Source organism: Malaya genurostris, chromosome 1 (assembly GCF_030247185.1).
Source record: "Malaya genurostris strain Urasoe2022 chromosome 1, Malgen_1.1, whole genome shotgun sequence".
NCBI lineage: Eukaryota > Metazoa > Arthropoda > Insecta > Diptera > Culicidae > Malaya > Malaya genurostris.
Genome location: NC_080570.1, coordinates 142,287,899 through 142,576,256, shown reverse-complemented (window position 1 = coordinate 142,576,256; position 288,358 = coordinate 142,287,899). Strand labels below are relative to the sequence as shown.

General features: G+C 37.4%; 10 protein-coding genes, 1 long non-coding RNA gene and 1 other non-coding gene across 29 annotated transcripts in view; 6 read left to right on the top strand and 6 right to left on the bottom strand.

Annotated features, from left to right (window-relative positions):
* The window catches only part of LOC131425997 (uncharacterized), a 399,851-nt gene extending 368,236 nt beyond the window's left edge, over window positions 1-31,615 (bottom strand). Inside the window, exons 1-2 of one of the 6 annotated variants that reach the window (XM_058588368.1) lie at window positions 31,518-31,606; window positions 30,175-31,034 (exon numbers count right to left, since the gene is read on the bottom strand). The gene's annotated coding sequence lies outside the window, so the exon portion shown is untranslated. Of the gene's footprint in view, window positions 1-30,174 lie in introns of all 6 variants that reach the window. The other 5 variants (XM_058588366.1, XM_058588372.1, XM_058588367.1 and 2 more) reach the window with 5 other exon arrangements.
* A 1,996-nt stretch (window positions 31,616-33,611) lies between these two features.
* LOC131425392 (transcription factor IIIA-like) lies at window positions 33,612-35,178 on the top strand. The gene is made up of 2 exons (XM_058587246.1): window positions 33,612-33,962; window positions 34,022-35,178. The coding sequence occupies exons 1-2, from the start codon at window positions 33,723-33,725 to the stop codon at window positions 35,039-35,041; spliced, it is 1,260 nt and encodes a 419-aa protein (XP_058443229.1). The 5' UTR covers window positions 33,612-33,722; the 3' UTR covers window positions 35,042-35,178.
* Window positions 35,179-37,832: 2,654 nt separating this feature from the next.
* On the bottom strand, window positions 37,833-40,220 carry LOC131425996 (protein scarlet). The gene is made up of 4 exons (XM_058588365.1): window positions 39,719-40,220; window positions 38,787-39,661; window positions 38,150-38,720; window positions 37,833-38,084 (listed from the first exon to the last, which is right to left on the bottom strand). The coding sequence occupies exons 1-4, from the start codon at window positions 40,116-40,118 to the stop codon at window positions 37,909-37,911; spliced, it is 2,022 nt and encodes a 673-aa protein (XP_058444348.1). The 5' UTR covers window positions 40,119-40,220; the 3' UTR covers window positions 37,833-37,908.
* Window positions 40,221-45,566: 5,346 nt separating this feature from the next.
* LOC131425995 (pre-mRNA-splicing factor Slu7) lies at window positions 45,567-47,817 on the bottom strand. The gene is made up of 2 exons (XM_058588364.1): window positions 46,940-47,817; window positions 45,567-46,882 (listed from the first exon to the last, which is right to left on the bottom strand). The coding sequence occupies exons 1-2, from the start codon at window positions 47,627-47,629 to the stop codon at window positions 45,701-45,703; spliced, it is 1,872 nt and encodes a 623-aa protein (XP_058444347.1). The 5' UTR covers window positions 47,630-47,817; the 3' UTR covers window positions 45,567-45,700.
* Window positions 47,818-48,727: 910 nt separating this feature from the next.
* LOC131425387 (uncharacterized) lies at window positions 48,728-49,804 on the bottom strand. Of its 2 annotated transcripts, none has more exons than XR_009228984.1 (3): window positions 49,730-49,804; window positions 49,336-49,678; window positions 48,728-49,282 (listed from the first exon to the last, which is right to left on the bottom strand). It is a non-coding gene; the product is annotated as an uncharacterized LOC131425387 (long non-coding RNA). The 2 variants fall into 2 exon arrangements; XR_009228986.1 differs by having other exon boundaries at window positions 49,336-49,645; window positions 49,730-49,769.
* A 4,092-nt stretch (window positions 49,805-53,896) lies between these two features.
* On the top strand, window positions 53,897-54,934 carry LOC131425994 (large ribosomal subunit protein P2). 2 transcript variants are annotated; one of them, XM_058588362.1, is made up of 4 exons: window positions 53,897-54,020; window positions 54,218-54,495; window positions 54,573-54,637; window positions 54,825-54,934. In XM_058588362.1, exons 2-3 carry the CDS (start codon window positions 54,219-54,221, stop codon window positions 54,632-54,634), a joined length of 339 nt encoding a protein of 112 aa, XP_058444345.1. In that variant the 5' UTR covers window positions 53,897-54,020; window position 54,218; the 3' UTR covers window positions 54,635-54,637; window positions 54,825-54,934. The 2 variants fall into 2 exon arrangements, with proteins under 2 accessions (XP_058444345.1, XP_058444346.1); XM_058588363.1 differs by having other exon boundaries at window positions 53,917-53,965.
* Window positions 54,935-55,527: 593 nt separating this feature from the next.
* Window positions 55,528-59,028, top strand: LOC131425993 (D-beta-hydroxybutyrate dehydrogenase, mitochondrial). Its single transcript, XM_058588360.1, has 3 exons — window positions 55,528-56,027; window positions 57,825-58,033; window positions 58,103-59,028. Exons 1-3 carry the CDS (start codon window positions 55,657-55,659, stop codon window positions 58,792-58,794), a joined length of 1,272 nt encoding a protein of 423 aa, XP_058444343.1. The 5' UTR covers window positions 55,528-55,656; the 3' UTR covers window positions 58,795-59,028.
* Trnat-ugu (transfer RNA threonine (anticodon UGU)) lies at window positions 57,710-57,782 on the top strand. Its single transcript has one exon. It is a non-coding gene; the product is annotated as a tRNA-Thr (tRNA).
* A 12,835-nt stretch (window positions 59,029-71,863) lies between the features above and the next one.
* On the bottom strand, window positions 71,864-75,427 carry LOC131425992 (keratin, type I cytoskeletal 9). The gene is made up of 5 exons (XM_058588359.1): window positions 75,252-75,427; window positions 74,100-75,134; window positions 73,303-74,021; window positions 72,250-72,921; window positions 71,864-72,161 (listed from the first exon to the last, which is right to left on the bottom strand). The coding sequence occupies exons 2-4, from the start codon at window positions 75,131-75,133 to the stop codon at window positions 72,260-72,262; spliced, it is 2,415 nt and encodes an 804-aa protein (XP_058444342.1). The 5' UTR covers window position 75,134; window positions 75,252-75,427; the 3' UTR covers window positions 71,864-72,161; window positions 72,250-72,259.
* Window positions 75,428-79,760: 4,333 nt separating this feature from the next.
* LOC131425991 (ras-related protein Rab-27A) lies at window positions 79,761-119,168 on the top strand. Its single transcript, XM_058588358.1, has 3 exons — window positions 79,761-80,253; window positions 118,099-118,290; window positions 118,370-119,168. The coding sequence occupies exons 2-3, from the start codon at window positions 118,138-118,140 to the stop codon at window positions 118,883-118,885; spliced, it is 669 nt and encodes a 222-aa protein (XP_058444341.1). The 5' UTR covers window positions 79,761-80,253; window positions 118,099-118,137; the 3' UTR covers window positions 118,886-119,168.
* An 11-nt stretch (window positions 119,169-119,179) lies between these two features.
* Window positions 119,180-126,717, top strand: LOC131425989 (TNF receptor-associated factor 5). The gene is made up of 5 exons (XM_058588357.1): window positions 119,180-119,530; window positions 119,812-120,234; window positions 120,297-120,634; window positions 125,604-126,000; window positions 126,056-126,717. The coding sequence occupies exons 1-5, from the start codon at window positions 119,447-119,449 to the stop codon at window positions 126,371-126,373; spliced, it is 1,560 nt and encodes a 519-aa protein (XP_058444340.1). The 5' UTR covers window positions 119,180-119,446; the 3' UTR covers window positions 126,374-126,717.
* Window positions 126,718-127,613: 896 nt separating this feature from the next.
* LOC131425988 (otoferlin-like) lies at window positions 127,614-286,406 on the bottom strand. Of its 11 annotated transcripts, none has more exons than XM_058588350.1 (19): window positions 286,309-286,406; window positions 285,426-285,615; window positions 201,506-202,231; window positions 186,664-186,722; window positions 186,050-186,236; window positions 164,256-164,323; window positions 157,918-158,253; window positions 157,499-157,857; window positions 157,238-157,421; window positions 157,102-157,164; window positions 156,732-156,816; window positions 139,053-139,209; window positions 138,809-138,995; window positions 138,367-138,739; window positions 135,395-138,299; window positions 135,084-135,330; window positions 134,772-135,022; window positions 134,193-134,708; window positions 127,614-128,298 (listed from the first exon to the last, which is right to left on the bottom strand). In XM_058588350.1, exons 3-19 carry the CDS (start codon window positions 201,582-201,584, stop codon window positions 128,118-128,120), a joined length of 6,237 nt encoding a protein of 2,078 aa, XP_058444333.1. In that variant the 5' UTR covers window positions 201,585-202,231; window positions 285,426-285,615; window positions 286,309-286,406; the 3' UTR covers window positions 127,614-128,117. The 11 variants fall into 11 exon arrangements, with proteins under 11 accessions (XP_058444333.1, XP_058444336.1, XP_058444338.1 ...); XM_058588353.1 differs by lacking the exon at window positions 285,426-285,615 and having other exon boundaries at window positions 201,506-201,929; window positions 202,012-202,269; window positions 286,309-286,403; XM_058588355.1 differs by lacking the exon at window positions 285,426-285,615 and having other exon boundaries at window positions 201,506-201,870; window positions 202,012-202,269; window positions 286,309-286,403.
* Window positions 286,407-288,358: the final 1,952 nt, after the last annotated feature.

The window sequence follows — 288,358 nt, the reverse complement described above, 5'->3', positions numbered from 1 at the left end:
TAACGGAGTAAAACGAAAATTTTGATATTTTATCAAGAATTAAATTTATCAATCAATTTCCAATTTGTTTGCTTTGGTTTCTAATGTGAACTGCTTTGCACTGACGAGTCGAAGACAAAACGTGGAGGAAAAATTTACGAAACGAAAATTTTAATATATCTAAAGAATTATACTTATCAGAATTAATTTTCAGTTTATTTATTCTTATTTCAACTTGAACTGCTTTGCACGGAAGAGTCGAAGACGGAATGCAGAAGAAAAACAAATGAAAATTTTAGTATTTTTTCACGCATTATATTCATTTATCAGCATTATTTTTCAATTGTCAGTTTACTTACACTTATTTCAATTCGAACTGCTTGGCACTGACGATTCGAAGACGAAACGAAGAAAAAAATATAAACGAAATTTCAGAATTTCGCCAAGAATTGCATTTATTAGAGACAATTTTTCGTATATTTATCCGAATCAATTTTCCTTTCATTTTTTGCACTCAATTTGAACTACTCTGCACTAAAAAGTCGAAGAATTAAAGGAAAAAATAAATGAAAAATTATAAAGAGTTATATTTATTAGTCAATTTTCAGTTTATTTACAGGTCGATTTCCGGTTTCAATTAGGACTACTCTGCACTGACGAAGACGAAACGTAGAGGAAAAGAAAATTGAAAATTTTTAATATTTTTTCAAAAACTTTGGTTATTAGTGGGGGAAAAAACGAAAATATTGATATTTTTGAAGGATTATTTTCATCAGAATCAATTTTCAGTATGTTTACTTTTATTTCAACTCGAACTACTTTGCACTGACGAGTCGAAGACGAAACGTGGAGGAAAAACTAAGCGAAAATTTTAATATCTTTTAAGAATTATATTTACACATAATTAATTTTCGGTGTATTTACTTTTATTTCAACTTGAACTGCATCGCACTGACGAAATGAAGACGAAACGTGTAGGAAAAACTAAATGAAAATTCTAATATTTTTTTACAATCATATTTACTAGAGTCAATTTTCAGTTTATTTATTTTTAATTCAATTTGAGCTGCTTTGCACTGACGAGTCGAAGACGAAAAGTAGAGAAAAATATAAATGAAAATTTCAATATTTTCCAAGAACTATAATTATATAAATTTTCAATTTATTTGTTTTCATTTCAATTTAATAATAATCTGTTGAAGAGTCGAAGACGTAAAGGCAAAAAAATATAAAATGTTTTCAAGAAAAATATTTATTAGTCACATTTCAGTTTATTTATAAGAGTCGATTTTCGGTTTATTTACTTTGGATTTAATTTGAGCTTCTTTGCAATGACGAGTCGAAAACGAAACGTAGAGGAAAAAAATAAACGAACATTTTAATATTATTTCAATTCTAATTTCAATTATATTTATTAGGGTCAATTTTCAGTATATTCATTTTTACTCTAATTTGAACTGCTTTGCACTGGCGAGTCGAAGACGACAAAAAGAGAAAAACAACAATTATATTCAATCAATTTCAAGTTTGTTTATCAGAGTTAATTTCCAGTTTATTGAAATTGAAGTTCTCAATTTGAACTGCCTTTCACTGATCAGTCTAAGACGAAATGCAGAAGAAAAACCAAACGAAAATTTAAATACAGTTTCAAGCATTATATTCATCAGAGTCAATTTTCAATTTATTTGCTTTTATTTCAATTTGAACTGATTTGCATTGACGAGTCGAAGACGAAACGTGAAGAAAAAACTAACGAAACGAAAATTTTAATATTTTGTGAAATTCATATTTATCAGAATCAATTTTCAGTTTATTTATTTTTATTTCAACTTGAACTGCTTTGCACGCTTCAATTTGAACTGCTTTGGAATGACGAAGCGTAGAGTGGAAAATGGAAATTTTAATATTTTTTCCAACAATTTATGAGAGTTAATTTTCAGTTTTTTCTTATTGAAAAATTAAACTGCTCTGCACTGTCTATTCGGAGCCGAAACGTAGATGAAAAAAATTAAAATTTTGATATTTTTCCAAGAATTTTACTTATTAGTCAATTTTCAGTTCCGATATTCTCATTTCAATTTAAACTGCTTTGCATTGACGAGTCGAAGACGAAATTTTAGGGAAAAATTTAATATCTACTTATGCATTGCATATCAGATTGCACATTTGTCAGAGTTGATTTACAGTTTACAGTCGAAGACGAAACGTCGAGGGAGAATGAAAATCCAAATTTATGTTCAAGAATTATATCGGTTAGTCAATTTTCAGTTCATTTATCAGCTCATATACTTTTAATTCAATTTGAACTGCTTTGCAAGAACGAGTCGCCAACGAAAAACTTAACACTTTGCTATTTTTTCAAGAAAAATATAATTCAGTCAATTTACAGTTTACAATCAGAGTCAATTTTCAGTTTGTACTTTTAATTCAATTTGAGCTGCTTTGCACTGACGAAACAAAGACGAAAAGTAGAGGAAAAATTAAAAGAAAATTTTAATATTTTTTAAAGATATATGTATTTATAAGGGTCAATTTTCAGTTTATTTGTTTTCATTTCAATTTGAGCTGCTTTTCACTGAACAGTCGAAGACGAAACGTAAAGGCAAAAATGTGAAATTTTTTTCAAGAGTTATATTTATCAATTAATTTTCAGTTTATTTATAAACACCGATTTTCGATTTATTTACATTTATTTCAATTCAAATTTCTATGCACTGTCGAGTCGAATACGAAACGTAGAGAAAAGAAATCAACGAAAATTTTAATATTTTTTCAATTATATTTATTAAATTCATTTTTCAGTTCATTTATTTTTACTCTAATTCAAACTGCTTTGCACTGACGAGTAGAAGACGAAATGTAGAGGAACAAAATGAAAGAAAATTTTAATATTCTTCAAGAATTATATTTACTACAGTAAATATTTAGTTTATTTAATTTAATTCTAATTTGAACTGCTTTTGCACTGACGAGGCGAAGACGAAACGTGGAGGGAAGATGAGAGTTTTGATACATGTTCAAGAATTATTCTTGTTAGAGTCAATTTTCGTTTCATTTATCAGTTTATATACTTTCAATTCAATTTGAACTGCTTTGCACTGACGAATCGACGACGAAAAATTTTTTGCTTTTTTTTAAGAACTCTATTTATCAGTTTCGTTTGTTTTCAGATTATCGATCAGAGTCAATTTTCAGTTTATTTATCAGCCAATTTACTTTTATTTAAACTTGAACTGCTTAACACTGACGAGTCAGAAACGAGAAGTAGCTGCTTTGCACTGAAGAGTCGAAGATTTAAAGGCAAAAATATGAAATTTTTTTAAACAGCTATATTTGTTAGTAAATTTCAGTTCATTTATAAGAGTCGAATTTCGGGTTCAATTAGAACCACTTTGCACTGACGAAGACGAAACGTAAAGGAAAAGAAAATTTAAAATTTTAATATTTTTTCAAAAACTTTGTTCATTAGAGTCAATTTTCAGTTTATTCACTTTCATTGCAATTTGAGCTGCTTTGCACTGACGAATAGAAGACGAAATGTAGAGGAAAAAATAGAAAATTCTGTTATTTTTTCAGCAAGTATATTAAAGTCAATTTCAAGTTTATTTATTTTTATTTAAACTACTTTGCACTGGCGAGTAGAAGACGAAAAACCGAAAATTTTAACAGTTTTTCAAGTATTATATTCATCAGTCAATTTTTAGTTTGTTTATCAATTGTTAGTTTATTCGAATTTTTCAAGTCTTTCGTCTTCGACGTCTTCGTAGAAAAAAAAATATGAAAACTTAATATTTTCAAGAATTATATTATTCAATTTTCAGTTTATTTATCAGCTAATTTTTCAGTTTATTTGTTTTTATTTTAATTAAAACTGCTTTGGAAATTTTGATAGTATATTAAAAATAATATTCATCATAGTAAATTTTCAGTTTATTTAAGTAAACTAACTGTTTACTTTTATTTCAATTTAAACTGTTTTGCACTGACGAGTCGAAGACGAAAAAATGAAAAATTTTTATTAGTTTTTCGAGAATTTTATTTATCAGTCAGTTTTTAGTTTATTGAATTCAATATTCAGTTTATTTTTGTTTCAATTTGAACTGCCTTCCCCTGACGAGTCGAAAACGAAATGCAGAGGAACATCTAAATGAAAATTTTAATATTGTTTGAAGCATTCATCAGTCAATTTTCAATTCATTTACTCTTATTTCAGCTTGAACTGCTTTGCACTGACGATTCGAAGACGAAACGTAGAGGAAAATACAAACGAAAAGTTTTATATTTTACCAAGAAAAGAACCATTTATCAGAGTCAATTTTGGTATATTTATCCGAGTAGATTCTTCGTTTTTTTACTTTCTACTCAATTTTTACTGCTTTGCTCTGAAGAGTCGAAGACGAAACGTGGAGGCAAAATTAACGAAACGATAATTTTTATATTATTTAAGAATTATACTTATCAGAATTAATTTTCAGTTTATTTATTTTTATTTCAACCTGAACTGCTTTGCACTGACGAGTCGAAAGCGAAAAAAATTGCTATTTTTTCAATAATATTGTTTATCAGTCGATTTCCAGTTTATCAATCAGAGTCAATTTTCAGTTTATTTAGTTTGAACTAGAACTATTTAGAACTGCTTTGAAATGACGAATCGAAGACGAAACGTAGATGAAAAAAATTTAAATTTTGATATTTTCCAAGAATTTTACTTATCAGTCAATTTTCAGTTCTGCTTCTGTTTCAATTTGAGCTAATTTGAGTCGGAAACGAAACGTCGAAGACGAAACGAAAAATATGAAAACCTAATATTTTCAAGAATTATATTATTCAAATTCAATTTTCAGTCTATTTATCAGCTAATTTTCAGTTTATTAGTTTTTATTTCAGTTAGAAATGCTTTGGAAATTTTGATAGTATGTGAAAAATTATATTCATCATAGTAAATTTTCAGTTTACTTAAGTAAACTAACTGTTTACTTGTATTTCAATTTAAACTGTTTTGCACTGACGAGTCGTGGACGAAAAAATAAAAAATTTTATTAGTTTTTCGAGAATTTTATGTATCAGTCAGTTTTTAGTTTATTAAAATCAATATTCAGTTTGTTTTTGTTTCAATTTGAACTGACTTTCATCGACGAGTCGAAGACGAAATGCAGAAGAAAACCTAAATGAAAATTTTAATATTTTTTAAAGCATTCATCAGTCAATTTTCAATTTATTTACTCTTATTTCAGTTAGAGCTGCTTTGCACTGACGATTCGAAGACGAAAAAATGAAAAATTTTATAAGTTTTTCGAGAGTTTTATTTATCAGTCAATTTTTAGTTTATTAAATTCAATATTCAGTTTATTTTTGTTTCAATTTGAACTGCCTTCCCCTGACGAGTCGAAAACGAAATGCAGAAGAGCATCTAAATGAAAATTGTAATATTGTTTGAAGCATTCATCAGTCAATTTTCAATTCATTTACTCTTATTTCAGTTAGAGCTGCTTTGCACTGACGATTCGAAGACGAAACGTAGAGGAAAATATAAACGAAAAGTTTAATATTTTACTAAGAAAAGAACCATTTATCGGAGTCAATTTTTCGTATATTTATCCGAGTAGATTCTTCGTTTATTTATTTTTTACTCAATTTTTACTGCTTTGCTCTGAAGAGTCGAAGACGAAACATGGAGGAAAAATTGAAAATTTTATAATCTTTAAAGAAAAATATTTATCAGAATCAATGATCACTTCATTTATTTTTATTTCAGTTTGAACTGCTTGGGCCTGACGAGTCAAAGACGAAACGTGAAGGATTTTTTCAAAATTATATTTATCGGTCAATTTTCTGTTTATTCATCAGAGTCAAATTTCAGCTTATTTATTCGAGTCAATTTTCAGTCGCTCGAACATTCTTTGAAATTTTTCAAAATTTTAAAAAAAAATTTAAACCTCTCCAACGAATTTTTACAAAATTTCCAGTGAGTTTGGAAAAAAACTCTCGTACGTTTTTCAAAGTTTCTAGAAATGATCAAGGACGTATTATTTTTTTCAGAATCCAAACCCGACAAGTACCCGATTGTAAATAGAAAACCTTTACCCGTACCCAATACAATCCGGAGAATACATTTTCTTTTAAACACAACTATATTATAAATATTTTCCCGTACCCGACCAGTATCCATCGGATACGGGTTCGGCTAAGAATAGACCCGAAAGCCGACCATTTCTACTACTAAAGTTAGAAACAAAAATGAGCGGTCTTGATATGAGGAGAAACGCACTTTTTATACTAATCAGAGAGACGTGCAGCTTGAGCCCAATGGATTAGATTCCAAGCAGGTTAAACGCATATTTTTATACAAATTAGTAGATTCTTGTTTAAAACCAGGCACATTCTCAAAACTAATTTAGGGAATTCACCTAAGCAGTTATAGGTTTCCATACATGGATCTCAGTGCACTTCCCTAACAGAGACATCATAACGAACGTACTGATTCATACGAATCAAACAAATTTTTAATTATAATGGAAATTGTAATAGCACTTGAAAGAAAATCAAATTGAAAATACATTCGCAGGAAAAATTGTACCTGTTCGTATAACGCTAATTGGCCCGCGCTCATTTCTAATTGCACGAAAACAAAAAAATGCACTTTTGACGACACCCAGGCAAACAACAAAAAAATTCCAGCAACGAACAGGCTTTACTCCATCGTTTTTCAAATCCCCTCAACTGCGCCGTTATCGCTTCGCCCCGACGAGTAAATCCGCCGGGCAAACATCGAACGGGCCCAGATACGAAGTAGGGCACAAATACTGCAGGCTACTAACGATTCCCGGGATTTCGCGCCCGAACTGGAACAATATTTAATTAAGCAAATCTCTCGCCCTTATCGTGCGACGAGTGCTGAGCATACATGTTCACGTCATCCTCGTCCGGGTTGACAGGGTGCAGGCTTACACACGGATCAGGACACGATTTATGGCACGGTCGGAACGCGAGTAGTATAATCTTTAAAATGGCGTGAAAATTTGCAGTTTGGGTTGAATTAAACAAAGAAGCACAAGGAAAAAACGGAAATGAAGGGACAATGAAAAAAAAAACACTATCGCAAAGGGGTTGGATGTGAATCAAAACCTCGCAATGGGTGAGGGTGAGTGCTCAGCAACATCCGAGCCGGTAAACAGTCTTGAGCCTACGAACGCGAGCGATCATCGAGCACCGCGCGCTAGTCCCGTGATGAGAACAAAATTGTGGTACAATTTTACAGCGCCGTAATTGGTGGTTGGGTTTTTTTCTCGTCTTTTTCTGCGAGCTGTCTGAAGTGCACCCCAAAAACTTCACATCAATGAGTTAGGAGAGCTTGCGGTAATATGGAAAGGTGGCTGGCTAACTAAAAAATCCGGCGAAAGGTTTTTGGTTTTTGTTTGGTTCGAGTGTGGAATTTCCTCTACTCTCTCAGCAACGAACGGGGCTTCACCGGGAAAAGGTGAAGGAACTCACGGGGACCGTTTGCTGACAGGACGGAAAACTCGTGAATGCAACATTTCGGATATTTTACCGGGACCGCTCGACGAAGGGTTGTTCGATTTGACGACAGGCTGGAAAATTCACTTGTCTGTAGTGGATTCGAGAAAGAGATTGAAACATGTTTCCGAAGCCGAACAGTAACCGGGAACTTGTTCAGTTTATTTTCAAGTAAGGCTCTCTAATCTGAAACGCTGATCAAACAAAGGATATTTTCCGTACGGGACACGTACTGAAAACACGTACCAAAAATGTTATTTCAAATGTCGGTTTCATCATTCCCACTTAAAAAGACTCTCATAAAACAATAATGTTATTTTTTCTGAAAGAATATCGACCAATTTTAGACGCTGCTCTTGAAATCGATTCATCAAATTACTCATATTAAACGGGGTTTTGAAATAGACGAAAGGATAATGTCTCAGAGATGAGCATGAACTTAGCGAGGCACCCCTCACCGATGATAACGCAAATAGGTGAATAATTTGTTGCTAATTTGTTGCTAATTAGTTACGGTAATTTTGAATTTGTTGCTCAATTTTTTTTAAATTTTTTTGAGTACTTCGCTAAGTTCATATGAAGTTAGCGAAGCCCCCCTCCAATATATGCTTCAAAACAAATCGAAGCCCAGTGAATAATTTGTTGCTAATTTGTTGCTAATTAGTTACGGTAATTTTGAATTTGTTGCTCAATTTTTTTTAAATTTTTTTGAGTACTTCGCTAAGTTCATATGAAGTTAGCGAAGCCCCCCTCCAATATATGCTTCAAAACAAATCGAAGCCCAGTGAATAATTTGTTGCTAATTTGTTGCTAATTAGTTACGGTAATTTTGAATTTGTTGCTCAATTTTTTTTAATTTTTTTGAGTACTTGGCTAAGTTCATGTGAAGTTAGCGAAGCCCCCCTCCAATATATGCTTCAAAACAAATCGAAGCCCAGTGAATAATTTGTTGCTAATTTGTTGCTAATTAGTTACGGTAATTTTGAATTTGTTGCTCAATTTTTTTTAAATTTTTTTGAGTACTTCGCTAAGTTCATATGAAGTTAGCGAACCCCCCCTCCAATATATGCTTCAAAACAAATCGAAGCCCAGTGAATAATTTGTTGCTAATTTGTTGCTAATTAGTTACGGTAATTTTGAATTTGTTGCTCAATTTTTTTTAATTTTTTTGAGTACTTCGCTAAGTTCATATGAAATTAGCGAAGCCCCCCTCCAATGTATGCTTCAAAACAAATCGAAGCCCAGTGAATAATTTGTTGTTAATTAGTTACGGTAATTTTGAATTTGTTGCTCAATTTTTTTTAAATTTTTTTGAGTACTTCGCTAAATTCATATGAAGTTAGCGAAGCCCCCTCCAATATATGCTTCAAAACAAATCGAAGCCCAGTGAATAATTTGTTGCTAATTTGTTGCTAATTAGTTACGGTAATTTTGAATTTGTTGCTCAATTTTTTTAAAATTTTTTTGAGTACTTCGCTAAATTCATATGAAGTTAGCGAAGCCCCTTCCAATATATGCTTCAAAACAAATCGAAGCCCAGTGAATAATTTGTTGCTAATTTGTTGCTAATTAGTTACGGTAATTTTGAATTTGTTGCTCAATTTTTTTTAATTTTTTTGAGTACTTCGCTAAGTTCATATGAAGTTAGCGAAGCCCCCCTCCAATATATGCTTCAAAACAAATCGAAGCCCAGTGAATAATTTGTTGCTAATTTGTTGCTAATTAGTTACGGTAATTTTGAATTTGTTGCTCAATTTTTTTTAAATTTTTTTGAGTACTTCGCTAAGTTCATATGAAGTTAGCGAAGCCCCCCTCCAATATATGCTTCAAAACAAATCGAAGCCCAGTGAATAATTTGTTGCTAATTTGTTGCTAATTAGTTACGGTAATTTTGAATTTGTTGCTCCATTTTTTTTAATTTTTTTGAGTACTTCGCTAAGTTCATATGAAATTAGCGAAGCCCCCCTCCAATATATGCTTCAAAACAAATCGAAGCTCAGTGAATAATTTGTTGTTAATTAGTTACGGTAATTTTGAATTTGTTGCTCAATTTTTTTAAAATTTTTTTGAGTACTTCGCTAAATTCATATGAAGTTAGCGAAGCCCCCTCCAATATATGCTTCAAAACAAATCGAAGCCCAGTGAATAATTTGTTGCTAATTTGTTGCTAATTAGTTACGGTAATTTTGAATTTGTTGCTCAATCTTTTTTAATTTTTTTTTGAGTACTTCGCTAAGTTCATATGAAGTTAGCGAAACCCCCCTCCCAAATATGCTTCAAAACAAATCGAGGCCCAGTGAATAATTTGTTGCTAATTAGTTACGGTAATTTTGAATTTGTTGCCCAATTTTTTTTAGTACTTCGCTAAGTTCATATGAAGTTAGCGAAGCCTCCCTTCCAAATATGCTTCAAAACAAATCGAAGCCTAGTGAATAGTTTGTTGCTAAATAGTTGCGGTAATTTTGAATTCGTTGCTCAATTTGTATTATTTTTTCTCCCGCGAATAAAGTTTGTGCGCGTTTTTGAATTACAATTTTCTCTGCTTCTTTCATTTTCCAGAGGGTTTGAAACAATTCAAGTAAATGTATTGTTAACTAATAATATTTTTGCCTTTCTCTTATAGAAAGGTTATGCAATCACTGTGAAAACCGACTTTTGAACCGAGGCCCGGAGGGTCGAGTGTCATATACCATTCGACTCAGTTCGTCGTGATCACAAAATGTCTGTGTGTGTTTGTGTGTGTGTGTGTGTGTGTGTGTGTGTGTGTGTGTGTGTGTGTGTGTGTGTGTGTGTGTGACAAATAGTGTCACTCAATTTTCTCAGAGATGGCTGAACCGATTTTCACAAACTTGGATTCAAACGAAAGGTCTTATAGCCTTATACAAGACAAAGTTCCTGAGTTTCATATGGATCCGACTTTCGGTTCCGGAATTACAGGGTGATATGCACCAAAAAAAAAAGAAAAAAATAGTCACACACGTTTCTCAAAGATGGCTGAACCGATTTTCACAAACGTAGATTTAAATGAAAGGTCTTATAGCCTTATACAATTTTCCTGAGTTTTATTTGGATCCCACTTCCGGGTCCGGAATTACAAGGAAATATGTGAAAATTTATGAAAAAATATGCAATCAATTTTCTCGGAAATTTCTTGACCAATTTTCACAAACTAAGAAGGAAATAAAAGGTCTTGAAATTCTATAAAAAGTCCCCGAAAAGTTTATCCAGATCCGACTTCCGGTTCCGGTATTACAGTGCAATTGGTGAAAATTTTCAATTTCATGGGTATTTTTTCACAAGCAATGGCGAAACGAGGTGCACATTTTTATAAAACTTACTGCTAAATTCATCTAGTTGACGGATCTTATTAGTTAGTGATTATATAAAACTACTTTGGGACTACGAGTCCCCGGTTTCCGCTTCCGAAAGCACCGGTAATAGTGATGAAAATCTCCAAAAACGGAACTCCCGTCGATTTCTCAGCAACGGTTAAGCCGTTTTTCACGATTCATGATTCAAATTAAAGCTCTCATTGTCTTCAAATATACTGTGCCATTTCATCCTGATCCGACTTCCGGTTCCGAAATTATAGGGCGATAAGTGTCAAAACATTCAAATTCAAAATGATGATGCAGGGGAACGGGTATAGCGTGATGGGTAAGTCGATACCTTTGACGCTGCCCACCTGGGTTCGATTCCCAACCCCGCACATAGGGTCTGAAAACTTTTCTGGTCCGAAGAGGTGAATGACAGCAATGTTAAAACCTCTATAATCGAAAAAAATGACGATGCAAAAGTGGTACGCGACGGTACGTGCGGCTTTGCTCCATTCACAGCGTGCTTTGTTCAATTTCGTATAGCGTGCAGGGTTGCCACATTAAAATTTATATTTTTCAGGTGAAAAATATGTAAATTTTTAATCCTTTTATTCAATTTGTACCTACTTCTTAATGTTATTACAAGATCATGATAAAGATGCTTTTCAATAAAAGTGCACTTATTGCCTTTCTCATAAAGAAAGTTTATACAATTACTTGAAAAATTGACCAGTGGAAATTGACCCGAAAGGCTAAGTGTTCTATACAATTCGACACAGTTCATCGAGCTGAGCGATGTATGTGGGTGTGTGGGTCAAATAATGTCACTCATAAAATAATCTCGTAGCCCTGTAGGTTGCTATTGAATTTCACACCGTCATTTAGACCGTCGAAGGGTAAAATTCTTCTAGATTTGGCTTTAAACTGATTCAATTTGTAGGCTATATTAGTTACTTACTAAACGAACCGACTTTGGTTATACTGGTTCCAAGTTCCTGGTTCCAGAAGTACCAGAAGTAGTAGTCAAAAAGTTTAAAACGAGACTCACTCAATTTTCACAGAGATAATTTGATCGATTTCCACAAACAGGCTCCAATAAAAGTTCCTACAGCCTTATAGGTTGCTGTTTAATTTCATCCGGGTCTGATTTCTGGTTCCAGATCTATAGGATAAAGTGTGTTTAATCATTTAGTGCGACGATGCAAAATAAAGAAAAATTCTTATCAACTTGACATAACTGTTTACAATTTGAAAAGGTTATGTTAGTTTATACCCAAAGAAAGTTTCTAATTTTATTCAAGATTGGAAAAAAAATATCTTCACAAAATCTTCTGGTGATATTGTTGAAAATATTAGTAATATTAGAAAGGCATCATTACACCACTATGTGGATTAAAACAGGTTTTTCAAATTGAATGTACTGTGAAATCGTTTGCCAAGAAATTGACAGTAACGCACAAGTAAAATATTTGTTCTTTTTATCAAAATATTGATTGAAATAAACTAATCCATTGAGAAATATTTTTTGTCATGTTTTGTAGATTCTTCAAGCAGCAATATTTGCTAGATCAAAGCAAATTTTCTTTTGTCACTTTTGTCGTTCAGTCCGTCAGTTTTCTTTTGATCAGAATAATGGGCCTCCATGAAAAAAAAACGGATGAAACTGACATGAAGACAAAACGCAACACTGAATAGTCACCACACACGCTCAGTTCAGTTAATCGTTCAGTTTTTCATTCCGTCCAAGGTTCATTTGGACTGTCCGGGAAACTGAAAGTGTATGTGCCGTTTATGGATGTAGAAATGTCGATCGAGCAATCGAATAATAATCCAGATACTCGAATAATATTAAATCGATTAGATTGAAACTAATATCGATTATTAAACTAGTCGAATGATTCGATTCGAATTCGATAATAATAATAATAATTGAATAAATTATCGAGTATTGGATAATTAATCGGGTATTCGATTATTATTTAATCGATCAATTTGAAAATTTTGCTCAATTTAAAAACTAATCTAGCAATTCGCAATTTCCGGACACCCGACTGTGCTCAACTTCACACTCAATAGGTACACAATACAACATTCAAATATCTTCAGACAGAGTTGCACAAGTCTGTAAATCCGAAAAAAAATCATTTCTCTATAAAGTATAAAAAACAAAACTGACTTAGCGAGTAAAAAAATGTTAATTTTGATAAAAGTCTGCAGAAAAAATCGATTTTCCACGCGTCAAAGAGTTGAGAAAATGTTATTGAAACATTCAATGGTTTTAGAATGAGAAATTCAATGAGCGTTCAATATTCGCATCTTCATATCTCACTATAAAATGACGAAAGTAAATGTTTCATCATCAACAATCGGAATAAACAAAATATAATTTCAATTCCATATACTTTCAAAATTTTACCCTCGTAAGTTTACGTGGGATATCAGCATTTAAGTTTCAATCTTAAGCCATCTCAAGCCAAGTCTCAGTCGGCAGTTGCTCTCGTATGCAATTTTGGTTTTCAGTGCTGCATTGGTCTGGTGTCGATTACTTTAAATGATACAACTTTGTCCACCAACAGCGAAATTGATCAATCGTCGTATGGATTTATAATAACACTAACTGACCCGTCGAACTTCGTCTCGTCAGAAGAATTGTCAAAAGACTAAGTGGTCAACGTTTCTCTGCATTATTTTTCTGATTACTCAACCTACAATCAACGGAATTCTACACACGTTCGCTTTAGCTCCAAAAGAAGAAACATCACCAAAGATTAATGTGAAAATATGAAATAATTCTGTTAAGCGAAAATTGAACAAAAGCACAGATTTCTATTCTGAACAGTCCGTTTTATGGAATTACTCATACGTTCACCCGACAGAACAAACTTTGAAGCAGTTTATTATACAGAAAAATTTCTATTTTTGTGTTCGGTAGTAATTTTTGCAGCAACGATCTGTAAAATATTATTTTTACTGAAAGATACGTAAAATTTATCCAACTTCTATGTAAAAGTTACGGTTATTTGTTATTTACTGATACGGTCTATGAACTCTGAAATGCCATTTCTCTTGACGAACTCAGTGAAAGTTCTACCAATATTCGGAAAATTAATAAAAAATAATGAAGAATTTCAGTAACCATCACTATACATTCAGCAGAAATACAGATCTGTCAAATAACATAATTTTTCCGCGGACCCTCACGGACCGAAGAATGCGGCCAACATAGAAAATTACCATCGCCATCTGGAATCATCTCATCCTAAATTCAATTCACCGGCCACTACCGATCGCCAGATACTATATTACATAATGATACTACTCTAGTTTTAAGTTAGACGATAATTAAGATTAGTAAATACCCTTGGCATCTTAGAGCTTAAGCAGTGTGCCTTAATATTATATTATACTATTGAATAAAAAAAAAAACATAATTTTTGGACGTAAAAATGTGAAAATTTCTAGATTTTGCAGAGAAAAAATAGTGGTGCGAATTGATTGCTAGAAAAATAGATAATACTGATTCCTAGCGGTAATTTTTCATTTAGTGAATATATTCAAAAAGCCTTTTAAAAATTTTTATTTCAGTACTCTAAAAATATGAAGGGTGATCCCATATTCTACTGAATTGCATCCGAAAGATATCTGATCATTTTATTTGAATAAATTATTTCTGGAGAGCAAATGTAATTCAATGCATTTTTCACACGCAAATAAATTAATTAATCGGATGGAAATATATTTTGAAAACTAAATTGCTTCTTCCTTTTCCAGATCTCTAATACAATTTACTAAAACACAGTAATACTTCACGGGTTAAGTCGTTTACATATTTTTAGAATTGTGAAGTCATTAGAATTATGACAGATCGAAGTTCAGTGGAACTGTACCGATCATTCAGCAAATAAAACTTTTACTGAACGGATTACCGAATATTCAGCTGTTTGAAAGTCAGTAAAACTGTACCGACATCCGTAGAAATAATTCGGTGTGTACAGCTATTAAGCAGTGAGAAATTTTTCTCAGAATCTGTTCTGTACGTTCAAGTTATCAAAAAGTACAATGCGTATTTTAGAACTCTAATAAAATGGATATTTTCAGGTACTGTGGAACTTTTGATTGCTTGGAGACGACGCTTAAATTGTAATTTGATATTGATCTTACCAGTTTGAACATTCTTCACAGAATATGCAACATGAAATAACAGTCTCAATTCATTATGGTAATCATCTTGAACATTGATATCTAATAACCACTCACTGTGTGCGCTTAGTCTTATCTAAATCATTAGAAAGAAAAATGCAAGGAAAATCTCTTAGTTTGACCTTAGCGCTTCTACAGCACAATCTTTTCATTGATTCGTTAAAAAAATTTCAGATTGGTTAATCTTGCCATTCTCCATTCCCATCTCCATTGAACACAATTCATCAGCTGGTAAATGATATCAAAACTTCTTCTCCTACCTACAACGGTTTTCTAGAGTCATTTATGTCGTTTTCGCTTGATGCCAAACCTAACCCAGTTTCATCTCTAACTTCTGTCAAACCGTTTGTTTGAAGTCAGTTTCGAACCTAGTTTCAACGTTCGACGTTCGTTTGAACTGAAAATCGAATCAGTTTCGAACCTGGTTTTTTAATCAGTTTTACTCAAACCCCCCGTTGCTATGTGCGAAATCAACACAGTTTCGTGAAGTGTTTGTTTGATGAAACTACCTTGGGTCAGTTTCAGTTTTTTCAAGCGAAAACGACATTAGTAAGCAATAATTTTGATACCCATTTAAGCACGTGGTTCGAAATGACGAATCACATCCATCAAGTATGCATGTGAAATCTCCACACAAAATATCTCGTTGCGCGCCAAACAATATTTTAAACTATCTAGTATTCCTTTCTTCGACGGCCAAACATTTATGCAACTCGTTATGCGCCAAACACCTTTCGATGATCTAGCAATTATTGGCGACTTTTTCAGTGGAAAATCCCATTATCAATGCAAAACAACTTTATGGATTTTTCTCACTTTTCCGGTAAGTTTCCTAATTTTTCTTATGTACGAACCCGGTGGGGGTAAAAACTGATCAAATAAAAAAAGAATCATGTAAATCCATCCATGAACGGATGGATCCATACGTGATGCAATTACAAAGAATGATCTCTGCATTTTTATATATATAGATTCGGCGGACAAGAGTTTAATGAATTGATTACGGAATCCACGAGACTAAGAAGAGATTAAAAAGGAAACTAAAAATATCACGTCATCAATGTTCTTAAACCGCAAGTCTGGACGGAAATTATATCGAACAAAAATTATGATGATCATCGACTACTCCACGGATATCATTTTGAAAGCAGTTACGTTAGTCAGGAGAGACTATCAGGTGGATTTACATGTGCGATAAAATTTCTTCAATCTTATTTCCAATATAAAATTTACGATCAACTTACGACAAAAATGAGATATTTGTTTATCCACTCCCCTTTTTTTAATTTTCGGGTTGGTATTGCTGATTGGACTGTCAAGCTACCATTAGCAGAAAAACCTGTTTTAATACAATGTGGTGTAATGATACCTTTCTCATGTACATATAATATTGTGGTATTCAATTCAAAAAATTTCTCTTCGATTTTTGAAAGAAACCAAGAGATTGTTTGTGCATAACATACAGAATAAAACAGTACTTTGATTGTCTAAGTCATCGTTAAGAAAACGAAGTGGGTTTACTATTATATGCACTTTCGGCACCGGAACCCGAGAACCGGTATAATCAAAGTCGGTTCGTACGGCCACCAACTAACATGACACACAAACTCTTCTAGTACGCACTCTAAATTACGATTTAAATGTTTGTTGCATCCGAAAATATTTTAAGTGACGGTGTACAATATTGAACACACTTTACCCTATAACTCCGGAGCCGGAAGTCGGATCCGGATGAAATTCAGGAACCACGAGATCTTTCATTTGAATCTAAATTTGTCAAAATCGGTTCAACCATCTCCGAGAAAACCTCTTGAGATTATTTGACACACACACACACACACACACACACACACACACACACACACACACACACACACACACACACACACACACACACACACACACACACACACACACACATAAAGACACACAAAGACATTGCTCAGCTCGATGAACTGAGTCGAATGGTATATGACACTTGGCCAATTTTCACTAGTCGGTTTTTCAAGTGATTGCATAACCTTTCTATATGAGAAAGGCAAAAATATTATTAGTTAACAATACATATACTTGAATTGTTGAAAACCCTCTGGAAAATGAAAGAAGCAGAGAAAATTGTAATTCAAAAACGTGCACAAACTTTATTCGCGGGAGAAGAATAGTTCATATGGAGAAGAATAGTTCATATGAAGGAGAAGAATAGTTCATAAGTACTCAAAAAATAATACAAATTGAGCAACGAATTCAAAACTACCGCAACTATTTAGCAACAAACTATTCACTAGGCTTCGATTTGTTTTGAAGCATATTTGGAAGGGAGGCTTCGCTAACTTCATATGAACTTAGCGAAGTTATAAAAAAATAAGAAAAAAATTGAGCAACAAATTCAAAATTACCGTAACTAATTAGCAACAAATTAGCAACAAATTATTCACTGGGCTTCGATTTGTTTTGAAGCATATATTGGAGGGGGGCTTCGCTAACTTCATATGAACTTAGCGAAGTACTGAAAAAAATTTAAAAAAAATTGAGCAACAAATTCAAAATTACCGTAACTAATTAGCAACAAATTAGCAACAAATTATTCACAGGGCTTCGATTTGTTTTGAAGCATATATTGGAGGGGGGCTTCGCTAACTTCATATGAACTTAGCGAAGTACTCAAAAAAATTAAAGAAAAATTGAGCAACAAATTCAAAATTACCGTAACTAATTAGCAACAAATTAGCAACAAATTATTCACTGGGCTTCGATTTGTTTTGAAGCATATATTGGAGGGGGGCTTCGCTAACTTCATATGAACTTAGCGAAGTACTCAAAAAAATTTAAAAAAAATTGAGCAACAAATTCAAAATTACCGTAACTAATTAGCAACAAATTAGCAACAAATTAGCAACGAATTATTCACTGGGCTTCGATTTGTTTTGAAGCATATATTGGAGGGGGGGCTTCGCTAACTTCATATGAACTTAGCGAAGTACTCAAAAAAATTAAAGAAAAATTGAGCAACAAATTCAAAATTACCGTAACTAATTAGCAACAAATTAGCAACAAATTATTCACTGGGCTTCGATTTGTTTTGAAGCATATATTGGAGGGGGGCTTCGCTAACTTCATATGAACTTAGCGAAGTACTCAAAAAAATTTAAAAAAAATTGAGCAACAAATTCAAAATTACCGTAACTAATTAGCAACAAATTAGCAACAAATTATTCACTGGGCTTCGATTTGTTTTGAAGCATATATTGGAGGGGGGCTTCGCTAGCTTCATATGAACTTAGCGAAGTACTGAAAAAAATTTTAAAAAAATTGAGCAACAAATTCAAAATTACCGTAACTAATTAGCAACAAATTAGCAACAAATTAGCAACAAATTATTCACTGGGCTTCGATTTGTTTTGAAGCATATATTGGAGGGGGGCTTCGCTAACTTCATATGAACTTAGCGAAGTACTCAAAAAAATTAAAAAAAAATTGAGCAACAAATTCAAAATTACCGTAACTAATTAGCAACAAATTAGCAACAAATTATTCACTGGGCTTCGATTTGTTTTGAAGCATATATTGGAGGGGGGGCTTCGCTAACTTCATATAAACTTAGCGAAGTACTCAAAAAAATTAAAGAAAAATTGAGCAACAAATTCAAAATTACCGTAACTAATTAGCAACAAATTAGCAACAAATTATTCACTGGGCTTCGATTTGTTTTGAAGCATATATTGGAGGGGGGCTTCGCTAACTTCATATGAACTTAGCGAAGTACTCAAAAAAATTAAAAAAAAATTGAGCAACAAATTCAAAATTACCGTAACTAATTAGCAACAAATTAGCAACAAATTATTCACCTATTTTCGTTATCATCGGTGAGGGATGCCTCGCTAAGTTCATGCTCATGTCTCAGAGACATAACAGGATGAGTGGTAATACGAATAAAGCAGCCATAATTTCTTCAGAATTTCATTGATTTTTAACACTGCAAAGCAGCTAATAAAGAAATCGGCCTTTCCAATGAGCACGCAGAACAAGCACAAAGAGCGTATTGTTTCCATACTGATACTGGCAATGTAAAATGGTTCTCTTTAAATATTTAAATCGTCACCCCGCAAGTTTACATTCTAAAAGGCGGAGCAAGCACAAGCCAATAATACAGTGAAAATAATTTCTTCAGTAGTTATTAATTGTTTTATTTGTTTATTTTATTGGAAGGACATAACGTAAACTGTTCATTGAGATCAATTCGTTGGTTCTAAAACCGGGTTTAATCCAACTTGTGGTGTGACGATACCCTTGTCATATCGCTCAGTATGCTCAAAATTATTTTCTTTGATTCTTGCGAAAACAAAAACTTTGTTGTGGAAACAGTTCTCGGATCGGTTGAGCCATAGCTGAGAAAACAAAGTGAGATACAATATTTCAGGTACTTCCGGAAGCGGATTCCGGGAACCGGTGCAATCGAAAAAGGCGGTTCGTATGACCAACAAATTAGATTTCCGGTACATCCGGAACCAGAATGTGCAGTCCAGTATAACCAAAGGCAGTTTGAAAGGCCGACATCTGAACAGATTCATAAATTGAATTAGTTTTTTTTGGTTTAATTCAGAAGATTGAGTCCGTTTTATCGCATCTTTGCCCAAAACGTTTCGGTTTAAAAGTTGAGGCACTCATCACCCTATAACTCCGGAGCCGCGAGTTGGATTCGAATATAATTCAGGTGTTTTGCAAGGGACCATGAATAATACCCAGTCACATTGAAGGAATCCAGGCAAAGTGTAATAAATATATTAAATGTTTATATCCTCTTATAAACAGAATTTTTTTTTCCCTTTATAGGCTGCTCTGGCCGAGGGGGGTGGTTACAACGATCCACACTTTCCATACCAGACGAACTAGGCTATGGTGCCCAAATGAACACTAGTAACGAAGGAGGAAATCCTCCAGCATGTAACCCACGCGACAGATTCCTTTTCGGTTATCAATTTGCAATGAAAGATACGAATATCTTCTATTGCAAGTTCACCAGAGAATTTGTCACTTGGGCAGGAAGTATGTGCTTCACCCTGTAACCAGTCAATCATTGAGTCGTGCGTATGTATTGTATTCGTATTTTGTCATCCTACCAACTGCTTCTGTGTCTTAAATGTCCTCGTCGATGAAACTTTGGAAAATTTCGCATTGTATCCGCTTCGGTCTTGGCCCTGCTTTCCTATATAGTCTTTTATGTCTGAAGCGGTACTTACGATTATTACTTTAAAGTTCCTAAATCAATGTAGATATGTTTGGTCTACTAACACTATCCAATCTAATCTATTCTGATTGATTCTATCTTTGTCGATGTTACGTTACGTTTACTTTTGCCACATTGCATTGCTTTTTATTATACCGGAGAAACCAGTTAATATCACAATCTAATAGATTATCAAGAGTAAAGGTATAATAATAAGATTGATAATAATAATAATCACAATAATAATAATAATAATAAAAATAATAATAAAAGTGACTGTAAAAATAGTATTGCACTCACCTTTTTCTTCCATCATCACACATCTTACCAAAAGTTAGGTTATAACATAGAGCATTCATCCTGCAACGCTATCCTGGGACATTTTATGGTTCCTCACACCTTCTTGGCCTTGAATCTTCGATGACAATCCTTTACTTGAATAGTCTCATTTAATTGTTTTTTTTTATCATGAAAATAAAATAAAATAAAATCAGATGTGAGTGATTTCGTTAAATTATATAATGTAAGGGTGCGCATTTAACACTAGATTGCCCAAGAAAGTCACAATATGTAAACAATGGAAGGATTGCTTAGAATTCTGTGATCTTTATTTAACTCTTAATTTAACGTTATAAGCACTAAGGCACTCTGCACTAGCGTTTAGTTAGTCTGTCAGTGACTTTCTTTCTTTCAATCATTTTGAGTGCTTTTGATCAATTTAGGTCTATACTAAGTTTTGGGCCTTTTAGTGTTGAGCACGCATCCAGGAAACAAAAACTACTACATGTATTTCGTGAAGAAATACTAGGTGTGACTGTATGAAATGGTCCACGTGAACCGTTCTCTTCCAGAAACACAGATCTCACACTCTTAGTCAGAAGGTGACATCTGTGTCCAAGTTGGAGAAATCTAAGTACATTCAAACCTTTCCCGATTTGAGAGTGTATTTACACCTGATCAATCAGTTTCGCCGTCATTGCAATTTGTAAACATTACCGATACCGAACCGGATCGGAAAGGTTTGAAAGTTCCTAAACGGTTCATAAGATATCAGTTTACTCCTATTCCTGATAACACTAGTCCTCCTTTTTGAATTAAATTAATCAAGTTCAGGACGAATATGATATATTAACATTTATCCCAACTGGATCCAGATAATTCAAATTGGTGACCAATTCCAGGCATAAGAATGCTCGAAACCACCTAATGACCTATTGTCAATTTCAAGCACTATTAGTCCTGTCCACTCCGTGATCGATCCATACAACATAATAATTTTTATCTTTTACATTTATAAGCGAACGATCGATCTCGGTATGGTCCGACTTTGTCAATACGCGAAGTGTAAATTGACTCCCACCCCCATCCGCCAAGCGGGGGTACGCACCCTGTAGCTCATCATCCAAAGCCCAGGGTATATCCTCTTATAAACAGAAATTCTAAACAAATTGTTAATTTATAAACAAATTTTCAGACCAGCCATGCTTTATGCAGTACCAATTTGGTCAAGTTGTTGTTCCACAAGGATGAAAACGTTTCAAAGGATTCAGAATAAAATTCTGAAAATGATTTTGAAGCGTCCTTCCTGGTTTAGACCCATCCCAACTAACCAAAAGTTCGGATTAAAGGGACTGATTTGGTTTAAGTAGCTTTCAAAGTTCATCAATAACATTCTAAGCAGCCTATTTTTTAAGTAATTATCCACACTTGAAAGTTCGCGCGACGCAACCGAACGAACTTCTAAGCTGCTTCTAGAATACATTGTTCAGCTCCTATGCAGCGAAAAAGTTCACGAGGAACTTGTTCTGTACTTTCATGCAGCAAGAAAGTGGATTTTTTAAAGTAATTGTGGAACTTCTGGTTACTTGGGATTACAAGTAATGAGTCACATAATATTATAAGCAAATTCCGACAAAAATCGATGCAATCTTCAATTGAATCGATTCGCTCTCTGTATTAGTTAGTAAGTTAGTATATAAGTTCTTTTCCCCATTACACAATACAAGTAGGTTTAGAATTTTCCCAACACAAAAATCTCAGAATTGCGGAAGCAAATGATGTCCTCATGGTAACACCAAATCATATATATAATAGGGCTGAAAAGTCACCACTTGTGGCTGAACACCCAATTTAAATCTTAATAATTTAATTTTAACTCATATTCCAATAAATAGTTATTAAAAAAAATACCCAGCAAGACCGACGAATTGGAATAGTTTTCAGTACAGTTTCGAAGATTTTTTTTATATTCTTTGCATCACTGACTTTTGATGATGGTATGAAATTTTTACAATTGATCACGTAATCGGGACGTAGGATTCAGATTAAAATGGGAAAACGATAAAATTGGAAAAACTACTAAAAGGGCTGTAAGACCTTTCATTTGAATCTTAGTTTGTGTAAATCGGCCTATAGTCGTCTTTGAGATATGGAAGTCATTTCCATTTTAAAGTTTTTGATCACTATTTCTGTTGTTTTCGGAGCCGTAAACTGAGAACCGGTATAACTAAAGTGAGATTATTTCGTTATCTAATAGTAAGATCTTCAAAATAGAGCAATGTTTGAGTCAATTTTAAGGGAATTGCTGCTCTTAACATGGTCCTTTCTATAAAAAAAACACTAATAAAATGGATTTTGCACTTATCATCCTGTAACTCCGGAACTGGGCGTCGGATCAAGATGACATTTAAAAAGTTTCTACGGGGTAGGTTCTAACACTTTTGAAAAATCATTTATTTTTTTCTTTATATTTTCTTATAGTAAAACATTTCAAGAATATTCTGTGAAATTTTCGAGAATAACGGAACAAAACCCTGCAAGTTATGGGCTTTTATCTTTGCTTATCTCATACTGCGAAGAAGTAAGAGCTTGGCACATATGCCCAAGACTTCTGCTTCGATTGACTTAAAAACTTGACAAAACATTCTTGAAATGTTTCATTATAGCAAATATTTAACCCCTTGAGTAATAAATTGTTTCCATTGATTTTATAGACAAAAAGGCGAGTGGGTAATGCCAGAAACATAACTGGATGTCGTGAATACAAAAACAACTGATATGTTCCTCAGCACTTCCGAATATCAATTAGTTGATCAATTGTATGAATTATGCGAGTATTCCCCTTTTTCACATTTTTCGCAAAAACAAAGAAGGCTTCACTTGATCTAGATTACTGTGAATTTCACACAGCAAAAAGTGCACAAATCTAATCCAACTGTTCTAGATTTGCACTAAACTGGGGATATTTACCTTCCATTTGCGAAGAAGAAATCCTAATAGTTCTTTGGAAAACTTTTAGAGCCATTAAAACGCCTGATTTTGTGTGATGCTCTCCACCGTTGTCCCATTTTAGTTGTTTTTGCACCAATGCAAACGACTAGAAGCTGTGACGTTTTCGCTCTTGTCGGAAGCGAAACTAGCTTTGCAAACGTCATACAATACATCTGCTCGCAGTGGCGATAGAATCCAAACTGATCCAATTTTTGTTAAGAGGTTTCTTTTTACGTGATGTCGTTTGTAGCTTTTTCACTAATGGGCGGTCCTAACGGCTATAAAAATAGCAACATATAGAATTTTATTTTGATTTTTTCATTTCGGATTTGCATTTCACTGAAAGAAACTATCAGGATGCTGTACGGGATTCATTCCTGCCTTTCAGAAGGACCAAATTGTGGAACTCACTACGATATTAAGCACTGTTCGGAACATTTTTCTCGAACGATTTGTTGTACAGCAGCGGATTTTTTGTTCTCTTCCTCAGAACGCGTTCTGATTGGCTGGTGTTGACATGGGTCAAATGAGACAGGTTTTTCAACAGTGTACTATTGAAATTTTTAAATGCTGTTGCTATACTTGTTTGAGTTGAAAAATTTCGATTCTTTTGGTAGTTAGATTATATAAATCCTTTCACAGATCACGGAGCTATGAGCCTTCAAAATACGAGAAAGGCAAACGCGCCTTATGAAATATCCTCTTTGATATTCGTTTATACCAAACATTTCAGAAACGTTTAATTTTGAATTATTTGAGATTACGTCACACAGCTAAAAAATTTATCATAAAATTGTGACCATATTTCTGATGGCATGTAGCAAAAATTATGTTGATTCGTTAGATACAACAAGAGATATCCACGATCAAAAATTTATCACTCTCTCAGAGGGTACATTTTGAAAAGGCGCCCCATAGTAAAGTAAATCGTATTCACGACAAAAACATTAAACGCCTTTTGCTCGAAAGCAGGTTTTGAAAGTCCGTGTCCATCGTCATTCAAAAACGACTGCACCAATTTTGTTCAAATTTGGCACACACTTTCTACATATAAAAAATCAGACCCCAACGTTTTCCTTTTCGTTGTTTGTTACTTTGGGGTGGTTTTACAGCTTCAAAATGGCGGATTTTTTTGTGAAAAATCGTAGTTTTCACTTTGAACAATCACCAAAAATTCAAAAAGTTTAAAAAAAGTCAAACAAAAACGTTGGGGTCTAGAAAAACTTCTACTCTAACTATGCTACTTTGATTTGTTCACTTCTGATTAGCCTGAACTGAGATACAATGGACACCTCAAATCATGATTTTTTAGAAGCGTCTTCGAAAATACCTCTTCATCGACTTATTTCTCAATATTTTTCCACGAAAAAATTACAAAATGTTGTTAGAAGGATGCTTTTCGTTATGCAAAACATTTGAATTTATTTTGTTAAACGATAATTCTGAAAAAAATCGCAGAAATTGATTTTTTTCATCATTTAGATTGCTGAACATATTTCCGATGGTACGGAGAAGAAATTATGTCGTTGCGTTAAATAAAAATAAAAATATAGTTACGATTAAGTTCTACCCATTCTTGTATAGGGCAAATTTTGAGAAGGCATACTAAAGTAAGTCGTATGATTAGGGGATCAACAGTGGCCGAGTATTCGGTGGAGCAGTAATATAATCAGTAAAAACAGCACGTGCGATGATTAATAATAGTTATAATGATAGTTACAATAATAAAACTCACAAGCGCAACTGTTTAAAAAATATTACCCAATGTAGTTTAAATATCACACGCTAAAATAACAGAAGCGCACGTTATCGCTACACCAATCCAAACGCTGCACCTGGTGTGTGTGCGCGATACATGCAAAATGCTGCGCTCCTGTTACTCCTACAAATCAAATTCATGCTAAATAGCGTTTTAATGGGTTTAATCTAAACAGTGCAGTGTTCAACTAGCTGGACATAAAACAGCTTTTCGTCGCTTAATCACTATTTGAAATGTAGAAAAAAATACAATTTTGACAGTTGAATACTTAAACAAATGTACTGCACGATGGTAAACTCATGATTATGAGACTGCGAAGAAGTGCGGTAAATTTCCTTTTTTTAATCGAATATTATTTGATAGAAATGAAATTAATGACTGTGGGCATGTCTCTGCTCATTCTTTTCGCTTTTGTTGCCGTACTGAAATGAAGCTCAGTGTCATTTTCCACCGTCTTCACTGTTTGTAGTTCGAATAAATAGGCATGAACATCAACTCGTATGTGACGTTTACTGCGAACAATTCTGATCGGCAGTGTGAGGGTCACATTCGGTTTCAATTGAACGGAATTTAGTTTTACTGGACTGGTTCAAACAGAAGATTTGCTTCTGCATCGGAATGTAGTGCCCTGACTTTGTTTTGTTTTTGTCTGGTCACAACCAAGACCACATTAGAAACAGTTGATTAAGATGCTCATCCTGCTTTCGGTAAAATTCTCGAGTTCGCCATTAGGTTCCGTAGGGTACTCTCAGATACGACCGTGGTGACAAATTCCCATTCTCTTTTGAAGTTATTGGCTTCCACTTGCTCTCTTTAGTTTCAAGGAGTTTCCACTTAACTTCCAGACCAGTACTTCCCTGCGGTGGACGAAGTTCTGGACAGTTTGGTAGGTTTGACAGTTTTTTGGACGAATTTGATACTTACAACATTCCAGAGCGGCTTTCACATAGTGACAAGAGGTCAAATCTTCCCAAAACATAGTTGTCGAGAGTCGTGGCTTCTGTTAAAAAGGTTGCAACCGCTTTAGCAGATGCATTCTTTTTCGTACACATCCTTATCGATAGTGTCGGTAGAAACCAAGCTTTTAGATTGTCGACCCCAACTACATAAACCGCAGCTTGCCAAATCAACTACTTCTTCGATGAATTCAGACCGCTTCTATGTCCGAATATGCTCGGCAAACGGCGTTCGTTTTCATTGCGTTATGAAAACATAAATCCGACAGCTTCTTAGTCTTCAGGCACGTGTGATTCGTCACTCATTTTGTTACTAGACTTTTTTTTGCAAAAATTTGGTGTAAAGCTTCTTAACACGACTTTTTTCAGTAAAATTTGGCTTAACACGGATACACGTTTTTCACTCTGTACGCCTTCAGTTCACTTTTTGTACGTATAATTTTGACTTTCTAATTTTGCGAGCCGCATTTCACACAAAAAGATTAGGATTTTCTCAATAATAACTATCACCTTCTTGTCAGTTTTTGTCGGGAGCATACTTCGATTTCGATTTGTTAAACTCTAAACCTTCTGATTCACAGTTAAGCTCTGGTCAAATGGTTTGCTAACACAATATACGGTACTGTTCGGTAGTTTTAGATTCTTGGCAATTTATCAATTGCTTGGCAATTATTTTGCTGCCGTTTGGGCAAAAGCCACTTGATTCGATGTATTTTTACTGAATATAACAAGAATTTAAACGTTCAGCCGTCATATAAGCGAAATGTTTCAGTGATCCGTGAAATAATTCCAACTCTTACACTGCAAGAAAAGTGTCCACATTGTTTAATGTGAGCAGGCTTTAATCCATGCAACCGGATACCGGAACACGGCTAAGGATAGAACAAAAAGCCAAATTAAACCACAAAAGTGACACACAATCTCTTTTACTCGGTTCGATCCGATGTCCTTCTGTTGGCTGCACAATTCGGCCGATCGGTTTGCTTCCCCAACACAAACACGAACAAGGACGCATATGCATGTGCCATATTAGGCCATCGGTTTTCGTTCCCCTTCTTCTTCTCCTCCTCCTCCTCCTCCTAGTAATCGTTGAAATATGAAAATTTTTATCTCCTTGAATTTTGAAGCGCAAGCGACTGGCTGGCACTGTTTTACACGGCACGCTCTGAGCTATGCTATGTTCTTGCAGGGACAAGACAGGACCGTGTCGGTTTTTTGTTGTTGTTGTTGCTGTGATTGTTGTTGACTACAGACACAGCCAATGTTCCCGTGCGAATGCGTGCATCACGATAAGCTATCAACGCTATTTTGGCTCTCTGCTGTTTGTATACTCCGGCACGAACTGGTAAAAAAAATCCTACCGGTCGGAAGTCGAGCTTCGACGAGTCACGGGGCTGTCTGTCGTCGAAAAATCCGGGGCGGGTGGATGTGTGTTTGTTTTCCAACGTGCCAAACCTTTTCTGTGGGTTATCGGAAACCGATCTTCGATCGGACACTCCTCTTTACAGGCGAATTTCCCGCACTTTACCATTCAACCGCATTGCGATTGCACAGAATGACAGATTTGTAATTAATGCCAACCCCACCCCTCTGAATGGGCTTTGGCTTTGGGTGTGCCAGGAGCTTTCGTAACTCCGCGGCCCCTCCTAGCGGTAATCGTGGCGGGACTGGTATTTTCCGTGATTGTGTTTAGGAAGCCTTCCGGGGGCTTCAAATACGGCTCGTAGGATTCATGGATTGTGTAATTATTGAGTTATTTTAGATGATTAATGTGCTCTTTCTATGTCGTCGTTGATTGATCGACAGGATCTTCCCGGAACTGTTGTTCAACGCAATACTCCATTGCCAGCTTCATTCGAGTTCAACAAAAAAAGAACATTGCCCGGCGACCGGTTTACAGTTAGAATGACCCCCTCCCGGTTCGTTCGTTCACTGCGTCGATCAGGTCAGCGGTGTTCTGTAATTACCAAGAAAATCATTAGGTAACGCCTAGCATTATTTTTGTGTTTTGTGTAGCGCGAACCGGTTTCCGAAAATTTCTTCTCCACAGAAGTCACAGACTGTTTTTTTTTTCGTTTCGAGATGATGCACGGCTGCCTATCGGCATGGAAGAATCTACGGCCGCCCAGCTTGGCTGTTCTTCTGCGTGATGTCTTGTTTCTTTTTTTTTCAATGATTTACTTACACTGCAGCGAACAAGAGCGAACATTTTGTTCCCTTTTTCTAACGGCCCTAGACACAAACAAAGGCCTATCGTCGAACCGAAGGCGAAGACGACGACGACGACGAAAATCGACGCGAAAGACTCGCAAACGATGCGAAGAAACTTGATACGGCCAGGCTGTGTTCAGGTCCAGGTCGTCGCAATGGAACGCCGAACACGGGACCGACCGAGAGCGAAAAGTTTTGCAATGGGACTTTCGTTGAAGTGACGGAGCAGGTGCGAGGAGGGGGGGAACCATTGGGAAGCCGAACGACATTCACCGTCGGGTCCAGAAATTGAATATTCTAACCAGCAGGAGATAGAGTTGTCAAAGTCAGAAAATGAAGGTAATACGTCAAAGCCGATGTGATGTCAGCCAGACAAAAAAAGTCGGGAACTGGAACCATTGGAAAGCATTTTTCGTGCAGAAAATGTGCTTCGATAAACAACAAAAATTTACAAAATGTTGCCAACAACTTTCTAGCCAAAGCCAGCCCAATCCTTTTATCACTTTAACAGCACAAAAGTGAAACGCAAGAAACGTCTGATGGATGGATGGAGCGAATGTACAAAAGTATCACAACTAATTTAAAAGTCTGATCGATCTCTTGAATGTTGAATTGCGAATCAGTCGGTTGCAACTGGTTCGGAATCGGCAGAGCTAGTCTACTGGAAGCTGCCGTAATTCCGTCGCTGTACTTTTTTTGTTTTTATTGAAAGAAGCCAGTTTTACGCGGGAAAAAACTCGTGACGGCCAGTTTCCTATCAACTAGTTCAAACAATTAGACGTGATTGCGTGTCATGCTTAGAAAAAGAAAAATAACAGCTACATATGAATTTTATTTTTTCTAACACAGACATCACTTTCAACATACTGAATTTGAAGTCAATCAAATCAAACCAACAAACAAAAAAATTGAAACAGAATTTGAAAGAAATCACTTACTTAATCAAGAAGGATACCTCCGATGAACCTGAGCATCTCTAACGTGAAACCGATCCATCACAAGTGACCCCATTCCACATCGTGGTGGTCGGTAAACTGTGGCCAAATCGAGTAAGAAAAAAAAACTTGCAACCCTGCTATTGACCGTCCCCACAGTCCCCAGGAAGATCCCAAACTGATAACAGTTGGATGCCGTAAAAGGGAAGCTCGACAATCAAATGTAAAAAAATAAATAAAAACAAGAGTGTAAGCAAATCAATGGATCTACTGGTCGAACTGAGTATATCTCTCTCTGCATGTGTGTGCTTGTATGTGAAACAACAAAGTGGGTAACCGGCATGGCACCGATCGAATCCACAGCCGGTCAGGCCAAATCATAAAAAAACAAGGAGCTATTCATTCCCATTTAAAGAAGGCCTTAATTGAAAAGCGAATGCCTCCTCGTACCGCTCGGAGACCCGCGATGGTACATTTTGTGCAGACTGTGCGCGACACCAAACGAGCGCAGTCCTACCTAATAAGGCCAAAACCGTCCTGTGGACTGGATTTTCGGTCCGACGAAACTGGTGGTCCCGGAATGGAATTTTCTCTGCTTTGACCGACAAAGGGAGGAGGCCGTTCGGGGAGGGCCGGAGATTGTCTTACTTGTTCGAAAGTGACCTACAAAAGATGAATACCATATATTCTAGTGCGAATGGGATTTGAAATCGTAGGTACCTTGCTAAATTCCATTTTTTTTTTCAATTCATTACAATTCGCCTTCCTCACCGGGTAAAAAAAGTAACATTTTACCAGCTGCTCTTACCTTCTTCTCATCAGCCACACCAGAAAAACACCGGCGTTCCAATCGTCTGCTGTGGGAATCGATTTGATCTGGTTCAGTTCCGTTCCACCGCGAACCTCACCAAAAAAAATATTCCCCCTCTGCGGATTGGGGGGAATAATCCAATCGCCGATCAAGTCGAGAACAATTAAATGGCTATTTCCTGGCTGCTTTCCAAGAGCCCACGAACCGATAACCAACACCACCAGGCACCGGCCGCTTGCTTGCTTGCTCCGGCAACGATCGTCTTCCTTTCTCGAAACTCGAAAGAAGTGTATTTAATTTCCGTCGGTTTCCTCCCGGTGTGTGTACTCTTGCATGGAAGAATAGCCCCAGGTTTTCGTGATTGTATGTGTGTGTGTTGAGTGCTGGTTGCGAGGCCGCTGTTTCTTCTTTGTTTTTGCTGCTATTCCGTTTCACACCTTTCCACACTCGCCAGCAGCCACTGAACTCGCTACGGTCCAAACCAGTCGAGGGAAAATCGTCTATTCTCGCTCGGAAGCACACGGAAAATTCACCCGAAAATAGCACATCCCAGACCGATAAAAACACTCGAAATATTGTTGGAATCCGGTGCTTCGAACAGTAGGCGCCTTTCACCCTATTCGACGGGCTCTAATTTCGAGACAAACAATTCTACTCCTTTCTCACAGTGCACAAAACTTTTTTTTCAAAAACATCACATTTTTGTATATTTCCACACTAACTTCACTTATCGAACACAGATCAAAATTAAAAACTTTCAAATCCAACTCTTTTTTTTGCTCGGGCGGCCTACCTTGATGGCAGAAGCGACTCTTGTTCAACTTTCGTCAGGTTCCTTCGCCGATTCCTCCAGCTGCCTGCAACAACGTACGTTTTCAGGTTACACTCGAGAATTCGCTCGTGAGCCAGAACAACAACAGAAAAAAACACAACATCCGAAAAAGGAAAACAACTTCCACACACACACACACAAACGCACACGCACTGGCACTTCAATCAAGACTGTTGAAGTATTTTATTTTTTGTTGTAATTTTTGCTGCCCCGTCTGCGTATCGTATAAAATTTCGGTCGGTAACCACGGAAAACGCGACGCCGCTCGTTGCCGTCACGATTGGTTTCGAGAAGCCAATCAATCCATTCTGTCGGTCGGAAAAACAATCCGTTCACTTACACCAGCACGGCGCGCGCGGAAAATTCGTCACAAATAAGAAGAAAACTACCACAAAATGCGGTACCGTTCAGCACTTTTTCACTGGCGGTGTCTTTCACTTCAAACAACACACACACCGTTCGCAAAAAATTCACAGAAAATGAAAAAACGGCAGCGCGTCTACGTTACCCGAAAAGAAACCACTTCGATCGTCAATTGTCTGGCTGTGACTGACCGACTGTTGAACTGAACGAGTCTCTTGCCAGTGTAACTTAACGATGGCCGTGACGGAACGGAACGACGAGCGCACACGAATACCAGCATTGGTGATGGGACGCGAATGAATGTGCGTGCATTTTTACCGTTTTCGTTCAGAGTTTCGATGCGTGGTATGAGAGCGAGTGCGGCCCTGTGCTGTCAAATGCGCACTGACGTTGGTATGCAGCGAGTGAATTATTTTCCTGGTGCAACAGTGACATCTGTTTGTCAATTTGCACGAATGTGAATGGAATGCTATTTCGAGGGTAATTATTGTGCCGTTCCATTTTCTCTTATTGTTTCGAATCGATGTTTCGGGTATTCTTATCAATTATTTCCATTATGTTCAGACCCGATTTTTCAATATACCGAATAGCTCTCGTTTCATTCATCTAACGTTTATTTCAACTTTATCGTTGACTGCCAGCTAATAGATTTGATCAAGGGGCAAATGACTCTAAACTCTAAACAATCTGATACTAATGAACTCATTTCATTCCAAAAAAATCTTCTCTAATCTCATTTAATCCCAACTAGTCTAGATAAGTTTGGGTAATTTTAAAGTAATCCAACCTAGTTTTGCCTAATCTTGTTTGAAGTAGGATCGTAGCACCAGCAATGCAATGGTTCTGTACACTCTGAATTGGCTGCGAAGTCTGTTGAAACAGAAAATCAAATTCTACTACTGGAGTGTAATACCAAGGCCTTGCATTTTGAACTCATATCAGATGGTTCAGTAGAAGTTCTTTATAATTATTTTAATCACTTGCAAACTTTTGTTAATACACCATATCATAAAACAACCATATACTATATTGCAAAACAAAATTAAAATCATATCATATGAATAAAAAAAAACACACCATAACAAATGACGTTACCATAACACAAAAGCTATTTATATATTTTGAACTGTATCAGTTACCATTTTTAGTTATGCGGGCTGATATTCAAAGAAGCTCGCATAGCGTTTTGGCTACCTGGGCAACCATGGTCACCAGACGGCTACCAAAATTACTGAATCAATTTTGGTAGCCGTCTGGTGACCATGGCTGCCCAGGTAGCCAAAACGCTATGCGAGCTTTGCGAGCTATGAGAGACGGTTGTCAAATGCAATTTGACAAAACAAAGTCGCCTGTATCTAAGATAGCCGATCGTTTTCATCTTCTCACCTTTGCTGAAAATGTCAAAGATTTCAATGTGGAAAATTCCTGGTGGATACGGTTGTATCGTTTGAGTTGTATATCTGGCAGCGGTGAGGCAGTCGGTCACCAGAATGTCTGCCAGCCATATTTTTCCAGCTGGCAGCGTTTATTCAGCCATGCGTATGCGGGAAGGGGAGGCTAACATTGACACAAAATCAAGAAAAAAGACCAAAGAATGTTTTGACTTTGGTTTCAATTCCTATTCAGGAATAATCGTTAATTTTCCGACCAATCTTTGATGAATCGATTAATTGTTTAATCTTTAAAGCGTATGTAGATTGTTCCACTTTCCTTATATTTCTGCTGAACGAATAAACAAATTGAGAGTTTAGCACCTTTCTGTTTTGTTTACTTCTAGGCCCCTTGCATAAATTAGGAATCTACACCCGGCTGCATTTTTCTTGAAATTGGCTAGTTGCTGCGATTAAGACAATTCTGCGGATGATTTAATCGACTCATTTATTATTTCCATCAGAGAAAAGTTCGGAAACCATCCAAATTTACGAAAAGGAAGTTCGCCTTTTTCTCCTAGCATTTGAAGTATCGTACTGTTTGTTGACAAGGAGGTCGTTGTGCAATAAAAATTTTGTATAGAACCAATTTTCGGGAGTTTCAAATGACAATAAATTTAAATATATATGAGGTAATAATTGTGACAAAAATTGTAAATCGCTTCATATTTTGTGTTTGAACAAAACTAGTTTCGTTGGTATTTTGAAATGTAGGTAGCGCAGCTGTCAGGTATCGAATACTATTGCACTGCTAAGCGCACGTCACGTCGCAATGACAGCTGATTGTTGTGTTTCTCTGTTAAATTTCCTTCAACACGCGCCTTTTCCAATCTAAACAAAAGGGCCTCCTAATAGTATCAACTTATTCCGCATCTTTTCAATTTATACGCCAGTTCTAATTTCACCGAACCACTGGCATAATGGTAAGCGAAGCGGAATCCAGTGATACTGATCAGTGCCCGTGGGCAGCAAGTCAACCATCGGAAACAGAAGAGTTCTTAGGATTCAATGAACAGGAAACGAATAGAGTACCACTGCCAATCGATCAAAAACCGGTGCAATCTGCAGTAGCGTCATCAATTTTCAAGTGTGAAACGTGTGGTGTGGCCTTCCGAAAGCGAGATCATTTCGACCGACATCGCTTTGGACACACCGGAGTGGTAAATTTGATTGCGAAACTTGTTGCTCTTTCAATTAATGTTTTTTATTTTCATACCAGCGAGAGTACCGCTGTTCGGTAGAGGGATGCACGAAAGAGTACACGAACAGGACACACCTAAATCGGCACATTCGAGTGAATCATACTGAAAAACTACCTCAACCGGGAGACCCAATCTGCTGTAAACATCCTGGTTGTGAGAAAAAATTTTGGACCGAGCATAGTATGCGTCGTCATTATGATTCAAAACACGTCCTGGGAAAGTCTTGGTCCTGTTCGGAATGCGAGGAACGCTTTTGGCGAAAGCTACAGCTCAAGCAACACTCATTCAAACACACTGGCCAATATCCACATCGATGTAATATCTGCGAGAAAGGTTTCATGAATTTGAAATCGTTTCGAAATCACCGCACGTACCATGCATTGCACAAGTGTGAATCTTGCACGGCCGAATTCACTCGCTGGACAGATCTGGTTGCCCATAGGAAACTGCAGCATGCGACCCTGTACCAGTGTGACATCTGTCAAGGAAAGTTTCCCTCCAAGAAGAATCTTAAAGCGCACATCAAGATTCATCTCGAGAGTCACGAAGTATTCCAGTGTCCCCACGATGGATGCCCCAAGTTTTACGATTATGAACGAAATCTGGTAGCGCACATTCGATCGAAGCACGAAGGATCCCGGAAATATGTCTGCCCTGTTCCGGACTGCGGTCGATCGCTATCCACAAGACAGAAACTGGATCAGCACCGCCGCATGCACGAGTTTGCAGCTCGAAGCGTCCCTCGGATGAAGGTTCCAACTGGTGGAAAACCGAGCACGAAACGAAAAGATACCGGGATACCGAAACGTTCCAGTGCGGCCCGGTTGGCCAACGTTAAGCTTGAACCACGGGTAGAAAAAATTCTGATCGAGCAGAGTCCGGACCGTAGGCCGCCGGTTCAGTTCGAGTGTTTTGTCGCACTGGATTCAGCGTCCGAATCGGAACAGGAAACCAGCGGAAAGGTGCGCGAGATTATCCAGGATCAACTGGCGAAAGTTCAAGAGCAAATTCGGCTACTGAAGGAACAAACGCAGTGAGTCGTGTATGATAAAAGCAGAATGAGTTGAAAGGGAGGAGTGTAGAATTAAGTGTTGAATTGTGAATTTAGATTTTTTATATAAATTTGAAATTATTACCAAAGAATTTTTTAATAAAAATGAATTTCTTGAAACAATTTTAATTCATTTTGATAGTTCGGATTTATTTTATTTTCGAAACCCACATAAGGCACAACGACTCTTCAAACAATTCAATTCTTTTCGACGAACTCAGTAAACTTCACTACCGATATTGTCGGTAATACAGAATCTCGGATTTTAACAACTACTTTTTAGTTCGATGAGTTGGTTGCTTTAAACAAACGGAACTTTTCTGCGTGAAGGACAAGCTACTTTTGCACCGGTTCCAAACAACTAGCAACTTTGAGCAGAGATACCAGTTGAAAGTTTTAAATATCTTCAGGCAGGTCTTTAAACTCGAAAACAAGTCTGCGTACTTTGAGTTATCTATAAAAAATGATGCACGGAATTGGTTGAGCGTGCAAAAAAGTAAAAAAAAATTATTTTAACTGCGGCTTTTTCGAAAGTTTCTAAATTTTGACGAATGTCTTCGAAAAACGTGATCTTCAAAAGTTTGCAACTAAAACATGATGCACACACTAAAATTCTATTGCGGAATGTCGGCAAAATATATAATTACTAAGGCTGTGAACCATTTCGTGGTTAGATTTAACTTTTGGTTGAAATCTGACACATTTTGTGTCGAGTAGTTAAATTTAACTAAAACTGCGGCCCATTTCAAAATTTGACGGACGGAAAGTTTTTCGGGTTTATTTTCCACTTGAAATAATTTCAACTAAAGAATTAATATTAGACTTTTCATAGCAAGATTTTTTTCAGTGTCGGAAAATAACTATCGATCTGTCAAAATTAATCATGCTCTCGAGCAGGGTTATTTTTGACAACATTAAATTAACCGCTCGAGTGTCATATTTTACATAAAATTTCAAACTAACCGCGAAATGGTTCACAGCCTAAGAATCTCTACAATCTCGCATTTGTTGACTGTCAATTACTGCCGAACTTGTAAGCAACGATAAAGATTGAATCATCAATTGCCGAGTTATCGGTAATCGAGCGTAGAAAGGATTTTGTTGTATTATTGTGTTAAGTAATTATCACAAACCCTAAGGTTGCGAAAGGGGATCTATCAATACTCGTTTTAATTCGAGTTAGATCGGCTACACGACATTTTACTGATTGTTTAGTAATTCACATGCTCTCTTTAAGAATTATCTGAAACAATATTCTGATATCTCGGTACAGCGCGTTCTTTTGCCGAAGTTTGACATAATATTGTGCTGAACTTTTAAGAAAATAAAACAATTATACCGAAATCAGCAAATCCGTATGCCGAGATTTCGAACAGTATGTTAGTTTTTACGAATGTAAAAATTTGCATTGTGTAATTCGGTCGAGTAATGCTTTTGTATGGAAAGCTCGAACTCGATCGAGCTACAGAATGCAAAATTTCGTATTCGATCGAAACAATCCGATTCGAACAAAATTCAGAATTTGGGTGAATATCTCTTGTCGATTTTGTAAAGTACCACATCGGCATTGCTCGTAGAGCTGAAAACATATAAATTGGCTAAAACTATTAAATACTTTTCATATAAATCTATCTTTTTTTCATATACTCGGCATAACTTTACCGAAATTTGAACAGCCAACTGCTCGGCATTGACTTCGGCAAACTTTAAAACTGTCGAAATTCCCAGTATTTTCAATCCGGCAGATAATTTACATTTACTGATATTTTCGGTTTCATATGAATGATAAATTCGTAGGGGAGAGTGCAGACTCACATAGTAACAGACTGACGAATACTTCTCAGAGAGCCAAACGAATCGTGAAATTCCTATGCTATAACATATGAATTTGACGATTCATTTGACTCCCAAAGGAGAATTCGCCGGTCTGTTACTAAGTTCCAGAACAAAAAAAAAATCCAAGCTATGTTTATTGCCATCGCTCAGTCCTGCACAGCGAAGCAGAATGGCTACTTTGATGGTTTACCGAATTTCGGCTGTGTAAAAGCTGTTCACTGCGATTTCAGTAGTCTCATATCTTCGGTTTTCTGATTTCGGTGAAAAGTTCGATTGCTGTTGAATAGGGCAAAATACATTGCCGTTTATCGCTATCCCATTAAAACTGCTTTCAACTCGGAAATTGTGAACAAAATATCTCGGTAGACACAATATTTGCTCTAATATCGATTAAATATCAAGTTTTAAGAGAGTAAATTGATCTTTCTGCCAGCAACAGCGAACCAGTAAACGTGAATAGCGATCCACTGCTCCCCATTTATTCGATGTATAACAATGATAATGAATCTCCTCGAAGGAAGAAGATAACAATGAGATCCAGCTATAGAGAAAACACTTTGTGTTTCAAATGTTAAACTGCCACGCAAAGCTTAAGGTCAAATGAGCCGTAAAAATTCCTGAGCACCCAGAATTTTATAAAACCCCGTGTGAAGATACTTGAAACTTTCACGGTCTGGATTTAATGGAAGTTTAGACCAAAACTAAGTTAATGTCAGCTTCAAGCGAAATTGACAACAATTTTTCTAAACTGGCAACACTACTACATTACCATAATTGACATATGCGTGTATTAGGAACTGTTGATGTTGAGGAAAATTATCGTTCAATTGAGTACTCTGGAATAGATTATATTGAGAAAAAATTGTCCGAATGAAGCAGAAATTGTCAAATATCAAAGTAAGATCAGCTTTCTTTCGAAAAACAATTATTCAAGCCATGAATTCACCAGATCCAATCATTTATATTTTTCTTCGCTTGGAAACATTTGCTACAATAGGAAGACGTGAAGACGTGACTCTAGCCATATCTTGTCTTACGCCACAGAAACAAACAGCCGAGCATATGAAAACCAAAGTAGATTACCACCATTGCCCAGATGTTTCGCCAGAGATGAGCCTCGTTGAAACTGTAGTTTGTCAGAACTTCTTCTCCAGTGCGCATGCAAGGCAGATTAGGATCTTCCATGGAACACGCTGTGCAGGAATATGAAAATAAATAAATAACTTTCAATCACTCGGCAGATCAATTCGAAACTCACTGATGTTAGTGACGCCCTGCCATTGGGCGATCGACATGGCTTCGTTGGCGTACATCATCCAGGAAATGTACGGCATCCAGGAGATCGCACCCGGCATCGAGCTAAGTTTGATGAACACACCGGACGTAATCATGAGAATGTAATCGAACGGAACCAGATAGGCCATCGCTAGTGGGAGTGAATTGAAAGCGGCTGAAAAGAAGCACCCACAGGCAGTGGAAACATTCATGACCAAGGTCGAAGCGATGACCGTGATCATGAACGCGAATAACGTTGGGCGCAGGGCTGCCAACCAGTAGGCAATAATAACGAAAATGAGCGGCTCAGCGATAAGTCCCGGCAGCATGGCTAGCATATTGGCAACATAGTACTGAGAGGTTCGGTACAAACCAGATTTCGTTTCCCGCATAAATAGGGGGAACGTATCTGGGAAAACCGACAGAACCGAGTACATTGGCGAGAATGTGTTTTCCGAAACGAAAATAAAAAGAATTCCTTGAATAGCTTGAACACCGAGCTGGTCGAGTTTGATGGCACCGGAAAAGCAAAGCCCTGCCATGAGTGCGATAGCCTAGAATGAAAAAAAAAATAATATCGTTATCTAGAAGTAAACATAGGAAACTTAGCCATCACGAACAATTTTTTGCAAAAGCCTTAACCACTGAATCGTTGGATCTCGCACAACCACAAGAAAGGCTCGATACGTTAACCAAAAAGTGGTCAACACCCAGAACGGTTTGCGGAATAGATTTTTAGCGTCTTTAACATTGAAGTTGGCACTTTCGGCAATATGCATCTCCAGGTTGATCAGCACGTCACGCTGGCCAGCGGCTTCACTGACGGCGAACAGGTCACACATACGGTGTGCCGATCGTTGCGAAGCTTTCTCATATCCCGGAGCAGTGGCTAGCACACCAATCAGAAATTCGGCTGGATTGTAGTTGGAAGGACAACTGTAGCCTTGCTGTTCAAAAAACACCAACGCATCGTTAGGTTTCCCGGCGTAGGCAACGCGTCCATCGGCCAGTAGCATAACCTGATCAAACATGGAGAACAGTTGGCTAGATGGTTGATGGATCGTACATATAATGGCAGTGCCTCGTTTGGCTAGCAGTTGCAGAGTTGAAACTAGATTTTGTGCACTGTACGAATCCAAACCCGTCGTCGGTTCGTCACAAAACAAAATTGTTGGCTTGGTTAGTAGCTCGGTGGCAAATGCCAATCGTTTCTTCTCACCACCGGAAAGCATTTTACCTTCACCGACTTCACCAATTCTTGTATCGATACATTTTGCTAGTCCGGTGCGTTCAAGTAACTCCTGAATCAGACGAGAAATGTTCTGTCTGTTGGAACCCCGTTCAAGTTTCAACTTCGCCATGAAATAAAGATGCTCACCGACCGTCAGTGAACCCATGAACAGATCATCCTGATGGACGAATCCGCTCAGCCGGTACATGTAGGGTCCAATGGGATGACCATTCACCAAGATTTCTCCCTGTACAACGGTGCCAGCTGAAAGAGAAACCAACGTTGATTAGCGTCCTTATGATCACTTGAAAGGTTTCTCACGTTGCGTTCGATATGCCAACGCCGACATTAGAGTACTCTTTCCGGCACCACTCGAGCCCATCAGTGCAATCAGCGTTCCCGGAGTGACCGCTCCGCTAACGTTGTTGATAATTCGCTTGATCGGGCCATGGTCTCCCTTTCCGGTGGCATACACACACAAATCCCGCCAAACCAGTGTCGCCCCCTGCTCCGTCGGAGACCACTTATTGTAGCTTCTCAGAGAAGACTGATGCTGACGGGTACCGGTCGAAACTGGAGTGACGATGGATACCGGCGGTAAAACCTGCTGGCACTCAAAACTTTCCGGGGTACTGTTCAGGGAGCGAGACTTCTTTCGGATGTTACTGTTCTTCACCATACTAGCGAGAGTGATAGAACACGCGGCCGATTGTTTGGTCATGACGCTCTCTTGCCACTAGGACTGCGCATAACTACGAGTCACCACTCCGATACGTGCGTTCTCCTGGACGATCAAAACCAGACTGAGGAAGCCTACCGGCGTTGGTTTCGAGTTGGTTTTATTGGTGCGGTGAAATCGATATCCTGCCGCCAAGAGACAGCAAACCAACGTGGATGGAATGTTTGAAGTTGTGGTTTCCATCCCTTCCCGGCAGGCGACTCGGCGGCATTCAGTGATGCGTAGGTTTTCTGTTTACGATAGGCCTGTTGATAAAGTTTTTTTTTTGTTCCATAAGGTCTAAGGTGTTTGTGTTTTTCAATGGTCAATCACAGATCAGAAAGCGTGATTCACGTTCTGATGATGCGTTTATAGGTGAACCACATTCTACAACCTGACTGGGCATGTGCCGGTCAGACTACGCAGTGATATGATATACTCGTAATTTGATATCCGGGTAACATAATTTTACAAGTTTCCTCATTGTACGGTACGGTTCGTACAAGACAAATTAGAAAAGAATCCGTAGAAGGACGAATATGTTTGTAAACGGTTCGAGTTGCAGAAAGAGGAGTTTTCTATTACGAGGACGAAGTGACCGATTGGAAATAGACATTGACCACATCTTTTTACGTTACTATCTCAGTTGTTTACACCTTCGAATTTTTTTTAGTTTAGAAAAACTAGTAGCATGTTCTAAAGACATACAAAAACACCCGAATTAAATAATGATTTTTATAGAATTCATTAATTTTTTCAAGACTTAATTTAGATTGGAATAATCATATTTGTCATTTGCGTAGAAATTTTAACATCAAAATTTTATTTTTATTTTTATCAGAACCACACGATCGATTTCCTTTTAACAATTTTCTAGAAATATTACGTTTCGCACAAGAGCACACCCACATTGTCAGTTCGTAATGAATTCCGAATCGAATCCGAATGGGCGAAAATTTTTCACTCTAAATACCATGTTGAATTCAGTATGAAATCCGAATCAATACGAATCAATTGGAATTGAGTGAGAAGAGTCGGACTGAATTTTCAATTCGTTTTCTAAATAAGTATAAAACTGAATATATAAATTTGATTCTACAAGTTTTTCGAAAATACAGAAACAGAGATGCCATTTATACAGATTTATCTTTATTATACAGATTTTTACATGCTCATACAGATTTAATACAGAGTACAGATTTTATACAGATTTCCTCAATTTAATACAGATTTATACAAATCTCACAAAAAGTAAGAAAGAAAAAAATTAATTTTTCTGTCTGAGCTATCTTTTAGTATTTGATTCCAGTGACGATATAAAAGTCTATCAATCAACGGACAAATTACAAATTAATATGGAAATCTGTGAAAACGATTTATATAATAATTTGAAACCAATTTGAACTGATATTCAATTTTTTGACAATGACTTAGTGGAAACCTATATTGGAGAAACCAAATGAATGAAAAACTAACAGAAAAGAGTATTTCTGTATGAAATATTCAAAACGACGAATGTAGATTCAATATGTCATTGCCGCGCTCACAAGAATATTCAACGACGAAGTTTCATTTTTTTTATCCACAGCAATTAAATTGTAATTCCATATATTTATCTAGTTAGAAATTGGTGGCTTTATAATTTGACATGGAATTTCAACGCCCAATATGCAACGTCAAGTCGGTTCATACAACTCTCAGTTTGACAGTAAAATTTCATGATGCCATTACTTCCTTGAATAAATTACTGTCTCTGAGCGTATCTTTTTCCAATAAATCTGTATAAAATGTTCAAAACGACGAATGTAATAATGAGAGATTCTCTTTGTTTATTCTCTATTTCAATTATTACGGTACTGTTAGCAATCCTTCACTCGAATTATTTACCAATAATAATAACTAAAGCCTGATGGCTCTTTGAATCTGCACTGAAGAAATTACCGAAAAAAGCAGGAATATTTCGCAATAATCGAAAGAGAAAGTAAACAAAGAGAATCTCTCATTGTTACGTTCGTTGTTTTGAACATTTTATACAGATTTATTGAAAAAAGATACGCTCAGAGACAGTACTTTATTCAAGGAAGTAATGGCATCATGAAACTTTACTGTCAAACTGAGAGTTGTATGAACCGACTTGACGTTGCATATTGAGCGTTGAAATTCCATGTCAAATTATAAAGTCACCAATTTCTAACTAGATAAATATATGGAATTACAATTCAATTGTTGTGGATAAAAAAAATGAAACTTCGTCGTTGAATATTCTTGTGAGCGCGGCAATGACGTATTGAATCTACCATCCTACAACCACAATCTATTGGAATAACAAATCTTAGCATCATTTTGTTGTAAGAATTTCATTTTATTAGTGAATACAGATTAATACAGATTTTTTTATACAAAGAATACAGATTTTCTATGAAAATATCTGGCATCTCTGTACAGAATTAGTAAATGACAAGGTCTTCCTAGAATTCCGGCATAAACTGTTGCAATTTGCTGGGAGCTAACAAAAACACCAACCTTAGTCACGCACATTCGAAATGACGGAAGTGCTAGAATTTTCACCAGAGTTGGTGCTCGATCAACCTGATTGCCAGTGACATTATAAATGTTATTACTCATTACATTACTTATTTCGATCATTTTGTGAATGTGTTAGTGAAAAAGTTAGACGACTTACGCCATTTCACTACACTCCCACATCATCAGATCCGAATGAATTCCGAATCAATTCCATGTGGACATTAAAATAATTTCCAACTCTAGCGCAAGAACCGATTCCGAATGAAATTCGCCTACAGCTGGTTGATTCGGAAATCTGTCGGAATTGAGTAAGAAGATGCGAACAGAATTGTAAATTCGTTTTCTTCTCATTTTTTCCCGTGCTGATTTTCAGTTTCTTTTAAAATAAACCCGAAGCTGAGGAGAACGTACTAAAAATTATATAGTTATCTGGTTACATGCAGAGACTAAATCTTTACTAGAGTACCAGTAAGTAGAGCTACGATATCTCATCCGTAACGTTGGTAATAACTAAGAACATTTCATCAGAAATGTAGGCAGTTCTTTAACCTTTTAAGAATAACAGTTTTCATAAATAAAAAATAATCAAAATGGCGGACATATTGACATATCTCCCAAGGCTCGTTTCAAGCAATTCGTTTTCCCGTTCACTCGATATCATACGAAATTGAACGCTGATTTATCCCAGTGATATGATATCATGATCAGAAGACTTGTATCAAGTGCGAGAAACCTCAAGTACAATACGAATGATAATATTTAGCACACACAAAACAGGATTAAAAACAAACAATAACAATTTTATATAACATCTGTATTATATTTTACAAAATAAAAAAAAAAAGTTCGGTTGCTTTATTTTTATGTCGACGGGTGATTTGAACAAAACGCACTTTTTCTCGGCATTCTGCTACAATTCCCGCAAGAGGGGCTGGGGTCCACTAGGAGATTTATAGTATCTATTAGCTCTCTCCGGACTGTACCAGCCTAGATGCCGTGTGGAATCCGGCGGAAAAAAATGAACCAAGAATAGATCCACTGGGTTCCTGCTTCCATGTCGTAAAAGGCGACAATTGCAGGAGTTTCTTTTTCCTTTCAGTTATCAGATATTTTCAATGTTTCACTTCTGATTACTCTATTTTACTAAATTATCCCTTTATTCAACCTATCAATTTCCGTCTAGCTTCGGAGAAAAGTTTTATTACGAATGATTTCTTCTTCCATGTTATTGATTGTCTTTCAGGATTATAAAATAAATGAAATCAACCATTGCGCAAATCCGTTTATATTACAAAGTTAATAACAGAGATAACATATATCGGTATATTTAATACATAGTAAAATACACTTGATATTAATATTTCAAACAGTAAATTAATATTTTTTTCGGTAGACGACTGCCCAGATCAACCAATATAACCAATTAATAAATTTAATAAATAATTAAAATAATAAAACGGAAATAATAAAGAATCAAGACGCGTGTGAAATCTGTTGACCTTTAATTGGTGATTTATAATGATTTTATAACAACTGTTTAGAATATTTCAATGCAATGAATCAACTTTTTTGTCTAAATCCAATTCGCTTGTTTATTTTGTATCACGTAGTTTCATTTTTAAAAAATAGGGAAGTTTTTATTCTTTACGCGATAGTATTGCAAATTTTTCTTCTGTTTCCTCGAACTTCAATATAGGATATTGTTGAAACGTTCACTCGGGAAGTCAGTGAGTTTAGTGGTGCATCCGAGCATCTTGAAACCGGAACATACTGAGTCGCGCGCGAATAATACCAATACTGAAATTTTTACTAACAAAAATCCTTCTCCCGTGACACTTGTGGAGTGCACAGTAGTATATACGGCCTCTAGTAACAACAAGTGTTGGACTAACATCCCTTCCCATTCCTTAGACGATCTACGTTCGGGCCTGGCCGGCGCCGGTACTGATCAATGATTTCTGGGATTACCAGAAGATGTACATTGAAGGATGATTTACCAGTCCCAGGTCGAATCATCTAGGAACTCCCTGTACAATTTCAGCTAATTCCTATCAGTAACGGAGTAGCAACCAGGGGTGGTCGCTCAAGCTCAAGCATTCTGCTACAATTCCCGCAAGAGTCTGGCAACAATGCAACAACTATTTCCGGCAGAGAATTTCGTATAGTGTTTATGAACGCGGTTCTGTTTCTGCCGGATTCTGAGACTGGCAGAACCGTTTGGAATCAGTTCTACATTTTAGTGTCTTTGGGTAATAAAATGACTATTTACATATTTTCATCAAACGCATAATTTAAAATTGTCCGATATATTTGAAAATCAATTTATCAATTAGGCTCCAATTGATATAATAAACCGTAAAATCTAAGAATTTTCCAGATTTAGAAACAGCACCCTACTCCAATTCTTCGAATTTGATACGATTTCTTCATAAATATCCATTAAACCATATAAAGTTACTGAATCGTTAATTATCGATTATTTTTTATCAAATTTTTATATGTTTTTGTTTGTTAGTATTGGATTCATGATAAACAATATAATAAAACAGAAATTTTTTTCAATCTTCAAGCAAAATATGAAAGTTATCACTATTACTAAGTTCAAAGCTCGCCACTTGAGCAGCGCAGCGATCGCAGAAGAGTGAAGTCTTCTTTAACGATCGGACTGCTCTTGAAGAAAGGGACATCACACGAGCAGCTCCTCTGCATTTCATTTCAACGTTTTTCGTGTTAAAAATCAAAGAATATCGAACACGTGATCGCCTCAATTTATATTTGGCTTAAATCGGACGAAATTTTATCAATAGCCTAAATGTATGCATAAACACAAAATTAATGCTAAGTGACAGGCCTTACGGTATTTTACAAATTTGTGTTCCAGTTATTGAAATAAATCTTAAGCAGTCAATAACTATGACACTTATAGATTCGATAACAAACACCAATTTATTTTGTTATAGATAAACATCATTTTGACATCGAGAGTAATGCAAACACTTTTAGTTTCTTCCGAGCACACACCAATCTTTATTCCTTCTGTTAGCAGGTTACAATCAACTTTAATTCTTCGAAAACTGCATCATCGGATCTTCGTCACGACGCCGCTTCATCAGATAAGCTTCCATCTCCTCCTCGGTGGGAGCCCTGGCCTCGAACATGCTGTTGTACGGTCGCTTCCGTTCGTCCATTTTAAGCAATTCTTCGGCTCGCTTCTGATTTCGTTCCTCTGCGAGTAGTGCCAATTGTAGTTTATCCCGCACCTTCTCCTTCTCGGCCGTCTTCTGTGCTTTCTTTGCTTCTTTCTTCAACTTGCTCTTCTCCTTCCTTCGCTTCTTCTTGGATTTCTTTGACTTCTTGCGATCTTCTGGATCTGATTCCGAATCGGATGAGGAATCACTACTACTACTACTGCTGCTGCTACTACTGTCGCTGCTGCTACTACTACTGCTGCTGCTGCTGCCACTACTACTGCTACTACCAGTGCTGCTGGAGTTATCTTCATCATTCTTTTTAGTAGAAAGCTGTTTTGGCTTTCCAAAATGCTCCTTATGTTGTTCAGAAACAACCCGGGAAGGCCCGGCAACCGGTTCCACTGTTTCGATTGGTTTTATCGTTCCCGAAGCTTTACCATTTTCTCCGACGCAGTAGGAATTCTTGATCGTAGATTCGCAACACTTATAACCCCACGTACCATCTTTCCAAAATGAACCCCACACCGTCGAGTGATTGTTAACGAGAACATCCTCTTCATAGCGGGACCGAATAATTGGTTTGTCCTCTCCTTTGATAACCTTACCGAAGCGGCTATATTCAACATAGTTTTCGGTCTGGGCAAGAAGCAACGCCTTCGGCGGCGCCTCCAAATGCTCCTCTCCGCCGTACTTTTCCAGTACTTTATTTTTGCTTTGATCCTTAAATTGATCCTTTTTCTTCTCGTACTCCATCTGCAGTAGCTCTAGTTTGGTCGGTTCTGCCAGGACATGAACATCTACGCCCTTTCCGTGAGCTTCCCAGGCAAATAATTGTGCCTGGGCGTGTTTCTGTATATCTCCCGAATAGCGGACAAAATTCTCCCCGGCAAAGTCCGTTTCTTCGGGATTAAGATGCGGATTGGGATTGTCTCGCATCGAACGAGTTTTTGGATCGTAGTACGCTGAGTTTGGATCCAAATTGCGCAAATATTTAGCCGTGTCCTCGCGAATACGCAGATTTCTTACCGTGATACGTTGTTTTGAATCAACCTGTAAACGAGGACGGATTAAATTCGATTGTACACTTTTCAAAAAAGAATAATTTACCTTCGTGCCAGGCATGTCAACCTCATCCACGTACTTATCCTCGTCGTCTTCACCTTCCTCCTCATTTTCCAAATCAGGATTCTCCTTCAATTTCTGCGCTCTCAGTTCTCGCTTTGCCTGTTCGATTTTCTGATATTCCTCTACGATTTCCCGATGATTGGCCGGATCGTAACCAGCCCAACGATCGCGTTTGCCATCGTAGTCGGAGATTATCTTCGGCTGCACGAATTCATCGTAGGCAATTTTCCCACCACTAAACTTGGCCCCCACCTTCCTTGGCCGTTCCATGCAGTCCTTCTTCTTGTGTGTTACAGCTCCACAATTTTCGCAAGCTCCCTTCCTAAATTTGGTTACTACCTTAGTGGTATCTACGCCACGTTTGTACCACTCGTCTACTCCGGAAAAATCAGTCTTCCGATCTTCCTGAGGCCGCTGATGTTTCAGTGTCGGACCGGCAGTATTGTAATACCACGGTGCCGAACTAATGTACTGTGGAATATGTGGATTTATATCTTTGCCCTCCTCGTCAACAGCAGCCGGGGCGGTACCCGCTTTACGGGCTTCCTCCAGTTCTTTGGCCTTGCGCCAATCTTCACGAGATTTTTTCTTCGGTTCCTCATCGTCTTCCGTAGTTGACGACTTATCCTGCAGAAGCATGGAAATCGGAACCCGTGGTTGACCACCTGCCATGGTCGGGATCAGTGGAATCTTAAACTAAATCACGAAAAAATATAATATTGATTTATTTTTCTTCCAAGAACGGTATGCCAAAACCAGAGATGCCAGGTAAAAATTTCAAATATCTGCAGACAGGGTCTGTAAATCTGAAAAAAAATCTGAAGTCAGAAGTATGTCTTGCTGGCAGCAATTTCTATATAAAGTATGACACGCAAAACTGACTTGGTGAGCAAAAAAAAAAAAAAAAAAGGTCGCGGAAATTTCAAAATTCTGTAAATATAGACGAAAGTCTGTGAGAATTTCAAAACTCTGCAAAAGTCTGCGAGAATTTTAAAAGTCTGTAAAAGTCTGCACAACAAAAAATGTCTGCAGCACTATACCCCAAATCTGCAGATTTACAGACAAATCTGCAGACCTGGCATCTCTGGCCAAAACGTAATAAAACACAGTCGCTGTCTGTCACTGGTGTAAATACATTCTCATTCGAAATGACTGAAAATGACCCAAAACTAAAATACACTCGAAAAAGTTAATTGATTTTAAATTATACACTGAAAGTAAAATTAGTAAAGTAAAGTTTGTTTCTTGATATCTTATTATATTAATTATCTACCAATAACCACTTACTTAAAGTTAACGAAAAAGAAGGAAATTTGTTGTTTGTCTTGTGTTAAAATGAATACTCAGTTTGAAATTGTGTGCCTGGTTCAATTTCTTCGATAGCGAATATTGACAGATTGTTTGGTAAAAGTGGAACCAAGGGGCAAATCACTCTAAACTTTGTCTGAACTCGAACAAGTTTTACCGGAGGTAAAAAAGTTTGACAGGGATCTCGCTGGATTAAAATGGGATTAGAAAAGTTTAGCCGAGATCATTATTTTGTCATAAGAAGCTGTCAACGTAGTATTTGTTTCTTTTCTTTATGCAACTGCTCAACGCAGGTCAATTTATTTAAAATTGTTGTCTTGTTTTAAGTAAAAGTTATTGAATTTCATTACACGAACTCCCAATAGACAGAATAAGTTAGTTTACCTTACATCATAATTATAATTGCGCTAAATTTCCAATAAAATTAGTAAACGTAGAAAATTGATAAGTTATTACCAGAAGAGAAAATAAACACAAGAAATCTACCATTGGTTCTTTTGACCCATTGGGAATGATTATATCGATTTGATTATAAATGGTCTTTGCATTTCCGATGTAGTAATACACAATGTAAATAAAAAATTTATTGTATCCAACACAGTAACAATAGAACACCGTTAGTAGGAGGATTAGTTGTACAACTCTCCACATATTGATCAGCGAGAATGCCTCAACGCATCTATGTATATTTACTAAACCTCATTTGTACATTTACTAAACCTCAGGAATCTTATTATTATTATTACTGTAACATATGTATGTTGCTGCTTCTAAATATGTTGATTGCTGTTGAACTGCAATCCTCATAGAACTTCGGCTTGAATAGTGGAATTGCATTGTTACCATCCATATTTTAAACAGACACCGTTCCCTTAACCAAATCGGCGGGTAATTACTGTAGGAATATCGAGTACATCTGTGTGAGAGATGAAGCTTGTCCAGCTACTTACTTTTGTCTTTGGTACATCTGCTATGAACCGCTTGGTTATTCGGGTACGAAATGCTGGCTGATTGTATCTGCAAATAGTTTATAGTTTAGATCAAAGTTGAGTCAAAGTCAAAGTACTTACTATTGAAATCCGAGACAGTTGTCGTATTCGTAATATTTCTGAACATGATTGAAATCACTACTACGGGGAAACACTAGACCGTCAACTGCGTCTCGTCTCGTTATCCCACTCAGCTTGATGATTGAATTGCATCAGCAGATAGAAAATTATACCACGATGTCCAATTTGTTCCAAGCTGTTGCCGTTGTATATTTATTCTCCTTCCGCGATGACGATTGATTCCAGCATCGTTATTAGGATTATTCTACCGGATCAGATGTCGGTGGGAGTCGCTTGATATGGCTTCACGAGCTGTTCCAGGAATTGCTACCTTTTATTCAAAACACAGTCGATATTCGACGAGCTCGAATGACAGATGTACTTTTTTGCCATATTACCATATTTATATATTTACCTGAGAAAGCATCTTAAAAACGTTCTTTGTTTACTTGCCATACACTTTATTTTGCGAGCTCGAATGACAGATACACTTCAAACAAGATTAGGCAAAACTAGGTTGGATTAGTTTAAAATTACCCAAACTTATCTAGACTAGTGGGATTAAATGAGATTAGAGAAGATTATTTTGGAATGAAATGAGTTTATTAGTATGAGATTGTCTAGAGTTTAGAGTGATTTGCCCCTTGAGTGGAACAATGAAACAAATAATTAAAAATTTTGTTTTTTTATTTTATTTTGTTATTGAAATTTCATTGTTGATTGAATTTAAGAATACATTTCTCGGTTGATTTTTCAGAATGCCGTAAGAGCAAGTGACAGTGTCTCTTTTTTACTTTCTCTTCTATTAATTACCAAGCGGTTTACGAATAGAAGTTGGAATCACTGGGAGTGCGATGCGGTGTCCTGGTGCTGCTCTCGAAAAAGTATAATTTCAATGTGTTTTTTGATAGTTATAGTTAAAAATCTGGTTCAAATAGTTATTTTGTGTGATAATGCAGGTGTAGCAAGTGTATGTTTAGTAGTGAGAGTGATATCCATTGAATAATATTGATCCGCGAAACTAAAGATGCTCAAGCGGCAGAAACTGAGATTTTACCGCCCCAAAATTCAACGATACTAACCTATTAACCGATCGAGGCACCGTTGTTGTCGAATTTCTATGGAATGTGTGAAAGTTTAGAAGTCGATCGTGTCATTCAGACTGTAGATCAAGGGTTGGTTTGCAGAGGACCCATTCGCGAGTGTTTTTATTTTATTCTTTCAGTAGTCGTGTTTCATCTCGCGTTGCGGACAGCAGAGCGAGCAGGAGAAAAGGGATTCTGATGAGATCGTTCCTTGGAGATATTTTCAATTTTTTTCTTATATTTCTCCTGAGTATCGAAAATCAGGTTTTGTTGAGATCATATTGTTTACCAAAACATATCCGGATCTGGTTCCCTCCCTACTAACAAATCTCCTATCCCGCGATACTCGTGGAGATACAGTGGTACTCGCGGTCTCTAGAAACAACGAGTATCGGACTAACATTCCTTCCTTTCCCTCAGTAGCACAGTCTTTGGTCGTAGCCAGCGTCGTTATTGATCATTTAATAAAAAGTTAGGAGTGAGTGGGTATGTACAGTGAAAATGATTTGCTTCTCCCAAGCTTCATTTTCTTGGTTCATTGTACATTTCCACCCATTCGGTCAATCACGAAGTGCAACTACGGGCCATCTACTTCAGCTCAGCTATTAATTACCAAACGGTTTTCACGTGTACCACTCAACTCTTTGTATAAAATGATATCCGAAAACTTAGATTTTTAAAAAGAATTCTCGGTTGATTTTTCATTATGGCGTATAAGCAAGTGGGAGTTTCTCTTCGTTTGCTTTCTCTTCTATTAATCACCAAGCGGTTTCCACGTTTATCACTCAACTCTTTGTATAAAATGATACCCGAAACTTTCGACTTTCAAACAGAGTAGTGAAATCATAGAAAATCTTTTTAATCACATCCCAACAACCGAAAGAGAGAGTGATTAAAGAGAAACTGCCACTTGCTTATACGCCCTAATGAAAAATCAACCGAGAATTACCGTAAGTTTTCGTCAAAAATTACCGAACAGTGGAATTAAATTTCAGAGTGTATACTCTGAACCACCAAACCAGAGATGCCATTTATACATATTTATCTTATACATATTTTTACACGCGCGTACAGAATACAGAATTGATACAGATTTTTTAAATTTAATACGGATTTCCCAAGAAGCAAAAAAAAAACGCTTTTTCATATGAGCAATCTATTAGTATTTGAATTCACAGACAGATGGAAAGAGTTATTGCTCTTTAATACCATTTAATTGTTGAAATTTAATTTTATTAGTGAATACAGATAAATACAGATTTTTTATACAGAGTGATACAGATCTTCCGTTATTCGTTATTTGGTTAACGAACGTTCCGTTATTCGTTAATTTGGTTAATAAATATACAACTCATACTGTAAACGGTAAAATTCATGCTATCTGTATGGTAAAATTAGCTTCTGTAAATTCAGATTGTCATGAAAACTATCTGTTAAATAGTTATTAAATTTTTTCACAAGTGTCTTTTAATTTACCAAACGATAAACATTTTTAAAGGGTTCGTCGCATGGACTGCGGTACAAGTGCATATGTTTTTAAAACATCAGTTATTTATTTATTTATAGACAGAAAATAATTTATTATCGATATGTTCACTTGCTGTCAACATATATCGTTCTGGTGGACTCTACAGATTGCGCAATGGAAGATGCTCATAGTTCTGGTCAACCACACTCAGGCAAAAAATATATGGAATTTCATAATGGTTTCGAATGATTTTTAGCCACAAGAATATCGTAAGCGAATCATAAGACCGCCTTATGAAATCCCGAAAATAGGAATTCCAATAAAACGCCTTATGAAATTTATACGAAATTTTTAGGAACATTGTGCTAAAATTCTATCATAAACATAACTTCTCTCATATATTGTGAAGTTCATAAATTGTTCGTATGAATACTATAATAGTGATAGATAAGATGTATAATGCAGAGGGGTATTTTTCATATTTATCTTATGAAATTATGATTTTGGTGATTTTTGATGCATCATAAGATTTGCCTTATGATTTTCACTACTCAATTTGCTTGAGTGCAGGACACGAAGTATAAATTTTTCTTCATTTTTACCGGTGTCAACTGATAAACAGATCTTTTTTTTCACTAGTTTGTGTGGAAAATATTCAAATCCGAAAAACACAATCGTAAATTGAAAATTTGTGTTGTTTTATGAAATACGGAAATCCATTTGATCCAGATTTGAAAATAAACAAAATTACCAACCTTTTGTTACATGATTCTATTCGGTTTACATACCTGTTCGGTACTTGTTTGACAATTCAACATGATTTTGTTGCCGTTTAAAAATTACCGAATTATGCGATTTATGAAAAAAAAATATTTTGAAAAATCATCGCATAATTTCAAAAATTGCGTCCGTTTTATATTTTCTAAGCAACAAGAAAACATTTAAACTATAAACGCTACTGTTAGTTAGTACCGTTAATGGTTATGGTAAATTTTTATTTAAATGCCTAGGGATTTGAAAATTTAATTTCTTCAAGAATTTTACCGAAAAAAATATAATGAAAATGTTGACCATTCAGATGTTTTTAGAATTTTCAGTTCAATGTATTTCTATGTAAAATCGTCAAATAAAATATTCGCTTATGGATCAATAAAATTTCTAAATGAGTTAATGTTTTGTGTATAACAGCATCATCTCAGAAAACAATTGTTTAGGTTTCTAGATGTTAGTTTTGTACAAGTTTCTTAAGCTAACGAATTATCTCCTGTGTTTTCGAACAACCAGAGAAACACTTCACAACCCCCAAACATTTGAACATATTTTTGTTTGCCAACAATTAGAATGAAAAAATTAATTCTCTTTAGTTCGTCCGATTTCCGTCATATTGAACATATCAACAGCTCGTTCCCCGACAATATTATAAATAATACAAGAAACATCGCCTGATTGACGAAAATATTGAAATAAAATCTATATTTCTTGTCAATCAAATTCCCTCTTTAGATAATATGGAAATTGAATTAAAAATATGCATTTTCCAACAAATTCTGAAGTGCAGATCGAAAGTTGATTGTTTCAGTCATTATTCAATGTAAAGTGTTAGAGAGAGGGATTGCCGATATGACCGTAATAATCGGAAGAGAAAATAATCAAAGATAAACTGTCATTTGCAATTAGGACCTTATCTAGTGTTTATCTTCAGTTGCCCATTGAACCAAAAAAATAATTGTTTCAAACCGAAAATTCGCAGATTCAAACAAAATAGGATTGTTTCAAATTTGAATATGATTGTTTCAAACAAATATTGATTGTTTGAAAAATAAACATTGGTTTAATCAAACCAGAATTGTTACTGTCGCTATATCAACAACAAAATTTGTTCCAATTACACGGAATTTTTACTTTTGTACAATATTTTGCGCGTATGAAAAACAGTTGCTATCATATTTTTCATTTCAGTGTAGGAGTTGGATTCTGTTCGAGTAAATTGTTGAGCCTCAACTAATCACCACCAGGTGCTGCTTCACATCCCACATCATTTGGATGACAAATCAACTTCCGCTCCGTCAGATCTCTTTCTAGTTTGATCGTCAAACAAGTGAGTTCTGTATTATTTTCGTGCTGCTCTCGTTTCGTGTCCAGCGGACTTAAAAGTAAGTTTTCTGGATGCTTGTAACTTATTTTCACTGCTTGAATAGTTTTATGTTGTGTTTGATGCAGATGTTTGGCTATTTTTGTTGATATGGCGGTAAACAAATCATCACACGCTTTGCTGGTTTCACCATTCGTGCTACTTCCATATTTGAATGCTCACGTTTCTAATCCGATTTTATATTGACTTTTTTCCCAGAATGCGTTACGTGGCTGCATACCTTTTGGCTGTCCTGGGCGGCAATGCCTCCCCTTCAAATGCTGACATCGAGAAAATCCTCAGCTCTGTCGGTATTGAAGCGGACTCGGCTCGCGTCTCCAAAGTAGTGAATGAACTGAAGGGCAAATCTGTGGAGGAGCTGATTGCTTCCGGCCGTGAAAAGCTATCATCTATGCCAGCCGGTGGTGCTGGTCCAGCTGCCCCTGGTGCCGCCGCCGGTGGTGCTGCAGCTGCCGCACCAGCCGAAGAAAAGAAGGGTAAGTAACATAACCTGCAAAGCTGATATGCAGGCTATTGTTTACTCATTGCTTCTGTTTTCTTTCTCTTATTACAGAGGAAAAGAAGGAGGAATCCGAGTCCGAGGATGACGACATGGGATTCGGTCTCTTCGAATAAGAGGTAAGTTTCGTCTGTTTACAAAAAATGAGCAATATTTACAATGATGAATAAACTCAATCACCATCTTTCGACTGATCATTCGTGACTGTCAATATAGTTAGCAACTGATTTATCGCGTTTTATGTTAAACATTAACAATTGCTTAGAAGGGTTTCAAAAAATCATTGTTTTTTCCGTTTAATTGCAGATTCATCCACATCACGAGGGATGTAACGAAAACCATTCGTTTGAAGGGTATAATTATTTATTTCCGTGAAATAAATATGGCAAGAAAATAAAGAATTGTGGAAAATTCAATCTGCTCTTTTATATGAAACAACGAAAGAATTTTCTTTCCACTGTTGGTTTAAGACTAATCTGGAATCCTATTTTTGGCTGCAGGCAGAGTCAGTGCCAGAAACTGAGCCGAATAGACAAATAAAACGGACCCTGTCGGAGTACAAGCGAGAAATCTTTGACAGGGTTTCTGATTTGCTATAAGTACATGTCCCGCTTTGGTCCGCGCCAAGCTCGACTCAGTTTCCGGCCTCGACTCTGTCTGCAGTCTTCGGCATTATGATGGGTTGATTTTTATATCAATTTATTTAATTACCATTTGATTATGTTTCGTTTGAGTAGTGGATCAAAATGTGTATGTCAACTCTATGTCTGTATTTTACTTTCGTCTATGATTCAAACTCCAGGTAAACACGAAAAGTATTAAAAAATTTTACGACTGAAACCATTCAAAGTTGAAACAAAACGTGATTGATGGGGTTTCGGTTAAGTTTTTGGACTACTGCAAAACATAGGTTGGGTTCTACTTTACCGACTGTCTTTAATTTCATTTTGTTAGCATAAATCATACAAACACAATCACAGCATGCTTTTCCTCGAACCCGACAGGCAAAGCAAATTTGAATTTCATTTTTTGCTCTCTCCGATCGCTACGAAGCCGTCAAATTTACATTCGTTTGCTATTCCTGAAGCGATCGTCTGGAGCAACTTAATTCAGTTGCTCTCAATCATCCACCGCATGAATGACCTCTCCGGACCCGCTAGGAGCGTCTGTGTCAGTTGAATCCGTAGTATCATCTCTGTCTAGTGCAACCGGCATCGACGGCAGCAGCAGCTGCAGTCCTAGTTCGGAATCAATTTTAACCTTAGCGGATTCTTGCTGTTCCCTGTTGACGTTGGCAACGGAAACGTTGTTCCTGGTGGGAACCGGTGCTCTCGGTATGCTGAGTGTCCTGCAGCGCGGTGGGACCACAGAGCTGCTCAAGTATGCTGCCCTGACGACCGGCGGTTCGCTGCTGCTACTGCTACTGACTGGCACTGCCAGGGATCGGCGAAAAAGGCGACCCAACGAGCGACTGATCGTGATCGTAACCGGATGTGACTCGGGGTTGGGGTAAGTGCACCTTTATACGGTTGTTAATTAAATTTGGACATTATTATTTTTTTATTGATATTAATTGGCATACATTTTACTTTGAAATTGTTCAAAAAATAAGTGGTTTTGTTGTAACTGCAATTTGTTTATTTAAGATTGGTTTATATGACAGTCAATTTCAGCAGAATACTATCTAACCAAAAAGATGTTAGAATATTGGGACAAGATGTTTAAATTTTTGGTTAAATTATTGAAGAATTTTGAAAAAAGCTGTAGTTAGCAGCTACACTCGGAGAAAAGTTCTGCAAAAATGAAATGGTTTGGGTTATGATTTTCATTTTCTTTTGAGGATATCGCAAACCTTGTCAATAGAATAATCTAACTATTTTCGATTAATTTTATACTTGAGTTTGATAAACATAAGGTACTAGTCCCTTTTTACACCTAAGATACATTGTTGGAAGATAGCTCCAATGTATTCAATAAAATTAGAAGCTCCTAAGGTAACGAAGGTGTTTTGGCCACTCTAAAATACTTTTGACCGGCGTAAATATTTCTGGTTGTATCCAAATGAAATGAAGTACATCGTGTCTCAGAATTGTAAAAATTATTCCATTTTAAACATATTAGGTATAAGTATGTTCTTCATTTAGGTTACAACCAAATGTAGGAGAGCCGGGCCAGAACATGTTAGAGTGATCAAAATACCTCCATTAACCTATTTTGCACGCACTACGTGTAGAACACAAAAAGTTCATGAAATTATACTTTTTACTCATAAAATGAGTGTTAAAACTGTCGATATTTAGTGGAAATCATGCTGCATTTATCTGAAATGTACATCAAAACGATAAGATATATCGTTAATTCTAGATTCTATATGAAATTCATCTGAATGTCACATTGTTTTCCATATAGATTTCAATTGAAACACGGTTGACCGAATCAAGTGTTTTGCACGTACATTTGTGATGTACTCATTTCCACTAGAGAATGAAGCGTTTAACACATGTAGTTCGATTCAATAGCAAAACACATCACATCCAAAGGAAAAACAAATCTAAGCTAAGTGAAAAATAATCTAGTCTTGCATCTTAGTGAATTTACACATGAAATCCTGAAACAAATCGCTTTGGTTATGCATATGAATTGATCGTGCAAATTTTTATTAGTGTACGAAATTCAGAATAAATGAGAATTGAGAGCTCAAAGCGGCCCCCTGTCACGACGCCATCTTGATGAGATCAAAATCGGAACTTCAAAATCAGCTGATTGCAACGTAAACAAACAAACAGTAATACATTTGTTTTACGCGTTTACCTTGTTTAGTGCACGAAAATTAGTGAATTTTGGGTCGACTCTCTCACAATAACTTGTCGGTTTACCTAAAATACAGCAGACAGTGTTTTGGGACGTCAAGTGGAGATAATTTTCACAATTTGAGAGTCGCGATGAGTATGAAAACATCGCAGTGTTTGGGGCTCGAAACGCGAGGGGCTCAACGTAATCGGTATACTTTCAAATGGCTGGTGCTCACACACCGGTGTCAGATGGGTGGCTCAAAGTTCTTAGCAACGACCATCACTGGCATCACTGGGCGAAGGAACGTTACCGTAATTCATTTTCATGCCGTTCCTTAATGCCATGTTTCATCGGCGGACTCCGTTCAAAATATGCTCTGAGTAACACTTGCATCGTGTGCCTCTTTAGCTCAGATGGCAGAGCGCTGGTCTTGTAAACCAGCGGTCGTGAGTTCGATTCTCACAGGAGGCAGTGGTTTTTTTTTGTAGAAAATTCATTTCATCTTTTTTTCAGTTTCAACATAGCTCTCCTATGTCACCGTTTAGGATTTGTCGTATTCGCTGGATGTTTGGACAAGGACTCGGAAGGATCCTTGCTGTTGAAGGAAGTCGACGGCCTTAACGGTCGAATGTTCATCGTACCGTTGAACATTACGCTCGAGGAACACGTGCTGGTGGCGAACAAATCCATCAAATCGTTTCTCGAACTAAATCCCGAATGCGGTATGCAGTACTGTAATTTTAAATATCCTGACATCATCCCCACGTTTTGTTTTTTTTTTTATCTCCCAGAATTATTCGCACTCATCAACAACGCCGGCGTGATGTGCTTCGGAGAGTTCGAATGGCAACTGAACGAACATTTCGAACAGCAGGTCGAGGTGAACCTGCTCGGGACGATGCGGGTGACGAAATCGTTTCTGCCGTTGTTACGTCGGTACGGGGCCCGGCTGATCAACGTTACCAGTCACTGTTCGTTGCAGGCCCTACCCGGTCTGTCGGTGTACTCGGCAACAAAGGCAGCACTTCGCTTCTGGACCGAAAGTTTACGCATGGAAATGTCCAGCTATGGCGTTCCGGTGGTTAACTTCATTCCCGGTTCGCTGGTGATGCAGAGTAACATCTGTGCGAATCAGATGCGCTACGCGGCTGCAATGCGGTCGGCGTTTAGCCCTGAACAGCAGGAGTTCTACGGTACTTACTTCGACGAGTACAACGCCTATCTGAAGGTGATTTCGGGCACGAAACCGGTTCAATGCCTACCGAAGGATCATCCGGTGCTGAAACGATTTACCGATGCTCTGCTGGAAGAACAACCGAAACGAATTTACAAATGCGAACCGTGGCGATATCGATTTTATCACTTTCTGTTTCGCATCACACCGACTGGGATTCGAGATTGGCTGGTTCGGCGCTTCGTGGCGATGCCGGAGTATCGGTCACCGGAGAAACTCAAGGGGCACGGCATTGGCGATAGTCTGTGAGGGCTAGGAGGCTAAGAAAACGGGGGAGATTGGATGTGTTTATATGCAGAGTTGAAAAATTTCTTTAACTTTTAGATTATCTATGACAACCGGTCGGTTGTTAAAATTACCAAGTAAAATAAACACGACAGAAATATATTTTTACTTTAAAAATGATCAAATCGAACGAAATCAATAACTAAATGACAACAGTGATGTGTTGTTTGCGATGAGATCGAGGCGTACGTGATCCAATATACAAATCGAAATAGAGCTTATATTGTTGGTCAGATCATTCCCGAAAAGCACAAAAAGAAGTGTCTCAAGATAGCTTCCTTTGGGGATTCTTGGCCCACGATATAATCCATGTTGTTAGTAATGCAATAAGAAAATTTTCTTCGGACATTTTGTGTTTTTTTCAGAATGTAATTTGGATTTTCTTGTTTTACTGCCAACAGGAATATGTGTCAATTCGTGTTAAATATTGAAGTAGAGTTCATAGAGTAAATACTTGACTGCTTAAATTATGTACACTTGAAAGTTCACGCGACGCAATCAAACGAACTACTAAGCAGCTTATAAAATACATTCTTTAGCTTCAGAAAATTCATACAGAACTTGTTCTGTACTAAGTTGCCAAAAAAACAACGGCCCATTTTACGGGTATCACTACACGGTGAAAATCAAGTGAGGTGAACGTAGGTTTTTATCACTGAAGTCTTCAGATAAAAAAGTAAACACTTAAATGAGTTTGTTGTTATTATGAACATCAAATCACAAAAATTTTGTTGGAAAAAATGATTTTTTTCACTACAGTGATTACTATACTGAGCGTGATACTGGTAATAGGTAAAATCAAGTGAAGTGGGTGGGTGAAGTGAAAGTGGAAGTGGAAAAGAGAATGGTAATAAGGGCCAACGTGTTTTCCTTGCGCACACTATTAGTTTAGAATGAATTCCGAATCAAATTCAAGTGGGCATACATTTTTTATTCAGTATTCCTTGTGGAGTTCAGTATGAAATCTGATTTAATGCGGCATCCAGTGCAACAACCGATTTCGAATGAATTTCAGCTGCAGCCGGTTTGTTTGGAAATCGGTCGGAACTATTGATGGGCAGAACCGTTCATATAAAAAACCGTTCACCCACTGTAGTACTTCTTCTATGTAGTGACACCTTGTCAAACAGACCAAAGCTTGACAGGACCATTGTAAGGAATAATGTAGTGATGAGAAAAACCGTTCATTTTGAAAGAACCGTTCAGAACTAGTCAGTTCCATCAAAAGAACTAGTTCTCTCGTTCGTTCTTTGTATGCTTCTGCAAAGACCACACTAGAATTTAGTTCTAGCGAGCAAAAAAACAAAGAAAACAGGTCACTCGAATTAGGTTTCGTAACGTCACACCATTATTAGAGAAATCCCGCTCTTCAACAAAGAACTATTGATCACTCATTTGAACCGTTCGCGAACGGATTGCCCATCTCTAGTCGGAACTGAGTGAGAAAAAGCGAATTGAATATTCAATATTCCTATTTTGCACGTTATCGTGCTGTTTTTTAGTTAAATAGGAAATAAAAATTTTATGTAACTGAACGTGTAAATTGTAAACTTCAAGGCCCTTATTATCGTTCTCACTTCCACTTTCACATTCACTTCACTTACATGTCACTTCACTTGATTTTACCTATTACCTGTATCACGCTTAGTGAAGTGATCACTGTAGTGGAAAAAACTATTTTTTTCGATAAAATGTTGGAGGCGTGATGTTCATAATGACATCAAGTTCATCCAAGAAATTACTTTTGTCTCTGCAGCGGCTTCCGTAATAAGGATCTAAATTCACTTCACTCGATTTTCACCGGAAGTGATACCGATAATAAGGGTCACAATCACTTCACTTGGTTTTCACCGTGTAGTGATACCGGTAATAAGGGCCCAAGTTTTATTATTTATTGAAATTCCTGGAAAACAACAAAAGGGCCTGTATTAGTCAGCATCGCCCATTCCTCTAGCTGACTTTTAACGCATTAACGCAAGTGAGCGAAAACTCAATGCCATTCATAATGTCCCTGTCAATCGTGTTGATCGAGCACTCAGAAACGAGCAGTCGGATAAGAATTCATTACTCAGTTCGTCTTTTAGATAATGTGGATGGTTCTGTATTCATTTAGGGGTTAGCCAAATTTTGTGCTAGGGCCCAGCTGTCAAAAATCAATGTGTTTGCATAAGAAGCGAAAAACTTAACACGGAATTTTTTCTGTACTTTCAGGTTACCAAAACTTGTGCGTGAGCTTTTAAGCAACACAAAAAAAATCAGTAATTGAAGAACTGTTTGTTACTTGGGGTGATTCGATGCAAAATCGACAAATGATATTCACCCCTATTCTGTACTTCGATAGAATGTAAAAATTTGCAAATCAAACTGTATCGAGATACAGAATGCAAAATTTCGTATTCGATCGAGCAAAACAGAATCGAGGTGCAAACTTTATGCAGCATTACTCAACTGGTTCGTCTTATCTGAGTCAAAAGGAACTTATATCTATTTAACAGCAATGTGGCAATCTAAAAGGGTGATTTTTTACTGGTATCATTTCGGCAACACTGTTTTTGACAGATCACGCGTGAATCATGTTCAAAAGGTGGGAAAGGCGCAAAATTTTTAAAGTGTGTCATCCACAATATTGACACTGTTAAACAAATTCTGAGAACGAAGTATGAATCAATCCCCCTGCGCTCGGACCCTAATCAATACAAATACTAATTAAGGCGAGCAGAGTCTATTACCCTCATTCTTGTTTACGCCCGTATCGATCATACGACGAATGAATACTTTCGAACGAATACGAATAAACCATTTTTGGTTTCACTCAAATGAATTCGAACGCGACATATTCAAATATCAGTAAACTTCTTCAAATAAATGCTAAGCCATGATGCAATAGCGACCCTTACACGAGTCATTAAAAATGTCATTACTGAATTATTAATGAACGAGTAATGGTGCAGTAATGACGAGATTTCTAACAAATTTGAAATACATCATTACTTAGTTACATTAAAACTGACATTTTTAATGCTCGTGTAAGGGCCGCTAATCACTCTAATTTTTGTGTTTAACCATATGCAAAACGCTTGAATCTATGCCAGTTTAGTTTCGAACGATACGTGTATTCTAACATCATTCGTACGAACGAAAAGCCTCATCTTATTTATAGACTTATAGACGAAATGCCGTGGTTTGGATTCGTCAGATTAATCACCCCGATTCTGTAATCCGACAGATTTGTGATACGAGCGAATCTACACTATCGTTCGAGTTCGAATTTTGCATTCTTCATTCCGTTCGACTTGTATGATTCGATCGACGATCGTTCGGAAACAATCGAAATGTCGACCACTAACCATCAAAGCTGTTAACACAACTTACACGTTTTATATTGTTTATATTATTCATTTCTTAGTTAACGAAACCGTCAAACTTGTATAAACAAATTAGAACGATTCTAAGCCGAACATAAGTAACAGTTCGGCTGAAAAGTTCGTATCGTTTAATAGAAACACACATTTTTTTGCCAAAATTCGTTTTTATTATTCAACATAATTGCCATCAGAGGCGATACAGCGATTATAGCGATCTTCCAACTTTTCGATACCATTTTTGTAGTACGATTTGTCCTTTGCCTCAAAATAGGCCTCAGTTTCAGCGATAACCTCTTCATTGCTGTTGATGGTTTTTCCCTTTTCAAGGTAGTCGATGAAAATTATACCATGCGAATCCCATAATACAGACGCCATAACCTTACCGGTCGATTGTTGAGTCTTTCCACGCTTTGGGTTCGGTTCATCGCGTGCAGTCCACTCAGCTGACTGTCGATTGGACTCCGGAGTGAAGTGATGGAGCCATGTTTCGTCCATTGTTATATATCGACGAACAAAATCGGGTTTATTTCGATATAACAGCTCCAAACACTGCTTAGAATCATCAATTCGTTGTTGTTTTTGATCGATTGTGAGCTCACGCGGCACCCATTTTGCACAAAGCTTTCTCATATCCAAATATTCGTGAATAATATGTCCAACACGTTCCTTTGATATCTTTAGGGTGTCAGCTATCTCGATCAACTTCACTTTACGGTCATTGAAAATCATTTTGTGGATTTTTTTCACGTTTTCATCGGTAACAGCCTCTTTTGGACGTCCACTGCGTTCATCGTCTTCGGTGCTCATATGACCAGTACGAAATTTTGCAAACCACTTACGAATTGTTGCTTCGCCCGGTGCAGAGTCTGGATAACACTCATCAAGCCATTTTTTGGTATCGGCGGCACTTTTTTTCATCAAAAAGTAGTGTTTCATCAACACACGAAATTCCTTTTTTTCCATTTTTTTCACAATAACAAAAGTAGCTTCACTCAAAATGCAATATCTCACAAACTAATAATCAGACAGCTGTCAAATTTATACACGTATCTTTTGAAGGTTGGTACTAACTGAAAATGGTATGGATTTAATTCTAGCGGCGCCCTCTCATAGAAACGATACGAACTTTTCAGCCGATCTGTTAATACGTACGCAAATCAATCGAGTAATGTTCGAAAATTGAACAACTCGAACGAATGATATTCGAGTTATTTCCAACCCGAACGGAATGCAGAATGGTAATTGCACATTCGATCGGAATATTTCGAATCGTTCGACGTACAGAATTGGGGTGAATGCTGTGATTAACCGTTGGAATGCATTGAAAACAGTTTACCCGATTTCCAACAAATTTTTTTTCGAATGTAGAAGTGATTTGCAATCGAATGTTTTTTTTAAATTTAGAATTTCATAAGCAAGTTTTTACGCATCAAACTTTACCATATCTATTAGGTACTTTATGGAAAATACACGATGGGTAAACATGTTTTATTTTTTTTAATTAAATGCATGATTTCACCAATGTAAATAATATGTAGACTATCGAAAACATGACAAAACTGCAAGTAAAATGCAACATATTTTTCGCAGGTACTACTGAATGTTGAATTTTCTCAAGAAAACTAAATTCTTTAAGCTGTGTTCTACTTACAATCTCGGGAAAACAGCCATTCTTGAAAAACGCATGATCAATTTTATCCGCTACTGCTTGACGAATCTTCAAGAACAAAACCTCAGTATATTTAGAAAAAAAAACGTATCAAACAAACGGAGATTTCTCTCTTTCCGTGCAACGACAGTGAATAATACCGTTTTTTGCGTTTTGTTGCAATAGCTGTTTTCCAATGATTGTCCCTCCCTTTGGTTGGTGGGCTTGACGGTATTGCAAACATCATCACATACAATCAATTAGCGTTACAATTTGATAAAGATATGCGTTACAGTTTTTAGTTTCATAATTGAATTAAATGAATAATATATGGAACGACTTGAATAAGATGTTGATTGCATTACGCTCCAACATCCGGGGTTGGAGAGGCCGGTAGGGCTTAACTGAGCTCTTTTTTATGTTTTATTTTCATACTACCGGCCCTTATTACCAGTGTGAAGTGAAAATTAAGTAGAGTAAACGTATCCCAATTGGGTTTCACACGATGACAATAAATGAACGGTAAATCGAATCCATCTTTGACGTTTATTGGTGGTTTGTGTACCATGGAATACTGTGGAATGAAATAGAATATTGTAGAATATAATAAAATAATAATGACCGAACCAATGAGCAAACCACTGATAGCTGTCAAACGATGTTCATCCAGTTTATATTGTGAGGATGTATCGTTTGGGACCTGATGGGTGAGATGATGTGTGAATGAAATGTAAGAGTGAGTGCATGCAAGAACGGTAATAAAGGCCACCGTTTCAGCTCAGGACTAACGATCGACCAATAGAAGAGATAGAAATTGGGTAACGGTACCCCCATTCATCTCAAATCCATTAGTCATTTCATGTACGAAAACCATTAGTTAGAGTGAGATCTGTTATCTCTGTTTGATAGATTAATTTCAAGAATAACATGAAATTTGGAGCATTTTTTTTTGTTCGTTAAAACAGCAGTATTGAATCATTTCTGAACTACTTTTATGTGCCATTGCTTCTTACAGACGAGGCAAAGATTTTGTATTCGATTTTATCTCAATAAATTTATTGAAAGTCGAGTAATCGGTAAAATAACATGGTGACTCTACTAATGAGATGACTATTGGCACACAAATTTTAGTTAGAATCTATTAGAATAGAAATAGTAACTCAATGTTGTGATGCTTGCTTGTGGAATACATGTAGGTATGTATGCATGTGTGTATGCGTATGTGCCTGTGTGTATGTATGTGTTTTTGTGTGTACAACATACATTATACCGTTCCCTCGGGTGTGTTGTATCAAATTGGTTGTGACACATTTCGATTGCGAGTCAGTGTACCAGATGTTCAAAAGTGCCTGAGCGGATGGTAATATACTGTCAAGAATCAACCGAAGATAACGAAATGTGAACATGCTGTAGCAATACTATTAAACCCAAGTGTTATTATCATTTAAATAAAAACGCATGTCCTCAGTTCTTATCCGTCAAACCATGATGAGCTGCTCTACAAAGATCAATGAAACACTAAATTTTTTTTTTTTTTTTGGAAACGGATGACTGGATGAGGAACAAGAAATACGAAAATGCTGAAAGAATTAGAAAGGAATATTGGTAAGAATATAAACACCATTGCATACAACTAACTTTTACATTTAAGGAAGCAACATAACATGCCAGCAAAAGTACGGAATGAAAAATGACAACAAAAGACACGAATCACAGCTGAATAGAACACTGGAATTAAGATAAAACAGAATACAAACTATAAACAAAGGTAAGAAAACCAACATGAAGAAATAATAGAAACTGCTGGGTAACAATGTAATTTCCTCATATTGAAAGAGGCGTTTATATGGCGCGCATGCGCTAATTCGGCCTGATACAAATTAACGGGGAGGGCAATACATTTTGGACAGGGCTGTAAAAAGCTGATTGGAACCCTTTCCCCACCAAAATGTAATATAAGGAAACTATAAGGAATAGCTGTTTTCCAATGATTGTAAATTGCCCCTAAAGGATCGATCAAGTGTGGAACTCGTACAACTGCATATCAATAATTAAGTATTATGATGATTGATGGATGTGTCTAACACACAGAGAACAGACATCCAAGTAAAGATTTCAATGTCAGAAAATTACCAGTTGTTTGGCAAAGGCGCTTCGAGTGGGCCTGCAATCGCTTATTGCCTCTTGACGATGACTAGCATAAGGGCCACTCACCGGGTTTTCGTGATCCGGGGATGTTTTACGCAGACCTAGACGACAACCATCGATATGATGCCGAGATAAGTTCCAACCCACCAGCATTTGCCGACTACCATCTGGAGGCAGGATTCCCTAGAGTAGATCACCGTTACCCAATACGACATCACGAAATTATACTAGTTTTAAGTGAATAGTTAATTAAAATTAGAAAATGCCCTCGACATTTTAGAGCTTAAGCAGTGTGCATTTAAACTTATATATTAAATAAAGTTTGTACTATCTTGAATCTCTGTGTTTTTAATAAAAAAAATCTATCATTCAAGATTTTGATTGTCTTGTTCATTGTCAACAGCTCGAATAACCGCATTCGGCAGATCCTTGTAGTTTTTGATAAAGGCCGATTTGTACACATTCTTGATCAATGTTTTATGTCTTTTTTGTTTGCGTAGAATTTCGACGATGTCAACAAAAGATTATTTTCTTATTTTTATAATAAGCGTACTCACAAGTGCTATACGTCAAAATGTTCCGCGTCGTATTGATGCTGCTTAAGGTTGTTTTTGTGGAATTGGATCTTTTCGTGTCAAAATAATTCGCAGTTAGCTCTTAGCGTACTGAAACCATTGCATGACACACACTACGATGCTTTTGATACTAAGCACCCTACCAGATCGAGGCTCGAACGTTCGTATGCAAATATCGTGCCGACTCTCCGTACCGGCGAAGGAAAATGTGACCCATTGCCAGTTTGCTAAAATCAGTTTGAACCATAAAATTAATTGGAAAGCTTCCCACGGAATTGTAGATGGTAAGAATGATAGAATTGACAGTATCTGGGTAGTTTCGGAAATTTTAAGAATCGTTTTCTGCCATACTTTACTTTCGGAATGTGGAACTTCATCTATAACAATTTACATCTTCGCTAAATGTGTTGTTCGAGTAACATTGATTTTCTTTGATTTGACATTGAACAATAAACCATAGATATTCGATGTCTCGTTTAACTAGTTCATTCGCGGTCTTCAATGCAATTTTCAGGCAGTCGAAAACTATATTTCTCTGTCTGGGAACACAACATCACGCTTACACTATTGGTGAAATTAGACACTTGTTTTTGTTTTGTTTTTTCTTCAGAAGAAACATCCCACATCAGACTCACGAAACAAGGTGTTTTTGGCACTTTTATTAAAACTCTGTATGTATATGAAAACGTTATAATGGGACGAAAAGCTTTTGTACCATTTCGATCGCTTCTTCCTTGGGATTTTACAGTTTTGACAGCTAACACGATGATTGCGTTCCATAATCTTCTGGTTCCTGATTCGTTTTCTGCTAGGCGACTGCAACTCTCAGAATCATTGTGATTTTCATTGCAGTTAACTTTTGTAGTAGAGTATTTTCGGTTCAAGTTCCGGTGATTTTGGCAATTGATTTCCAATGACGATTTTTTATTCTATACATATTGGCTTGCTGTCTGTCGTTTATCGGTTATACCTTTCATGCAACATTTTATTTTCGTTTTCTCCGATTAGGTTTTGAGCTTCTCAATTCAGCAGACTATTTTTGAGAAATGTTCTATTTTGGTTCAATACCGTTGTTAAGTGTTAACAATAACGCTTTGTTAGTCGCCATTCAAATCTGACAGTTTGTGATGGCAGTTTTTTTGCACGAAGGTATTTGTACGGATTTGTTGTACGGAAGATTTTACGGCACGGTCTAGAACGTTATCTTTGCTATATAAGTCTTTTAAGGTGTGATGTGATGTCTTTTAAGTTCCGAAGTTGTTTGTTGAATATAGAAGATGACATTCCGTAGCTTTTCGAAGTCTTTGTACAGTCTCGATGAGGTGTTCTAACTACTAAAACGATCCAGTAGCTCGCTGGGTTTCCTCGAACAGCAGAAAAAAACAAATCGTTTCCATGATTGTTGATGAAATTACGAGTAGTTATAGGTTCGTTACTTCCAAATATAGTCCTATGAAATCCGTTTTGAAGTAGAGTCGTTTTTTGCAATGATCTGTTTGTTTGGTACTCGACAATTAATTTTGCTGTGCAGTTCTGGAGTATCAATCACCCCGTCTGTCAATTTCGCAATAGTCAATCCTCGTTGATTTTTTCTTCGAGGCAGTAATACATCGATTCCCAGTAAATGGCATGTTTATCTAGGCCAATCCAAACAGTTCTCCGTTATTATAGGAAGTATAGACTATCAGCTAGACGAGGAATAACGACTCTCCAATCGTGGACGTCAGTTCTTAACAGGAAACAGGAACATTAGGCTTGTTGATCTACAGTTGATAAACGAGCACAAGTACTTTTTTCTCGTTGAATTGTTTGGCTAGGCCCGTCATTATCATCAAAAACAACAGCTTGACAATTCAGGTGTCAAGGTAGACGATAGTTCATCCAACGGTAATTCTTTTTTATGTTGCATAGATTCTGCTACGTTCGATTGTTATGATAATGCCAAATCGATGGTTAATGGACGGTTATTTTGCTCTGTGTGGGTTATTCAGAATCTAACAGAACAAGGAAGTTCCTCTTCGATTGTTTAGCCCCTGCCGTCTAGTAGATTTACGATTAATGTATCAGCTTCTGATTGAAATTCCGATGGATTCTTTAGTAAGTTGTTGCGACACAAACGTTGTGATGAGTAGATAGTTTAAACAATTTTCGTTGACCTGGTTGACTTTCAATCGATGACTGTTCCTTATATTCATTTAAAAAAGATGACACTTTCCGAGAAAGTTTACCGCTACTGGAAGATTCCTCCTGGACAATAAGATAGAAACTTATCGCAGATACTCTTTGGATTCGAATAAATCTACTTATTAAGATGGAAGACATACACGCTGACGCTGACGCTTTGGATTGTTTCAGTTAACATGTTTTACGTTTGGGACTTCAAAATCGAAATACTGATCCTGTGTGCCAGTCCATCGACTGACTTTAAGTTGTGTAGAATGTTTTGAGTTTCACGTCTCAATAGTTGATCGGCTACGTAATGATGAGTTGAAGACGAAAGTAACATTGGTGGAAGCTAGAGCGGCACCGCCTGTGTTTTTTTAGTTGGATTTTGATGTTTTCTAGTACAGGTACTACTTTGGTATTGAAGATTTGCTCGTTACTTACTGCAGCTACGTTGTTTTTATGACCGCTTGATCCTTTTAGGATTTTTAGCTAACAATCAACGATTCCGGTTTAGTAGTAGTCTAATATGATAAACGAAATTTCACATGTTTTGCAGCTTGTTTGTTTGGTATTGAAGATTTGCTCGTTCTTAGATGTAGCTACGATGTATTCAAAGACAACTTGATCCTTTGAGGTATTTCAGTTTCAAATTAATGATTTTAGCCTAGTATGATAAATGAGTATTCGCAGAAATCTTTAACGTTGATGGAACTATTAGATTTTAATACGCATTCCTGGTTGATTCTGGGCACCATTTCAGCACTTTGATAACTGGTTAATTCAGCAAAAGCATCCTCGTTCGTGTTGGTTCTTGATAAAAGTAAACTGTCTAGAATAATAGAATTGAAATACTGATTTCCGTATCATTATCACAAAACTCGCAATACTCAAGGCCTGCGCCTGAGCGTCTGCCAGTGGTTCAAGTCGAACTGCTATGAATTGATGAGTCGAAGACGAAAACAGCGCTAGAATGTAGAGTCTCACCGTCTGAGTCTTGTTACGTTTATAGTTCTCTAATTGTAAATGTAGATGTTTTCTTGAATAGGTTGTTTCTTTGGTTCTGACGATTAGTTTTTTTTCTTTGCCGAATGCAGCTACGATGTTCTACGATTGATCCTTCAGCTAAAATTGACCGATGTTAGTTGGCTGGTGGTCTAAAATGATAGATAACGATTCGATGTCACATTAAATCCGTCCGGGATTTGTGTTGATTCTATGTCGAATTTTTATCCGGTGAGCCTCTTAGATAGGTTTGCAGAGATTCTTATCATGGCGTAGTTACTTTTGTATTTCTGCTTTCTAAGAACTTTTGTATTTCTGGTTCTACTTGAACGATTTTACGTCCTCAAATGGTTCAAGTTGATTTGCTATGTACTCTTGAGTAGTTGAAGAATGAAGGAATGCTTCATCTGTGTGTTGTTAAATCCTTGCGTCGGTCACTTTTCAAGTCTTGGCTCCAATAAATAAGTCCCTTTTTCAAACGTTTACGGTGGGTAACTTGAAGAAACAATCGAGGATTCCTGTTTTCCATATTGCACTAAGAGCAATGACTTCTAGACGACGAAAGAATAACTTCATGAAGAGTAGATTAAATCGAAATACATTTATGCAGGCTTCGATTAGGTAATACGAAAAGCAATAACTATCTGGAATAGTAGAAACAATGACTCCCATGATGTGATTGAATCTCGATGAACGGAGTAGAACGTGCTGGACTTTACGACTGCTGGTGCTTCCCGTCAAACTGATGAGTCGAAGACGAAAATAACGTTGCTCCAGTTACGTAGTTTAAAGTAGTTTTAAATTGATGACAGATGTGTTGTTCAACAGGTTGATTCCTTGGATTCTAGAAAAATCGAATTGTTTTTAACCGCAGCCACCTTGATTTTGAGCCATTTTGATCTGTTAGAGATGTTTTCGTTGAAGTTGATTGATTGGTTTTTGAAGACCCAAAATAACACAAGAAGATTTTGTTTCCTTTGGGGAATTTGACTCCGTTTTGTACACATTTAGTAGCGTAGATCTTTGGCGAACGGAACTCTTCTTTGACTACAGTTACGATTCTTTGGACAGTGTAAATCCATTCTAGATCGAGGTTCAAACGCATGACAACAGACTTTTAAACAAATATCCTTGTTTTTTGGAAGTTCGTAAAGTGCTAGACTTTACGTTAGCTAGTGGTTTTAGTTGAACTGCTGAAAATTGATGAATTGAAGACGAAAGAAACGTTGGAATGTAGTTGATCCGTTTGTGGTTTGTTGTCAAACAGGAGAGGTTTGTGTCTTTGTATTTCAATCATTCTCATGCTCATCGATACTTTTATTTAAGTGGTTCCTAAAGAGGTCAATATTGACCCTCGGTGCTGTGCTAAGACCTAAGGCGTTTCACTTTGCTTCTGCAGTGGCAGGATGAGTTTCGGAACAACTGTTTCAAACTTTACAGTACTCCAATCTGGTAACTGCCATTCTTTTGCGGCAACGGAACGTTCCTAGTTTGTTGAGATTTTCATCTTAATTGCTCAGTTGTATGATTGTGTTGAAAACTAGATTTTACAGCTCCTCTCGATTATATCCTTGTGTTCGTTATTTCTTCCTCGATGTAGAATGTTGATTAAATAATTTAACGATGAAGTCATTCATATACAGGATTAACTATAAGGCACCGAGTAGACTTCCCTGAGGTCCTTCTAATTACATATTAATTCGCACGCAAAATATTTATTACAGCTACTAAAACGGTTGATCGATTAACCTTCTAAAACTGGACGGATATTTCAAGTTTTTTTCTTCGAACATTCGTCAGCTCAAGCTACGGCGACGTTTTCCACTGCCATCAAAGCTTTTTCCTTGGTAGGTATTTACAGTTGTAGGCAACAGCTGACGGTTTCCTTTTCGCAATGGAATATGGAAAAAACAAAACAACGACGATGCATTTAATGCAAACTACGGAATAAGGTATCAGTCTCTGGTTTGAGGTTTGAAAATAAACAAAAATCTAGCTGGCAGTATAGATTCCAGTCTTCTAAGGTACCATCCCGTCCGGCTCTCTTCCAGCGATCACCCTAAATAAAATGACGCTCCACGTCGCACCATGTGGTTTCCAGTTTTGCAACATACAGCCAAGCAGGCGGATGGGGATAAGCATACGATACTTTATTATATCCTTTTGTTTGTCTAAATATGCAAATACACACAATATTTTGCTTCTTGCTGTAGCTTTCTCTCGCTTGCAATTGATCAATTAACTCGGCTTAACAGATGATGGGAGAATTTTCCGACGATTGCCGGTGTGCCAGCGCGTTGTGTCATCTCGGCTCCGATGATAAACAATTAATCTCTCGGCAGCTGACTGCCTTTCGTTCTCAGCGCTGCTACAATACACATATATAATGGCGGCATGTTGATTATTTTGTAGTAAATTATAAGAAACCTGTCGAACAAAATGAACCCAGTATTAATATGGCTTCTCTGACGGCCTACCGTGCCCCCCTTCAAGTTGGAACCTGTTTCAAACTTACCTTTCTTCATTTACTCGCTCTGCTCTCGCTTATTGCGAGCATTGCCACTAACGCTTCCGACGACGCCACCGCCACCACCACCACCACCACCACCGTTGCTGGTGGTAGTAGGACCCTTATCGTCCACCACATCGTCATCCTCCTCGTCCTCTTTGCTGTTCTCGTGCAACAGCACGTACTCCCGGGAGCTGAAGCCAAATTTGAGTACGTCCTTCTCCAGCAGTTCGACATATTTCTTCGTCTCAATCTTTTTGTTATTTACGAACGTCCCGTTGGCGGATTCCAGATCGATAATATACGGCCGAACACGTTTACCGGTTGTGCCGTCCTCCCGGTCGTACGGCACCAACCGATACTGCAGTACTGCGTGCTGTTTCGAGCAGGACGGATGATCGATCGGCAAATCGGTAACCTTCCGGTCGCGTCCGATCAGGTAAGCACTCTGCCGGTGAATGTACAACGTAGGCAGGGCCTGTTCCCCCTTGAACGGATACAGCCGCCAGCGGCGCTTCGGTTTGCGTGATTCCGGCGGTTCGGCGTATTTGATTACGATTCCGTTGACTTTGTTCGCTTCCTCGGTCAGCTTGCCGGACAGGGCAAAATTGGGTTTCTCCTTTTCCTCGGGGGGTCTCTTCTCCGAGCCGGACTCTTCGCTGCTACCCCGCTGGAAACCTAGCGTGGAAGGATTATAGGTAGAAGCGACTTTCATATTACTTTGGTATTTAATTCCGTTAAACGCATAAATTTTTAAACCGAAATAATGAAAAAACTTAGGTCAGAAGAGAACTCCAATAATTTATGCTTAAATGACAAAAAGCGAGACTATGAATATAATCCAAATTGCATACATTTAGGCGCCTAGCAAAGAAGCGTAGCTTCAGCATAAGTGAGGGGCAATGATAAACCAATAATAGTTGGTGTTTTAAAGAAATTTTGATTGCATATGTTCCACATCAATAGTTCGAACTACTCCATAGGGTTTTTTTTTGTGTTTATATAATTACTAAAAAATTTACAATCTCAAACGTTCGGGACAATGTCCACTTTACTCACCCGATTCCCGTTCCGGTTGCTTTCGTTTGCCCCAATCGTACTCGGCTCCGTCATCTTTTTCCTCTTTGCGGGGAAATTTGCGTTGTCTTTGCGGCAGTGGTGCCGCACCACCGATCGGGCTACGACTACGACTGCGGGATGCTCCCCGACGTTCGATCTTTACCGAGGGTGGCGGAGAACTGATACGTCCCCGGTGACCTCGTGCCCCATTACGGTCGGTGTCTCCTCGATCACGCGATCTTGACCGGGATGATGATCCTCGCGGTGAAACCGGAGGTGATTTTCGTCCCCAGCCGCCACCACCGCCACCGCCACCGCCTGGAGGTCTTCGGTGATCCATATCTCGGTCAGATCCAAAACTTCGATCGGAACCACTGCCACCGAAGTATCCTCCACGGCGTCCACCGCGATCACCCATACCACCTCGTCCACCACGGCCCCCGTAAGAACCTCGCCGACCGAAACGTCCTCCTCGATCGTGGGATTGCGGAGAGGGACCTCCGTCATAACGATCACGATATCCTCCATCTCTGCCACCGCGTCCGCCGCCAAAATCATTGCGATATTCTTGCTGCATGGGACTACGATCGCGTCCGCCTCGGGGCGGCGGTGGTGCTCCCATCGGAGATGAATTTCGACGCCGTTGGGGACCTCCTCGATCCTCATAATTATCAACACGGTTGTTACGCTGAGGACGATCACGTTGATTACGATCGCGACTGAAATCGAATAAAAAAAAAAACAAACAAATCATAAATTCACCCGTTCCAAACCATCTCGCCGTTCGATGAACCTACCCGGAAAAATCTTCGTACCGCTCTCGGGGCTGCATGTGCGGTGCCTGGTGCTGATGAGATCCTCTCCGATTGCCATCGAACCGTCGCTCTTCATTGTCAAATCTTCGTCGTGGCGAAGGTTTTCTAAAATCGTCGCCCCGACCGCCGCCATGCCGGTCATCTTCGAAACGATCACCACCCCACCGGCGTTCATGATGTTGCTGAAGTAGCGGTGGTGACACGGAATGACGTTCCTCGTATCGACCACCGCCCCGACCTGCTCCGCCACCACGACTGTGATGTTGGGACCGTGCCCTGTGATAATCTCGAACCGGAGATTCGCGAGGCGGTGGCGATCTAGGAGCTTTACGGTAATCGTCATAGGCTCCTCCTCTTTGACCATGTCTAAAATTGCCTCCACTTTGCTCTCGTGGTGAATGGGACCGTTTACGACGATACTCGCCACCGTCAGCCGGGCTGTCCCACTTAGAGGTGGGATGATTCTTTTGGTTCTGATTTGTAGCGGAACGGTCCCTACCTCGGCTTCGATCGCGATCTATGGGAGAAGCTCCCCTACGGTCACTTCCTGCCACTCGTGACGATCCATATTCCCTATCTTTCCGATATTCAATCGACTTTGTCCGATGTCTGCGATCCGGCACTACCTCTTCGACAATTTCTTCCACATCGTCATCTTCATCATCATGCAATTCGGCCCGTTTTTCGTCGTCGGAACCACCGCGAGACTTATGCTTCTTGTGCTTTTTAGCCTTCTTTTGTTTCTTATGTTTTTTGTGCTTCTTCTTAGCGGCTGCTGCTGCTGCCGCTTTCACATCGTCATCACTGGATTGCTCGCTCGCGGAATCCAATTCCGTGCCGGAACTGGCGTGTGCCTTGACCACTGTCTTCTTATGTTTCCGACTGCCGCTACTCTTCTTCTTCTTGTTTCTCCGCTTGACTTCAACATCATCCGAGCTGGAGCTGTCGCTCGAATCCGAAACATCGGATGAGCTGGAACTGCTGCTGCTGTCGTATTTTTTCTTCGATTTGCCCATTCTGTTGCATCAGTTTTTAGTGAAAACGAAAAGAATAACATCCACCAGATGAAAAAAAAAGTTAGGTTAGTTGGAAGGAAAAACCTGAAAATGGCTTTGGTAAGAAAAAACAGCTTACCTGGTTGCCGCAGTTTTCTGTAAGTCAAAAGCCACAACACTCTGATCTATTTGCGCTAGAATATACACTCCAAAACGGTGGAACTAATCGATAAAATGCAATTTTTCTAACAAAACTGTCGGTGAATAAAATATACGCCTTCGCGTAAAATAAATTCTAGAGATGGGCAATTCGCTCCTGAGCTGTTCCAGTGAATCGAATCATTGAAGTGAGCTGACAGCTCACAGCTCTTTTCAAAAGAACCGCAGCTCACCAGCTCACTAATTTGCTACCGAATTCACTGTATTATGACGAAAGGAACACGCAACGAGCTGATCGGATCTTCGGCTCTTTAAGAGATTCAATTTAGTCGACATCAATTAAAGATAAATTAATTCGCATTGCATTCATTGCATCATTGCAAATCAATGATTCAATTTCGATCATGCATATGAAAGAAAACCGGTGCATAAGAAAAACGGCGCACAAAATGAACCTTAAGTTCAAACTAAAAGAGCTGATGAGCTGATACATCGAATCGATTCCCTTTGGTGAGCTGATCGGTTCGGAGCTGTTCACCAAAATGAGCTGTTATGCGCACCTCTAATAAATTCCACTTTACGTCGCCGTTTCACTTTCCAAGACCAAGCGGACCGTTCACAGCGTGTGTAACATCATCAGCAGCGATGCCAGATAGTCATTTCCGTAGATTGAAAATTTTTCTCGGAAGCTCTCGCGGTAGAAACATTTTTTTCTGGTCAGGTAAAACTAGCTCCCGTAGTACTCCGTTGATAAATTCAAATTTTCGTATATATCCGTAGGAAAACTCTAGTTTCCGGAGATTTTGTCTACGGATCTGTAGAAAATCTTCGAATTAGTAGATCTACGGAAATTTCCGTAGATCTGACATCGCTGATCATCACTGGGGGAATGTCAGAATTTTTCATATTCCGAAAGCCCGGTATTAAAGATATGGTGCTCTACGGCGAGTGTGTACACACCGAAAAATTTACTACCTCGACGATTTACCAAATTTCGGTTGTCTCAAAGATGTTTACCGAGATTTCACATAACATTTATATCTCTAATCTCGTCTCTAACTTACTGTGTTGAGTTCTACCAGTGTACCAACACTCACTTGGTATGCAGAAGTGACTAATAATCTATTACAGATAATATCGGTTTATTGTAATTGCAAAGTGAAATGGTCGATCGCTGTTTGGCACAGTGGCACAGGGCATGTTGAAACAACAATAAATACTTTTGATGTTTGGAAATTAGGTGTGAGTTTCCGCATGTAAATGTACTTTGTGATCATCTTAAATAAAAACTATTCCTTGTATAATCCAAACCATTTTATTGAACATTTGACATATCTAGTCTAGTTATTTCAATCAAGTTAGTTCATGATATTCGTTTATGCGGATTGGTTCAACACAAAATATATTTCACAAACAAACCTATTCACGGGCAAACCAATCGTATTTTATTGTTTCGTTTTCGAACATCAATATGGCTGAGTTTATCCATTTGGAAATGCAGTAAAATATTCAGTAAAATATATGATAAAATAAACATTCAAAAACAACATGAAGAGTAGCTCTATCGTCATATTCAATGGAACGTAATGTATTTTGAAAACAAATATACGTCCTATCCGGAATCAGAACAAACCGTCTCAGATGGCATGTTCCCAGAATTTAATCAAATGTATTTCTTAAACATTGCGTATACATTTCATTTTTCAAAACTGGTGTGATTTTGCTCGATTCGATTTGGTCCCAAGATTTATAATATCGACCATCAACCCGGAAAATAGATTTTTTCAAACGAATGCACAGCAGTCTTAATCTGCAATCTGGTTGTTTCAATCACGATCTTGATTTGCCATTATGTTAACAAAAAACCTTCTCTCAAAATTCTCTTTCATCGATACAGTTTCATTAAAATACTTTTTGCCTATTTATTAAGATAATTTCTGACACTAATTTGGGCTCATTTTTGACACCAATTTATTCAGATTGATTCGAGTAGATCACAAAAGCATGCTTCAGTGTTCGTGATCTGAAATCATTATGAGGCCAGAAAAAAATTTGAGGATTATGTTACTTGTACGGTTATATCTCCGAAACTTGTGTCAACCATATGATCTTCAAATTGAGCCACGGAAGAAAATTGAGCGGTGATGAGTTTTGAAGTTTGTTTGTTTGTTAAACACACGCCAGCCATCTGTGAGAAAATTGAGCGATAGAAAAACAACGCATTGTGTCGGTAACGTCACTTACATCATCATTTTTCGGGAATCAGAAGGCACAGCCATTTGATCTTCGAACTTGATCAATAACCTAATAGTAGCATTCCAACGAGTATAAAGTTGCTAAAATCGTTTCAGCCATCTTTGAGAAAATTGAGCAGTAAAAACAAACGCCGTTTTGTCGGTTGAACTTCGTGAATGGCTCAAAAATAGCTTCAAAACTAGCCTAAGTTCGTTGAAACCTATTTTCGTTTCTGTCTAATGTGATAAAGTATGCGAAGAAATATTTTTTAAAAGTATTTTGTGTGTTCAGAATATGCTCTGAGTGAATATACTCTGTTCAGAAGGGTTCTGATTCTAGATGTATAATTTATGTCAGTTTTAGAATTTAAATCAGGATTATCTAATAAAAAATACGGGCCTCAGCAGTGTTTTACAAGTATTTCAAGTATAGACAAAATAGAACAGCCACGTAAGGTGTTTGCAACGCTGTTTTATTTCATATGGGCAGATCTATTGTAGGGTTTTGCTTCGGACGGAAACGCCTTAAGTATACTAATTTCAAATTTGATAGCAGAACTGTTCGAATAAACAAAATTAAAGTGGTTTGCTGGGAATTCGTTTGTTCTAGTTTCAGTTCCATTATCCATCTCCCATCTAAAATTTTCAGCTGCTGAATTTGATCTGAGAATACGTATGATTGCTTTTGGACTTTAACAGCTTTTTACAATCACAAATGTGAAACCTCGAGAATTATACTACGAATTTTTAAGTTTGGTAGAGATTGAGATCAAATGATATTGGAAAACAGTTTTGTGTAAAATCCAATAATCGAACATTTTAATCGTTCAAGGATTTGTTTTTCAAATTTTCATTTGTTGAAAGTTTAATATTAGCTTGGCGGCTACTCAAAAATAACACTGCCCAAAGAAGATTTGACAGTAGCTATGGTACACAAAAAACCGGATCTGTAATGTGGTAAGTTGCAAATCACTTCCAAGAAACGATCACAATGTTAGAAGTAGTTAAAATGATAGATAAAACAGGAATGAGAAATATCTATTTCATGTTAAGATTCTTTCGTATGTATGTCTTGGAGAAAAGACCGTGCATACGTCAAAATGAATTTCGGCGGAACAGTATTCGGTAACATGATCCAGATCCACTCGAAACTGCCCTCTCAGCAGGCCGTTCTATTTTGTTGGTCTTTGAGCGCTTGTTGAACGACATATTGCACGAAATATTCGTTCGATTTGCTGGAACGGTTTGTTGTTGTTTTTTCTCTTACAAAAATAGTGTAAAAATTAAGTGTTACCTTTACGTAGAAAAAAAATTTGTTGTTTTTCTCCGAAAAGTAGAAGTATTGTGCAGGTATGTAGTGTAAGTTTAAACAAATAGTGGAAAAACTTCAGAAGTTCTTCAGTAAAACTAGTCCAACGGGACTCCAACTCCTCATGTTAAAAATGGCTCAGCAATGGACCTCTGTCTGCCGGGTTTGTTGAACGAAAAAAATGGCATTCGGTTCAACGGTCTGTTGCAAAATCGGCAAACGAAGGTCCCGTGTTGGCCTCCCGTTGAACGATTGATTGGACTTTCATTGGACCAATGATCCAACGTGTTGGACCAATGAAGGACCACCGTTGAATGTTTTTTTTTCTAAGAGTGTACTGTTGCAAAAATGTTCTGGAAAATCTTAGTTTCTGTTGCACCTCTACACTTCCGTAATCAATTCGAGTTCTTGTTTCACTAATAACAAGCGAATCAGTTAGGCTGGGAAACATTTCGCGGTTAGTTTTAACTTTTGGTAGAAATCTGACACTTGAGCGGTTCTTTTGTGTCGATTAGTTAAATTTTACTAAAACTGCGGCCCATTGAAAAAGTTTGACGGATGGAAAGTTATTTGGGTTTATTTTGCACTGGAAATAATTTGAGCTAAATAATTGATATTAGAATTTTCTTTGCAAGATTTTTTTTTAGTGTCGAAAAATAATCATCGACCTGTCAAAAATAACCACTCGAGTGTCAGATTTCAACCAAAAGGTAAAATTAACCGCCAAATGGTTCACAGCCTTAAAATCAAAAAGTTAAAGCTTGGCTACCATTTTTATAGCAAACATTCATCGACCACATAATACAAAACTTGCATCCAGCAAAGCTCCTGAGCGTCTTTCGGTTCGCGCGAGTTTTGCTCATCCAAAGCACAAGGCTCGTCAAGGCCACAATTACTATACCATGACATACATTCGGTTAGTTGTTGATAAAACCCAAAACAAGCAGCAGCTCCGGCTTATCAGTCAGTAGCAGTCGGGCTGCGTTGCTGAACGGTTGTGAAAAGTTCTACTTCTCTGCTCAAGGCACAACGCGGTGCCACTGCGCGTTCGGTTCGTGTCACCCTCCCGCTACGATAGGTGCTTATTTCCAGGACAGCCGAGCCGAGCCAGACTGCCTGGTGCCAAGTTACCTGTTGCCCGTCCGTCATTGAATGCGTTGTGTGGTTACTTAAGGGTAAACCACGTGCTTTGTGTGAAAGAGGTTCTCCATTGTGGTGCAACAAGTGCAGATGTTCTTCCCTTGCATTGAACATACTTGTTAATGGTTTTGTTGGCTGATTTCCACTAGGTTGAATTGTGGCGAATCTGCATCAAGGCTGGCCTTGATTTCTGCGCGAGACAAGCGCTGCCGGTGGTAGTGGTAGCTGCGGCAGCATCGTGTGGAAAAGGAAAGTGAAATCCTCATCTAGAGCTTCAGCGGTAGTGACTCCCTCTGCAGGTGGGTAGAGATTCTAAAGTTGGATGGTGGGGTGTGGGTTTGCAGCGTTGAAGGCGAATGTGCTGATGTTTTTTATTCTTATAATGTCTGTATAATAGATTTATAACACTTTGCATTGAGTTATCTGTCGGGAAAAAGAGGGCGGTGAAATATTGTGCAAATTAAATTGAATGTGATTAAAGCGATGATGGGATGGTGATGCGAAACCAATATACTTTTTTTTGCAGCTGTGACTGCTGTGGATACCGAAATTCGCCTAAGTAGAATTTGGAATCAGGTGTCAAGTTTGTTCGCTTGTTGATACATTCATAGAGGGGGGTGTTCATTGTTCCAGTGACGGTTCGATTCAAGTTTCACAATCTATCTTCTGTAGAATTTAGGTTGAACAGCAAAATCAGCTCGCGAAGTCATTCAACTCGCTAACTTAGACAAAGAAGCCTCTGGCTATCAAAATATTATTCAATGTTGCTTACTATTGAGAAGAGTTTGAGTGCAAAAGCGTTTCAAATGGATAATTAATTCATCACCGTGCGGAGAAGAACCAGCCCTGGTTGGGTATAAGCAAGCAATGAAAATTTCGAATCCCACTAACTTCTAGTTAAGGACGATCGGGTTGAAAAGATAATAGCAAGTAATATGATAGCTTCGGGTTTTTCTTCTACTTTAATCTTGTATCTGATCTTGAACATTGCAGCACTAATAAAGAGATTTGGTAGATTCTTTGCTTGTTCTACAGATTAAGTTTTAAAGTAACATTGAAACAGATTGTTCAATGAGATCTATTAATAAGTAAAAAAAGACATTTGATGTTAGTTGGGAAATCACTCGACTTGGCATTTTCAACGTCAGACGCATCGTTCTTGAAGCTTTGAAACATCACCTGCTACGTTCTTCAGAAGACTAATTTAGTAGACATTGACAACGTAACCGAAACTTTATTGAGACTTGTTGATTGCAAATCACTTTTTTTTGTTAAACCACTGTTTCAATACAAACGAAAGAGGTAAAACGTAATAACTAGAGAAAAGAGGTATTACAAACTAACTATTATTGTGACAGGATCACTACCGCAGGGTAGAAAGCGACGGAGAAAAAGAAACTCATCGGAATGAATGATGCTGTTCGTCATTGCCAGATGATATGTAACATCAAAAGCTCGTCGGCTTTTGGTTTGTTTTCTTATTTTTACTCCATTCTATTTCATTAGTCTGTTACTTACAGTATCAGTCGTTGTCCGGTCTTGTTTGTCACTCGAATCAGTTGAAACGAGTGTGTTTTTTGCTTTGATCTCTACTAATCCAATAATTGTGTGGCGAAAATATTTTGCCTCGAATGATGAACGGTTAATAGAATGAATTCTTTCTAATTATTAATTTTAATTATTCTGACTGTCCATATTTTCCTGTATCAAACTCAATAATAAGCGAAAATGCATAATGACAGATATTTGCTTTTCTGTGAATCATCGTTTTATTTGTTCAAACCCGTATTCATCCCATCGTTTATTGGAAGTATCTATCAACTTGACAGATCTGTCATCTGTGCTTAATGAGTTGGCTTTAGGAATGGGATGTAAATTGATATACTCGTTCTGAATTTTGGCGTTTCATGCATAATTTATGTCAGTTTAAAAATTTAAATCTGAAAATCATAACAAAAAAACTGGCAACCCCAGCAGTGTTTTACTCGTGTTTCAAATATATGAAAAAAAAATAGAAGACAAACACGAGAAAAGGTCCAAAGTGCAAATGAGAGTTTCTCTTTGTTTATCATCTCTGTCGAATATTACGGCTCAATCAGCAATCCTCCCATCTAACACTTCACATAGGACAATAGCGAAAACTATCAACTTTCGATAGAAACTGTAGAATTTGTTGGAAATTACTGGAATTTACCGTAATAATTGAAAGAGGATGTAAACCAAGAGAAACTGTCATTTGCACTTGGGATCTTTTCTAATGTTAATCGAGATTAGAACGGCAGCGTATGCCAGTTTTATATTTGACAGTAAAACTGTTCGAATAAATAAAATTAGAATGGTTTGTTGGGGATATGTTTGTTCCAATTTCATTTGTATTATTAATCTCCCATATAACGCTTTCAGCTGCCGAATTTGCTCTAAAATATAGAAAAGTTCCCACCGCTAAGATCACATCATGTTCAAATAGTTTTGACATTTCTCGGTTGATTTTTTCAAAAGACCGTAAGAGAAAGTGACAGTCTATTAGTTACCTAGCAGTTTTCACGTTTATCACTCAACTCTTTGTATAAAATGGTACCCGAAACCTTCGATTTTCAAACAGAATTAGTAAATCCATGAAAAATTATAATTACTTCGTAATAATCGGAAGAGAAATTGAACAAAGAGAAACTGTCACTTTACGAGCAAGGTCATTTGAAAAATCAACCGAGATTTCTGAGTTCCCTCAAAATAAGCTAATACACGCTTAGAAAAAGTTACTCAAAGTTTGAGTACTAGTTACTCATTTTCAAATGATACATGGAAACGTCAAAAATTGAGTAGTTATCATCAATGATATTGAGTAACTCCTACTCTAAATTTGAGTTTAACGCAATAACTCGTTTTTTTGTTATTATTCGCACGATCAGTCTAAAAGTTGTAATAACCATTTGTAGCAACAGGGTGTATATTTTGTTAGTGAGATCGCGTATTTCGAGGGTGAGTCGCTCAACACAAACGGTGTTGTGTCTGCAAAAACCGGAATGATAAACTCCGTGTTGTGCTTTAGAATGAAACCGAATATGCTCAAATGTCATTTATGAGGAATAAGTGTATGATTGGTGCCTGAGCATAACTGACATGTATGTTAATTTGCGATTGAGTAATAGTAATAGGAGCAATTTTTTTGCAAATATGGTATATGTGAAATAAAATTTCACTCAAAATTTGAGTGATAGTTACTCTATTTTTGGTACATGTACAAATAAAGTATTATTCAGTAAATGAGTAGATTTTACCCAAATATCGTTTCCAGTGGAAGAACTCAAATTTGTGTAACTTCGGAGTTACTCTAAATTAGAGTTGTTCCACTTTTTCTGTAGATGAGTGAGATCTTACTCATTTTTGAGTAACTATTTTTAGGCGTGTATATGAACATCGTTTGACAGCTACCAGTGGTTTGTTTACATGTTCATTCCGTATCATTCCTTTTTGTTCCATGTTATTCTTGTAACGTTCCATAAGGTTTTTTACCATCACTACTAACCTCAATCGGATCAACACATTTTGACAGTTCAGCGGTACTGTTTGTAAACAGACTTTTTTTGTTTGCCTGTTGACAAACGGATGAGATCGTTTACGGTCCATATCGCCTAAATAGAATTGAAAAACATTTGTTAACGATTCGATACGGTTCGTTTCAAAGATTCATTAAATAAAAGTGGCTAGTTGTGAAGTGTAAAGATGATTGTTTGAGATATGTTCCTCAATTTTGTGTAAGCTTTAACAGTACCGCCGAACTGTCAAGGATGATTTTTTGTTCATTTGTGGCGTCACGACAAAAATATCTAATTGTGTTCCTTGTCATCCCAGTGAGAACAAACCACCGATTGCTGTCAAAGATGAATTTGATTCATTGTCGGTTCGTTTGCGTCGTCATCGTGCAAAACCTAATTAACCTGTTTTTAAAACTAATTTCATTTGTTTTTTAAAGGGAACATTATGTTTCTTCTACACATTAAAAGTGAAATTATGGTTATTCTACCCGAAATTAATGTATTCTACAGATATATAGTATGTATTCAAAAATCAAAAAGTAATGAAAAACTTTAAACTAAAATAAGAACGACTAAAATACTCTACGTCAAATAGCTTGGTATAATAGCGTTAAATGGTATCTGTAAATCGATATAAAATTTCGAAGTCATCGCTTGAGTCTTTTGAAAACAGAGTCAAATTTAATAATATATGCGTTTCACCAGAATTCTTGTGAAAGTGAGGAAGTAAAATTTGGTTAACTTACAAATAGTTGACAAAACCTAGCATAAAGATATGTGGAATATAGAATATAAAGAGTGTTATGAAATTTATTGGAATCCGTGAACTATTGGTATTGTTTGTATTGATGACATAAAATGAATAAGTGAAATCTACCTACGGATCAGGGTCATTTCGCCGGAAGCCGTTTAGCCGAAATCCATTTCACCGAATGCCACGTTACCGAAAGTATCATTTTGCTGAATGTCATTTCACCGAACGCCATTTCGTTTTATATGGAAGTTTAAAAATTCTCGAATTTCAAGCTACAATTCTTTATGTCTTGACAAATATGAATAAAAACTATATTTTTGAAGATTTCTGTAATCGTGGCGTCACTGTGCGGCGGCACGATGCCTTATTTTCGAAATGGCTCAACAGCCCAGTAAATTTAGACGATCCGCATCGGTCTGATCTTCGGACCGATTGAGCCAGTATCTGCCCGATCGTAGCGCTGCAATCGGTCCGTCATCGGACAACTCGATAGTCACATGACAAAAGGGCTTAACTGAAAATAACAGCTTCTCTTTGTTTACTTTTTTCTTTCCCGATTTGCCGGATTGATTTTATATTTGATGCCTTACCCTTCGCAAAACTTTCAAGTTAAAGTCATAAGCTTTTGGTTGGTTTCGCCATTAAAACAAATATGCGGGTAATGTTATCGTCTCATTTGTTATTTCAAGTAGCGAAAAGCTCAGAAATCATCCAAAACTAGGAAATAAAAACAGTTTCACCCTTTTCTCCTAGCAATTGCCGTATCGCCCTGTTTGGTGGAATAAAACGCAAAGGGCGAAACTTACGATTCTTCATAGTTTTTTTGAATTACCAAGATTGAGATATTTACAGTATCAAAATTTTAAGACGAAATTGTTTGATTGTAGAGCCTTTCTCCGTAGGAAAGGAAAACTTGATTTGTTTACTTTTGTAAGATTTTGTGTCACATCTGTATTGCGATGTAAAAGTTTTTAACTCAAAATCTAGAATAAATGAATCTGTAACATAATAGATTGAAGTTTTGAATACCAGTCTCCATTAAAGAGTAGTAACTTTTCGTTCCACCAATAACACGACAAATAAATTCGAGAGCAGCAGTCTAAAGCAGCTAGCCGATATGAAGATAACGGAGAAGTTTCCCAAACTTTTTTGCCAAGTTTTGGACAAATAAACAATTACCTTCTGCAGCTCACAAATGAAAATGTTGGTTTCTTCTGTATTTTGCTGTCAATAAACCTGATTTTGTCGTCACGGGTAACATGGAAAATAACCTTTTCGAATAGTCCAATAAATGGTATCATCAACCAAGGGGTGGATCAGCCATACATCTTTTCAACACATTTTTTCTAGTTGCCCTGTTACGACATTGATTGTTGTTACCCCACGTTGGATTTAGTTACCCAGTATTCAGTTGGAAATCATAATCAATTGCGGAATCAACTTTCGGAATCGATTGACCTGGCAATAGCCCCTCGATAACGACAAACAGTTCGTCTCGTTATGTGGCCATAACAGTCTTCAATCTATACGGGACCAGTTCGAATTGGTGTGGATCTAAAGTGAGCTGGTGCGTAAAGAGAGTGCAATGATACGAGTGATACGAATCTAGATGATTGGGAGGGAAGGTTAAAAACCTGCGAGGCACAAACCCAACCAGGACAAAACGTTTCCTAGCTCGGAGGGACCAGTGAACACGACCATTCGTTATGATTTAGTTAAATAGCAAACCCATCAATTATTTATTTCTCCTTGGGGTGTTTTGAACTGAAATCAAGATGCATCACTTTAAACTCTGTGGTTTTTTAGTCAGGCATGATAAATATCTTTTATCTATCACATTATGCTGATATAATGACGCCATTATACTGTCGAGAAATTTTGCTTGTCAACGTATCCATTCAACCAGAAATTAGCTTCGTCGTTGAACACAATTTTTCGATAAAAAAGTGTATCGTTCTCCAACTTTGCCAGCATCCATTCATGATTAAATTATACAGAAAACGACGATTCATGACTAAATCATAGACCAAACTGAACAAGTTTGACAATGACACAAGACACGATTCACGCGCGATCTGTCAAAAACAGTGTTGCCAAGAAGATACCAGCAAAAAATCACCTATTATATGAAATATTTGTGAAAGATCCGTTTTTGAAACTTTTAAACTGAGTACGACACCTACACAGATAAAAATATTTTGTGTGTTCAGATAAATTTTCATGCACATATTTGGAGCAGGCAATTGAATGGAAAGTTACTTCACAGCGCATCATTTTTCAATATACTTAGAAGGTAAAACGTTTTTTAAATATACAGTCTTGTTCATTGAAAAATCTATGCATTCCAAATTAATTCTACATCGATCATGATTTCAAATCAAATTTTCTATTCAACTGATGTCTATTTCATAGTATTATTGATTTACATGGTGTGAAAATTTCTTCAATTTTTGCTGTTTACACATTCAAACAGTTTTCAAAATTTTGTTCTATTTTTTCTAAGTCAAAAGTTGTAATATAATTTGTAATGAACGAAACAAAAAGTTTATTTATTTTCTGTTTGGTGTGAACATTACATTAGAATGATTTTTTTTAAATGAAATTCTATTCCAAAAACGTGCCTAATCCACCTGTTTTTTTTTTGCGTGAGTATTCTTCAATGTTTTCAGTTTTCATGAAATTATTTTAAAAACCTTCGTTTAAAATGACAGTTTGAAATTTCAACCACTCACTCAATACCCTATAATTTTGCAACTGCAAGTCGAATCGAAGATAGAAAGCCGAGACAAATCGGCAACACATTGTTTTGCTTATTGCTTAGTAATCAATATTCTATTTGCCGAGATTTGTTTAGTAGATTTACTGATTTTGCCGAGATTTGGATTATTAACAATGATTCCGAAATCAGCAAATGCATTTGCCGCAATTTCGAAATATATGTGTTAGTTTCAGCCGAAATTCGGTTGGATAATTATCATTTACGTTTTACTTTTCCGCTTCGTCCTACGCAGTTATTTTCTGACGAAATATCTCTTGGAAAATTTCCGGTGGTCATTAGAAAAAATGGAATTTTGGCAAAAGATACACACACTTAGAAAATGTTACATCTTCAGAGATGCACATAAAAGGAGCGTCGCGATTCTCTTACATTCATAGTACAAAGCATGTAAAGATAAGTCATATCATTAACTTCACAGTCAATTTAACTGAAGCTTACATCGATACAGACGCAAAATTTATATTTACATGTTAGTAGATGTAATATTGTGTCATCACCGAAGAAATTACGGCTCATTTGAATTTACGTCAAGCGTAAATTTCGTTTTTTCTAAGAGTGTACACACACTAAGAAAAAATTACATCTTTTTAGATGCACATAAATGGAGCGTCGCGATTCACTTACATTCACAATTCAAACTATGTAAACATGAGTCATATCAGTAACTTCACAGTTGATGTAGCTTAAGCTTACTTCGATACCGACGCAAAGTTTATTTTTACATGTTAGGAAATGTAATATTGTGTCATCGCCGAAGAAATTACGGCATGCTTGAATTTACGTCAAGCGTGAATTTCATTTTTTCTAAGAGTGCACCTAGTAAAAAACGTGTAAATTTACGTCTTCTGAGACCGACAGATATGAGCGTCAAAAATAACACAATTCTACAGTAAATATAACTTATATTTAAGTTATTATGACATACTTTCAAGTGGTAAAACATGTAAATTTACACGTTTGGCGTATATTTATATCATTCTTGTAAAATTCAGTCGTTTCATGGATTACGTTCTATGAATTGTGTCGTATGTAGATTTGCGTCACCTGTAAATTTCATAATTTTTTGCTGTGCATACGTGAGAATCTACGATCTATCCAGTAAGTATAATAACTACAAATTATTGTTGATTATTTGAAGAAAGCACTTTCCAGTTCCTGCTTTCACTGTTGGAAAGTCAGTATAGGATGTGTCGAAGAACTTCAACGAATTATCAACCAACATATTCGACAACAGTCTGAACTGCGTATTTTACAATTGTACGTCCCCGAAACATAACTGATGTAATGGTTTTATTTGCACGTTCGAATGCTGACATTTAAAGAAACGAATTCTTTTTTAATTGGCTTAGTAATTCATAAATTTCACTTCGTTGCATTTGCCGAACATTTGACGTTCGTCGAATCTGCAGAATCATATTTTCTGCGTATTCACGGGGTCATTGAAAAGCGAACTTCTCAATTTATGCTGTTGCAGGTGAATTTTGCAGGAAATGCGCAAAAAATTATTAACTCACTGCAAAAGCCAGAGCTTCCGCATATCCGAAAATATTTTGACAAGATCCCAAACTTTATTATTACCGATGAAAAAAGCTATCCCGATGAGATGCATGGAAGAAAAACCGTTTTACCGACGACACGACCAAACACTCCGAACAAAAACGAAATAAAAATTGTCCCTGAGTGATTTACCGCCAGTTACACCAAATATAGCGACCCCTTGTGAAATATGAAAATAAAACTTTCAAACAACACTGTTCTGGTTGCTACAAAATAGTTACCAAGGTACCCTAGCAATATGAATAAACAAACAAATTGGAAAAGTTCTTCTGAATTTGAAAATTGCCATTCAATTGATTCCTGGTAAGAAATAAAGAAAATGGTGATAGAATAGTCCTGGAGAACGGCCAGTTACTCAACCAGATCTGTATCGGAGATAAATATTGATATGTATATTGAATACTTAATTCATTTTCTCTTTTTTTCGGTAGGGTATTACGCTTTTTCCTGTAAATTCCAGATTGTACATATACCAACTTTGAAAATGCGGATAGATTAGCTTAACTATTTTTAGACCACTGCTAATCTATTACAAGAAGATGGGAAGAAGAACTTAAAGACGCAAAAAGCCAAACAGGAATGCATACTAAATAAATTATTCATGAGTTCCCCGGATATTTCTGTCAATCTCGATTACATGCTACGACTCACGAATATTTAATATTAAAAAGAGCAGATACGAAATATGGATATTTGAAGTCTATCTTTACTTTAGTCTATTTGGACTATCTTTACTTAAAAAAAAAACATTCGTAGGAAGATACAGATGCCTATAATGTCTCGGCGAATGACCAAAGGCTAAAATAAACAACTAACAACTAAAGACCGTACTATATCACTTCACTAAGAATCTATTATAAATCTTCACCTAGAATTTCTTTTAGTGATGTTTATCGAAGTCGTATTGGTCGTTTTTATATTTTGTCTCATTTTTCTCGCATGAGTTTTTTTTAACAAACAATTACATTAATTATATTCGATAGTATCGATTTCATGCTTCGTGATCTAAATTATTTTCTTTGTTGTTTAATCGAACCGCATTTGTTTGATAAAAATGCATTAACTTGTTTTGCATTTCATTTCGCTACCTTTTATATTTTAAGGGCCTTGTTCCAACCACTTCATTCCTAAACATTTGGATTAGTGTGAGCGGTTTTCTCGGCAGCATCCGGGGGCAAATCGCAAACGCGATTGCAGACAATTTTAAAGCCTCTTAAAAAAATCATTAGTTATTATAAGAGCTATCGATTTTAATTAAATCTGGGTATAATACATTTATACTTGCCATTTCGTTTTCTTCCTTTGCGCCCTGATTTAGAACTGTGGTGAAATACATACAACATATTGAGTCGTTTTGTCCTGTTTACATTTTCAAATGGAGCAACAATCGTAACCTAGGATATTGTAACAGTTATTCTGAAAACAACAGTTTATCAACCTGGGTTGCCTGTATCAAATATATTTCCTAAGCTTTCATTTTGACATTACGAGTTACTGAGGGGTAGTTAAATTTACGATACAGTTTTAATAAGCGAATGGCAGGTCGTGTCGTCGGTTTTACTTTCGTGGCGTTTATTTACAATTACACTCATGACCTACTAACATACGTCGAGTTTGTTTGTTTGTTTACCAAACTGTTTGCGCTCGGTCTCTGCTTCTAGAGTTTGTTTTTCCGAAAAGACTTTTTATTGCAGTTCATTATGAATGGAAAATCGGTGACATCAATTTGCCTTTCCCAGAAGTTCGCGCTGTTTTGATCTGTTTCCGTTGGCTGTCACTTTGCTGATATTAATTTTGCCGAAATGATCATTTACAATTCGAATCCTTAACGTCTACCTTCCCCGCTCAAGAAAATTTCGTTTGTCAAAATCGACTCAAAAAATTCGAAAAAAAAAACTATCTAAATTTCTGAATCTCGCTCTCTTGATCTGGTGACTGCCTATTTCGCCTACAACGCCTACTGTTTTTTTTCGAAAAAAACAAATGTCTGCACTACGAAGATAACGACTGACCGATCTATGCAGGAAACAATCATTTATGGTACAGTGATACGTTCTACCCTTGGTAGCACACGCATACGGCTTTCAACAAAATAAAAAAAAGACACATGCTTCTGTGTGTCTCGAAAGCGCCTTTGTTTAGGCTTCGCTCGGCTCGCTATGGAGCTTTGTAGTGCGTTTTCCGTTCACGGCCGGTTGAAAAGGCTAACGTCGAAACAGGTGCACGATGCTGAAGGTGTTGTTTATGTTGGTTCAAGGACTACAGCAGAAAATACAGGATATACTACGAGTGGGTGAAAACAATCGTTGACTGTGCTTTTTATAGCCACCCTCCCGGATTATTGCGGATGAACGATCCACCCGGTGCCCTCGTTGAAATGCATACGATACGATATAGTTCCGTTACAATGACAAGTACTTGACGGTTGCACGACAGACTGATAAGCTAGGAAGTTTTTTTTTGCTCCATGGAAAGTAAGTTCGGAAGAGAATCGCTTCAAACTGAATAAGCACTTATAAAATTGAACGGCATCGTCTGGCAATCACATGCTGTATCACTAAAACGTGCCGGATATATGTGTAGTCAGATGAAACAGTTTCCGGCAAATTTTCATCCAAATGTATCCCTATTTAACAATCTCCTTTCGATCCGATTCCCGGAAAAAGCTACATCCGTCCGGGGCATTCGGGTTGGCTGGTGTCGAAAGAAAAGTATGAATATTTGGTACGCACATGTTCATGTGGTAAATTTCCTTGTTTATACCTTTCATCTTGTTGCTCTACGAATCGGATCGTATGTGACTGGAGGAATGCTGACATTTCCTCGAATGAAGCAGGAGAAACCTAATGGATACGGGGTGTGATTTCGTGTGAAATTTGCAAGTCTGTTGTAACGACAGCCTTTTATGGGGCATATTTGTGGTCAATCGGTTACGTACGGTGTGTTGGAATACTACTATCTTTGATGTTATTCGACGCATGTTCAGGCAGGCGTAATTTACGGGGCGTTTGAATTGATTCCTAAGAAAAGAAATAGAGCTTCTCCTTTGGAGCTATTGTATGTAGATCTGGCTTCTATTTTGCAAAGGATTCCAAATAATTGTATCTTTTTTATTGGATGGTCGTATCGGGTTTGGGTTCGCAGCAGCGATGTCAGATTGTTGTAGTATCATTTCCGTAGATTGACATTTTCCTCGGAAACTCCTGTGGTGCAAACAACCTTTTTCTAGTCGACAGGTAAACAGTTCTCTTAGTTTTTCGTATAAAAATATGTCTTTTCCTCTTCGATTTGACACCAAATTCGAAACATTCATCGATGCTTTTCTCCATTTGCTGTCAATGTTAGATTCGCCCTTCTTTGAAAAACAGCTGAATTATACTATTCAACTGTCACATCACTACACTTTCACTAAATATAACAAACGTTACGATATACGGTCAAGTGGATACATGAATGTATAAAAATGCTGTTCGGATAATAATCAGGAAGGTAGAAGAAAAAAAAACTAGAATTCATCGAAATTTACTGTGAAATAAGAACAAATTATCCACCATCTTGTTGAACTTATCTACCCAAAATTGGTTAAAAGCTATGCTAAAAATAAATTCAAGATTACCTTTCTACTAACATAATTCGTCCAATGACGGGGTTTTACAGAAAAAAATTGAAATGAGATTGAACGCGATTCATTGTAACAAAAATAAACAGCATCTCAAGCTTGCACGTAAAATTAAACGGTAGAAACCTTAAAACTGAATGATTTTTTTTTCGTGAGAGGACAAATTAGATCAGTCCGTTTTCAAAAGATGGCTCTAGCTGTTATGAATGTTAACAGTAACAGCTTCAAGAGGTTAGACATTTGTCAATCATATTCAGTTCATATTGCTTCGATTTAAAAAAAAACCTCGTTTTTCACTATGTTAATTATAAGCAATTTTGTGTTAACTAAGCAGCATTTGCGGGAAGTTTTAGTTTTCTGTTTTAATTAGAAGAAAAGTGCAGCTGAAGCGCATCAAATGCTTTTGCATTTTTGTGGTGATAACGCTCCATCAGATAAACCATGGTTTCGACGTTTCAAGAAATAAAATTTCAGTCTTGAAGACAGGCCTCGCTCTGGACAACCAAGAAAATTCGAAGACAAACAGTTGGAAGCATTACTCGATGAAGATCCGAATCAAACGCAAGGGGAACTTGCAGAATTATTGGAAGTGACTCAACAAGCAGTTTCTGTACGATTAAAATCCATGGGAATGATTCAAGCAAGACGCAAGACGGTTGAGTGCCTTATGAACTGAAACCGAGAGACATTGAAAGGCGACTTTTCACTTGTGAGCAGCTGATTTAAAGGTAATAAAGATAGGGTTTTTTTTACATCGAATTGTTACTGGAGATGAAAAATGGATATTCTATGATAACCCCAAGAAGAAAAAAATACTGCGCTTTGCCCGGTCAATTGTTGCCATCGACCTCAACATCAACACCAAAGCCGAATATTCATGGTTGGAAGGCAATAATAGGCTGCAATTGATGCGTTTGAGCCGTGCATTACAAGAAGAACGGTCGGAATACAAACGAAGACATGATAAAGTTTTTCTCCTGAAAGGCAACGCTCTGTCTTATGTCACAAAAGTAGTGAAACAATATTTGGAAACACTCATATTGGACATTTTGCCGCAGCCACCGCATTCTCCTGATTACTGATTTTTCTGACGGATGCAGCATGATCTGGCAGGCCATCCGTTTACTTCTTTGACAGAAATCGAAAATTGGTTCCAAACATGGATCACCTCAAAAGACGAGACATTTATTCAGGATGGAATTCGAAAATTGTCTGAGAGGCGAGAAAAAGTAATACTAGTAATGGACGATACTTGGAAAAATGATAAATAAGGATTGTACTCTAGAAAAGGAAACTTTTATTTATAGGGTAAATCCGAGTGAGGTGACAACATTTTGAAGAATCGATACTGCTTTTCACTAAATCAGAACCTGAGCTTAAAATTGTTACACATTCTCAATGAAAGAAACTAATCCAACAGCCTCATTTGCATTATTTACTATCTCATTCGTATATGACCGACACTAGAACAAACGAAGAGAGACGAAGCATTTTCGTTTCTCATTGAAACAATTATATAATTGTATAATTGCCAACGTCACTCTTTCCTCTATAACAAGACGAATCCAAACTAACGTCTGCAAAGAGCATCAGCAGAATTTCAATTCTCATTCCTTCATTGATGTATTGAAAATCTGTGACTTAAATATGACAATTCGAAGTAATTACACCCCTATTACCTATTTGGAAGCCAAACCTACGACAGATTCGAGCACCAACAGGTAAAAGTCATTGTGAAAACTTTTCCCGTTATTTTCGATTCTCAAAGCTTCGGTTGAATATCGACACTGCATACTATGGGATTTTCACTAAAAACCGCTAATGACTGAAAGGGCAAATGAAAGAAAAAACACACTTCTGAAACCACTGTTCCGCTTATGTCATTGACTGGACATAGATTTCGTTTTCATAGTTTTCAAGCGAAGCTGAGAGTGACATTTATTTCTCGTCATTTTCGTCTATTTTGAGTCAGTGAAAATGACTGATTGGCTGTGATCAGAACTCAGATCAGATCGCAGTCTGGAAAATAAAACCGAATCGTAGTATGCGGCTGTTTTGTACGATAAGAATTTTGTGTGACGACTAAAAGAAAAAGGTAATGTCGTTTTCGCTTGATGCCAAACGTAACCCAGTTTCCACCCTAACTGCTGTCAAACCATTTGTTTGAAGCTAATTTCGAACCTAGTTTCAACGTTGTTGAACTGAACATCGAGTCAGTTTTAATCCTGGTTTTTAGATCAGGTTTGATAAAACCCCCGATGCTAAGAGCGAATCCAACACAGTTTCGTGAAAAGTATTTGTTTGATGAAACCCCCCTTAGTCAGTTTAAGTTTTCTCAAGCGAAAACAACATAAGTTTACGATTGTCAAGACATTTTTATTTGCCGTAAATTGTCTAGAGAGAGTTATCAAAATCAACCTTTTTTTATCGATCATCTTCCTTAGAAATTCATTGACAAGTAACAATTATCGTAGTGCTGAATTTTCTTGACACTAAAAATACATCCAACAATCTGAAAGAACTGTAACCGATACGTAACTCGAAAAGAATAACAATGAAAGCCAGTTGTCTGGTGTTGTTTTAGATTGTGTAGAGAAAATTTTCCCCGCATACGACTGTCTGTGTCTGCCGGAAATATTTTGCCGGCATTATGGCAGAAATCCGGCAGAAGTTTGACAACAATGCAATACCTTTTTTCGACAGAGATTGTTCCCAGATTGACGATCCGTTTCTACCGAATTGTTACTATACAATACTGACAGAACGGTTTCGAATCGGTTCGAGATGTCCGCTGCCTTTTTCTGTTATACTTTTTTTTCTAGTGAAAAGTCTATCTTTTGCACTAGTAAGCACGGTAATCAAAACGCCATGCAGTTAACTCGTCTGGAATTTGATTCGGAATTCAGTATGATTTCCAAAATGGGTTCCGAATTAGTTCCAGACAAGTTGACTGGGAACATAAATCAAATAATTTATTTGATTTATGCTATTACACTGGGAAATCTATGTTTATTTGATTTATGCTGGGAAGTAGTTTCCTTCAGGCCCATTCAAAAGTATACTGATAATAAATTAGGTTGACCGCATATTTTGACAACAATAGAATGAGTGAAATGATTCAAAACAACTCAAAATTGAGTGAAAGTTCATCAATTTACAGGTAATATTTTTATTTGATGTGCAGATAGCAACAAAAAATCGCTGATTAAAAAGTATTTGGTCAATCCGGGTATTCCTAATTTTGACGGCGTAATCTCGTTCCCGAGTCGCCCATACATAAATCATTATTAGATTATTCGCACACGCAGAAAAAGTGCGCAAAATGATGGAATTTTTATTGATTTCGTAGAAATTTCCACGGCAGTTGTAATTTCCCTTGGGAACCTACCGAGTGGCCTTCGAGTGAAAAATGAGAAAACCATTTGCGAGTCAGGTGAACGTTGGAGAGAGAAAACAATACAAATCGATTCGAGCTAGGGTTAACTTTAGCAAGTCAAACGGTTACAATATCATCGCCTGCTCCGTTCGAAAACAAATGCCGTTACCGACATAATTATGTTAAGAGGCTTTTCTGAAAGGCTGACACATTCAACAGAAAATCAGCATCTTTGATCGCATAAGGTATGACATTGTGTGTGTACATCTCGTCCTGCAAATGACGGGTTTCACCGGGTTACCTATGTTCCTCCCGCTGTCGTTGTTGAGACAGCCGTCCACATTCTGGCTTGACAAAACTCCCCACGGGGATTCCTGCGATGAATAGAAACTGCCGTCCGACAAGCAGAACATGCTCTGAAGAATAAAGCGGAACTTGTTTGGATTCGATGCGAACCCATGTTGAAACGTTAGATGGCCCATAAAACGTGCATCGTTGAAATCGGACGCCGCTAAGAGAACAATAATAATTAACATCATTTTAATAGGCAACAGATACGAGCTTCATTATTATTATAATAATTTTTAAAAGGGCGCTTCCCGTCAGAGTATGTTAACTCTTGTCCTAGCATACATTTGCAAATACGGAGAACTTTATCCCAACGAATTCGTCTTTATTAAAATAATATACAGTCAATATTCTATTCCACGTTTTGTTTAATTTGTATCTCATCTCATCTCTTTGGTCTTCTGACAAACGATGCCCGGTTTCGTTGATCGGAAGGATATAAAACAGCGTTCATATAAATTCCACGAATACTCAGCATCGGTTAGTCAGGTAGGCATCTAATTATAAATTGAATCATCATTCCCCGTATTCTTCTATGCTGCTCTAAAACTTCCGGCTCCCACATTAAAATTCGTAACGCGTAATGAGTGGGAACTCATCAACGACTTAAAGCATCCTGTGCCTGATTGGCTTTACAAGTGAACTCGGGAAGCATTTTATTGAAACTCTTGCTAAAAGTAATTATAGGGTTTTATTTTATGATTAATTATTATTTTGGGGTTTTTATGGTTTTTACAAAACAGCACCTATTTTATTTCAATTTTTCTCACGCTTCGTCTTCGACTCATCAGTGCTTAAAGCAGCTCAAATTCAATTGCCTGGTCCACCTAGCAGCTCAATTCAAACCGCTAAGAAGACGCAAAGTTTACCTGCCCGAGGCTGTTCTTTAAAGGGTTATATAAATAGTATAAACTTTGCGTCTGCCTAGTGGTTTAAAATGAGCTTCGAGGTGGACCAGATAGTTCAATTTGAGCTGCTTAAAGCACTGATGAGCCGACAATTTATAATTATTGCTTTTAATGATTTCAGAATAAATCGTCATAGAATCTTTGTCACATACTAAAACTGGCTTGCGAATGTAAATCATTTGAAGCGATGCAGTAAAATATAAAATTTCGACGAAAGTGATTTAAAGTCGAGATATCAACTGAGTGCAAGAAGAATTTAGACAAAAAATAAATCAATAAATACACTATAGTCAGTTTCAATAACTTATTTTAGATATATTAAGTCGTACCCGGTGAAAGACCGCAACTAAAGAACATCAAACATTATAGTTCTTTTGCAGAAAAAAAAATTCACCATGTGCAAAATCGAGAATGACCAACTATCAGTTTTCGGTAAAGCATCGGTTCCGAACGCGCTCGTTCCTAACCAAAAACCGAGCCACCATCGTGAGTATAAATTTAACAGTACCATCGTTTGAGCTAACATTACCGAACCAAGAATCGATACTGATGATGATAAAACCGATGCTTTAGATTTTGAGCCTATTAGGTTTTACACGAAAATGGCATAACCGCACAAAATAGGCTGGATAAACATCGTTTGACAGCTATCAGTGGTTTGTTTACATGTTCATTCCGTATCATTCCATTCTGTTCCATGTTATTCTTGTATCATTAGGTTTTGCACGATGACGACACAAATGAACTGCCGATGAATCAAGTTCATTATTGACAGTTGCCGTGTACTTGTTTTGTTTTGCGACCCGAAGTTAAAAATTGAAAAAATGACGAAAAAGTGCATGTGAAAATGAATAACAAGATTGCCCTGTATGTGTTTCCAGCATCAAGGAGCGATATATGTATGAATCTGTTGAGTGTGAGGCGACTTGCAATTTTTACATTCGAACGATGAACTTCTGATGAACTTTTAAACTGTAAACAAGTACACGTCGAGTGTCATAAAAAGTTCATTCTGTTCATTTTTGTGAGGTTATGTCATGTTCGTGCAAAACCTAATTAGGTTTTTCACCGTCACTGCTAACCTCAATTGGATGAACACATTTTGACAGTTCAGCAGTACTGTTTGTAAACAGAGATTTTTTTGTTTGTCTGTTGACAAATTGGATGAGAGCATTTACGGTCCATATCGCCTAAATAAAGTATTAAAACATTTGCTCACGATTTGATACGGTTTGTTTTTGAGAATTATTAAATAAATGTGACTAGTTGCAAAGTGTAAAGATGATTGTTTGAAATGTGTTCTTCGATTTTTGTTTAAGCTTGTTTGTAAACAGTATCGCTGAACTGTCAAGGATGAATTTTTGTTCATTCGTGACGTCACGATAAAAAATTCAATTCCATTGTGTTTCTTTCCATTCTTGCGAAAGCAAATCACCGATAGCTGTCAAAGATGAATTTGATTCATCGCCAGTTCATTTGTGTCATCATCGAGCAATAACTGAGTACCAACTCAGCGTGCGATTATATTTTGCTGGTCGTTGAGCGTGTGTTGAACAGATTACTGCACGAAATATTCATTCAATTTGCTGGAATTATTGGTATTCGACCGATTTCACGATTGAAACATGTAGAAAACCTGGAAGGCCTTGGTTTTTATCTGATTGGATCCTCTCAGACCCGCAGAATTGCGAATAAAATTCACTCTTAGGGTCTAACACTTTTGAAAAATCATTTATTTTTTCTTTGCATTTCCTTATATTAAAACATTTCAAGAATATTTTGTCAAATTTCCAGGTCTATCGGAACAAAACTCTGGAAGACTCAAGTGTCCTGTTTCGATAGATTTGTAAATTTGACAAAACATTCTTGAAATGTTTTATTATAACAAAATACAAAGAAAAAATATGGTTTCTGGAAAGTGTTAGACCTCAACATTTTCCTTTGATTTTATAGACAATAAACTTTAAACGCGTTTCAGAAGTCCGTGTCCATCGTTATTAAAAAACTGCTTCACCAATTATTTTCAACCTACGCCCAACCCTAATGTTTCCCTTTTCGTTTTTTTTTGTTACTTTGGGGAGGTGTGACAGCTACTAAATAGTTATTGTTTTCGTGGAAAAATGCAGTTTTAGTTTTCAGCAACCACCAAAACTTCGAAAAAAAAAAACTTGCAATGAATATTTTGGTGTGTATCTGCTGCTACACCCAGTGAATCTGGTCGAGCTGCATCGGTCCGATTACTTTTTATGACAAACTCTCAATGCATCGTTAATTTATTGTTCACCACTCATTTACATTCAAATGATTAAAAAATCCTTGAAGTTAAATTAGTTTTTCTACCAACTGGATTCGGAATGAAGCATCGTTCGAAAACAAAAAAAAAAACGAAACAAATAACGAGTTTATACCGCGATTCAAACAATCTGTTACGGGCAGATAAATAAATAACTCCCAGAATAGAAGTGTTGTGGGCGATGTCATCATCGTACCAAACAGGATGGTAATAGCTTCCAGCAATGGTCGGCTGCTGACAGGTGCGAGCGTCGCAAAACAGCAATGGGTCATGACCACGCGACCATCGCCATACCATTACTGATGCTGGGCTACGTTAGAAAGCCACTTGCGTTGTTTAGTTGTAAACAACGGGAGGGACTCGGTGTTTCAATTTCGAATTGATTTAATTTTAGAGTTACCACTCTCTCTCTGGTCGGCATGTGGGAAACGATGGGTAATGTAATTAATTTGAAAAATGCAACAATATTTATTATTTTGTCGACAAAAAAAGACACTCATAATCAACAGAATTTGCGAAAGTCCATCCAATTAAAAGATGGGATGCGAAACCGATTTCTGTTTCTGACAACGTTCTGAACGTGTGAAACATTAATTTTGACCTCTTGAAAATAAACTGTTTTATTGTTCGGACATGGATCTCTAATCATATTACGCCTCCAGAATGGGGTTTCTTTCTCAGCAAAACTGGTCTTATTTTAAGGAGAAGTTGCCCAGTAAATCGGCCTGGACAGATAGACATCCCATTTCATATGTTCTTCTGTCTCCCACTCGGTGTGGTTAGAAAATCACAAACATTGATTGGGTAAAATTGCAATGAAAAGATGATAATAGCTTTACGAGAATACCCAAAACGAGGGGATTGCCTTGAACTGAAGAGAACCCGGTTCTGTGTAGGTTTTTCGATTAAGATCTAGCTCTTGACGTCTTCGGTGACGTTTCCTTCAGTAGGATTTACTTTTGAAACACGTGGGAGCGGACCCAGGCACCGGTATTTCGGCTGTTGTGGATTGTGCGGGGGCTTAGAATAAATAGATGCGCCATTCCTGAAAGTATTTCTGGTTTTGAAAATCTAAAGCAGGTAGATTGAAAGTACAAATAAATACCAGACTAGCAGGCTGCGAAAAATTTTACATAGGGGGGCAAGTTTGTTTAGGATTGAGGTTGTAAATTGTGTTTGGATACGAAACAGTATTAACATTTCGCTCGAATGAATTCAGTGAATGGAAACGAAATAAAATACTTCTGAGACAGCAAGTGTTGATGCAATTATAGAATTCAAGCTTTATTACCGTAGTAATTGGCATTTGGTTATTTCGCTTACCGGATATTCTTCACGTGACGCAGTACAAAGGTTTCTTATGTCGCTTTCGCTTCATACCGAACCTAAATCGTGTAAATTTACGCCTTCTGAGACCGACGAATTCGAGTGTCAAAACAACTCATTTTGACAGTTGATTCAAAGGATATTCAATGCCTTCTGACATATTTTCAAGTATTGAAACATGTTGTTGACCAGTTGAACTAGTTTTACAGGAAAATTTTGGTAGTTTCTACCTACCTATTTTTGCCTTTATTTATAGAAAGGTTTTTAGAATTACTAGAAAACCCGACTTTCAAACGGACCCTCGGAGACCCATAGTGTTATATACCAAGCGAGATCGGAACCGCTCAATTTTCTCGGAGATGGCTCAACCGATTTTAGCAAGTCGAGGCTCGTTTCCAAGCGACTATTGATTTGTGGATCAAGTTCAAAGATCGTATCGCTGGCACTTACGGAAAATACAAAAAAATAATACAGTACATTGGTGTAATTAGTAATAAACAGAAAACTAGTAGTGAACCATGTCTCGTTTTTGTATATTCTCATTTTACTCCAGTTTTAAATGTAGAAGTCGTTCACCTAGGTGTGAGATCTATTTATTCCGTGTGACTCCTTCTTTTGAAATATGGAGACGCATGGTATACAACAACAAAAAAGTTACAATTAATTAATGATCAATCACGCGGCTCCTCCTACAACTAATGTGCGAACGCAGAGTGTTAAACATATTTACCAGTTCGTTTCAACCTAAAATATTAATTGTGGCTTAACCATTCTAGATTATTGTTTAACTTGCATTTCGCCTTGTAATCTTGATTATCAGATAAAAACTGTTTGTTTTTTATATTTTTCACTATAATAAACAGTAACTATGGTGAACTTGTTCTTACCCTTCAGCGTTGCTAGTTAGTAGAAAATTCGTTAAAGTACATTGTCACTCTGACAGTGTATCATGACAGTGTACCGCACGATGCAGAATGTGTCCTTGAAAATTTGTCGAAGCATTCCGTATTATAATTTGTATTTGCTTACGGTTTCGAAGTAATAATGGTATGAGTGACATAAGCGACAGAATGCGTTGTTTTTTACCTCGCAATTTTCTCAGACGGTAGGCTCATTCGAAAGCTACTATTGAATTATGGACCAAATTCGGAGATCAAATGGCTGTCACTTCTCATTTTGCATAGACTGAATTTTCTCGAAGATGCCTCAACAAATTTCGATAAACTTATAGTATGTTCACATTAGCGCTGATATCAAGTGATATACGGATATACTTGATATCCGATGATATCATGTGCGATATCACTTGATATCCCATACAATTTGATGTCAACGCGTATCACCATTTTGGCATGATATACGGGATATCATGTACGATATCATATCGAGTTGTCAAAAATCGCAACTAGCAACACGGATAATGGCATTGAACGCACTCATTTATGAACGTCACTTTGAGAGTGACAATAAACAATCATTATAATTTCGAATTTTTCAACGAATACTGGCGTTCGGAGACCATTGAATGCAAGACTTCAATTATTATTTGAATTGTAGGAGAGAAAAGCAATATTATTGATCTTACTCCTAATGGGAACATTCAATATGACAACTTGATTGTCAAACGATATCATTTCGATCATATGTGAACACTACCACGTGATATGCATATCATCTCGGTATATCAAGGGATATAAGCGCTAATGTGAACATGGTATTAGGCTTATTAGAAAGCTAACAATGTCAATGTCAATGTCAATTAAATAGGTAATAGTGAATATTTCCGTTTATGAGAGATGCAATGTTATATGTGTAACCGACAAATTTCAGTGTTTTTCAATGCAACAAAATTTTTCGGAGATAAAAGAATCAATTTCGAAAGACTTAGACTCATTTGAAAGCTACTATTAGGTTATTTGATAAGCTCACAATACTAGGGGAGACCAGGGCTAGTCCGGACACGGGGTTAAACCACAGACTAACAGACAGGACACTCAAATTAGATTCTTCAATCATTTTAACGGTTATTTCGAATATTCCTTCAGTTGGGACAGTACACGCATATGTCATGATGTCGCCACGTTACCATATCAAAAACATCCTGTCTGTCATCTAGACTGTGTTTAGTTTTTTCATTTACCATCAGAGTTGCCATTTATACAGAATTACCTGTAATGTATTGATTCGTATACGTCCATGCGAATTCCATGCAGTATACAGATTTAGTACATATTGCCAAAACTATATACATAATTGTGCCTACTTCTCATCCTCCAACGCAATACAAAATCGAACCCGTTTTGTTACAATATTTACTTGCTTCTGGTCTGCCGCCACTTAATTTCGGGGGAAAATTACCAGCACAATAAAAAATAATCTAGATGAGCAACGTTGAGAAAAATAAATGGTTACCTTCCAACATCGCGAAAAAGTTAAATATATTATCAACGTAATCCAATAATTTATAGTGACGATTCATTTTCAAATATTTTGATGAAATCAGGCATCCCTGCAAGCAGCTGATTGGTGTTGACAAACGAGGGGAAACCAACTAGGAAAAAAACTTTTACATAACACAAGGGGTGTACCGATAGTAAATAGTTCACGCAGTACAATATAGGTGGAACTAGTGCATCACGAAAAATTATTTTTATAAGAATTTACTCATACTGTCATGTCTGTTAGTCTGTGGTTAAACCGCAGACAGCTCAAATATCTCTCTAAACCAGCAATTATTTCGAACCATGGATTGGTTTTGAAAACGCGCTTTCATGTGACAGACAGACGTCAGTTAGTTGGATGGCGCTTAGTCAATTTAGTTTGGCGTCAATCGAGTTTATGTAAAAAAGTGTACGTTTTTCACATATTTTTTTTAAAATTTCTATCATATTTTGGTATATTTGATGTTTGTGCATTTTAATACAGGTCTTTTTAGTGCTTTCGAATGTTCACTTCGTGCTGGATCCAGTGATTATTGAGCACTTTTGATTACGTGGGTAATAAAATTATTATTGCGTCTCCGTTTGCCTGTACGGGGCTAACTCGGACAAAAAATGTGGGGTAGCTTTATAGAATCGGACATATAAACTTCGCTTTGAAATTCTCAACAGACTCTCGAAATGTACCTTAATATTGATATTTATATTTCCATTCTTATCCCTTATTAAAACTAGATTTAACGTAAGTTTATGTAAAACGTTCATTATATATAGCGAAACAACTAACAGTCTTCAATAAAGACTCTAAAGTCAGTTTCAACATCAATTATCGTAAAATTTCGAAACAACAGTCTATCCGAACACGGTTTCATTTCATTTGCGCTCATCAAGTTATTTTAAAATTGTGTTCGATCTTTATTTCTGTGTAAAACTTTATAGTCCGATTTAGCCCCATAGGAATTAGTCCCGTGGTTCCTAAATATTGGATTTTGGATTGATCACTTTATCTTTGTTTGGTAGCCAACTAATGCATGGATTTCCAGGTCACAAAATGGGAAGGTTGAAGCTACAAATCACCTAGGTCTAATAGGCGTAGTGTCAATTTCTGAAAAATGTTCGGCTTAGACCCGGTCGCGATTTACTACTGCTTTTTTTTAAGACTTCAATACTTAACTAGATTGTTTACTTTTAGTTTTCTTGACAACGGAACGTAATGAAACAAAGTTGCGTATATCTTGGAGTATAAACTTTGTTTGAGAGGAAAAATTATGAAAATTTTATTTTGAATTCCTTCAAATAAATTAATTCTGTATAAAATGTTCAAAACGCCGTATGTAACAATGAGAGATTTTCCTTGTTTACTTTCTCTTTTGATTATTACGGCACTCTTAGCAATCCTTCTCTCCAATCATTTACCGATAATAATAACTAAAGCTATCATCTTGTAATCTGCTCTGGAGAAATTACCGAAAAAAGCAGGAATATTTCGCAATAATCGAAAGAGAAAGTAAACAAAGAAAATCTCTCATTGTTACATACGTCGTTTTGAACATTTTATACAGAATTTTCCAATTCTGGGTTGATTTTTCAGAAGGCCGTAAGAGTAAGTGACAGTTTCACTTTGTTCGCATTATCTTTAGTTTATTATGATGTGATTATAAAGATTTTCTTGGATTTCACAGTTCTGTTTGAAAGTCGAAAGTTTCAGGTATTATTTTATGCACAAAGAGTTGAGCGATAAACGTTATAGATAGAAGATAAAGCAAACAAAGAGAAACTGTCATTTGCTCTTACGGCCTGCTGGAAAAACAACCGAGAATTGTTAGGAAGACAAACTATTTACATTGATTAGTTATGGCAATACCTTAGTGATAAAAATTAATAATCAATTTAAAACTGTCGAAAAAACTGAAGTGTTATTCCCAATACTAAACACAATATGATTCGTCGTAGTTACTATCGCGTTTGTTTACATACCGAAAAATTAAAATCCAAACTACAAATCTTGATAAACTGTCATTTGCTCTTGGGACCTTTTCTGATGTTCGTCTTCAAATGTGCATTTTCGATCATTTTCCAGGTCCTTTTGTTTGTAGTGTATGATAAATACTATCATGAAGAACAATCGATTAAAATTTTGTGTTAGGTGGAAAAAATATATGAAAAGTTCAGATGTGCAATATTGCTATCCAAATTTAGCGTTAGAGAAATTTGTTTCGTAGAAAACTCTGTTCTTAAGGTCTGAGGACAGAGGGCCACGTGTTGAGTTTTAAATCGACCACGTGGTTCGCTCAATTCCCTTTGCGCATCGTATTTCTCTTGTACTCTCTCGTATATGAGCAAACTGTACCGGGTTGGCAGCATACATTTCATTATTTTGATGAGAAGTTTTATCACATTAATCTATCGTATGGGTTGGACATTACATGATTCCAATAAATAATGAAAAAATATTCAACTTTCACAAAAATTGAATGTCTGTGTGTTTGGCAGCCTTGTCGAGCAAATTTTATTTCTCTCTCCTTTTTCAGAATGCTATCGGGAAACCAAAGCGAAAAAAAATGGTGGATGCATTGAAACTGACTTTGTTTCACAGAAAATTACAAGACTTAATTTTTATCGCGATAACATATATGTTTTTATGTACTAATCGCATCTAAACTAAATTATCTAGACTTTGTCACGGTAGATTTATGATACAAGCCTTCAAAGCCGAGATATTCGATGAACAAGTAGAGGTATGCATTTCCGAGCGTTCCAATTTTCAGCAGTTCTTCAGTCAGAAAAAAATACAACACGACCGCTAAACTCAAGGAATCATTCTGAAAATTTCACAGAATATTCTCAACTAAATTTCGAAGACATTGTCAGGTGGGTTTTTCTATATTCTGCATCGTTTTCAAGAAAATTTAATTTGAAACGGGAAAATAGCAAAAAATCTACCACTTTACGGTACTGTGTATTTTAGGGCGCTTTAGAGGGCTATTTTCACGCTTCAAATCTGATTTTCTCAGAAACGGTGACGAATATAAAAAAAACCCAACTAACATTATCTTGGAAAATTAGTTTAGATTATTCTGTGAAAATTTCAGAATGATTCATTAACTTTAGCGGACGGGAAAGTCTTTTTTCAGAAGGAAGAATTGCATAGCTGAAAACGGCAACTTTCAACTTGTTCAATGAATATCTCGCCTTCAAAGGTATGCATCAAAAATCTATCCTGACAATGTTTAGATAATTTAATTTAGATGCGATTAGTGCATAAAAACATAGGCGTGGTTGCGATAAAATCGAAGTGAATGCTATTTTTGTGAAGGTAAGTCGATTTCTGTGGCGACGCCATTGTTTTCTGTTCCAGTTTCCTGGTAACGTAACGAAAAATGAGAGATAAATAAAATCGGCTCAAAAAGGCTGCCAAACAAGCGGTAGCTTTATTGAATTTTATGTGATGTAGTCAAACTTGTAACCGAAAATATCAAAATTTTCTTGGCCACCCGGCCACATCGAGAGTCATTATGCATATTTGCAAGAGAGAGCATAGAGAGTAAAGTGACTATAATCAGAGTCGTCTGTTCGTTTGGAATGACAGCTACCAGTTCCAAACGAGCAAACGACCTGTCAGTGCAATGTAAAACTAATTGAATGTTTAGAATTGTTGCCAACATTACGGATGAAAAGTCGTCACTCTGGTTATAGGCACTCTAATAGAGAAATGTAATACACAGAGCGTGACAAGTGGTTATACGCGACCTACTGACCTCAGCCCTTAAAGTATAAATTTGATGAAAAAACCTCGTGTATGGAAAATTGTGTTTTAATTAGTGTTGTTCACAGAATAATGAAAAAACAGAGGAAGGAGGAGAAAGAAAGATATGCGACAGCTAGTCGTCATTTCATGGATCGTTTGTAAGATGTTCTCGAAGGATTTTACGATCGAAAGTGATCCAAGCAAGATCGTGTGTAAATCGACCTGGACCTTTAATTAATACCGTTTTTCGTTTATTGATCAGAGCAGCTCGAGTGCTGGCCCAGAGTCGCCCAAACAACATTTGACATGTTTGTTTTAGCAACCTGGGATCGCTCTAGATCGGACTCCAATAGCGTAGTTTCACTCTGAAAATTTTCTCGGCTCGCACACGACATCCATGCGAGTTTGTTTATTTTTTCTTTTCTTATGAGTTGTTGTTTAGGGCGCGTACCATGTGTTCGTTTTACACGTGGTCAGAGTCACCCGCGAGTAGGTTCAAAAACGAAAACGGTATAAGATATCAATATGTGTTTCTTTGTTATATTGAATTCATACAGAGTAAAGAAAAAATAGTCACTTCAGCAATTGTTTTAGCAAAAGCGAACGCCAGAGTGTTTTCTTAAGATTACGCTTGACGAAGGCCTAATATTTTTCCTTTAGACGAAGCTATGACGTGGTAGGACAGTTTTTTTCTGGTAGAGGCAAGATGTCAAACCCACTCAAAACAGGACGGAACAATTGCGTTGCTTGAGGAAAGAGAACACACTTTTTTCTACAGACATACCTGCACATGATTTTTCTGGTTGTTGGTCCCGGTGGCGATGAAAATATCGCTCTTTATACCACAGGAACAGAGAAACTAAGTTGTCGGGTTCAACTGCTTAAAATGCTTGAAAATCTCTACCACCTTTCCAGTTGATGTATAATACTCTCGTCCTGGGAGCTGTTTAAAGTTCCACCATCTAACTCTGGCCGCATTGTTTTGCGAATGATCACAAATTCGAAGTCACAACATTCTTGTAAGCCGATAGTCCGGTACGGTTTTTTAGTGGGTGAATAAGCTAGCCACACTTTTTGGTGTTTTCGTGACCTCCGGTATTCGAGACACAAACGTTTTTTGGGTTTTTTTTGTTACGTTAGTGGCAGTATTTTCTGTCACATTAAACAATTTCGTCAATTTAGTGTGTGAGTATTTCGGATTTTCACAATGTGCGAGCATAGTTTTGACGTTTGCATCTCTTGCTTCGAAGCCATTTTAACAACTGAAGACCAGCTGTCAAATCAAACAGAGAATACGTTGTAAAATAAACAACATAATAAAAATAATAATTGACAAATGTTTGATCGAAATATCTTCTCCGAAAAAGTTCGAATCCACAACGTACGTGACGTACTTCTTGACGCATCGTAAACGTAGAGTGCAACACCCATCTAGCCGCCCTCTAGATTTGCGATATACAACTAAACATCTGCGTCAATAAACCTACATTTTCTCCAACAAAAGTTTATCAACGTTGTTGGCAGCACCGTGGGCTTCGTCGTTGAACGACGGTGGATTGTGGGCACGCAGAGCACCGTTTGAATGGTTGGCATATCGTACGAAACGTGACACAATTCAACGGAATACATATGAAAATATATTCAATGCGAGGGGAGCTCGAAAGGTAGGAGGAGATTTCGAAAACACGTTATTTCTTTCATCTCGGCAAATCAATTGTTCTAAACAATACGTTTAAAGCCAATTTAACTTATAAAAGCGAACATTTTTCATCATTTCTCATCCCACGGTGCCAGTATTCTCGGCGGGGTTATCACCGTAGCAACCACGTTATGCTTTCGGTCACCGCCTTCTATGTCCTTCTCTCTGTCTGTTGCCAGTAACAGTCACAGAGTAGTGAACATCACAAAAAATGATAACACCCGAGATGATGCTCTAAATCGGTACCGGGGATCATGTTTGTATGCACGTTTTCAACCCACCTCCGGATAGGTGTTGAAAAGACAAATGTATATCCTTCTGTACGCGCTTGCTGACGGCAATTGTCACCCTCCAGCAGCTGCGTACGATTACTGCAGGGATTCGGTGAAGCAGAACTTGCCCGGGAAAATCGTTTTCGATTTTATTGTTCTTGCATTCCTCGTAAAAGAATCGAATGAGGTTATGACTTAGCTGAACCGACGACACGACCAGGCACTTTGAAGGAAAATCGGATTAAAAAGTGTCCGTGAGCGATTTACCGTCAGTTACCATAAAAATAGTGACCCCTTGTTAATAATAAAAATAAAATTCTCAAGCAACACTGTTCTGGTTGCGACAAATAGTTACCAAGGTACCCTAGAAATATAAATAAACAAATAAATTGAGAAAGTTCGTCTGAATTCGAATATCGCTAGATTGCTTCTGGGAAGTTTTAAAGATTATTTAAGATGTTTTTCTTAACAGATTTATAATTTCAGTTTGACCAGACGGTGGGTAACAATATATGCTTTGGAAAAACCTACAAGCTTTGGTTAATTTGGTTTTAAATCTGAGTCTCCAGGAATTTGTACGAAATCTAACTGTGTGTATACCAGATTTCGCTGTGGAGCTCTACATGAACTATGAATGCGAACTGTACTATCAATATACTCGAAAATTTTACGAAGTTACCATTCAATTGTTTCCTGATAAGAAATGGAGACATGATATGTTGAATGTAATGCCGTGCGATGGCGTTTTTGGAATCAAGAATGATCTCGCCTCAAGCTGACAGGGTCTGCCTAAGTCGTCTTAATCGTTTTAATTTTTCGTCCTATTTTTATCACACAAGTTTTTAGTAATATTTTGTCGGATCGTTAACCATATTCGATAGTATCAATTTCGAGTGTCGTGATTTTAATGGCTGAATTCGGATGGCTTTAACATTTTTTTATTTCCATTGCTTTTCTGTTTATTCGAACCGAGTTTTCGATTATTCGATGGAAATTGTCCAGTGGTACGAATTGAGACGCTCTTACTTGTTCAACAGAATTGATGGAACCCTCCCCCCCCCCCCCTCCCAAATCCATCCATAAAATTTTTTTCAAGAGTAGAATTCGTCAAGCTAATTAATCTCCTTTGGTGCTTTTCCTATTTTGAAGGCCGTCCATTTCATTAAATTTTTGGGCATAGGCGCATAAGCAGACGATGTTGAAGCCTTTTTAACAAAAATCGTTAGATGTGATATTTGCATTCGTTTTCTTACTTTGCGACATACGATAAAACCGTGGAGTATTTCATCATTTACACTCATTGATTCGTTTTGTTCGATTCACAATTTTTAATTGAACAACAAACGTAACCAAGGAAATCGTTATTCTAAAATCAACAGTTTATCAATCTGAGTTGCCAGTTCCAAACATATTTACCAAGATCTCATTTTGACATTACGAGTTACTGAGGGGTAGTTGAATGTACGATACAGTTTTAAAAGCGAGTGGCAGGTCGTGTCGTCGGCTGAACCATCATTCCGGGAACGTGATTTCGATCGGGTTGACGTCAGAAAACAAAGATTCAACAAGTATCTGGGCTACCGCAATGTTGGCCGATTGAATCATTGTAGGTTAGTTTATGGCCTGACGTTTGGATATATACTCTTGCTGAATCTGATAGATACACAATGTGGTAGAAACAGGTGGGGCAAACACAACTCATTTGTGTTAGTGAAATTAACGTTGCTTTAGCAAGCCAAGTAAAACTAAAAACCACGTGCTTGCTTTCGTCACATCGTTCGGACTAGTTGGCATTGAATCATAGCATGTTTATTTTTCATGTATGTCGTCATACCGAACAGTTTACAAATTTTTGGTTACCAAAGCAAGCAAGCCATGTGTTCTGCCCCACCTGTTTATATCACATTGATAGATACATGGGTCGAATATGAAACGTCTGTGACCCTTGCTAAAATTTATCGAACCGGAAATGTACCGATTGTCGGAGAAATATGAACGAAAATAAAAAACTTTCTCTGTAAGACGGAAGTTAATCCTTGTAATGTGCCCCAAAGACGAGTTGAAACTTTTGAATTGTGTTTCCGTTTTGTGCCTATTACCGTTGTGCGGATTCCACAAACCATGGTAACTCACCTGCTGTCGTCGTTTCATGTTTATCTCACCCTCATGCAGGGTGCCGGGTTTCCACGAAAGAGATTAATTTTTTGACTTTGTTTCGTTTGAACGATGGAAGATAAAATACATGAAAGGCCATGTTCAGAATGAAAATTCAAACGTCTTCGCAAATAGATCTCCGGTGAATTATTCGAGCTCCTTAGAATGATTTTGTCGATTTGTAATCCGATGATAGTAAATCTGTCAACAAAACTGAACATTTCAGAACATTCACTGTAAACGTCAAATGTCCGGAAATAATACTGTTATGTCTATCATTCGGTAAAAATTAACACTGTCAAAATTAGCAAACATCTACATAAGCGCTAATATCAAGTGATATGCGGATATACTTGATTTTCAATGATAGATAGCACGTGCCACATCACTTGATATCCCACCCAATTTGATGTCAATGAATATCACCATTTCAAGTTGAATTGTCAAATGTCGCGACTAGCAACACGGATAACGGCATTGAAAGGACTCATTTAATCATGATTGAATATTAAGAGAATAAGGTAATATAATTAATCTATTTTTCTAAAGAGAACATTCAAGATGTCAACTTAATTGGCAAATGATATTATTTTATTAATATTTGACGTGATATGCATATTATTTGGGTATATCAGCTCCAGTGCGGTAAAGGCAAATACAAATTATAATACGGAATACTTCGACAAATTTTCAAGGACACATTTTGCATCGTGCGGTACACTGTCATGATACATTGTCAGAGTGACAATGCCCAACTAACCAAAAGTTCGGATAAAAGGGACTGATTTGGCTTAAGCAGCTCTCAAAGTTAATCAATAGCATTCTAAGTAGCCCATTTTTTAAGTAATTATCCACACTTGAAAGTTCGCGCGACGCTGCGGAACGAACTTCTAAGCTGCTTCTAGAATACATTGTTCAGCTTCTATGCAGCGAAAAAGTTCACACGGAACTTGTTCTGTACTTTCAAGTTGCTAAAAGTACCACGTGCACTCTTAAGCAGCGAGAAAGTTCACGCGGAACTTGTTCTGTACTTCGAACTGTCAAAAATTGCCACGTGTTTTCTTAAGCAGCTAGAAAGTTCACGCGGTACTTGATCTGTACTTTCAAGTTCTCAAAAGTTCCGCGTGTACTTTCAAGCAGCAAGAAAGTGGACTTTTTAAGTAATTGTGGAACTTCTGGTTGCTTGGGTGTACTTTAACGAGTTTTCTATAAAACTAGCAACACTGAAGGGTAAGAACAAGTTCACCATAGTTACTGTTTATTATAGTGAAAAATAAATAAACAAACAGTTTTTATCTGATTTAGACTGATTGTTGCAGTTTAATACAGCAACGATAAACATAAACAGACAAGTTTGTTTTGCAACGTAGCAACTAGCATAAAGCGTTGCCATAAACGATCTCCTTCCACATTTTCAAACTATCGCAATGAAAGGGAGTAATTTGCTAGGCTTACTTGTTCAGGCTGTGAACCAAACATTGACGGTTCGTTTGTATGGGACTTAGGGGTATTATTATTTGTATTTGGTAAAGGTTCATTTTCAATCGAATAATATAAAATGAAAAGGAAATTGATGGCCACTGACTGTCAGCATATTCCTTCTAATTCATTTCACTTTTGATGCCGTACTTAAGTGAAGCTCCAAAAATTCATCGTGAATTGAATAATCGTACCTAGTCATTTGAAGTTTTTGAATGAATAGAATTATAGTAAAGTATTAAACATGAAAACTGAAGGAGGGAACAATTATTTATGTTTGATTTGAAGAGAATCGATTGAAGAACGGAATGCTGCCGGTTCGGTACGTCACCGAACTGCCGGTTCGGTACGTCACCGAACGATGTGTGTGTGTCAGAGTGTGAAGTTTACTGCAGTAGAGAGACCTTCAGTGTGTTTCACATTCGGTTTCAATTGAATTAAATGAAGTATTACTGCACTGATCAGCGCAAATGTGAACATGGTATTAGAATAAAGTAAACGTCAAATATTGTACGGTTCGATAAACATATGGTTCGTATGATGTTTACATCTGTTTATTGTCATCTATCTTCAGTATAAAATTGTTCATAAAAATCTGTGTTACAAAATGAAAAATCGTTTTCATCGTGAACTACATAACAATGTGTGAAAATCTTGGTGAAAAACCCAAAAAAAATCTGTCAGTTTTTTCGAAATAATCATAAAAACCTATAGCAATCTTTGTTTTTTAAATGTGAGAAAATCTGTGATGTGTGACATAGAATCTGCGTAGCAAAGCGGACTGAAAAAATCAGTGGTTTTTACAGAAAAATCTGTGAATATAGTAATCCAACCTACACTATCAGATCCGAATGAATACCGAATTGGCGAGCAATTTTCATTCGGAATGCCATGTGGAAATCAGAAAGAATTCCGAATAAATTCCAACTCCAGTGCAACAACCGCCCACATTATCGAAATGACGGAATGCGAAATTTTTCAGTACTCGATCGGTTCAGTGCTAGAATTTTCGCCTGAATTGGCTGCTCGATCAACCCGATTGACAGTGACATAATAAATGTCATAGAATATTCGCTCATTTTATGAATGTGTTATTGTAAAATTTAGGCGCCTTAAGCCATTTCACTACACTCCAGCTAGAGGAATGGATGATGCTGACTAAGGTAGGCCGTTTTGCTAATTTCCAGCGAATTTAAACAGTTTATGTTGACATTTATGGAATTCTAAGAAGAACTGGTTATTAACTAGTTCTGTATATCCGAAAAACAAGAAGATTTAAATTTGTATATTCAGTTATGTAATGTTTTCATTTAAAAATAAACTGAAAATCAGCACGAAAACGTACAAAATCGGAAAAGAAGAAGAAGACGAATTGACAATCCAGTCCGCATATTCTCACTCAATTCCGACAGATTTCCGAATCAACCGGTTGTAGGCGAAATTCATTCGGAATCGGTTGTTGCACTGGAGTTGGATTTAATTCGGAATTCCGCATGAATTCCACATGGAATTCCGAATGAAAATTTCTCGCCGATTCGGAATCCATTCGGATCTGATAATGTGGGCGATTCCGAATGAATTTCGCCTTCAACCGGTTGGCTCGGAAATCTATCGGAATTGAGTGAAAAGATACGGACTGAACTGTCAATTCGTTTTATTCTTATTCTTTCCCGATTTTACACGTTTTCGTGTTGATTTTCAGTTTATTTCAAAATTTCAAAATTTATATAATTGAATACGAAATCTGAAATCTTCAAGTTTTTCGGATATACAGAACTTATTATAAACCAGTTTGTCTTAGAATTCCAGCATAAACTGTTGAAATTCCATCCAATTCAAATTCATCCATTCCTCCAGCTGGAGTTTAATGAAATGGCGTAATTCGCTCAATTTTTACACCAACACATTCATAAAATGAGCGAAAACTCAATGACATTTATAATGCCACTGTAAATCGGGTTGATCGAAAACCGAAACGAACAGTCCAGTAAGAATTCATTACTCAATCCGTATTTAAGACAATGTGAGAAGGAGTGTGAAAATCATTTTATTACAATGAATAAAAAGGCTTGGAATGGTTTGTTTGTAATGTTTGTAAAAATTTGTTATCGTAATGGAGTTTGTAAAAATTTGTGATGTGGAAGATTGTAGATTATACGGCCCCTGCCGCAAAACGCATATTATTTTGTAGTCATTTGCTTATAGAACGATATCTAAAAACCTGTTTTAATCCAGTTGTTGCAAAGACTGAGCGGAAACATATATTGAAGAATCCAAAAGAATGATAAACTAACAGAAAAGATGATACCATTTCGCCACTCTGAATCTTGTTTTAGTCACTCTAAAACGCCAGTCAGACACAGTAGAACGTATATCGAAATGGTAGCGCGTATGCACGGAATGCATAAGAACGCAGGTTCGAGTGACGATCAACTTTTTCTTAGAAAATGAAGAGAGTTCAATTTTTCAGTATTCGAGCACTTAATTCCGGTACTGCTGGAACCGGAAACTGGGAACCGGTATAGCGGAAATCGGTTTGTTTGGCCAGTACCTAGCATAACCTATAAATTGACAGTAGTGAATCAAATTTAGAAGAATTTTAACGATTTTTACAGTATCGCTCTATAGGACAGGTTTCAATTTCATACACATTAATCAGTATTTCCAGAACTGGAAGCCAGATTTGGATAAAAATCTACATTAACTTATTGGAACTTGTGTAATTCTACATTAACATTAATTATTGGAACCCAAAATCAACATATTCGGTCATCAACTAATTGAAGAGTTATTTTTATTGAAGGCTATTTGAATGTATTTTACTTGATTTTTCCGTGTCATGTATAAAAACACGCTCCTGAAAATGAAATTTTCATACAGGATAGGCCAAAGGCGAAAGGTGTTTATTTACGCGATATGATTTTCAAAAACTAGCTGTAACATATCTCCTTCAACCAAAAAAATTATGTTAAAAATTATATAAAAATGTTTTTTTCATATATTTTGTTCAGAAACAAATGCTTTCACTTTAAATAGCCTGCCCTGTACTTATCAGCCTTTAATTCCAGAACCGGAAGTCGAATCCGGATGAAATTCGGTAAGGTTGTATGGGGTTGTGAGACTTTTCATTTTATGCTTGTGAACATTGGATGAGCGCTCTCTGAGTTAATCGATTATACTGTTTAGTTCATTTTGCACATTTTCTTCCATAACTCCCGAGCCGGTAGTCGAATTCAGATGAAATTTAATAGCAGACTGGGGTACTCAACTGCACATTTTCTTCATTTTTTTGCATTCTTTACTCCGTTACTCCCGAGCCGGAAGTTCGATCCGGATAAAACTCAATAGCAACATATGGGACCAAGAGATCTTTCATTTGAATCAAAGTTTGTGAAAATCGGTCCAGCCATTGAGTGCACATTTTTGATTCATACACACATACATTCACAAACACATACTCACACACATTTTGCGCACACGTCGAACTGAGTCGAATGGTATATGACTTCGAAAGTCGGTTTTCATAGTGATTGCATAGCCTTTCTGTATGAGAAAGGCAAAACCTGTTTAAACTCATCTAATGATGTATTGATGCCTTTCTCATGTTACTTATATTTTCAAAAATATCACCAGAAGATTCTGGTGAAAAATATTTTTTTTTCTAACTTGAAAAAATTAGAAATTTTCTTTGAGTATAAACTAACATAACCTTTTCTATTTGTAAACAGTTGTGTCAAATTATTTGTCCTTATTTTGCATCGTCGTACTTAATAACGGTTTCACGGATCCAGTTTACCGTGTAAGATAGTGAAAAGTAATGATTGCCAATTACATTACAATAAGCAAAAAGTAGCTGTCATTTTCAGATTCGATTTAATGACTTTAATTTCATTTTAATTTCTTATCATTATCATATACAGATTTTCAATACAGAATTTTGATCCTCCGATACAGATTTGCAGATTTTTCATCTAAAAAGTATAGTTTTAAATGTGGCAACCCTGCCCGCTATACGGAATTGAACAAGGCACGCTGCGAACAGAGCAAAACACGTACCGATGCGTACTGATTTTGCATCGTCATTTTGCATGACGGTTTGAATGTTTTGGCGCTCTATAATTTCAGAACCGGAGGTAGGATCTGAATGAAATTGTACAGTATCTTTTAAGACATCCAGACCTTTAATTTAAATCAAGTTTTGTTAAAATCGCTCTAACCGTTGCAGAGGAATCGAAGTGATTTCCGTATTTGGAGTTTTTATTCTTATTAGATTAGTAAGAAGTAGAGTATAGAAAAGAAGTAGATTAGAATGGAGTAGAGTAGAGATACAAAATTAAAGTAAAATTAATTAATGCAAATAAATGAGAGATAATTGCTTTGTTATGGAGCTCAATGTTGCGATCGAAAATTCCATCGGTAAGGAAAGACCGATTTGTTAATTCGCAAGTTTACATCTGACTTCAAAAGACTGTAAGCTGGGAAGCTCCCACTTGAATGATAATATAAAAGATTATTCAACCGTTTCCTCTGACATTTTAATTTATTCCCTGCAAATAGAGCGCATTCTACACATTTTCTTCCTATGCAGAAGCACTAACGTCGACTTCGTGCCGCCGACTACGGTTGGGAAAGGTTGGGTAAAATAATTTCATATTTTGCTCGAATCAAGAAAACGTGGCTGGAATAGAATAACATCGAGCAATCAGATTAAACCGAGGCTTTGTCGTAATTTTTTACCTTGTCTTTTCATAAGGTTTATCCTTTTCGGAACGTATTTTGAACGGAAAAAAAACGAAGAAAAGATAAAAAAAACACGCGGGATTATCAACAGATGAAACGGTTCATTAATATGCGGCTGCTTGACTTACAAATTCGGTAAACAATGTTACAATGTCATCGGTTGAAACCAACACCAACCAGGTTTCAATCGTGCTCAGAACAAACCGGTGAACTGTCTCCGACCGGTTATCGGTGTACGTAGGAAAATATTTTGTGCTTCTCTGTAAAGGCATCTAGTATATGAAAGGCTTCCGTTAAATGCACGACCAGCAGGTAATGATGAGGTTTGGGTATAATTAAGTAATTATGAGTCATTAAAACTTGACCGACCGACCGACCGACAGTATTCCGTTGCCGTTTTTACTGCTGTGTTTGATCACCGAACGTCCCGCTAATTAATTGATTCATAATTCATGCCGCATGTAAAAACGATTGAAACTTTTCATCGAGGGATTTCTGCGGTTATTTTTACCATTTTGCATCAACCTTCGGGCACTTGGATGACCCTCGATAGCGTTCACTCGTGACCAATTTCTGTCACTTGAATGGTTTGGGATTTATCTCTCTTCATAAGAATTCGGCATATTTTCGACCGAGGAATTGGAAATTAGAATTTTAAGGTTGATTGAGTGAAACAAATGAAATCTGTAACTAATTGAAATTAGATTATTTACAGTGCACGACTTTCCGTGCACCAATGTCAAAACAGTTTGCGATCAGCATGATATTTCGTAACAAAACATACATTAGAAATAGCATCTACGCCAGGAATGTAATGTTTCAATGGTAAGATTGTTTGCCATCGCTCCTTACTACCAGACTTGACACGATAAACATCTTTTAATTTCCGTTTACCTCTCACCAACACACCCACACATGTAAGTCCGGCAAGCTTTGCGTGATATCGGTCGGAATGGAGCGAACGACAGACCGGCAAATCGTTCACAGGCTTCATTAACTATTTAACATGAATTTTAGCTTTCGGTCAGTCAGCATGAACCATTTCATCATTTCCGGTCCTGTTCCGCACGTTGCCTACAACTCTACTGATCCATTCCCGTCTGATTTTTTGCTTGCAGAAACCCACCGGGACCCGGTTGCCTGGCCTGGTTCTCAGCATGGCATCGATAGATTATGACTATCTAATTAAGTTTCTTGCCGTTGGCGATTCGGGCGTTGGAAAAACTAGCTTCCTCTATCAGTACACGGATGGGGTGTTTCATACCAAGTTTATCTCGACGGTTGGAATAGATTTCCGCGAGAAGCGTGTGGTAAGTTTGATCGAAAGCCGCCTGCTTCGATTTGTATCATTCTGATTGCTGTCAATATTTGCTCGCTATCTCTCTTCAGCTCTATACCTCAAATGGAATCCACCATCGGATACACCTGCAGCTATGGGATACGGCCGGTCAGGAACGTTTCCGCAGCCTGACCACGGCATTCTACCGGGACTCGATGGGTTTCATATTGATTTTCGATATCACCAACGAGCAGAGCTTCCTGGACGTGCAGAACTGGATGGAGCAGTTGAAGCAGCACGCCTACTGTGATGATCCGGACATTGTGCTGTGTGGCAACAAGGCCGACTTGGACCACCGGCGGGTGATTAGTGAGTCACGGGCAAAAAGTTTGGCGGACAAGTACAGCATCGATTACATTGAGACGAGCGCCTTCACCGGACACAACGTCAAGGTGGCAATCGAAATGCTTCTGGATAAGGTCATGAAGCGCATCGAAACGATCGTCCTCAGCTCAACGATACAGGCTAGGAGGGGCGTTCCGAAGCTGTTCGTCGATACGAAGGATCCACCGATTAAGCTGGACGATGGTAGTGACCAGTCGTCCGGATCGGGATGCCGATGTTGAAGCTTGTCGACGACGACGACAACGGTTAGGCCAATTTTGAAATACATTTTTATATACATTGTGTAGTGTGGTTCCGGGAACGGGAACTTTGTTATAAAACAATCTTTGATTGGACGCTCGCTCGCTCGCTCGGGAAACGAATCGTTGCCAAACAAACTAAGGTAAGATGTGAGATCTTTGTGAGTAAGACAATATTTAACGAAATGCAAAACCGTACTCAATGTTAAAACCGTAGTTGATGTGTTTAAAACAGAAATACAGCTCGCTAGAGAGAATCAACAAATGTCAGATTTTGAACGACTAACTTCAAAAAGCGGATGACAGCCATGATTCCGAGTGTACCGCCGAAGCGGAGGCTCTTATCACTGTGGAAAGATAACTCTGCTCAACACCAACGTGACTGTGCTGTTATCGGTAGAACCGCACAAATTCCCGACAGACATACGGTAGTAGACATACCACCATCAGAAGCAATTAATTAGTGACCAGATCTAGTACTCTTTGCGATCGAAAAAGGAATGTGAACGCCGAAAATTTTCCCGGTAGAACAAGAAAGGCAAAATGGCAACCGCTAGAACAAGGGTCAAGTTTAATAAAACGTCGTGTTATTTCTGCAATGAATGGTTTGAAAACGATGAAATTGAGGTAAGTCTGTTACGAAAATAAGGTCGATTTTGTGGTTGTTGAAACAGGTTGCAAAACGAAAGTGAAAATCTTATCAGTAGTCGCATTGTTTGGAATGTGGCGCTCGAAAGGTAGGCGGTGGTGCGTGTGTGTGTGTGTGTACTCATCGAGTAGGCCAACAAACAAATTGCGATAAAAAAAATGTAAACATTGCTCATCGTAGTCTGGCGGATTTTGCAATACACATGCGTTGCGCCATTCGGATAAGTTTTGAACTAACACCAAAATGACGTATTTCTTAGGCACATCTAACCGTATGTGGTCAGACATTGGGCAAATGTCCTAACAACTGTGGATCGTACATAACCAGGCGGGACATGGACCGACATCTTAATCGTTGCCCGGAAGGGTTCGGAGAAGAACCACGGCTCTCTAACGGGACCGACGCGGATAGTGTCACAAATGAACTGGAAAAGATTCATGAATTGGAGCAGGAGATTTTAACCCTCCGTGGCAGTTTGAACGAAGAGATTAGCCAACGGTTAGACCTGATTTCCGACATCGGTCAGCTGAAGAAACGGACTCAGCTGGCCGATGAATGGACCGGCAAAGTGGGAGATGTGCTGAACGCCTTGAAGAAGTGCATCAACGAAGAAACGGATAGTCGATGTGTGGATATCGAACGCTGTAAGATTGACATCAATGGGCTACTAAAACAGTATAAGGTAATTTCGTTCAGAACTTTGAAAAGTGGAACAGAATATTTTATTTACTACCATATCAACAGGAAATAGAATCGTGGCGATTGGAACTTACCTCTCGGTTCAATCAAATGGAAGACAGAATGAGAAAAGTTTCGTTAGTTCTACGTCAATCACAACAGCCAACGGCGGTGGAAGAGACCAAGCACAAAGATGCTAAATTGGTGATGATTGAAAGTCGCCTGAATCACGTGCAATCGGAGTTGGAAAATTTGACTTTACGGCAAGCGCCGCCGGACGAACAGCGCAAACGTGCGGATGGCAACACTGCCGATAGTGGGCAGATGCTGGCTGCCATCGAAGAGATCGAAAGCAAACTGCAAACCGTCGATATGGTGCTGGAGGATCATCACGACTCTATTCGGTAAGTTCGACTTACTATTGTCACATTCAACATATCATGTCAATTGTATGGGTGCGCAGTGCTGCTATTTTGGCACGCAAAAATTTGACATTTCTCTGCCCTACTTTCATGTACTAGACTCGATGCGGACTCGCCTGAGGGCGCCTTGCTCGCAAAAAAACGATGTTGCCAATGATTTGTTCTGGAAATGTGAGAGCTGGATATCTTGTTATTATGGTGTCTTTGCTAAAATGATAAGCACACCGAACCAGAGCTTAAAATTGTCACGCATTCTCAATGAAAGAAACCATTCCAATAGTCTTATTTTCAATGTTTTACTGTCTCATTCGTAAATGACCGACAACAGAACAAACAAAGATAGACGAAGCATTTTTGTTTCTCATAAAAAAAATGAGAGAAGAATAATTGCAGAATATCAATTCTCATTCTTTCATCAGTGTATTGAAAATCTGTGACTAAAATATGACAAATTGAAGTAATTACATCCCAGAACCTCTTTGGAAACCAAAACTGCTACAAATTCGAGCACCAACAGGTAAAAGTTATTGTGAAACCTTTTTCTGTCATTTTCAACTCTCAGAGCTTCGTTTGAATATCGACTCTGCATACTACTGGATTTTCACTGAAAACTGCAAATGACTGAAAGGGCAAATGAAAGAAAAAACACAATTTTGAAACTACTCTCCCGCTTATGTCATTGACTGGATATGAATTTCGTTCTCATAGTTTGCAAGCGAAGCTGAGAGTGACAGTAATTTCTTGTCATTTTCGCCTATTTTGAGTCAATGAAAATGACTTTTATTAGCTCTGCACCGGGCATCACTTTTGAAACATGTTGAGCAAAAAGTTAAGTTCATCAAAGCTGCCCGCTAGTGACAAATTCTGGCAATCGGCAAAAGCCTACTAAGATTCCGGCAGCTGTCAAAATTTTGCTGGCAAATTTGCGTCATTTTCTCGCCACGTCACGTCTTACAAGATCGCTCTTCCTTCTTTTTTCTGTTCGATTTCATTTGATGTTCATCAAACCAGCATGCACATCCAAAATTGAAAACGAGTCTTGACACCAGGTAAATGAAAAGATAATACTGGTATATTGAGAGAAGAAGCTTTGCATATCATATTTGGTAGTGCAAAAGCTATGTTATTGTCCTTCATTTAAACTTCTAATGAAAAAAGTAAAAAAAGAACCGTCCTGCCTATCTTGTATGGCCAAAATCCGGCAGAAACAGAACCGTTGCTGCAATATTGTTCAGTTGAATTGATTTGAAAAATAAAACAAACCAGAACGTAACTCATTTCTTGTTACTGATGTCAAATTCTGAAAATTTTTCCTAATCGTGTTTCCAGTTGCTTGGATAACATTAATCATTATATTCCATGATATTTTTTAAACAACAGTCTGCTGATTTCAAAACCATATTGAAATATTTTTTTAAAGTATTCTAGAGTTTATTTCAATTGCAATTGGATGAAAAAGGATATGAGAATTTGTTAAAAAAAAACAATAGAATATTAATTAGAGAGAAATCATGTGCTCTCCTAAAAAAATAGGTAGAAATGATTTTCAATGTACAATTATTGAAACACATTGTTATATTTATAATATGATTCGTAGATTCTTTTGTTGGTAAATTCGAAGCGCTACAATTATTAACTTTAACTCATTTTGAACTAATTTTCTAAATTGAATTTACTACGAAATTGTTTGTCAAGAAATTAACAGGAACGCACAAGTAATATATTTGTTATTTTTATCAAAATATGGATTGAATCATACTAATCCGCTGAGAAAAATTAACTACCATGTTTTGTAGTTTCAAGCAGCAATATTGGCTATATCAAACCTGATTTTCTTTTGTCACTATTTCAATAAAATAATTCGTTGTGAGAACCCCAAATTTTGTTATCTTTACAATTTTTTTCTCTGCGTGTATGTGCATAATTCGATCGTCAATATTTTGGAAATTGGCAATATCAATCAAAAGCTTCATAGAATTTTAAAACGAATATTAGTCAAAATAAAGCTTTTAAAAATTACTTTGCAAATTAGTTTACAAGAAATTATTTCATTCTTAAAAAAAAAAAAACAAGAATGTATGATTGTAAAAACAAGAGTGTTGTAAAAACTAAAATTAAGTTCAATAATTTAACTAAAAAGTTTGTAAAATTAAAGCGCCACATATATCAACTTTAACTAGAGTTCGTTCAATCAAAACAAATTTTTCCAATTGAATTAACTGTGAAACTGTTTGTCAAAGAATTGACAGGAACGCACAATTAAAATATTTGTAATTTTTATCAAAATATTGATCGAAACAAACTAATACATTGAGAAAAATTAAATATCATGTTTCGTAGTTTAAAGCAGCGATATGTGCAATTTTAAACCAGATTTTCATTTGTCACTATTTCAAAAAAAAAACCGTTGCGTGAAACCCAAATTTGGTTATGTTCACAATTTTTTTCTCTGCGTGTACATGTTAGGTACGATCGAACAGGTGAGAAAAGGAAAGACAAAACAAGTTCGGTAGCAAGCAGAGTGTGAAAAGGGTGAGCGAAATAAACTGAGGATGTCAGTGCTGCCGTTTATTTTCATTCATTTGACAATGAATAAATACAACAAGAGTGTTTGTTTGTTTAATATTAGTTCAAAGTTGTGTTCCATGATTTTTTGGATTTTCTTCTAGAACTATCCAACCTGCAAGATACTGGAGGGTGTTTTTTTTGAATCATTAATTTTAGTGATCATTACAAACATTCAAACGGTGAAGTGAAGAAAATATTGATTATAAAATGGGATTTTTCATGTTCTTAATTAAAAACTCATTTGTAGGAATTACTAATATGTCTATCGATAATTTCCGGAATGAACATTGTGATAATCTAGAAACACTGTTTAGCAGTAGGCGAACATCGAGTGTTTGATTGTATCAACGAACATGTGTACGCGTTTGTATACAAATGTATGAGTATGAGTACGGTATGAGAACAGAACTTCTGCGAGACTGATCGCTAGTAGTAGTGCTTCAACCAGGGATCAGCAAAGGCATTGTTATGATTCCAGTTGAACGGTCAAAAGCGGTTACAATCTGCTTGTTTACATTTGCCTTGTTGCTCATTGTTCACCATCAGTAACGAGTATTGAAACCAAGTAACAAATATATGACATTTAAAAGAAACGTAAAATAATTTACAAATGTTTTGTGTTGTATTCGCACTGAATTTGAGCAAAACTGATGGATACACTCCATATTTTTTGCTACAATTGTGATACTTTAGAAGCAAACAAATCCGAGCAATCAAAAAGTCACTTGCACAAAAATACAAATGGAAGCGGAACCAGAATTAGTGACCAGAATGTTTATCTCGTTGCCAGAACTACGGTTTTTCTTTCCGCCGATCTCTGATTGTAGGATCACCAATCGCTAGCCCCAGGCCCGTACCCAGGATTTCTTTTCGGGAGGGGCCCAAAGATAAAAAATAATGTTACTGAAGATTACATATGTGCCTAATTCTCGGTGTGCCTTTTACGGGTGTTTTTAACAGACACTTTAAACTTTTCCACTGGAACTGTTGCTTTACGTTTACTGTCTTGTTATTTCTGCAACCCATGTTTTAGACCTTCCAGATAATTATATATCTGTTTTTTGATTTCGGGTGGGGCCCGAGCCCCTCGGGCCTCCCCTCTGGGTACGTGACTGGCTAGCCCCTTCTAGGATCTGTCTCAACGTGGCCAATTCTCTTCTTCTGGTTCCAACGGGATCAAATTCAAGAACCTTCAGCCCATCGTAACTGTTCAATATTAGCTATTCAAACGATAGGTGTTTCTCCAAGTTGCTTTTGCAAATCGTGGTTCATACGTCATCTTCTCGATCTTCCAACTAAATTTAGGTGATAGGCGTTTTGTAGATAACCAAGTTCGAACGAATGGTTTTTCAAAGTCTAAAGTACGCACGACTTCCTTCTAAAATACGCGTCTATATTGCTTTGCTGTCATCATTGTTGACTCTGACCAGTGAGCCCAAGTACAGCAATTCATCAACCAACCTTTATATAGAATCTTTGAGATTGGAGACGTTCTGTTTCTTCTCTAGAGTCTCATTCTCTCGAAAAATTTTGTTTTGGACACGTTTACAGTAAGTCAAATTTGTCTCATTTCGGTTTTCAGTTTGATGTACCTTATGATTTTCATTTTAAAATTCCCGCGCTTGTCCAATCGGTAAACTTTTATTCTCTCAACGTTGGAAACACTTTTATACACATTCTGTCAAACTTTGACGCATATCGTACGATTAGTTTTTGTTTGGCGTCTATACAAAGAAGTTTAAAAATTTTCGTGTGGCGATTTTTATAATGGATGAAAATTTAGAACAACGGCTCGCAATTTGACAGAATGTGTATAAAAGTGTTGCCAACGTCGAGAGAATAAAAGTTTACCGATTGGACAAGCGCGGGAATTTTAAAATGAAAATTCCGGTTCTTATTTGATCATAAGGTATGTTTAAATCATCATGTCAAATCATTGATAAACCGTTCTACGGTATGTAACTGAAAACAGACCTGGAATTATACTTATGAACTTTGTAACGGTAAGAGTCTCGTGCTTATCTAATAACCATTCCATTGCTGGAATATTTATGCTTTACCTACTTGACGGAAGTTTGACGACTTATTAAGTTTTCTACGGGATTTATTAAAGTTTGATGCTATTCCTTGGGACTCAGGAAAGTTTTGACAGATCAAAACCGAATACAGGATATTTATTTGAATACGTATAAAATCGAACGAGGTTGAGTTTGAAAATTGCTTATTGCGAGGTTGAGTTTGAAAATTGCACAGTACGATTCATAGCAGAATTTACAATCTGCAACGTTGCAACGTTTCAACGTCGGCCACTGAAATCTAGTTGAAACAACTTGACAGTAAATGCTGAAGTCTATAAATGATTACTCATGGTAAAATTTTTCAGTATCTTCCAGCAGGACATCAAACAGCAGGTGTCGGAGTTGCGCGGTGAGTCGGACCCGATGCGAATGGTCATCCAGGAGATGCTGGACAAACAGGCCAAGCTGGACTACGAGCTGAAGGGTGTTCTGAACACCGTCAACGAGACGGAAGATGCGAGCGATCGGACGCAGAAGACACTGGAAAAGTATCGTCGCGAGACGTACTATACGAAGCAGTGTCTGGACGATCTGCAGGTCCATTTGCAGCACCAGGACAAACTGGTCGTGATTCAGAACACCGACGGTCATCTGATCTGGCGGATTGATCAGTTTGACAAGCGCTTCAAGGAATCCCAGGAAACGGAAGTGATGCTGAAAAGTCCGCTGTTTTGCGATAAACCATTCGGCTATACGCTGAGGGTAGGATTAAATGCGTACTAAGCAAATATGGAATATTAGTTTCTTCCAATTCCAGCTGGAGGTCAGTCTCAACGGTATCGGTACCTGGCGGGGACGCAACCTGATCGTGGGACTCATCGTGGTCTCCGGTTATTACGACAATCTGCTCGAGTGGCCCTGTACAATTCGCGGTACTGTTACGCTGCGGGATCAACCGGAGGATCGGTCAACGGGGGTGGTGGTGGTGGACTTCAGTAAAGGTATCTTCGCACGGCGCAAGAATCAGCACTACGAGAAGAACCAGTACGTTCACATACCGCACCAGGTGTTACGGTCCGAGCACTACATCCGGGATGACAGCATTTTCTTGGAAGTTCGGATCGATCGACAGTAATGGCGGATGGCGAGCTACGATTCATAGTTCAATTTATTTTGTTCAGTGTGTTTTTTTTGTTGGTTCATGTAGATGTGTTTGTGTGCCTTCGAATGTAGAATATCTTAATTAAGGTAACAAATTACGTTCCTGCTAGTAGATTAATAGAGAAAAATCCTTTTCATATACTTTAAAATTTCAACAAGATGAATATATCCTTTATTTTGTTTTTTTTTTGGTTTTTGGTGTTGATATTCACACGCTAGCTAGGTTGTGTGAACTGTTTAAGAGTAAATAAAGCTTGTTCATTTAGCTGCCGTTGTGCCATGGAATTACTTCAGAGATCAGCGATGAGAAGAAAAAAAACAGACTATGACATGACGAAAAACAACTTTCACATTCACAAGTGCTTTCCTTTGTACGGTTCTCGTTAAAGAAAATTTGAATACTGGTGTGGAGTTTTCTCACACCATTTTTTGTTGTTGTTGTTGGTAATTTGTCATAGCTTGCTTTGATCAGTACTTCACATTTTAATGATGTTTACGCATTTTTCCCACCTAGCTGTCAACTCAGTGATTGGGAATTCTCAGTAGACTCTGATTCGGTCAGTTGTGTTGATTCTGGTATGACGTTTAAAGTGTAAGATGATTTACTTGAATAAAATTGTGAAGAATAATGCCTTTCAAGATAAATGCTCTTTTTGTCTTTCTCTTTTGATTGTTACGGTACTGTCAGCAATAAACTGGTGCCTCTATTTTTTTCAAATACTTGTTCAAACAGTAGTCTTTTGAAGTGAAGTATCAAGGTTCGAGTTTTATAATTACATAGCAGCAAAGATGCTCTCATTAACAGAAATTCTCATCAGGAAATATTACAAAATAAAATTCATTATGTCAACTCGTTCTTTAAATAGAGTTAAAATGTTCACAATTAATCTGGATTTTTTTTGTTATATTCTAACAAACCTAACATATTATTCCTAAAGAACTATAAAATAACAAAAAATTCTCATATTTAACGACGCGTATGTGCCGTGAAATTTCAGTGACACTTCAAAATTGTGGGTGGGTGTTTACATTGTCAGTTTTCATTTTTGTTTACTATGATGGTATCTGAGTTGGTGAATTGTGTGTGTTTTTTAAAGTCTAATTGATTGGTCAGAAATCAAAGCTCCTTAGTTTCGAGCTGATATGGGAGATTCATCACAACGGTGTGTGTGGTTGGGCTGCTGTATGTGCACGCTTGTGTGTGTATATGTGGGTTTTGTACAATTTTTTCTAACTACAATAAAAGATCCGTTCATAGTTTGAATACCGGTATAGAAAATCTCTGATATTTCATGATGATTTTCCTTCCCTAGTTTTGTTAGAGTTTCTAATAAATATTTTTGATTGTGATATTTTAGAAATCGGACTGCTGTTCTGTAGATGAAGAGAATATCTGAATAAATATTTGCAAATAGCATTCGATACTCGATATTTACATGATATAACTGGATTCATACTACAATCAATTGGTTGTTTGTTAGAGCGATTAGATTCCAAAGTTCAAAACTACTAGTTCAAAATCTTCCTTTCTTGGTGGTCTAATACTGATATGCAAATCGATTCGATGTCAATCACTTCTATTACTATGTTGTTTTTTTTTCGCAGGAGAAAAAAAAGGATTCTGTTTGAAGAGTCTGTACATCTGCGGAGGATCCACCCACAGTTTGCAAATAAAAAGCCACAGTCTTATGCAAATTCGAATGGAAACCAACCGATGATTACGCTCCGAGCATTTTCTTCACCGAGTAACCCGGAATGGCGTAGAAAAACAGCAGCAACAGGATCGCCAGTCCGATGATGATGAGACCCTTGATGATACGCCACTTGTAGTTGTGCCAGACGATGTACCGGATGGACTTGAGCGGATTCAGGAACCACATGAACGATGCGTCCGGTCGGCTGTGGAAGAGGAGAAAGGAGGTAAGCAAACTGTTGAGCTTTTATCCGCACTTTTCATCCAAGCCACGGCGCTTTTTTATGGCAAAGGGAGCTAGATTGCTATAAAATTTTCAAACATATTAGGTTTGGCAACTCTTCCAGATATGGTATGGGGGAGCTGAAGGCAAGATGAGAAAATTGGATTTTAATTCTAGATTTTCTTGCTCTTCATGGACTCTGGACGATATATTATCGACAGTTGACTTTATGCGGTTAGAAACGATGTTAGTGTATCCAAATTCTTTTTATGATAGAGAAAACAGTATAATACCGAAGACGTCAAAGCGTCGAATATCCAAAATCGTTACTCGAGTTGTCTCAGCTTGTCTTACTGGGGAGCAACTGCTTCGTCCGGAAAAAATAGTTTTGACAATGTAAATTTACCAACACCAAAGCTGGCTGTGAAATGAATGATATTTAACGACAGATCTACTCAGATTTTTGTTAGACTGGGGAAAACGCATTTGAGGGTTTCATAATACCAGGACTTATGAATCAAGCGAAAATTAACACCGTAAGTGTTAGCGATTTTCACATATCGTGTTGTACATTTTTTCGTTTCAAATATTGCTTCATTATTTAGTGAATGAGAAAATGTAATTTCGCAATTTTGTCTTATTAATTTTCATAAATGACAATACTGTGAATGAGGAAGTCAGGAAGAAATGAAAATATTACTTAATAAAGCTTACATTGACACACGTCATGTTCTTCGATTCTTTTTTGTAATATAATCTGTGACGAAAGAATGATTAGTGTTACTTTTTTTGTAAGTTATAAGCGTTACGAAGCGTTACCAGCGTTACTTTTTGGTAAGTTATAGGCGTTACGATACTTTTTTTAATTATAGCCATAACGGAGTGTTACGAAGTGTTACTTTTTTGTAAGTTACAGGCGTTACGATGCGTTATAGACGTTACTGATTTGTGAATCATAGGAGTTAGCGTTATATACGTTACTTTTAAGGAAGTTATAGGCGTTACGAAGCGTTACTTTTTGTAAGGTATAGGCGTTACGGAACAACACATGTGTTACTTTTTTGTAAGTTTTAGACGTTACGAAGTGTTACATGCGTTACTTTGTTTTAGTTACAGACGTTACGAAGCGTTACAAACGTGACTGTTTTGTAAGTTATAGACGTTAAAAGCCGTAACATGCATTACTTTTTATTGCAAATCCTGGACGTTACAGGCGTTATATGCGTTACTTTATAGTAAGTTACAGGAGTTACGAAGCGTTACATGCGTTACTTCTTTGTGAATCATAGGCGTTGTGAAGCATTATATACGTTACTTTTCAGGAAGTTATAGGCGTTTCGAAGCGTTTCTTTTTTGTAAGTTACAGGCGTTACGGATCGTTACATACATTATGGAGTGTTACATGCGATACATTCTTGTATGTTATAGGTGTAACGAAGCGTTACTTTTTTGTATGTTATAGGCCCTACGAAGAGTTACATGGGTTACTTTATAGTAAGTTACAGGAGTTACGAAGCGTTATATGCGTTACGTTTTTGTAAGTTATATACATTACGAAGCGTTACATGCGTTACTTCTTTGTAAATCATAGGCGTTGTGAAGCATTATATACGTTAATTTTCAGGAATTTATAGGCGTTAAGAAGCGTTACTTTTTTTGTAAGTTATAGGCGTTACGAAGCGTTACTTGCATTATGGAGCGTTACATGCGATACTTTCTTGTATGTTATAGGTGTTACGAAGCGTTACATGCGTTACTTTGTTATAGTTACAGGCGTTACAAAGCGTTACATGCGTTACTTCTTTGTGAATCATAGGGGTTGCGAAGCATTATATACGTTACTTATAAGGAAGTTATAAGCATTTCGAAGCGTTACTTTTTTATAAGTTACAGGCGTTACGGAGCGTTACATGCGTTACTTTCTTGTATGTTATAGGCGTTACGAAGCGTTACATGCGTTACTTTGTTTTAGTTACAGGCGTTACGAAGCGTTCTATGCGTTACTTTATAGTAAGTTACAGGAGTTACGAAGCGTTACATGCGTTCCTTCTTTGTTAAATATAGGGGTTGTGAAGCATTATATACGTTACTTTTCAGGAAGTTATAGGCGTTAAGACGCGTTACTTTTTTGTAAGTTACAGTCGTTGCGAAGCGTTACATGACTTCGTTTTTTGTAAATTATAGGCGTTACGAAGCGTTACATGCGATACTTTCTTGTATGTTATAGGTGTTACGAAGCGCTACATGCGTTACTTTGTTTTAGTTACAGGCGTTACGAAGCGTTACATGCGTTACTTCTTTGTGAATCATAGGGGTTGTGAAGCATTATATACGTTACTTATCAGGAAGTTATAGGCGTTAAGAAGCGTTACTTTTTTGTAAGTTATAGGCGTTACGAAGCATTACATTCGTTACTTTGTTTTAGTTACAGGCGTTACGAAGCGTTACATGACTTCCTTTTTTGTAAATTATAGGCGTTACTTTTTTGTAAGTTATAGACGTTACTAAACATTACATGAGTTGCTTTTTTAAAGTTAAAGGCGTTACGATGCGTTAATTTTTTGTAAGTTATACGCGTTACGAAGCGTTACATGCGCTAGTTTTTAATAAGTTATAGGCGTTACGAAGCGTTACAAACGTTAATGTTTTTGTTAGTTGAAGGCGTTACGATGCGTTACATGCGTTACTTTATAGTAAATTATAGGCGTTACGAAGCGTTACTTGCGTTACTTTTTTGTAAGGTATGAGCGTTACGAAGCGTTACTTTTTTAAAGTTATAGGTGTTACGATGCTTTATATGCGTTAATTTTTTGCAGGTTATACGCGTTACTAAGCGTTACATGCGTTACTTTTTCGGAAGTTATAGGCGTTACGGAGCGTAATATGCGTTATTTTTTGTAAGTTATAGGTGCTACGAAGCGTTACATGCGTTATTTTTTGTAAATTATAGGCGTTACATAGGATACTTATTTGTAAGATATATGCGTTACGAGGTGTTACAAATGTTACTTAAAAAAGCGTTACGAAGCATTAAGTGTTACTTTGTTCAAAGTTGTAAACGTTACGAACCGTATTATGCGTTACTTTTTTGTGAGTTTTATGAGTTACGAAACGTTACATGCGTTAAGCCGCAAAAGTAACGAAGCGTTACTTTCGTCACTATTTAGTAAATTTAAGGTGTTACATGTGTTATTTTTGCAAGTCATAAATGTTGCGAAGCGTTACATGCATTACTTTTAGTAACCTATAGAATTTACAGAGCGTAGCATGCGTTTATTTTCGTAATTCATACGATTTACGAAGCAGATAACGCAGGTAACATATTTTTGTAGTTATAGTTGTTACGAGGTGTTATGAAGCGATAAATTTGTAAGTCATGGGTGTTCAAAGACGTTTCATGCGTTACTTTTTGTAAGCTACAGGTGTTGAAGAGCATTGCTGATTTGTAAGTTATGGATGTAACGAAGTGTCACACGCGTAGCATTTTTGTAAGTTATAGAGGTTGCGCATTTCAATCGGTTCTAGATTTATCACAACAAACTCACGAGCAGCCAACTAAGCTAAACTTGATCAAAGTCAGCTCTAATGTCAAAAAAATGGAAAAGAACCGTCAAAAGTATGTCAATACATTTGTAAAAAAATTCATGTTATATGTTTTCAATTTTTGTTTCCCATTTTTCATCTCATAGGATATGGGACATTTATGACTAGAGTCGGCAGTATAGTGGTTGTATGACTCGGTTCGCATATAATCATTACGCTTCCTTGTATTGCTCTATCATACATCTGACATTTTGACTCTTGACAAAATTCCGCGGTAAAGCATATAATTCTATTACAGAAACAGACTTTTTTAGATAAAATTTCCCAAAGTGGTTTCGAGAAAATGATAACCTATGGCGAATTAATAGTATCATATCGGATACACGCTTTATAGTAACAGTCACGGACTTTGATGAGCAGCTTTTGGTGAAAAATTTGCTGGAGCGAAATATGTCGACGAAATTTCTTTAAATTTTGAATTTCAAAGCCATGTAGAGATTAATAGTGTTATAATTTTCATCACATTAATCAGCAGAACTATCTAAATATCAAAGAGAAAATTGAGTGGAGAGATAAAATGAGCGTATTGTCGATTATGTCACTTATACCAAACCACTCGGAACTTGCAGTTATAGCAAGCTCATCTTCGAACTTGATCTATGACCCAGTAGTAGTAGTAGCAAATACAAATAATAACACCCCTAAGTCCCATATAAACGAATCGCCAATGTTTGGTTCACAGCATGAACAAGTAAGCCTAGCAAATATCTCCCTTTCGTTGCGATAGTCTGAAAATGTGAAAGGAGATCGTTTCTGGCAACGCTTTATGCTAGTTGCTACGGTGCAAAACAAACTTGTTTGTTTATCGTTGCTGTATTAAACAGCAACAATCAGGCTAAATATCGCCGGCTAATAAACCGAGAAGCTTCTGAAATGGTGAGAAATTGCTTAGTAGAGGGATGTGACACACGAATAGGGTCGTCCGAAATTTCGCTCCATAGTTTTCCTAAGGATCAAAATATGTAAGTAATATGTTTACATATTTTTCACTATAATAAACAGTAACTATTAGGTTTTTTATCGTGACGACACAAATGAACAAGTATTCATTCTTGACAGTTCAGCGGTACTGTTTACAAACAAGCTTAAACAAAAATCGAAGAGCACATCTAAAACAATCATCTTTACACTTTGCAACTAGTCACTTTTATTTAATAAATATCAAAAAGGAACCGTATTCAATCGTGAACAAATGTTTTAAAACTTTATTTAGGCGATACGGACCGTACATGGTCTGATCCAATTTGTCAATAAACAAACAAAAGAAATTTCTATTTACAAACCGTACTGCTGAACTGTCAAAATGTGTTCATCCGATTGAGGTTAGCAGTGACGGTAAAAAACCTAATAGTGAACTTTTTCTTACCCTTCAGTGTTGCTAGTTTTATAGGAAATTCGTTAAAGTACATTGTCACTCTGACAGTGTATCATGACAATGTACCGCACGATGCAAAATGTGTCCTTGAAAATTTGTCGGACTACTCCGTATTATAATTTGTATTTGGTAGTAGTTAAATGAGCGAAAGCTTGTTGAAATTTGTTTAGTCATCCCATTTCTATATAGAAAGGCAAAAAGTTGGCCGATTTGCGACGGATGTCACTTATGTCGTTTTAGCTTTCAGAAAATCTAAAGCTGACCAAGGATAGTTTCGTTGCACAAACGCTTTTCATGAAACTTTGTTGAGTTCATACTTTGCAACGGCGGTGTAAGTAAACCCGATATAAGAATCAGATTCGAAACTGACTCGACTTTCAGTTCAATAACGTTTACACTAGGTTACAAACTGGTTTCAAACATACGGTTTGACAGCAGTTGTACTGGAAACGGTGTCAGGTTTGGCATCAAGCGGAAATGACATTAAAGTCAATGACACTTTCATCAGACATCGTATCAATCCACGATGCTACGATGGATAGGTGGCGAGATTTTTCTATGCGTAAATGCGGCTGTCATTTTTTCAAAGAACATTTTCGATCAGCATTGTAAAATCTATGAAAATCATAATATTCACAAGTCACAAGAATTGAAAGAAAAACTAAACCAAGAAAAACTTTACTTGCTCATACGGCCATTTAAAAAAAACAACCGAGAATTCACGTCCCGTTTGTATTCACGTAAGAAAACTTGGAACTACATGAGGCAAAATGCATTGGAGAGCTATCTGGAAAAAGTCAAAATATTTGTTCAATGGCAGACTAGTACCCAAATTCATCGCCATTGACGGACTGAAAATTGAACCCGAAATCGTTCGAATAACAAATATGCATACTAACTTAGGCTTCTCCAGTGGATCCGGTTCGTTCCGGCCGTACCCGGCAGGGTTTTTCTCCGCTTCCTCCTTCGTCAGCAGATGGATTTCCGCCTCCACCTTACCGGTCAGTTCCATCTCGTCGTTCTCCTTCTTGATGAAGAATGGCCACCAGCCGCGGACGCGCTTCTGCTTGAAGATGTTCACCATCGGTACGTTTTCGGTTTTCAGCATATCCAGGGTGCACAGTTTGGATGATTTGGCTCCCCGTGGGAAGCGATTCAGGTTCAGCGAAATGGCCCCCAGAAAATCATCCGCCGAAAAATGATCCGCGTCCCAGACTTGCAGTTCAAGACGGGCGGGAATTTTCACCTCGGTTTCATCCCAACTGAAGAGTGACTCCTTACGGGAGAGCACAATCCGTTCCTCGGCCGCTAAATAATCGAAGGGATAGATAAATCGCCAGTTGAAATTGCCTTCGCCGGTCAGCGAACGGTAATGAATGTCTGTGGACTGAATATCCTGAGGACCGGTCAACCATCTGCAAACAAATAAAAAAACTATCGTTAGTTTAGTTCCGAATCCTTCCCACCAGTAACCGTACCCTTTTACGTAGATATCTGACATTTTTTCGCCAGTGAAAAAGGCGTCATCCTCCAGCACAACATCGTCCGTATTCCAGATGACGATTCGCAACTCGTAAGATTTCGGTTTTCGAGGAGAAATGTCCACGGGAGGACCCGGCAAAGGCATATCCATGGGGAACATGTCCACCCACATTTCTAGTTTTCCCTGTTCAATTCCGGGTTTGTCGCAGCTGAACAGCGACCGGGATTCGATGTGTTCAGGTACGATCTGTGAATGAAAATCAACATGTTACACACTAAATACGTTTAAGCCAAATCGCTCAACTAACCTTACAACCAACTCGAGGAACCTCTTCCCATCGGTGCAAAACTGCTAGGGCTAAATGTTCATCCCGAAACTTGCATGTCGTGGGACTGTTCCACGCTTGAATTTCTTCATTGGTGAACATAAAACAATACCTTCCGATTGTTACCCGATCCTGCAGATACTGAGGCGGTTCCAGCTTATTCTCCTTACATAGTTTCGTCAAAATCTGCGTTGGTTTCATCGGATCGCGCCATTGGTTGTAACCCGTACTGAAAACAAAATTACACCGATTATTGACAGTTCAGCACAAAGCCCCCGTTGGCAGTCACATACTCCTCGTAACGTGCAGCGATGCCACAAAGTGCCCGGTGTTTACTGTAGAATCTATTCTCCAGGTCGATCTTGGTTTCACCGATCAAATCATCCGATCCCACCAAATCCCAGTCATAAATTTGCACCGTCAGCATCGAATCCTGCGGAAAGGTTGCTTCGATTTCGAAACATTTCCCGAAAACCGGATTCAGCTGTTTACTGACGTAGTTCTCCTTATCCGAAACCCGTTTGCTACCCAGCTGTAGCACAACGTACGGATCGGCCTTACCGTTTAGGTCCATCGGGTGTAGATCGGTGGCCTTGACAACGTACACCCTGACCAGGACGTGAATTGGATCGTTCAGTGGAAGAGTGGGTGCGAAAGCCGGTTCCATGCCCTTCTCTATCGGAAGTTTGTACACCTTGATGGCACCCTTGAAAAAACCTACAATCCGATTATCGTCCTCGGTGCTGTCACCAGTTTTCTTGCCACGGTACAAGGGAAAAGCCAGCAACCATTCTTTGAAATTGTTGTATTCCGGAAGGGTTTCCAGTTCACACGGATAGATCTGACAGGTGGCCGTGTTCGGATTAACTATCTTTTTCGGCGTTGATTTCGGACTGAGTTTAGATACAAACTTTGAGGTTTTGACTCCGAGTTTCTTTCCGCCTTCGACGGTGGCTGTCGCCACATGATTTTCCAAGCCTCGGAAATTCGATGACGGTTTGGATGATTCGATCAGTTTCTCATACGAAAGGAAATATTTGGTCCACCAGTCTTTGCTCGATTCGTCGTCGTCATCCGTGTCGAAGGTGTCCTCGTGTTCAAGTTTCTTTTTCGTCTTTTTACCTTTAGCCACTTTACTAACACAAGCCGCACCGTACAGCGTGAGGCTATCGCCGGACATGGACTTCATCATGGCGCTGTCAGTCGGTAAGGTTGTGTTGTTTGGCATCAAGTCGTTTTGTCTCGATAGCACTATCTGGCCGCACTGGTTCATGCGTCGGGTTTCGTCTTTCGGTGGAGCTCGGTGCATGTATTTATGAATGGAGGTTATCTGATGGGTTCCCACCAGGGTATATCGTCCGAATGATCGGCAATCAACGGCACGGATCGTGATAGGCGGTGCGTACCGTTCTTCCAGTGGAAGTTCTAGGTCAAGAAACTTAAGCATGTTGGAAAAATTTGGATTCTTTTTCGCATTCTGAATTATGCTGGAATTCAGAATTTTCCCGGAACACTCGATATCAATTCTAGGCTTATCCACGGTCATAAAATGAACTCGTTTTACGTCACGCAAACCCCAGAACAACACTTCGATCCGAAAGCGGGCGAGATTCGGCCGTACCTCTCGCGGAACCGGAAGAATCGTCATCGTTGACGGTGCCATCTTATCACCACGAAACTCGGTGGCAATGTACTTCGGATCCGTCAACCGTGGAATATCATCGGAACCCAGTTCGAGCAATTCGAACGCAGCTAGCAGTTCACCAGCGTTGTCCAATCCTCGAACAATTTCGAACCATTCCAGAACCGGATTCGAGTAGTGATTGTCTTTCAGTTTGATTCTTGGTTTGGCCAATGCCCTACCGATGAATTCGGATTTTCCCACTTTATCCTGATCGTAGATGTCTATAACAATCGTCGGTGGATCCCTCTTGATCTCGTCCTTCGCTCCGTATATCACAATTTCATCGAACAGTAGCAGCTCATCCCAGGTGGGGCTCAGTGTTTCCTCGATAACCTGAGTCGTTCGGGAAAGCTCCGTCACGTAAACCGTAGCATACGGATCGCTCAACCCGGAAGCATCGGAACCGATCAACGACCGGGCTTGATAGACATGGGCTCGCATCTGGAACACGTGCTTCTCCACATATCGAACATCCAAAGGTGCCGGAACGTTCGGTTTGTCGGCATTCTTCAGTTCATAGGATAGCTCGTAACCACGGGGAAGTCCAGAGAAGAAGAATTTCTTATGTTTCAACACTCCCAACCAGAGGTAGATGTGTAACTTCGCTCGAACCTGCCAACCAGCCGGGCCCTCCGATAATTTGCCCGGTAATTTCAAAAAAATCGTCTGAACTTTAGCGCAATATATTCCGTTTTCCTCTTCCGTTGTCGAGTAGATGAGATCTCTAGCGCTTACCCGATGATACGCTACCCGTTTCCCATTTGCAATCATCCAAACGAACACATCCGGAAGGGCGTGCTGAGGATCCTCCACTAAAAACCGAAGCTTGCTCAGATAGCTGTGAGCCGTTTTGTAGCGTTCCTTCATCGAGCTTTTGGTTACTAAAGCCCGCAGGTTCCGAGACATGTTGCCGATCGATTCCACCTCCCGCAGACACAGCTTCATCCGTTCTTTGTCCAATTTCGTCTTTCCCGTGCCGGGACCAACCAGCGCGCCCTTCGTTATCGCCACGTACTTGTTACAGCTGGTGGCTACCTCTTCCAGCACTGCCCGCAACTTCACTTCAGCCGTGGGATCTTCATCTTCGATCAGTAGATTCGTTTCCGCTAGCCCGATCTCCATCCGTTCGGTAATTTTGGCGATCATGTTGCTGTTGTACATCCGTCTCCGCAGATCCGGAAATGAACAGCGCACATCCATGCACGGTTTGTTGTCCCAGTAGGGCAGAAAGAAGTGATTTTTGTCGTGCGAGATCGGCTTCGAGGCACTTGTAGTACTGCTGTACGAGGTCGTATCCACGGCTTCCAGTTCGTCTTCATCGCTCAGACAAGCCGCACTTTCGTTGTGTCCGTCCAGCGAATTACCGGCGTTGCCCATGCTTAGCTCAAAGTAAACCGGTCGATCGCTAACCTTTTTGTCAATCATCGACGCTTCCAGGACACTGCCGAACAGAAAGAAGTCATCGCTTTTGCAGTACGATGACTCCGAGATGGGTAGTGTGGTTTCTAGCTCCACTGAAAAAAAGAGATATTGAGGAAATTAGCGTCGACGTTTTTGTGGATTAAAATTTAGTTAGTTTACCGTTTTTGTCGGCCAACATTTCGATGTTATCGGTGATCTCGGTTCGAATAGCTATCAGAAGTCGTGCCCGGTAGCTAACTCCTTCGCCGAGACCGGTGTTGAGATTAGAGTTCTGATCCAACAGATTGTAGTCTCGGGTTGATCCGTACAGATGAATAAACGAAGGACCGTACGTCGGCAGGAAACCCTTCTCCCCATCGTTGGAGATCTGCTTCAAGTCGATGTAGTGCGTTCCGATGATGGAAGGCTTCATCGGGTCTGCATCTCTCAGTTGAATTTTGATCCGTTGACAGAGCGGTGGAAACATCTCGGTGAACACAAGTTGTTCGTTCCAGACCGGGTTGTAGGATGCTTTTTTGACGCTTGTTTTACCCTGTTGATTGACAATTGACAAAGTGGTAGCGAAATTTCTGGCAGTCTTTGACGAGTTACGGCTACTTACGGATAGTCCGGCGAAAGAAATCTGCACGTACGGGTCTACAAGATCCTTGGATTCCCCGGTGAACGCTCGTTTCACGTTTGCCATGATGGACGAGTTCATCCGTGGGAGACCATCGGCTCGGTAGATCTTGACGATGAATTTGGCTCGCTGTCGTTCGATGGGAACTCCATCCGGCAGTAGGAGGTTGCTACGGTGGACAGATATTAAATGGGGATATTCGGTTTAGAACTCGACCAACACTTACGCCTCGATATCATCGGGATCTTTTTCCGATTTCGGAGGAACTTTCACCGTATCGCCTTTGCCAATGATGCCGACGTCACACTTCAGATAGCCCTTCGGTCCGGAAACTAAATCCTCCGGATCCGTTAGCAGAGCCCATTTGTGGTAGAACTGATGGTCTGTCAAATGTAACGAGTTTTTCGAAAATTAAATTTACGTTCGGCAAAAAAACTCCAAAACATTAAACGAATGAATGCTTCTCCACGGGAAAGCATATGACACAACAGGTAAATACACTCCATGCTACTTCCGGCAACAAGTTGAAGCTACTACAAACAAACAAACAAAAAAAGCAAGCAAAGCCATGCGGTGCCGTGGAACTATGCAAGAGGGAAATGGGTGAAATGATGGACGGATAAATAAATGGGTGTCGTTAGTTTTTATTGTCTGCTTCCATGCTATAGCAGGATACGACCACGAGCTGACGCTTGTTGGAGCTGGCGGATGACACTCCGGAGCCAAGTAGGAAGGAAGCAATAAATGCGATACGCCCCTACTCTCCGGGTTGGCTTTTAACGGGCAACCTCCACGATTTCAATATCACTTCATATCAAATGCACTGACAATACGGCGAGTACTCCACAATGAGGGAAGTCGGGTATTTGCCAGTGAACCTGATTCAACTAGTGGTTTTGGCATTGGCCCGGCCACACGTCACTCAGTGAATAGAGTAATAATTGATGGCAAAAGGAAATTGCTTCCTGGCCAAGCAAACAGTGGCCGGAAGTGCTCATCAATAGCATGTTGAGAAGCAAACAGCTCTTTCTGGTAGTTGACTGTCTGATGAAAAGACATGCGAATAAGTCGGATGCTAGTAGGCTGTTGATTTACTTGAATACTTGATGAATTTGAATTAGCGTATAATTGGTTTTTGACAGTTCGTTCGATGTTTTCAAAGTTATAATTTTCACTTTCATCGCGGTCGTTTTTGGCATTTTTTTCAGACTGAATCAACCGAAATAATTGGTTTAGCAAGACGGCGGAATGTTTGAAGCATTTAACAAATCATTGAGCAACAGTGGAATTCAATTAGAAATAAAAAGCCTAACACAAAAGCATAAACAAGTTCGCCATACTCACTACGGGTCGGTCCGGACGGACGGACGGGAAGAACTAAACCGGTAAATTGAGTATCTAAAGTGCCGTCTTACCTCTCTGGTGCCACAGGGTCGCCACATCCAGCTTGAACGATCCTACCAGTTTGTTAGTTTGGAACACACCGCGATTTTGCAGTACCTGCACGTGTGTGAGATTGATTTTGTGTGTGTGTGTGTGTTTTGTGCGTTAAGACGTTATATAGTATCAAAGTGACCAAAGTCGTTATGTCAGCCGGTAGAGGTGGTGATGTTGATGATGATGAGACGTGTGCGGAGTGGATTGTGTTAGATATTAGATTGCACCGAATTGCAGTCAAGATGTACACCATACACATACACACACACGCACATACGAAATGCAACGTCGAACACATATATAGTTACGGTTCCGGGATGCCAGACCGTGAGAATAGTGAAGACACAGGAAAAAAAAGAGATAAAAGAACAGTGAATAAAGTAGAATGATGGAAATCGAGAACGAGAGAAGAGTTCGTGAATATTGAAACATTCATCAAATTTGATAGAATTTATTATTATGCAATGCACTGCACGGATTGTAGTCGGGATTTTGGCTGCTGTCAGCTTTCCGCAAAAGAGGGAACAGGAAACAAAGCAGCTTATGGCTGAAACTCAGTGAAACCTCATATGCTGCGGAAATGAATTATTTATAATAGGACGTTCGGTTGCTTGGATCGATTCGATGGTGATAACATCGGGGCGGTACTGGCTGTCAGCGTATTGTTAGAGATGTGTGCCGTCGGTCCACTCTGTGTCGCAAAGTTTTTGCGCTAATATTGAGAATGGCACGGGCAAAATCGAACTGAATTAAAATACATACTGATTTATTCAAATTACCTGTCTGACGGCAGAATAACATAGTACTGTGATTGAAGGGCTGTCATGTGGAAATTGTCAAAGCACCAGGGAATATAAACATTGAATAGAGCAACAACCATAAAGAGCTTAGGCAAATGATTGTTTCTTTTTGTTTTTGTTTGATTTCGCTGTAAATAATTCACAAATTTTATTCGATATACTGTCTACAACAACAGAATATTATTCTCAACATTTGCTACTTAGCCATTGTAGACTAGCTGGCGCACCTTCTTGCTAATGTTCCTCTTTAAATTCCGTACAGACTTCTTGGCGACACTTTTTTCCAATCTTTCTCGAACTGTTGAATGGTTTCGGCTACCGAGACATGTTTTCTAAGATGTGCCTTCGTTAATGCCCAAAATTCCTCAATTGGTCGAAGTTGTGGGCAATTTGGTGGATTCATGTCTTTTGGGACGAAAGTGACATTTTTGGTAGTATACCATTCTACCGTTGATTTCGAGTAGTGGCAAGAAGTAAGATCTGCCCAGAAGACAACAGGATCCTTGTGGCTTCGAATCATGGGTAGAAGTCGTTTTCGTATACATTTCTTGATGTATATTTCGCTGTTCATTGAAGCAGTGGTGATGAAGGGGTTTCTAAATCTTACCGCAGCTACAAATTGCTTGCCAGACCATAGCTTTCTTACCAAATTTTTCGACTTCAATCGATGTCTCGGACTGGTTTAACACTTGCCCTTATCGCACCGTATAATTTTGTGGTCTCGGCAAGGATTTGTAATCGAGTTTCACGTAGGTTTCGTCATCCATGATTATGTAGTTCATATTTCCAGCAAGAATCGAATTGTACAGCTTTCGAACCCTCGGCCTGATCGATGCTTCTTGTTTCGGACTACGTTTTGGTTGTTTCTGCTTCTTATAGGTTCGAAGATTCAAACGTTCTTTAGCACGAAGAACATTTGGCTTCGAAGTGCCCACTTTTTTGGCCACATCCCGAACTGAAACCTCCTTCTTTTGCTCGAACGCCTTCAGTATACGTTTATTGAACTGAGGGTTAGCAGGACCTTTTTTCGACCGGTTTTCGGTTTATCCTCACCGCACTTCCTGATTGCATTTCGCACGGCTTTTTCACTTACTCCTTCCATTTTACATAGAGTACAACATAGTAGGCGCTGAGTTGTTTTGAGTTTTACATTTGAAAGCCAATAAACGTCACATGCAGTTGACAATGATAGCGCCATCAGGTTTTCAGCCACATGACTGATCCCGCTTGTAAGGAATTCTTGCAATCGGCGGAAGCCTGGCTGCATTCCGATTGCTGTCAAAATTGCGTCGTTCTCGTGTCTTGCTTATTCCACTATTCCTTCTTTTTTTTTGTTCGGCCTCAGTTGATTTTTATCAATCCCGCATGTTCATACAAAAAAATCTTAGGACGAGGTAAATGAGATTTAAATATGATGTTTGGTAGTGAGAAAGTAATGTTATTGGCAATAACATTTTCCATAGTAAATATACACGAAAGGCAATAATGTATTGCCCTGCATATGAACTTTTTATTGAAAAAATAAACCAATTGATAAATAGAACCGATCAAAAACGGTTCTGCCAGTCTTGTGTGGCAAGAATCCGGCAGAAACAGAGCCGTTAATAATCGCCAGACGAAATTCTTTGTCGGAAACGGTTGTTGCATTGTTGCCAGACTTTTGTCGAAATTCTGGCAGAATGCAGGCAAAAATGTCCGTCTGAGGGGGAATCTGCCCGTCGTATACAAGTGGTGCTGATTGATGTTCTATGTAAGTTGTTTTTTGAAGAAAGTCGAATCTTACGAAAGTAAACAAACCGAATTTCCCTTTCCTAGGACTAAATGCTCCGAAAAACGCACAATTTTCTTTAGAAATTTTGAAAAATTTGAATCTTCGTATATCAAAGAAGGGCGAATGTCATTTCGTTTCTTCTCGTAAGTTTTGCCCTCCGTGTTCCATGCCAACAAACAGGGTAATACCAAAGACAAATAATAAGACATAAGGGTGCCAAAAACAATTGAATTGATTGATTGCGAATTATTGTAGAGTTCTTCCGGTACCTTATAAAATGACAGAACTCTCAATTAGGCGGCGCGCAAGAAAGATTGCCTTGATATCATTTCGATTGGCACATTTTCGCAAAGCTGATTTACTGGTAGCGAAACCTGCCAATGAAAAATGGAACCAAGAAAAGGAGGATTTTTTCGGAAATTTTCATATCGGCAGTAGTGATTTTTCGTTTATTCAAAAGTAAAAAGAGATATCAGCAATAAAAAGTCCAGTCGGAGTAGAAGAAAATCGATTTCAAAGTGATTACTACTACTTTTTCAGTGTAAACTACGATTAAATATGGAAAATCTTCAGAAATGTGTGAAATTGGGTAAGGTTAGGATTTTTCGGATCAACATTTTTTAAATAGAAACCAGTGTAATGTTGATTTCTCGAGTATTAGAATGTATAGCGATCGAGTACTATTTATTTTGGATACTTTATTTGTTATTTTCAGGCATTTGAAAAATGGTATCAAACCAAGTTTAATGCTCTATTCTAAATAAACGGTAGAATTCCCACAATGAGCTAAGATCAACATTGCCACCTCAGGGTAAAAACATTTTCTTCAACTCCTACTATGATTTTTCAAATGAATTTGCCCGTTTTCATAAGAAAACGTTGAAAATATGAAGTAATTAAAAATTTTCCTACCGATTTGACAGCTCTTGCTGAAAGTATCGTCTCTAAATAAGCAGCGCCTCTACATTTCAGTTTTGCGACAATATGCCAATTGAGAGCGTACCGTGAGCAGTGCGGTAAAATTTCATTTTCAATCGAATTATATAACATGAAACTGAAATTTATGGCCACTGACTGTCAGCTTATCCCTTCTAATTCATTTGACTTTTGTTGCCATTTTCAAGTGAAGCTACCAGAATTCATCGTCAGTTGAATAATCGTACCTAGTCATTTGAAGTTTTGCTTGCTCAGTTTTAAGTGCCAAGTGTAGTCTAGCTGCTTCATTGCCTTCGCTCTTGGAAGTGAACAAGTTCGAATGATTTGAAGTATAAATGAAGTAAACATGAAAACTGAAGGAGAAAACAATTAATTTTTGTGTATTCTGTAATTGATATTTCAGCTATCTGGTTTGCCTTTCATCTATTATCTTGAACCGATTCGAATGTTTACATGAACCTCATTTGAAGGCCGCTCTCACACTATTGAAAGAGAGTTTTTGTTACTTCAAGAGATCAACTGACGGTGGTTAAAATGAGCTTCGATTGGACGAGAAACGAGTGATGAACTGAATGCTACCCGTTCGGTACGTCAGCGAACGTTGTGTGTGTCAGAGTGTGAAGTTTACTGCAGTAGAGAGCAGGGCTTGCAAATTGCAACACATTCGTATGTCAGGTAGTATTCACAGCTCAACCCAAGCAAGAAGAGCTGCTTCGTTCGTTCATTAGTTCATGAATATGCCCGCTTGCTGAGACCTATGCTTCATGAGGTAAGCATTTGATGAATGGCTCTCATGTAGATGCCTATGACGAAACTAGATTCATAACTTTTAGTTCCGATGAATAATAAATTAAAGAACATTGCTTTTAGTGTTTCTAGGATATATACACAGTGTAAACTGCCAAGAAACAAATTGATCGTTTTGAAAATGGGCTCAAATGCAAATGTCTGCTATAAAATGTTTAAAGTATGTTTGATCAAATTTGGTCTTGGAATGCGAACATTATGTTAAAAATGACTTCTGTAAACCTACACTTCAAAAATAAACCGTAAACATTGCCTATATGACTTTGCTTCGCGTCTTGTAGCACGCCGTGAAGCAAGGTCTTTTTTCTCGTACAATACTAACGAGAGCGAACCCTTCATTTCATTACATTGTCATGGATTGCTTAGTTCATGTGTTAACTGAGACTGAGAGCACAGACAATTTACTTGACATGGGGAATTGGTCTGCTCAGTAGCATATACTCTCACGCATCCAGTTTCTCTCTAATATAGGTCTCTCATTCAGCTATGTCAAGCAAAGTGTTCACAGCAGATGTTTTGTGTTGCTTCGTTCGTTTGAGAATTCACAATACAAGCCCTGGTAGAGAGATCGTCAATGTGTTCCACATGCAGTTTCAATTGAAATTTTACTGCACTGATCGTGAGTGAAAACAAACAAACGTTAACGTTGTCGCTTATGGTAACAAATTGTTTATTTTTGTGGAGAGGGGAGCTCTGCATGTTGGGAAAAAACTGTAGAAAATCTTCTACTTTTCTTTTTGTCGTGAATACGACTTACTTTACTATGGGGCGCCTTTTCAAAATTAGCCATATGGAAGAATGGGCAGAACTTAATCGTGAATATCTCGACTTGTATTAATGGTAGCAACATAATTCTTTCACCATTTCAACAAAAATATGATCAGGAATTCAGGATAATATTTTGAACAGAGTGCGATAACCACAAACAACTCAAAGTTTTCTTAAAATTTGAAAACAACGCGGAAAACACCTTACTTTTGCTTGGGTTTTTCGCGCAAGGACGACGATTTTGAGGTAGTCAGGCACATATCTTCAACTGAATGCGTATAAAAGGGGAACCGTGGTCGAAAATCGATCATTTCTTTTCGTGCGTTCGATGGAACCAGACGTCGTGGGAGTGGAATCATCAACCAGCAGCGACGGACCAAATTGAGTTCCTAAATTTGGTCCTTGTGAATGCTAGAACCGAATCCCTACAGCATATTAATAATTTCTTTCAATAAATTATGCAAATCCGAAATGAAATAATCGACAATAAAATTCTGTATGCGGCTATTTTTATAGCCGTTAGGACCGCCCATTAGTGAAAAAGCTACAAACGAAATCACATAAAAGGAAATCTCTTAACAAAAATTCAATCAGTTTGGATTCAATCGCCACTGCGAGCAGATGTGTTTTGTGTCGTCTGCACGCTTTCGACAAGAGCGATTACGTCACAGCTGCCAGTCATTAGCAGTGGGAAAAAAACAACGGTGGAGAGCATTGCACAATATCAGCCGTTCTAATGGCTCTAAAAGTTTTCTAAAGAACTATTAGGATTTGTTGTTCGCAAATCGTAGGGAAATATCCTCAGTTTACTGCAAATCAAGAACAGTTTGCTTAGATTTGTGCACTTTTCGCTGTGTGAAATTCACAGTAATCGAGATCAAGTGAAGCCTTTTTTTGCGAAAAATGTTCCAGAGTTTAATGTCGTAGGGAATTACGCAATTTGACTCTTCTGAATGCTGGAAACGAATCCCTACAGCATATTGAAAGTTTCTTTCAATAAAATATGCAAATCCGAAATGAAATAATCGACATTAAAATTCTGTATGCGGCTATTTTTATAGCCGTTAGGACCGCCCATTAGTGAAAAAGCTACAAACGAAATCAGGTAGAAACAAGCCTCTCAACAAAACTTGAATCAGTTTGGATTCAATCGCCACTGCGAGCAGATGTGTTTTGTGTCGTCTGCACGCTTTCGACAAGAGCGATTACGTCACAGCTGCCAGTCATTAGCATTGGGAAAAAAACAACGGTGGAGAGCATTGCACAATATCAGCCGTTCTAATGGCTCTAAAAGTTTTCTAAAGAACTATTAGGATTTGTTGTTTGCAAATCGTAGGGAAATATCCTCAGTTTACTGCAAATCAAGAATAGTTTGCTTAGATTTGTGCACTTTTCGCTGTGTGAAATTCACAGTAATCGAGATCAAGTGAAGCTTTCTTTGTTTTTGCGAAAAATGTGAAAAAGGGAAATGCGTGCATAATTCATACAATTGATATTCGCAAGTGTTAAGGAACATGTCAGTTGTTTTCGTATTCACGACATCCAGTTATGTCTCTGACATTACCCACCCGCCTTTTTTCCTTCAATTTTAAAAGGAAACCGAATTGGAAACAATTGGTATTAAAGTATTATATCACGCCTTTTTTTTTAGAACGGCCAATAAGCCAATCACATTCACTTTGAAGAGTAATTTCGAATTACTCGGCACTCGCTGAGAGTAAGTCATAATAGTAAATGGCAGAGAAAAGTTTTCTCTTTCGTGTGGTGTTAAATTTAATACTCTATCTTTCATAGCTCGCTTGCAATTTCTTTCGAAAGTGGAAGTTGACAGGTGGCTTATTGGCCGTTCTCAAAAAAAGACGTGATATATTTAAATATCTGCTATACGTATTGTAGTTATATCGACTTTCTTTGCAGAACACTATTATGAACAATGCGCTTATTCTCATTCGTTAACGTTTATTCAAATTTGCCGTTTAATTATTATTTCAATTATTATTATAATTTGTCGTTATTTTAGATGGTTTCCGAACATTTCACTACTGGAAATAATAAATGAGATGATAAAATTACACGCAGATTTGCCTTAATCACGAAAACTATTCACGGATATACACGTAAAGTGGAAAAATTTACATATCTTTCAAAGATATATCTATAATTCATCACCTTACTTGACATTATACTACAATTTCTAAATAGGAATTGAAACCAAACTTGAAACATTCATCGATGATTTTCTCCAATTGCAGTTAGTGTAAGTTTCGGCCTCCTTTGAAAAACAGTTGATGTACAGGGTGATTTTTTAAGAGCTTGAGAACTTTTTTAAACAATAAAACGCATAAAATTTGCAAAATCTCATCGGTTCTTTATTTTAAACGTTAGATTGGTACATGACATTTACTTTTTGAAGATAATTTCATTTAAATGTTGACCGCGGCTGCGTCTTAGGTGGTCCATTCGGAAAGTCCAATTTTGGGCAACTTTTTCGAGCATTTCGGCCGGAATAGCCCGAATTTCTTCGGAAATGTTGTCTTCCAAAGCTGGAATAGTTACTGGCTTATTTCTGTAGACTTTAGACTTGACGTAGCCCCACAAAAAATAGTCTAAAGGCGTCAAATCGCATGATCTTGGTGGCCAACTTACCGGTCCATTTCTTGAGATGAATTGTTCTCCGAAGTTTTCCCTAAAAATGGCCATAGAATCGCGAGCTGTGTGGCATGTAGCGCCATCTTGTTGAAACCACATGTCAACCAAGTTCAGTTCTTCCATTTTTGGCAACAAAAAGTTTGTTAGCATCGAACGATAGCGATCGCCATTCACTGTAACGTTGCGTCCAACAGCATCTTTGAAAAAATACGGTCCAATGATTCCACCAGCGTACAAACCACACCAAACAGTGCATTTTTCGGGATGCATGGGCAGTTCTTGAACGGCTTCTGGTTGCTCTTCACTCCAAATGCGGCAATTTTGCTTATTTACGTAGCCATTCAACCAGAAATGAGCCTCATCGCTGAACAAAATTTGTCGATAAAAAAGCGGATTTTCCGAATGGACCACCTAAGACGCAGCCGCGGTCAACATTTAAATGAAATTATCTTCAAAAAGTAAATGTCATGTACCAATCTAACGTTTAAAATAAAGAACCGATGAGATTTTGCAAATTTTATGCGTTTTATTGTTTAAAAAAGTTCTCAAGCTCTTAAAAAATCACCCTGTAGTAGTTTTGGAAAAAAAATAAAAGAGTTGAGTTGTCAAAAATTGTTCTCACTTCAAAGGCCTGTACGGCAAACGAAGGAACCGAATTTGTTTCATTTTTTTCGTAGCCATATTATTAGGTTTTGAAGCTGTCGAGTGACATAACGAGACCGAGCTAACCAAAGGGCGTCAGCTTCACAATTTGTCGTTGTGATTCAATTAATGTTCAACACGCGGAATCATTTTTGTATATTTACTTTTCTTTACGTTTCGTCTTAGACTCGTCAGTGCAGAGCAGTTCAAATTGAACTGCTTATTGCAAACTTAAACAGTTCAACTTGAACCGCTAAGCAGACGTAAAGTTAATGCTATTTGCAAAACACTTATATATTTGGTACCGAAGTACCACGTCTTTGTATATGATAATAGAAAGCTCTTATTATTTCATCTAGATAATTGGCATTTTTTGTATTGCTTGTAAGATCCTATTTTCATTACCTCCATTAGATTAGATCCACTGTTTGACAGGGCCCGAATTTATTGATTGCGAGCATAAAAAGTTGGGCCGGATTTGAACTGAAAAGATTAGCGATTAAACGAGCTGTGAACCATTCCATGACGAGATATTAATCTGATTTTACAACAACGAACAACAAAAAAAAGAGCATACTAACGTCGGATGAGATTATAAATATAGTCAATAAACACAGTAAACAACGATAGCTATTTACATAGGACTGAGGGGAATGATGCAACATGTCACATATAAAAATATCCCGGGAAGAAGAGTTATATATTTTGTATGCTTAACCATTAGCATTCACATTGGTAATAGGCATTGGCGGCTCCGGGGGACGAAGATGAGATCTTATTGTCGAGCGTAGAGCTTGCGTCAGTTGCACTGGCATTATTAAATTTAATTATCAACCACAAAAACAACGTGCTTAAAGGAGCACTATGATCGAGAAGCGATTTGAACCGATAAGGCGTTTCCGGCGCAGTCGTGAGAGCTATTAATTTTCCATCAATTCTCGCATCCCATGTGCATCAATAAGCGCTAATTCAAATAGCAAAGGAAGCTTAAGTTGGGTCGAGACGCCAGGTAATCTGGTGCCGATGGCAATAGTAAAATTAATTAGCAAAGACCATGACGAAATGCGAAGGGACAAACATAAACAATTGCCCGAAAAGGAACGTTAAATGAATATCGTCAAATCAGCTCTCGGAAGGTTGCGGTAATAAAATAATTTAATACGTAATTCCCGAAAGGACTGCAATAAAAGAAGGAAAGGTAGTCTGGCGACGGTCATGTTTGAGTCTGGTAGAAATATGAATTGATTACCCGTGCTGACAAGGACCAACAAGTTTTGAAAGCGTCGGTACGTGATAGGGAATAGAGAAGGATAGCGCGAAATGCAAGCGCAACACTGAAAACCAAATTCTATGTAGTAGTGAGGTAGATAGGAATTGTTTACCCGTGCTGACGAACGGTAACGTCAGCATCTAAGGAGAAAGGGAGATAGTAATAAATGTTGCACTGCATGTCGTGCAACATCTTTAATATTTTACCATAAGATTCATGTATATATAGTTTAAGGAAATTAAAAAATAAATCAGTCATCAGTTACCAGAGAAAACAGTGTGTTGCAGTTCTTTGTTGTTTTTGAAAGAAACCCCCCAGAAGGACGTCGACCAGCCACCCAGACGGACGTCGCCACCAGGAAGCCAGCACATCAAATCCAAGGAATTCTCGAACAAGAGAATTGGATAAGTATCCTCAAATTAATTAAATAAACCTTGTTCTCCCTCCCTAGGTACAGTCCGCTGGAGAACCGTAGCCAGCATAAAAGCGTACTTCCGCTCTTATGCCCTACTTGTTTCTTCCCGGATATCCGAAAAATTCTAAATTCAAAGCATAAGCGAAATTAGAAGAAATTTGCGCTGAAATTAACGTCACTGACTAGAATTATTACTAGTCAGCCTGACATTTTGGTGGCTCCAGAGAGGAGCGTATCGCAAATTCTTTTAACTTGCTTAAGCTTTATCAAAAGACTCTGGAATAGTTGCTTTAAACTATTTTGGAGAATATTTGTTGAAAAAAAAAAAAAAAAATATTATTATCATTGCCATTAGCAGTAGATAATTTGAGTTGCGGGAACTTCTAAATAGATTAACATAGCAATTCTCTGTACTAAAATGGAGTTTGTGGCTAATCCAAATGGACATTGTCGCCTTTGCACGAAGAAAGATCGTGCAATGGTCGAAATGATAACTTGCGATGAGTGCGATAGGTGGTTCCATTTATCTTGTGTGAATCTTGATAAACGGCCACCAAGACCAGAGGACTGGTACTGTATGAAATGCCAGCAGCGTAAAAAAGAATACGCTGCAATGACGAAGGACTTGGAAGTGACAAATATGGCACTCCAAGCAAAAAATGGCAGCAGCAGGGCAATTATTGAGCTGATGAGAATACACGAGAGGACCATGTTATCCCTCGTGACTTCCATTCAGAATACGAGCATGAAAGAAGACGCAATGTCAGTAAATTCAGGAAACTCGATTGAATGGAAAAGTTATTATGAAACCTTGCCTAAGATTATCGGTAATGCCAGAGGAATGGAGCAGCAACCAAAGCTGCACCGATATGATATGCTGCAGCCAAGTACGACTGGTGGAACAACTGGAATTACAATAACCACTGGCTCAGAAAAGAACACAAGCGATTCTGAAGAGTTAGAGTGTGATAGTAATGAAAATGATTTTGTCGGATTCGATGAGGACGTCGCTGGTAGAGAGAACGGAATGTTAAGTTCTCCAAGATCCTCAAGTTCGATTTCCGATTTCACAAATTCTGAAAAAGTCCAAGAACTGGAAGCAAATCTTTGGTCGTCTACGGAAGCATATGGGGAAAATGTGGTTGCCTCGGTGAGAAGTGTCACATTAGGATCTTCCGACGAACAGAACAAAATGAAATCTGTTGTTGGTATGGCACCAGCACCTGGGAATGCATTTGACAACAACGCTAAAGTATTAGCTATGTCTACGATGGTGACTAAGAGAAAAGTCACCGCTCCTGTCAATGCTCTCGATGAAGCCTTCAGTGTACCCTTTGAATATGAATGGAAAAGGGAATTGGTTTATTATGCCAAGTTGGATGGCAATAGTAAAGATACAAATAATTATATCATCATGCCACTACACGGGGGGTTAACGTCGGATAATTTTACGTTTAAGAAAGATTCCGTGGGTGGATCATCAGATGAAAAAATTATACGAAGTGCCAAATCATATGGATTAACGCCTCGACGTTCTCTGAACTCCTTACCTATACCAGAACCACTACCAGGCAACAATTTGGGTAAACTGCTCAAAGAAACAAGTTCACCGCCATGTGTGTCGTTGGTATGTGCATCCGTAAGTCGATCAGGTACAACTCCTTCATTGCGCTCGAATTCGCAAACCCCTCCTGAATCAAGAGAAATAAGGACTGGTTCCCAAGCTACCTTTGTGTGTCGAATGAGGAACCAGGTAGCGAACCACCTCCGACTGTGGAAAAATGTTCGATTGAAGAATTCGCTCGTTAATGATTGGACTGAATTGGAAGATATTTTCAAAAAAAAAAAAACGGCACAAAGTATTCAAACATCAAATTTATAGATGTCAGGGCATTCTCTGTTTGGAGAAAAGTATGCAGAGACTAATATTTTGAATGGAAAATATCAATTTTATTACTTCCAAACATAACTTGGATCCTGCTTGGACGATGAAAGACAAAAAAAAAAGGTTAATGTTCAAAATTGCTGAAATAGAATAATTTTAAAAGGAAATAAAAATCATGTTAAGGTAAGACATTCATTATTTAGAAGAAAGAAGGATAAATTATATCCCTTTGTTGACACCAAGATTAGAGTCATGATAGCTCTTCTCTCACGTGTAGGGACTGTTGTAAACGCGTTTCCATTTTAGTATAATGGAATGAATTATTTTGGACCTTTCTATGTTTAAAAGATATAAATGTCAAAAAGGGGAGTTATTTTCACTTGTTCAGTTACACGTGGAATACACTTCGAAATGGCAGAAAATTTGAGTACCGATGCCTTTTTCGTATGCTTTAGGAATTTTCAGTGTCGCAGAGGTAAAGTAACTCAGCTTTACAGCGACAACGGAACTAATTTCGTTGGAGCCGAAAGAGAGTTGAAACGCCTCCTACAAGAACTCGACACAAGAATGAGACAAGGAGAAGCAGCAAAGTTAGAAATTTCATGGGTGTTTAACCCTCCAGCGGCTCCACATTTTGGAGGCGTATGGGAGAGGTTAATAGGAATAGTAAAGAAGGCGCTTGGTGTCATGATAGACGATATGTCTAAAAGGACACCTACGAGTGAAGTGCTGCGATCAGCCTTTATTCAAGCGGAGTGGTTCGTTAATTCACGTCCTTTGATACATAGAGCTTTAAAGGATGTGAATGATGAGCTATTAACCCCCTTCCATGCGATTTTAGGAAGGCCGGGACAATATGCACCACCCTTCGAGATTGATCCAAAACCTTACGATAAGAACTCGCAGGCAAGGATTCAACACGCCATGAAGGTATTTTGGGATAAATGGAAGAAAGAGTATCTTCCAACACTTATCACCAGAGAGAAATGGACTGGAGATGTCAAACCAATTAAGACTGATGATATAGTCTTAATGGTAGATAATGAAGAACCACCTGGACGGTGGTTGAAAGGACGTGTTGTCAAATTAATCATTTCTGATGATGGCGTAGCTAGACAAGCTGAAGTTATCACCGGAAAAGGTACTTTTAGGCGCGCAGTTGCTAAACTCGCGATATTGGACGTCGAGAGGAAGGATTTAACTCCTGAGCCGACGCAAAGTAAACAAGAATCAGAGCATGTAATAATGCACGTATCTGAAACTGAATCCGCTGATCCTAAGTTTGAAGATCACCGGATTGAAATGAAACGAGAAATTAACAATATTTCTCAATCGGGTAAAAAGAAAAGACCAGTTATTCGTTTTTCTCCTCGTTCTGTACTTGCAGCTATGTTAACTACAGCAGCAGTTCTCAGCACGGCGAATTCCTTATTAGTAACACCGGTCGAGCAAGATGGGGTATTTCTCGACCACATAGGAACTACCTTTATGAAACGGGGCATATGGCGGACGAATATAAATACGTCGATATCGCCGAATGAAGACCGGGAATTGATCGAAGGCATAAGATGCAATATGTCAGCAACAAGGAAGCGCATGACCAAGGACATAAAAAAATGAAAATATGAATAGAATTTTGAGCGTCTTCGACAAATTATGCTCGGATGCAATTTCCGAAATTGATTATGAGCGAACAAGATCTCGACGCTCAAAAGGGATATTTGGATTCTTGTGGAGCTTCCTATTCGGTGAAAATGACATCGAAACTGAACTAAAAGCAATAAGAATGCACGACAATGAAAAAATACATCAGTTATCTGAGTCGTTAGTTCAGTTAAATGGAAAGACCACTGAGATGGGAAATACCTTAAACGATCAATTCTACGATCTGATGAAGGAAACAAACCACCTGAAGCAAAAGTACGCCCTAGGTGAAACGGAGTACTTGGAAAGTCGTTTGATCGAGATAATCATGCTTTCTCGAGAGACTATTGACGCAGTGCTTCACAAGTACAAAAGGATGAGATCATATCCACTTTCGACGGAAGAACTTACCGCAACGTTCGACAACATCTCGTCAACATTGCCAGCAGGACTAACAGTTCTTCGACAATCCTCATTGGTAAAATATGAAACGCAGCAGATCAATGGGACTATCGTAATCGCAATGTACACTGTAGTTGTCAGCAAAACAGTGTACGAAATGTTTCGAATTATTCCTGTACCTCATATGGAAAATCATGCCATCATTGATATAGGAAAACCACGCATACTGATTGACCATAACGGGGAATATTTCTACCCAACTACGGAACCAGTACGGATGAACCAAACTCATTTTATCGTGGAACCTAGCCCGGTTCATAAGGAGCTTGACTGCGTATCTGGATTAGTGGCACACAAACTTTCGAAAAGCCGCTGTAATATTACGCACCTATCGCCACCATACGCCGAGATGATTTCACTCACGGATGAGAACCAGGTGCTTTACTTCGCCAGCGACACAACTAGTATTATAATTCACTGCAAGAATTCTATTATAGCGCCACCATACAAGGTGGCTGTAGTTAAATTAGATTTCGATTGTAAAATCCAAAATAATAAGAGTGTTATATATGGATTCGTGAATAGGGAAGAAAGGCGGACAAACTTATTCTTTAAAGAAAGAATTCAGATTAATTTCAATTTAGAGAAGAATGAAACGGCATTAGCAGAATTAAATAAGCCTGCGAATCCATTTGACAACAAAATTTTCACTATAACGACGGATGATTATAAGGAACAAGATGTAGGTGAACCCATATTTGAATATGTAATAATGGGTGTAGGATTGATAGGTATTATGTACGTGGTAATAGTTATCTATTTACGTATTAAAAAATGTAATACAACACGAAATTCCAGAAGACCGGCGGAGTGTTTGTTTCCACTTCCGCGAGATACGGCTGAAAGTTCGTTATAAAATAAGGTCTTTGCAATTATTTATAGGAATAATAAACTTAACAGAGAGGACGAACGCAATTTTTATCATTAATTCATGATCATTCATTCATGACAATCGCTCGATTATCAAATAGGGTAAACCTTCTAGAAGATTTACGGGGCCGGGAATGTCGAGCGTAGAGCTTGCGTCAGTTGCACTGGCATTATTAAATTTAATTATCAACCACAAAAACAACGTGCTTAAAGGAGCACTATGATCGAGAAGCGATTTGAACCGATAAGGCGTTTCCGGCGCAGTCGTGAGAGCTATTAATTTTCCATCAATTCTCGCATCCCATGTGCATCAATAAGCGCTAATTCAAATAGCAAAGGAAGCTTAAGTTGGGTCGAGACGCCAGGTAATCTGGTGCCGATGGCAATAGTAAAATTAATTAGCAAAGACCATGACGAAATGCGAAGGGACAAACATAAACAATTGCCCGAAAAGGAACGTTAAATGAATATCGTCAAATCAGCTCTCGGAAGGTTGCGGTAATAAAATAATTTAATACGTAATTCCCGAAAGGACTGCAATAAAAGAAGGAAAGGTAGTCTGGCGACGGTCATGTTTGAGTCTGGTAGAAATATGAATTGATTACCCGTGCTGACAAGGACCAACAAGTTTTGAAAGCGTCGGTACGTGATAGGGAATAGAGAAGGATAGCGCGAAATGCAAGCGCAACACTGAAAACCAAATTCTATGTAGTAGTGAGGTAGATAGGAATTGTTTACCCGTGCTGACGAACGGTAACGTCAGCATCTAAGGAGAAAGGGAGATAGTAATAAATGTTGCACTGCATGTCGTGCAACATCTTTAATATTTTACCATAAGATTCATGTATATATAGTTTAAGGAAATTAAAAAATAAATCAGTCATCAGTTACCAGAGAAAACGGTCGTTCGCATTCATCACTAGAAAGAAAATTCCCGGACGAGCCCCCACCAGAAGAAGTCATCCTCCCCTAGAAGGAAGCATCATCGCCCAGGAAGTAATTCTCTCTAAGAAGAGAATTGTATAAGTATAATTTACTTCAACAAATATTTCTTCCTTTCCCTTCGCAGGTACAGTCCGCTGGAGAACCGTAGCCAGCATAAAAGCGTACTTCCGCTCTTATGCCCTACTTGCTTCTCCCCGGATATCCGAAAACTTTAATCGTAAAGTCTTAAGGCAAATTAAAAAGAATTTGCGACAGGGAACAGTCAGTCGCTCTGACGGCTGACACTTATAAAATTAAGAATCTTATGTTTATTACCTTCGAAAGCAGTCACAGCTGCGTAAACAGTGTAATTTTGAATGGTGTTGAAAGTCGAATTTCGAAAATTTCAAAAAGAATCAAATAAAATATTCCACCCTGAAGCCGCCTATGGTTCCTTTTGTTGAACAAAAACAAAAAACGAGCGAAAGGTTGTTAAGATAGCAATAGCAGTTAACGGCAATTTGCATGACAGCCATGAACAGGAACATATTTTTTCATCGACTAAATTATATATTCGTATAGACATAGACACCGAGTCTAGTGGTGGAAAATGGTTTCAAAATACCCGGAGCGTCGTACACCGTTTTCAGGTCGATTTTGAACGATCCGACCACCGTTCCGGAGCGCATAAATTTGCGTGAGTGTATCACCTGCGGTAGGTTTTTGTTCGTCGTGGCGAATGGAAGAAAGGAAACGAAACCATTTTGATGTGTTACTGCGGATTTGATTGAGTGTGTTTTTTTTTTCTCTATGGGATGGGAAGGATGCATGCACGGTGCATATGGGGTTCCGAATGGACACGGGATTAATCGAATATTACCAAATATTAGCTTCAAGCCAATCGATTAGGCAGAGAATTACACTTTTTTGTTCGGTTAGTAATGTGTGAAAGTTTCAACATTTTTCAATCGGTAGAAACGTGCTGCAATACTTACAGATAGTGTTATGATCTTGTCAAACAGCATCACCGGTGGCATGTGGAAATCGAACACAAAATACTGTTTGAAAAAAAAGAGAAGAAAAAGAAAATTGAATTATCATTTAGCGAACAACCACGCATATCGGACCCACCTCGTTGTAGTAGGGACAGTTGGTGCTTTCTTTGACACTGGTGTACTTTTTTTGGTCGCCTACTTGGATGCACACCACGGGATCCATGTTCAACCCTGGTAGCTGCCTTGCTTCGATGATCGTCACGCACACTTGGAAGTCCTGTGACTTGAGGTGGTCGTTGCATTTGGCTAGGTTTTTGATCCTATGGAAAAGAGTGCGAATGGATAAGTTTGGTAGCGATCTCACTATTTCGAAGAGTGGCACTAAGGCCGCGATTACTTTTTCAATTTCTCGTTATTGGTGTTGTCTTCCCCGTCGCTTGACTGTACACTGCCCGTTTGCGAGAGGTTTTCGTAGCCCGGTTGAGTGGTTCCTCCGGCGGTACTGGGACTGGTTACAGCCGGCGACGGATCGTTCGTATGAGTGCGATTACTCTGCGCTCCAGAGCTGACTGGACCTATTAAGGCATCCTCGGAATCCGTTATCAACGATCGTCCCTCGTCTTCGGTGCTGCTATCACCGCGACTTTCTTTCGACGGATGTCGAGAGCGGCCAAGCTTCATAAAATTCCGAACCGTCCTCAGTGTGACCTTTTTCTCCGCAATCGATCGCACCGGTTTCGAAGATGACTCATTGTCCTGATGGAACAGAATATCTTCGGATAATGAGACTGAATGTTTGACAAATCGAAAACTTACCGAGGAAGCTCGATCGTATTTGGCCGGTGGTTGGCTTTTCTCATGCAGCGACGTCGATCCGGAGGACATGACCCGTTTCAGAATGTTCGACTTGCTACTACTTCCCTGGTCGGGTCCAGCTCCGGCACCGGAAAGGGAACTCCTACCGGCTGTGCTTTCTCCTTTCATACTTTTCTCCAGGTTGGCGATGTTCTTCTCGATGTCTAGCAACATCTGCTGATCGTCGTCGATACTGTTGGATCGCTGCTGGTTCAGACTTTTCACCACGTGGGACGATTCGAAGTTACCTGCTTCGTCGTCGGGACTCTGATAGCACACATCGAAACTGACGAATGCCTTGAAGTATGCAGGATAGGAAATAAATAGATATTTGTTTTCTAAGTTAAGGGCGACTTAAAACACAGTCTGACTCGATGCCAGCTCCCATTCATGATTAAATTTTGGATGTAGACGATTCGTAATTAAATTATAGACCAAACTTAAAATGTTTGACAATGACACAAGCAGAGATGCCAGGTGAAAATTTCAAATATCTGCAGGCAGGGTTGCAGAAGTCTGTATATCTGAAAAAAAAATCTGCAGTCAGCACGTATGTCTTGCAGGCAGCAATTTCTCTATAAAGTATGACACGGAGGCAGAACTGACTTTGCGAGCAAAAAAAAAAGGTCGCGGCAATTTCAAAAGTTTGTAAATTTGGACGAAAGTCTGCGAAAACCTCGATTTTCAAAAGTCTGCAAATGTCTGCTAAAGCAGCACTATACACGAAATCTGCAGATTTACAGACAAATCTGCACATCTGGCATCTCTGGACACAAGACACGATTCACGGGTGATCTGTCAAAAACAGTGCTGCCAAAAAGATACCAGCATAAAAATCACCCTTTATTAAAAATCTCACGTCAGTGAGCAAGACACTTTGCAAGCGTATGAGTAATGTCAACAATGTGTGCGTAAAAACAAATTCCTGTGCTTCATTTTCTAATTTTAATCAATAAATCTTCCATTTGGTTGAAAAATAAACCAATCAGTTCATTCTGCTTAAAATTGCAATTCAAGAAAAGCGAAAGTCTTATGCCGTTTTTCATTGAGAAACACTGGTGGCGTGGATTGCTCTGGTTTTGCACTTTCAAGCAGAAATGCAACATTCTGACGGTGTTTCATTGCCATTTCTGCTCGAAAGTGCAAAACCAGAGCAATCCACGCCACCAGTGTTTATCAATGAAAAACGCCATTAGTCTCCGTTTTTCTGAAAACTGCTCGAGAAAAATTATTTCAGTTTCAGTTTACCTCCACTAAAACATTTGATTAGCAACAAACACAGTCCTATATGGATTTTCTCTTGCAGAAATTATTGCAATATAAAGATTTACGTACCTTATATAAGTAATCCCGCAAAATAGAAACCTCTAATTTAACAAGCGAAAGGCAAAGGATATGGAATGTTGTCGTAAAACTATTTATTTTTCCGGAAAGCTGCTTTTGTAACAGACAAAATTTAGTTCTGTTTATTTTGTGTAGCGCAATCGAATACAAATCTCGGTTGATTTTCCAGAAGGCCGTAAGAGCAAGTGACAGTTTCTCTTTGTTCACTCTCTCTTTCGATTATTGTGATGTGATCTAAAAAGATTTTCTTGGATTTCACAGTTCTGTTTGGAAGTCGAACGTTTCGAGCATCATTCTATGCAAAGAGGTAAGTGATAAACGTGTAAACCGCTTGGTAATTAATAGAAGAGAAAGTAAACAAAGAGAAACTGTCACTTGCTGTTACGGCCTTCTGGAAAATCAACCGAGAAATGCATTGAAGCAGTATTGCCAACTATTTTGTTAGGGAATTAAAATCTACATTCATAAAATGTAAGCAATTTTCCTTCAATGGTGAAAAATTGATCAAAACTGATATTTCATCCAAAAAGCCAGGCTTAACATTTATTTGAGAATAAATTATTGCTAAACAAATTGTTTGAAACTCAATTGTTCAAACCACTTTGATAAACTGGTTGCACTGCTCTCAAAGCTGATTTCTAAACTATTTCAATTTTTTTGGTCTTGTATGTAGTCGCCGAACATTTTTTTTTGTTTCAAGAATCAAGGAAAGGTATTTTGAAGAATCACATAGTAATAAATGTGAGAATAAGAGAACATAACATTTTGGATGATTTCACCGCAACGTGAATTGAAGCAGGGTTTATTTTATAGACTTACGCTACTTATTCTATGTTTATGTACTGAAATTTTAGTTGAAATAGTATTGCAAAGAGCAAAGGGCAAACCCACTACTCAACTGATCGCATCAAAGAGCTTACTGAGGTACAAACGTGATGTTTATGTTTGTATTCAGGTTTGCGCACGAGTTTAAAACACGAAGTTCAGACTTGTACACTGTGCTTAGGCACGATTCAGCGTGTACAAGCTTAAACATAGGAGGCGGTGTTCAAGTGAGTGCAAAAAGTTTGGTGCACATGCTTCGCTTTGAAGATTTCAAAAAATATTCTTCGAGACGAACAATAAATCATTTAGTGCAGAAAGTGTTTCGCTTACAGAAAGAATACATCTGCTACTCAATTACAGATCTAAATTCAACCCAGTTTTAAGTTTAGTTGCTGTTTATTGTTTGTCTTTAACTTCAGCGGGTTTCAAAATTAGATGGCTCATCAACCTAATTCCAACAGACAGTAAACGTCAATCATGCTCGTGCACGATTCGTTCGAGACTCGAATTCAATGGGGAAGTAAAAGAATAGAACTACACTGGAGTCTCTTTTTACTCGGTGTTTTAATACGATTTGTTTTTACGTGGGTTTTTTTTCCGCGGATTTCCGAAGTTACGAGGTTTTTTTACGCGGATTTACGAAGTTACGCGTTTTTTCACGCGGCTATTCAAAGTTACGCGGTTTTTTCGGCATTTAAAACAAAATTTCGATTTTGGAAGTCTCAAAATTTTTCTATGCCCCAAAGTCGATTTTCACAAAAAAAATTTTTACATTACACCAGATCTGGACGTTTCATGCATTTCTAATATATTTGGTATCAAAATTTTTTTTCTCTTTAGTTTGAAGGTCTTTTTTAAGCGGATTTCCGAAGTTACGCAATTTTTTTTTGCGAGGTTTTTTTTACGCGGTACGTATCTCCAGCGTAAAAAGAGACCTCAGTGTATTTAGTTGTGATTTTGGTTCGAATATGTTTTGTGCTCAATATGTTCATCTTTAACTTCTAGGAAATTGTCATCTTCTGTGAGTTTTTTGCCTTGCGTTGCTCCAATAAATAAAACATTTTGGACGATCGAGTTTTCATCTGACAGTGGAGTAGTTTGACAGCTTGTACTGTTGTTCTGAATATATTTCTATACAAAATAATAAAGTAAACGAGTGGCGGTCGAGTTTGTTTACGATTCTCCCTCTAACCTCAATTTTTCCGAGCTCCATATATTCTATAGTATACTAATTATGGTAAAACGCGAAATTTTAAAAAAAAAAACCGGCGAGACAGATAGTAAACCAGCTCCCGCCCGCTCGGCCTTTTGGCTGCCGCCCCGGCATGGCCACCAGACGGCTGCCAAAATTGATTCAGTGACGGTTGTCAAAGTCAATTTGGCGAAACATAGTCGCCTGTATCTTATGTCGTTTTCGCTTGATGCCAAACCTAACCCAGTTTTTACCCTAACTGCTGTCAAACCGTTTATTTGAAGCTAGGTTCGAACCTAGTTTTAACGTTGTTGAACTAAACATCGAGTGAGTTTCAAAACTGGTATTTATATCAGGTTTGCTCAAACCCCCGTTGCTAAGTGCGAAATCAGCAAAGTTTCGTGAAAAGTGTTTGTTTGATGAAACAACCCTGGGTCAGTTTCAGTTTTCTCAAGCGAAAACGACATTAGTTAGCCGAGCGTTTCCATCTGTCCACCTTCGCTGAAAATGTAAAAAATTTCGATGTTGAAAAATCCTGGTGGATACGGTTGTATCGTTTAAGGTGTATATTTGGCAGCGATGAGGCAGTCGGTCACCAGAATGGCTGCCAGCCATATTTTGCCCGCTGGCAGCGTTTAGTCAGACTTCTAGCAGCCATGCTCATGCGGGCGAGTTGATGTTTAATGTGTTTCTAGTTTTCAGCATGTTGCCGCTATATATCTTTATATCTGCTGATGCCCAGCCAGCAGCTACTCCAACACATTCACAGTTGGATTAGATTGTTTTGAACCATTGCATCAACGCCAACTGCGTTAACATGTTGATAGTGTTCTAGAGGGTTACCATCTTTCCGTGGTTTGCCCGAATTTGTGAAATTTTAGTCACAACCCGATCAAAATCATCTACTGAAAAAAGCGATTTCATATGAAAAGTACACCCGAAAAATTTATATAATTTCAGAAATAAAATTATTTTTGACTATTTGTAGGTTGTGATTTAGTTTGACTCTTTCAGATTTAGAACTAAGATGACAACTATTAGTTCCATGCGGATATATTTTGCTCCGGCTTACATATTTCTGGATGCAATCAATTTTAAGTACATCGTACCCTCGTATGTTAAAGATTATTTCATTCTTTAGCATATTAGGTATGAAAAATTCCGGTTTCGCACGGGAAAAATAAATCTTCGAATGAGTGCTGAGCAAGAGGTGGTAGCCCTAGAGTTCTACTAAGCGTCGGGTAATCGTAGTGCTTTTCCGTTTTGGTATCTTGTTCACTCTTTTGCTCAAACGAGACACAATACAGACGTTAACCGTAATAAATCCGTAGAATTTTGCGCACGATTCATTCAGCGGACGAAGTTATCGAGAATGGAACGAAATTATTGGCCCGATATTTGCACTACGACCAGGTCGGTATTAAACTCAATCGAAGGTGGCTTGGCGAAATTCACTGGGAATCATCTGTCAAATTTGAAAAGAACTGGCTGGTGAACGCTGACTGTTCACTGTTCAGAATAACTCCTGGCAAGCACGGGCTCATCCGGTATTCTTCTTCAACTGTTGACAGACCGTTTTCTAGAAACGAACAAACGCGTGACATGAAAGTAAAGAAGCGTCTAGCAACACGCTTTGGTAGGTTTTCTTACGTGCGAACTCTTCACTTCACACCGCAGCGACGAAACGTTCTTACTGGGAATTCGACTGAAAAATCATTCACCGAGTGTTCAAAACAAGAATTCTTGTTGGATGGTAAATAAATTACTGTTATTTTTAGGAAAAGGTTGAAAAATTGATAAAAAGGAAGCAAAGTAAGTTAATTGGCTTAGTTGGTTCGTACAGAGTTCTACCGGCGAAAGCGGTTTGTCAATCGAAAGAAAAACAAAAGTTAGGCCTTGTTTCTACATCTAAACATGCTACAAATGAATAAATTATCCTTCAAACGAAATTCCAAGCCTTCACACCCCCACATTGCTGCTCGTGAGGAAATTACGGCTTCTTAGGTTATAAAAGTTTACGACACCGAATTTCGGTCGTTGGCAACACATGTGTACACCCAAAGTTTTGCCATCCTCTCGTTGATGTTAATAAATGTAAATTCTATTAATGGTCGTCGGGAGTCGTCGCATGCCCACCCACCGGAGGTCGCACACAAGAGCGTGTAGAACGCGAACTAAAAGGCTCATTTGTGCAAAAACGCGCAAACTGTAAATATTGCTATTTTATGGATGAAAGTGACCGCCGGTACACATACATATGTCAGACACGAGTGTTATCCTATAGTAGGCTTTGGAACGGGTAACGTGTCACAAACACGAAACATTACTCTTTTAAAATTTTATTTACACTCTGAAACAAATAATGTTACATATTAGAAAAAAAAACAGGTATTAATGGTTTGACATAATAAAAAATAGGTTTGCTTGCTTTAGTTTTTAGTATTTCATCAAATCACGAGAGAAAGATCGAAAAAGGTAGACGAATCAGGTAGTGAGAATGAAAACTCTCAACAAAAATTAAACTGTTTCGAAAGTTTTCATATTCTAATATCGTTTGGCTAGTGATCAAATATCAACCAAAATTACTAACGAGCTGACGTCATAACCATAAAAAGAATAGCAAATCGTCCGTTAATTAATTTTCAAGCGAGAATTGGGCAACTTGGTAGGCCGTCCAAATCTAAAAAGCCATTAAAATGTTGTGCCCAACATCAAAGTGTTCGGTATTGTTTAAGTGTGTACCTCACCCGCCGTTCGATGGCGATGGGCGATGGTAGGATTTATAGCGGCTCGTAATCGATATCATTCCTCGTTAGTGAAAACCGTCTAAATTGCCTTTTGCCATCGTCGTTTAGCGGGATAAAAGGATAACGATCAACAGGATTACCTCGACTCTTTGTTTTTTTTCTGTCGTTTTAGTTTATATTCACACACTTACGTCGATTGGTTTGTTGCAGAGGTCCACAAGCCGATCCTGAATGTGTAATCGACCTTCCTTCATCAGACCTGTTGAACATATGCGAGCATATATTGGAAAGACAAATAGAGAGAGAGAGACAATCGTTAGTCATGGATATGGGACTGATAAAAAGGTAACAATGGTGAACAACGTTTTATTCGAATAACAAACAAAAATCGCATCATATACCGTTAAAATTGAATCAGAAAGTAAACAAAGAAAACTGTCCACTTAGGACCTTTTCTATTATTCATCGAAATATGTCAAAAACAATATCGATCATTCTAACCGAAAATTGACTTCCTACTCGCAACCCCTGTATTGGGTTAAAAATACTTAGCATTAATTAATTTTAGGTAGCGTGTAGGTTTATGACAGTCAGTCAGGGACAGTGCTGGAAACGGTCCCTTCACGTGACAGTTTTAAGTGAAATTCATATGTTGGTACCTAAAACTGTAGATGTTTACTTCGAATGTCGTGTGCTGGAAACTTTCATGTTGCCTACTATTCGGGCTGTCACACATGAATGTCGCACGAACCATACAGATGAAAGTCGCATGTGACAGTCATGAGCGAGCGTTTCATGAATGTAGTAGCGGCAGTCTTACTCGTGTTGGACGATGAATGTAACGAAAGAATGATAGTCCTCAATAGAATCGGCTGCATTTTGTCTTCGGTGCGAATTTCATTTCTGGCAATAAACTTTCATGAAGAAATCCAAAACCCCGTCATTAGTGATAGTTTTCATCTCGATACTGTTCCATGAAATGGTCAAATTTCATACCATTATTGCAAGAGGAGAACGTCAATGTCAATGAAAAAGCGCGGGTTAGGGTTGTCAATCAACGAAAATTCTTAATTTAAAAAAAAACATGAATTAAATGGAAAAAGAAGTGAATATTAATCGAAAATCACAACATTTAAACATTTACTAGATGCATAGGGTTGTCAACTAGCGCAAATTTTCAATTTATGAAAAAATGTAAAATAGCAATAAATAAAAAGTAAGTCTTTAGAGTACAAAATTTACTATATTCATGTACTTTAAAAGGGCATAGAGTTGTCAACCAGCAAAAATTTACTACTTTTGAACAGTTTCTAGTTTTGTTTCAATAAAAAGTAAAGTCAATAGGTTAAGAAATTTACCAACAAAAAATTCAAATTACTTTCGTAATAATCGAGGATGTTAACAATATCAAGAAACGAAAAAAGTTTATGTAATTTAAAATTCATTACGTAGAATAGGTTGACGATATTTCAGATTTTCCACATAATTTTTATCTTATGTACATTATTCGACATAATATAATGAATATTCATATCGACATTTGTAACAAACCATAGCAATATGAGTATTTTTCGAATGGATTTGATAAGTGGATGTAAGAAAACGACGTTAGAAACCGTTTCAAAATCCCAGATGGTGGCTTCCGGCATACCGATGTTCGTTATAAACCATTACAACATGAGTATTATTCGAACGGATTTGATGAATGGATGTTAGAAAACGACGTTAAAAGCCGTTTCTAAATACAAGATGGCGACTTCTGGCATATCGATATTCGTTGGAAACCATCACAATATGAGTATTTTTCGAATGGATTTGATGAATGGATGTTAGAAAACGACGTTAGAAACCGTTTCTAAATACAAGATGGCAACTTCCGGCGTATTGATATTCGTTACAAACCATCACAATATGAGTATTTTTCAAGCGGATTTAATGAGTGGATGTTAGAAAATGACGTTAGAAGCCGTTTCAAAATTCAAGATGGCGGCTTCCGGCATACCGATGTTCGTTATAAACCATCACAATATGAGTATTTTTCAAGCGGATTTAATGAGTGGATGTTAGAAAATGACGTTAGAAGCCGTTTCAAAATTCAAGATGGCGGCTTCCGGCATACCGATGTTCCTTACAAACCATCACAATATGAGTATTTTTCGAATGGATTTGATGAATGGATGTTAGAAAACGACGTTAGAAGCCGTTTCAAAATCCAAGATGGCGGCTTCCGACATATCGATGTTCGTTATAAACCATCACAATATGAGTATTTTTCAAGCGGATTTAATGAGTGGATGTTAGAAAATGACGTTAGAAGCCGTTTCAAAATTCAAGATGGCGGCTTCCGGCATACCGATGTTCGTTACAAACGATCACAATATGAGTATTTTTCGAATGGATTTGATGAATGGATGTTAGAAAACGACGTTAGAAGCCGTTTCTAAATACAAGATGGCGGCTTCCGGCAAATCGATGTTCGTTACAAACCATCACAATATGAGTATTTTTCGAACGGATTTAATGAGTGGATGTTAGAAAACGACGTTAGAAGCCGTTTCAAAATCCAAGATGGCGATTTCCGGCATTTTGATATTCGTTACAATCCATCACAATATGAGTATTATTCGAAAGGATTCGATGAGTAGAAGTTGAAAACGGTACTTACAGTCGTTTTATATTTTTGGTGCAAATTTCATTTTCGTTATAAACTGTCATAAAGAAATTAATAACGACGTATTCGTGATTGTTTTCATTTCGATACTCTTATAAATCTTATATTCCTGCTGTGGAGGCGATCAAAAACCGCAGTGGTTTTTCAAAAAGATGTTTTTTTGGCACAAGCACACCAGCATGATGTAATCGCTTGCCTACTGCAGGTTGTCACTAGTATCAAAATTTTCGATCGTTCTGAATTAAATGCTAGCAAGTGATGCTGGTGAAGAAATTCAAGATATCGACAGAATGAAAATCTTGCACTTTTTAACGGAATTCATGATTTGTTCCGATAAGTGGAGACAATATAAAAAATTAGGAATACAGATAGTAGTATTATACAGCAATATTAGTATATATTAATACAACAATAAATTTCACAACAAATGCACATCTTGTTTAGAACGATTCAAGTAGTATTTCTTATTGTTTGTAATATGACAAATGCTGATTCAAAAATATTTTTAAGAAGTAATAAGTTTGGAATGATATGTTATTGCGTGCAACGACTCTGTTTTTGAAATCCAAAGATAAATTTTAAGCAAAGTCGAAGTTTGCTGGGACAGATAGAAGAGTATAAATTTAAAAACCCGAAAAAAAGAAATTTTTTTTATTGGTATGACTGTTGACAAGTGTCTTCTTATTAGACTTTATCAAAATATGCGACAATTTTCTTATTTCGCTCTTAAATCGAAATTAGATTATAGCAATAAAAAGTCCATTTGAAAAAGTATGATGTTTTTCTACTACAAATCAAATCAAAAATAAATTCAATCGTATCGTGCAACATTACCTGGAGCGTTGCGATGTATTCTTAATATTACCAATTGAAATCGATTTACTTTCCGATTAGCGTGTACGTGTTTTATAACAGCAATAGAAGACATCATATAATCAAGATATTCAGCTCTCATATTTTCCGAACAAATCATTAGCGACATACTTTTTTGATAGCATGGTGCTGCCAGTCGTGTCCGCATCGTAACTCGTACATACAAGTAGATGAGAAAATGTAAAATTCGCGCGTGAAAATAACAGCACTGCATACAGGGCTTGTATTGTGAATCCTCAAACAAACGAAGCAACAAAAAAACACCCGCTGAGAATACTTTGCTTGACATAACTGAATGAGAGTCCTATATTAGAGAGAAACTGGATGCGTGAGAGTATATGCTACTGAGCAGACCAGTTCCCTTGTTTGGTAAATTGTCTGTGCTCTCTGTCTCAATTAACACATGAACTAAGCAATCCATGGCAATGCAATGAAATGAAGGGTTCGCTCTCGTTTGTACTGTACGAGAATGAAGAACTTTGCTTCACGGCGTGCTACAAGATGCGAAGCAAGGTCATACAGGCAATATTTACGGTGTCTTTTTAGTGTAGGTTTGCAGAAATCATTTTTGAACATAACGTTTGTACTCCAAGACCAAATTTGATCACATTTCAAAAATATTTCAGACATTTTATAGCATAAATTTTGCATTTGAGTCCGTTTTCAAACGATCCATTTTTTTCTTGGAAGATTATACTGTGTATATATCCTACAAACACAAGAAGCAATGTTTTTTCAATTAATATTCATTGGAACTAAAAGTTATCAATCTAGTTTTCTCATAGGCATCTTCAATATGCGAACCATTCATCAAAGGCTAACCTCATGAAGCATACTCATCAGCTGGCAGACATGTTCAGGAACTAATGAACGTACGAAGCAGCTCTCCTTGCTTGGGTTGAGCTGTGAGTTCTACCTAACATACGAATGTATGACATACACTTGACATGATATGTCAGCTGTTTTTCAAAGAAGGGCGAATCTTACATAAGTAAACAAATCGAGTTGGCAAGCGTTTAAATTATGATGGTGTGCTTGTGCCAAAATACTGGCAGCCAACAGAAATACAAACTGGCCATATCGTAGTCATAGGCCAATATTGGCGTTCTTCTCCATTCAATTCATGTTTAATTTTTTTTTGGATGGTTGTGAATATTCGTTGGTATGAGCAAAATCTAATGATTTTCGATCCCTTAATCCGTAGTTCAAATATTATTACAATGTTATTTCTTCAAAAATTGTTTGCTTTCGAAAAAGTACTACGATTTTCGATCGCCTTCATAACAGCAATATAAGATTTGGAAGAATATCGAGATGAAAACAATTTATGAATTTCTTTATGACAGTTTATAACCAAAAACTAAATTCGCTCATTCTGTCCACCATCTAGGATGTTGGAATTACTGTAAGCATCATTTTCAAGTTCTACTCATCGAATCCACTAGAAAAATACTCATATTGGAATGGTTTCTAACGAATATCGATACGCCGGAAGTCGCCATCTTGTATTTAGAAACGGCTACTAATATTGTGATCGTTTGTAACGAACATTGATATGCCGGAAGCCGCCATCTTGGATTTTGAAAAGGGCTTCTAACGTCGTTTTCTAACATCCATTCATCAAATCCATTCGAAAAATACCCATATTGTGATCAATTGTAACTAACATCGATATGCCGGAAGCCGCCATCTTGGATTTTGAAACGGCTTCTAACGCCGTTTTCTTACATCCATTCATCGAATCTGTTCGAAAAATATTCATATTGTGATAGTTTGTAACGAACATCGATATGCCGGGAGCCGCCATCTTGGATTTTGAAACGGCTTCTAACGTCGTTTTCTAACATCCATTCATCAAATCCATTCGAAAAATACCCATATTGTGATCGATTGTAACGAACATCGATATGCCGGAAACCGCCATCTTGGATTCTGAAAAGGGCTTCTAACGTCGTTTTCTAACATCCATTCATCAAATCCATTCGAAAAATACTCATATTGTGATCAATTGTAACTAACATCGATATGCCGGAAGCCGCCATCTTGGATTTTGAAACGGCTTCTAACGCCGTTTTCTTACATCCATTCATCGAATCTGTTCGAAAAATATTCATATTGTGATAGTTTGTAACGAACATCGATATGCCGGAAGCCGCCATCTTGGATTTTGAAAAGGGCTTCTAACGTCGTTTTCTAACATCCATTCATCAAATCCATTCGAAAAATACTCATATTGTGATCGTTTGTAACGAACATCGATATGCCGGAAACCGCCATCTTGGATTTTGAAAAAAGCTTCTAACATCGTTTTCTAAAATCCATTCATCAAATCCATTCGAAAAATACTCATATTGTGATCAATTGTAACTAACATCGATATGCCGGAAGCCGCCATCTTGGATTTTGAAACGGCTTCTAACGCCGTTTTCTTACATCCATTCATCGAATCTGTTCGAAAAATATTCATATTGTGATAGTTTGTAACGAACATCGATATGCCGGGAGCCGCCATCTTGGATTTTGAAACGGCTTCTAACGTCGTTTTCTAACATCCATTCATCAAATCCATTCGAAAAATACCCATATTGTGATCGATTGTAACGAACATCGATATGCCGGAAACCGCCATCTTGGATTCTGAAAAGGGCTTCTAACGTCGTTTTCTAACATCCATTCATCAAATCCATTCGAAAAATACTCATATTGTGATCGTTTGTAACGAACATCGATATGCCGGAAGCCGCCATCTTGGATTTTGAAACGGCTTCTAACGTCGTTTTCTAACATCCATTCATCAAATCCATTCGAAAAATACCCATATTGTGATCGATTGTAACGAACATCGATATGCCGGAAACCGCCATCTTGGATTTTGAAAAGGGCTTCTAACGTCGTTTTCTAACATCCATTCATCAAATCCATTCGAAAAATACTCATATTGTGATCGTTTGTAACGAACATCGATATGCCGGAAACCGCCATCTTGGATTTTGAAAAGGGCTTCTAACATCGTTTTCTAAAATCCATTCATCAAATCCATTCGAAAAATACTCATATTGTGATCGTTTGTAACGAACATCGATATGCCGGAAGCCGCCATCTTGGATTTTGAAACGGCTTCTAACGTCGTTTTCTAACATCCATTCATCAAATCCATTCGAAAAATACCCATATTGTGATCGATTGTAACGAACATCGATATGCCGGAAACCGCCATCTTGGATTCTGAAAAGGGCTTCTAACGTCGTTTTCTAACATCCATTCATCAAATCCATTCGAAAAATACCCATATTGTGATCGATTGTAACGAACATCGATATGCCGGAAACCGCCATCTTGGATTCTGAAAAGGGCTTCTAACGTCGTTTTCTAACATCCATTCATCAAATCCATTCGAAAAATACTCATATTGTGATCAATTGTAACTAACATCGATATGCCGGAAGCCGCCATCTTGGATTTTGAAACGGCTTCTAACGCCGTTTTCTTACATCCATTCATCGAATCTGTTCGAAAAATATTCATATTGTGATAGTTTGTAACGAACATCGATATGCCGGAAGCCGCCATCTTGGATTTTGAAAAGGGCTTCTAACGTCGTTTTCTAACATCCATTCATCAAATCCATTCGAAAAATACTCATATTGTGATCAATTGTAACTAACATCGATATGCCGGAAGCCGCCATCTTGGATTTTGAAACGGCTTCTAACGCCGTTTTCTTACATCCATTCATCGAATCTGTTCGAAAAATATTCATATTGTGATAGTTTGTAACGAACATCGATATGCCGGGAGCCGCCATCTTGGATTTTGAAACGGCTTCTAACGTCGTTTTCTAACATCCATTCATCAAATCCATTCGAAAAATACCCATATTGTGATCGATTGTAACGAACATCGATATGCCGGAAACCGCCATCTTGGATTCTGAAAAGGGCTTCTAACGTCGTTTTCTAACATCCATTCATCAAATCCATTCGAAAAATACTCATATTGTGATCGTTTGTAACGAACATCGATATGCCGGAAGCCGCCATCTTGGATTTTGAAACGGCTTCTAACGTCGTTTTCTAACATCCATTCATCAAATCCATTCGAAAAATACCCATATTGTGATCGATTGTAACGAACATCGATATGCCGGAAACCGCCATCTTGGATTTTGAAAAGGGCTTCTAACGTCGTTTTCTAACATCCATTCATCAAATCCATTCGAAAAATACTCATATTGTGATCAATTGTAACTAACATCGATATGCCGGAAACCGCCATCTTGGATTTTGAAAAGGGCTTCTAACGTCGTTTTCTAACATCCATTCATCAAATCCATTCGAAAAATACCCATATTGTGATCGATTGTAACGAACATCGATATGCCGGAAGCCGCCATCTTGGATTTTGAAACGGCTTCTAACGCCGTTTTCTTACATCCATTCATCGAATCTGTTCGAAAAATATTCATATTGTGATAGTTTGTAACGAACATCGATATGCCGGGAGCCGCCATCTTGGATTTTGAAACGGCTTCTAACGTCGTTTTCTAACATCCATTCATCAAATCCATTCGAAAAATACCCATATTGTGATCGATTGTAACGAACATCGATATGCCGGAAACCGCCATCTTGGATTCTGAAAAGGGCTTCTAACGTCGTTTTCTAACATCCATTCATCAAATCCATTCGAAAAATACTCATATTGTGATCGTTTGTAACGAACATCGATATGCCGGAAGCCGCCATCTTGGATTTTGAAACGGCTTCTAACGTCGTTTTCTAACATCCATTCATCAAATCCATTCGAAAAATACCCATATTGTGATCGATTGTAACGAACATCGATATGCCGGAAACCGCCATCTTGGATTTTGAAAAGGGCTTCTAACGTCGTTTTCTAACATCCATTCATCAAATCCATTCGAAAAATACTCATATTGTGATCAATTGTAACTAACATCGATATGCCGGAAGTCGCCATCTTGGATTTTGAAACGGCTTCTAACGTCATTTTCTAACATCCATTCATCAAATCCATTCGAAAAATACCCATATTGTGATCGATTGTAACGAACATCGATATGCCGGAAACCGCCATCTTGGATTTTGAAAAGGGCTTCTAACGTCGTTTTCTAACATCCATTCATCAAATCCATTCGAAAAATACTCATATTGTGATCAATTGTAACTAACATCGATATGCCGGAAGCCGCCATCTTGGATTTTGAAACGGCTTCTAACGTCGTTTTCTAACATCCATTCATCAAATCCATTCGAAAAATACTCATATTGTGATCAATTGTAACTAACATCGATATGCCGGAAGCCGCCATCTTGGATTTTGAAACGGCTTCTAACGCCGTTTTCTTACATCCATTCATCGAATCTGTTCGAAAAATATTCATATTGTGATAGTTTGTAACGAACATCGATATGCCGGAAGCCGCCATCTTGGATTTTGAAAAGGGCTTCTAACGTCGTTTTCTAACATCCATTCATCAAATCCATTCGAAAAATACTCATATTGTGATCGTTTGTAACGAACATCGATATGCCGGAAGCCGCCATCTTGGATTTTGAAACGGCTTCTAACGTCGTTTTCTAACATCCATTCATCAAATCCATTCGAAAAATACCCATATTGTGATCAATTGTAACTAACATCGATATGCCGGAAGTCGCCATCTTGGATTTTGAAACGGCTTCTAACGTCATTTTCTAACATCCATTCATCAAATCCATTCGAAAAATACCCATATTGTGATCGATTGTAACGAACATCGATATGCCGGAAACCGCCATCTTGGATTTTGAAAAGGGCTTCTAACGTCGTTTTCTAACATCCATTCATCAAATCCATTCGAAAAATACTCATATTGTGATCAATTGTAACTAACATCGATATGCCGGAAGCCGCCATCTTGGATTTTGAAACGGCTTCTAACGCCGTTTTCTTACATCCATTCATCGAATCTGTTCGAAAAATATTCATATTGTGATAGTTTGTAACGAACATCGATATGCCGGAAGCCGCCATCTTGGATTTTGAAACGGCTTCTAACGCCGTTTTCTTACATCCATTCATCGAATCTGTTCGAAAAATATTCATATTGTAATAGTTTGTAACGAACATCGATATGCCGGAAGCCGCCATCTTGGATTTTGAAAAGAACTTCTAACGTCGTTTTCTAACATCCATTCATCAAATCCATTCGAAAAATACTCATATTGTGATCGTTTGTAACGAACATCGATATGCCGGAAGCCGCCATCTTGGATTTTGAAACGGCTTCTAACGTCGTTTTCTAACATCCATTCATCAAATCCATTCGAAAAATACCCATATTGTGATCAATTGTAACTAACATCGATATGCCGGAAGCCGCCATCTTGGATTTTGAAAAGGGCTTCTAACGTCGTTTTCTAACATCCATTCATCAAATCCATTCGAAAAATACCCATATTGTGATCGATTGTAACGAACATCGATATGCCGGAAACCGCCATCTTGGATTTTGAAAAGGGCTTCTAACATCGTTTTCTAAAATCCATTCATCAAATCCATTCGAAAAATACTCATATTGTGATCAATTGTAACTAACATCGATATGCCGGAAGCCGCCATCTTGGATTTTGAAACGGCTTCTAACGCCGTTTTCTTACATCCATTCATCGAATCTGTTCGAAAAATATTCATATTGTGATAGTTTGTAACGAACATCGATATGCCGGGAGCCGCCATCTTGGATTTTGAAACGGCTTCTAACGTCGTTTTCTAACATCCATTCATCAAATCCATTCGAAAAATACCCATATTGTGATCGATTGTAACGAACATCGATATGCCGGAAACCGCCATCTTGGATTTTGAAAAGGGCTTCTAACGTCGTTTTCTAACATCCATTCATCAAATCCATTCGAAAAATACTCATATTGTGATCAATTGTAACTAACATCGATATGCCGGAAGCCGCCATCTTGGATTTTGAAACGGCTTCTAACGCCGTTTTCTCACATCCATTCATCGAATCTGTTCGAAAAATATTCATATTGTGATAGTTTGTAACGAACATCGATATGCCGGAAGCCGCCATCTTGGATTTTGAAACGGCTTCTAACGCCGTTTTCTTACATCCATTCATCGAATCTGTTCGAAAAATATTCATATTGTAATAGTTTGTAACGAACATCGATATGCCGGAAGCCGCCATCTTGGATTTTGAAAAGGGTCTAACGTCGTTTTCTAACATCCATTCATCAAATCCATTCGAAAAATACTCATATTGTGATCGTTTGTAACGAACATCGATATGCCGGAAGCCGCCATCTTGGATTTTGAAACGGCTTCTAACGTCGTTTTCTAACATCCATTCATCAAATCCATTCGAAAAATACCCATATTGTGATCAATTGTAACTAACATCGATATGCCGGAAGCCGCCATCTTGGATTTTGAAACGGCTTCTAACGTCATTTTCTAACATCCATTCATCAAATCCATTCGAAAAATACCCATATTGTGATGGTTTCTAACGAATATCGATATGCCGGAAGTCGCCATGTTGTATTTAGAAACGGCTTCTAAAGTCGTTTTCTAACATCCATTTATCGAATCCGTTCGAAAAATATTCATATTGTGATGGTTTGTAACGAACATTGATATGCCGGAAGCCGCCATCTTGGATTTTGAAACGGCTTCTAACGTCGTTTTCTAACATCCACTCATCAAACCTTTTCATTTTATTATTCAATTATTATTTGATTTTTTTTTTCAAAATATCCCTTTTTGCATTCGTTGACAACCCTACGCACCTTGACAAAGTTAAAAGCTACGGTATTTGATCCCCTCCACAGCAGCAATTTGAAATTCAACCATTTCATGGAACGGTATGGATATGAAACCCGTCACTAATGACGCCGTTTTGAATTTCTTCATGAATGTTCATTGCCAGAAATGAAATTCGTACCGAAGACAAAATGCAGCCGATTCTATTGAGGACTATCATTCTTTCGTTACATTCATCGTCCAACACGAGTAAGACTGCCGCTACTACATTCATGAAACGCTCGCTCATGACTGTCACATGCGACTTTCATCTGTATGGTTCGTGCGACATTCATGTGTGACAGCCCGAATAGTAGGCAACATGAAAGTTTCCAGCACACGACATTCAAAAAAAATGTCAGCAGTTTCCAGCACTGGTCAGGGATGTTAGGTTCACAGATTAATTTGTGTTTGACAGATTTTCCATTTTCTACACAGATTCTAAAAATGACACAGATTTTCACAGATTTCTGAAAATGATCACAGATTCTTGAAGAAATCACAGATTTTCACAGATTTTGGAAATCGAGCAAAAGTACAGAGCGGTTGAGGAAAAAGGTACAGAACGTGTTGGATGTGAGACCTTTTTTTTTTTGCTCCCTAAATTTAATTCGATCTGCTATAATGGAACGGAAAATGAGTAGTGAGAAATTTTTTTTTTTTGATCACCAAATTGATTTTGAACTGCTATTGTGGTACGGAAAACGATCACAGATTTTCACAGACTGGTTTTGGGTTTATTCACAGATTTTTGAAAAAATCACCTGGCATCCCTGCAGTCAGTCAGTGAAATGTCAATTTAAGCCAACTTCCAATGTTTTAAGTTGTCGTATTTTCTTTGTACACAATCTAAAAACGTTTCGTCTGATACAAAGCTTATTTACAGATTACAACAAACCCCGCAAAATCCGCCTTCGTTCCGATATATGACGACGAGAAGGCAGTACAGACTGCTGTCCATATTGCCCCGTGCTTTATCCTTAGCAGTCGGAAAATATCCAGTGTACGAGCAGTGCCGGGATTTTAGCATTCGCCGGAAGACGGACAAGGCTACTAATTGTTAGCAGATTGCGTTTTGTAATACACGACCTTCCCTTCCTCCTGGGGTCAAGTAAACAACAATCCAACCCGGCGTGCGTTCAGAGCAGGCTTCCCAAATGTACCGCCGCGCGACATTATTATTGAGGATGTCATGCTACTCTTTCCATGACAGCCTTGTGATAGGTTTCATCACGACAGCCCTTAGACAAATAGTTCTGTACAGCCAACGTTGCCGTCATTCACTTCGTTCGACAGTTCATTCCATCGTAAGACATTTTGTCATGGTCCACGACAGCCGAAGAAGCATGAAGTTCTCGCTGTTGCGACAGTAAGCTTCGGGTATCAGTCACTGCGTTGTTTCTGTCGAGAGCAAAATATTACTCTCCCTTGACCAGGTCTGCGACAGTAACCGGTGCGGTTCAAATTTGTTGCTCTTGGTTTGCTATGAAGATTCGAGGCAAGCATGTGGGTTTTAGTTTTGCCTTTGGTGATTGCTTTGCGCAGCGGTTGATCATTGCGCATAGCAATCACCGTTGGTAGGGCATTGATAACAATATAATTGATAATTAATAATATACGAAACTCCTAATACGAAACGGATTGAAGAACGGACTTTGGTTTTAATGAAAGTTAATTTTTATATTTTGGTCGATCTTCTATGAATTGATAGATCGATTAATTAAAGAGCAATGTTTTTTAATAGCTGAGTCAGTTCGGCGTGCTCCTTTCAGGCAGTTTGCGGTCGGTTTGTGGGCTGTAACATTCATAGTGTATGCGCGTACTGATGTGCGTGGAGCATTATTTTCATCCTCTTTATCTCTTCCTTCAGGATAGTAAAGGCGCAATCGTTCCTTATATAAGAGTGTAAAAGCCAATTGAATCAGATTTTAGATTTATATGTTAACGGTAAATAAATGTTCGTAGCGAAAGATATGTTCAAATCAAAGATTCCGTATTCGATACTCGTTAGCGTTAGCTTTGCAGTCGACTTGTAAGTCTACGGGATTTTTGCATGGCCAGTGCTGCAATACTACGGACACTAAGAATTCTTTCAAGTCAGGAATGAAACATACAAAACCTGGCTCGTTAAGTTCGTTATACGTTGAACCACCAATCGAATAAAAACCTTGAGTGAAAAATTTGGAGTCGGAATTTGCAAGGCAAAAATCATCCAGAAACATCTTATTTTCAGGTACCGTACAACAAAGCTTTGAATGCAAAAACTGAATGAAAAATTCCGGTTCTTCAAAAAAATATGTTTCCAAGCGTGGAATGCAGCATGGTTGCCCGTAACAGATTCGAATGTTTATTTTGTTTTATTTAGAAAAAAAGTTTTAATTCCCCAAGTTATGTAATAATGTCTTTCTTGAGTAATGTGGTCTCAAGCTTTCCATACATATCAAGTTCTCTTCTATATATGAATAGTATGGTGTTTCTATTACCCTGGAATATATTCCAAAAAAAAATCGGATATAGTACGGTTACTTATATGATATAGGGTTGTGCTGATAATCTGCTGAATCATTTTCTTCCTGTTATGCATAGAATTATCTTATTTCCAGAAACAGCATATTAACTATTACATTATTTTGGTCATAGCTACCAGAAGTTCGCGACTTTTACACACGTTGAAACTGTCACTTTACATTGTAAAATTTAAAACTCGGTTAAAGCGTATCTTTCATCAAGTAGAAGCTTGTGTCAGTATATTTTGAATTCTTTAACTTAATGTCGTTGTTTACCACAAAACTTGCTATAAAAGTAACTGAGGCCCAAATTTATATCTACAGTTAAAAGGACAATTTCATGTAAACTTCTAGAAGTATCTCAATCATTTCCTTTATGTGCTTTTACGCTCAATCCAATTTTGGAAATGTAGATGTTGCAATCACGAGCCGCACGCAGAAGAAGATGCGGTGCATTGAAATTTCAAACAGCACATCCAGTTTATATGCGCTCGCTACAATTCTCGTACACATTTTTCGTTTTCTGTTTGAGTCGACTCTCACGCCCTCACGGAAAAGGAAAGTTATTCGTGAATAGCAAAGCGAACTATTGAATTTAATTCGGATCCGACTTCCGCAGTTAAAAGTCTAATAATGTCGAAAATTTTCTAAAATCTAATTGCCTTAGTAGCTTGTGTCTGCATTTAAAAAAAATCAAACGTTTGGAACTATAAATATTGTAACTAAATAGTCAAACTTTCTGAGAGCCGAGTTCTTTGCACATATTTAACAGTTTTCTTTCTAAAAAGAAATTATGTTCTGAAAAATGTAGGTGTAAATCCCCGGTGAACAATTAAGTTTGAAACCGGGAATAAATAAAAGATATAATGAAAATAATAATAATAATAATAATAATAATAATAATAATAATAATAATAATAATAATAATAATAATAATAATAATAATAATAATAATAATAATAATAATAATAATAATAATAATAATAATAATAATAATAATAATAATAATAATAATAATAATAATGATAATAATAATAATAATATTGTAGCAGTCATTTCCGACCCTAAGAAACTCATTGTTTTAGTTATCCTAGGAGAAACAGAATTTAAGAGCTGTATATGACACGAATTTGTCTTTCATTTATTTAAAATTCAAAAATTAAATTTTTAAATTCCCAGTTTTGGTACTGATCATCCCTTAATTTCGAAACAAGAAGTCGAATATGGATGAAACTAAATGGAAGGCTTTTAATTAAATGATTTGCGATGATTAAATGATTTGCGATGAAAATTTCTTCTTAACTTTTCTTCACATAAACAACCATCTGTTGAACTACTTTTTATCTGCGAGCTCCCCCAATCAACTTCATGGTTGCGGACCCTGTATTTGTGTAGATGGTACTAAAAGATCTACCACCTCAACGAAAAAGAGCTCAATTACAAGGTCCGGGGAGTACTTAGAAACTTGCAATGAGAGCAAAGGGAAAGTCAATTTAAGCCGCAATGAAGCTATATTAATAGGCACTGAATTCCATAAAAAAACTTATAAACTTATTTTTCTAGTTTTGTGATATTTATGAAAACAAAAGAGGTTTATTGAAGATCTGTTCTCAAAGGTAGTAACAAATTAAGAACTCAACGTTTTTTATATTCTCATTCCTTCAACTGCTGGCAAAACCTATGTGAATGTTAAATGAACAACTAAATTTAAGCTATTTTAAATAAATTTAAGCTATTAGTTGATTGATTCCTATGTGGAAAAGAACAATTGAGAATACTAAATTTGTAACAAAGTTTGGGGTAAACCAAAAAATTTGATGCTTTTGGGAAAAATAATGGTTTCATTATATTTTTCTTTTTAAAACACTTTTAGCGAAAATCTGAAAGCACATGTTCACATATAAACATAAAAGTTGCCCATTCAATTTTATGGTCGAAAACTATTCAAAGTGCACCAAACATCTTATTTGGGTTCAGAGTATCATATTCTATAGTTTCAACGAAATCGGTGAGGCACGGGTACCAAAGTGTGCCGACTATTGGTGGAGTAACGTTAAATACACTACATAATTAATTAGTTGTGAAAAGTAGCTACGATTCGATCCAAAAATCAAACGTCATTATTCAGAATAAGGGTGCATAAGACATTTTCGGAGTATTGTTAATGAATGGAAGTGTATCTGTTTCTTTAGGAATAAGAAGGAAGCAGTAAGGATCAATACTTTAGAAATTCATATATACATATGAGCCGTTACACAAAACTCAGTGTTTATCTTTTAATATTCGTTAGTTATTAAAATTCATTGCCTTCGCCGACAGTATATATAAATCTAAAACAATTTCTTTATTTCACAATGGTATTGTAATGAAACGTTACTAAAGTTTCCTGCAAAGGTAATCCCAACAACGCAATCGTATGTACTAGTACCATTTCATTGAGGCAGCCGAAATAGTGCGAGCGCACTATGACCCACGGCTCGTCTCCAGAAACAGCCGGTTCATTGCTTCAAGAGACATTGATGAGACAGCCGGCTTGCGACAGCCCTTCGTAACAGTAATGCCCTTAAAATCAAAGGATGTCTTCGATTTTCAAAGGCTGTCTCCGTAACATTTTATGCGAATGAGCGAACAGAAAGAAACAGGATACAAACAGCCCGTTCGGTTTGACTACTCTCCGGATAGAATACTCTCATCAATCTGGCGAGTACAAACTGTCTCAGTGACAGCATTCATTTAGGCATGCGAGCGCTGTTGCCATTACAGTTCGGCGTATGCTTCACACATATTGTAGACTGGGCTTTCGACTTTGCGCTCCGACAGTTCATGCTATCTCGTGGCGGATGTCATTGAAAAGCAGTACTGCTGGGAAGCCTGGTTCAGAGCTTTATGAGTTGGAGAGATTATGGATTGTCGGTGGGTGTTTAATCGTTTAAAACGGATGATTGGTACTTTGTTTGAAAGTTTCTACTACATCCGTTTGCTGGAGGCAATTTTTTTGTTGAGATGGCAAACAGCTAAAAACGGAGCCGATTATTTTCTTGTGAAAAATGACAGGTGGATTCAAAACAATTCAGATTATTGAGGGGATGGGTGTTGCATGATGGGCAAGACGATGCCATTCACGCTGCTGGCCTGGGTTTGATTTCCAACCCCACACATAGGGTCAGCAAAATTTTCTGATCCGAAGAGGCGAATGACCTTAAGGTTGAAACCTTCATAATCGAAACAAAAATTAGGATTGCTGATTTTAAAATTTTTTTATTGTGTAAGTTTTATTTTTAATTGTTTTAAATTGTACGACAGCCTGTCAAATAGTCTTAGTGCACGCTTAGAAAAAGTTACTCAGAGTTTGAGTACTAGTTACTCATTTTCAAATGACACATGGAAACGTCAAAAATTGAGTAGTTATCATCAATGATATTGAGTAACTCCTACTCTAAATTTGAGTTTAACGCAAGAACTCGTTTTTTTTTGCTAAGGAGTGTATCGAAAAGTAGTTAGCAACATTGATTATTGAATAAAAAAGCGAAAAAAAAAACATATTTTGACATCAGTTTTCGATATATTGTAGAAAAATTACATTTTTATGCATTTCACTGATTATATTGAAGAAAATCCTAGTTTCTGTGAAACGCTCGCACTTTGGACTTGACATTCTTCATTAAATTCTGCACAGTTATTTTTGTGACTTTCCTGGTGGCAGCTGTCCTGTTTTTTTTAGCTTCTGCATGTTTTGGGACACTGTACCTTCCTTCCGAAAGTGCCGCTTGACAATTGCTCAATGCCTTTCAATTGGCCGAAGATCCGGGCAGTTCGGTGGGTTGATGTCCTTTTCTACGAATTGTACATTATTTTTTGACAACCACTGTAGGACGGAGTTGGCGTAGTGGGCTGAAGCCAAATCCAGCCAGAAGAGAGGAGAGGAGCCTTATGCTTTCTGTACAGTGGCAGCATTCTCTTCTTCAAACATTCTTTCTCGTACACCTTGGCGATAATTGTGCCCTTCGTGAAGAAAATCGACGACCGCAAACCACAGGTACAAATTGCTTGCCAGACCAACACCTTCTGCCCAAACTTTTCCATCGCCACCGTGGTGTCAGCGTCGTCCAGGTCCTGGTACTCCGATTTCGTATAATATTGCGGTCCGGGCAGCCCTCGAGAGTCTTCCTTGGCGTAGGTTTCGTCGTCGATCAGGATGCATCCGTCTTTATTCCGTTTCCGCGGATCAATTCGACTCATAATTGAAACGATAAACCGTACCGAAACCAATCAATTTCGCAGCTATTATTGACATGTAAACAAACATGTCACCGCAATACACACTGCAAAAAATTAAGCCATTTCAGAGTAATAACTGTTTGAATGTTGCTAACTACTTATCGATACACTCCTTACTATGCGCAAGATCAGTCTAAAAGTTGTAATAACCATTTGTAGCAACAGGTTGTATTTTTTGTTATTGAGATTGCGTATTTCGAGGGTGAGTCGCTCAACACAAACGGTGTTGTGTCTGCAAAAAACCGGAATTTTAAACTCCGTGTTGTGCTTTAGAATGGAAACGAAGATGCTCAAATGTCATTTATGAGGAATAAGTGTATGATTGGTGCCTGAGCATAACTGACATGTATATTAATTTGCGATTGACACACTACTCCAAGCGACCACCACTTGATATAGTATTGAGTTCAATTACTTAATATTTAGGTTACATTATTGTTCATTAGTTCACTTAACAATTATGATGAAGTCGTGCGAATTTTTGTTATATTTCCAGTGATAGTACCAAGCAGACGTATAATTAATAATTGATGGATTTTACTAAATTGTTCTACAAAACCAACCCTCAACAACTGATTTGTATGACCAATCGGCATTACGTGAATTCTGTTCTACAGTGAAGTTGATATTACCTGTTGCTGAAAGTGCTACAAAATGATATTCATCTCAAAATCCAAAACACCTAGATTGTGTTCCAGTACATTAATCTTCTAGCACATTCTAAATCTCAACCCGCAGAATAATAGCAATCCGAAATAGTTCTATAGAATCTACTTATACTTCACATAAGTATTATATGTAAAGTTATTTCGTTGAAAATCACATACGTTTTCACGTATCATTGATGTGAGTATTTTTTCTGAGTGCGGTACAGCGTGATTGGTTAGCTGATGCCCAGGGATGCCAGGTTCACAGATTAATCTGTGTTTCACAGATTTTCAATTTTCTGCACAAATTTAAAAAATGACATAAATTTTCACAGATTTCTGAAAATGATCACAGATTTTCACAGATATAAATCACAGATTTTTGGAATCGAGCACAGTTCAGCACCAAAAAGAACAGAGCGTATTGGTAGTGAGACCTTTTTTATGGTTAACAAATTGATTTCGATCTGCTATTATGGCAGATTTTCACAGACAGGTTTTTGATCACAGATTTTTGAAAAAATGACCTGGCATCCCTGCTGACGCCTTTCACGCAGTATACCATCACAAATCGTTCGGCATCGTTTCGGAGATGCAGAATAAATTGATTATTTTTGTTTAGTTCTATCTTCTTATCTTATCCATTATACGTGTTTTTTTTTCTAAAAGATAAATAGTCAAACGCTCAAAATTTCTAAAGGTATACAGATCTAAAGCTTCAAAGCTCATAATCTTAAGTTAAAAATTTCTAAAGTTGAAAAGTTCTAAAGTTTAAGAAATCTTAAATTGAAAGTTTTCGAAGTTGATAGGCTGTACAGTTCTAATGTTTAAGGGTTCAAAGGTTCAAGAGTTCTAAAGTTCTAAAAATGTAAAGTTCCAAAATTATTAAATTTTAAGACTTTAAAATTATAAAGTTTCAAAACTCCAATGGTCAATAGTTCCAAAATTCAAGTTGAAAGTTCTAAAATTGGGAACTTTTAACGTTGATAAGTTCTGAAGTTTAAAAGTTCAAAATTTTTAATGTTTTAATGGTCTAAATCTCAGTAGTTCAAACTTTTTAATATTTCTATTATTTTGTATAGTTCCAAAGTTCAAAAGTTGAAAAAATAAAAAGTTCAAAAGTTGAAAAAATAAAAAGTTCAAAAGTTCCAATGTTCCAAAATTCTCAAGTTTTGAAGTTCAAAGCTCCAAAGTTCTAATGGTCTAGAGTTTCAAGGTTCAGGAATTCTAAAGTTTTCAATATTAAAAGCTCATAAAGTTCGGAAGTTCAAAAGCCCAGAATTTCAAAGTTCAATTTGAAATATTCTAAAGTTTGAAAGTTCAAAAGTTTAGAAACTCAAAATCTCAAATCCAAATGGCTAGTGGAAGAATTCAAAAATGTGCCGAAATTTGTTTTTTTTAGTTTATCAATTCCCAATACGCAAGAGTTCGCTACTCAACTTCTGAACTCAGGTGAAATTGAAGATGACGAAATAATGGTGTCTTTCGGTGTAACCGCCTTATTCCCAAGTGGGACACAAGAAGGACTCAATCAATCTGTTGGAAGATTGGTTACTTCAACAAAATAACAGTAGTTTATGCAAATGCAAAGTAAGGTCTTATCTTAAACTAACTCGACTTTGTATGGATGTAAATTATTTCAAATTATTTCAGAGGTGAATTTTATAAACAATTTGGGAAATTCAATATACAAAAGTTCGAAAATTCAAGTTGAAATATTCTAAAGTTTTAAAGTTCCAAAGTTTAAAAGCTCAAAATCTCAAGTTGGAAAGTTCTAGTTATAGCGTTAAGAAGTTCGAAAGTTTAAAAATTTAAAATTTAATATGTTTTAATATTCTAAGGTTGTAAGGTTCTAAAGTTAAAAAGTTGGAAAAATAAAAAGTTCAAAAGTGCCAAAGCTCTTAAGTTTTGAAGTTCAAAGCTGCAAAGTACCTATGGTCTAAAGTTCTAAGGTTCAGAAATTCTTGGAATACCAAGGAATCTTCAGGCTAAGTTACATTAGAATAAGAAGAGAAATCATCTGCACCGTGTGATTCCTATTACTTTATTTTAATATGAGTGGTAAACGGCCACCAAGCGCAGGAACTTTCAAGAAGCTGTTGATAGATCAGCAGATACTCCTACGGATTTGATCTGGTCGCAAAAGATGTAAGTATGAGCACGGTGTGTTTCCATGCGGAAAATACACTAGTACTCTTCTTGATACTTAGCAGGTGATATTCGGTAATCGTGTAGTTATGTCTGCATGACCTCCTTGAAAAAGATTATGCCGAAATGATGGAAATCCATGCGAAAACATTGCAGGACAGACCAAATTATCTTTCACCAGGCCAATTCACACTTTCCGTCAAGCTCGATTTTAAAACAACCATGCGTCTCCATCCGATTGTACTGCTCATGAATCACACAGTAGGCCTGTTTTATTTTATTTTTATTTGATGTTTATATCATGAGAACGACCGTGCGTTTCCAATGCGATGGAGACGCACGGTCGTTCTAAGGAGATAAGCAGTAATTAAATAGAAAATAAAACTGTCCTACTGTGTGATTTCTCTTTCTTCGGGGAGTTTCAATTTGGTCGGCTAGTCTTCAATTTGTTTCAATCAATCTAAATAAACAATCAACGGTTGCTCCCCGGGCGGACTTCCTTTGCCAGTGAAAATCCGGTTTCAAATCTAGTGTCTCAAGGAGCAACGACTTCTCGGTATGAGAAAATGTTTGTACAGTTTGTCACCTGAGCCAACCGGCGGAATGTCAGTCGGCGCTAGTTTATGATAGCACTTTGAAACAACAGACGGTCATCGAGGTCCCTGTCTGTTGGCAGTAGAAAGGATAAAAAGTAGCAGTGAAAATTGAAACTGGCACGGCACGGCTGTGCCTGTCTCCGATGTCAATCTAACCCGCTGGTTGAATTAGGAAGTTTGGAGTTATTTTCATACTGCTTTGAAGTATACTATAACCTTCAAAGGTTTTATGATATTCAAACTGGAAGAAATTTAATTTAAGTATTTAACCTCAAAACTAATACGATTCAGTTCCAAATAGTTCCATAGCAACAGTTGGACTTTAACAAAGGAACCAGGTCCCGTCGAATGCATCGAATTGGGTAGTTACAATCGAATAAATGTTTCAGTTCCAGGCTGCATTATTTAGATGACACCGGAAAAAGCTGCCGGAAAACTAACCTTGCATTAGCAGCACGAACCGGCCAATGATTTTCGTGCTGCTGGTGATGGTGCCCCGGCTGCCACCGCGACTCGTCGCCGATCCTCCGATGCCGGTTTTCAGCAGGATTTTAGTTGTTTGCTGCCGCAGTTCCACGATCACCGTTTCGTCCTCGTCGGCCGGCCGGGCCAGTGGCCAGATGAAGCTCTGGAATGGAATCGAATTAGTAGCAGCGATAAGTCGGTAGGAGAAAACTCGTGAACAGAAGGAACTAAAATATAGCCCGTGTGCCCTGGAAAAGAGATTATCTTAAATATGTATGCCATCCAACATCTGACTCAGAATGGAACGGCCTGACTCAGAATGGAACCAAACCGACACGAGGCACTTGTTTGTGTTTGCCTTTTTTAGGCGGCGTTGAAAAACAACATTTTCTTGGCATGTTTACATTCTGTATAATGAAAAACATAAGTAGGCGACGATTTGGAAAACATCAGCCGTTCGTTTGAATCGAGAAAATTTTTTTCAGTGAAGAAGCCTGAAGGGAAATTTGGTTAAAGTGTGAACTCTATGGAAAAGGATTTGTTGGAAGCCAACGGAACTGTCAAGCTGTAAAAAGATTCAATGGACTTACCTGATTAACATCGACAAACTCGGTGCTGCAATTCAGTTCGGTGGTCGTGTGTGCAACTCCTGAAAGAATGGAAAATATGGGGGGTAAGACAATTAACTCTGCTTAAACATGCTTTGTTTTTCCTAGAAAAAGAATGTTATTTGTTGATGGAGCTATAAGAATGGATGGAAAATGCTTTTCCCCGTTTTGTTTGTATTATTATAAAGGCAACAAAAGTTAGCTTTGTTGATTTTTCAATCCTTTTACCATCTAGTCAAAAGTGTTTACCTCAGTGAAGAGTAATTTTCCAACTCATAAATATCATAAATTAGATCAACAGTTACGATAAAACGCTCCAACAACTGTTTGGTGCAAATGCCCACCGCTTTTCTATTCCACAATTATAAACTCATTATGTCATCGCACCGGAGTCGTTTTCATTCTACTATCGCGTGGAACTAGCACTAGCTTGCTTCCGGATTCACTCGGATTATCCTAGGTTCAATTTGCTTTTGGATTTAATGTCACAAAATGGTTACTTTCAGTGCAACCGCAGCTTTAATGAAGCATTCATGGAAAACTTCAGTTTGAGAATTGGACAGCTGATTAGTTCGGAACTCATAGTCGAACGTGAAGATCAAGAGGAAGCATAAATAATTTACCGTCATTTAGCTTGATAAGACTCCTGCTTTTTGCCTTTTATCTTGATCCCGTCGTAGACATGCTTCTTGTGTCCTCTCGAAGAGATTGGCCTAATCATTCAAACCATGAGTAGGTAGATTGTTTCTTGATTATTTAGTCAATAAATCATCTTCAGAAGATGACTAAACCCGCCGTCAGAAGATGCCGTCGGTCGGTTGCTCCGTGCATGTAGCTTTGAAGTAAAAGTCGACAGGCGACTAACAAACAACGCTTGAAAGGGGGATAACTCGAGTCGACAAGATAGGTAGCTGATTCCAATGAACCGACAACAATTCCGAGCTATAATCAGAGACTGTTCACGCGGCTTTCCATGCCTGAGAGTTAATTAGGATTGAAAGGCATTCAATTATTTCCCAGATTGTGAATTAGTCAAGAACAAGTAGGTACTTTTGATACAGTTGACAGATTAAATTGACAGTGTTACAGTTCCAGTTCCAGCACCTTCTCAGATTTGAAAGAAACTTACTGGACAAGTAGACTTTGTCACAAAAAGCCACTTTGCATACTTTGTTTTTTTTTCTCCAAAATTGGTCTAGGCTGCCTTTGGAAAAAGGACAATTATTATCTAATTAATTTTTTTTCAAATTGTTCTAGGAGCATAAAGACTGTCCCAGAAAGTATGGACGCAACCAAAAACCGCTGCCATTTCGCAATGGTTCAGAATCTGTCAATTTTTATGGCTGCGTCCTGTTGTTTACACTCTTCTCTAACCACTAGTGCAGTTGTTTATTCATTTTCATTAGTTTGTTTCGAAATGCGTGGACGTTCAGCAGAACAACGTCAAAAATTTGTGTACAAATGGTGCACAGAATGCGGACTGTCACTGTGAAAGATAGCAAAAATGGAAGGAGTAAGTGAAAAAGCCGTTCGAAATGCAATCAGGAAGTTCGGTGAGGATAACACCTTTGAGGATAAACCGAAAACGGGTCGAAAAAAGATCCTGTTAACCCTTAGTTGGATAAACGTATACTGAAGGCGTTCGAGCAAAAGAAGGAGGTTTCAGTTCGGGATGTGGCCAAAAAAGTGGACACTTTAAATTCAAATGTTCTTCGTACTAAAGAACGTTTGAATCTTCGAACCTATAAGAAGCAGAAACAACCAAAACGCAGTCCGAAACAAGAAGCATCGATCAAGCCGAGGGTTCGAAAACTGTACAATACGATTCTTGCTGGAAATTTGAACTGAATAATCATGGACGACGAAACCTACGTGAAACTCGATTACAAATCCTTGCCGGGACCATAATATTATACGGTGCGAGAAGGGCAAGTATTAAACCAGTTCGAGACATCGATTGAAGTCGAAAAATTTGGTAAGAAAGCTATGGTTTGGAAAGCAATTTGTAGCTGCGGTAAGATGTTCAATGAACAGCGAAATATACATCAAGGAATGTTTACAAAAACGACTTCTACCCATGATTCGAAGTCACAAGGATCCTGTTGTCTTCTGGCCTGATCTTGCTTCTTGCCACTACTCGAAATCAACGATAGAATTGTAAACTACCAAACATGTCACTTTCGTCCCAAAAGACATGAATCCACCACATTGCCCACAACTTCGACCAATTGAGGAATTTTGGGCATTAACGAAGGCACATCTTAGGAAACATGTCTCGGCAGCCAAAACCATTCAACAGTTTGAAAAAGATTGGAAGAAAGTGTTAAAACTTGTCCCCAAGAAGTCTGTACGGAATTTAATGAGGAACGTTCGCAAGAAGGTGTGCGAGCTAGTCTAAAATGGCTAAGTAGCAAATGTTGAGAGTAGTAGTCTGTTGTTGTAGTCTAATATTATCAGTATATTGAACAAAATTTGAATATCTAACACTTGAGAATTATTTACAGCGAAATCAAAGTGCGTCCATACTTTCTGGAACAGTCTTTAAATGTCTATGTTGGGACACAATTTCATTGAATTCTTGGGACAAAATTTTATCAAAATTAAAAAGGTTTTTTTCTAATCGATTTAAAATTTTTAGTCATTTTCCAAGTGTAGGACTTAAGTTTTTTTTTCTCAGGACTTTCATTCGGAAATTTGATTGTTTTTCTTGTGAATATCACTAGTACAATATTTAATTTCTGCAGGGTCCACAATTCCTTTCATTTAAGCCCATGTTCCTGAAATTCGGTGCTGTCATCTCTACGAAAATCAAGTGAGTTTCGTTTTGAAGCAATTGACCACTATTTTCGGTACTTCCGAAACCGTGAATTGGGAACATAATCTACAAATTGAAACAGTGTTGAAATTTTTTTTAAAAATATTTCCCCTTATTATCATCGTCACTCTAAACAACGGTTTTCAATTTTAAACACACTTTACCCTGTAGTTCCGGAACCGGAAGTCGGATCCGGATAAAATTCAATAGCGTTCCATGCGTCTAGTCTGGAGTCTTCTCTAGAATCTTCTCTGGAGTCTTCTCTAGAGTTTTCTCTAGAGTTTTCTCTAGAGTCTTCCCTAGCCTCTTGTTTAGAATCTTCCCTAGAGTCTACTCTAGAGTCTTGTCTAGACTCTTCTCTGGAGTCTTCTCTAGAGTCTTCTCTAGAGTCTACAATCTTGTCTAGAGTCTTCTCTAGAGTCTTCTCTGGAGTCTTCTCTAGAGTCTTCTCTAGAGACTTGTCTAGTCTTCTCTGGAGTCTTCTCTAGAGTCTTCTCTAGAGTCTTCTCTAGAGTCGTGTCTAGAGTCTTCTCTAGAGACTTGTCTAGAATCTTCTCTAGAGTCGTGTCTAGAGTCTTCTCTAGAGTCTTGTCTAGAGTCTTGTCTAGTCTTCTCTAAAGTCTTCTCAAGAGTCTTCCCTAGAGTCTTTTCTTGAGTCTTCTCTAGAGTCTTGTCTAGAATCTTGTCTAGAGTCTTGTCTAAAGTCTTGTCTAGACTCTTGTCTAAAGTCTTCTTTAGAGTCTTGTCTAGAGTCTTGTCTAAAATCTTGTCTAGACTCTAGTCTAGAGTCTTTTTTAGAGTCTTGTCTAAAGTCTTATCTAGTCTTGTCTAGGGTCTTGTTCAGACTTGTCGAGAGTATAGTCTAGATTTTTGTCTAGATTCATGCCTAGAGTCTTGTATAAAGTCTTCTCTAGTCTTCCCTAGGGTCTTCTCTAGAGTCTTGTCTATATTCTTGTCTAGAGTCTTGTCTAGAGTATTCACCAGTCTCCCTAGAGCCTTCTCTTGAGTCTTCTTTAGAGTCTTCTCTAGAGTCTTGTATAGATTCTTGTCTAGAGTCTTGTCTAGTCTTCTCTAAAGTCTTCTCAAGAGTCTTTTCTTCAGTCTTCTCTAGAGTCTTGTCTAGAATCTTCTCTAGAGTCTTGTCTAAAGTCTTGTCTTGAGTCTTCTTTAGTCTTGTCTAGAGTTTTGTTTTAAGTCTAGTCTAGATTCTTGTCTAGAGTCTTCTTTAGAATCTTGTCTAGTCTTATCTAGTCTTGTCTAGAGTCTTGTACAGACTCTTGTCGAGAGTCTTGACTAGTATTGTCTAAAGTATAGTCTAGATTTATGTCTAGATTCTTGCCTAGAGTCTTGTATAAAGTCTTCTCTAGAGTCATGTCTAGATTCTTGTCTATAGAGTCTTGTCTATTCTTCTTCTTGTCTATAGTCTTGTTTAAAGTCTAGTCTTCCCTAGAGTCTTCTCTTGAGTCTTCTTTAGAATCTTGTCTAAAGTCTTGTCTAGTGTTTGGTCTTAAGTGTAGTCTAGATTCTTGTCTAGAGTCTTGTGTAAAATCTTGTCTAGACTCTTGTCTAAAGTCTTATCTAAAATCTTGTCTAAAGTCTTGTCTAGTCTTGTCTAGTCTTGTCTAGTCTTGTCTAGTCTTGTCTAGTCTTGTCTAGTCTTGTCTAGTCTTGTCTAGTCTTGTCTAGTCTTGTCTAGTCTTGTCTAGTCTTGTCTAGTCTTGTCTAGTCTTGTCTAGTCTTGTCTAGTCTTGTCTAGTCTTGTCTAGTCTTGTCTAGTCTTGTCTAGTCTTGTCTAGTCTTGTCTAGTCTTGTCTAGTCTTGTCTAGTCTTGTCTAGTCTTGTCTAGTCTTGTCTAGTCTTGTCTAGTCTTGTCTAGTCTTGTCTAGTCTTGTCTAGTCTTGTCTAGTCTTGTCTAGTCTTGTCTAGTCTTGTCTAGTCTTGTCTAGTCTTGTCTAGTCTTGTCTAGTCTTGTCTAGTCTTGTCTAGTCTTGTCTAGTCTTGTCTAGTCTTGTCTTATCTAGTCTTGTCTAGTCTTGTCTAGTCTTGTCTAGTCTTGTCTAGTCTTGTCTAGTCTTGTCTAGTCTTGTCTAGTCTTGTCTAGTCTTGTCTAGTCTTGTCTAGTCTTGTCTAGTCTTGTCTAGTCTTGTCTAGTCTTGTCTAGTCTTGTCTAGTCTTGTCTAGTCTTGTCTAGTCTTGTCTAGTCTTGTCTAGTCTTGTCTAGTCTTGTCTAGTCTTGTCTAGTCTTGTCTAGTCTTGTCTAGTCTTGTCTAGTCTTGTCTAGTCTTGTCTAGTCTTGTCTAGTCTTGTCTAGTCTTGTCTAGTCTTAGATTTTATACTTTTTTTTATCTCGATCGAGTAACAAATTGAATAACGATTCATGCATTCTGTAAAACGTTTCCTTTCAGTTAATCATTTTTATTGCAAAAAACTTTTCCCACATGAAGCCAACACTAATCATTACCGTCTTTAATCAACCACCTTCCGGTGAAATGTGTGGACAACGAAGAAAAAGAAACTAAACTCGCCACGAACGTTAACATAAAATACATCCAACCGTTCTTGACCGATCGGCTGGACGTGTGTTGGAACGGTCCAAGTTTTTCCTTTCCAGCAGGTACCTCCAAAAGCCATTAAAACAATCTTCTCGCCTCCAGCCGGAATCTTCGTCCCGCCCCTTCAAGTACTCTCGAGTAAAACGTTTCGGGACAGCGGCAGGAAATTCACTCTCACATCTTGAGTCACGTGTGCCGCTAGTAAAAGAACCAGGCCATGTTGTATAGGTAATACCGAGAAGTTGGGTCATGCTGCACAAAAGAAAAATGCAATTCAGTTAACAGTGCACTGAAAAGGCTTTTCTTCGGAAAAGAAAGGATCGGGGAAAAAAACGCCACTCGGCTTCAGTTAAAAGACGACACGACCGACGTGCTCAAGTTATTGCCCGGTAAATTGCACCAACGTCGTTTCGAGTCACTGAGTGTGTGGAAGGTCGGCTTGCCGAAAGCAGGGGAGGTTTGCGTCGGCTGACAGGTTCCATGGCAGAAAACAAACAGACCCCAGCAGCAAGGAGGGAGCTCAATCAGCGTGTGGTAACGATCAATTTAGCCTTTCACAAGCGGCCAAGTTATACTGAGTTAGACCCGGAGTCCTGTGGATTTCTACACACGATAAGCTGACTAAAATTTCATTCAATTTGGAGTGTGACTAATTTGATTTGATGAAAATCGTGAGCTGCATAATGGAGCAGGTCCTTCGTTAGGGCCGACTTTTTGGACCCGCCCTACTGAATGATGCTTCAGAGCTGATGGTGCAAACGATTTTCTCGATGGAAAGAAGCTAAGGCTACTGACCGATGCGGCACGGGTTAAATGGTGTTGAATAGTGAAGGTGCTGTGACAGGGACAGTTTTCATTGGGTCATTGAAACGGATCTTCTATTTCTGAAGGGGTTACATACCTCGAGAAAAGAAACCCAATCTTTCGATTACTCTAGGAAGTAAGCAAATGATTTTATTTTAATGAATCAAAAAGCATCAATATATACATGTTTCATTATGTCTAAACGCAAAACTAATGGACAAAATCGGCAGAGATTTCAAGGATTCACTTTGTTTGAAGATGTTATCTGGATACTCTGGAACGACGAGGGAAGATTTAACTAGCTGAGTTTGTGGCGAAGATTATCAACGGCGAAATCGACTCTCCAAAGATTCTGTTCCTTATCGATTTTCGCGTTTCACAACGAATTCTATGATCAACAGGCTTGCGTCAACGAAAGTACCATCGGACATCGTTTGGAGACAACGAACCTCTTGCGATTCATCGAATAAGTTTGTTCAAGAAGTGTCTCAATCCTCGGAGATGGCAGAACATATTTAAGGTCGTTTGAAAGCTACTATTGGGTTGTGAATAAAGTTTGAAGATCAAGTGGCTGCCACTTTTGTTTCCGAAGATATAATAGGATAAGTGACGTAACCGAAAAAACGCACTTTTTTCGACCCGAACTTGTATTTCAGAAAGTAACCAACGATCAAGTAACGTTGTCGAATATGCAACATAAGCGTTGAGTCACACTTTTCTAAACTAACAGAAGCGATCTAAATTAATTTGTGTTAAAAATCAACCCAAAATTCTGAATAAACTACAAACTGGTCTGATAAAATATATTTTTGTCGTAACTTTTTCAAATAGCTTTCCAAGAAATGTCTAGATTAAAAAAATATGGGAAATGGAAGATTTAATTTCCAATGTAGGTGAAATAAATGAAATAATCGCTTTCAACACAATTGAAAGATTTATTCGGAACCGTTAGAAAATTACAATTCCTTTTAAAAAACGGTCCGATTCTCGCAACAATAGTTAGTTCCGAGATCGAGTTTGGAAAATGCCGAAAATCTCCAAATAACTAGGGGAACGTGCCATTTGAGCCAATCAGTTCTTATTCCCAATAATAAGTCATTTTCATTGACTCAAAATAAACGAAAATGATGAGAAAAAATGTCACTTCCAGCTCCGTTGGAAATTTATGAGAACGAGATCCATGTCCACTCGACGACAAAAGCGAAATAATAATTTCAAAATTGTGTCCTTTCTTTCATTTACCCTTTTAGTCATTGTCAGTTTTCAGTGAAAATAGTATACTGCGCAAAAACAGTACACTATTTTCACTGACAGAAAATGATAGACAATGCCGATTGAAGACTGTTCCTGAAAGTATGGACGCAACCAAAAACCGCTGCCATTTCGCAATGGTTCAAAATCTGTCAATTTTTATGGCTACGTCCTGTTGTTTACACTCTTCTCTAACCATTTGTGCAGTTGTTCATTCGTTTTCATTAGTTTGTTTTGAAATGCGTAGACTCTCAGCAGAACAACGTCGAAAAATTGTGTACAAATCGTGCACAGAACGCGGACTGTCACTGATAAAGAAAGCAAAAATAGAAGGAGTAAGTGAAAAAGCCGTGCGAAATGCAATCAGGAAGTTCGGTGTGGATAACACCTTTGAGAATAAATCGAAAACGGGTCGAAAAAAATATCCTGCTAATCCTCAGTTGGATAAACGTATACAGAAGGCGTTCGAGCAAAAGAAGGAGGTTCAGTTCGGGATGTGGCCAAAAAAGTGAGCCTTTCGAAGTCAAATATTTTTCGTGCTAAAGAACGCTTGAATCTTCGAACCTATAAGAAGCAGAAACAACCAAAACGTAGTCCGAAACAAGAAGCATCGATCAGGCCGAGGGTTCGAAAGCTGTACAATACGATTCTTGCTGGAAATTTGAACTGCATAATCATGGACGACGAAACTTACGTGAAACTCGATTACAAATCCTTGCCGGGACCACAATATTATACGGTGCGAGAAGGGCAAGTGTTAAACCAGTCCGAGACATCGATTAAAGTCGAAAAATTTGATAAGAAAGCTATGGTCTGGCAAGCAATTTGTAGCTGCGGTAAGATTTCGAAAACCCTTCATCACCACTGCTTCAATGAACAGCGAAATATACATCAAGGAATGTTTACAAAAACGACTTCTACCCATGATTCGAAACCACAAGGATCCTGTTGTCTTCTGGCTTGATCTAGCTTCTTGCCACTACTCGAAATCAACGATAGAATTGCAAACTACCAAAAATGTCACTTTCGTCCCAAAAGACATGAATCCACCAAATTGCCCACAACTTCGACCAATTGAGGAATTTTGGGCATTAACGAAGGCACATCTTAGGAAACATGTCTCGGCAGCCGAAACCATTCAACAGTTTGAAAAAGATTGTAAAAAAGTGTCAAAACTTGTTGCCAAGAAGTCTGTACGGAAGTCTGTACTTGCAGACGTTATTTTGGCTTGGTCTTGTCGTAGTAGAACGAGTGGCGTTGACAGTGATACTTTCTTTGGTTGCAGTGAGAGACGAAAATGCTTTCTCTCTTTTCGTATGGTTTGGATCGATTATTTCCATTGAAAATACGTCACAGTTTTAAGCTCTGTTCGTGACTATAACCGATGGGTTTGAATTTTTCTGGTTTCTCCACAGTCATTTTATTATTACTTTCAGAATGATTGAAGCTTATATTCTGGACGAGAAAAGGATGAATGTTTTCTAATCTATTTCCTTATTTTTCATCGAACTACTCATCAAAAAAACAAACAACCATCCAACGGTACCTTGAATATTTAAATCAATTTTTTCAATTTTTATTGAAACATACAAGACAAAATTTAACAATTTCAATATTGCAATATCTTTGTCCATTTTAATATCATTGCTGTTGTTGGAAGTGTCGGAAGTTTTTTGTCTGTTTCACCATTCGATTTGATCGAACTAATTTTGTACTTTTTCCATAAACTTAGATGCTAACCTGCTGTTGAATTTTATCCGGATCCGACTTTTTGTTTCCGGAGAAAAATGCGTTGAAAACGTAGTAAAACGTGCCACAAATTTTGAAAATAAGTACACTCGATTAGATTCAAACTAAATTTATTTTGTCGTGAATACGACTTACTTTACTATAGGGTGCCTTTTCAAAATTAGCCATATGGAAGAATGGGCAGAACTTAATCGTCAAAATCTCGACTTGTATTAATGGCAGCAACATAATTCTTTCACTATTTCATCAAAAATATGATCAGGAATTTAGGATAATATTTTGAACAGTGTGAGATAACCACAAACAACTCAATAATTAAATTTCCTAAAAATTTGAAAACCACGCGGAAAACTCTTTGCTTTCGCTTGGGTTTTTCACGCAAGGACGACGATTTTGAGGTAGTCAGGCACATATCTTCAACTAACTGCGTATAAAAGGGGAACCGTGGTCGAAAATCGATCATTTCTTCTTGTGCGTTGGAAGGAAGCGGACGTCATGGGAATGATTTAGTCAACCAGCAGCTTCGGAGAGTGTACTTTCTGCGTGGTTAAAAACCTCAAACGCTTAGGTCGTGCTTCATTTGGACTTCAATCGTCAGGAGCAGCAGTCGTCAATGCTGTCATTTGGACTTCGGTCGTCAGGTGGAGCAGTCGCTAATAATAAGAACAGACCTTTAGCGTTGTACAAAACCTCAAACGCTCAGGTCGCAGAGCCACCTGTTGGTGGTCGTTTGCATTGGAGCAAAATACAACGGAAAATGGATAACAATGTGGAACATTCTGCAAAATCAGCCCTTCTAATGGCTCTAAATGTTACCTAAAGAACTATAAAGATTGCTTCTTTGTAAATCTAAAATTAAAATTATCAGTGTACTGCAAATCTAAGATAATTTGATCAGTTTTTTGCAATTTTCACAGTTCTAAAACAGTGTTTAAAATCGTGTATATCCAATCAGTGTTTAAAATCTTAGAAAATTATACTATTTTGCTCTTCTGGGATGCCAAAAATTAATCCCGTACAGCATTTTGATAGCATCTTTTACTAAAATATTGAAATCCGAAATGAAATAATCGACATCAATATACTCTAAGGTGCCATTTAGAACCATAATTTTATACCCAAAGAATTATGCGAAATTTTACTGCACTATATTATATACGGCCCATTTTTCAACCAGTTGTAGTTTGTAGTAAACTTTCTGCAGATTTGCTATATAAAATGCATAGCACCGACTCAGAAGCCATTCATTTCGAATTTGGCTGTCGTTGTCATCGTGTTCATTATGGTGCGATCGAAGAATCTCCCAGCGAAATATAAAGCTTGTTACCGCAAGCGGAAGAAGCATTCGTAATATTTGTATGGCAGAATGTTTAATGTAACTAATCTGTACTGTAGTTTAGGTGTATCGTTTCAAATTCTAGTAGTATAAAACGGCAAAACTTGCACAATTCACACTATATATCAACTAATTTATATTCGGTAGTATAAAGTAAGAGTGTCAGTTTTATTCGTATTCACGACATCCAGTTATGTCTCTGACATTACACACCTGTACTTTTTCCCACAAATTTTATTGGTTCTATAGTAATATAGATTGAACTTATCGACACTTTGTGAAGCGTTATCAACTTCTCTACTGAATTAGACAAATCGCATCGCAAAGGTGCGGTTCTATTTTACGATAAATAATTCCTTAGCTTGTTCAGAATCATTAAATTACTGCTTGGATATAATCAGTTTATAGACCGGAATATAAAACCATAATTCAATTATAGTCAGAATGAATAACTGGAATGAACAGCCGCTTTGGACTTAGCTGCAAATAGTGAACTAAGCAGAAGCTAAAATTAACTATCCAATCGAGAGAGAGAAAAAAAATTACAGTTCGCTTGCATCTCCTGCTTGCAAATAAATTTAGTGGAAAATCTAGCGGATGCTCTCACCTGCATAGGAAGGGAGTAGAATTTAATATCAGCTATCCAATTATGTTTTCCATGAACTTGCAACCAGTGTAACCTACTAAATTTCTCATCTTAAATGAAACTCCATTCCGAAGAAGACTTTCTTCCGTAGCGATGGTTCGGTTTCAGCTTTCCAGAGAACCCAAACTCAAACTAAGAATTCGTTATACTTCTGTGAAGCGCACCCGACCCGAGATTTCGATTTGTTCAAAGATTCGACACCAGCCCGGAGATAACATTTTACGGGGAGAAATGACACAAAAAAAAACGAAGACGAAAAGATTAAGATGCCATTCAATGTTGAAAGAAAAATGTTACAAGGCCAGTAATTAAATTAGACTGAATCGGATCGACGAGCTTTTTTTTCGTTTTCTTACTCAAAGCTCGGAACTCAAAACGGACCGAGTTCCGTTAATCAATCGTCCTTGCCATCGTGCGGTGCATCGACAAAAATAATGAGTTGTAATCTTCGTTACATCTCCGTACGCCCGCCGTGCCGTGCCGAGCCGAGCCCAAAGCGCAAAGCGCACTGGAAGAGATTCACTTTTGAATCCGCACGTGCTCTCGTCGAAACCGGGGTCGCACAAGGCTAATTGAATTTTCATTTAATGAGATAATTAATTGCTCTATCGAGAAAATTACTGTGTGCCGGGTTGTAAACGAGGCAAGTCGGTTGAGTCTCCGGTTTTCCGGAAGGCACTGCAGTAGATAGTCTGGTTGCAAAGGTAAATTGAGCGGATCGCTGACAGCCGGGTATCTCGAAAAATGTCATTCCGGTGGAAGTTTAAGAAAAGTTTCTAGATCTTTATTTTCATACCAGGATGTAACGTTACTCGATGCCAGATTGATGTATTGTTGGCGAATGCGGCGTTTTCGATTGACTCTTTTCATCAAGAATTGTGCATTCTCCTTGGCAAGATGCTAAATCTAATCAAAACAGAACGGAGCAATTGTGTAGCTTGAGAAGGCAACATAAGTTTTACCGGGGCGCTCCTGCACATATTTTCCTTGGTTGATGGTTCCCGTTGCGATGTTAATATCGTTCATAAAGCCACAGGAAAGGATAGCCTGCCACACGAGATATTTTTTCTGTCAACTTCGACAGCTTCATAAAAATCCATGCTTCGGTCGAGACGATAGAAACAAAGACAGTACAGTGTAGTGAACAATAGACTGTACAAAATGGGCAAATACGATTTAACAAAGCCTGAAACTTGGCCTACAAGGCCAAATTCAATTCGTATTGATTTCAAGCGCTGCAAAGTTAGACCAGCTGCAACCGAAATTGAAATCTTGCTTAAGGAACGAATGCATCTAAACGTTAATGATGTCAGTGAGATTCAATTCAACAAGGCGTCTAACTGTGTGTACATTATGTTCAAACGTGAAAGACATGCAATTGCATTTGCTTCGGTTAATAACGGGGTGCACAGTGTTGATCATGACAATGTTAAATATTAAATCCCTGTATACTTGGTGAACAATGCCACAGAAGTATGCGTGCATGACGTTCCCTCGCAGACCAGCGATCATTTCGTTCGGGAAAGTACGTCACAGTACGGTGAAGTTCTTTCCATCGAAAGGGAAGTATGGCGGAATTTTTTCCCGGGTATCCGGAATGGCGTGCGAGTGGTACGTATGCAACTACGTAAAGCAATTCCATCTTACATAATTTGTGATCAAGACGGGATACATCCGTGTAAAACGCTGATTACGTATGAAAATCAACTGGTTACATGTCAGTTTTGTGAACAACCTGCACACTACGGCAAACCTTGCACTGAAACTGCGAAAACAAACAAAAAAAAACAAGGACAACCGTTCAACAACGGAAACTAGTGAATGCAGTGCTCCTGTTTCAAAAACACCTTCACCATATAACCAACTACCAACTGCAATAAATGTACAAAGCGCATCTACAGGAACTACCAATGAACCCAAGACTGCGATCAACAATGAAAACCAAGAAACAGAAACCACTCACAACTCCAACGATGTAGCAATGGATGATATGAGCCACGGACAAAATGACCTCCAATCTTCGCTGGAAGGAAATGGAAACTCCTTTCGCCCTAGAAGAAGGGTGACAACGAGATCCAACAATAAAAAATAATATTGTGTAACTAAAACATGGGTAAATCGGCCACGTAAAGCTTATGTATACGCAAATTGGCCTGAATAGAAATTGTTATATAAAAAAAATGATATGCAGATGGCACTTCGATCGGTTAACATTGTTGAATTTTGGGGTGGTAAATTCACAGTTTCCATCGCTTGACCATTTTTTTGTTTCGCGAATTAATATTATTCAATGAATAACACTTTTTACTAATCAACACACACTTGCCACAGCTGCACTATCACTCAAAATAACTGTTTCGACCAATTACGAATTTCAAGTAGATACCGTTTGCTTAATTTATTTTTGACAATAATTCAAGGAGCGAATGAAAAACAAAGATTTAAAAGAACTCAAAATTAAGTTAAAAGATGTCCGTTATATAAAAAAAATGATATGCAGATGGCACTTCGATCGGTTAACATTGTTGAATTTTGGGGTGGTAAATTCACAGTTTCCATCGCTTAACCATTTTTTTGTTCCGCGAATTAATATTATTCAATGAATAACACTTTTTACTAATCAACACACACTTGCCACAGCTGCACTATCACTCAAAATAACTGTTTCGACCAATTACGAATTTCAAGTAGATACCGTTTGCTTAATTTATTTTTGACAATAATTCAAGGAGCGAATGAAAAACAAAGATTTAAAAGAACTCAAAATTAAGTTAAAAGATGTCAAATAATAGGTAGATTTTATTTTCCGTGTAAGCACCACATCATGCTCTCAGTGATGCCAACTCTCACCCATTCGATGTAGTATCGATATTCCAACGAAACTTTGAGAATCGATAATGACAGGAAATGACGCGCAATGATTTTTACTTTTCAGTGCTCGTATCTATAGTAGTTTTGGTTTCCGAAGAGATTCTAGAGTGTAATAAGTTCGATTTGTCATACTTAAGACACTTTCTATAGTAAACCTTTACAGATTTTCAATAAAATGAAGAAGGAATGAGAATTGAAATTGGTCTAAATTTTCGTGCAAAGTCTTGTCGTAGGGAAACGAATGATGTTGGCATTGATACTCTCTTCTGTTGACATCATAAACAAAAATGCTTCCTCTCTCTTTTCGTTTGTTTTGAATGCGATCATTTACAAACCAGACGGTAAATAAACGAAGATGAGACTGTTGGATTGTAGCCTTTCGTTGAAAATACGTGAAAATTTTACTCTGTTCTTATCTATTTGTGTTAATAAATGAACGTAAAAGTTGTTACAAGTCACTGTTTGCCGATATGAAGAATTCAGATGAATAATCCATTTTTTGAATATCGTTTTTCATACGCAGTTGACACTACCGATAATTGAGTTTGAAAATGTCAACCGAGAGTTTTAAATCAATTCGTGAAATGATTCGCATTCGGATGCGATTTTCCAGTGAATTAATTGTGTATTTATGTGATGGCTGCTGTGTTTGCCAGACTCCTGTCGATAAACCGTTAGACAAGCCTAGATTAAGCGCAACAGAAAACCAATTGCTGTCAACATACCCGTCAGCTGTCAGCTCTGCGGTGCGGTGTGCGCAATTAACCCATCCGAAGCCTAATCGGAGAAAAGCTACTCACCTCGAAACTCGACTCGACCGAGCAGGTTGGTTTTCGCCTTCGGCAGCTGGAATTTGTTGATCCTCACGGTGAGTGACATGTTTGTCGATTTATGTTTCCGGTTGTTGTTGTTGTTTTTTTTTCTCTGCCGGCGTGGGTAGTCGTACTCCAATAAACGCCGACGGAGCACTCCGATGATGCAGATCTGTGTCGTCTGGCAGTCCTGTTATCTGGTCGTTTAATCAGCTGCCTCCATGCTGTTGTTTTTTCCTGTCATCCACTAAACGAATACACTGGTTTATGTAAACGCGTATGCACTGTCACGTTCTGCACGTTTATCAGCTATAAATGTGGTTGTGTTTGCTTGTTTTTTTTCTTCTGCTATCCTGGTGAATCAAATGTTTGATCAGCTTTGTTTCTGTTTCCGGTTTACACACGGTCGCATCTAAAACAGGGTAGGAGTCGACAAAGTGCAATTAGATTGCTTTGCAAAATCCAACCCTCGAAAAGCGGATCTGGTAAGTGACCTTCGGTGTATGCACTTCACACTGCCATCGGAGTCACGTTGGAACAACATGTGCTGTTCATCGGGAACTACAGGAACCGGTCCCTTCCGTCTGTCACTGATCGTAAATCAGAGTGAATGAGTCGTTAACATACTGCCGACAAACACGATACATCACCCTCTGATTCATTGGAATTGGGCTGTTCCATCTCCCATATCACATGCCGATGAACACTATCCTTCTATTAGAATGCTGCAATCATCGAATGGAAGTGCCTTCCTACGGAAAGCCTCTGGTTGAAAGTTGGAAGCAGACGTTTGCAAGTTTTGTTGAAACAAAAAGAAAAGAGAATTACTAATGTTATTTCACAGTTGACGTTTGGCGCGCAATTTTCAGAAAAAATAGATCGTAACATGCCATGCTTTTGGGAAATCGATATTTGAATCGATTCGGTCAGATCAGTGTTGGCAGAATTGTGTCATTTTACGGCCGGTCATATCTTGTAGATTTTGGCAAATTTGAGTAGCACTGAAACAAAAAAAAAAAGAACACAACCGTAACCGTATGCCGATTATGTCAATTTCCAAACATTCCAACCCGAAGCTTTCCGTACTGAAAGATACGCTTCGTTATAGCACTGTCGACACTGGGACAAATTATACACTGATTTGCACTCATTTCAGAAATCTGACTTCTGCCCGTTTCATTTAGGGGCTCAAACACATAACGCGTGTTGTTGCCAGTCGAAAACGAGGGCCGATAATGTGTCAATCGTAATTAGTTCCCTGTTTCCGTTTGTGTGTACATCTGAAATTAGAAAGATAAAACAAAACGGTGATGGTTAGTTGCTTATCGGTAGTGTTTTAAGTGGTTTCTACTGTGAAGCAGACTGTCAATTTGAACAGATTCTATGGATCATGCACTCCTGCCAACCCATTAAAATCAGGTTTCCCTAATACACGGCATTAAATGGTAGTAAACTAATCGGCTTAGCAGTCACCGTCGGTTGAGTATCGTCGGTTTGCACTGTCGGTTTCCGACAGCTTTTAGAACAACATAAGTAGCACTTCAGTCATTAAAGAGCAACTACCGAATGCGGCGTGCCTCCAGCTACGATGCGGTGCAGCCAGTAAAATCGGATCGCACGGACGATGTTAGCTCGGTTACCATGGTGAAACAACTTCATTTATAGCTTCATTATGCCATTTACATCGTTTGCTTTTTATTGCTATCGGGTGCCTTCACTTTGGATTAGTTCCAAGTGCAGTTTCTCCCGTTGTCGTTGAGTCCTCCGCCCCCACACAACAACTTGAACAACAAGTGGGTGTCGGTATATTCATACACGGAATCCTGTAGTAGCTCTCGGTTTGCTCACTCGTTCCGCCTGAATAGTGATGGTGGTGCAAGCTCACACTGTTTATTTCTTAATTATCCGATATCGGAAGTTTATCTCCTTCTTCCCCCACATTCGTAATATCCCACCCATCTGACACCGGTATGTGAGCACCAGCCATTTGAAAGTATACCGATTACGTTGAGCCCCTCGCGTTTCGAGCCCCAAACACTGCGATGTTTTGATACTCATCGCGACTCTCAAATTGTGAAAATTTATCCTCAGTTGATGTCCCAAAACACTGTCTGCTGTATTTTAGGTAAACCGACAAGTTATTGTGAGTGAGCCGACCAAAAATTCACTAATTTTCGTGCACTAAACAAGGTAAACGCGTAAAACAAATGTATTACTGTTTGTTTGTTTACGTTGCAATCAGCTGATTTTGAAGTTCCGATTTTGATCTCATCAAGATGGCGTCGTGACAGGAGGCTGTAATATCCCTGTGTATTGAGTTTTACTTCGCATCACATCACCCGTCATTGGATGTCGATTGGATGACTTATGGAGGCACAGCCTGCTGCCTGAAGGAAATTATTATTTACCGTCCGTCTCCTTTGGATATAATCAGTAAGTGGAGACGAAGCTTAGCATTTTTGGTGCTATTCAAACTACGTGAATATATCGCGCGTTTTTTTAGAACAGCCAATAAGCTACCTGTCAACTTCCACTTTCGAAAGAAATTGCAAGCGAGCTGTTAAAGATAGAGTATTAAATTTAACACCAGACGAAAGAGAACACTTTTCTCTGCCGTTTACTATTATGACTTACTCTCAGCGAGTGCCGAGTCATTCGAAATTACTCTTCAAAGTGAATGTTGATGGATGGATTATTGGCCGTTCTCAAATAAAAGGCGTGATTTGAAGTAGCGGAAGTGATCAAGTTCAAATCACTGCAATAATGTTTCACTTCCTCAAATTAGTTGGTTCACAGCCTTAAAGTCACTTCACCTTAAATTAGAACGGAAACATCGAAGGTGAAAAAAACTCAAAATTAGGTAGTTTTCCGATGCCATGTAGGGTTGTCATAATATCAACGAATTGCAGATTAGTGCTGAAATGACAATACATAACCTCGTTAAGCAGAGTTATGCGTCTCTCAATATGATGCCCGCACTCACTGTCATGACCCATTCTGAAGAACGTATCGTTAACATTAAATAATTTGTAAATATGAAAAAAACATTTTATCTACATTATTCAATTATTTGCAAATAAAAATCCCGATACGCCATAAAATCGAAGCAACGACTGTTTCGAATACACTCTTAATAGACCAACCATCCTCTTTCATAGGTGCACTGTGTCCTATTAAGCTATCGAACGTCAGATTATATACGAGAATTGACAATTAATGTGTCCATTTCGAATCAGTATAATAGTCGATTCCATTAGCATGAATGGAGTAAAAATGACATAAAAGATTAAATCCATAATGCAATATTGTGCAAATTGGAATTTGGCTTTTTCAGGATAATTGGTTATCGAAATAAACTCCAAATTATAATTCATGCATTTTTATCTGATAACGGCCAATATATCATCTGTCAACATTCACTTTGAGTATTGACTCTGTATGACTCGACGCTTGCTAAGAGTCAGTAATAACACTGAACGAAAAAGACACGTTTGTTTTCGTCCGGTGTTAGAATTAATAATCAAACGATCTTGGTTCAACAGAAATTCTTTTTCAAAGTGAATGTTGACAGTAGGCCGTTATCAGACGGAAGACCCAGGATCTTTTAAAATAAGTAACAATATATGGTATGGACTTCCGAATATAACCCGTAAATTATAAATTATCCAATAATTGCGACTTCGAATAGCATTGATTTTGTGCATAGCTATAATTTTTGTAAAGGGTGTTTTTAAGAGCTTACTGATTCAAAATTTAAATAAAACATATGTCAAATTATGTTACCTTTATATAAGAAGCATAGTACACCTCCACTGTTTTGGCCGGATTTAGCGTCGGCTCACTATGCCAAAACCATTCTCAATTGGCTTGCGGAAAAGGTATAAATTTCTTCGACCTATCGAACGTTACTAGGCAATCGTGAAAAAGGTGTTCAAGAAGACTGGTAAGGCAGCTGGGAACATGCAGGAGTTCAAATGCGATGCAACACTTGTCCGGAACTTGATGAAGAGCGTTCGATCAAAAGTTCGAAAATTCGTGAAGGAATAACTTAAATTTCATCCGATTTTCAGTATCCTCAAGTTTAACCTCGAACAATAAAGGATCAATTATTAGTGTGAATAAAATATCGTTTTTATCATAATTTGAAAGAAAAATTTGTGGATGGCTTATTTTCGATACACTCCTTAAAGTGACGTTTAATTGTGATTTAACAAATTAGGTTCATCACGTTACTGATCCAACCAGAAGGATTTTTGTTGACCGTCGTACTGTTTTTATTCTGAAACAGTTTCTGTTGAGAAAATAAGAAAAAAAGTTAGTTGAATCAATCCATTTCAGTTGAATCATCCAATACAACAAACAACAATTGTGATATTGCATTTTTGTGATTGTTGGGTTACACCCCAGAGATGCCAGATTTTTCGTCAGGTTATATCAGCTGTTTTTCAAACAAGGGCGACAGCAAATGGTAAAAAAACATCGTTTCAGTTCCTATTTAGCAATTATCGTATATTCTCAGATCAATTTTCGCTAAATCGACAAACTGTTGGTTTATATTTAAAATATTTATAAGTGAATCATCGTACTAAATTATCGGTGACTTTTTTTTCCAACCAAAGCAGTCAAAGAAAGCTGAAAATATCCCGGCTTAGTAGAAGCCGGATGAAATGTTATGCCACATTGACTGTATGACAAGAGTCATGACAACCGCCTAGTGGCTACCAAAGTAGTCAGGTCAGTGGCGGATATAAGGCTACGATCCTCAAACCAAAAGCAAGTAAAATACAAAAAAAAACAAAGTAGTCAGAATTTCTTGTGGGTTATGGAAGAAGATATCAAAAAAGGTGTTTGACAGCTGTAGTTTGTTTACATTTTCACTGATATTTGTCAAATAGCATTCATCTAGCTTAGTGCGTTATGTTCTTGCAACTACAACCAAATTAGTCTAGAACTCAGTCATTGGGTTGCATTTCGGAGCTGTTGTTGTTAGTTGAATAAATAATGTGTTTAATTTAGAAGTAAGACACGATGTCTCAGTAATACCCAAGAGAATTAGTACGTCACAAAAATATTAGGCAGCACCATGTTTTTTCTTTGAAATCCGAGAAGACAGAGCTAAGCCGAATGACTGTACTGATTTTGTTTGTACAGCATGCGAATGGTGTACCTTGGTATGATGAGGTACGAGTTGAAGCTTCATTGCTCCTTGATGTAGGTGGAAACATTAGTGCGGCTAAATTTTTTTCCCTTCAGCACTAGGGCGACGAACTGGGAAAAATATTACCTATTAAAATTCAATTTTGAAGTTGATTTTTAGCAGAACAACTTCTTGGAAGCATTTTGGTCAGACGAAAATCACAGACCCGTGTCTGCTCAAAAAAACGCTTGACTTGACTTTCCTATCCGAACATTTGTTTGTTCTGCGTCTGAAGCTTGTTCGCTGTTGCGTAGGTATTTTTCTTTCTTTCTTTCTCGAATGAACATTTTGCTCTCGTTTGTCCAACGATAAATAATGTTGCTTTTGTTTCTTTAAATCGCATCCCTCAAACCCCGCTACACGAACAGTAGGAAAAGTTGAGCTGAGCTGGAGACTGACAAATCACTGCTCTTCAGAATGGAACTCCCAACAACAATCAACCGCCCTTTCCAGGTACGTCTAAATTTGTGACAAATCGAGCAATTGGGCGTATATTGAATTGCTTTGTTATGCTGATTCTTTTTTCTTTCATTTGACAATATCAAATAATTGTAGCGATTCCCAAGTTAATTGGCCATTCTCTGAGTGGATTACATTGTAACTCAACTTGCATGCATCCCCCCCGATAAAGCCCACACCGCCCTCGCTTCTCACGGTCATCAAAGAGACGGTGCTGAAGTAGGCCGGAACAAATTATCATACCACTCAAACTTCCCACACCTAATCCGGCAGTTGACACTCGCTGATAAGTTCTACGCTGTCGTACGCTGCTTTCCTTTGGTGTTTGATTTATGATCGCACGTCCTTTCGCCTTCCTCTATTTGTTAAACTTCCAGCCCGTTGCCCGTGCTCTTTAGACCTACTCTACCGGGCGGATAATTTTGCGCTTAGGCTGGGGTAGCAAACTGTGCATAAATTTAGGGAGATAAATCGTGTGATTATGCAGTTCCGAGTTTTGGGGCGGAGAGTTCGAGAGTCTCTAGAATGCCAATAGGGCATGGGTGGATGGGCCACATGTTGCTTGCCGACTCCAACTGTCATTAATTATCATGGTGCAACGCTGAAGCCTCGACTGTACGATGAAATATTACATTGGCAGTGTCGTGTCACAATGCCTGTGGCTTTTTAGAAGTTAGAACAAAAGCATCATGACCTACTTTTGCGAAAACAAAATTATGTGGAGTAAATTATGCCGAGCTTCTTGCCGAATCTGATTTCTGCCAAAAAAGTTTTAGTGGGATCACCGGAAACATTATGTTTTAGCTGCACGATTTCTTGTTTAATTTCCTTGGCGCATGTATTACACTGATTTCGGCTTTATAAAGTAAAAGGAAAGATCCTATTGAATGACTACTGTTCACCTAACTTAGCTGTCTCTCGTTTCTGTCTTTCACTCGCTCTTTCCATTATTTCCAGAAACCGAAGAGCAAAATCACCCCGTTCGATAAACCAAAATAAAGTAAACCGCATCTAAAATTGAGTCAATGCACTTACCATTCAGTATATTTTTGCATGAGCCATCCCAGTTAACTCATCTTGAATTTGATTCGGAATTCAGTATGATTTCCAAATGGATTCCGAAACAAATGCAACAACCGATTCCGACAAGGATCGGTTCGGAATCGGTCTGATTCAGAATCCAATTGGAAATCATACTGAATTAAGTATCAAATTCCAGACGAGTTAGCTGAGATATAGCCCCTACCAACTTAAAATTAGGTTACTGAACGAAAGCCCGAGATTGGATGGAAGCCACTGAAAATTAGGTAGTTTTCCGATAACGTGTAGATCTGCGATTTTTTTTTTCGTTTTTCATATGTAATGTGTTCGATTGGTATTATAACCGGCCCTCTCTAAAGACGCAATCATGATTCGATTAAAATCGAAGTCGGCTGATTACAACAAAGTAAACAATCAGTAATGCAATCGTTTTACGGTTTACCTTGTTTATTGCACGAAAATCACAGATTTTTGTGTCGAATATCTCACAATAACTTGTCGGTTTACCTGAAATATAGCGTGTTTGCAAAAATATAATATTGTTTTGAGACATCAAGTGGAAGTAATTTTCACAATTTGAGAGACGTGATGAGTATCAAAACATCGCAGTGTTTGAGGAGACAATATTCGTCAAACTGGGACCCCGGCCATTGCACGATCGTTCTGTTGTTTGCATGACAACCAAACTAATTCGGACCAAATGAGTCTTGATTTCAAATTTATAAACTTGAATTCGTGTTATTATTTTGTTTGATTTTCTAGAAGAATTTAGCATTAAATCGTTTTAACAGAACGTTTATCGCTGTTCGTTTTTTGTCAATTTCCGTAAAATACAAATTCAAGAGATAAATGGGTGAAATTTTGAAAAAATCCATTCCGGTGAACTAACGGAAAATTTTAGGCTGCACTTCAGTCATGAACGTGATTTATATATTTCTTCCTTGGTTCCAGGTGCTACATGTTTAGGAATCTGTACCGAATTTAGGCGTTTCAGAAAACAACCACGAGAGGTTTGTTCACATTTTGTTCACTTGTAATGCACGTGTTTTGTCACAAAAGAAATGGCGATATGTTCCAACTGGTATTATCCTTCGGATAAATTGTTAATAAAAAGCTGATTTCATCTCGATATCCGGGGTTTTAAAGGAAAGTTAAGCAAACGTTTGGTAAACTCTCCAGTTATGGCCAGTATTAGAAATCAGTCCTGCTTGAAGCTTACCACTATAGAAATAATTTTAATCAAGTTTTTGATTCACGTTACTTGATTATTAAAACAATAAATCCAAATGAATTGGACCTTTATTGAACGAAATCATTTCTAAAGCCTTTCTCATTGAAAAACAATGGTGGCATGGATCGAATACAAATAATAATACCCCTATGTCTCATACAAACGAACCGCCAATGTTTGGTTCACAGCATGAACAAGTAAGCCTAGCCAATATCTCCCTTTCATTGCGATAGTTTGAAAATGTGGAAGGAGATCGTTGCTGGCAACACTTTATGCTAGTTGCTACGGTGCAAAACAAACTTGTTTGTTTATGTTTATCGTTGCTGTATTAAACTGCAACAATCAGTCTAAATATCGCCGGCACTAGCACAAAAGATGCAAAATGAACACAAACGTTCTCGTTTTTGTATATCTTCATTTTACTCCAGTTTTAACTTTAGAAGTCGTTTACCTAGGTGTGAGATCTATTTATATATATGGAGACACATGGTATACAACAAAAAAAAAACGCCCGTTCCAATGATTCATGATCAACCACGCGTCTCCTCCTATAACTAATGTGCGAACGCAGAATGTTAAACATATTTACCTGATCGTTTCAACCTAAAATATTCATTGTGGTTTAACCATTCTAGATTATTGTTTAACTTACATTTCGTTTGTAATCTTGATTATCAGATAAAAACTGTTTGTTTATTTATTTTTCACTATAATAAACAGTAACTGTGGTGAACTTGTTCTTACTCTTCAGCGTTGCTAGTTTTATAGAAAATTCGTTAAAGTACATTGTCATTCTGACAGTGTATCATGACAGTGTATGATGCAAAATGTGTCCTTGAAAATTTGTCGAAGCATTCCGTATTATAATTTGTATTTGGCATGGATTGCTTTGGTTTTGCACTTTCGAGCAGAAATGGCAATGATACACCGTCGAAATATTGCATTTCTGCTCGAAAGTGCAAAACCAGAGCAATTCACGCCACCAGTGTTTTTCAATGAAAAACGGCATAAATTACTCGCAGCGACACCTGCGTATAAAAAAAACTAATATAAGGAAGGTTGCTCTGAACTTTTCATGTCAACGGTGGTGAGTTGTGGTAAGGTTTGCGTTTATTTAATATGAAAGTAACCTCTATAGAACTTCTAGATTTGTGATTTCGGTGAATTGATCCATTAATCGAAAAACTTCGGAAAAGAAGACATTCGGTGAAATGATCTAGAGTTGAGTGAACTTGACATATAATCTCCAGAGCTTAGATCCTCTAGCTACACATTCGATTTTGTCTTGACTTTTTAAGTAATGCAATGTTCAACTTGTTATGCGTTTAGCATATCTCTTATATTATGAATTTTTTTGGACGAATTTATTAATTGACGAGAGATATAATGATTGCAAATGCGGCAAAAATTATTATTTAAGTGTTATCATCAAATATTTGTTTAAATACTGCCCTAAATATTTGAAAATTTTTAACAGAATCCAACCATAAACATCAAGAAAGTTACTAAACTTATTTGAACATACGGAAATATATAATAATTTGATAAAAAACTGGATCATTAATGTTTCAGTATCTTTCGTGGAATATTTGAATATTCCAAAAAGCGAGATCGGGTGCAATTTTCAAATCTGGGAAATTCTTAGGTTTTGGGGTTGCATTTAGAGATTTATTGATGAAATATTACCAAATTTAATTTTATCCGCTATTTGCTCATATCATCTAAATTAAACCTGTATACGGCCTGATAATTCAAATTTAATCCGAAATTTTCAAATATATAGGTCAGTTTTTAAACCCATATTTGCAAGGTTTTGCCATCTGCATTCGTTCTAACTCAAGTAAATTGCAAAAATCTTTAAAAAATTGCTAAATACATGGGATATGTCATAAGAATAACCTTCACGCTATCTCGTAGTGAGCACGGTGAATGGGTTCTTCAATAACTGAAAAAATAGATGAAAAAATGAAATACAGAGGCGCTGCACATGCAGAGATGATACTTTCTTTAGCAACTACGTTCTATTTCCGTCAAAAACGGGAAAATTCATTTTATAAAATCTTCACCGAAATGCAAGATCACGTTTTCCCTCTGAGAAGATAATGTCGACTTCAGTTCAGTGTGCGAAAACTAAATAATTTTACAAAATAGAAAACACATGAACCAATTTTTGTTGAATACCCGGCAAATAGCAAGTAAAGTATTCAAAATAAATGGAATTCGAATTCACTATTCTTTACGTTTTCGTCTTCAACTCGTCAGTGCAGAGCAGTTCAAATTGAACTGCCTAATGCAAACTTAATCAGTTCATTTTGAACCGCTTAGCAAACGCAAAGTTAACGCCGTTTGCGTCAAATTTCGAATCGGGGCCTAATATTTTAGTCAAATCTCACAACTCGATAAAAAAGCATATATAATTATTCAAAGCACAAAAGCTGTCGTATCCGGTTTCACTGATTCCTTCGCCTTGGTGTCAATTTGATCGACATTGTTATTCTGGGTGTATGTTTGCTGCGCTCAGGACTGCCATAATAGATCCAATTTTTAGCACGGTAATTTTAAATTGAATGCTCAGTTATTGTTAAAATTATTATTTGTATTTTGTTAAGTTATGGTACAAAACCGACTGCTTTCTAGCAAAATTCCAGACCTGAAACAACGCACTCTGTCCTATTTGGGATTTTACTCGCACGATGCAAAATTTCCAACCATTTGAATGTACCCATATATCTCTTTTTGTGTAATGACACTTATTTATTGCTTTATTTTCAGTGCGGTGTACCTTATACAATCCATACTCTTCATTGCCTGCACCACATTGACTTTTTTTCGACTGTTCACAAAGAAAGTTAATATGAAAACGCCATTTTTTTGCAAATTTACTACGGGCGACTGGCATGAATCGTTGTGTAGCAAAGTTCTAATTCTTCATCTTAAAAATAATCGACCCTTAATGGAACACTCCTCGTCTCTATTAATATCACTGCTTTTGAACCGACCAAACCCACTCATGATACGTTTTCAATATAACACACAACATTCACACTCCGATCTAAATTCTACAGGTGGCACCATCTTTTGTAGAACACCGGAAACATACTTCCCAATAACCCTATATTTCCTAAGGAATAGTAATCCAAGTATTTGAAGATTTGTTTGTGACGATTGAAATTTATTATTCACTCTGCATCTTGCAACATGAAATCGTTTGGATGACTAGCTTGCACTACCATGTTTCTCCAGATACGTTCCGTTCAAAGGAAGCGCATGGTACATTTTACCTGTTAACAGCTTGCGTGATGCTAAACATTCGGTGTGGTTACGAATTTCCAAACAACTGAAAGATGTTAGAAATGGCGACGTGTTGTACTGATATTGACAAAAAAAGTGCTCCTGATTCAGATTGAGATATTGACGAAGGACTGCATTCGAGATATGTATAAATATCAAGTGACTTGATACTAATCAAGATCCTGCAGCTGATATTTCGTATTTCCTAAACGAGTTTCTTATGCAATTTTTGCGAACGGTGCAAACTAATGTCGTTTTTCATTGAAAAACACTGGTGGCGTGGATTGCTCTGGTTTTGCACTTTCGAGCAGAAATGGCAATGAAACACCGTCAGAAAGTACAAAAGCGGAATAATCCACGCCACCAGTGTTTCTGAACGAAAAACGGCATAAAATGTTAATTTTTACTTCGCATATTGGCCTTATTCAACGAACGAAACTTTTATAATCCAACACGGAATTTATTTCTAGCCTTCAGAAGGGCCGAAAAGTGGAATGTTTTTCGATATTGAGAGCACTGCTTGGTGCATTTTTCTCGAACTCCAGACAGCTGAATGTTTGGTTTATTTGCACTCGTTTGGTGCAAAGTTCGCAATAAAATGAATATTTTCACTTCTGATTAGCACATTTTAACAGATAAGTAATTCTTTGAGCTCTTCAGTAAACATTCATATCCCTATTTCTAAGATGAACAGACTAGGAGAGTATAAATAAGAAAGACGTAGTCCAACGTCAATATCAGCTGCGTAGCATTCATTGCATTCTTATCCGGATTTTGCCCCACAATCAGTCTTATTCTAAACAACGTTATATTGTTTTTTGGATCAAATTCGATTCGATGTCAAGTCTAAACCGATCATTTTTCAAGCTAACTTCAAAATGGCAAAAGCACTGCGAAATTGCTTGTAATTTTTTTTTGAAATTTGCACCTTAGTTTAAAAATTGTTGTTTCGAAAAATCTGTGATTTGCAGCTGGATTTTATACTATTGCACGGGAATTGTTTTAAAATGGTAGACCTGAATCAAATATCAATGATTGTGGCACTCCGTTACAGTCTCAATCAGCATTTCAGTTAAATTTCTTATTATATTTTCTGCGTAATTTCCTCGGTTACTTTATGGAAGCATGCTGCAAACACATTTTTTTATAAATGTGCAACAGACCAAATTTTTTTATAAATTGTGCAGCAGGCCAAACTCTAGCGAGATGGGAACCAGCAAAAAATCAAAAATCAAATCTTTCAAAATCAGAGATGTCAGGTCTGCAGATTTGTCTGCAAATCTCCAGATTTCTTCAGGAATCAGAACAAATTGGCTCAAATCGCACGTTCCCCTTGATATTTGGAGATTTGTGCCTTGCCATCAATTTGTTTTTAGCATCATTTTCCCGATATATAAGAGGGAAGGATTGAAAGGAAATGGTAAGGGTTGGACTAGGAGGATGGGAAAAATTGACGACACAAAAACACATAAAAGCAGAAGTAAATTCTGCACCCCTAAGGGATGCTTAACAATCTGCTGAGGATCACATTTAGTGGAAGCAGAAGGAAATTCTGAACCTCTACGAGGTCCCGAACAGTCTGCTGTTAATAAAACCTCCAACCCCCGAGAGGATTTAGAGATCTTACAAAAGCGACACCATTCTCGGAAGAATGCAGAACGACTCGCAGTATGTACGAGCAGAAGTAAATTCGGTACCCCCCAAAGGATGCCAAACAATCTGCTAAACCCTATTTAAGGTGAATACAGAAGGGATTCATTCACTTCAGGAAGAACGATGAACCCTTCTGACTATAGCTCCTTACCACATTGGGTGAGAAACGAGAGAATATCCTTCAATTTTAGCTCCGCATACACAGACTCAACCATGTATGGAGAACCAAAAACCCGGATACGTAGCTGCGTCAATGCGGGACAGTTACATATCAGATGATATGAAGTACCATAATCGCATTCACACAAATCACACGAATAACACTCAGCACGTTGAATAGTAGCCATGTGATAATTGAGTTTGCAATGTCCAGTCAGAGCTCTGACCAGAATACTGCAATGATACTTGGAGAAATGCAGTAGACACTCTGACACTTTCAGATCCAAATCTGGTAGAAATGCTTTTGTCTGAGCGCAAGTTTGCAAGCTGCGCCAGTAGCTGCTGGCATGTTTGGATGCAGCCCAAGAACGAATCTTGTGCTTTATCCAACTAGTTGAAAGTGGTAAAGCTGGTTCAGGACCAACGAAATCATTCGTTGCACCAGCTCTAGCCAACTCATAAGCCCATTCATTTCCAGTAACACCAGAATGGCCGAAGAATAGTGCTGAAGACATTTCTGCAGACTTTTGAAATTGCCGAGATGTTTTTTTTTTGCTCGCCAAGTTTGTTTTGTGTATCATACTTTATAGAGAAATTGAAGCCCGCAGACATTTTTTTCGGATTTACAGACTGTATTTGCAACCCTGTCTGCAGATATTTGAAATTTTTACTTGGCATCTCTGTTCAAAATGCCCCAAGATGATTGTTATGCCCCGTTTACACTTCTGCTGGTTGCCAGCATGCTGGTGTCAGTGTACTGCCCTCTTAGGAAAAAAACGTTCAACTGTGGTCCAATGATCCAAAGTATTAGACCAACGAAGGACCACCGTTGAGCGTTTTTTTCCTAAGAGGGCAGTACACTGACACCAGCATGCTGGCAGCCAGCAGAAGTGTAAACGAGGCATTAACAAAATCAAAGCATGCATTGTTACTGATATGTGTTCACAAATATTTTCAAAAAAAAAAACATTTCTCCTTAAGAGTATCTCAACTTACACAACGATTCAAGTGTTCCAAGACGAAGCTGAACAAAAACTCATAGCATCTTTATTCTGCTGACTAATAAGATACCTTATCTGCTCGGTTGAACAACAAAATAACCAACGTACGGAACGCATCCATCCCACGAGCAGCGTTCAATAAATGTCCAACCACGCAAGCCACAATGACAGTTCCGGTCTCCACAATGGAACCGCGCCGGCAGAGATAAATTTAGTGAAACAACAGAAAGGCCAATCATCCTTTTCCGCACCGATGCCTTCGAACAAGCCAGATTCACTTTCTAGTAACACTTGTCGGGGCCTAAATCCGTGCCATTATTCGGTCGCACATCATTCACACCATGCGGGACCGTTACTAGGGTTAACCGAAGTCTGATCAGTATTCACGGCGGAGTGTCCTCAAATGCTCAAACCGTTTCGTACTTTATGATTTGACCTTTGAGACCGATAGAACGGATAGTTCCATCTTTAGAAATAAACGTAAAAAATTCTGCGACTAAAACGGTAGCCCCCCTAGCACACCTTACGTGAGCTAGTGGATTTGCGGCTACTCGTACTTTGTCACTTTAGCCGGTAATTTACCACCCAGGGAAAATCAGAGTAAGCGTCACCGAGCATTGTTATTGGCAGAACACATGAATAAAATGGTCCTGGTCGTGTCTGGAAAGCGAAATCTACCCGGTGATGGGTTGAGATTTTTCCCAATCGCCACCAAGGGAAAAGAAACCTGGAGATTTCCATCGATAAGCAAGCAGTCGATACAAGCGAGATTCGTCCAACCAGACAGAGGTAATAAAATGCAGCTGTCTTCATACCGTGCACGACAAATGATTTCAAGCTTCCGCTTGGGTGACCTGGCGACATTGTGAGAGCATGTACTTTGGAAGCCACAAAACGACACTAAAGATGAGATGACATGCAATTGCAGGATACAACACCCCAAATGGTAGTAATGGAATTTTATTTTGATCGGAGTTTAGGTTTTGCTGTAGAAAGTGATCACAATTACTTAACCAAATATGCGATATTATAATGAAAACTAGCCTTTTACCACCTTTTGATTTCTTCCTCTAGCGTTCAAAATAACCTCAATTGAATCGGAACAAATTCCGGATCTAAATATGGGTCACATATCATCCTTTAAAAGCAAACATGATTACACGAAACAGAAGAAAATAAATTTTGTTGCATTATCAAATAAACAGTTCTTGTAACAGATCCTGAAATTCTGAAAAATAATTAAAATGAAATTAGTTCCCATAGCAACCTGTGTAAAATCATATCGTCATCCTAGGAAAGGTTCAAATAATAAAGCTTAGAAGGCGCGTTAGGCAAAATTAGTTTTGCGTTAGATTGCCATTTGGGACTTCTTTAGGACAGGACCTAACAACTGGGTTCTTTTTCCAGAAAAATATATCTGCTTATTCCGGTAGCTCCCTGTTATAAATTATACATTCCTCGCGATCACTGTTGCCAGTAGTGAAAATTATTTATTCTGATAAGCTTCTCTTCTTATGAAAAGCAGTTATTTATCATTTAAAAACATTTAGACAAAAGTTATATCAGTCAAAAATAATGCTCTGAATTCCTGTTGATCAGATGTTTGCATTGAATAAAACTTTTAGTTGAAAAAGTTTGAAAACATTTTTCAAAAGCGCTTATTTCTGGCAAATTAATTTTAGCCGCCTTATTATCTAAAGTATACAATATATACAATTTGAAAAATACTAACAAAGAGAAGTATTTCTCTCTAAGCTGACTGGTCTTATTAGATACAACAAGAGTTATTCACGATCGAAAACATATCACTCTCTCAGAGGGTAAATTTTTAAAAGACGCTCCATAGTAAAGTAAGTCGTATTCATAACAAAAAGTTTCGCCCTTTTTAGATTTGTTTACTTCTATGCCGCCAGTGTGAATAAAGAATGTACGCGCTCGCATATTTTTCGCGAAATTGGCTGTTTTTCGCGAGTAAGACAAATCTGCGACTAAAATTATGAAAATAAAATACTTTCGCCCTTCTTTTCTAGCAGTTAAAGCGACGACACGACCTGCCACTCGCCTATCGTATTTTTAATACCCCTCAGTAACTGGTAATGTCAAAACGAAATTGCTTGAAAAACTATTGAAACTGGCAACAAAAATCGAAAGATATTGATTCTAAATAACAATTACCAGAACCATGGCTACGTATGTTGTTGAATTGAAACATGCTACATAAATAATCTCAAAACAAAAACGAGGTTTCTGCGAGCCGGAAGAAATACGGACGGTTGGTTACATTGTTCCTAGGATCTGCTTGGCACTTGGTTTCATTTAGCACCCCCTGAAAAGCAGAAACTGTAGAGCATAGAGCAGCTGTTCGACAAGATGTACATGGTGCAAGAACGGGCGGTAGAAAATGGCATATTCGCAGGTACTAGCTTTGAATCAACATTTTGCTTAATTCAATTTTACACTTCATTGTAGATCAAATTCTTCGGTATGAATGAAACCGTAGGTCTTATCTCGTTTGCCGAGAAAAGCGAAGAAAATCAGTATGCAGAAATGTCTTATTCAAAATGCCGTGATCGATCACGAGTCACGCCAGATGATTATCGAGTAGAAGTGGCAAATGAAGCAGATTTTGTGCGTTAACGTAGTCAAACTGGGAACATTAGCTCGTGAAGAAACTCTTAATTACTTGTTTTAATGTCAGTTTTTCTTCGGAGTGCCTGGTCGTGTCGTCGGTTAAAGTATCGCCTTTTTTGTTGCCATGGAACATGGAGGGCGAAATTGACGAAAACAAATGGAATGACAGCTTTGTCCTTTATGGCTTCTTTGTTTCCCTAGAATTACAATTTTTGTAGAATCAAATTTTGTAGAACAAATTATGGCAGTTTTGGGGAAGAGAATCTTGATTTGTTTACTTGTGTAAGATTTGAAAAGCAGCTGAAATGAGCATGTTTTTTCCCGCTTGCATTGGCCTGACAGATTTCCTCTCAGACGCATGGCAGTGTCTGCCAGAAGGTTTTGCCGGAATGCTTACAGAATTCTGGTAAAAGTCTGGCAATAGTGCATTTTCATTTTTATTGCATTTGGTTTTGTTTTTCCTTTAGAAAATTTAAATGAAGAGCTTTTACATAGCTTTTCCATCACCAAAAATGATATGCAAAGCTTCTTCTCGCAATATACCAATATTTTCATTTCATTTACCTGGTCTCAAGACTCGTTTTTGATGTTGGATGCTCATGCAAGATTGACGAATATCAAATGCAGTCGAACAGAAAAAAGAGCGATCTCTCAAGACGTGGCGCGGCAAGAGAATGCCGCAATTTCGCCTGAAAAATTTTGACAGCTGCCGGAATTTTGCCATGCTCTTGCCAGAATTTCTCACAAGTGGGAAATTGGGGAACTGATTTAATACACCGCTAAGACAAGACCTGACATCTGGGGGGGCTGCTTTTGTTCCAAAATGGACCAGTTTCTGATTGGCTGATTTTGATGTTGCTACCCGCACATTGTGAAAAGAAAAAACTTTTGCAGGGTACGCGAGCAATGATGCCAAGTATAAAGAAAATCAGAAAACAAGTTTATTAAAATGTATAATTTTAGCTCACCAATGAAAATGAAATTTTTCGAAGAATGTTTTACTTTTTTCAATCATATTGGTAATAAATGTTTATAGTGGCTGCACTGTGTAATTAAAATAGACATCAAGCCGTTTTTCTTTTTAGTGAATTAAAGTGTAACCAAAAAAGATTGGTTAAATTAGTGTAAACTCAGAAGTGTGTTCAGTTTTACGAGAAGAATGAACTGTTGTGTTCCACACTGTGGTCGCACTAAGCATTTCTATCCAAACCTGACTTTTTCCGGTTTCCAAAAGATCCTGTAATACGCCAACAATGGATTCGATTTTGCGTTCAACATGAGATATTTCGTGTTTTGTTATCAAAACTAAATTAATTGTTTTTAAGCATTAATATAAAATAAAGAAATGCATTCACCAAAACATTTTTCATGTTCATTTCAAATCAAAAACCTAGTCTAAAAATTTAAATGTAATTTTTTTTTCCTATCATAAAAAATCTGTAAATATGGCTACACTGTAGCCGATACGTTGGTATTTATTCCACAGGGCGAAAATGACGAGAAGGATGATTCGGAAGGAAGAATAAGAAGCCAGTTGTCAGGTCTTGTCTTACACCGTAAAATTGAATGAATCATAATTCATCGAACCAGTTTTTGCTTCGACAATTCGATAGTCCCACGACAAAAGGGCCTAACTGCAAATGAGAGCCTCTCTTTGTTTACTTTCTCTTTTAATTATTTCGAAGCCATTATTGCAAATTCTCTAAAGTTTCCAATATAAATCGAAAGCTTGTAGTTGTACCTTGAAAGTTTTGCGAAGAGTAAAGCGTCCAATATAAAATCTGTTCGGTAAATCGTAAAAGAAAAAGTAAACGAAGAGAAACTGTCATTTGCAGTTAGGCCCTTTTGTCGTGGGACGGTCGAATTGCTTGTTTATGATTGAAACTAACCTACAAGCAACAATGAATAAAATCATAGGTTCAAAGTTACCCAGTTAACTCATCTGGAATTTGATTCTACATTCAGAATGATTTTCAAATTGATTTCAACTCGGTTCGGTTCGGAATCGGTTGTTGCATCTGATTCGGAATCCATTTGGAAATCATACTGAAATCCGAATCAAATTCCAGACTAGATGACTGAGTGATTGCTACCAAATTCATCCTACCAAAAACAATTTGCGGCTGGAGGCAAATCGGAAGGACTTTTTAATAAGTGTTTCATTGGCCTTGAAATAACTGGTTTTAATTACACAGTTGACAGTTATTAAAATGTGCAATTTTCCGTGTTTAATGAGAGTACGTGCAACAATTTACAAGTTTATTGACTGCATGTCGATTGATTCATCCGACCGTAACCGATTTAATGGGAGAAAAAATCGGACAGAAATTTTCAATTGAACTATGCTACACTGCTCACATCTCTAAGCGACTTCTACCTGCCGTGGAAAGAGAAAAATCAATTGAAAGACTTTCATCGAATAAATTTCGCACATTTTGAAGAGTTCCAAAATCCGTTCTAAGCCCTGTACTTTTCCAAACACACTCCTGCTCAGGTCGGATTATTTCTGTAAAATCATTTATCCTATAAGCATTTTATTCGGATTGTGAATGTCCAATGGAGCTTACGAAAAAGCATGCTCCAAGAAGGCAGAGAAATAAGTAGATTATTAGTAAACATTGTTTCGGATGTTCAGTGAAAAGCGAGAAAAGCCATCAGATTTTTTCGCAAACATCAAAAGTTTTTATATTATATTACTATATCGAATTGCTTCTTCACGAGAAAAAGACATTTTTTCCTGGGTGTGTGCATTACAAAGGAGAACCCTGGACTTTTTCCCAATCATAGCGGAGGCGACTGAAAGGAATATTTTATGAGAATATTATGCATGTAATTGATAGGCTTTAGATAGGCATGAATCCTTCAGTGCATTTTTTTTTTCAACCCGGAAGGCAAGGTGTTCCGGTTCCCAAGTTCCTATTTGTTACGCCCAACCTTCCACCACTGGGGTACTCTGATTAGCACAAGGCAAAAGGATCACTATTTACAAACAGATTGTATTTCAACTTGAGTGCCTTCCTTGGCAATGATGATTTCATACGTCCAAGCCGTCCTACCCGTGACCGTCATCAGATTATGGTTAAGTATTAGAAAAGCGTAACAAGCAAGAGAGAGAAAACAAATTCCTGGACAATCTTTTATCCATTGCGTGTCCCACGGGTCGTACATGACCGTGTTTCACGGACGTGACCTTTAGCCAGTAATACCTTCAACAATCTGAGCGGACCGGTTTTTTTCTTTCTCTTCCATCCGAAATTAGGGTTGGCTGCTCATGCAGACACGGTGTCATAGTAGATTGGCCTCCCTGTCACCGTACAACGGATTGTGTTCCACTTTGTCACCTAACACAAACTGAGAAATGACTCGTTCACTCGTTTTTGACAGTTTGGTCATCCTAATAGATATTGATATGAAGGTGCGTAGTAAGTTGATGTGCAGTGATTTTGATGAAATATCAAAAAAAATTTGGTGTCGTTTTAGGGATTGTAATATTACACGAAAAGATACAAATTTTTTATCACTTCCGTAGTATTTATTTGGCTTAAAGTTGTAAACAAAAAAAACAGTCGGATATTCAAGTAAAAAGGCTACCGATTGAAAAAATGTAAGTTTTGAACACAAAATTCGTTGGTTCTTTGAGACAATTAACTGTATCTAGATATGAATTGCATTTTGGTTCAGTTTTAAATAATTGTGCGACAAATATTTAGTTGTTATTTCATTCTTCGCTGAAGCCCAGAAACGTATATTGATGTTCATCTTTTAAGTTTCGGTAATTTTATTCAACGAATCGTCAAAACCAACCCGTTTTAAGATTTTTTCAATTTATTTTTGAATTTTGTAAATTTTGAAATTTTTTCAACTCGCCAAACCCATGGCTTAGATACTGGAACCATCAGCCGTTTACCCTGAGAAGTCGTCATTAGACGATTGATTTGCAAATTGAAAAAGCACAATATCAATTTCAATACAATTTTGCAACGTTATAAATATGTTACCAATTAAATCAGTTTTCGTTTTGAGAACACAACGAAGTTTTTCGGAAACTTTTAAGAAACGAAATTACAGCAGAGTACGGTTTTACTTGTTCGATTCTCCAACATTTTTAGTCCTTTAATATTACTGGTTAAATTTTTGAATATCTGCAAACATATTCTAGAAAGTCTGCATGGTCAAAATACTTCAATTGGATTTGAAAATTTGTTGTTTTCGACGCCCAAAATAAGGTCAATACAACTTCAAAAGAATACTGATCTGATATCGACGGTGGTTGGTAAAAACATCGAAAATCTGCAATAATTGTACTGGTGAAAAAATATCCGCACTTGACACAGGAAATTAAATTCACAAACAAATCTGCAAACCAGGTATCACTGCTGTCAAATGGGCGAACTGTGCAAAACAGCCCGGTGGCACAGATATGGGGCTCTAGCAAATTGTATCGTAGGCTCGTAGCCAGCATCTCGGCTGTACGGTAGACGATCAGAGAGCTCAAATGATGGTAAACAAACAATGAAGCATTATGAAACGAATACAATTTTATTTTCTTTACCGTAGTGAAGAAATTATGTTTTGATTTTTGCAGGAGAATGCTTATCACAGTAACATGACCTCCGAAATTGCGCCGTTCTATCGCCACGCCACGTCTTGCAAGATCGCTCTTCTTCATTTTCTTCTGTTCGACTTCATTCGATATTTGGCAATCCTGCATGTATATCCAAAAATAAAACCAATCTTGAGACCAGGTAAATGAGATAAAAATACTGGTTTATTGAGAGAAGAAACTTTGCATACCATGTTTGGTAGTACAAACGCAATGTCATTACCCTTCATTTATACTTTTGATGGAAAAAATTATTCCAAAGCCGCTAAAAATGTAGAACCGACTCAAAACAGTTCTGCCAGTATTGTATGGCCAGAATTCGGCAAAAAAAAGCGTTTATAACCCCGCTATGCGGAACTCTCTGCCGGAAGCGTTTGTTGCCAGACTCTTGCCGGAATTTTACCAGCATTCCGGTAATAATTTCTGACAGACGTAGCCAGACATCTGGGGAGAAATCTGCCTGGCACGTGCAAGCGGGTATCAGCGAGCTACACGCAGAAAATTGCAGCATGTTTAAAATAACAAAACTGTAAGTAGATTTTCAAATTCGATTTATGATAATTTCTAGTTAGACTATGGTTTTCTTTAACTAATTTTTCCCTTCAATATCAATAATATTCACTGTTTGATTTGAAGAAAATTTTTGGTCATATCAAATGCAAATAATATATGTTCCGGTTGACTTTATTGTGGAACTAAACTATCTATTTATTACATGTCACCCAAAGTTGAGTTGATGTTATCGGCAATGTCTATGTTGATTTAATCCTGCTATTTGATTTAATTGATCTAGGATCTTATTCGAGTGATGATACAACTAAGTTTACTGTTTCAATCAGTCGTACTAGTTTTATTTTTATACACCGGAGAATTTTTTTCTCGCGCGAATAAAGCAGAGCATTTTTTCCAGCGGAAAAAGTTTGTGCATGTCTTAAGGGTAAAATCTGCTTCTTCTATTTCGTAAGGGAATTTCGACAATTCAAACGTTGTTGAAAATTGTATAACATTACGTAACACATTTTTTCACCAAAAAAATATGATGAAGAGATCTTGACCGGACTGATAAAACACATAATCATTGGATACTAATTAGGATACCATGGCATAATTGTATAATGTGAATAATTCAGTCGTCTCGACAAAAGGGCTTAAAAAAAGCTTTATTTTTGTGAATTTAAAAATGAATGAATCATTTTATTCTTACAACAAATTAAAATGTATGATTATTACAAACAAAAGCGTTAGATGAAATAGCTGAACCTAGGTTCATTTATTCCAACTAAAATGTTTGTAAATTTAGAGCGCTGACCTTTAATTGGAGTTCATTCATTTGAAACTGATTTTTCAAATTGAATTTACTGTGAAACTATTTGTCAAGAAACTGACAGAAACGCACAAGTAAAATATTTGTTATTTTTATCAAAGTATTGATCGAAACAAACTAATCAAACGAGAAAAATTAATAATCATGTTTTGTAGTTTCAAGCAGCAATATTTACTATATCAATCTAGATATTTTTTTGTTCACATTTCAATAAAAAAAAATTCGTTGTATGAAACCCAAATTTAGTTATTTTTACAATTTGTTTCTCTGCGTGTATTAAATCCCCAATACAAAATTTGACAAATTATTCACCAACCAGATGAAATCGTATGCATTAGAGTACGTCCTGTGAAACTAGCAACTGAAGCGGGTTAGATTTCACTCGATATATTTATCATTACATAATATTTATTTCACTCGAGAAACCGATTCAATACATCGATATATCGAATAATGAAGGCAGTTGTATAGTCAGATTTTCTAATATTTCGTCAGTCGATTTCGTCGGCTGTTGCGCGTGTTGAATTCACGTAAGAGTCACATGCATCGCTCAAAAGAATGTGCCAACATTATGATTAAAATGTTTACAATACATTTTTACAAAAGTTTCAGAGTTGCTAACAAACTTGGGTTCGTTATAATAAAAATTTCTCATAGAAAATCGCAGCCATGATTTTTTCTTTGATTGGAATTAACATTCCATGAAAATTCCAGTTTTTTTCCGGATTTAATAAAATTCTCTGATTGTCTTGGTTTCTTCCAGATATCGGCACCCTGCAGATTCCTGCCGGCTGTCAAAATTCCTCACAGGCGGGACATTTTTCTAGCAACCCGCTTGGAAGATTTTCAGACACCCGACCGTTTTTAAGAAATTCTGGCCGCCGGCAGAAGCCTCGCAAGATTCCGACAGCTGTCAAAATTTTGCAGGCAATATGGCGTCATTTACTCGCCACGTTACGTCTTGCAAGATCACTCTTCCTTATTTATTTTTGTTCGACTTCATTTGATATTCGTCAATCCTACTTGTACATCCAAAAATAAAAACGAGTCTTAACCCCGGTAAATGAGATGAAAATGCTGGTATATTGAGAGAACAAGCTTTGCATATCATGTTTGGTAGTGCAAAAGTTATGTTTTGCCATACATTTTAACTTCTAATGAAAAAAAAAAATAAAATCAAAGGCGCTAAAAATGAAAAAAAAAAACCGATTCAAAACTGTCCTGCCTGTGTTGTATGGCAAAAATCCGACAGAAAAAGAACCGTTAATAACCGCTAGGTGAAATTGTCTGCCGATAATGGTTTGCTGTATTGTTGCCATTCTGCTAAAATACTGCCAAAAAATCTGGCAGATATAACCCGTCGCCGTGCGAGTGGCTCCACGTTGTTAGTTCGGAATGAATTTGGAATTAAATTCGAGTAGGCGAACAATTTTCATTCAGAATTCCATGTGGAATCCAGTATGAACTTCGAATCAATGCGGACTCCAGTTCAACATCCGAATGAATTGCGCCTCCATCCGATTGCTTCGGAAATCTGCCAAAATTGAGTGAGAAAAAGCGAACTGAATTGTCAAGTTCGTTTTATTCTTCTTGTTCGCCGATTTTGCACGTTTTCGTGCTGATTTTTAGTTGAATTCTATATAAAATCTTCAATTTCTTCGGATATACAGAACTAGTGAATGAATAGTCCTTCCTAGAATTTCAGTATAAACTGTTGAGTCATTGAAAAGGCCTACTTTAGTCACCATCGTCCATTCCCATAGCTGAAGTATAATGTTAGTCTCCTGACTTTTGCAATAAAACACTCAAAAATTGATCGAAAATTCAATGACAATGAAAATTCAATGACAGTCGACGAGCAGTCGAGTAAGAATTCATTACTCAGTCCGTCTGCCTGTCTTAGGGTGGTTGTATAAAATAAATTGAAACGCATCGTGAAAATTTTAACACTGCCGATTAAGATGAACGTTTCAAATGTCTACCTTTGTCGGTCGTTGCGTTGTTCCCTGAACCTGAAGGAATGCTGTTAGAACAAATGCAGACATTTCTGACAGACGCCGACGGTTAGTGGCAATTATTTACTGAGAAACTGATTCCGTTGAGATTAGTATTTATTAATGTGAATCTTCTTCCGACAAACAATTCCTAGCTTCCTTAACGAGACGTGCGTCCACGATGGCAACCCTATCCGAAGTTCGTTTTTCTTGTTAGCGACTGGAAGAACGGAAGCCCAAATCACAAAGTACCGGTTCTGACATAGTGCCGAAGCATCCGCGTTTGTTCGGAAAGCGACTGGCTGGGACGACATCAGCCCATGTTCGGTTTCGTTTCATCAGCGAAAAAAGCCGCTCGGGGGCCGCCGATGCCGCGCCAGAACTTTGGATTACGTACGGCACTCCGGTGTCTTTGAACTAGTGGCAATATTTGCGTTCGTGTAGATCGTAATGATTTGTTCTCGCCGTCTTTCGACGCTGAAGTATCAGTTGAAATTGGAATACTTTGGGCTGCTATTATACTTCAAATGAGCCGAGACGTGTCTGCCGAAACGCTGACTGAAGGCTGCTGGGTTTATGTTGATTCACTCGTAATTGGGAAAATTTTGAAACTGTGGTGCGGTAAATTTTGATTTGAAGCGGCTAGCTTCGTGCAGTATGCCATCGGAATAATTTTAATTATCCGCTTTTTTTGGAAAAATATTTGCAATCCAGTTCTGCTAGAAAAGACTATTTAAGCAGTGGACCGTCTTGCGAATTGTTTTAACTTTTAGATCAAATTTGACAGTCGAGCAATTATTTTTTGTCGAGTAGTTAAATTAAACTAAAATTGTGGCCCATTTCAAAGTTTGACGGATGGAAAGTAATTGGGGTTTATTTTGCACTGAGCATAATATGATATCTGGTATAATAATTGCAATACAGAGAACGTAAGAAGAACTTCAAGATAAACTTACTTCGTTTGACAATGTATTAAAACTTTTTATTGGGGTATTTTCTTCAACTGAGAGTATAAAAAGAAACCACACAGAAGTTCCAACTAATGGTTTGACATTAGTTTTGTTTTCGCCAGATTTTTTCCAGTGTCGGAAAACAACGATCGAACTGTCAAAGATAACCGCATGCTTTTGAGTCACGATGGTAAATGAACAGGTGGCGAAATTTTCCTATATGCGGGTCATTTTTTTTTTAATGGAAACATCAAGCGTTTTACGATCATCCGTCAAATCACGTCCAGTTGCTATAACTGAGAGCAAAGTTTTATTTAATATTCACTTTTCTATACGATTTAAAAAAATAATGGTTTCCATTCTGTTTAATCTTACTTTGATGCTATTTTCAGACAAGTTGCAGAACACGAAGCCAGTAAATCGATTTTCCTTAGGTACATTAAACGAATAATCGGAACACTGCCCCGGGTTGTGTATCGCTCGAGAAGCTCCCAGTCATATTCCTTACTTTGCCCGGAGACACACACCAGTCTCTTCGGTTGTCGTGATTATGGGTTACAAGATTGTGATTTTTATTTTACGCACAACCTCGAGGGAAGAAACATGCCAAGCCAACTCAAATAGAAAATAAAGATGTGTTCTCAGACCCGTAGCCTTGGTGGCTTCAAAGGATGACGGCCTAACCGAAGTAACCACGCACATCGCCGGAATGCAGCCATCCGTGAGTTCTGTTTTCTTTACCCATAGAAAAAAGCAGAAATAGTCCTCGGGCGGCACCGAGAAGAATTACATTGTTAAACCACAAATTGCTGTTGGCGTGAAAGGGTATTGGGTGAATCCGTGCCGAATGTACTCTCCGGTAAACGTTCGAATAAATTGGGTTGTTCGTTTGGCCCCATTTTGCCCTGCTTTCCTGCCCAGTGGGGATGTAGCTTGGCAAGGCGAGGAAATAATTTTTCCGCTTGTGATTTCACAGATATTTCCTCTGATTCAGTCGTACTAAGCCGAGCGGGCGACGGAGTCTTACCATGAGCCTAGACGTTGTGCTGGAAAAGGTTACATGAAAATGATTTATGTTTATTTCACATCGGTTCGTTTTACGACAGGCACCACATTTCGATCGGACTGTAACCGAGTGCTGGAACGGTCTGTTCAGTAGTGCTAAAATCAAATATTCCATGATTTCGTGCTTGTAAAGATTCGATTACGTATCTCATTATTTCCAGTTACTGCGAAAGCATGACTGTGGATAGTTATTGTTCAAATGGAAACATTTGAATCTGCACACCAATTTGTAATTAACCTTTGAACAGAATTATAATTCTTGAATTTGAACACTGAAATCATGGCTAAACACTTAAATTTTATTACTGAGTCTCGGCGAAAAAATGCCTAGATTTGCACAATCGTGTGCTCAGTTATCACCCCGGCAAAATGTATAATTACTGAGAATCTCGGTAATTCTAAATGTCAGTTAATGCCGAAGTTGTCGGCAAATATTTGCCCAGAAATAAAACAAGAATTGTCGAGCTTCTATCTGATAATGAATAGATATCTAAAAGTATATCTAGAATGTGAATTCTGAGATTACTATTTCACATACTGAATCTCACTCACTTTTCCCGAAGTATTAAAATGTTTTCCATTACACTATTTCCAATTTTTCCTGTTCCAAGAGAAAGGGCGAAGTGGTGCGATGCAAAGCCGACAGGTGACATTGAATGACAAGTGTCTTGCCGGATTTCGGTAAAAACTATTTCACTGTTTGAACTGTCGGCAAACGCATTTGCTGATTTCTGAATATTTATTATTTATTGACAAGTTTAGTTGATTATTCTGTAAAAACTCGGTGATAAAATGCCCTTTACCGAGATATCAGAATATTATTTCAACGAACCCCGGAAAAGAGCGTTTAGATAACCGAACAATCAGTAAAAAAAATCTTCGAGTTTATTATGAAAGAAAGTTCAAATGCAGATATCAGATCCACAGTTTAAAACCAAAAATCGAAATCAATACGAAATATGTCTGAGGATTTCAAGGGATGGTTGTAGTACACACAGAAATTTTTTTTGTGAATTTACATTAATTTTCATGCACACTTCACATGGTGACGGATAATCAATAAAACATAAGTTTTTATAAAAAATAGAATAGGAACTAGGTCATTTGTAATGGACAATAGCGGATTTGTACCTAACCTAATATTTTAAGAGTAAGTTCAGCAGCTGGAACACTCCTGAACATGCTCTCTAATATGTTCCCGCTTTTGTCGATGATTGCATATGAATGTTTGTATCATTTGGAGTGTATTTGACGTTTGCATTAAGATTCAAGTGTCAACGAAAAACGAGAAATTTCGAATATTTCATTTGAAGACTATTTGAACAGGGCGATGTTACGATCGAGTAGATTCGTTCAATCGGTTCGATCATTGAGCCGACTACCGGCCAGAAGCACCTCGACAGAATTCAGTGGGAAACGGAAAGAAGACCCGCTTCTGAGAAATTCTGGCAGCCAGACTGTCAAGAGTCCGGCAGCTGGCAAAATTTTGCAGGCGAAATTGTGTCATTCACTCGCCACGTCATGCCTTGAAAATTCGCTCTTCTTTCTTTTATTTCTCTTTGATTTCATTTGTTATTCGTCAATCTTACATAAAAACAGGTAAATGAGATGAAATTATGGGTATATTGAGAGATGCAAATTTGTAATCATGTTTTATAGTACATAAGCTATGTTATTGCCTTTCGGAAGAAGTGAGTCAATTAGAAATACGGGCTAATCTGCTAATCGAAAAGATGGGCGGGTAATATCAGAGACATAACAGGATGACATGAAAATGTTTAAAACAGACATGCTCACTTTTCACTTACGAATATGATGTGTGAGTTTTGAATTTCACTTGCAGCTTTGCACAGTTCTCGGTTGATTTTTCAAATGGCCGGAAGAGCAAGTGACAGGTTTCTCTTTGTGTAATTTCGCTTTCAATAATTATTAAGCGGTTCCCACAACCAACACTCAAATAAATTGATACACCAAACAGAATTGTAAAACCTATGAATTTTTTTAGAATCGCGTGACAATAATCGAAGTGAAACTAATGTCGTGTTTGCTTGATGCCAAACCTAACCCAGTTTCCATCCTAACTGCTGTCAAACTGTTTGTTTGAAACTAATTTCGAACCTAGTTTCAACGTTGTTGAACTGAAAATCGAGTCAGTTTTCGAATTTTGGTTTTTATTTCAGTTTTGCTCAAACCCCCCTTGCTAAGTGTGAATCCAACACAGTTTCGTGAAAAGTGTTTGTTTGATGAAACTACCCTTGGTCTCAAACGAAAACGACATAACAGAAACTGTTACTTACTTACTCATACGGCCCTTTGAAAAATCATCCGAGAGCTGTCAAAAATGACTACTTTTAATGCACTCACTGAGTAGCTACAAATAAGCGTCAACCAGAGTGGATTAAATTCAACGATTCATACATTTCAACATTTAAACACTTTGTAGCTACTGCAGACCATCAGGACATTGTTTTAAAAATAAACTTACTACCGTCAGTAGCACGTTTCCACTGCCAGAGCCTATCACAAACATTCACAATTGTGCAACGCAGTGTGCTTCCGCTGTATTGCATTGTGTACTCGGTCGACCAAGTGGACGGGAGAACAACAACATCTGTTTTGGTTGTAGATTGTCGTTTGTTTAGATTGTAAAATTACTGCGAAGAATCGTCTAGTAAGTTGTGACACTCACCAGCTCTCCAAGGCCAAACGAGAGCTCCGCCGTTACCGCACCATCCTTCCGTCTGAGGGTTGTTGTTCACTGCCATTCTGTTCTGACACACGTTGTTCTGCTACCGCCTGCTGCGATGGAAATAACGTTTCCACACATTGTCGCAATTTTCACCAAACAGTGCAACTATCAACGGTATTAGATGCACATTCCGACCTAGTCCCGGTGCCCGAGGCAACATTCTGCTGGGAAATGTCCTTCGGCAAATGGATACCACTGCAGCTGCACTTCTGGCTGAACTTATACGCGTAGTTGCGGGAAATCATTCGGCTGTGGAAAACGGTGCTTCTTGCGAACTTTATTTCGATGTAGTACCAAATACAAATAATAATACCCCTAAGTCCCATACAAACGAACCGCCAATGTTTGGTTCACAGCCTGAACAAGTAAGCCTAGCAAATTACTCCCTTTCGTTGCGATAGTTTGAAAATGTGGAAGGAGATCGTTTCTGGCAACGCTTTATGCTAGTTGCTACGGCGCAAAACAAGTTTGTTTGTTTATGTTTTCCGTTGTTGTATTGCAACAAATTCAAAGATACACTCCAGCTAATCGATGAAGAATTGCGATATTTTTTGGCAGTGATGGGACTTCATTTCATAGACGGGCCTTGGTGTGGAACATAGGTACGAGTCGTATACGTACCACGGAAACAGCGATTAGCGCTCTACACGATCAAATAAAAGTTAAAAGAGAAACAAATGCAAGCTGTGTATGCGTTTTCCCAATAGTCACTCATATATGCGCGACCCAGACAAATTGATTATAGCCCGAACGGTGGCAGACACAAAAGTTTTTCTTTCATGATGGATAAACTTATTAATTGAATTATTTTCTATTAGTATTATGACGTAAAGGTTCCCCGCATTTAGCAGATGTTGGAAAAATTCCTACTCCTCTGACGGGAGTGATTTGCAATGTGAAGAACGGATGGCTACCATAACGATTCGGTGAACAGTGCCGAGACATTCTAACATATAATACTGAGCAATTTCCGAAAAGTCAAGGAGCAAATTTCTGAAAAGCCAAGGAGGACAAAAAACAAAATCCGATATGGAATAACCATATCGCATACACAACAACATAGTTCAAGTTTATTTTTCACTACAATAAACAGTAACTATGGTGAACTTGTTCTTACCCTTTAGTGTTGCTAGTTTTATAGAAAACTCGTTAAAGTACATTGTCACTCTGACAGTGTATCATGACAGTGTACCGCACGATGCAAAATGTGTCCTTGAAAATTTGTCGAAGTACTCCGTATTATAATTTGTATTTGGTAGTACTGTCGAGTGGGCGGGATCTGCACGGAAAGAAAAAGTTTTACCGACTGATCCGAAAAACAATATTAAACTAGAGTTTAGTTTATGTTTGCTTTGCTCCACATTTCCTATGCATATTACATCAGTGTTTCGGAATTAGAGTGCATTCCAGACACCGACAGAAGGCATCTGTCATCTGGAATGTCTTCTCGAATTGCTAAGCACTTTTGTAACGTCAGACGTAAGTTCATCTACTGGTTCGTATCACAAGCAGATTCAACTCTAAATTTCAAAAGTGGTTGCCCGATTCCGCATTTCTGGTTTCCAGATTTGATGAAGTCATTTTATGTATTCATACGTTAGAGAATTGCTAAACAGTTGGACGATTCTGTTGGTTGCTCCTCGGGGGCTTAACCCGACTGGACTTCTTGGAAGGTAATAAATTGATTGACTTCGTTATATCGATGTGTATTCAAACGGATGCGAATTCAACGTTTCCCAACTATGTTACGGAATGTATGAATATTTAATATTGATGACAGTGAACAATTACTCAACGTATGGAGCACCCACAACAAAAAAACACAGTCACTCTTACGTTCCGGTTAGCTTTACGGAAAGTTTTTTATTTAGCAACTCGACCGTATGAAATTCAAACGGGTTGCTTCAATTTATTATTTGACTTTTTGTTGTTATTAATTTTTGAGTTATTCTGAATGTTTTCTTTTGTTTGCTTCCTCTACTGTTGCCAAAACACCAAGAGTAAAACCACCCAACATCGATGAGTTAAAATTGAGTAAACCGTATTCAAGCCGAAATTGAGTCAATTTAACTCAACTGTTGAGTAAATATAACTTTCTATGTAGTAGATATAATTTACCGTTCAGTATATTTTTGCAAGTGGCACATTGCCGCGAAACTGAAGTACCGGTAGCGACACCTGTCAATGAAAAATGGAACCAAGCTTTACGGAAAGTTTTTTATTTAGCAACTCGACCGTATGAAATTCCAACAGGTTGCTTCAACTTATTATTTGATTTCTTTTGTTCTAACTTTTTAGTTATTCAGAATGTTTTCTTTCATTTCCTTCGCTCTATTGTTTTCAAAACACAAGAAGTAAAGGCACCCTTCACTCTTCATATCTTCGTAAGTCAGTTACGTTTTACGTACTTTTTCGAGCAGTTTTTCGAACATCTTTGTGAAGCAGTTCCTCGAATAGGTTTTTGAACAATTTTTCAGGAATTTTTCACGAGCAGTTTTCGTGCTGTCTTTTCAAGCAGTTCTTCATTTCTACTTACATTTCAAACCTGTCTTCTCGAGCAATTTTCTGATTTGAAAGGTAGTGTATGAGGTAGCATAATAATTGCTTTTGAGTTTTATTAAAACACGACTTCGGATTCTGGAGATTATCTGACAGTTTTCGAAACAGTTTATCGAACATTTTATCGGACAGATTATCCGAGTTTTTACGGCAATTTTTGAGTTATTTTTAGAGCCGTTTATCGACAGGCTTTTGAAAAGTTTTGTAGAGAAGTATTTTGAGTTCTTTTTCAGCAGTTTTTCAGAAAATTTTTACAACCAACATAAAAATTGCTATTGAATTTTATTCAAATTCAAAATTCAAATATTGAATTTTATGAAAATTTGACCTCGGATTCCGGAGATTATCGGGCAGTTATTTAAGCATTTTATCGATTATCATAAGATTTTTAAAGCAGATTATCGGATAGTCTTTCAGAGCTGTTTCGAGCTATACTTCGAGCAGGTTTTAACCAGTTTGTTAAGTAATGTTTCGAGTAGCCTTGAGTGTTGTTTTTGAGCAGATTTTCGAGAAGTGTTTTGCAGTTTTTCAGTTTTGTCGAGCAGTTTTTCGTTTTCGTTTAGTCAAGCACATAACACATGAATGTCAATTTGTTCTAGATAATAACTTCAATTGTGTTCCCGATTTTGGCAACTCCAACAGCGATGAAGTGGTTTCACAAATACAACAATATATGCTTGTTTCAGTATTAGTACTTTTATCTGCTGAACTTGCTTTGTAAGGAAACAAAAAATTTTTCAGCGGCAACAAAGTTTTTTTTACAAATTTTCTATCTAAAATCAACGTGAGCTTTAGGAAAACATTTACTAGATCACAAACAAAAGTTCGCGATTAGATTCAGGTGCAGTGTTTGGGAATGACAAGTTTATAGCTGAAAGTAATTTTTGAATAAATTAGGATACTTTTCCTACCCCGAGCTTTCTGTTACGATGCGTTGTTTGTAATCATGCTGATAGTTTTGGCATGGTCAGACACTGTCAGTCTGCACAATTCACGGAAATTTTCAACTGCAAAAGTTTGTATTTCCGAGCAAAAACTACATGTGGTTAAAGTTAGCGCGGTGGAGAATACAAACTGCAAAAAGTCGACCGAGCAGACATTGGATTAAAAGTGAAAAAAGCGATGATACGATAGAATTTTATCTGAGTTCGAAAGCGAGTTTGTTCAAACCGCCCACAGATGAAAACAAAAAATTGAAACTTTAGACATGCTTTTCTGAAACGTTTTGCGGTGGTACAGTGTTGGAGCGAACGTAACTTGCTGCTGCTTGGAAACGTGGAAACTGCGAGACATGTTTTGAATGCCGCGCAGTGAGCAAAACAATTGAAAACTAATCGATTAGCTTTAAAAAAAAAGTTCGAATTCGAGTGATGAGATCTACAGGATGGGCCGTCTACATGTGACCCATGTAAACTTATACCCAATTAAATCACCTGGAACGCGCTCAACCAACGCAGCGCGACAAAATTCACTGGGTATGAACGCGGTGAAATTAATAGGCTATACACACTTAATTTCCTTTAACGAACTCAGCAATATTTTTACCGACTTTTACACAGCTGAACGTCCCGCAATCAATCAGCTCAGTAATTTATTCATTGACGAACGTTCAGTGAAACTGAAGTTTGTTCGAGCTGTCATTGTTAACTTTATTGATCAGTAATTCTTGATGAGAATTCGGTAAATATTATACTGTTCAGCCAGCACGGGAAGATAAAAAAATAACAGATTAGTTCAGTAATTTCTACAGTTCAGCACAGTATGGAATAAATTTGGAATTTAATTTAGTTTTATGTATGAATTAACCGAAAACAGTCTTCCGACAGAAATATCAAGTGATTGCATCCATTTCTTGTCCTGTCTGAAATGTTGTAAAATAAATGATATTACTTACTGAATAGTTCGAAAAACGAAGCCTAAGAGCGAATTCAACAACTAAAAGTTCTATATGGAAGATTTATAATAGAACAGAAACTGGAACAAACGTATCCCCAGCAAGCCGTTCTAGTTTTATTTATTCGACCAGTTCTTCTGTCAAATTTAAACTGGTATACATTGCCGTTCTATTTTTTCTATATTTGAAACACAGATTAAACGCTGCTGGGGCTGCCAGTTTATTTTGTTATAATTTCTAGATTTAAATTTTAAAACTGACATAAATTATGCATCTAGAACTAGAACACTTCTGAATGTGCCCTAAGGCACTTATTAAAATATTCTGAAGGGCGAGTTATTATTACTCAATAGTAAGTTATATTTACTTAGCTGTTGCGTTGTAATTAGAGTTGCCAATGTTCCGGATTTATCTGGCAAATACCGAATTTTTCTCCTTTTGATAGACACTTTAACAAACCGTACCTTTTGCCTGCTAGTGTTTGCCAAAAAAAAACTGTGCAACAATACAACTACCGTTTCCGATAGATTATTCCGCAAATTAGTTCTAGCCGGCTTTGTTTCTATCAAGATCCTGCCAGATAAGGGAAGCAGACACGTTTTGAATCGGTCCAATAAGTCGGTCCCTTTTCTTCGAACAATTTACAATTTATTTCACGATAACAAACAGAATGAATAATCGCCACGCAACTCTTGAAAAGCTTCCATTCTGGTCCAGTTTTCAAGGAATGCTGATCTTTTTCGAAGCTGAGCTACTTTAGCTGTATGAATAATAACTGAATCAGCGAGAAGCCCAAACAATAGATGATAAACTCCCCTCTCAAGTTCATAAATTTATAATCAACGTTGATTTTGATTTTACGCTCGTGTATTTTAAGATTGGGTCCTTTCTGTGACAAAACTTTACTCCAATCGTTGAATGCCGTGTGAAAATGCGTTAAAATGAGTTTTGTTGGAATACAAACTCTATCGGAGAAATCTGTCTGAATTTTAGTTGTTTTTAGCATGAATACATTGATATAAGAATTATCCTTTTTTCGGACATATAAACCGATCATGTTCCAGTTCTCCATTAACGTGAACGTTTTGCTATTTATCAATAAAATTGGCAGAAATTATCTCATCTTTTATTCATCAACCATCAACGAAAGCCCAGCTCGGAATCAATTCCGAATCAAAGCGAAGTGAGCGAAAACTTTTTCATTCGGAATTCTAATAGGAATTCATAACGAGTTTCGAAATAAAGCGGACTCCAGTGCAACAATCAATTTCGAAAATAAAAACCGTGATTTCAACCGGTTGTGTACTACAATTCAAGTACTAACTGTTACTATTTTCCAATCAAATCAGTAAAAAAAATCCTTTCTGTTTTGCATCACCCATTTCTGCAGTTAAAGTGCAATAAAATGACGTATGCCAGGGGCTAATCACTCGTTAACACAACGCATTGGTGAATTTTTCAATATTGGCACTTTCGTTTTCATTCAGTTGCACAGGATGCGGCACTCAAAGACTCACTTTTTACAAGTAGCTGTTTCCATCGCATTACACGCTTAGAAAAAGTTACTCAGAACTTGAGTACTAGTTACTCATTTTCAAATGATGTGATGTGAAGTGATGTGAAGTGAAGCCACCATCAGTTCAAGGACTTGCCAGTGGATGCGGGTAGACTTACAGTAGCTCCGATATAACTCATCCATTCACCTTCTTACTATAGCTGTTATCGAAAAGCGAACAAAAAGGGTTGGGCGGATATGTAAGTAGAGTCACTTACTCGTATTCCGCGGGAATAAAAGATGCTCTTCCAACCATAATATCCAGTGCATGGATGAAGCATTTCGCTATACATGCTTGAACCCGCCTGATGGTTTGTTTGAGAAGGGCGCGTCAGACTTATTTCAAACCTTCAGAAGGAAACAAGTTTCCTTCAAGTGACTTGGGCTGGCTATCCACAATCCCTCGTCCAATCATCAATTCGTCCGATGCCCTGATGCTCCCTCCCCTTTACGCCCCCGTGCAAAATGGTTTATATTGATACATATTGAAACATAGTGTAATGAAATTATTATAACATAAAATGATATAATAGATTACAAAATAATATAATATAACATAATATAATATAATTTAATTGAATATAATATAATACAATGTCATACAATACAATATAATATATTATAAAACAATATATAAAATAACAGTTAATGTAGAGTGACAGTTATGCTCTTCTATCTTCGCAATACTGCAGGAAGTAGAATATTTCTCTTCTAATAACAATGATAATATCCACATCTATAAAAATAATATATGTTATTATTATTGATGACAAATTAATAATAACAACAACAAATATAATAATGAAAATAATAATAAAAAACAATATTATATAGTACAATGAAATATATAATAATTAATAGAATGAATAAAATGATATGTTGCGATATGCTATTATATTACTTGAATTTATATGTCACTTCTCATCCTCTCATTCTGCCATCAACGCATTCCATCGACCAATTGTCACCACAGACACACGTGTAAGCATGAAACAGGAACCAGTGAAGACCAAGCTTACCTTGTGACGATCTTGATATTTAGTTAAAAGATTACTTTAAAAATGGTAACTTATAAGGAAAACAAATTTATATTTTGCGCAGAGGTACGTAGTACTACTCATAATAAACCCTATAATATAATATAATATGATATAATGCAATGCAGTATAATACCATACAACATATTATATAATAACATAAAAGACAAAAAAACATGTAAGACGATAATATATGAAATATTATGCTATGATACAATATAACAGTTAATGTGATAATAATAATAATAATAATAATAATAATAATAATAATAATAATAATAGTAATAGTAATAATAATAATAATAATAGTAATAATAATAATAATAATAATAATAATACTACATGATGTAATAAACAACAGAATCATATGTTGTAAGTTGTAATATACTATGATAAACATTTAGGATGGGCTTTAACATATGAGTCAATTCGCACCCTCTCATTCTGCTACTAACGCAGAAGGCGATAGCACCCAGTCGACGCCGTTCTATTGACCAAATGTCATCATAGACACACGGGGAGGCATGAGATAGGAACTTGTGAGGACTTAGTTATCTCACCATTTGACGACCAGTTACTCATTTTCAAATGATACATGAAAACGTCAAAAATTGAGTAGTTATCATCAATGATATTGAGTAACTCCTACTCTAAATTTGAGTTTAACGCAAGAACTCGTTTTTTGTTACTATTCGCAAGATCAGTCTAAAAGTTGCAATAACCATTTCTAGCAACAGGTTGTATTTTTTGTTAGTGAGATCGCGTATTTCGAGGGTGAGTCGCTCAACATGAACGGTGTTGTGTCTGCAAAAACCGGAATGATAAACTCCGTGTTGTGCTTTAGAATGGAAACGAATATGCTCAAATGTCATTTATGAGGAATAAGTGTATGATTGGTGCCTGAGCATAACTAACATGTATGTTAATTTGCGATTGACACACTACTCCAAGCGACCACCACTTGATATAGTATTGAGTTCAATTACTTAATATTTTAATACAATACACTCAGAAAAGGAGCAATTTTTTTTTTGCGAATTTGGTATATGTGAAATAAAATTTCACTCATAATTTGAGTGATAGTTACTCTATTTTTGGTACATGTACAAATAAAGTGAGTAGATTTTACCCAAATATCGTTTCCAGTGGAAGAACTCAAATTTGAGTAACTTCGGAGTTACTCTAAATTAGAGTTGTTCCACTTTTTCTGTTGATGAGTGAGATCTTACTCATTTTTGAGTAACTATTTCTAAGCGTGTAAATGCATTGCTAGTCATTGTCATGCCAACGATAAAATAAACACAAGTGAATTTGAAAATTTTATCTCCTATTGCTATTAAGTTTGCAATGGATGAAGTAAATTTTGTCAGAAAAATATCCCGTATGCCATATCGTTCAAGTGATTGATTGATTATATCGTTTTGGCTGCCCGTATAACACATTGTTGATTTCATTTCAGCTCATTTTAAATTGGGGCACAGAGTGGCACACTTAAGCTCACAGTATATCACGCGGATTTTTTAGAGACACAACATAGTTTGTGTTAAGCGACTCTCACGCTTAGAAAAAGTTACTCAGAGTTTGAGTACTAGTTACTCATTTTCAAATGATACATGGAAACGTCAAAAATTGAGTAGTTATCGTCAATGATATTGAGTAACTCCTACTCTAAATTTGAGTTTAACGCAATAACTTGTTTTTTGTTACTATTCGCAAGATCAGTCTAAAAGTTGTAATAACCATTTGTAGCAACAGGTTGTATATTTTGTTAGTGAGATCGCGTATTTCGAGGGTGAGTCGCTCAACACAAACGGTGTTGTGTTTGCAAAAACCGGAATGATAAACTCCGTGTTGTGCTTTAGAATGGAACCGAATATGCTCAAATGTCATTTATGAGGAATGAGTGTATGATTGGTGCCTGAGCATAACTGACATGGATGTTAATTTGCGATTGACACACTACTCCAAGCAACCACCACTTGATATAGTATTCAGTTCAATTACTTAATATTTTAATACAATACACTCAGAAAAGGAGCAATTTTTTTGCAAATTTGGTATATGGGAAATAAAATTTCACTCAAAATTTGAGTCATAGTTACTCTATTTTTGGTACATGTACAAATAAAGTATTACTCAGTAAATTAGTAGATTTTACCCAAATATCGTTTCCAGTGGAAGAACTCAAATTTGAGTAACTTCGGAGTTACTCTAAATTAGAGTTGTTCCACTTTTTCTGTAGATGAGTGAGATCTTACTCATTTTTGAGTAACTATTTTTAAGCGTGCTCCCCTTGGACGTATGTCACCTGAATTTCAGACTAAGAGCATGTTATGCAGCCGAAAATTTAATAAATTAGATGGATGGTAGAATTGCTCCGATGTCATTGTCTGTTCTATTCTCTTTTGTTTACAAATACAAGTAAAAAGCTACTAGGGTTGCTAATGCTTTTATTAAAATTTCCGAATTCAAATTTAAATGCTGCTATAACTTATGCATTTAGAACTAAAACACTCATAAACATGCTGTAACACACTTACGTAATAGAAATTAATAATTCCATGACATTTAAAACTCTAATGTCAATCGGATTGAACGAATACTTTAAAACGCTTAACAAAAATATCTCCACTAGCTCTAAGCTCGCCAATATTTTGTCAATAAATTGAATCCACAAAAAAAAAATACCCCTTGGGACACAACCGTTGCCCAACCCTGGCGTGAGCATAAAAAGTGCCAAACCAGTAGTTAGGCGATGACAGCCGGTAAAATTATAACCATGATAGACGGTATTAGTCCTGTGGAGTGCTCATCGGCGGGTCTTATCGGGTAATCAGCAGAGTAAACCCATCCCTGGTTGGGAACGGGGGTAGGATTAAAAGCTACCGCGCAATAAATTGCTGTCGGAGAGTACGATTGAAACTGAACCCCCACTACTGCTGCTGTTTGGGGATTTTGATAAAAAGAGTGCGAAAATAGATGGGACGAAAACGTTCGATTCATAAAAAGGGTTTGTTGTTGATGGTAAAAAAAAAACTCCTAGATGGTTATAATTCAATTCGAAAATAAATGATAAGATGAAATAAATATCAAAGTTCCTATGAGTGGTACTTGGCAGGTTTTTATTGAAGTAGACCGTAAATGTTGAGTCGAAAGGTATTGAATAATTAACCTCTTTGCACTTTTTTTTGAGTTTTACCTTTTCTTTCACTCGGGGTTTTCATTGTTCTAAGTAGAACAAAGATCAGAATTACCCAACAACAGAAGCTCAGTTCGATAAGAATCATTGATTATTAATAAGAATCATTTGATTTGAAACTGCTTGCACGCAACCTCTCGACTGGGAGGAAAGTACTCAACATTGAATATTTTTCTGACTGTGTGTAGATTTTGCGAACGCGAAGCGCAGTAGGCCAAGAAAATTGAAATTGTCTCATGTGCAGCACAGCACACTGACGTGTGCTAGAATGTTTCTACATATTTTCCTTGATTCTCTCGGAAGAATGGAACTATTCTTATTCAGGGTTGTTACGGAAGTCAATGCAAGTAAAACACTTCAATTTCAGACCTGAATCATATTGAAATTAAAACAAGCTACAAAAGTCTTCCTGTTTAACTACCATAGAAATCGAGTCTGGGGGATGCTTCAAATCCGATAATCTGAAACGTGCCGCAATATCCGCGAAACCTGCTTTGTTTCACTTTACCATCCCACAATCCATCTATTTGTTGTCGAAGAAACCAAACAACCAACTTCTTGCCTGACACGCTTCGACAGTTTAGACATGAGGGCCCAGGGGAAAGCGCTTACTTAGCTTATTGAGTTTTGATAGCAGTTGATGTGCGAAGTTTTTCAGGAATTTGTGTCTGTACTTCGCCGCGGAGTGCCACTGGAGATGATTGTTTATCGACTTTCAATGAAGTATGATTTGACAGTTGTTCTGCTTGTACTTTCGTACCGTTTGCCATGTTCGGAGGATTAACGTTTGGCGCTCCCCAATTTTTTTGGTTTTAATAATGTTATCAACACACTCTTAAGCCGTTTTCGCACTTTTCACGAAATTGTGTTTGGTTCGCACTTAGCAACGGGGGTTTGAGCAAACCTAATACAAAAACCAGGTTCGAAACTGACTCGATTTTCAGTTCAACAACGTTGAAACTAGGTTCGAAACTGGCTTCAAACGAACGGTTTGACAGCAGTTATGATGGAAACCGGGTTAGGTTCGGCATCAAGCGAAAACGACATTAGGTATTACCAAGTAAAATTGTTAATTCTAGTTATGGCAATCTGATTTAATTTGTAAACTATAACCAAGGAATACCGAAACAGATTTTAAATGTTTGGTAGTGGCATTCAAACCGATTTTAGTGAAAAAGAATTTAAAATTCAGAACGGGAACGGAGAATGTCAAATCGATTCAGAACAGATCCGTGAGCCTTATCTGGTGAAATTTTGGCAGCAAGAAAAGGGAAATTTACTTGTTCCGTTCCACACAGCTTTCATGAAGCAGCACCGACTGTCCTGTCAAATTTCTGCAGATGGGTTTTATGTTTCAAATTGATTCCGAACGAAGTGATAACTGTTGTGAGTTGTTGAGCTAACAAACAAGGGAAAGCATGAACCGAGTTGAATTCACTTTCAATCCATCGAATCGGTTGACGAAAACGGGAAGAACCAGTTGAGAAATTCAATCAGAAAAGTTATTATGTGATGGTTTTGACGTTTCCCATGGAGTTTGAATATTAGGTTATGTTCGATCACAGAAGGCAAAAACTTTAAAATATAAAGAAAATGTTGGTGCTGTCTTCAAATTTCTACTTGAAAACTGACCTTGTTTGCGACTTGATTTTAATTAATTAAACTTGAAAAACAAGAAAAAAAAACAGTTTCGTACAGATTTCTCAATGAACATTAGATTAGGCCCCAAGTGCAAATGACAGACAGTTATTCGATAAAATCTTCAGTACAGATTAGCAGATGATAGGTTCAGTTATCATTATGTGCAAATAGTTAGAGATGAGGATTGCTAAAAGTAACTTTCTAATCGAAGGAGAAAGTAAACAACGAGAATCTGTCATTTGCACTTAGGACCTATTCTAAAGTTCATCGAGATTCCATCAATTTATTTCAAAATCCGGTGAAACATGTTGCGAATTTCAATCCTAATTTACCTAAACATCAGTTGAGAAATGTTCAAAATCGGAAAAGTAGAAACCAGTTCACTAATTTAGACTGATTGTCAAACTAATAGGTCAAATCTTTTTGGAGTCGGTTGCTATGTTGGAATTTGCGTTGATTCGGAACTCATAAGGGGAAAGGTGGAAATTTCGAAAAACACACGGATTCTTACTGGCAATTTGCGAAATACGTAGTTCTGGTAGAAACACCAGAAACAAAACGCCACGTTTAAGGATTTACCGAATTTTTAACTACACACCTAGAAAAAAAATCGTGTGATTTTACGTCTTCTGAGACTCACATATGCGAGCATTAAAAATGACTTGTTTTTACTGTTTCAAACACAAGGTAAATGCATTTCGATATATTTTTAATTATTAAAACATGTAAGTTAACACGTCTGCTTAAAAAGTGGGGTATGTTTGACGTACATTTAAATCATTATTGTAAAATTCAATCATTTTACGAATTACGTTCTTCTGAATTGTGTCATATATGGATTTACGTTACCTGTAAATTTCATATTTTTTCAGATAAATTCTCAAACAAAATATTTTCACAAGCCTGAATTTAATCACCCAACTATTTTTCAGTCGATCGAGAACAAAAAGGCGGGTGGGTAATATCAGAGACGTAACCCGGTTGACGTGAATACGAATAAGTTTCTCTAATTTAATACAAATGTGATCAAGTCACCAAAACGCACTCAAACACAATTAATTTTTTTCTCGAACGCAAAGCAGTTGAATGTTGTTTTTAATTTGCACTTGTTTGGTGGAAACTGATTATTATTTAGTTCCGATGTGTATATTCTAACAGTTGAATAATTCCTATAGTTTTTTTAAAACATTTACAGCCCTTAGATGGGCTGATTTGTAGAATTTTCTGCGTCAACATGTTTGATTTTACGCAAAAGTGTTGCAAAACTAATACAATTTTTAAAACGCAAAAAAAACTGTTGGAATCTCAAAAATCACTTGATTATCGCAGAGAGCACAAAATACGTCGGATTGGCTCTACAGCAAATGAAAGAATGAGATAGAGCTGAAATAATACGATGACAGAAGTTTCATATTGATCGATATTGGATAATGACTGATAATACTAGTAATTCGAGATACCCCATGATTCGAAACTTTCTACTTTCCCCTAATTGATTGCACATGAAGCTCCAAATGAGTATTTTTTCGGTCATTCGAATTTGATTCGGAATTTATTTTGAACTTTGAAATCATCTGTGATGCACATTTTTTTTATCAGTAGCATCCAATTCCGGTCATAATACATCATTAATCATCTCTCGATAGTGCAATCCATTCACCGGAACTGTTGCTTCAACCTGATTTTTGATTGCTTTTCGGGAGCAAAAAAAAGTCTCGGCACAGTCAAGCACTCTGTCGGAAACACATTTTCACTGTGTTTGCCCCAACAATTTTAAGAATTTTAGAAACTCATTCGGCACTCTGTGATCGATTTCGGAAATAATCTATTGAGAATCTGTAAAACACAGAAAAACCTGTGAACCTTGCATCTTTGCTTCAAATGTTACAATTTTGCTTGCTGACGTAGGCACCAATATGGAATTTGGCCTCATCAGACTATATGATTTTTCGATTAAATTCCGGATCATCTACATGCAATTCAAGGACCCAATCAGCAAAGACACGTCGTTGGTTATGATCGATATCGTTCCAATTTAATTGATTGCGTAGTTTTCACTTGTCAAGTATCAAAAAATGACAGCCGATTAAATTACACCTTTTCCCAGTGAACTTTGTCAAACCGATGTTCGGATTTACTGGGCGTGAATCTTGTTCGAAACGCAATCATAAGCTTTTCTGCACGATCCGTCCTATGTTCGAATTTACTGTACACTGAAAATCAAGTTTACCTATTTTTTGTGGAAAATCACTCACTGTCGAGCTTTTCTATAAGCACAAAGGTTGTTATCTACTCAAACTTTGACTTGATAGTAAAAAAATGGGTAGCGTGCTTTGGGTAAACTTACATTTACCTAAATTACCTAAAAGGACATCAATCGTTACCTAAAATTGAGGAGATGCACTTTAATTGATTTTGGGTAGGTTTTGACCCAAAATTAGGTAACGGCTGGTAAGAGTGTATTATTATTAGAGAAACCAGTGATGCCACATTTGCAGATTTGTCTCTTAGTTTACAGATTTCTAATGAACGATGCAGAGATTTACTGAATGTCAAAATGTCAAAAAAAAATCTGCCAGTTTTTAAAAAAAAAAACAAAAAAAATCTGTGAATTTTTTCAATTTCGAAAAAAAAACTGTGACACAGAATCTGTGGTTTTACAGAAAAATTAGTAACCCTGCATGTAGTATTTGTACTAATATTCAGGCACGTACCTAATGGCCCCTTCCGGAACCAAAAACGAAAACAAAAAAAAATTAAATATATTTTATCGAGCTGTTGATCCTGCATATTTTGTCGTGAGATAGTTGCTTAAAGAGCTTCGTGATGGTCGAATCTCTACTGTCACGACAGTGTCAAAACTACATCAAATGAAGGTTAAAACAGGGGCTCAATATACGATAAAAATTGTAATACGTAGAATTGTACTGGATGACAGAAAAGATTTTGCAGATGAGGAAGATATCCGGCCGATGGATTCCGCGCATACTTAAAAGACGAACGCAAGCGCACTTCGAATTCATGTTTGGTTGGATCCATTGTTATATACCAGAGAGAGGAATGATTACATGAAAATGGACTGAAGTCGACCCGAGTTCCTCAAAGAAGGCTCAATGGGTCGGAAAGAACCCTCCTTGTTCACATGATTTGGCTGCCTCGAACTAGTATCTGTTCCCAAATCTCAAATCATCTCTGAGAAATTGATGTGAGTTTCGATTTGGAATATTTGACTACTACTTCCGGAACTTGAAACCGAAACCAGTATAGCCAAAGTAAGTTTGTATGGTCATCAACTAATAAGACCTACAAATTTAGAAGATGTCTTGAGTGTAGTTCCGGACCTAGAAGTTGGATCTCGATAAAAATAAATGTCATATGGAATAATAACACCTTTCGTTTGAATATAAGTTTTTGAAATATGTCAAGCAAGTTCCAGTATTTTTTTTTTAGCGCTAGAGTCTTAAAATTCACAGCATTCGCATTGTTAGTGTGCGATTGAAAAGTTTCTGTCCACATTTCAAGCGTTAGAGTCTAAGAATTCACAGCATTTTCAATACCGACACGAAATTGTTCACTAAGCCAATGATGACAGCACAAATTCTGTAACCAAATGAACCATTAGGTTTCATATCGTGGCGTCAGAATTTAAAAAGTGTTGCCTTGGAAACATATCTACAGTACGGCTGTATTGTCAAATAAATTGCGGTCACTCATAATTTATGGGGGTTTTGTTGCATCTGTCATATAGTAAGAACCTGATGTAATTTTTTTTTGCATAAGAAAACTTTATTTGTGATGAGAGGAAATTAATTACTAGAGTTTGTAAATTTTTAAGACTTCTATCAGAGACAAATAATGCAGCTACCTTTAACATATTTGACTTAAATCGGACAATCTCGAAACATATTGCATAAAATTTTGAAATTCACGTGAAAATAATCGACTTGGTTTTCCCCAATCTGAGGTTTTAAAGGAATATCTCAAAATTCAGTAAAAAGTTGTTCATCAATAGCGTTTCTAGTCTGAAAAAATATCCGAATGGGCGAAAAAATGTGAAATTCAGTCGATTGGATCGAGAATCTGTCATAAGACAGGATCTTGGAATAATGTTTAGATTAATGAATAGTTTTGTGATTTTCAAAAACATGTGTTGAACGATTCTTCTTTTTTGGACAAAAAGATTCGTTATCTGCATCATATGCATGAATAACCAGTCGAAACCCTAAACTATTACAATTTTCAATATTTTCGAGCGGAAAATGTCAATAGACGGAGTGAGGCTTAAAACAAACACAATATTGAAACAGATCGATATTGAATCCGGAACCAACTCGAAATGAGTTCACTATGCACTGAACCACATCCTACTGCTGTCAGCATTTGATACGAATAGTCAAAATTTACACTTGAACTATCGGCAGAGAAGGGTCCTGGTCGTAAAAGTGGATGGGTCCCATTCGCGCTCGTTTGGGATAGGTTCATTTCCATTCAGGGCTATTGATGATGTAATCGTTTCAAAAGTTTTTTTTCAACAACAACAAAAAAAGTGGCGAAAGAGTATAAATGTTAGCTAGGACAGCATCTTCGAACAAATCCAATACTAATGAAAAAGTTGCGTAAACTTATTTCTATAGCCTCCAGAGTTGTACCAACTTGAGAAATCTTTTGACAGTGACAGTCGATTTCTGCTCTGAACGAACTTCCATTCATTCATTCATTCAGCTCCGTTTGTGGTGCTACGGTTCGTAAAATCGCCTACTGCGTTCCGTTCCGCCGCTTCAACTGGAATGTTTCGGTTATGAAATTCTTTCAGCCATCAGAGCAACCAACGTTTCCGACAATTTGGGTATTTTCATATTTCATTCACTTTGCGGTGTATTTCAGTTAACTGTTAACTGGCAGACACTGAAGCAGAAGTGCGAAATTCGGTTCAAGCGGGAAACATATTCTCAAACAATCCATTATGCATAATAACTGACGAGCCAGCATTCCTGACATGCCGCAGTAAAAGCACGGACGGTATTGTTGGAAGATCACTTGCCAGTGGGCTTTTTGTGTCAGTTGTTGAAACGACCTGGCATGCGATTTTCCGACTGAATGTTACGTGGAAAGTAAGCAACTTTCGCGGAAACATTTCGTTCACAAATATTTGCTTCAGTTGTACAATGTCAAAACCTTTCACGGTATCGAGCTGAAAAAAAACCATTTTGGAATGAAATTTATAAAGAATGGTGTGACAACCGGGTATCGAACAAAAACGTACCACGAAAAAAAAACTAGCAACACTTTCTGCGATGACTTTACGTGACTTTGGTATTATTGAATATTGTGCAATTCGATTCGAGTAACTATCTTCATGAAGCTTTCGCTCACTCAGGCACATTTTTGAAGGAGTTTCTTCACGCAAGAGTTAACTTTTCGACTGAAGAAAGTGGCGGGCCGGGGCCCCGGAATTCGCAGCCCATCGTCAATGGAGCTGTTGATTGTTGCATGCAAACAAGACCTAAAATAGAATAATAAACACGGTGATTCCGTTTTCTCTGTCCGCGAATGGTGCTCCTATCATTACAGTTAAACCAGACAGTACCCATCTCACTCTATTAATTGTGCCTTCAAGTGAAACCATAACAATAAAGCGTAATAATATTCATCACATTGACTTCGAAGAAACTCGGAATGGGAGTGTAGGGACATAACACTGGCGACAAGCATTCAGCAGCCAGCAGCACTCGTCGGTCGTGAAAATGTGGTGCAAGGACCGTATCGTGACCGTGGAGGTATGAAGCGGCTCCACACCCTTTCCAGATACCTTAGAGTTCCACCAGAGGCGAACCTAATGAGATTCCAGTCTCTCAGGACCGGGGAGGTTGGTTGGTTGGTTGGTCTTTGAAGACGTTTCCACGAAGAAACTGTCAACGTAGCGCAGTGAAGCGACGCTGGTATTCACCTAACAGATCGGTTTTGGAACATACAAGTGTAAGAATTTCACTTCTTCGGGGCTTTTATTGTTTTTCTTCGAATGATGGGAACAAAGAGAACGTTTTCGGATGAATCGTAAAGTGCTTAAATATATCACCAACTGAAGTGGATGTCAAAAGATGTTATACAACGGAAGGTAGCATGACGTGAGAGCGAGTTTCAATTCATAGACAAAGTCTGTAAATAGTTTCCTCCTTGTCAACATGATCCATTTGACGAGAATAGCATAACGTAGCAGGCTGTGGGAGTGGATTAGTGACACGGAATGTAGAGTATATACACGTACAGTATGCAAATTTTCAGTTTGAAAACTATTCGTCAAGTGTTGCTAAACGTTAATTTGATTACCAACTTCGGTGTCAGTCGAAATCTCAGCAGAAGTGACACTTCGATGTGGAGAAACTACTGTCAACAAGTGTAACTTTTTCCTATTCGATCCGTTGAATTTCGTTTGCTAAATAGTCGAATGTGAGAAACATAAACTGTAAAGATAAGTTTTCTGTAAATTTATACCAAGCTTTCCGTCAGAAAAAAAACCAGCAAAAGTTTTACATTCGACAGGGAATTGTTGAGTCGACAGCAGCTGAAGGTAAATAAAATATATTCTGCGAACATTTTTCGTAATAAATGAAGTTACTTAAACTGATTCAATTATTCATTGTTGGTAAGCTAAATTACACACTCTCGTAGTAACACAATGCTGAAACAACTGTACAATTTTGCAAACAAGAGATTGACGTCATTGAGTGAATCAGACCGATGCGGTTCGACAAAAATCACTGGGTTTGTGGCTTTCGCATCCACTGCGGTCTGTCGCTTCCCAGTAATTTCGCCCATCGTTTCGATCAAGCTCAAATTTCGTACCACTTGGCAAATTTAGACAATTTGAACAATTATTTATGTAAACCATTTATTTATAACTTCTAAATGAATAAACATAAGATTTTAATGAAAATATAGATAAACATCGATGCTATTTTTTAGGAGCCACTGTTCCTGATTGATCATGTTTTGCTGCTAGGCGCGGCATACTAGAGATATGTCACTAGTCATAACATTTAAATAAAGCTTGAAACTAATAACCTAACTATTGCTTTAGTCGATAATTTATTGTTATTTCGCATGCAAATTCATTTTGAAGCATGAGAAATAGTATGAATAGCAAACCAAGAGAACCGAATGTCATGCAAACAATTTTTTTCACAGACAATGATTCTAAAGATATCAAAATTAGTTTGATCCTACGCTAAAGTGTTGGAAACCAAATGTTGTTTTTAAAACACAAAAACACTTCTGGAACCTCAAAAATCGTTTGATTATTGCAAAGAGCACAACCTACTTCTGATTGGCTCAACTGCTAATGAAAAAATTAGACGAAGCTGAAAGAATACGGTGACAGAAGTTTCGTATAGATCAATGTCGGATAATGTCGGATACGACTAGTGGTTCAAAATACCCCATGGTTCGAAATTCTCTACTTTCCCTTGCATCTGAATTCTTTTCAAACAGTTTAAGAGTTCCTTTAGAAATCACACTGGAACTTCTTTCTTTTCATTATTCGTAAACGATATCGGTTAAGTCTTAAGGCGTGGTGGAAGTTTGTTTTTGCAGGAAATTGAAAAAAAATCAACAGCTCTACAAGACTCTTGACGTTTTTTAGGGTTTCTGTACTGTGAACGGATGTTTTCTTTTCCTTTAATTTGCTCACATATGTTCGGTTAAAAGCAAAAGTAGAAAAAAAAATTGAGGATTGTGGACATGCTGTAAACATGTAGACAAATATACCGACAGTTGTCGGAATCCAGCCAGGTTGTCAGAACTTCTCATAAGCGGGTTAATGAGTGACGGCAGTTTCCAGTGAATTTTATCGAGCCGAGTCGGTCCGTTTAGTGTAGTTCGCAGCGTGTTCTGAGCTGCCAAATACAAATCTGTGTTTTAAAATCTTTACCAAATGAGATGAATACAGCACCTAAAAATCTGTAAAACTCTTGGCGTAATCACTAAAAAATCTGCCAGTTTTTATGAGTAATCCTGAAAATCTGTAGAAATTCGTGATTTTTTCTAAATTACGAGTACGAATAAAAGAATCTTCCGTTGCTAAACACTGTCGAGTGCAATGTGAAAAAGCAGCTGGAACTGGACTTATCATATTACTCTAGTCCAAGTAGAGATTCAGATCCTGGAACTGGATCAGATCTTACCGTATTACTAGAGCTGATTCCGTAATATGGAAAGTTCCGGATTCGGTTCTAGTTCCAAGTTCAGAATTTGGTTTTCGAACTCTTAGGTACAGGATTAGTAATATGAAAGGTAGAAGTCCACAACCAAAATTGAGACCTGGATCAGTAACATGGTAAGTCTAGGGTTCAGTTCTAGCTCCAAATGCAAGTTCAAGTCCAAAACCATGAACAGAATTTGCGCCAGACTCTGATTACAGAAATGGCCACGAATTCTAGAACAAAAATTCGAACTGAATTCTAGTACTGGATTCTGGATCTAAATTCCGAATCTGAATTCTGGAACCGGCTCCTGGATATGAATTTAGAATCGGGGTTTGGAAGCTGAAATCTAGAAGTGAATTTTGGACCTGAGTGGAGGAGCAGGAATTTGGAACTGAATTGGAGAAAAGCATTTTAAACTAAATTATTTTCCGGATCTAAGTTCGAAACATAAATTTAGAGTTGAATTTTGGAAATGAATCCTGGGTCTAGATCTTGGAATTGAATTTTGGAACTGAATTTTAGAACAGAATTTTGAAGATAAATCCTCTAACTGAGCATTGCACCTGAATTCTGGAACTGAATCCTGGATTCTAAAACGTGGGAATGGTCAAAGTCGGTTTTCTAGTAAGAATTGGACAAATTTTGAAACTGAATTCTAATCCTGAATTCTGAAACAGGATTCTGGAGCTCAAGCTTGAAATTGAATTCAAAATCTGGGTTTTAGATCAAACTTTAGAATTTAGACACCGTATTTGGTAACTGTAACTGTTATTACTGCACCTGAATTCTGAACCTAAATCCTGGATTCTCGAACGCGAGAATAATCAAAACGGATAAGAGAAAGATAAATAAATTTTGAAGCTGAATTCTGGAACTGGGTTCTAAACCTGAGTTTTCAAATGGAAATTCGGAACTTCATTCTGTAACTGAATACTTTATCAGAATTCTGGAACTGAACTCTGGATTCTGGAAAGCGGGAATGTTCAAAATCGTTGTCAAAGCAGGAGGAAGTTCATCTCGCGATGCGCTTCTCTATTTGATACTTATTGATTCTTATCATAGAAAACTTAAATTTTGAGTTATTTATGGTTATCTCATACTACTAATAATTTTATCATAAATTGCTGATCGTATTTTCGATTGCATCAAACAAAAATTATTCGGTTATGTTAAGTACAATGAGAGATATTCGCGATCAAAAACTTATCACTATTTCACAACTCTAATTTCGGAAATGCACCTCATGTAAAGTAAGATGTCACGTCATGTCAAATCTAGAAAGTTTATTTGGGTACAAACCAACATAACCATTTCAATTTGTGAAAAAATATGCAAAATTATGAAGACATTTTCCGTATTTTTCCTGCTTCGCTCTAAGTAATATTCGATATTTTCAGCACACTTCCGCGAGTCGGATCCGAATGAAATAAAATAGGAGCTTATTTGAGCTCATGCTTATGAAAATCGGTTCTGCCATCTCAGAGAAAATCAAGTGAGATCCGTTTTGAAGTTTTTGACCACAATTTCAGGCACTTCCGGAACCGGTATAGCTGAAGTCGGTTCGTTAAGGTTTCATAATCTATAAGTTTAAATCGTTAGCAGCCGATTTGAAAAGAATTTATTTTCCCTATTTTGCATCGTCACTCTAAATGACGGTTTACCATTTTAAACACACTTTACCCTATAGTTCCGGAACCGAAAGTCGGATCTGGATAAAATACAATAGCGTTCTATGGGACCATTATTCCTTTCATCTTAACTCTAATTTGGAAAAATCGGTTTTGACGTCTCTGAGGAAATCAAGTGAGATCCGTTTTGAAGTTTTTGGCCACTATTTCCGATACTTTCGGAACCGGATTCCGAGAATCGGTTTATCCGATGTGAGTTTGTGTAATTGACATGTAGACTAGAGGAATTAATTTACTATTATTGAAAAAATTATATCATCTTTACATCTTCTTCTGTAACGAAAAACTTTGAGTTTTTTCACTCATCACCCTGTAATTCCTGCACCGAACATTCTTTGTAATTCCGGAATCCGGAACCGGAAGTCAGATCCATACCAAACTTAGAACATTTTTATGGGATAATAGTACCTTCCGTTTCAGTTTGTGAAAATCTGCTCAGCCGTATCGGAGAAAACTTAGTGAATATTTTTCTCTTTCTCCCGCTTGTAAGGAATTCTGGCAACCGTCAGAAGGCTGGATGCATTCAGGCTGCTGTTAAAATTGTCCAGGCGAAATTGCGTCATTATCTCGCCGTACGTGTCTGGTTTATTTCTCTCTTCCTTCTTTTTTTCTTTTTTTTATTCGTCTTCATTTGATATTCGACAATCCCGCATGTAAATACAAAAAAACAAATCTTGAGACGAGGTAAATGAGATTGAAATATGTATGTTTGGTAGTGAGAAAGTAATGTTAACATGTTCCATTTTAGTATATATGAAAAGCAATAACTTATTGCCTTTCATATGTACTTTTTTTTAAAAAATAAAACCAAGACGCTAATAATGTAAAACCGGTTCTGCCAATCTTGTATGGCAAAAATCCGACAGAAACAGAACCGTTAATAACCGCAAGGCGAAATTCTCTGCCAGAAACGGTTGTTGCATTTTTGCCAGACTTTTGCCGGAATTCTGGCAGAATTCCGGCAAAAATGTCTGGCAGACTTAGCCAGCCGTCTGGGGGGAAATCTGCCCGCCGCGAACAAGTGGGCTCTAGCTCCCTCACATACACACACGCATACAAACACTCAGAGACATTTTGCAGAGACTGTTTTGAAAACATTATCAACATTGAAAACTGAAGTATAGTTGCGCCTTTCATGTCACGAGTTTATTTTTTAAAACCAAAATTTTGGGTTGTTCTAACGAAAAGATAAACTTAAATTTGCGAAAAATGTCATACAAAAAACAAAACAATATAATATTTGAAGTAGCAAGTAGGCCGAAATTTTCTGCAGATTGAAATCGATGGTAATTGACAAAGTTAGTGTACTTAGCAAATAAAGATATCCATCCGAGAAATATTAAATTAAGATGACACCATTCTTTTTCTACTAGACCCACAAAATAAAACAGGAAATTTTCAAACTTTCCCGAATCTACGCCTACTATTTGATAAAGACTATATTTATAAGGAACCGGGGGACAGCGAGTCTGAGTGTTTTTGAGTCTATTCATTTTCACTATAAATGATTCATCAATCGCTATTGATTCAGAGACAAACAGCTCCGGCTAGATTATATCACCTTCTACAATATCACTTTCAATTGAACCAGAGTAGTTTCTGTTTGTCCTCGTCAAAGTTAAAAACAGAGACATTTCTTTTGTGCCTGCATTTTAAAGCACGAACTTGTAGCACTGTCAACACGTTGCAACCCGAAGGGAAAAACACAATTAATCTTGGATTCTGCTTGAGACGGAACGGACACGGGTTTGGCGGGAGTTATTCATTTCAAGGAAAGACGTGAAATGTCTGCCGTCAGAGATCCTTCGGCATATATACATATATTTTCCCTACACTGAGAAATGTGCACCGAAAGGAACAAACGGGATTCCATTCCAATCTCGTCGCTTGTATGTATGGTATAGTGGCAGGGCAGGGCCGGGAGTCGTCGGGAACCGGTCGTGTCATATTGTTATAGATGTACCAACGGCATGCGATCCACCTGCTTGCCAACGGAGCTTTATTACGGCAATAGAAATTTCCCCTGCATGACCTGCCACATCCGAACGGGACAGTAAAAAGGAAAAAAATAAAGATCCCCGAACGAACAATGGAACACGATTCCCGTGCGATCTATCAGAGAATATTAAGCTTTTACTTGTACAGCAGAGATCGAAGTTGGGGCCGACTAGACGCCGGTTTGAAAAGCACTTTATCAGATAACGGGAGACCGCAACAAACGAATTTAAGAAGATTCGGACTCGTGAAAGTACTGGGACAATTCTCGTACCGAACCTAGAATGTGCAATAGAAAAGGGTATTAGATTGGGGGAAGCGGACAAAATAAAGCTGTTAGGAATTATTTATTCTATACTCCCGAATGATTGGAAAAGTGCACCAATGTAGCTTTTATATTCCCATAGAATTTGATTCGACGAATGAACCTGTTTCGTTTCTTATTTACGTATTCCGTCTTCGGAAAAAAAATGACAACCATCGAACATATTGGAATTGTTCTCACCAGTAATACTTCATCATGTATCGAGTTGTTTGTTGATTGATATCACTGCTAACATGTTGACAGTATGTCGTTGCGGTTGGTTTGTATTTTGGATTCACTCCATAGTTGTGTTCAGAGCAGAGATGCCATTTATACAGATTTATCTGTATTATACAGATTTTTACATGCGCATACAGATTGAATACAGAGTACAAACTTCTTACAGATTTCTTAAATTTAATACAGATATATACAGATTTCACCAAAAGTATTAAGGAAAAAATTAAACTATCTATTAGTGTTTGAGCTATCTATTAGTATTTGATTGCAATGACGAGATAAATGTTTAGGAATCAACGTACAAATCACTTTTTAAAATATATATTTTTTGTGCAGATATTCAATGAAGAACACTGAAATCCATTTATATTAATATTTGTAACTAAATTGAACTTAAAAGTTAGACAAGTCTTGGCATCATGAAACATTATTGCCAGACTGACTGTTGTATTACCTGACTCGACGTTGCATATTGGGTTTTGGAAATCCATCTCAACTTATGAAGTGAACATTTTCAAATTAGACAAGTATATGGCACCATAATTCAATTGTTGTTGATAGGAAAAAACTATAAAATTTCGTCGATGAATATAATATAAGATATGAAATTTTTAATCTAGCAGTCTATAACCATAATCTATTGGAATAACACCTTTTAACATAATTGTATTGTAGAAATTTCATTTTATTAGCGAATACAGATAAATACAGATATTTTATACGAATCAATACAGATTTTCTATGAAAATATCTGGCATCTCTGGTTCAGAGTTCGGAACGGCACAATCGTCGTATATGTGGAATCTTCACCATCCGGGAAACCCCCAAACCGAACCGAACTGTACTAAAATTTACGGGCAAACTCAAACTGTTTTCTTAGGACGGAAAACTTTATTCGCGTATCCTTTCGAGAACCGGATCGGCCGGGGAAAAACTCACTTTCGCGTCGAAGTCGAATCGCTGTGTTCAACGAATATGAATAACCTGGACTTTGGCGTGTTGTTTCGGTTCGCAAAGACTTTGTTTGTTATTTAATACCTGCTCCCGGACGACGCCATTGTTTCGGGAGAAAACTTTTTCCCGCATGAATGGCAGTTTGGCAGTTCGGGGTTCAGTGCTACCGAAGTACTGAGATATTTCGACCGAGAAGATGAATTGGTTTGCTGAAGTTTATCTATTTATTTATTCAGATGTTTGTTTACCTGTCTGGGAAAAGAACTGCTATCATTCTGTTTTAGTGAAATGAGATCACGTAATCGCGAAGTTAGAATATTACATTAACTTTCAATACCCATCTCCACTTGAGTCAATTTGCTTTAACAGATACGGAAGCGTTTGATTCTTGTTGAATTTTAGATTAGCTATACTAGAATAAAAGTTTTGTGTTGACATTCGGAAGACTGTTTGCACCAGAATCTAGATATTTTATTGTTAACTTTATGGGGCACTCATGTCGAAAACGTTTTACTATTATAAAAAAGAGATACCAAAAAAGATACTTTTTCGTTTTCTGAAGCCAAAACTAACCACTTGCGATCGAAATCCAACTAGAACATAAGTTATAATGTCGATTGTTGTCTTTTTCAAACTGTCATTTTTGTTTACAAAACAACAGGACTGGTGGTTCAAACAACTAAAAATCTAGTTTTATTTCTATTGGACATTCGCAGTGTGAGTTTCGCTTCAAACAAGAGCGATTGCATCATCCAGCTGTTGATCGTTTGCATTGGAGAAAAAGAAAAGGAAAAGTGGACAACGATGGGGAACATTATATAAAATCAGCCGTTCTAAATGCTCTAGATGTTATATAAATAACTATTAAAATTATTTCTTTGCAATTCGAAAGTAAAAATCATCAGCTTAGTGTTAATCTAGAATAATTTGATTAGCTTTGTGTACTTTTCCCTGTACGACATTCGCACCAAACGAGCGAAAATGAACCTAGCATTTGCCTGCTTCGCGTTTGAGAAAAATGTTCCGAACAGGATTTAAATCGTACAGATTTCCACAATTTCTCCCTTCTGAATACCGGAAATGAATCCCGTACAGCATTTCGAATGTTTCTTTTACCCAAATATTTAGATGTATGAAATATTAAAATATATGACTTGTGTTACGATTATATTTATGTAATGATTTATTCTAGGCTCTAAATTACAAATGGCTTGGAATGGCGCCCAATGTCCTGGAATACATACGTAATCATCCGTAGCCAAATGGTTTTTCCCAGGACTTCAAAGCAACTAACGGTACTTTTCAGGATCCCAAAAATAACGTAAAGAGCTTATTTAGAAAGCTGTCCTAAATTACCACCCTACTTCCTACAATTCAAACGCAATCTTTCGAAACCAAATGGTCTTTTTTAGCACTACAAAATCTTCACAATTGATATCTATACACATTTCGAATGCAGTCCTACGTCAATCTGACTCGAAATGTATGTCGTTACTCTTTGTGCTAACAGGGATTCACAATAAGAACAAATTCAGCAGCTAGAAGTTCTATATGGAAGATCTATAATAGAGCAGAAACTGGAACAAACCAGGGATGCCAGGTCATTTTTCCAAAAATCTGTGATCAAGCCAAAAATTCGTCTACTGTTTTACTCAACCACTTTGTACTTTTTGTTGCTAAACTGTAATCGATTTCAAAAATCTGTGCAAATCTGTGATCTTTTTCAGAAATCTGTGCAATTTTTAAAATCTGTGCAGAAAGTTGAAAATATGTGGAACACTGATTAATCTGTGAACCTGGCATCCCTGGAACGAACGTGTCCCCAGCAAGCCGTTCTAGTTTTATTTATTCGACCTGTTCTCCTGTCAAATTCAAATCTGGTCTACTATGCCGTTCTATTTTTTTTGTATATTTGAAACAAGAATAAAACACTGGGGCTGCTTGTTTTTCTTGTTATGAAATTCAGAATTAAATGTTCGATTATTCTTCAATTTCTTCCACAACACTATTGAAGTAATTCGTGTCAACCAACGCACTGTTTTTATCGTATTATTGCTTTGTAAATTAAAAATAAATATATTAATATATTACTTCCTATTATATTTTCTTCGGATTTTACTGTCTACACACTACGACCATAAACTATTTTGGTTATGCTTGAATCTGATAACACCAACAATGATATGCCGATGGTGCTTCGATCGGTTAACATCGTTTAATTATGGGCGGTAAATTCTCAGTTTCTGTCGCTTGAACATGTTTTTAGTTTTTCGAATCAGCATTATGCAATAAATATCACTTAACACTTTTCACTAATCAACGCACACTTGCAACCGCTGAACTATCACTTAAAATAACTGTTTCGACAAATTATTTCACTATAAGTTGTTTTAAACACATTGAAATACGACTTTTTTGAGACTTACGCACCACATAGTACTTACAGTGATGCCAACTCTCCTCAAAACAAATTTTATTGAAATAGTGGCAAATGAAAAACAACAATCTTGGTATCGTTCTAAAGGTTGTAAATCACACGAAAAGATCCATAATTTCCTATCAGAATCGTCTACGTATTCAGTCAAGCTGATGTAATCTACTCAATACGTTGCTTCAATGTAATAACGTGTGATTTACCTTCAATATTTCTTGAAAACAGAAAATTATTCGAGATTGCTACAATTCATTTTATGCTGTGCACATGTTGAAATCGGAACTGAAAATTTTCATTGTTTGAAACAATATCTAGGGTGCTGCCAAAATAACAGAGGTAGAACATGGTTTTTCTCACTTGAAAATTTCCCTTCTCGCACGTACAAGTGATGTTTATAAATTAAATTTAAATAAGTTTCAAATTATTTTACAAGTGGAAATTGGATTTCCCTTCTATTTTGACAGCTAAACCAAATACAAATAATAATATTCCTAAGTCCCATACAAACGAACCGCCAATGTTTGGTTCACAGCCTGAACAAGTAAGCCTAGCCAATTACTCCCTTTTATTGCGATAGTTTGAAAATGTGAAAGGAGATCATTTCTGGCAACGCTTTATGCTAGTTGCTACGGTGCAAAACAAACTTGTTTGTTTACGTTTATCGTTGCTGTATTAAACTGCTACAATCAGTCTAAATATCACCGGCACTAGCACAAAAGATGAAAAATGAACACAAACATCTACGAATCTACAAATATCAATACAGCTAGTAGTATATTCATGGTGGCTTAACCATTTTAGATTATTGTTTAACTTACATTTCGCTTGTGATCTTGATTATCAGATAAAAACTGTTTGTTTATTTATTTTTCACAATAATAAACAGTAACTATGGTGAACTTGTTCTTACCCTTCAGTGTTGCTAGTTTTATAGAAAACTCGTTAAAGTACATTGTCACTCTGACAGTGTATCATGACAGTGCACCGCACGATGCAAAATGTGTCCTTGAAAATTTGTCGAATTATTCCGTATTATAATTTGTATTTGGCTAAACTTGCAGTCATCATCTTCGCACACGTACGTCTCTAGCTGTGAAACTCAACATTAGATCGTCCATTATTAATCAATAATTTCTTCAGTGCAGATCGAAAATTAACGGTTTAGGTAAACAAAACGCGCAACAGTCATTCGCGCTTAGAACGCCTTCAATGGATTTCATTTGGATTATTCAAATAAATACTAAACCATAGCCACTTGTTGAAACTTCTGCAAAAAGAGCAGACGGATAGTCGTTCCAACAGATATCCTCCGGGGCACAAACGGCACAGTTCCCACAGTAATTAAGTTCATCAATACGAGATCCGGCATCGAAACAGCACTCCTGTAACGGAACGTAAATGCTGCCAATGGTCGGCGAGCGAGTGAAAGATAAAAATCGATCAAGTCATGAAAGACAACCACTTAATCAGGACTATTGGCAGGAAGCTCGGTAATTGCCAACTTCCATTTGCAACCGGCAGCCGGATTCAATCGAGGGCACTTTCATGAATATTATTTCTATGCATTGATTCTTGCTGCCTTCGTTTTGCCTTTCTCTATAGAAAGGTATTAGAATTGCTGGAAAAACCGACTTTCGAACGGAGCCTCGGAGACCCATAGTGTTATATACCATTCGACTCAGTTCGACGAGATCGGAAAATGTCTGTGTGTGTGTGTGTGTGTGTGTGTGTGTGTGTGTGTGTGTGTGTGTGTGTGTGTGTGTGTGTGTGTGTGTGTGTGTGTGTGTGTGTGTGTGTGTGTGTATGTGTGTGTGTGCACTTTTAGAAGATATTTGAACGCGCTCAATTTTCTCAGAGATGGCTGAACCGATTTTAACAAACTTGGGCTCGTTTGAAAGCTACTGTCGGGCCATTGATCAAGTTCGAAGATCAAATGGCTGTGACTTTTGGTTTCGGAGATATGATTGTATAAGTGACGTAACCGACAAAAGGCGTTGAATTTGAACGCGCTCAATTTTCTCAGAGATGGCTGAACCGATTTTAACAAACTTGAGCTCGTTTGAAAGGTACTATCGGGCCATTGATCAAGTTCGAAGATCAAATGGCTGTGACTTTTGGTTCCGGAGATATGATTGTATAAGTGACGTAACCGACAAAAAGCGTTGTATTTGAACGCGCTCAATTTTCTCAGAGATAACTGAACCGATTTTAACAAACTTGAAATCGTTTGAAAGCTACTGTCGGGCCGTTGATCAAGTTCGAAGATCAAATGGTTGTGACTTTTGGTTCTAGATATATGATGATATAAGTGACTTAACCGACAAAACACATTGATTTTTACCGCTCTTATGTATATAAGGATGCCAAAATTTTGGGATCAACTCTATTTTCGTAAAGTTCTAGTGCTCAAAAGTTTAAGCACCTCGAAAAAAGCCTTCATGCAAAATTTGACCTAAATCGGACATGCTTAAGGGGTGCTGCCCGGTGGTAAAGGTTTGACAATTTTCGATCTTGAAAAAGCACCATAGGGGGGAGTACATGAAATTTCCAAAATCGAAATTTTTTTTTGATGCCAAAACTCTTAAAACTGCATAAAACATCGAAATTTAGTGTCATCTCAAAAAAAAAATTTTTTGAAGAAATCAACTTTCTGGGACTTTAAAAAATTTTCATATTTTTTCTAAGTCCCAAAAAGACGATTTTTTCAAAAAATTTTTTTTTCGAGATGACACTAAATCTCGACGTTTCATGCAATTCTAAGCCGTTTGGCATCAAAATTTTTTTCGATTTCGAAAATTTCATGTACTCCTGGAAAAAGTCCCAGAGACTTAGAAAAATTTTCATATTTTTTTTCTAAGTCCCAAAAAGTCGATTTTTTCAAAAATAAATTTTTTCGAGATGACACTAAATCTCGACGTTTCATGCAATTCTAAGCCTTTTGGCATCAAAAATTTTTTTTCGATTTCGAAAATTTCATGTACTCCCCCCTATGGTGATTTTTCAAGATATATGAAAATTTCACTAAGTGGACTAAGAAGGCTTTTTTTATTTTAGATTAGCATCACTGTTCTCATACAAATAGGCAACGCAAATGTCAAGCACTAGTTTGGAAAAATGATGCTGACTGTGTGACATAAACACTGAAGCATGCTTTTGTGAACTACTCGAATCAATCTGAATCAATTGGTGTCAAAATTAGTATCCAAAATTATTTAATAAAAGTATGAAACATATTTTCATGAGACTGTTATGAAAGAAGAGAAAGGCATTATCACACCACTAGGTGGATTAAGAAGGGTTTTTTTTATTCATGCCATCGTCAATAAAAGCTTCCGATTGCTTCTTCGCTTGGACGCTGGCATCCGAGCAACATTTATATTTACGTTGATCTGCCTGCGGCACAGCGAACCCGAATCGATGGGAGTCAACAAGTAGGAAATTTATTTGATTGGCGCAGCAGGAGAAAACCCGCCGGAGCTAACTTATAATCAAACTTCCAACTTTTTCCTTTGGTACAAACGAATCAGTGGATGAATTGAGAGAATGGAGTAGAATGATTTTTATTATTGCAAAACTGTTGATTTTATAGTACAGAAATTGATTAGGCATTTCAAAGGTAAATTTAAGATTCGAGTTTTCCAGTTTTCCAGTGTCAAAGTAGTTTACATTGTCGCTGCTCTACTAACCTGCAAAATTCAAATTCATTTGACATTGAAGAGAATGTGCAGTAAATTTCGTCGTTGTATGCTCTAGTGAACTACGAAGATATGAAGAATGAATGCTAATTGAATCTCTCATTTTATAACCAAAATCAGAAGGGATATCTTTTAACATCATTTCATTGCAGAAATTTCATTTTATTAAGGAATACAGATTTTTTATACAGCGCGGTAGATATTTTATATGAAAATATCTGGCATCTTTGCGCTGGACAGTCGAACTGTCATTTCCTGTCAATTGATAGAACCATGTTACATCATATACATTTTGTTGTCTTGATTATGAACCACGTGGTTATACAGAAATGAATAAATTCTCTTACTTTATGCACTTCAATTTCATATTGTGTGTCTAGGAATCAATGGGTTTGAGTCTGATTGTTGCAATGAAGTGAAGCACAATAAAATTGTTCAACGTGTCGATATTTAGCAGTGTAGTTTGTTTTCCCAAAATTTATCTAGACTATGTCGGAATGGGCCCAATGATTTTTTACCGATTTTATAGATGATCGAAAAAAGCAAAATGTGTTCTACACTGAAAAAATTGATTTTGAAGTCGAAATTTTGTTTCATGATAGGTAATTGTGTGAAAAAAATGTTCCAGAATAAAATCGTTCGCATGCTCAGAGCTTCCCTTATAAGTTATTTGGGAAAGAGCTCTGTTGGTATTTGTTGCTACATTTCAGATAAATAAAAAAAAAACATTTCCCGGTGATAAATATTTAATACCGGTGACTTCGAAAAGTATTACAATCAACCAAGCATCGGTTTCTGCTCAACCGTCCTCTGACCCATTTCCGTGTATGTATTTGGGGGGAACGGTCAAAGAAACAACCCACCTACGTCTGACGTATGGGTGAATTTTGTTCAGCCAAGACCAAGTCCACTAAGAATATCGCTGGTTGTTTTGTTATCCTCTTGGCGGTGGTAGCTGCCACCGTTTGACAAATGACGGGCGAGTGGACTCTCTGCCTTTGCCGGCGAACGTATGTGTGCCCGGTTAATCCAATTACATTCGGTTTGACGGATAAGGGGTACTCGAGGAGTCACAACAAATGGACTATTCCGGATGATGACCTTTTCTGGTGGGTGATACGAAGTGTGATGCTTGAAGTTACTTCTTTAATGATCATTGAGGTGTGAAAACTGGTTTTATTTATGCTCTCTGTGATGGAAAATAATCTTACTTTTGAACTTTTCAAGTTGCATGCTAAACGTCGATCTTTGTTACAATAATTATCTATTTTTTTCGATTTATATATTTTATCTGGTTTGATGGAAAGTCGTCATAAACATAAATAAAGTAAGTCTAAATTTCCACACAAAGACACAGACAGCGCTTCTAGTGAAAAGTGGGTGTACTTTATTCCAATACATATTGTGGTAAGGCTCCCTATTTCGTTTCAATTGTAAGGACGTTACCTAAAAATCCTGATTTAGCCACTAAAATCACTATGATTATTTCATATTTCTGCTTTATTCACCTGGCTCCACATTGAAATTAAAATTTCTTGTAAATTAAACTTATATTCAATAAACAGCAAAAAAAACACTTTTTATATGTTCCTTACTCTGTTCCTAATTTCATCTCAATGTATTTTAATTCGTCCTTTCGTTGGTCCTATATCCATCCCATAAATAAGCAATTGTGATAGCAATCAAAACAAAATACGGCACTATTACACTCTTAGGTTCAAAATATAAGAATTTTTCTAAATAGGATCTAATGCCAACTGTAAGGCAACACATTTTTAGAACCAGTTTGGAATCAATACGACTTTTAGAATATTATTGGGTCGTTTTCGTTTTGCATTTTAAATTTTACTGTAAGATCAATCTCGATTGGCCCTTTTAAAAATATGGAAATATCAGATGTACAGCCGATGAAACACACACAGCCTTAACAGCGTTATGTTGACATATCTCGGTTAATTTTTCAAAAGGGCGTATAAGCAAGTGACAGTTTCTCTTTGTTTACTTTCTCTTCTATTAATTACCAAGCGGTTTCCACGTTTATCGCTCAACTCTTTGCATGAAATGATACCCGAAACTTTCGACTTTCAAACAGAATAGTGATATCAACGAAAATCTTTTTAATCACATCACAATAATCGAAAGAGAGAGTGATTAAAGAGAAACTGTCACTTGCTTATACGCCCTAGTGAAAAATCAAGCGAGATTCGGAATGAAACCAGTGCTACTAGATTTGTCACAATGGTTATTTCATTAATATTTAACACAATTTTTTCAATACATTATTAGAAAACTTGGCAACCTTACGATACGAAATGAAATGAAAACAAAGCGCAATCAAGTGAATTAAGTGCAAACTTTCATCTCATATTTTTGAAGATTTTTATTGCTTAGCGGGTAATTTTAGAAGTTTTCAATCGTGGATTAAACAAGTGAAAAGTGGACATTACTAATTTTAAAATCATGTTCTGAGACGGATCAATTAGTAAAAAATTATAAACATTATGAACTGTTAAACTCGATACCTGCAAATCAAAGATGGAACCAAGGAAAGGAGGATTCTTTCGTAAATTTTCATGTCAGCAGTTGTGATTTGACATGTTTTTTGTTTTCATTTATGCAATGATACAAATAGATATCAGCAATTAAAGTAAACTTGAAGGGCGAAAAATCGATTTGAAAGTGATTACTACTGAAGTGAAGAATGAAGAATCAATTTTGAGTGTTTGAATTTCCGGGCACCCTGGAAAATAAATAAACCTTAGCTCTCGCACAATGAATTAAGATCGACATTAACACCCCAGAGTAAAAACTTTTTCTTCCACTTTTTCTTTTATGATTTTTTATATGAATAAAGACTGTCCCAGAAAGTATAGACGCACTTTGATTTCGCTGTAAATAATTCACAAGTGTTAGATGTTCAAATTTATTCAATATACTGATAATATTAGACTACTACAACAACAGAATATTATTCTCAACATTTGTTACTTAGCCATTGTAGACTAGCTGGTGCACCTTCTTGCGAACGTTCCGCATTAAATTCCGTACAGACTTCTTGGCGACACATTTTTTAAATCTTTTTCGAACTGTTGAATGGCTTCGGCTGTTTCATGATTTCTAAGATGTGCCTTCGTTAATGCCCAAAATTTCTCAATTGGTCGAAGTTGTGGGCAATTTGGTGGATTCATGTCTTTTGGGACGAAAGTGACATTTTTGGTAGTATACCATTCTACCGTTGATTTCGAGTAGTGGCAAGAAGCAAGATCAGGCCAGAAGACAACAGGATCCTTGTGGCTTCGAATCATGGGTAGAAGTCGTTTTTGTAAACATTCCTTGATGTATATTTCGCTGTTCATTGAAGCAGTGGTGATGAAGGGTTTCGAAATCTTACCGCAGCTACAAATTGCTTGCCAGACCATAGCTTTCTTACCAAATTTTTCGACTTCAATCGATGTCTCGGACTGGTTTAACATTTGCCCTTATCGCACCATATAACAGATCGGCTGAAAAGTTCGTATAGTTTCTATGGGAGGGCGCCACTAGAATTAAATCCATACCATTTTCAGTTAGTACCAACCTTCAAAAGATACGTGTATAAATTTGACAGCTGTTTGATTATTAGTTTGTGAGATTTTGCATTTTGAGTGAAGCTACTTTTGTTATTGTAAAATAAATGGAAAAAAAGGAATTTCGAATGCCGTCGATACCAAAAAATGGCTTGATGAGTGTTATCCAGACTCTGCACCGGGCGAAGCAACAATTTGTAAGTGGTTTGCAAAATTTCGTACTTGTCATATGAGCACCGAAGACGATGAACGCAGTGGACGTCCAAAATAGGGTGTTACCGATGAAAACGTGAAAAAAATCCACAAAATGATTTTCAATGATCGTAAAGTGAAGTTGATCGAGATAGCTCACACCCTAAAGATATCAAAGGAACGTGTTGGACATATTATTCACGAATATTTGGATATGAGAAAGCTTTGTGAAAAATGGGTGCCGCGTGAGCTCACAATCGATCAAAAACAACAACGAATTGATGATTCTGAGCAGTGTTTGGAGCTGTTATATCGACATAAAACCGATTTTTTTCGTCGATATATAACAATGGACGAAACATGGATCCATCACTTCACTCCGGAGTCCAATCGACAGTCAGCTGAGAGGACTGCACGCGATGAACCGAACCCAAAGCGTGGAAAGACTCAACAATCGGCCGGTAAGGTTATGGCGTCTGTATTTTGGGATTCGCATGGTATAATTTTCATCGACTACCTTGAAAAGGGAAACACCATCAACAGTGACTATTATATAGCGTTTGAAGGACAAAATTTCAAAAAAACGGACTCATTTGAAGAAGAAAAAGTTTTGTTTCATCAAGACAATGCACCGTGTCACAAGTCGATGAAAACCATGCTGAAATTGAACGAATTGGGCTTCGAATGCTCCCTCATCCACCGTATTCTCCAGATTTGGCCCCCAGTGACTTTTTCCTGTTCTCAGACCTCAAGAGAATGCTCGCTGGTAAAAAAATATAGAAGCAATGAAGAGGTAATCGCTGAAACTGAGGCCTATTTTGGGGCAAAGGACAAATCGTACTACAAAAATGGTATCGAAAAGTTGGAAGATCGCTATAATCGCTGTATCGCCTCTGATGGCAATCATGTTGAATAATAAAAACGAATTTTGGCAAAAAAAATGTGTGTTTCTATTAAACGATACGAACTTTTCAGCCGAACTGTTACATTTCAACGTCAGTTTGCCAATTATACAAAGGCACCAACTGGTTGCTAGGGACGACTGGTTTCCATGGATGCTTGATTAATTATTTATAAACATGTTTTCCCGTTTCAGTTACCTCTTCTATTATTTATGTCGGGTATGTCGCAAAAATTCGAAACCGAAACAAAAACTGCGCTTCTTCACGGGTATCAATTTCCGTTTAATGACACTAATCTGCTGCTAATTAATTATTTCAGAACCGTGAAGCAGTTAGTCCAAATCTTAAACAACATTGTAACGAGCACTTTCTTGAGACCGTGACGGCCGCTGATTCGCATCGGTTACGTACCAATTGCCTTCAGGGAACGTTGAAATTCGGGTAAATCATCACCCAAGTAATCAAAAGCATTAGACTTGAATTGGTATGAAATCAAAATTCATGCCTAAATTGGCTTGAAATTGTAGTGCTAGTATAAAATTTACAAGCATCAGCGTGTTTATGCTGTAAATTTTCATTGCAGTGCTATTAACGAACAGGAATTTATTGCTAAGGTTTGTTCTCCTGGAACGTTGGAAAAAAAAAACATTTTCAAACTGGAAATAATGTTTTCGAAGTGCAGCTTTTCATTCATCAAGTAGCTACGACGGAATCGCTCTCATTGCACCACCTGCAAATGACAGTTGCACTTTACTTTCTCTTTCGATTATGATGGTCCCATCGACAATTTTTTCATTCAGTTTTAAGGGGGGTAGTTTGCCGTCCTTGACACCTTTTTTTTTTGCTCGTTCTAATCATCTTATCCGGAGATGGATTTCACCTATACCACCGTTGGGGGCGGCAAATCTCTTATTTTGCCCCGGGTACCAAATTTCCTCGGTACGCCACTGGCGAAGATCAGGTCGGAAGAAAAGCATTGGCGTGAAATAACTTGGACAAGTGTCATGGAAATTCGGACCTCTCACATCGTGCTTAATAACGTTTAACTGTTGATTGAAATGAAAAAAAAGGGGCCAAAGTAAAGGATCACATGTGGGTAGTTTTAGCTTTCAAGAGAAATCCAAACGGTTCCGTAAGAGCTGTGGCGAAAAAAAATTGCATTTGAGTAAAATCTTTCGTGCAAGATGCGAAAAAACACGAAGTTTCAAACACGTACAAAGTTCAAAAACACCGAACCGCAATGAACGACAGAATACGGTGTGAAAATTACGTGCACGGAAGCTCTACACCCAGATGTTGACAAAACCGCATTGGTTCATTATGGATGACTAGACGAAGGTCCAGTAGATCCCGGAAATTCTGATTTTCACTGTTCATCCTAAGTTTGATGCCCCAGACGACGTTCAAAAGCAAAAAAAAGTCAAGATGTTTGCCAGAAAATATACGATTTGGCAGGCAATTTGCTCATGTGGAAAGCGGAGCACTCTATTCGTGACAGAATATTTTCTCATTTAACTGAGATAGGCATCATTACACCACTAGGTTGATTAAAACAGGAATTCAGTTTCTGTCGGCTGTTGGCGTGGGCTGAGGAGAGATAAATCTTGATTGAGATTGAATAAAAAACACCGATTGAGATGTATGATCGTATGCTGCCATAGAAGGAATGAAAATGCATCTGTTTCCCTTGCCAAAGGGTGGCATAGAACAGTGTCGGACTCGAAACGGATGGCTCCTCTTGTCACTGCGAAACGGTTCAAATGATAATCAAACTTCAGACCATTCTGATTTGTGATGGATTTTAATTGTTTTGCACTATTTCCTGTGTCAGAACGGGATCAGTAAGCATTTCGATTTACGTCATTCACTGCTATTTTTACTATCCACAGTGGAGTGAATGATTGCAGCATACAAAATTTATTATAGCGTGTACCTACTATCGTCTAGGACTATCGGTTTTTACTGGAACAAGCAATTTCAACCGGTGATTAGTTTCTTCACCCGATCCATCCTTTGACTATCGCCAGACATGTCACAACACACACAAGATGAATAGTTAATGGAAAAGTGATGTCTGCATGTTTCGGGGAGCCTCCCACCTTGAAGAAGGTGTCGATGATTGTTGGATGGGTGAAGATACTTCAAACTTGTATCCATCATTCGTTTAATTAAGTGACTAACATTATTCAACCCCTTAAAACGGAACCCTACTCAATATTTAGTACTGAACTGTGCATCCAAACATCCGAAAAAGCAAATCCCAACCGGAGTTGCTTGTGGATAATCTCATAAAATCCGAAACATTGGAGTATTTATACCTTTGGTCCCTATGTTTCTGAGCATTCTCTAACCTAACCTCTAAACCTAAGGGTTATTCCGTCACCACCCTTCTTCCCACTTTCCCATCCGGATAGGTTTTTGCGGTCCACATTATTCCGTTCGTGATCAGAACTAATTATTATTTATACGCCCGGAGGAGGGCTTTTGCGTTCGTCGGTTCTCATTTGATTCCTGAGCTTATTGTTGATTGTTGAGCTCACTACACACACCCGTCACAGTATACAGTGCGTTCCGGACAAAAAGGGAAAGGGAAATTCCCATCAACGTGAACGGACGCGGAATGGGCGAAACCATGGGAAAGGAGACGCTGAACCGCGATCCATCCAAACGTCCGGCAGGTGGTTCTCGGCAGGCGGAGAACCCTTACCCGTACCGTAATGTAATGAATGAGTTATAAACTAGAGCCGAACCTGTTTGCACGCAGTCAAATGGTAATATGTTGAAATACAACCATGTCAAACTTTTTTCAAAGTGAAAAATGTTTCCCCAGGTCAAGGCTTATGTTGTGCAAATGTGCTTTTGTATTCCGTCGATGTTCGCACTAAAACCATGATTATGAGTTCCGCAACAAAAACAAAAACGTGTGACCGAACATCAGTTGACACTTAGCTTCGCAAACAAGAGGATGACCCGTCAGGATTATGCTTGCTATCATAATTATTCCATACATTTATTATGACCCCCGAATTTATGCGGCACTCAAATTAGCAAACCGAAAGCATTGCCTAGCCCAAAGTCGCGCCATAGTTATCAGAGCTACACCCACCATTTTGTGCCCGGTAGGTGGTAAAACGGGTAACAGAGCAGAACCCCCGGGTAGGATTCAGCAGGAGCAAATTGTTTGTCCACTCCTGTTCCGTCTCATTTTATCTCAATTAATCTTGATCTCGTGGCAGCTCTATTATGATGCCATCGCATAATCCTCTGTTCGTCGTTTTTCATTGCCATTGGATAACAAAGTCGTACAACTCGTAAAATAGAGAGCTAACCGTGTACGAAATGACTTACGTAAAAAGTTGCTACTCGTCCTGGGACAGGAGAGATGGACGAAACGGAAAATGATTTGGAGGTCGTTGCTGCATTTTAATACTGACGCATGCAATTACCTTCCAAATCTTCACGACAAATGCTGACTGCGTTCTACGTTTCTGAAGGGGTATCAGTTAATATAACCAGACGAGGGCAGGATTCGTAGGGTGTAGTGACTAAAAAACCCTGTGACCCGGTGCCACTCCGAAACATCCTCCGAATAATGGCACGAGGTAAAATCCGGCCAGCAAAGCGTAGGACCATTAGGTGGCCTTCGAAGTAGACACATTTGAAAGAATTCTTTTATTTACACTTGCCCGTTGGTTGTCTCGTTTTGCACAAATTGACTGCTCCACTTTGCTCACATGAGCAAATTGCTTGCTAAAGCATGTATTTTTTTTTTGGCCAAATTTGACATCTGCTTTCTAACGTCTTCTGAAGCAGTTTGATGAGCAGTGAAAAACGGAAGTCTATTTTCATGTACATTTCGTCAATCATAATAAGCAGGGTGGCAAGTGAATTAGCGATTTCAATTTCCCGGCTTTTCCCGGTTTCCCGGTGCGCGAGACGAGAAATTCCCGGTTTTTTTAACAGGCCCAATGTTGAGTTTTTTTTAAATATTTCTCTCATTCAAGCTTTATGTTGAAATCCCATGTCCAAAAAAACATCAAGAGTTGAGAAATAAGTATTTTTCGGGTATCTCCTTGGATCTACGATTAAAAATCTCATCCACAGTTTGTCCCAACGTTCATCTTCTGAACTAACAGTACCATCCAGCCCCATTTTTATCTTGTCTTTTATTTCGCCAGTAACTTCGATGTAACAATAGGATTAAAACAAGAAACATATCTGGCAAACGGTGATGAAAGTGATCAGTCTGGAACTTTGTATGTTTTTTCGAAAATAATATGAGAGCAACAAATTATGTTTTGTAGTAAAAAGATTCAAAAATCGTGAGTGCTTTTTGCATGTGTTCAACAATCATTCTTCAAACCAGCAAACGTTCCGAAAGACGCAACTTATTTGTATACATACACAAACAACTCGATTACTTTTATTTCCATTGAGCAGAATAGAGAGATATCATTCTTCAATAAAGAACTCCAGTTCACTCAATCTTCGAGGGGATTTAGTTCTTTTGGACCGCTAGTGTATTCCAATACTTTTTTATATGGGTTGTGCACTGCTTATATGGTATGATCGTTTCTACGTTGCAACTGAGACAGCAATTTGTTTTCAACTGCCATGAGCATATGCCACTGAAGCCTCTCCTGAATGTTCTCAGTTCTCACAGAGCCTATTCGGCCAGTTGTGCAGTGCACTAGGTGAACATGAGGACGAGACGCCACTGCTAACAACATATACGATATTCTTTCAGAGTTGGGTTTTGGCACAGATCTTCTAGAACTCTTAAAATGTACGCTTGTCACTTTGGAAAAACAACAATCTATACCTCTAGTGACTGAGACGATATAAATTTGATTCTCCGATCATCGACAATCTTCGATTGCTCCTTCGTCGACATCAATATCCTCATCATAGCTAATAATCTTCGAAAAAAATTAAACATAGATTCAATGAACAGGCTCTTACGAACTGTGAAAAACTAATTTCAGCTGCCAAAGAAAGAAATCAAACACTCCTTGCAAATGGTGGAAAAAGTATTCTCACAATTTGCCATTAATGAGACAAATTTTGGCTAAACAAGGCTCCTAAGAATTCTTTAAAAAATTAATAAACATGTTACCTGATGCTACTTTTACCATTACGCATACTTATTCTGAAATTTGAAGACAAACACTAAAAAAGGTTCTAAATGCAAATGTCAGTTCCTCTTTCTTTACTCTTTCTTTCGATTATTAAGTACGATTCAGACGGTCCGGCTTCTTCCGTCACCGTCACCGGAACGTCAACATCCGTCACCGTCATTCTGATTCACAAACAAACGTCAGTTCAATACCGTAATCATATGAATCGTGCATGTGTGCGATAATCACACTCCGTCAAATATTCTTTCGGAGAAATGTTGACGGAGCTTGCCGTTGACGTTCCGGATCTCTGCTGGATCGTGTGAATGCGCAAAGGGAAAGCTCATTTGACTAATTTTGACGGAGGCTGACGTTCCGGTGACGGTGACGGAAGAAACCGGATCGTCTGAATCGTACATTACGGTCCTATCGGCAATCCTTCTATCTTACACTTTGCAGAGAATAACGACTGAAACTATGAAACTATCAACTTTCGATCTGCTGTTAAAAAAATGTTAGAAAATACAGGAATACGCCGTAATAATTGAAAGAGAAAATAAACAAAGAGCAACTGTCATTTGCACTTGGAACCTTTTCTAATATTTGTCGAAATTTGATACAAATCCAGCAGAAGCATCCAAATTATCCTTATTTTTCAGTATGAGCATTCATTGTGCTGTTATTGATGACAACTAAGAGAGCTCTTATTGATTTAAAATTGCTGTCAAACCCATACAAAAACCGTTGAGACATGAGGTGTTGGCCCCATTTTCAATGGATTGTGCACCATTGAACCTGTGTGGGACTAAACTTGTACTGAACTTCTAGTTCAAAAATAAAATTCCCTTCAACTTTTCATTTGTTGTATCAGGAAAATCATGATGCTGAAAATAGATACTAAGATTAGGACTATTAAATTTTTTCCCGGATTTGCACTAAAATTCCCGACTTTTTCCCGGGAAAACCAAATTCCCGACTTTTTCCCGGTTTTCCAGATTTTCCCGGTCACTTGCCACCCTGTAATAAGACGATTTGTCGGTTTTGTCCACATATGAGTGTGGAGCTTCCGTGCACGTAATTTCCTCATCGCATTCCATAGTTTCGGTGCCTTTTGATCATCAGTTTATCGCTACATCTCTTACAGAACTGTTGGGATTCATCTTTAAGGCTTAAACTATCCGCTTGTAATCCTTTTCACTATACGGAAACCCACTTTGCAAAGTTAAACCAGCCGCAAACGAAAATGTAATCTTACCTCAAGAGCAAATTAAATTGAAAGCATGTAACTTAAATGCAATTCAACAAAACTTGTAGCTCAACCAATATCACGTTTAAAAGTGAACAGTATGCAATTATATTCGCTTCGGTTAACATCCAGGTCCGGAATCGAATTCCGGAACTTTGTTTCATTTACAAAAACAAGTTGTAGAATCTAGGTCTAAGAATGCTGGACTTGGATTCTTGAAGTTCGGAAATAGAATTTTAATTCCATTTCCAGAACTGACCTGACCCTTGGAAAAGAAACTTGATCCTGGACCTGCATTTTGAAATCAGAATTGTTCTATAAAGTAAACAAAGAGAATCTCTCATTATCACATTCGTCGTTTTGAACATTTTATACAGATTTCTCATCCTAATATCGCTTATTCGGTTCGATTTGCGCATCTGTACGGTTCTTCAAGTAACATTTTATGATGTACGCGACGAATAAAATCATTTGAAAATGATCAACATAACATTTTCTCCCATGCTAAGCTTGGAACTGAAAATTTTCATAGTTTTAAACAAAATCTCGAGTGCTGCGACAGTAGCAGAGGTGGAAAATGATTTTTTTCACACTAAAATTTACTCTTCGCTTGAACACATGACGTTGTAAATAAGTTATGAATGATTTTACAAGTGGAATTTTTGATCTGACATATCTGGATATCACAACTCGTCAGACCTTTCCAGAGTTGCCAGGTCATTTTTCCAAATATCTGCACTTGAATCTACACAACACTAGAGTGACTATAATCAGAGTGGCGACAGCTGTTCGTTTGGAATGACAGCTCCCAGTTCCAAACGAGCAAACGACCTGTCAATTCAATGTAAAGCTAATGGAATGTTTGGAATTGTTGCCAAAATTACGGATGAGATGTCGTCACTCTGGTTATAGGCACTCTACACAACACATGTTCAGAAAATGGTGACCGGGGTTCATTTTAGTGAGCAAATAAAACGTCTCACAACCACAATTCGCCATTTTATCACAAGTAAAATCGGAAATCGGTATTTATCTGCATCAATAATGAATGATCAGTATTTTAGAAGAACATATTCTTTATTAGTGGATAGAGGGGATAAATCGGTATACCTGGCAATGCTACCTCGGAAGCCACTTTGAAGTCTACAACGTGGTACTGTTGTTTTTACCACAGGGTTTTTCTCATCTGTGCTTCGTATTTCGCAGTGTTGGCATCATGATTTGTGAATCCATCCAAATGAAAATTGTCCCTTTTCAAAGTGCTCAAATGGAATGGAAAATATTCCGTCGACACTGTACAAAAACAAACGCAGACAGAACGTCATACCGCATAGTTTATTACAGCATATTTTCATCAGAGCTTGTTATTTACTTGTCTTCAATGGATTGTACATACAACAGTACGCAGAACAAGGAAATTTAACCGTTTCAGATGGTTGCCCATGTTTCCCGTTCCGAACATACATGTAACGCTTTGCTTATCTTCCGAATGCACCAACGAGGCGGGTTGGATAATGTTAGCTCCCTGTCCTGGTATCTCCGCATAAAACCACCTTGAAGATGTCATTTTCGTTTTGCACTTGTTTTGCTACACTGAAAACAGTGCAGCTTGAAATCTACACGGAAACAAAATAAAATATTTATCACACATGTCAGAAGTAATGAGAGAAAAGCACTGAAAGTTAAATTCATTATAATCTGTCATTATGATTTTATGTTATATTACAGTGTAACTTTTCCTATCAGTGTAATCGTAAAACAAAACATCCAGACTGTTCTTTGTCCCACTGGGTACTAATTAGGGAAACTGTCGGGATCATTACGGAATGTAACGATATGAAGGCGAATCACTTTTTCTGTAGAGGGAAGTACTTTCGGAGTATGTACATTTCCCAGAGTGGCAGAAAACAGAACACGGACAAAGAAACGGAGCAATTTCGGGGCAGATTAGGAAGATGGTCCCCCCCCCCCTCCAAAAAAAACCTCTGCCGGATTATTCTAGATATCTAATTTTAACTTATGCGAACGGTGTCAGTCTGTTCCGTATGCTATTATGATAAAAGCTTTTTTGTCGTCATTTCGCGGACTGTGTTTGCTAATGGCACGGGTCTGTGCCTTGGATTTCGGCAGCATCGTTTTGTTCATTAGTGCGTTTACTGTCACGATTATAACAACAACACACAAAGGGAAGGGATTGCGAACGACCGACGTCCGACTTGGCTTTATGTCATTACACGCAGGGTGATTCACTGTTTAGTGGAGCTTCACGGCATGACCAATGACATTTGGGGTAAGAAAATGGCTCTGACTTCGACTTCATAGTTTGAACGACAACCAAAATTTAATATTTCTGAAGCTCTGTTGTCTGCCTGTGTTCACTCCAGATGCGGCAATTTTGCTTGTTGAACACAATTTTTCGATAAAAAAGTGGATCTTACACCAACTTTGCCAGGTTTGAACAAGTTTAACCATGACACAAGACACGATTGACGCGTGATCTGTCAAAAACAGTGTTGCCAAAAAGATACCAGCAAAAAAATCTCCCTTTAATTGTTTTTTTTTCTTTTTTCTTCGAAGCAAACCAATTCTTGTGTTAAAACATGGGCTGGAGCTTTCCGACCGTGCAGTTTTATTGCGTTGTCGCTTGTTGCCAGTTTCCAGTTCTGAGAGCAACTGCTGTCAAATGAATGGCACAAATCTCCAAATAACAAGAGAAACGTGCCACTTGCGCCATAATGGTTATGATTTAACGTTGGGTTGTGTGCTGGATCAGTTTCATTTATCTCCAAGTGAAAAAGGATATTTTATTCAACTCATTAAAATAAGCCTGGCACACTTTGATTTAATTTCGCTGTTCGATAAGTTTTTGACGTAAATTTTCGATAAATAGAAGAAAAAAATCATTGATTTACAGAAATTGAACGAGTTTCGATAGACCGATCACACGTTGTTTTAAAGAATTTGTTAAATTATTTTTCAAGTTGTACGGTAAATCTAGATAACCAACAAATGCGATAAAATTGGTCATTTTAATAACTATTTCCGGAATCGAGAGACTGTCACAGTTGCAGTAAGTTTTTAGGGCCATCAAATAGCCACGCCCACAAGTTCGAATAGTTTTACAATCTGGTACGAAAATTTTGTACTTTTTTGTGTCGTCAATTATATAAAGATTGTACATTTTTGTCTTTCTTTATCCTGTAAGTCGGATCCCGATAAAATTCAACCTTTTTCATTTATGATTCTGATTTCTTCTGTGCTCGGTGCCGATGGGGTCGCTTGTGTTTTCAAAATCTAGCTTCGGTTTAACGTGTACGAAATCGAATACCACACACAGCGTGCTTCGTTCGTAGAGGTGGTGTTGTGTTTTTTTCCGGACGAAATTCAGGAGTTATGCAGGGAATGATGAGACTTATTTTCAATCTAAATTTGTCAAAATCGGCCAAGCCATCGCTGAGATAAGTGAGTTCGTTCCATTTTAGAGTACTTCTGGAACCGGAAACCGGGAAGTGGTATAGACGGAATGGCCGGAATAGGCCTATCTATTGAAATTGATTTGAGCCCCCAGTAATTACATTTTTCCGTGTTTTGCAATACTGCTCTGTAACATTGCTTGAAATGTTCCACACTTTTTATCCTGTAATGCCGGAACGGGAAGTCTAATCAAGATGAAACTCAGGAATTTTTGTATAACACCATAAGGCCCTTCATTTGAGTTTAATTTCGCGAAAATAGGTTCAGCTATTTCCGGGAAAAGTGAGTAACATTATTTTCACATTTTTGGTGCAAAAACCATCCTTCGAATTCAACTGGAATTTAGAGTGAGAGCTAAAAAGTTTTGGTGATTTACTTTACGGTGATAATTTGACTTTGTTACTTGCATATCGCAATCCTGTTGTTTCAGAATGAAATTTCAGCGCGTTGTGACAGAAATAGTTGCATCCATCGTGCAGAAAGAGATTCACATTTCTGTGGTTCAAAATAGTGAAGCGCATGGAGCAAGTAGGCTCAGTAAAATTTCCACACAATACAACCCGCTGCATGCCAAACGATTTCATCAATAATCTAGTATTCATATTCCGCTCTCTAGCGGGCAAGCATTGCACAACTCCAATTCCATAGAAAACAATTTTCTAAACTTTCCCGATAGATTTTCCTTATGTTATATAGCCCGAAACACAAGTTTTTTCCAACATTATTTTATATTTATAAATTTTTTGAACGCGTCAAAATACTCTTGTTTCACTTTTTTTTTGGTGGATGACCACAATAAAAAAAATCACAATCAACCATGCGTTTCCATGGGAGCTCTATTAAAAGGAAACGCATGGTGATTAGTGTGAATAGTTATGGACCTTGCTTTTTCTTTTAATAGAACTTTAATGGAAACACGTGATGGATTGTTAACTTTTTTTAGAAAAAAATCATATATTGTGTTCATCCACATTTAAAAGAATATGAAGCCGAAGCGCCTTTACTTATTTGAAAATTATTTAATTATTACTAAAAAATCCGGTACTTTGTAAATGCGCTTAGAGATGACTTGTGTAGAAACCCAGTTTTAATGGATGTTTTTCAAAATTTCTAAAGGGTCCGATTTAGGCCCGGTCTCTCCTATATTATGAAAACCACCCCGAAATTTTTTTCTGGGTACGCGCCTGCTTAAAACATTTTTGATTTTTTTACCTTTCTCTATAGAAAGGTATTAAGAATTGCTGGAAAACAGATTTTTCAACGGAAACACATAGTGTTATATACCAATCGACTCAACTCGACGAGATTGGAAAATGTCTGTGAGAGTGTACGTGTGTGCATTATTCATACGTTTTTTCACCGCTCAATTTTCTCAGACTTGTCTTATCCGAGCTTAGTCTGGGCTACTATTGAATTATGGATCGATTTCAAAGATCAAATGGCTGGCACTTCCAGTTCCGGAGATGTGATAGTAAAAGTGAAGTAAGCGACAAAACGCATTTTTTTCATCGGCTGATTTTTTTCGAAGATATCATTTTGGAAGGGTTATGGCGAACATTTCATGTTCGAGAGATGTAATGTTGTATGTAACTTAACCGATAAATCCCAGTGTTTTTCAATGCACGATATGAATTTTGAAATAATTTATCACCTCATACATCAGGTCCCACACGCAAACGACACCACATCACAAAATAAACTAGATGAACATTGTATGGCAGCCATCAGTGGTTTGCTCACATGTTCAGTCTATATTCAGCAATTCCATGAGAAACTGATATACGAACTGTCAGAATTTCGTAACATTTGGAAGAATGGCTCTCCATCGAAAGATATTAGACCCGTGTTTTTTTTATTTTGTCATTAGGGTGACCCTTTTCTTGTTAGGGTGGATAAAAAGATCGATTATTTTCGATTTTCTTCAAAAAATCCTTCAAATATTTTTAATAATAACTTTTCAACCACTCGGCCGAATATGCTGGTTTTTGGATATGTTGTCTGTAACTTTTTGGGAAAATATGCGAATATTGTAAAGTTGAAGATTTGTGTTTGAAAAAATCAATTGTATAACTTTTTAACGGTTTTCATGGTTTACAACCAATTGGCACTATGACATTTTTTTCCGAAAGCTGAAACATTTCTACATAACATATCAGAAATTTGGCGATGTATGTTTGTTTTATTTTTGAGTTAAAATATTTTGAAAATTTCATTTTTTCGTAGTTTCCGTGTTTTTGTCGATTTTCTTTAAAAAAGATATTATTGATAAATTTATAGCTTTTGAAGCATTTGATCGATTCTGCTAATTTTTGGATATGTTGTCAATAAATGTTTATAGTTTTAAGGAAAAATATGTGAATATTGAAAAAGTTGTTGAAGTGTTGTGTTTGAAAAAGTGAATTGTAAAACTTTTCACCGATTTTTATGGTTTGCGACCAATATATTTTATTCTGAAAGCTGAATTAGTTCTGCATAACATATCCAAAAATCAGCGATGCTTTATATTTTGTTTTTGAGTTAAAATTTTGTTTGAGTTAAATTTTTTTGAAAATTTCAAGTTTCCGTAGTTTTTGTGTTTTTTTTCGAGTTTCTTCAAAAAAGATGTTGAATAATTTATAACTTTTGACCAATTCGACTGATTCCGCTAATTTGTGGATATTTTGTCAAGAAATGTCTGCAGTTTTTGGAAAAAATAAACGTCATTTGCATACCCTTTTAACGAACACTCTTTGCGTTTATGATCGGTAAAATCGGTTCAACAGTAATGCTGATGTTGTGGGTCATTTTACCGAAAGTCGTTTCACCGAATGTCTTTCAATTTCTTTCATGCGTCTTTATACTAAACCAATGCCAATACGATTCCAAAATGTATATGATTCGGTGAAATGACACTTTCTGCGACATTACCCTTTCGGCGAGATGACCTTGACCGGTATTGTAAACGGGCTCGATTTAAATACTAGCTTCTATGCTATGCGAAATTCGAACTAAGGTTATGTATATGAAATTGACGTCTCTGTTTGGGAATGCCATGATTGATCGCCCTGCGGAACACCGGCTCGTACGGGTAGCAATTCAGATTTACAATTCTGATAGCTAACCTGAAGAGTACGATCAATAAAATAATTTTGAATCATTTTGATCAAATAAATAGGAAACTGGAAATCAGACATTTTTGCTATTAAACCTTTGTGCCAAACACTGTCGAATGCTTTTTCTATGTCTAGATGAGCAACTCCAGTGGATAACTCTGGTAAAAAAATTGAATTTTCATTTATATGAGACATCATTCTCAACAAGATAATTTTTTCAAAAAGTTTACTGATAGAACAAAGTAAACTAATTGGTCGATAACTTGATGTTTCTGCTGGGTTTTTATCAGGTTTGAGGATAGGAATTCCTTTAGCGTTTTTCCATCTTTTTGGGAAGTAAGCTAATGAAAAACACTTGTTGAAAATTTTAACCAGGAGTCTCAAGGCAACATCGAGAAGATTTTTATTAAGAATATTAAAAATTCCATCATTACCAGGAGCCTCCATGTTGTTAAGTTTCCTAATAATTGATTTAATTTCATCAAAATTCGTCTCAATAATGTCATCTTGTGATAACACTTGGGTTGAAATATGCTCATATTTCAGTGAGACTTCATTTTCAATAGGACTCACAACGTTCAAATTAAAATTGTGAACACTCTCGAACTGCTGAGCAAGTTTCTGAGCTTTTTCGCCATTTGTAAGAAGTATTTGATTTCCTTCCTCGAGAGCAGGAATAGGTTTCTGAGGTTAAGAGCTTAAGAACCTTAGAAAGTTTCCAGAAAGGTTTAGAATATGGTTTAATTTGTTCAACATCTTTAGCGAAATTTTCGTTTCGCAAAAGAGTAAATCTATGTTTAATTTCTTTTTGTAAATCCTTAACTATGTTTTTCATAGCAGGATCACGAGAACGTTGATATTGTCGTCGACGAACATTCTTCAACCGAATTAGCAGTTGAAGATTATCATCGATGATAGGAGAATTTCATTTAGTTTGAGCTTTGGGAACTGAAAGATTTCTAGCTTCGATAATGTAATGATTCAAATTATCAATTGCTGTGTCGATGTCCGCAGAATTTTCTAAAATAGTTTCATGATCCACATGATTTTCAATGTGAGATCTGTAATCCAACCAATTAGCTCTATGATAGTTGAAAATAGAATTAATTGGATTAATTATAGCTTCGTTGGAAAGTCTGAATGTTACAGGAAGATGATCTGAGTCAAAGTCAGCATGTGTAATCGGTTCACTACAAATGTGACTTTGATCTGTTAGAACCAGATCAATTGTAGACGGGTTTTTCACGGAAGAGAAACAAGTCGGATTACTGGGATAAAGAACTGTGAAGTAACCAGCTGAGAGTTGATTATGAAGTATTTTACCATTACAGTTATTTTGCCTACAATTCCACTGGAAATGCTTAGCATTTAACTCCCCTATTCCCAAGCTTTCAATAACTTTAGTATTGAAAGAAGGTAAAATTCGATGTTTAATTTGCCGTTTGACAAAAATGGTAGTAAACCTGTCAAATCGATGAATCACTTTTCAATTTGACATTTGGTATAAGAAAAGTTTCTGTCACAATGGCAATATGAATTTTGTGAACTTTGAGAAAATTATAAAATTCATTTTCACTCGATTTTAAAGATCGAGCATTCCAATTTAAAATATTCAAATAATTATTTAACATCACTGTTAAATTTTAAATTCATTACAACATTATTTGCAAATTGTCATCCGATTTGAAAGGCTTCAAAGTGATGAAGTCGAATTCATTCGGGTGATCATTTGAAAAAGTTGCTCTTGTAGGTAGATCATTTTATTTTCAGTTATATCGCCTAAATCGACTTCATTCAAAGAAGCGAATGGCATTGAAGGAATATTGGTAGGTAGACTGTCATTAGAAGAAGATCCTGTGTCCTGTGTTTTGATTATTTACATTAGAAGAATTAAGTGGTAGATTTCTACCTGTTATATTAGCATAACTGACATTAGAAGAAGATGATGACGAGGTCGATCTACCTGTCAATAAATTGTTTTCGTTAAAAGACGAATTGGAAGCCGTACCTGTTTTTTGTTTTAAATTCGAAGAATTTAAAGGCGAAGAATTAGGCGTGGCATTTATAACGGTTTTTTGATTTTCAGGTATGTTCTGTAATTTTAAGGTCGTGGATTTGACTTGTTGTCGAAGCGAACGAGCGTTTAAATTTTTTTCCCTGATAGGACATTTCAAATAATTGGATTTATGATTTCCATTGCAATTTGAACATGAAAATTTATCAGTGGGTACATTCATTGTACAAACGTCTTTTGAATGCGATTTACCACAATTCAAACACCATACGACAATTTTTGGTTCCATGGCCGAAGCCTTGGCAACGACGATATTGCGTTAAGTTTGCAAAACGATTATGCCGTTTATAATGTTCCCAATGAATTTTAATGTGGGAAATAAAACGTACTTTTTCTAAAGTTTTCAAATTGTTTACGTCACTTCGATTGAAGTGTATTAAGTAAAGTTCATGGGAAACTCCAGAGCGTGGTTTAGAAGTACCATTCGCTCTTTTTTTCATAAGTATTACTTGGGAAGGGGCAAAACCAAGCAATTCTTTTAGTTCATTTTTAATTTCATCAGTACTTTGATCATTTGATAAGCCTTTCAAGACAGCCTTGAAGGGTCTGTCTGATTTTAACTCATATGAATAAAATTTATGAAGTTTCTCGGACAAATATCGAACAAGACGTTCGTAATCTTCCAATCCATCAACCAAGACTCGGCATTCTTCTCTTCGTCCGATTTGAAATGAGACTTTTACTTCCGGGAGAAACGTAGAAATCTCAGTACGGAATGCTTTGAAGTCGGAAATCATCACCGTCACTGGTGGTATAGATTGTTGTTTCTTCCCAGAACGACAAGCGTCCATTTTGGGAATTTTTGAAGAATTTTCTTCTATGTCGCTACAATCGGATTCAGGAAGAATCTCGTAAAAATTGTTGGACGGCATAGGATCAACGGAAGGGAAATCCGTCCATTGTCTTTTATTTTTACATTCAGATTCTATAAGATCGTGCATGTTATTAGAAAAATGTTTAATAACGGATTGTGATTTATTCCGTATTGAATTATTTTTAGCCTTAGGCTTGTTGCCTTTCCGGTTGGACGCAGGCATTTTTGAAATGAATGAAATTTTAAATTAACTAGGCTAAATTAGTCTTCGATTAGACTCCTAGCTAGCCTTAAAAAAGGCTGATTAATTTCTTAGTCACTCTAATATCACTCTTTGTATCACTTAGTCACTTATCACTCTTTGTAAAGCCTTGAGAAAGGCTGACTAATTGTTAGTCTTTAAAAAGACTGTTAGTGATTCAGGTAGCCTTGAAAAAGACTGAAGCCTTGAATCAATGAAACTCTAGGTAGCCAGAAAAAATTTCCAGGAGCCAAGAGCTAAACGCGTGCGGTGCGAACGACTGTTCAACACCGACTGAAATTCACAAAATATGTTCATCTATTACCTGAATGTCAAGACTTCAGGTTCTAGTGTAGATAAATAAATGTTGGCTGAAAGAACTATACACAATTGGTTCTTTTATGACCCGTATAAATATTGCCAAAGAACTAAGCGAAGTTAAGTCAGTAAATGTGTAAAAATTCACACAATCAATTAACTAATACGAACGATTATTGATGTTCCGAAGTGTGAAAAAAGCATGTCCGTTTTATTCGTATTCACGTCGTCCAGTTATAAAGAAATCATTTCATAGTATGCGCTCGAAACGATCTTCGATAACGTTTTTAAGACATTTTTCAAGGATTAGGCCCCTGAAAATCTTTTTTTCTGTAACGCCCTCATCAGTATCCACTGGAAAATGATCTCTAAATCAACCTTTAGAAATTAATTTTCAATGGTCTCTTAGGAAATCTTGCTCGAAAACCCGCAACACTGTGATGTCTACGAAAGAGTCACCGTCTTTTCGTAAGGTAGGTGATGCATCATTGTTTCCTGTTCATTATCTTCTGCTGTGAACGATGAAGATGCAGATTATCAAGCTGTTGAAATCAAATATTTCACCGAATGAATTTCATTCCATGTTTCATAATTAGTTCTATCTTCTTCAAGTTTTGTCTTTGGCTCTTCAGTGCATGGACAGTTCAAATTGCACTGCCTATGTCACTTAGCAACAGAAATCTACGGAAATTAAAATTTATCAACGGAGAACTACGGAAACAAGTTTTGTCTGGCGGGCAAAAAAAAAAGCTTTTCACCGTGAGCGCTTCCGAGAAAAATTTCAATCTACGGAAATGACACTATTACTATCTGGCATTGCTGCTTAGCAAATTAAAATAATGGCAGTTTGAGCAACTAATGCAGTGATGAGTTGAAGACTTAACGCGAAGAAAAGGGACATTATTGGTGTTTATCAAACAAGAGACAGTTTAAAAAAAGCATTAAAAAAGAAACCGAGGCTAAATAACCACCTTTTTTATTCCACCTAGTGGTGTAATGATACCTTTCTAATATTACTTATATTTTCAATAATATCACTAGAAAATTCTGTGAAGAATTTTTTTTAAATCTAGAATAATATAAGAAGTTTTCTTTGGGTATAAACTAATATAACCTTTTCAATTTGTAGTTATGTCAAGGTAATAAGAATTTTTCTTTATTTTGCATCGTCGCACTAAATGATTATTTGAACCTATTTTGCTGGAAATCGTTCAAATGATCTCTGAGAAAATTGAGTGTGTCTCGTTTTAAACTTTCTGACCACTATTTCCGGTACATCTGGAACCGGGAACATGGAACCAGTATAGCCGAAGACGGTTCATTTAGTGAGTAACTAACACAGCTTACAAATTGAATAAGTTTTAAGCCAAATCTAGATGAATTTAACCTTTTTCACCTGAAAAATATAAATTTTTATATGGCAACCCTGCACGCTATACGAAATTGAACAAAGCACGCTGCGAACGGAGCAAAGCGGCACGTACTGGTTTTACATCGTCATTTTAAATGACGATTTGAATGTTTCGACACTCATCGCCCTATAATTTCGCAACCGGAAGTCGGATCAGGATGGAATTGAACAGTATATTTAAAAACAGTGAAAGCATTATTTTGAATCATGATTCGTGAAAATTCGGCTTAACCGTTGCTGAGAAATCGAAGTGAGTTCCGTTTTTGGAGTTTCGCCACCGCTTGTGAAAAACTACTCATGAAATTGAAAATTTCCACTAATCGCACTGTAATACCGGAACCGTAAGTCAGATCTGGATCAACTTTTCGAAGACTTTTTAAAGAATTTCAAGACCTTTTATTTTGTTCTTAGTTTGTGAAGTTTGTTTATCTTAAAAAAAATTTGAATCCAAATTAGCATGTTACTAAGATTTTTTGTAATTTTAGTGTGTCAAGCTCTAAAACATTTAAATATCTCTTGATGCAACACGATGCCCAAATTATAGAAATAAAATTTCACCGAAAACCCCATTTTTTAACAAAATAAAAACTGTTCAACCACTTACCGTGAATGGATTCAAACGAAGCGAGCCGAAATCGTAATCCCGCACATCTCGGAAGCAGTGCAAATATCCAATTTCCCACTGTCGAATGCAACGGATTTTCCACCATACGCTACCTGATAAGGCACCCGGAAAGTGACTTATTCTCCCGGATGACGTTCATCACATTTTCCTGCAATCACCCCTCCTTCCCCTCATTTATGCCGAGTGCTCTCGTCTCGACACACTAAACATACACACTTGCTCTGCTCACAGAAACAATTAACAACGGGATTGCATTCTGGTTTGGAACGTTCTCTTGGATGGCTCCATGAGGAAACAAAAAGAAAAGACTAAATTCCGATGGACTTTTCCCATGCAGGAAAAAACATTTATCTTTTGTTGAAACAGAAGTCGGCTTACGGGAGTAGCTTGATGAATTTCCGTCATTTCTTTTTTGTCGTTTTGAATTGAAAAATATAGAAAATGCCTCGATTCTTGGTAAGTAGAAAAAAATCTGAACTACGTCCAACAAAAGAGGCTTATTGTCCTATACTAAACCGCTCCGAAAAAAAAGCACTCTCATGTTTTCATCGCACCGAGCAAAAGCCAAGCGTTTAATCTGCATTCTTTTCCATTCTGCCGTGGAAATTCTGTGCGGAACAGTTTGCTGTTCTCCGGAGCTTCTCGCGAACAGACGGGCGGAAAATTTATCACTTTTCCACCTGTCTGCTGGCGATGAGTTTCCACCGATTACAACCCACAACCGCGTCCGCACTACTGCCCACTTCCCTTCACTTGGCCTTTGATCTTCTTACTATTATCCACCAGCTGGGGCCGTCCGTTTCGGTGTCCTGAATCACGTCAATTATCACACTCCCGGACACAAGGCGGACAAAATATTGGGTGCACAAGTCACGGGCTGACCAAATCGGACTCTCCAGTGCCTGGCCGTAGGCCACTTGTAATGTGACTACCGCCTCTTCTACTTCTACCACTACTACTACAACTACTGCCTACCACTACTACCACAACCACCACCACCGGAGAAACGTAGCAGCCGCGACTTTTTGGCGTTCCGTATCGGTTCAAAGTTCACTCGGGACTGAGCTCGATTCAATGCAAGCGTAAGCTTTTTGTAAGCTCTCCGATGGCTGTGCGACCGTGAGTGCGAATCCTTGCGGGTCACTCAAACCGAACAAACACCGGAGATGAAATGATAGCTCAGCTGATGGTGAGAGCTTTCTGCGGTACAGTGTTGCCGAATTATAACAGCAATCAATAACAAATAACAGCTTTAACTGGTTTGCTTTGATTTTAATGCCGTTTTTTTTTTTATTGAAAAACACTGGAGGCGTGGATTGCTCTGGTTTTGCATTTTCGAGCAGAAGTGCAATTTTTTTATGATGTTTTGTCATTGCGTGACTGGATGTCATGCGAGTTTGGATGAAATGCTATGTTATGTCGTTTTCGCCTGACAAATCTGCAACTACCCCAGGGTAAACTTTGGAGTGCTTACGCTCAATTTCTAACTTAAATAAGATGAACTCGATTAATAATGAGAAAAAGTTTATCGCTTGAACCGAAATCGCAGAATGGTAGTACCATAGAGCGGCCACAAATCGCTATGTTACACTTTCACAAGAGAAGCTTAACGCTATGCAACTAACTGCATGCATGCAAAACTTGAACACAAGCTTGGCGGTATAATTGCATATATCAAGGCAAACGCAGAGTCTATGTTCTGGGTTAGCGTGTTCCTAATATGGATCAATCTAAGGAGACTCTAGTTCAATTGCGCATTCAAAAGTATGCCGATTAATTGAACTGCTTGATTGAAACTGTCGATAATTAGAAATGTTGGTTGTCTTGTTTCACATCAATAGCTCGAACAACCCCATGGGGCTGATCCTTGTAGCAAACCGAAACTTGTTTCGTCCGGGACGTCAGTTTAGACATTACACTTCGGTATAATAGCAGAAAGTGTTTTGCAAGTAGCATTAACTTTACGACAACCTAGCGTTTTAGCGTTGAGCCGGCACAGGTCGAGCGAGTGATTAATTTAAATTCCAGAGATGTGGTTAACAGAGTTCGGTGAGTTTTACTGTTGTTGGTTTGATAGAATGATTCGAACATTCCACAACTACATCGGCGTCTTCTTGTTGTTGACAATTTTCGTCGATAACAGATCATTGTGTTTCAGTTGCGTTATCGTTGTCTGTGGATATTTTTCTGGAGTAACATTTAAAAAAAACATCAGCAGCCCGCCTTGCTGTGAACTTTGTAGAAGAGAGTCTCAAACTCGAAAACATTTAGCATTCATATTGAAAACTATCAAATAGCAGTGAACATTTGTGGTAATATTCTGCTTCTACCTTCCGCCATAGATATTACTTTCGCTAATTCTACCTCAGCTATTTCTCTCCAGTCCAAGGAGCGAATGCATTTTTCTAAAACAACTGAAGTAGCATATGCTCCCATAACGTAGTAATTTGAAACCTTTTCAAATTTTTCCATGCCAGTGCAGAATCAAGTAATTTCCCCTCTCGCACACTTAACAATTCATTCAAATCTAAATGGATTTAGCGCTATTCGCACTAGGCCGTGACGTATCCGGAACGGGACTGGACCGGATCCCGTCCGTGTTACGCTTCAAAATTGTTTAATGCAGCTCCATGTGAATATTCTCACAGGACCGTGTCGTACCCGTGTCTGTATCGACACACGTCCGAACCACAGTCAAAGCATGCGTTGACTCAAAGACACTATTGGCAGGAACTTGAATCGTCACATGCTTTCCATCCAAGGCTCCAAGACAGCGGAAAATTCCACAAAAATCGTTAGCAATCTTCTTTCACATATCTTCTGTTGGTTTCGGTAGTGCATCGTCGATACATTTTTCGATAATTTCACGACATATCTTGTGAACAATCTGGTAGACAGCCCCAAATCTGTAACTAAATTCTATGGTTTTTTGCGTGTCTCCTGTTGCTAAATATCTAAAATCATAAGACGAACATAAACTATAAGCCATCACAACGATCGTTATACATTTTTTGGTTGGAGTTTT

Coding starts and splice junctions, on each gene's coding strand:
- LOC131425991 (XM_058588358.1), top strand. CDS start 118,138: ATGGCATCGATAGATTATGACTATCTAATTAAGTTTCTTGCCGTTGGC. Junction 118,291..118,369: donor ATTTCCGCGAGAAGCGTGTG/GTAAGTTTGATC, acceptor ATCTCTCTTCAG/CTCTATACCTCAAATGGAAT.
- LOC131425996 (XM_058588365.1), bottom strand. CDS start 40,118: ATGACCAAACAATCGGCCGCGTGTTCTATCACTCTCGCTAGTATGGTG. Junction 39,662..39,718: donor GTTGGCATATCGAACGCAAC/GTGAGAAACCTT, acceptor TTTCTCTTTCAG/CTGGCACCGTTGTACAGGGA. Junction 38,085..38,149: donor GCAGGGCGTCACTAACATCA/GTGAGTTTCGAA, acceptor ATTCCTGCACAG/CGTGTTCCATGGAAGATCCT.
- LOC131425392 (XM_058587246.1), top strand. CDS start 33,723: ATGGTAAGCGAAGCGGAATCCAGTGATACTGATCAGTGCCCGTGGGCA. Junction 33,963..34,021: donor GCTTTGGACACACCGGAGTG/GTAAATTTGATT, acceptor TTTTCATACCAG/CGAGAGTACCGCTGTTCGGT.
- LOC131425995 (XM_058588364.1), bottom strand. CDS start 47,629: ATGGCAGGTGGTCAACCACGGGTTCCGATTTCCATGCTTCTGCAGGAT. Junction 46,883..46,939: donor TTGACATGCCTGGCACGAAG/GTAAATTATTCT, acceptor CCTCGTTTACAG/GTTGATTCAAAACAACGTAT.
- LOC131425988 (XM_058588350.1), bottom strand. CDS start 201,584: ATGTCACTCACCGTGAGGATCAACAAATTCCAGCTGCCGAAGGCGAAA. Junction 164,324..186,049: donor GTTCGTGCTGCTAATGCAAG/GTTAGTTTTCCG, acceptor TATGTTCAACAG/GTCTGATGAAGGAAGGTCGA. Junction 135,023..135,083: donor TTCCTCGAGTTGGTTGTAAG/GTTAGTTGAGCG, acceptor TTTCATTCACAG/ATCGTACCTGAACACATCGA.
- LOC131425994 (XM_058588362.1), top strand. CDS start 54,219: ATGCGTTACGTGGCTGCATACCTTTTGGCTGTCCTGGGCGGCAATGCC. Junction 54,496..54,572: donor ACCAGCCGAAGAAAAGAAGG/GTAAGTAACATA, acceptor CTCTTATTACAG/AGGAAAAGAAGGAGGAATCC.
- LOC131425989 (XM_058588357.1), top strand. CDS start 119,447: ATGGCAACCGCTAGAACAAGGGTCAAGTTTAATAAAACGTCGTGTTAT. Junction 120,235..120,296: donor GGCTACTAAAACAGTATAAG/GTAATTTCGTTC, acceptor CCATATCAACAG/GAAATAGAATCGTGGCGATT. Junction 120,635..125,603: donor GATCATCACGACTCTATTCG/GTAAGTTCGACT, acceptor AAAATTTTTCAG/TATCTTCCAGCAGGACATCA.
- LOC131425993 (XM_058588360.1), top strand. CDS start 55,657: ATGACCTCTCCGGACCCGCTAGGAGCGTCTGTGTCAGTTGAATCCGTA. Junction 56,028..57,824: donor GGATGTGACTCGGGGTTGGG/GTAAGTGCACCT, acceptor TCTTTTTTTCAG/TTTCAACATAGCTCTCCTAT. Junction 58,034..58,102: donor CGAACTAAATCCCGAATGCG/GTATGCAGTACT, acceptor TTTATCTCCCAG/AATTATTCGCACTCATCAAC.
- LOC131425992 (XM_058588359.1), bottom strand. CDS start 75,133: ATGGGCAAATCGAAGAAAAAATACGACAGCAGCAGCAGTTCCAGCTCA. Junction 74,022..74,099: donor CGGTACGAAGATTTTTCCGG/GTAGGTTCATCG, acceptor ATTCGATTTCAG/TCGCGATCGTAATCAACGTG. Junction 72,922..73,302: donor GCAACCGGAACGGGAATCGG/GTGAGTAAAGTG, acceptor CTTCCACGCTAG/GTTTCCAGCGGGGTAGCAGC.